This window comes from Pan paniscus, chromosome 1 (assembly GCF_029289425.2).
Source record: "Pan paniscus chromosome 1, NHGRI_mPanPan1-v2.0_pri, whole genome shotgun sequence".
Classification (NCBI taxonomy): domain Eukaryota; kingdom Metazoa; phylum Chordata; class Mammalia; order Primates; family Hominidae; genus Pan; species Pan paniscus.
Window position 1 is genome coordinate 138,071,904 of NC_073249.2, and position 288,358 is coordinate 138,360,261.

Here is a 288,358-nt window from a genome sequence, read left to right on the forward strand (position 1 = left end):
CCATCCTTAATATTCTGTTCCTCTAGAACCATTCCTGGTACTAAAATCTGTATTAGTCAGAGTTCCCTAGAGGGACAGAACTAACTATATATACGTATATATACATATATATACACACACACACATATATACGCATATATATACACATATATACGCATATATATACACATATATACACACACATATATATATACACACACACTAACTATATGTGTATATATAGGATTTTATTAAGTATTAACTTAGACGATCAGAAGGTCCCACAATAGGCTGACTGCAAGCTTGAGGAGCAAGGAGAGCCAATCCAAAGCTCAAAACTGAAGAACTTGGAGTCTGATGTTTGACAGCAGGAAGCACCCAGCACAGGAGAAAGATGGAGGCTGGGAGCCTAGGCCAGTCTCACCTTTTCAGGATTTTCTGCCTGCTTTATAGCAGCTGGCAGCTGACTAGATTGTGACCACCAGGTTAAGGGTGGGTCTGTCTTCCCCAGCCCCCTGACTTAAATGTTAATCTCCTTTGGTGACACTCTCACAGACACACCCAGGATCAATAGTTTGGCATGCTTCAATCCAATCAAGTTGACACTTAGTATTAACCACCAAACCAGAGTTTCAAATAAATCTGTAAAGAAACAAATACAACAGTTAAATTCAGGATCACGCATGCAAGTACATTTAGCAATGGGATATGAGCCAAGCACATTTCAGTTTAGGGAGCACATGATCCGACAAACACAAGTGTCCTTGTGCAGACAACTGCCTAGAATATTTTGGATCACAGCTGCCCCATAAAATCAAGTCCACATGATTGCTGCAGTTACACTTCTTGTGGAATCTATTTCTTGATCTTAAAATCTGTGTATCTATATTTCTGCACATTGTATTGCTATTAGGAGATATACTACGTGGATTCTGGTGCCAATTTGTCAGGGCTGCAATCCCAGCTCTGCCATTTACTAGCTATGTAATTCAGGCTAGTTCCTTAACCATTCTGTACCTCACTTTCTCCATCTGTGAAGTGGGGACAATAATGGTACTCAACTTATAAAGTTGTTGGAAAGACTGAATGAGTTAATATATGCAAAGCCTTAAAATAGTACCTGGCACATAAATAAATACAATATGAATGATTGCTACTATTCTTAATATCACGATTATTAATTTTGATTACTACTTCTACCTAAATTTAAATACAATTTTATAGCCCTTATTTAAAAATCAAAGAGATGGTAAATACTTCTACAAATATAATCTGTATTTTCCACAGCACAGTAATTTGGGCCTTAAAATATAGTCTTGCAATCACAGTTATATGGTATGCATGCATAGAAGCAGGAAAATTTTATTTTATTTTATTTTATTTATTTTGAGACAGAGTCTTGCTCTGTCACCCAGGCTGGAGTGCAGTGGTGCGATCTCAGCTCACTGCAATCTCTGCCTCCTGAGTTCAAGTGATTCTCCTCCCTTAGCCTTCCTAGTAGCTGGGACTACAAGTGCCCACCACCACAACCGGCTAATGTTTGTACTTTTTGTAGAGATGAGGTTTCACCATATTAGCCAGGCTGGTCTCAAACTCCTGACCTTGTGATCCACCCACCTTGGCCTCCCAAAGTGCTGGGATTACAGGCGTGAGCCACTGTGCCCGGCCTATTTTATTTTATTTTATTTAGACAGAGTTTCACTTTGTGCCCAGGCTGGAGTGCAGTGGCATGATCTCAGCTCACTGCAGCCTCAACTTCCTTGAACTCAGGTGATCCTCCCACCTCAGCCTCCCAAGTAGCTAGGACTACAGGGACGTGCCACCACACCGGGCTAATTTTTATATTTTTTGTAGAGATGGGGTTTCTTTATGTTAGCCAGGCTGGTCTTAAACTCCTGGGCTGAAATGATCCTCCCTCCTTGGCCTCCCAAAGTGCTGGGACTACAGGAGTGAGCCACCATGGGCAGCCATAAGCAGGAAAACTTTAGAATCAGTCGTTTCTGGCTGTGAATTCAACCTACATCACTAACTTATTGTGTGACCCTGGGAAATTTACCTACTTGACCTCTCTAAGCCTTTAGAAGCGAAATAATAATAATACTTGCCTGACAAGATAACTAAGAAGTAGATAAGATAAAATGTGAAGTGCCTGGCAGAGGCCTGATGCATAAAGACCTGGATGGAGCCTACTTCAAAGAACTCAACTATTTCTTGTAGCTTCTCCAGGGACCCTCTTTTTTTCACTCTCTGGCTCCCTCCCACCAAGCTTCTACTACACAGCATTAGGTGTGTGAGGAATGTATTATTCTTAAAAATAGAAAAGTGTAGCTGTCCTATTTTTAAGAATACAACCTTGGACACCTGTACTGCAAAACCTGCATGTTAGAGATCTATTCCACTCAGAAAAAAAAGAAAAAGAAAAACTTAGATGCAGACATAATAAAGCCAACTTCCAAATGATAAGCAATCTACATTGCTCTCCAATTTCTATGATGCTCCACCAGCCTCCCAGTCCCTTCGCCTCTATGCACTGCAATGCAGGTACCCTCATAATACTGTGGAGGGGCAAGTAGGGGTGAGGGATATTTCTCATATTGGAAGGGTGAAATTTGGCTTCCAGACCCCATTGCACTGCCTCGGCTTCAGCAGGGCCTTACTCTTTTGCTTGGTGAAACCAAACCAAGAAGCAGGCCCAGGACCAGCTCCAGCTGAAAATTTGGTGTGTTAAGATATCACTGGTGACTTGGTAAGTATTATATTGCTATGTAAAAAAGGTTTAAAAGTCCGTATTTCTAAGAGATGTACATAAATGTATATATGGGTTCAGGTAATAGATAAACTTTGTTTTAAAATAATTCAGCAAACGGAGAAGTAAAGAGAAGGATACATGAAACAAATGTGTCAACATCTTGATAACTGTTTAATCAGGATGATGGGTATGATTGGGATTTATAATATTATTCCCATTATTCTGTCCCATTTTTGTGTTTGAACATTCTCAAACATAATTTTAAAATCTGAAAAATTTAAAAAACCTTCACATTTTTAGGAACAATACATATGGTCTTATAGCCACCAGGCACATGAGGCTTGTCTAATATCCTAGGCATCTTTTTCCATCTCCAAAAGAGTCTAGCAGGATCTGGTCTGTTCATACATTCCATCAAATCCTCTGTTCTTCCTAGTCCAACAGAATATGTCTTTTAATTTCCAAACAAATATTTCTGAAGCCTTGCTTAAGTTGGGGAATTGCCATCTTCTCCAACATCACCATGCAGACACTTAAAAATGTTTTCAAAAGTGAAACCATGAGGTAAATCTAATGAACCTCTAAAACATTATGACAGGTAAAATAATCCAGACACAAAAGACGACGTATCATATGATTCCATTTATATGAAAAGCCCAAGAAAGGCAAATCCATAGAGACAGAGAGATTAGCGGGTCATGGGGCTGGAAATGGGATAGGCATATAATGTAAATGGGCATAAAAGATCGTATTGGGATGATGGAAATGTGCTAAAACAGGATTGCGGGGATGGTTGTACAACTCAGTTGCCAAAAATCATTAAATTTTAAACAGGTGAATTTTACTACATGTAATTATATCTCAATAAAGTTGATTTTTAAAAAAGAAATCTAGCTAGGTCACAAGCATTTTTTTTTTTTTTAGATGTTGTCTCGCTCTGACACCCAGGCTGGAGTGCAGTGGTGCAATCTTGGTTCACTGCAACCTCCACCTCCTGGGTTCAAGCGATTCTCCTGCCTCAGCCTCCCAAGTAGCTGGGACTACAGGTGTGTGCCAACACACCTGGCTAATTTCTGTATTTTTGGGAGAGACAGGGTTTCACCATGTTGGCCAGGCTGGTCTTGAACTCCTGACCTCAGGTGATCCACCTGCCTCGGCCTCCCAACGTGCTGGGATTACAGGCGTGATTCACGATGCCAGGTGGGTCACAAGCATTTTTGAATCATTTATTAGTCATGTAAAACATTTTATACTTAAAATGAACTATAGCACATCAACTTGAGATTTCACAGTAGTGATATAAACTTTTCGAATAACTTTCTAAGTAAAAAGATGAATTAATTTAAACCATTGCTTTAAATCATTTTAATTTACATAATTAATTTAAGTAACAATTATTATACAAACCAGAAGTTTTGGTGAATGCTAGTTAGGTTATTGGTTCCCAAGTGATAAAACCCCAGCTCTGTGTGTGTGTGTGTGTGTGTGTGTATTTTAACCTCAAGATCAATAATAAATATTAAATGGGATTATGTTGATTAAAATGCTTTGTAAATTGCCAGTGCTGTACTAACAAAAGAAAACGAATGGCTTACCTAAGGTGCCTTCTATTTTAATACAAAAGAAATTCTTACAAGTTTATGACAGACAAGAGACTCTCCAGGTGGGGCAGGAGTTAATTTAACCAGTAGTGCTGCCTCCCTTTTCTAGGGTTTCAATTTCTTCCTTCAACAAACATTATTGAATGCCTACCATGAATCCACTAGGTGCAGGTCCATGTTCTGGATCCTTAAGAGATGCACAGTTGTCTTATTCCTCCTCTTTCTCCAAGTTAAGATGCTTTACCATGAAACCTCTACTGGACTGAGGTGCAGCACCCCCAAGTCCTTTCCTGGTTGCACTTGACAAAAATATTGAGGGAGGAAAAAACCCCCACAAGAGTACAGTCAAGTTTTTAAAATTACAGAATTACAAAATAGAAGATTGGGATTGGGAAAGAAAAAAGAAATCATGCTCCCCGGTTCCCACCTAGATTTGAGTTCCTAAAATCCTGCCTCTCGCACCCCTTTTTCTTTCTAAGGAAGCTAGTATCTCCCACCTTCTCAAGAAAACAATGAGTGCTCCATTACATTTAAATCCCATCCCCAAATGAAGGAAGCAGTCATTATCTTCTAAGTTCTCAGCCCCATGAAAACCACCATGAAAATACCAATCCCCGTATTTTCAAGAATAGTTGTCAGCAAAGTGCTGCCGCAGGAGAATACTGTCTGAAGGCAGGGAACCTAAGGCAGATTCACACTGATTTCCTAGAACTAAATCAAATGGAAAACCCCGGCCGGGCGCGGTGGCTCACGCCTGTAATCCCAGCACTTTGGGAGGCCAAGGCGGGCGGATGACGAGGTCAGGAGATCAAGACCATCCTGGCTAACAGGGTGAAACCCCGTCTCTACTAAAAATACAAAAACAAAATTAGCCGGGCGTGGTGGCAGGCTCCTGTAGTCCCAGCTACTCGGGAGGCTGAGGCAGGAGAATGGCGTGAACCTGGCAGGCGGAGCTTGCAGTGAGCCCAGATCGCGCCACTGCACTCCAGCCTGGGCGACAGAGCAAGACTCCGTCTCAAAAAAAAAAAAAAAAAAAAAAAAAAAGGAAAACCCCAACTTTCCACACCTAAGTAACAAAAGAACCAGACGTTACTCCCTTTGCAACCCCCTCCCCACTACACAACCACACACACACACACACACACTTTAGCCGTGTGGCAGATGTGAAATTGAAAGTATCTCTAATTCGTTGCTTTCTGCAACCAATCAGACGTTTGCATAGGAGTGTAACTTTGTAACTTCACTTTAGCCTCTGATTGGTTGCTTTCCACAACCAATCAGACTGATTGTGGAGCCACTACTTCATTTACATAGGGTGTACACCATGTAACCAATGGGAAACCTCTAGAGGGTATTTAAACCCCCGAAAATTCTGCAAAAGGACTCTTGAGCTGGTATTACCTTTTCGTTTTCAATAAATCTCTGCCTTTATTCCTTCATTCTTTCCTTAGTTTGTGCGTTGTGTCCAGTTCTTTGTTCAAAACGCCAAGAACGTGAATACTCTCCACCAGTAACTGTTATTGTTGTTAGTAATAGTGGTATTACAATTTTGACGTTAGTTTGGCTAATTAATAAATCTAGGGATATTTTGCAATATCTAGATGTTCTCGCAAGTTTTCTATATGTAGCTATCAGCCAACGTTACAAAGGCCATGAAAAAAAAAATGATCAGAGCATGGCCCATATCGTCGTGCCTCTTGTGTACACATTGGTTTCACGTAGTTTTGTTTCATCTTCTGCCAATTCTAAAAGGGTATGCAAGGCAAGATACCATAACCTATATAAACTTACATGACCTGTATAAAGGACGTGCCTAAGAAGACAACATGCTAGCTGATGACAGATCCTGAACAGACACCTGTTCTGGATGACCTAAGTGAGTTTCTCCTTTTATTTCAAATTTCTTAGAAAGAATCACCCTTGGGGCACCTAAGAACTGGCTCAAATGGGAGTGCCTGACGCGGGGTGGGGGGCTGGGGGCGGGGTAGGTGGTGGCCGTGAGAAGGTAGCCGTGAGAAGGTGGGAGAGGAAGGGGTGGTTAGTCTATTAGGGATGCAGGCTTTGGCACCACTACGAAGCCAGGGTTTTCTTTGTGTTTTAACTGTCAGATTGAGAGTAGCTCTGTTGTAGCCCCTTTGCAGGGTTCCCATGAGACTTTTCCTAGGTAGTTACGTTGACTCGCTTAGCAACATAGCAAATTACAGAAACGGAGTAAGAACGTAATAAATCGCAAAGCACGTGACGTATGGGCTCTCACTGTTCTTGGCCCTTCTCCCGACCCGTAGCCCTGCTCTGCTACGACTGCGTGGGTGAGTCGTCTATAAAAACTCATCTCTGCGCGTCTCTTCGCCACATTCGCTTCCTGCTTTCGGTGTGTCTGTTGTGTCTTGTTGTGGGCACCGCAGTCGCCGTGAAGATGGCGTCTACCAGCCGGTTAGTATGTCCCGCCGAGCCCGGCGAGCTGAGGGGCGGGCGCGAGCGCCGCCGGCTTTTAGGCGGCCTCCGGGCAGCCTCGTAGGGCTGAGCGCCTAGGGGTATGGGAGAGAAGCGGCGGGACTGGCCGACGGGCCGGGACAAAGGCACTTCCAGACGGCAGGACTGTCAGGGTGTCGCAGGGGTTACCGAGCTGTTGACGTTATTGCCCTGGAGTCTTATGTAGACATCACCCTATGTGGGTCCTGGTGGGCTTCTGTGTCCCCAGTCCTTGCCCTATCTTTTCCCAATATTTCAATCTCCCTTTATTTTCTCTTCCTCCCACCCTCCCTTCTCTCCTCCCCCGCGGCCCCCCCCCCCCCGGCGCTTGTTTTTTTCATCTACGGCCCAAACAACCCGAGGGTCCGTAATTTCTCGTTTTCAAAGGAACGGGAAACAGTTAGTTTCAGGTTCCTATCGATCTGACAGCTAGGAAGTTGGGAACGTCAGCATTGGTAAGCCAGATGGAACCTGGTTGGTTACCATCACAGCGGGCCTCGGAAGTGGAAACTAGAGCCATCGGAAGAGTTGATTAGTTCCCTGCTAAAGGATTTGTTTACAAATATCGTTGCCTGTGTACTTCTGAAGAAAATCTTGCCAAAGAAAATTAGTTATATGTGCTGGGAGGTCGCTTTTTAGTATATATTTAAGAATGCATTGTACTCATATCTACAGGAAATGCATGCAGTACCCTCAGAAACAGCCTTTAATCTTGTGACCTGAAAAATGCTTGCAGACCCTAATTATGTCTCTCATTACCACTGTGAGGTAGATATTAGTATTTTTGCATAAGTGTAAACTAAGTCATGCCAATGTTGACTTTTCCAAGAGTAGTGTTAGAGTGTAGAGTCTAAGACAACCTGTTTCCTGTTATCCACACCTGGCCTTTGGTTAACTAATCCTGTGTTGAAAGTATCAGATTAATTCTACAGCTTCTGGAACTCTGGCACTATTTTTCTGACCCTGCTATAATCTGTGGAATTGGTTAATTTCACAGTGAAAGCCATTTTTACAAAATAGCCTTTTCTAGTAACTGCCAAGACTTACATTTTATGATTAGAAAAAAAGAATTTGGGGTGGGAGGCAGCTTTAGCTAATATACTGTTTGAACAGAACTCATAAAGCCAGTGACACTCTTGTTTACTGATTCTGATTCTTGGATTGGATGCTCAGTCATTCTATCTGGGTGTTGTTCTGTCGGGTAAGGCCTCCTTGTAGGTAAATGGAAAACTTGGGCTCCCCAGATCACTCAAATACGACTTAAAATTCTACCGTGGCTTTTTTTTTTTTTTTTTAATTCTATCATGGCTTTTTAAGTCTGCAATTTTTTTCTAGATATGTGCAATTTATGTATCATAGCAGTTATTGCTCAAGTTTTTCTATCAGTGACAACAAAGAAAGTTAAATGCAGTATTTTTTATTTTATGGAACAGGCCTGGGCTGAAGTGCAGGTGGCACGATCATGGCTCACTGCAGCCATGACCTCCCCAGTTCAAGTGATCCTCCCACCTCAGCCTTCTGAGTAGCTGGGACCATAGGTGCACACCACCGTGCCTGGCTAGTTTTTTTATTTTTAAATTTTATTAATTTTTATTTTTGTGGAGACAAGGCCTAGTTACATTGCCCAGGCTGGTCCCGAACTCCTGGGCCCAAGCAGTCCTCCGGCTTTGGCCTACCAAAGTGCTGCGGTAACAGGCATGAGCCACTGCGCCCAGCCTAAATATAATATTTCTACCTTTTGCATGTTTTTCCCTCAGGAAGGTGTATTGTCACTAGGCCATGAAACTGGCTGGTGTCCTCACAGAGGAGTACAAATGTTCTGAGTTCAAATGTAAGCTCCGCCACTTATTAGTTCCATGACTTCAGGCAAATCATTCTCTGAGCATAATCTTTTAAATGTGAAATAGTGCCTTTCTTGCAGGATTGTTGTGGAGATTGACAATAATAAATGTGTAACACAAGTAATACAGTCCATGCCCAATAAATGACAGCCAAAAAATGGGGTTTGGGATTATCTGGTACTTTAGTAGTCTCGAATCGTTTTAATGTCAGTGGTGGTTGTTTCTCTATTCCTCCCTATTGTTTCTCTCTGTTACCACCTTCACCACCCCATTTGTATGGTTCCTCTTTTGATTGTGGGTAATTTGATTAAGTTTACTAATTTGGCATACTTTTATTTTGATAGGTAACACATACAAATGGTCCAAAAGCAAAATTGCAATAGACTAAAACCATGAAAAGTAGTCTTCCTCCTTTCCTAGCTCCCAGCCATCTAAGTCTCCCTGGATCAGCCATAATTACTAGTCTCTTGGTGTTTTCCTAGTGTTTATGCTTTAACAAATGTATAGGAATAGTTCTAACCTCTCTTCCCCCACGAAAGTGACCTAATTTAAACTCCATTCACTACCTTGCTTTTACCTTTTTTTAATGAAGTTAGCACATTTTAAAAGTGGGCAGCTCAGTTACAAAGTGAGCACATACATATAGCTACTACCCAGGTAAGGAAATCAGATACCACTAGCACTAGCTAAGACACTAGCAAAGTCTCTGTCCTCAGTCATTCCCCCTCCTTTGAGAAAACCACATCCTGATTTCTAACTCCATCAATTCATTTGGCCTGCTTTAAAGTTGTCATAAATGGCATATGTATTCTGCTGTCTAGATTCTGTTAGTATTTTGAGGTTCATCCATGTTATGGTGTATGGTTAGTTCATACTTTTCAGCTTTGTATAGGTTTTCTACCTTATTCTTCACTCTTCGTATCTTTGAGATGTTTCTGTATCATTACACAAACTATAGTTTTCTATCTACTTTTTAATACTGCAGAGATATTAGTTCTTAGCACATGTTGCACATGGCCTCCTCTTTTACTAATTTGTAATTACTGTTACTCTGCTAACATTTTCCTTTATTTCAACATGGTTTTTCATAATTTATATCAACTGTTTAATTTTATTTGTCATAATTTATTAAAATACTTTCCTTAGAGGAATTTATGGAATAAACACAAATATGAAGTAATACTCATCCCCCCGTGTTCCCAATGAGAAGATTCAAGACATATTCTAGTTAAGCTGACTAGATAAGTTTAGGGGGAAATATGGATTATTTTATCAGTTTTCCCGTAGATACCACCTTCTGAGTTGAGAGTTAACATTCTGAATTGTATTTGCTAGCATGAGAAACTTTACCCCAAACCACAAATACTATTTACATACTATAAGAACAGTTGATTTTGTCTTTTACGTGTATCTGATGTCCATAACCTAACCGTTTATTGTATTTCAAATGGTTTTTAAAAGGGCCTTATTTGCAGTGATACCAAGAATTTATGATTGTGCGGTCATACCCCCTGAAATAATGATCAAATCTTTGTTGCTTTTACAGCTGATTCTGTCAGATCATTTAAGATTAATGTGTCAAAAAAAGATGAATGTGTCTTCTGCAAACTGCTTTGTTGTTCAAAATAAATTGAGCTAATTATTAATATCAAAGATAACAAGTAGCTTTTGAAACAATTTCTTGAATGATAAATTCAATAACTCAATTCTGGACTAAAGGAAATCATCAAGTCTTAAGTTCAGCAGAGCAACTTCTACCATCCCTCATTTCTATACTTACTGGGTTCAGTGTACTATTTAAATCTTTTACTAAAGTAGTTAATAAGTAGAAAAATACAGAGAGAAATTGTTCTCTGACTAGAGAAATAAGTGGCAAAGAGCACAAACTGAATGGTAATGTAAATGCTGCAGGTTATTATGGTAACTAGTCATTACTATGCTAATCAACATTTTTAAAAGTCTTACTGGCGTACATATTAAGAGAAGAAACAATTATTTTCTATTTATGTTTTGAAAGCCTTCCACAATAAAATAAGAATTCCAGTGGAAACTACTTGCCAGTTACTAGCTGGAATTTAAAATAACCTAACTGGGATGTTTACTTTGAAAATCTAGCTTATATGTGTTACAGTCGTATGTATGAAAAAACGTTCACAATCTTTGTCTTCCCCATCCCCCATCCCAGAAGATTAATTTGATACATGTTGGTTGGGAAGATGTAAAAATACAACTTTTTTCTTTTAGTTTGGATGCTCTTCCAAGAGTCACATGTCCAAACCATCCAGATGCGATTTTAGTGGAGGACTACAGAGCTGGTGATATGATCTGTCCTGAATGTGGCTTGGTTGTAGGTGAGTTGTTATTATGGTTTTAATTTAAATTACTGTTCAGGAGGCCAAGCATGGCGGCTCACGCCTGTAATTCCAGCACTTTGGGAGGCCAAGGTGGGAGGATCACCTGAGATCAGGAGTTCGAGACCAGCCTGACCAACATGAAGAAACCCCATCTCTACTGAAAATACAAAAACTAGCCAGGCGTAGTGGTGGGCACCTGTAATCCCAACTGCTCAGGAGGTAATCCCAACTGCTGAGGTAGGAGAATGGCTTGAACCCAGGAGGCGGAGGTTGCAGTGAGCCAAGATCGTGCCATTGCACTCTAGCCCGGGCAACAGAGCAAGACTCTGTCTCAAAAAAATAAAAATAAAAAATAATGTTTAGGGTCCTTCACTTTTGCATAGTTTCCAAACTATCATTTAATGAACACATTTTTGACTTTCTTCCCCAACAAATAATTTATTGCAAAAAAAAAAATTAAGAAACAGAAACGAGTAAACTTATTCAGAGATATATTTTATTGTATATCCAAATGTATATTTTTATAATGTGGGGTGGGAGCTAATCCAGAAGAAACGAAAAGGCCCCAGTAATTTCGTAAGTCCTTAGTCTGAAATATTTGGTAGAGGACTGGAGAGATGGGCTGACACTCATGCATATTAAATAATGAATAAATGTAATCAAACTTTTATGGCCTTTTTATACATTGGGAAGTAGATAAACATGATTTTTGAGTCCCACCTAAAGCCTTTTAGTCAAAAAGAAGATTTGTTATAACTTTTATACAGAATCATCTATTGATGAATATCTAGTATAAAATTATTGCCAAAAATAACACTTAAAGTTTCACCTTTTTCCTACTTGCACATTAATCTAGATATGCAGCAGAACTTTAGACTACAGATAGTCTGTTCAAAAATTATTCTTGTGGTGGAGTTGCAGCATCTGAGAATAGGGGTAATATTTAGCAGTTTGAATTACTTAAGAATGAAAATTCTAGAAGGATTGTGGGCAGTATAACAGAAGCATTAGTAGTGGCATACTGTGGACTTGTCTTACTTGGTCCAAGAAGGCTGCTTGCCTCAGACCTACAATGGGAGTTTTAAAGTATAGAGTTGCTAATAGGAATTGAGAATCATTTGCAACTGTATTCTGCTGAGTAAGGAATATTAATAGCTAATACGTTTACTATATACTAGGCACTATTCTAAATGATTTACATATTCACTCAGTTTATCCTCACAACAAACCTGTGAGGTGAGTACTACCATTATCTTCATTTTACAGATAAAGAAACTGACGTTTAGGTAGTCTAGAAGACTGGCTAATAATAAAATTTTAATCTGGGGTCGTCAAAGTACAACCTATATATGGCCTATTTGTTAATTCTGGCTTTTACATTTTTAAATGGTTAAAAAAAAATCAAAAATAATATTTTAGGACATGTGAAAATACAAATTTCAGTATCTATAAGGTTTTTCTTCGTTTGTTTTTTGAGATGGAGTTTTGCTCTTGTTGCCCAGGCTGGAGTGCAATGGTGTGATCTCGGTTCACCACAACCTCCGCCTCCCGGGTTCAAGTGATTCTCCTGCCTCAGCCTCCCAGGTAGCTGGGATTACAGGCATGTGCCACCATGCCCGGCTAATTTTGTATTTTTTTTAGTAGAGACGGTGTTTCTCCACATTGGTCAGGCTAGTCTCGAACTCCTGACCTCAGGTGATACGATCGCCTTGGCCTCCCAAAGTGCTGGGATTACAGGCGTGAGCCACTGCGCCTGGCCAAAGTTTTTTTTTTTGATACGGAGTTTCGCTCTTGTTGCCCTTTTGTTGCCCAGGCTGGAGTGCCGTGGTGTGATCCCAGCTCACTGCAACCTCTGCCTTCCAGTTTCAAGTGATTCTCCTGCCTCAGCCTCCCGAATAGCTGGGATTACAGGGACCCACTACTACACCCGGCTAACTTTTTGTATTTTTAGTAGAGACAGGGTTTCAGCATGTTGGCCAGGCTGGTCTTGAACTCCTGATCTCAGGTGATCCACCAGCCTCGGCCTCCCAAAGTGCTGGGATTACAGGTGTAAGCCACCATGCCTGGCCTGGTATCTATAAAGTTTTATTGGAATATAGCAACACTCACTTGTTTACATAGTGTATATAACTCTTTTCACATTACAACAGCAGAGCTTAGTAGCTTCGACAGAAACCACACGTGCAGCTCTCATCACTTTTTTTCTGCTGCTCAGCATACTAATTGCAGTGATGCAGTTATAACTCAGCAACATGTTGATTGCCACATATGTTGCCATACTGCACTATTTTATTTATTTATTTTTATTACCATTACATATCCATCACACCAAAACAAGAAAAGTTAACTTTGAATGTCATGCTTTTAAGGCATGGTGGAGTATGGATTATTTTGTCACTGAATTAGATGGCAAAACATTGTGTTTATTACACAATGATACTATAGCTGTGTTAAAAGAATACAGTAAGCGTGGACATTACCATACTGAGCACTCATCAGAGTATTTCTAACTCAGGAAAACAATGGTCAGAAAATAATGTAAAATAGAATATCTTAACACAACAGAATTTTTTCACAAAAATAAAAGAATGAAACTGAGGCTGCAACTGAAGTTTCTAAGTGGCTTATTTCTTGGCCAAGCAAGGAAAGCCATTTACCAATGATAAGTTAATTCATATTTGATTGCAACAGCTGAAGAAATGTATGCAGAGAAAATAAATTTAAGACTGTTAGCATCTCACCAAGAACAGTTGCTTGAAGAGTTGAGGACAGTGGAGCAAACATCAGTAGTCAATTAAAAGTCAAGGCAAATTAGCTCAGGTATTTTTCCTTGGCTCTTGATGACTAGATCAATGTTATTGCTGCTTTGCAGTTGTTTATTCAAGAAGTCAGTGTTGGGCGAGGCGCAGTGGCTTACGCCTGTAATCCCAGCACTTTCGGAGGCTGAGGCGGATGGATCATGAGTTCAGGAGTTCAAAACCAGCCTGGCCAAGATGGTGAAACTCCATCTCTACTAAAAATACAAAAATTAGGTAGGCGTGGTGGTGGGCATCTGTAATCCCAGCTACTCGGGAGGCTGAGGTAGAGAATTGTTTGAACCTGGGAGGCGGAGTTTGCAGTGAGCCGAGATTGCACCACTGCACTCCAGCCTAAGTGACAGAGTGAGACTCTGTCTCAAAAAAAAAAAAAAAAAGTCAGTGCTGAGCTTGACAGAAGAACTAGCTCCAGTGAGTAGTCTGCATGGAACAGCTATAGGAGAAAATAGCTTCAAAGCAGTTGCAAAAGTGTTAATTCAGTATAACCTGAAGTGGAATCTGCTAAGATTTATTATAACTGATAAGGGTAAAAATATGTGGAGCAGAAGACTTAGTGGGACAGATTTGCCAAGATTGAAAACGTAAGGTGTTTAAAAAGCCTATTTATTACATTATTCATCAGCAGTACTTTGTTAGAGAAGACTTTAATCTACCTTGTGTTATTTAACCAGTAATTGTGAACAATGAACTTCATTCACTCTTGTGCACATAACTATCAATATCAGTTCTGTGACTTTTTTTTTGAGACAGTCTCACTCTGTTTCTCAGGCTGGAGTGCAGTGGTGCGATCATGACTCACTTCAGCCTCAACTCCTGGGCTCAAGCAGGACCCTGGCTATTTTTTTTTTTTTTTTTTTTTTTTTTTTGGTACAGATAGGGCCTCACAGTGTTGCCCAGGCTAGTCTTGAACCCTGGCCTCAAGTGATCTTTTTGCCTTGACCTCCCAAAGTGCTGGGATTATAGGTGTGAGCTATCATGCTCAGCCAGTTTTGTGACATTTTTGTTAGAAATAGAAGCTGAATATTTCTAACAAAATACTGTTAGGGTGACTTGTCTTAATGACACACTAATCTGGTGACTTAGCAGTAGCAAAGTTTTGTGATTTTTCTGAACTCAGGGGCCAAGAGTAAGATTTTTCTGAATCAGTACTGCCTTCGGCTACTACTGTTGAACACTGGATGGTTTTGAAAATTAGCTTTTGCTGCAAACTTGCTAATATGTCTTAATGAATTCATCATAGAGTTACAAGGCAAAATACTGCTTTTCTGTGAAACATAAAGTGCAGTAAAGTCAATTTCACAAGTTAACATTTGAATCATAAGTAATGTCAAATTACTTTTATATACTTTATATACTTCCAGTGGTGTCAGAAGTTAAAATAGGATATTCATTACCACATAGATTTGCAGCAGATATATTTTCCAGGCTCAAGCTGTATTTTCAGCAGTGTTTTTCAGACTTGAATGCAAATGCAAAGGAAATTTTCATATTTCAAAATTTGTTTTCACTGTACAGTTAAGGGGGTTCCATCTAACCTTCAGTTGGTAGTGACTAATCTGCAGTGTAACAGTATGTTAAAAGGCCGTTATCAGGAGAAGAATGTAATACAATTCTATGAATGCCTTCCAAGCAATAAATATGCTCAATTAAAATCATACACTTGTGGATTAATATCGGTATTTGGCATTACTTGTCTATGTGAAAAGAAAGTGAAATACATAAAATCTTCTTAACACAACATCACTGACACATGAACATTTGTCATTGATTTTGATAGAGAACATTAACTTTGAACTCCAATTAAGTGAAATGTGATCCCCAAAAGAGAATTTTATTTTCCTCATTAGTAGACATGTAAGTACCTACTTAATATCCTGAATTTTGCCTCTTGACCCACAAAACCTAAAATACTTACTATGTCACCCTTTACAGAAAATGTTTGCTTAACCCTTCAGTTAGAGAGCCTTCCATTTCTTCCACAGTGTTAAGATCAAACTGATAATGTGTACGAGTGAGACAGACATGCATGAGATTGAAGATAATTTCAGCTTCTTAGCTCTCCTAACCTCTGTAGCGTTTTTTTTTCTTTTTTTTTTTTTTTTGGAGTGAGAGTCTCCCTCTGTCCCCCAGGCTGGAGTGCAGTGGCACGATCTCCGCTCACTGCAGCCTCTGCCTCCGGGGTTCAAGCGATTCTTGTGCTTCAGCCTACTGAGTACCTGGGATTACAGGCATGCACCACCACACCCACCTAATTTTTGTATTTTTAGTAGAGACAGGGTTTCACCACGTTGTCCAGGCTAGTTTTAAACTCCTGGCCTCAAGTGTTCCACCTGCCTCGACCTCCCAGCGTTCTGAGTTTACAGGTGTGAGCTATGGCACCTGGCCCATTTTTAAATAATGTAAAAGTATCCCATTATATTTTCAGCCTTCCCACCAGCCTCACTTCCACTTTAACCAGCAAGACAGTTGAGATTAATCAACTGAAAAAGGAAGATACAATTCACAAGACTTGTATGCTCTCTTGTGCTTGGAATTCCTAATTTTTGCTTGTACTTTTCTGCTATATCAAACCAAAGGAAGTTAATTTTGTTTTTGCTTTTATTGACTTACTAGTATCAAACACCATGTTAAATCTTGAGATCTGAAAAAATATCCAATAAAACTTACTTTCTATAATATATGACAGTATTTCTTTTTGATACTGATTCTTCTGACATAAAATATAACCAACACTTATTTTAAAATATACGGTAGGCTCATTCATAGATATTTGTGGTTAAATGTGTAATATATCTTATAAGCGAAGAATCCATTCCATTACCAAACAAGGGCAGGTGTAGAAGAGTCTAGGAGCAAAGTTCTGTTTTGCTGAGACTATCATCAAGCAAATTAAGTTGGAAATACCTAAATTGAACATGACACTGCATGAGTATAAATCAATATATGACATAAACACCTGTATATATTAATGTCATATATCAATAGTACATTTAGATTGCATTAAAATCATATGTCACTTGATGAGGGTATGTTCTGAGAAATGCATCGTTAGGTGATTTCATCATATGAACATCATAGATGGTACTTAATAAAACCTAGATGGTATAGTCTACAACACACCTAGGCTACATAGTATAGCCTATTGCCTCTGGGCTACAAACCTGTACAGTGTTATTGTACTGAGTACTGTAGGCAGTTTTAACTCAGAGGTAAGTATGTATCTTTTTTTTTTTTTTTTAAATACATACCTAGCATGTATTTATTCTGGCTTTTGGAGCTTCTGGCCAAACTCATATTCTAGTATGTGGTTTTTTTTTTGTTTTGTTTTTTGTTGTTGTTGTTGTTGTTGTTGTTTTTTGAGACGGAGTCTCGCTCTGTGGCCCAGGCGGGAGTGCAGTGGCGCAATCTCGGCTCACTGCAAGCTCCGCCTCCCGGGTTCACGCCATTCTCCTGCCTCAGCCTCCCGAGTAGCTGGACTACAGGCGCCCACCATCACGCCCGGCTAATTTTTTTTTGTATTTTTAGTAGAGACGGGGTTTCACCGTGTTAGCCAGGATGGTCTCGATCTCCTGACCTCGTGATCCGCCCGCCTCGGCCTCCCAAAGTGCTGGGATTACAAGCGTGAGCCACCGCGCCCGGCCGTATGTGGTGTTTTTAACATCCTGTTCAGTGTAGGCTTTGTGGGGCATGTCTGACCAATTGTACCTTCACTTACTAGTTTTTTTTTTTTTTTTTTTTTGAGACAGCGTCTCGCTCTGTCACCCAGGCCGGAGTGCAGTGGCATGATCTCGGCTTACTGTAACCTCCACCTCCCAGGTTCAAGTGATTCTCATGCCTCAGCCACTCGAGTAGCTGGGGTTAAAAGTGTGCACCACCACTCCCAGCTAATTTTTGTTATTTTAGTAAAGACGGGGTTTCCCCATGTTGGCCGGGCTGGTCTCAAACTCCTAGCTTCAAAGAGATACCCCCACCTTCGGCCTCCCAAAGTACTGGGATTGCAGGTGTGAGCCACTGCGCCAGGCCCCACTTACTACATTTTTGTAGGTACTCAGGTACATTAACTTATCCAGTTTACCTATGAAAAGTGGGAGAAAGTATCCTTTCATCCCGTTGTTCTGTGAGTTGTCAGGGTGCATACAGACCCTGCCATATATGTGAATGTGTTCAGCTCTCTGGAGGCAGTGCCTCCAGTATTTATATATCGAAACATAGAAAAGGTACAATGAAAAGACAGTATTATAATCTTAAGGGACCACCATTGTGTATATAGTCCATTCTAAGCCAAAATGTTATGCAACATGTGACTGTATATGTAATTGAATTTGCATCAGCTCGCTGGTTTAAAGGCATCTGCTCTTTATTGCCAGCTCAGTTCAGCCTTTACCTCTTACACTAAGAAAATGGGGAAGAAATCAAGGTGGGCAAATATTCTACAACCCACGAAGAGACAACATTTGTGACTTTTTTTCTTATTTAAATTACTGTTTTTCATGGGAATTTGAATCCAGACATCAAGTGTTTCCTAATAAATTATCTTGGTATACATGATTGATTATGCTTGCCATAAAATTTTTTACATTGTCTGAAACTTTTTAGATTAAACCATATTAATTCAGTAAACATTTTCAGAATTGTTTTTGGACAGTCCCATTTTTCTTTTCTTTTTCTTTTTCTTTTTTATTTTTTTGAGATGGAGGAGTCTTGCTCTGTCGCCCAGGCTGGAGTGCAGTGGCACAATCTCTGCTCACTACAACCTCCACCTCCCGGGTTCAGGCAATTCTCCTGCTTCAGCCTCCGGAGTAGCAGGGATTTACAGGCACATGCCACCACGCCCGGCTAATTTTATTGTATTTTTAGTAGAGACGGGGTTTCACCATGTTGCCCAGGCTGGTCTCAAACTCCTGACCTCAGGTGATCCACCCGCCTTGACCTCCCAAAGTGCTGGGATTACAGGTGTGAGGCACTGCGCCCAGCTGGACAGTCTTAGATTTAATTAATGTTTAATTTGTGCTTGAAAATTAGGACAACCCATTGTCACTAATTCCTCTTAATAGCAAACTTAAGCATAGATACGGCCCAACTTGCATAATCAGAGCCATATGTCACCCTTTCATCTGAGTTAGCAACTAAGAGAGCCCATTACTATTACTTTTTTTTTTTTTTTTTAAGATGGAATCTCACTCTGTCGCCCAGTCTGGAGTGCAGTGGCGCTATCTCGGCTCACTGCAACCTCCACCTCCCAGGTACAAGCGATTCTCGTGCCTCAGCCTCCTGCCTGAGTAGCTGGGACTACAGGCACCCACCACCACACCTGGCTAATTTTTTGTATTTTTAGTAGAGACGGGGTTTCACCATGTCGGCTGGGCTGGTATCGAACTCCTAACCTCAGGTGATCCGCCCACCTCGGCCTCCCAAAGTGCTGGGATTACAGGCATGAGCCACCATACCTGGCCACTATCACCTTTTTTAATGAAATAATTCATAATACCAAAAGTATATTTATCTTACAAGCTTATATCTTATACTTTATACCTTTTTTCCTGCCTCTAATAACATTTATCTCATTGTCTGTCAAACCGTCACCTCCTTCTTCTTGAGGCCCACCCACCACCAATCTGAAAACAAGAGGCAAGTGTTTTTTATTTTTCTTAAAGCAACATAATACTTCAGGAACCAATTTTTGTTTCATTTACAGTTACATTACAAACTACCTCAAAACTTAGTGGCTTACAACAACCATTTTATTTTGCTCATGCTTTTATGAGTCAGTAATTTGGGAAGCATTTATCTGGACAGTTGGCACCTGCTGGCCCTGTAAGATCTGCTTCTATGATAACTTCTTCACTTGCATTTCTGGTTCCTCCGTGCTCCTTGACCTCCGCACATGGATCTGTCATCCTCCAGGGCTTCTCCATAGTTGTCTTACAGTAGTCATATTTTATACTACGTGGTAGTTGGCTTCTAAGAGAAATACCTCAAGAACAAGTGTTCTGAGAAAGTGGAAGCTAGACATGTGTAGGTAAGGGTTATGCCTAGAACTGGCACAGGATCACTTCAGTATTCTATTCGTCAGAGCCATGATAGGACCCACCTGAGTTGAAGGGAATGGAGAAATAGGCTGTACCTAAACTTGATACTGACAAGGTCACATTGCAGAAGAACATGTGGATAGGAGATATTGTTGCCATCTTTGGAAAATACAAATTGTCACACATTTACTGTCTTTTGATAATGCTTTTCCCCAGTATTTAAATAGCTATGTATTATTTAGTGTCTCTTAAAACTTGTTTCCAATTTTTGTAGCTATAGTTAATGCTATTCAACATGTGATAGTTGTTTAATTGGTTCTCTTTTATTTGAATTACAAGATTTTTATTTGAAACATATGAAGTGTTATGATTTGGTATTAGCTGCCCATTTCATCAGTGATCCTTGAGATACTGGTAGTGACTCTAAAACGACCAATTTTTTATTTTTTTATTTTTGAGACAGGGTCTCACCCTGTTCCCCAGGCTGGAGTGCACTGAAATCATCTCGACTCACTGCAACTTCCACCTCCCTGGTTCGTTCAAGCGATCCTCTCACCTTAGCCTCCTGAGTAGCTGGGACTACAGGCACACAGCACCACACCTGGCTAATTTTTGTGTTTTTTTGTAGAGACGAGGTTTAGCCGTGTTGCCCATGCTGGTCTTGAACGTCTGGCCTTAAGCAGTCTACCCGCCTTGGCCTCCCAAAATGTCCACGCCCAACCTGGGCCAATTCTTAAAGCAGTTTTGTTGTTCCTGCTGTGAAACTGTTAGTTGTCTTTGCTTGTTTGTTTGTTTTGTTTTTGAGACCGAGTCTCGCTCTGTCGCCCAGGCAGGAGTGCAGTGGCTTTATCTTGGCTCACTGCAACCTCTGCCTCCCGGGTTCCAGTGATTCTTCTTCCTTAGCCTTCTGAGTAGTCGGATTACAGGTGACCACCACCATGCCCAACTAATTTTTGTATTTTTAGTAGAGATGGGGTTTTGCCATATAGGCCAGGCTGTTCTCAAACTCCTTACCTCAAGTGATACACCTGCCTCGGCTTCCCAGAATGCTGGGATTACAGGCATGAGCCACTGTGTCCGGCCAAAACTGTTTGTTCTCTTTTTTTTTTTTTTTTCTTTTTCTTTTTTTTCTTTTTTTTTTTTTTTATTGTTCTAACAGCACTCTTTTGTGGGGGTTTTTTCCCAAATTCCAATTGTATGATTATGTCGTTTTAAAAGTTGAACACTAGGTGGCAGTATTATTATATTTAGATAATCAGTTTGTTCATGAATTTGACCTTGTACATTGCCCATAAATTGATTTTTATAATCAGTAAAGTATTAGCTTAGTAACCTGCCATAATTGCTATTAAAACATAAAATTGGTCTATCACGACTTTATAAATTATTTCACAATGAGGAGTTGTTTGAAACTAGTAGTAGTATTTCTAGTTAAAGCCACTTTTTTGTGTACCATTTAAATCTAAATTATTTGATTGTATGTAAAAGCAACGTAAGGAAAATACTGGAAAATAGCTTAGGTATATTTGAAAGAGAGAAATGAGTCCATTTGACCTCTCCCTTCTACTAAACTCATTCTGCATATTGTTTATACCAGCGAATCTGAAATATGAATATATAAATGGGCATTAAGAGTCAGCTGGGGAATGTGCTTAAAAAGATTCTAGGCTCCATTCCCAGAAATTCTAATGTAGGTCATACATTGGTAACATATTGAGGAACACAAATCTGTACTATTTACTTTATAATTTACCACATTCTTTTGGATTTTCTGTACGTTTAGATTTTTTATCTTCATATTTTCCATGTCTTCACACCTACACTGCAAACTCCTTTGGGGCATATATTTTATAATTGTGTGTCTCCATTGCTCCTAGTATAGCTAGAAGTCAGTGTCTCTAGAATTGAGGGTTGGCTTTACTAATTAGTAAGCTGTGTAACTATAGTTACATAATTTGTTCAAGCTTAATTTGTTTCATCTGTAAAATAAATCTTTTTTCCTCACCCATGAAAGACAGATACCATACATCTCAGAATTGCTGAGTCAAATGAAATAATGTATAAAATATATAGTGTAATTTTAGTATAAGATTTCACTGATACATATTGTGGAGATACAAGTGCTTTTTTTTGAGACAGGGTGTCGCTCTGTTGCCCAGGCTAGTGGCATGATTATGGCTCACCGCAACCTTGACCTCTCAGGCTCAGGTAGCCTCCTGCCTCAGTTTCCCAAGTAGCTGTCGCCACGGGCTCATACCACCACCCTCAGCTAATTTTTAAAAAAATTATTAATATTTGTAGAGACAGCATCTCCCTGTGTTGCCCAGGCTGATCTCGAACTCCTGGGCTCAAGCAATCCTCCTGCTCCAGACTCCACAGTGCTAGTACAGGCATGAGCACTGTGTTCGGCTTCCCCCTTGTTTTTTTTTAACCTTGTAGAAAAAGAGTGTGATTCTAAGTCTGAGATGCCACATTTCATAGCATGTCAGTTGCAACATATGTTTGAGTGATTGCTGTGGGTCTGGTATATTTAATGCTCCAATTATAGTATGTTAAAGATTATTGGGTTACCATCTTTCAATTAGCATTAACAGTGTTTCCTAAAGGAAAAAATCAGGTTTCATTTAATATGGCCAAGTTAAGTTTTTAAAACAAACGTATTTGTATTCACTTACAAGTTATTTCTTTGGCATCCCTTGTAAGCCGTTAGACACAGCCTTCTTGCCTAATTTACAGCTTTTAATTTGGGTGCAATTTTTCTCTTAAACATCAAAAAATTACTCATTAACTGCTTGAGTAGCAGACTGCCCTTTGAGCTGATTTGTTTCCATTTTACAGAAGGGGAAACTGAGACTCAGAGTGCTTAGGTAACTAGCTCAAGATTCCCATCTTATGAGTGACAGAGCCACATAAATCCAGGTCTATGGGACTTAAAAACCTTTTTTTACCATATGTCTCAGTTAAGCACTGTGCTGGTTGGTTACTGAGAGTGATAGAAAGATGAGAATGCTGTAAGCAAACCCTGGAGCAACTCTTTGGATAGTGTATGAAAGAGAGTAGGGTAACTTAATACGGCATCCGCGGTAAAAGCTACATTACAGATCTTCCGAGTATGGTGACATCCTGAAGATAGTACTGTTGAATTTCGAGTGAAGCATAGTTTTTAAGAATGAGTAAGAATTTATGGAGAGAAAATGATTCTAAGTAAAGAGAAAAAGAAACCTATGCCATAGGATAGAAGCCTAAACAGTAGTAGTGAGTGAGTGGCCAAATTTATTGTGGCCAAATTTAGGATACACCTTCAACCAGTGCATCAGCTCCTCATCTTAGATGCTGCTGCTCCTATCGACCTACTTGTATTTGAGGAAAATTGAAATGTAATAAGATATCCAGGGATGGAGCTTACAATGTATTTTCCTCACTATTTTCCACTATCACCTTGAACAGTTTTCTTTACGGTCTAAACATCAGGGGCAAAGTAGGCTTTTATGGGCTGGTCTGGGAAATAAACTGTGATATGCTTTGTTTCTAGGAGATAATTCATGTTGAGTTCCTACTCAATTTATGGCAACATAAACTGTGATTTAGAGACTGGTGATTTAGAGACTTGCTGTATTATTAATAGTATTTCTTTATAAAGTATCTCTTGGTCAGCATTCTCTTCAAAATTGTCTAATGCAAGATTTCAATAAGAATGTATAGTGACCCTAGACTAAAAATTAGGATTATTTGACATGTCATGAGAAGGAATGGTAGAAAGGATTACATGACCACAGAAAGTGTGGAAGCTAATGATACATTTCATCATCAACATTAGACTGTTTACAGCATGTTGACTTAAAATAGTTTTCCAAAGTACCTTGGATTTTTTTTTTTTTTTTACTTTAAATGTAAAAATATTTGATGTTTAGAGTTTGTCCACGTTGAATAATAATACGTTCAGATTCTTGAACTTTTAGACTTACCAGCACATTTAACAACATATGTAGTTTGTAAACTAAATGAGCCTGTGAAGACAAGTAATTTGGGTTTATTCTGAGACTTCTACTTCTGAATTCTCTACTACAGGTTGTATGCCACAGTGATTAAGATTAGTTTCCAGGAAGACAGCAGAAAGAATTGAAATTCTGGGAAATTCCTCTTCATGTTCCTCTTTTTAAAAATTCCTTTCTGAGGAGCCAGGGGCTTGTGCCGTAATCCTGATAACTCAGGAGGCTGAGGTGGGAGGATCACTTGGGGCCAGGAGTTCAAGACCAGCCTAGGCAATGTAGTGAGATGGTGTCTGTAAAAAAAAAAAAAAAAAAAATTTTAATTAGCTGTGTGTGGTGGCGCAAGCCTATAGTCCTAGCTACTTGGGGGAATTAGTTCCCCCAAGTAGCTAGGGAGAATCGCTTGAGCCCAGGAATTTGAGGCTGCAGTGATATGATTGTGTCACTGCACTCTAGCCTGGGTGACAGATCAAGACCCCACCTCCAAAAAATAAAACAAACTTTTAAATTCCTTTATTAAATTGCAATAAGAAATAAGAAGCAAAAACACTCTAAGAGTCTAGGTCAGGCTAGAAAATCAGACCCTCCTCAGTATTTACTTCCTGGCTGCTTTTGGTGTGTTGCAATTTCCCCTGCACGATAAGCCCTTCTGGTTTTCACATTGTGCTATGAAATACCTTTGGTTGGATTTCCAATTGCTTGCACAGTAAAGAGGATAAATGTCTGTTTAATTTGTCTTTGTTTGCAATTCCTTTCAGAATATGAGGCAGAGTACCCTGATTTTTCTGGACATTCTTTCTCACTTCTCCTCTCCCCCATCCTATTATTTCTTATAGCTGAGACTGCTGGTTATTTGCCAACATCCATTTCCCCATTCTTTCATTAGTAAGAGTCCCTGAGTTTTACATGGGCATGTATGTGGCTGCTCACCTAGACCCTATTTCCCAGTTTCCCTTGTAGCTAGGTACGCCATGTGGTTAAGTTCTGACCAGTGGGTTTGTAAGTATTAGAAGAGATGTGTACAGCTCTAGTTTCTGTCATAAGAAAACATGTATCCTTACTTTTTTTCCTTCCCAATGGCTAGAATGCAGACATGATAAAGGAAATTACCAACAGCTGTCCTGTGCTACAAAATGCAAGCCATAGTAAGGATAACTTATCAAAAAGATAGGAGCTTGGGTCATACTAGCCTAGGACTGTTAAGTGTGGACTGTTAACATGAGAAACTTCTATCTTGTTTAAGTCACTACTATTTTTTATTTAATTATAGCAACCCTACCTGTATGTCCTTCCTTAAAAACTTCTGGAATCCTGGCCAGGCGTGGTGGCTCACACCCATAATCCCAGCAATTTGGGAGGCCGAGGCAGGCGGATCACGAGGTCAGGAGTTTGAGACCAGCCTGACCAACATGTTGAAACCTCGTCTCTACTAAAAATACAAAAATTAGCCGGGCATTAGCCTGGCATGGTGGTGCGCGCCTGTTATCCCAGCTACTTAGAAGGCTGAGAAAGGAGAATCGCTTGAACTCGGGAGGTGGAGGTTGCAGTGAGTCGAGATAGTGCCACTGCCCTCCAGCCTGGGCGACCCAGCGAGACTCTGTCTCAAAAAAAAAAAAAAAAAAAAAAAAAAAAACTTAATGGAATCCTGTGAGAAGTTTCTCTTGTTTGGGTCATCTATTAGTCTGCTAGGGACTGTGCTAATGCCCATAAAGACTGAGAGTACTGGTGTTAGTGATGTTGGAAGATTATCTGGATTGGATTGACAATTCTTTATTATAGGATGAATAGACTTAAAAATCAATATGAGGCTTATGAATATAAAACTATAATAAAGAGAAACAGGGATCCTATGGACTTAGCAGAAAACTGTGCCCCTAACATAGTTTAATTACTCAGAGAAAGTTACAGAAACCAATGTGATCAGTGAGCTAAAGGGTCTATTATTGAAATATTATGGAAGATTTCTATTAAATGTCAGAAAAAAGTAACACAGCACAAGGAGACAAACACGATAAAACTGGTTTTTAGGTGGTAATTAGCAGACTTAACACTCTAAAAAACTAAATCAGTAAAGCAGAGAACAAACCTGAGACACACCCACAGTGTGCAAGAAGACAAGATATCTGTTAAGTTAGTAAGACAAGGTACCCATTGTGGTACTACTTGAAGATCCAGGTGAATAAGGTAAAGTATTGAAGATAAAAGAGAATAAAACTTTACATTCCTAGCAGAAGAGCTCAGGGCTACAAATCAAGAATTGTGCATAGCACTGGGGATTGCATCCTTTTAATATTTAAAAAATTATATTAATAGAGACTTGCAACCAACCAGTAAAAAGGTTACTTTCTTTCTTTTTTTTTTTTTTTAATTGAGATGGAGTTTCACTCTTGTTGCCCAGGCTGGAGTACAATGGCATGATCTCGGCTCACTGCAGTCTGCACCTCCCAGGTTCAAGCAGTTCTCCTCCTCAGCCTCCCAAGTACCTGGGGTTGCAGGCATGCAGCACCACGCCCATCTAATTTTGTATTTTTAGTAGAGACCAGGTTTCACTATGTTGGTCAGGCTTGTCTCAAAATCTTGACCTCAGGTGATCCGCCCACCTTGGCCTCCCAAAGTGCTAGGATTACAGGCGTGAGCCACCGCACCCGGCCTAAAAAGGTTACTTTCAAAGGACCTAAAATCATATTGACAGATTACTTCTCTGTGACAATTGCTGAAATACAATGAAATTATCCCTAATTCTTCAGTTTGTCATTTGGTACAAAAAGGAAGCCATAGAACCATCTTCTGGGCTGGACGCAATTGCTCATGCCTGTATTCCCAGCACTTTGGGAGGCTGAGGTGGGTGGATTACCTGAGGTCAGGAGTTCGAGACCAGCCTGGCCAACGTGGTGAAACCCTGTCTCTACTAAAAATACAAAAAATTAGCTGGGCGTGGTGGTGGCTGCCTGTAATCCCAGCTACTCGGGAGGCTGAATTAAGAGAATTGCTTGAACCTGTAAGGCGGAGGTTGCCGTGAGCTGAGATTACCCCATTGCATTCCACCCTGGCCAACAAGAGTGAAACTCCATCTCAGAATAATAATAAATAAAAAGCAATCTTTTATATGACTTTATACATAAATCTCCAAAATACAGTGCCAAATTATCTTTGTTAATTTTCACTTGGAACAGCGCTAATGACTATTCACTTAACATTTTTGGTTCTCCTTTAGGGTATATGATGTAATTGTATTTCTCCCCTTTGAAGCATGACCACTTGACTGACTTTGGCCAGTGGCATGTGAGTGGAAATGTTACTGTCACTTTTGGTCAGAAGCCATTATTAAGTCTGTGTATAACTTCCCACATTCCCTTCCCCCATCCGTGGTAACTGGCAATATCTCAGGTGATAAAGATCCTGTCACCTTGAATAAGGATGGTGTAAGAAGCTTCCATAAAGTTATCTCTTTATAGACATGTAATGTGAATAAGAAATAAACCTTCATTTTAAGCCACTGAGCTTTTAAAATTGTTACTCCAGTATAACTTGATTTATCCTAACATGTAAGTATTAAAGTATAATAACTCAAACAACTGTGATTAGCTTTTTACAACATACGAAGACAATATGGGCTGGGTGCAGTGGCTCACACCTGTAATCCCAGCACTCTGGGAGGGCAAGGTGGGCGGATAACATGAGGCCAGGAGTTCGAGAGCAGCCTGGGCAACATAGTGAAACCCCGTCTCTACTAAAAATACAAAAATTAGCCAGGTGTGGTGGCACACGCCTGTAGTCCCAGCTACTCAGGAGGCCAAGGCAGGAGAATCACTCGAACCTAGGAGGCAGAGGTTGCAGTGAGCCAAGATTGCACCATTGCGCTCCAGCCTGGGTGACTGAGCGAGACTCCATCTCAAAAAAAAAAAAAAAAAAAGACTGTGTAAGAAACACAGTGGTCTGGTAGGAAGACAGACATTTAATAAACTCAACACTTACTCCTATTTAAGATACTTAGAGTAGAATAATGCTTTAATAGACTGTTTCAATTGTATGCATAATGTTGAAATGTTTCAGTTTAAAATCAAGAGCACTGTTTTGAAAGTTTTGACTAGTGCTTTAGATATAAAATATAAATGAAAGTTAAGCATTGGGAATGGAATATGTTTTTTGCCACTGATGGGGTTCTCTAGAATAGTCAAATTTAAAAAATTAATAGTCTATTAAAAGTGACTGAATTTAAGCATATAAAATATAGCAATTAGTAGTTAGAAAATGAGATTTTTAACATAAAAAAATCTAGGTCTAGTCTTAAGCGTGGCATACATCATACTTTGAAATCTGAAAGAAGACCTTGAGGAAAGAGTATTCCCTTGTTGAAGAAGATAAGAATTGTCCTGTGATTCCCAAAATAATATATAGGTTTGGTGTCATTTAATTCAAAATCAGTAGTATATTAGTGGGAATGAGTTTTTAATTTTTAATTTATTGAGCTGTAATTGCTTACAATAAAACATAGTTTGAATTTTGACAGTGCACTTACTGGTGTAACCTACACCTTAATCAAGATACAAAGACCGTTTCTCTCACCTTAGAAGTCATTTTGGCAACCTGGCGCGGTGGCTCACGCCTGTAATCCCAGCACTTTGGGAGGCCGAGGCGGGCGGATCACAAGGTCAGGAGATCGAGACCATCCTGGTTAACACAGTGAAACCCTGTCTCTACTGAAAATACAAAAACTAGCCAGCCGTGGTGGTGGGCGCCTGTAGTCCCAGCTACTCGGGAGGCTGAGGCAGGAGAAGGGCGTGAACCAGGGAGGTGGAGCTTGCAGTGAGCCGAGATTGCACCACTGCACTCCAGCCTGGGTGACAGGGCGAAACTCCATCTCAAGAAAAAAAAAAAAAAAAGTCATTTTGGCTGGGCACAGTGGCTCGTGCCTGTAATCCCAGCACTTTGGGAGGCCGAGGCAGACGGATCACAAGGTCGGGATATTCGACACCAGCCTGGCAAACCTGGTGAAACCCCGTCTACTAAAAATACAAAAATTAGTCAGACGTGGTGGCAGGCGCCTGTAATCCCAGCTACTTGGAAGCTGAGGCAGGAGAATTACTTGAACCTCAGAGGCAGAGGTTGCAGTGAGTTGAAATCGTGCCACTGCACACCAGCCTGGGCGAAAGAGTGAGACTCCGTCTCGGGGGAAAAAAAAAAGAAGTCATTTTATGCCACTTGCCAATCACTCCCACCCAGCAATAGCCACTGAACTGATTTCTGTTCTCATAGATTATTTTCCCGTTTTTTTCAACTTCATGTGAATGAAATCATATAGTATGAACTTTTTTGTGACTGACATTTTTGGCTTGAAATAATTTCAAAAAAATTTCAAAAAGTTTTGAGATATATTTGTTATTGCATATTTCAGTAGTTTATTTACTGAAGAATATTCCATTGTACACATTTTTCTGTTGATGGGTTGTTTCTAATGGGTAAATACACTCACTCCATCCCTCAGTATCTGTGGGGGACTGGTTCCAGGACCTCCCTTGCATACCAAAATTTGCAGATGCTCTAGTCTCTGATACAATATAACGTAGTATTTGCCCATGCACATCCTCCCATATACTTTAAATCATCTTTAGATTACTTACGTAGTGTAAATGCTGTGTAAATAGTTGTTTATACTGTGCTCAGGGAATAATAGCAAGAAAAAAATGTCTGTACATGTTCAGTACAGGCGTATTTTTTCTCCAAATGTTTTCAATCTGGTTGGTTGAATCCGCGGATGCAGAATACACAGATACAGGCCGGGTGCGGTGGCTCATCCTGTAATCCCAGCACTTTGGGAGGCAGAGGTGGGCGGATCACGAGGTCAGGAGATCGAGACCATCCTGGTTAACACGCTGAAACCCTGTCTCCACTAAAAAAAGTACAAAAAAATTAGTCAGGCATTGTGGTGGGCGCCTGTAGTCCCAGCTACTCGGGAGGCTGAGGCAGGAGAATGGCGTGAACCCAGGAGGCGGAGCTTGCAGTGAGCCGAGATTGAGCCACTGCACTCTAGTCTGGGCGACAGAGCGAGACTCCGTCTCAAAAAAAAAAAAAAAAAAGAATACACAGATACAGCAGGCCAACTGTACTTAAGAGTGGAATTGCCAGATTGTAAGATAGGTGCCAAAGTGACTAAACCACTTGAAACTGGTGCAAGTGACTTTTGACAATTACTCTCGGTTTCTTCTTGAAAAATAGAGATGGAATTCGTATTCTCTTCAGAATATGGTAAGATGTTTCAGTTAATACTCTTTAGACACCACTCTAATATATGGATTGAGAGCTAATACATGTGTGAAATACATAAATACACATATTGGGTGCGTTTACTCTTTTGGATGGGGAACTTGATTAAAAGTGTTAAAGGTCACACTCTAGGTGGAGGGAGGAGTCGTGCATATATATGTATTATAGTAGTGTAAGTTTTCTTTGATACTATAAATCTTCACATAGACTACAGTGTGTGGTTAAGAAGGAAACTACTGGAAATTCATATGTGTCTCTGTTTCTAGAACACTAAAGGATATGTGAAGTTTTGTGTATTTGCTAATTGGCTGGCTTCTTCCTTTTCAAAAGTTGACTATAGATTATACCCAGGCATGGCTGCCTTGTACCACTTAGCCCTTGAAAAAGTTTTGTCTCGCAGCTTTCTTCCAGAGCAACTTTTAAAAATACTACTCCATTTAGATTTTCTTCAAATGAAAATTCTTTATGTGTTCTAATTTTTTCTGAATGGACTTGCCCTATTTCTTGTTACTCATGCACTTAATCTGCTGGACTAGTTGTAGTTGCATGGTATGCTAAATGAGTTATTTTGGAAACTTCATTCCTTGTGAATGCTCTTTTGAGTAGTTAAATATAAAAAGAGGGAATGGTTCTTAGCACAAACCACAGATTCTTGAACGAGTCATTTAGATCATTCCTACGTATGTGGAAAAATTACATCACCACCCAGTGTTGCGCTTTCTATTTATACTATACTACTATAAAATAATCCATTTAAAAAAACAAAAAATCCATCTTGTCTTTATAAAAACAGTATAAAGCAGGCAGCAAATGAATCTCATGGTAAGGTATTTCAGAAAATGCTATGAAATGAAGCATCTTAGCTAACTAATGGTTTATCTTTAGATTTCTAGAGAGACTTAAAAGATGTGGGCATACCTTCCTGCCTTTTCATTTATGCCATTCTCTTGATACATTCATCTATGTTAATAAAAATATTGCAAGTTATTGATGACATTTGATTTTTTTTTAGCTTAAAATTTAGTAACTCTGGGTTTGAAGGCCATGGTTATTTTTGTTCTATGCATGTTTGTGTTTTTATTTTGCCAAATAGGAAAGTTAGATTGTCCTTTCTCTCTTTGAAAACATAAGTGCATGGGAACACCATGGTATCACTTTAATTGGTGGATGCTAGTAAAGGGACTAAATTCTGTCTAAAAATACCATGCTGGTGTTTATGATAAATTTAATGAAAAGAGCTTGTCATGAAACAGGCACAGTATCTAAATTTTAGGAAAACATAGGTGCATACATATGAACGAAAAACACAGAGCATATATGAAAATATAGTCATTGGGTATTGGGAATGCAGGTAACTTTTTTCTAACATATCTTTTAGTGAGCAAATATTTTGTAAAAAGGAAGAAAAATTGATCTCTTTAGTGTGATCTCTTTGAGACATGGGCTTGTTGGTGAATAGTACTCACTGCACAGTGGTTTGGTAAGGTTTCAGTGCACAATGACGATTTATGATACTTTTAAGTATCTTTTTAAAATCTGCATAATTCAAACTGCTTCCTAAGTTTAGTGATGTTTATTATGAGGAAGAGGAAACAGATAAATCCTTGTAATGCCATCCATCTAACGCTTTTCTCCTTGTTTCAGGCCACCTGCTCAATGTGTGATGTATTAAAATTGCCTTCTAACTTACTGTCCTGCTTCTGCCTTCCTTGCGTGTTCTCCTTGCATACAGGGATGGCACATGGGAACTCTGCCTCTAATCTCAATCCCTTTGTAATGTGGACACATGGTAGTCCAACTGATAATCCGCTTTTACCTTGGTGATTCAGTTGTTTAAAGAAAAGTTTTTCTGTTGCGCATGGTGGCCCACCCCTGTAATCCCAGCACTTGGGGAGGCCGAGGTGAGTGGATCACTTGAGCCTAGGGGTTCACGACTAGCCTGGGCAACATGGCAAAACCCCATCTCTACAAGAAATACAAAAATTAGCCAGGCAGGCAGTGGTGGTGCGTATCTGTAGCTGCTCAGGAGGCTAAGGTGGAAGTATTGCTTGAGCCCCAGAGGCAAAAGCTGCAGTGAGCCGAAATTGCACCAGTGTACTCAAACCTGGGCAACAGAGTGAGACCCTGTCTGAAAAAAAGGAAAAGAAAAAAGAAAAATTTTGTCAGAGGCTTCAGAAATGAATCACTCTCTTGAGCATTTGCTTGCTTTAGACAGGGTCTCCCTCACCTAGGCTGGAGTGCAGTGGTGTAATCATGGCTCCCTGCAGCCTCAACCTCCTGGGCTCAGGTGATCCTCCCACCTCAGCCTCTCTACAGGCACATGCCACCACGCCCAGCTAATTTGTTTTTGTATTTTTTTGTAGAGACAGGGTTTCACCATGTTGCCCAGGCTGGTCTTGAACTCCTGGGCTCATGTGATTTTCCTGCTTAAGCCTCCCAAAGTGCTAAGATTACAGGTGTGAACCACCATGCCCAGCCTTTTTTTAAATATATCACTAAGATTATATGATCACTATACTCTGGTTGTTTATGAGCATTTAAATTAATTTTTATATAAAAAATTAAAAAGTTAGCATAGTCTAGGTGGAATTCCTTCCGTTTTCTCTGTTCTTTGCTGTCCTCCTGATCAAATACTTAGCAGAGCACTTGGAAGCTTTTAAAGTCTTCTATGGAGATTAATGTTTTTTGTTTGTTTGTTTGTTTTGTTTTTTTTTTTTTGAGATGGAGTTTCACTCTTGTTACCCTCTTGTTGCGATCTCGGTTCACCACAGCCTCCACCTCCCGGGTTCAAGCAGTTCTCCTGCCTTAGCCTCCTGAGTAGCTGGGATTACAGGCATGTGCCACCACGCCCAGCTATTTTGTATTTTTAGTAGAGACAGGGTTTCTCCATGTTGGTCAGGCTGATCTCAAATTCCCAACCAGGTGACAGCCCGCCTGGACCTCGCAAAGTGCTGGGATTACAGGCATGTGCCACCATGACCAACTAATTTTGTATTTTTAGTAGAGACAGGGTTTCTCCATCTTGGTCAGGCTGGTCTCAAACTCCTGACCTCAGGTGATCCGCCTGCCTCGGCCTCCCAAAGTGCTGGGATTACAGGCCTGAGCCACCACACCCGGCTGGAGATTAATGTTTTAAACTGATGCGTCTCCCTTATCATCCCCACAAAAAAGGAGAAACTCAGAATATTTGCTATCTTTCTAATTTTCATAGCAGTAAATAGTGAATATTGAGCACTTAGTACTACTTTTTAAGCACTTTACATGCACTATACATGGGTATTATAATAGCTTAGTCTTTATAATCTTTAAAATATGAGGTTAAAGAGAATTTTAGAGCTGAGGTAATAAAGACATAGAAATGAAGTAATATTCCAAGGCTAAGCAGCAAAGGGCAGAGTTCACACCCCTGACTATTATATTAATTGACTGCTAATACCGTAACTTCTAATTGCTCCAGTAACTGGTTTCTGCCGTTTGTTTCTTTCTGTTTGCTGTGTATACACAAAGATGAAATGGTCTGGTTCCTTCCTACTTTCAGCTTCATCACACTTCACTGAAAAAGGTCATGTTTTACAATTGGAGTGTAGAACAAACTCTGATGTGCGTTTCAGTTCTAGCTATGTGATCTTAGGCTAGTTAATCTTATTTGTAAAGTGGCAATAAAATTGGTACCTACCTTTATAAGGCTGTGAAGATTAAGTGAGAACATTTACAAAAGGGCACAGTGAGTAGTATGTGTTAAGTATTCAGTGTTAACTTTTGTCTACTCTGAAGGTATTGCCAGACATTGAGCTTTCTCACCAAAACAGTAATAATAAGGTTTACTTGTGTCTGCTTTTATTGGACATGATATATTTAGATGCTGCCTCTTTGCTTAAAGAGAAAAGTTTGCCTACCAGGCTTTCTTCTCACGGATTCTAGGCTTGAAGTTTATTCTGTATAAATTATTTGGCCAGGTATGTTTTTCATCAGATTGTTACTTTGAAACAGAAGCTTAGGCTTATTTTCTGCGAAGCATTTCCCACGCAAACTTAGTGACATTTTAATATGAAATTATTTGCATTAATACCATTCTAAAAAATGTTTTCTGTTTTTTTCCCATGCCTATTGCAAATTTTGTGCAAAATCTGGTTCTTAATCATTATTACATTGGTTTACCTTTGCATCACATATGAATAGTTGTACTTTGCTACTTTTGACTAATACTTTTTCTTCCAAGAGTTAGAATATCATAGCATAATGTTTCAAGAGGATTATTGTTAGATTGGCACAATAGTTAAAGGAATGCTTTAGGACAAATGTCTGAAATGTGATATTTAAGCTTGGTCCTAGATGTCCATGTTGAGATTTCCTGGGAATAAAATGGCTTAGTTGGGCATTGGACAGTGTAGTTAAGTAAACCCTATCTTGACAAAATGATTCAGATATGTGCTTATATTCTTAGGTGACCGGGTTATTGATGTGGGATCTGAATGGCGAACTTTCAGCAATGACAAAGCAACAAAAGATCCATCTCGAGTTGGAGATTCTCAGAATCCTCTTCTGAGTGATGGAGATTTGTCTACCATGATTGGCAAGGTAATAAGTCCATTTGGCAGGAAATACCAATTGCAGAGTGACCATAGACCTGAGAGTTTGGGAACTTTGCAAAAGTATCAGTCACTGCACCAATGGGGAATCTTGACCTGTCTAATAAGATTTGCCAGTAATATCATTGTGAATGATGGCTAACTTGTGTGTGTATTCCATCTTAAAGTGGGGAAGACCATTAAATCAAAATTATAAAGCCTTTATATCAGGCCTTTTTTCATAAATGACATTTTCTCTACACACAAAAAATGAGTGTAGTGTGGCCTTCATGAGTTAATATTGATATATTCTTTGAATATCAAGAATGTCTTCTCAGCTGGGCATCATGGCTCACACCTGTGATTCCAGCACTTTGGGAGGCCAAGGCAGGCGGATCACAAGGTCAGGAGTTCGAGACCAGCCTGGCAAATATGGTGAAACCCCATCTCTACTACAAAAAAAAAGGAAAATAGAAAAATTAGCCAGGCTTGGTGGCGGGCACCTGTAGTCCCAGCTTACTCGCGAGGCTGAGGCAGAAGAATTGCTTGAACCCAGGAGGCGGAGGTTGCAGTGAGCCAAGATCGCGCCACTGAACTCCAGCCTGGGCAACAGAGTGAGACTCTGTCTCAAAAAAAAAAAAAAGAATGTCTTCTCTTTTCTCTCTATACCACTTAAGATAAATGGGAGGTTAGTGTAACCTCTTTTCTGATATTAGTGAATTTATGACTTACCTAACTTTACATTCCTTATCTGTAAAATGAGAATAAGAGTACTTATAGAGTTTTTGAGGGTTTCATGAGAATGTATGTAAAGTATTTATATAACATGTATTGTATACTGTGTGCTCAGTCAGTGGTAGCTGCTATCATTATGTAAGGCAATAGTATAGTTTTCTTGGCAGCCTGATTCTCACTCTGTTATCTGAGTTGGAAGTAATAGTGACGGTATTACTGAGGGCTAATCAAGGAAGTATATACCATTTTATAACTTCATGTATACTATTGCATAGTCTCTTTTTTTTTTTTTTTTTTCCAAAAAAGTCTTGTTTAAAATTTGGCTGGCTGGGCACAGTGGCTCATGCCTGTAATCCCAGCACTTTGGGAGGCCGAGGTGGGTGGAGATCAGGAGTTCAAGACCAGCCTGGCCAAGATGGCGAAACCCCATCTCTACTAAAAATACAAAAAGTAGCCGGGCATGATATGATGGTGGGCACCTGTAATCCCAGCTACTCAGGAGCCTGAGGCAAATAATTGCTTGAACCCGGGAGGCGGAGGTTGCAGTGAGCTGAGATTGCGCCACTGCACTCCAGCCTGGGCAACAGAGTGACACTCTTGTCCAGGCAGGTCTTGAACTCCTGGTCTTCAGCAGTCCTCTCGCCTCAGGCACCCAAAGTGCTGGGATTACAGGCATGAGTTTACCATGCCAAACCCTGTATAGTCTGTTTTGTTTTTGAGACGTTCTAGCACTGTCGCTAAAGTGGGAGTGCAGCAGTAGCGTGATCTCGTCTCACTGCAACCTCCACCTCCCAGGCTGAAGCGATCCTTCCACTTCAGCCTCCCAAGTAACTGGGACCACAGGTATGGGCCACGACACATGGCTAATTTTTGTATTTTTTGTAGAGACAAAGTTTCGCCATGTTGCCCAGGCTTGTCCCAATTCTTGGGCTCAAGTGATCCACCCACCTCGGCCTCCCAAGGTGCTGGAATTACAGGTGTGATCCACCATCCCTGGGCAAGATAGAAATATTTTTAAGCTGCTAGATTTATCACATAATAAATTTCTATGTGTACTTGGGCATATTTCTCAACTTTCTATCTTTTCCTGTCCTGGTCCAGTTAGTCAAATGCCATACAACACTGTTTTAGTATTTAGTAGCACTAGTTTTCCCTCATTGCTCTTTTTCAGCATTTTCTTCACTAGTCTTTTCCATTTAAAGGTTAAGTTTGTTTCATTTTTTAAAAAAATTTAGGTTTGTTCACTTGCATTTTTTGTACCTTTGGAGTTGATTAAATGATTTTCCTCTTCAGCTCTATTAATATGATGTTTTATGTTATTAGATTCTTTAATATATTTGTGGAACAGTCTCCACTTGGTTGATATTACTGCCTTTTAATACCCTGTTGGATTCTGTTTCCTGTGGGGTTTTTTGGTTTTCTTCTTTTGAGACAGGGTCTCTTTCTGTCACCCAGTCTAGAGTGAAGTGATGTAATCATAGCTAACTGCAGCCTCAAACTCCCAGGCTTAGGTGACCCTCCTGCCTCAGCCTCCTGAGTAGCTGAGACCACAGGCGTGTGCCATCACACTCGGCCTGTTTTGTTTTGTTTTGTTTTTTGTTTGAGACAGAGTTTCGCGCTTGTCGCCCAGGCTGGAGTGCAATGGCACGATCTCTGCTCACTGCAACCTCCGCCTCCTAGGTTCAAGCGATTCTCCTGCCTCAGCCTCCCAAGCAGCTGGGATTGCAGGCATGTGCCACCACGCCTGGCTAATTTTGTACTTTTAGTAGAGGTAGGGTTTCTCCGTGATCATCAGGCTGGTCTCACACTCCCGACCTCAGGTGATCTGCCTGCCTCAGCCTCCTAAAGTGCCAGGATTACAGGCATGAGCCACTGCGCCTGGCCTGTTTTTTAATATTTAATATTCTCACTGGGGTTTTGGTCAGATTCATTTGCAAATTGACACAGGGAAAATTGGCTTCTTCATAATAAATCTTGTATTCAAAAATTCATAATGCCTTTCCATTTCCTTAGGTATCTTACATGTCCTTCAGGAGATGTTTGAAAGTTTTCTTCATGAACGTCTCACATGTTTCTCAAGTTTATTTCAATATTTTTGTTGTTGTTTTAATTGAAAAATTTGCTTTCCTTGTCTTTTAAGTTGGTTGATTGTACTTATGAAGAGTATTGATTTCTATTTATCTTGACCTTGCTGCTTTAATGAATTATTTATAGCAGCTGTTTTTTAGTGATTTTCTTGCATATTCCAGGTGTATAAAGGTACTATCTGCAAATAGTTTATCACATCCTTTCCAATTTTGTACTTCCGGTTTTTCTCTTGCTTAATAATATTGGCTAGTTTTTCCAATCAGTGTTACAAAATGGTAGCAGTAGGAGGTACCTTTGTCTTGTGATTTTGGTGATAATGCTGGTAATGTTTCTCCGTTAATCATAGTACTTTCTTTGGGCAGAGGAGAGTGGTTTTCTAATGTAAAGAAGTACTCATTTGTAGCGTCCTATGAGTTTTTATCAAAGACGAATTTTGATTTTGTTCATTTGCCTTTTTAGCATCTTTGGAGATGATCATGATTTTTCTTCTTACATCTATTAATATAATGTTTTACATTATTTGATTCTCTAATAATATCTTGTGGAACAATCTCTAGTTGGTCATGATATACTACCTTTTAATATGCTGTTGGATTCTGTTTTCTAGTATTTAATATTTTTTATCATATTTCTAAGTGAAATTAGACTGTTTCTTTTTCCATTGTTTTGTCAGGTGTTTGTATCATATTTCTGTTTATACACTTTAAGCTTCCTATTTTCTATGTTCTTGAACAGTTGTTAGAATTACATGTTCATTTAGTATAGATGAGCAGGATGCACAATTCAGATTTCTGGTCTATGTAGAATCAGATCTTGTAAGCTATATTTTCATAGAAATTGTCCATTTTTCATGCTTTCCAAAAAATTTTTTCATAGTTATAAAACTGTTTTATAGGGCACAGGAGCTGCAAGTTTTGACGAATTTGGCAATTCTAAGTACCAGAATCGGAGAACAATGAGCAGTTCTGATCGGGCAATGATGAATGCATTCAAAGAAATCACTACCATGGCAGACAGAATCAATCTACCTCGAAATATAGTTGTAAGTTCTTGTCTACCTCCTTTAAGCCATTCTGGCATTGACTTTGCATAATTTAATGAACACATGAAATTTTGATATTGCAGCTAATTAAATGACGTAGAGTTAAACTTAGTTTCTCTGCTTTGAAGGATCGAACGAATAATTTATTCAAGCAAGTATATGAACAGAAGAGCCTGAAGGGAAGAGCTAATGATGCTATAGCTTCTGCTTGTCTCTATATTGCCTGTAGACAAGAAGGGGTTCCTAGGACATTTAAAGGTAAGTTTTTAGCTTTGTTTTTTTGTGTTTGTTTGTTTGTTTGTTTGTTTGAGATAGGGTCTCACTTTGTCGCCCAGGCCAGAGTGCAGTGGCGCAATCTTGGCTCACTGCAACCTCTGCCTCCCAGGTTCAAGCTATACTCCTGCCTCAGCCTCCTGAGTAGCTGGGATTACAGGCATGTGCCACCACACCTTGTTTTACTTTTGTATTTTTAGTAGAGACAGGGTTTCGCCATGTTGGCCAGGCTGGTCTCGAACTTCTGACTTCAGGTGATCTGCCCACTTTGGCCTCCCAAAGTGCTGGAATTAATAGGCGTGAGGCACTGTGCCCATCCTAAAATAACATTTTCTACATCATATTAAAGAAACAGACCAATGTCAGGCAGCTTTGACACTTAGAAGCTAAGTCATCTTTATTGTGACTACAGTAATCCACTTGAGCATCATTTGCCAGTGCCTACTTATTTTATTCCTTGACAGCAAATTCATAGCATGTTCTTTTAGGCTGTTTTCCCATGTAGACTCATTTTAGTCCATGTAAGCCCACTATGTTCTTTTCTAGTGAGATCTTTTGATGGACTGTTGCTTTGTGAGCTTTTAGAAGGCCTATAATCGTAAACCAAAGTAGGCCATTTATACATTTGGTTTACATGAAAACAGTTTCCATTTCTAGCACTGGTCTCTGTAGATGAGGGAGTCAAGCTTTAGAAAGTATCAGTGAAGGCCAGGTATGGTGACTTACACCTGTAATCCCAGAACTTTGGGAGGCCGAGGTGGTTGGGTCACGAGGCCAGGAGTTCAAGACCAGCCTGGCCAATATGGTGAAACCCCGTCTCTACTAAAAATACAAAAATTAGCCAGGCGTGGTGGTGCGCGCCTGTAGTCCCAGCTACTCAGGAGGCTGAGGCAGAAGAATCGCTTGAAACCGGGAGGCAGAGGTTGCAGTGAGCCGAGATCACGCCACTACACTCCAGCCTGGGCGACAGAGTGAGACTTCATCTCAAAAAAAAAAAAAAAAAGTTATCAGTTAAGTTTTTTCTCTTGAGGTGTATTGTTTGCACTTTTACACTTCAGTTAAGAACTGGTATTTTTCATTTAGTTTGCAGTTACATGTGAATATGTGATAATTTGTTCAGTGTTGCTCACTGACTTCCACTACCAAAGCTCAGTTTAGCTGAAGACTATACTTAACCCTTTATTCATCCAGTGAGTATTTATTTTTTATGTTTTCTTACGTAAAAGTGAAGAGATGATGGCCTTTATCATCATCTTTTTTGTTGTTTTTATAACTAAAACAACTTTTGTTAAATTTCTTCTGAAAGTGTATGGTGGTTGCATCTGGGAATAGCAGGGTCAGATATTTTATCTCATTGAGCTACAGCCCATAATCGCAGGGATTTCATGTACCCATGACATTGTGTTGCCTAAGAGGCATCCTTTAGCTTGAGTATTTTCTTTCAATTCCTTGGTAACACTGCTTACAACAGATTAATACATAAACATCAAAGAATTTTTCATTTAAAGAAATTTAGTTGCATGAATTAATCCTTAGAGCAGTTAATATTTTGAAAGATTAAGACCTAAATTTAGCCAGGCACGATGGCTCACGCCGGTAATCTCAGCACTTTGTGAGGCCGAGGCAGTTAGATCACGAGGTCAGGAGTTCAAGACCAGCCTGGCCAAGATGGTGAAACCCCATCTCTACTAAAAATACAAAAAATTAGCCGGGTGTGGTGGCAGGCGCCTGTAATCCCAACTACTCGGGAGGCAGGAGAATCGCTTGAACCCAGGGGGCAGAGGTTGCAGTGAGCCAAGATGGTGTCACTGCACTCCAGTCTGGACGACAGAGTGAAATTTCATCTCAAAAAACAAAAAAACCCTAAATTGAAAGAGTGAAGAACATTAGGCCAGGTGCAGTGGCTCCTGCCTGTAATCTCAGCACTTCGGGAGGCCAAGGTAGGAGGATCACCTGAGGTCAGGAGTTCTAGACAAGCCTGGCCAACATGGTGAAACCCTGTTTCTACTAAAAATACAAAAGTTAGCCAGGTGTGGTGGTGCACGCCTGTAGTCCCAGCTACTCAGGAGGCTGAGGCAGGAGAATCACTTGAGCCTAGGAGGTGGAGGTTGCAGTGAGCTGAGATCATGCCACTACCCTTAGTCTGGGCGACAGAGTGAGACTTCATCTCAAAAAAAAAATAGGTGTGATGAACATTAAAGTTAACTGAGAAATTTGCAGTTACCTCTGTGGGAAGTATCACTGAGATGATTAGGGTTTCATCTTTAAGGTATGATTGAATGTTTTACAATTAGAATGTATATTATGTTTATAATTAGAAATCGTAGATTTTAAGATGAACTATATGGCTTAAGTGAATTGATTTATTTAATTTTTTTTCTTTTAGAAATATGTGCCGTATCACGAATTTCTAAGAAAGAAATTGGTCGGTGTTTTAAACTTATTTTGAAAGCGCTAGAAACCAGTGTGGATTTGATTACAACTGGGGACTTCATGTCCAGGTTCTGTTCCAACCTTTGTCTTCCTAAACAAGTGCAGATGGCAGCTACACATATAGCCCGTAAAGCTGTGGAATTGGACTTGGTTCCCGGGAGGAGCCCCATCTCTGTGGCAGCGGCAGCTATTTACATGGCCTCACAGGCATCAGCTGAAAAGAGGACCCAAAAAGGTAGGGTTCGTCATCAGGAAGTGTGGCAGTAAACTGAAATTTGCAGCATGTGATTGTTTTTCCATTTTAAGTCTGAACCAGGTAAATAGCAAGAAACCCACATTTGACCAGGCGCGGGGGCTCACGCCTATAATCTCAGCACTTTGGAAGGCCGAGGCGGGAGGATCACCTAAGGTCAGGAGTTTGAGACCAGCCTGATCAACATGATGAAACCCCATCTCTACTAAAAATACAAAAATTAGCTGGGTGTGGTGGTGGGGCTTGTAATCCCAGCTATTCAGGAGGCTGAGGCAGGAGAATTGCTTGAACCTGGGAGGTGGAGGTTACAGCGAGCTGAGATTGTGCCATTGCACTCCAGCCTGGGCAACAGAGCAAGACTCCATCTCAAAAAAAAAAAAACCCACGTTTAAGACATCATTCCTCAACGTCAAAATGTTAAGAAAATATGTTTTGCTTTTAAGCAGCTCATAAAAAAAATGTTCAGAGACATAACCCTGTGAACAAACCTAATTTTTTTCCCATTTGAATTATTTTAGTTTGTACATCTTTTATTCTTACAAGTTCTTTTTTCTCCCTGAATATACTCCTCCTGATCATTTTGAATACTCTTTTCCTTTCCAAACTTACCTTTTTAAATCTTAGGGGTCAGGGAGGCCATGCTTTGTTTCTCACTGCTTGGCATGGGATTCTACAGATAGACACACTGTAAAATATGTGTTGGCCATCAGCCTTTAACATTCTGTGAAGGTTGGTTTTTTCCCATTTTGCACAGTATTTTAGTTTCTTAATACAAATTCTGAAATAAGTAGATGTAAGTAATTCAGCCTTCTAAAGCTATATTTAAATTTAGTGTTGTAGGAAAACTTTCACCAGAAGTATTAAGTGAATTTCTTTTCCTTTTTTTTTTTTTTGAAACAGTCTCCCTCTGTTGCGCAGGCTGGAGGTGCAGTGGCACAATCTCAGCTCACTGCAACCTCCACCTCCCGGACAAGCTATTCTCATGCCTCAGCTTCCTGAGTAACTGGGACTACAGCCACGTGCCACCACGCCCAGCTAATATTTGTATTTTTAGTAGAGATGGGGTTTCACCATGTTGGGCAGGCTTGTCTCGAACTCCTGGCCTCATGTGATTCGCCTGCCTCCACCTCCCAGTGTGCTGGGATTATAGGCACAAGCCACCACGCATGGCCCACTAACTCCCTTTTAAAGTTAGAAGTGACTACTCCTTTCTAAGTCTTTGAGGATTACAGAAGTTATTCATGAACAAATGCATGTAAAGAAATTCATAAACTAGGGGCGGTGACCAGCCTCCTGGCCAACATGGCAAAACCCTGTCTCTACTAAAAATACAAAAAAATTAGTCGGGTGTGGTGGCACATATCTGAATCCCATTTAGTAGGGAGGCTGAAGCAGGAGAATCACTTGAACCTAGGAGGCAGAGGTTGTAGTGAGCTGAGATCATGCCACTGCCCTCCAGCCTGGGTTGATGGAGTGCGGCTCTTTTTCAAAAAAAAGAAAAGTTGGTGGCAGGGCGCGGTGGCTCACCCGTGTAATCCCAGCACTTTGGGAGGCCAAGGTGAGTGGATTGCTTGAGGCCAGCAGTTCAAGACCAGCCTGGCCAACATGGCAAAACCCCATCTCTACTAAAAATACAAAAATCAGCCCAGCATGGTGGTGCACACCTGTAGTCCCAGCTACTCGGGAGGCTAAGAGACAAGAATCTCTTGAACGTGGGAGGCAGAGGTTGCGGTGAGCCTAGATTGCACCACTGTACTCCAGTCTGGGAGACAGGACTGTCTCAAAAAAAAAAAACAAAAACAGAAAGTGAATTAGTGAATTACTGGCCTCAATAACTTTGTAATACTTTATTCACAACAGCCTTCAGCTTAGGCTATATGTTGAAAAAAGTAATAAATGATAGGAATAATTAGAGAAAGAAAGCCAATCATTAGTTATTTGAAGGAGCCATTATCCATTCCCTTTGGCCTTCACTCACGTTTTAAGGAAATTTTGAGTCTTTTAGTAAAATTGAGAAGTTGCAGCTAGGCAGTTTGTCCTTGAGGTACATTCCTAGTTGTAAAGTTTATTCTAATGAACAACATGAAAACATTAATCTTGTTGCTTTCTGCTTTTTGGCTTTATATGTAAAGTCTTCTTCAAATGTAAGGTCTTTCTCTTCCCTGCACAGCAGGCAGTTGACATTCAAATAGTTGGCATTTATTGGTATTTAGATGTAGAATAATGTAATGCAGTGTGAGATACGGAAATTTAAAATTAGCTAATTGTACAATGATGGCAGGCATTCACAGTGAAAATCACTAAAACCTCACTGATTTGAATCAACTGAAAAGGTAGTAAAATGAATTTGTATTAAAAGGTGTTTAGGCCAGGCATGGTGGCTCATGACTGTAATCCCAGCATTTTGGGAGGCTGAGGCAGGTGGATCACCTTAGGTGAGGAGTTTGAGACCAGCCTGGGCAGCATGGTGAAACCCTGCCTCTACTAAAAATACAAAAATTAGCTGGGCATGGTGGCAGGTGCCTCAGCTACTCAGGAGGCTGAGACAGGAGAATTGCTTGAACCGGGGAGGCAAAGGTTGTATTGAGCCGAGATCTTGCCATTGCACTCCAGCCTGGGTGACAGAGAAAGATTCCATCTCTAAATAAATAAGTAAATGATGTTTAAAAATCCATTTTAATAAAGCATTCATAATACTTAACCAAACATTGTAGTGGCAGTCCTTTAGTATTTCTTTTAATGACTTTGAAAGGAAAAAAGGGACAGCGACTTTAAAGGGTAAAAGTGGATCTGTTAGGATTCTGTACAATGTTCGTTTGAGCTCAAAATATTTAAGTATGTGCTTGTATCAGTGAAAAACATCTCCGTATGCTATAATAAGTAGCTGTTTGATCTCTGATGTATTAAGTAGAAAAAAAGATTGTAGAACAATATTTATAGTATCACATTTTGTTTTTAATAAGGACCCCTTAACAGAAGTTAGCTAGGGGAGATTTTGCATGGGAGCTTTCAAACACAGAAATATAAAGTGAATTTCTTTACAAGAACGTATTTGTGGAGTACTTTTGTGATCCTCAGAAAGATTTATAAAGAAAAAGGAGGAGTCAGTTGTAAATACAATACCCAGTATAAGATGATAACACTCCTAATACTAAGACCTGAACACTATTCATATATTTTATGTTAGTTAAACCCTTTAAAACATTGACAACCCTGTAAGGTAGTAACTACTAGTAATCATTTTTATTGTTGCTTGTTACTGACTTTAGCTCCCACTTTTTTTTTTGAGACAGTATTTGGTTAAGTATTATGAATGCTTTATTAAAATGGATTTTTAAACATCATTTATTAATTTATTTAGAGATGGAATCTTGCTCTCTCGCCAGGCTGGAGTGCAGTGGCGCGATCTCGGCTCACTGCAACCTCCTCCTCCTGGGTTCAAGCGATTCTCCTGCCTCAGCCTCCTGAGTAGCTGGGACTACAGGCGCCCGCCACCACGCCTGGCTAATTTTTTGTATTTTTAGTAGAGATGGGGTTTCACCATGTTGGCCAGGATGGTCTCGATCTCCTGACCTGGTGATCCACCTGCCTCGGCCTCCCAAAGTGCTGGGATTACAGGCATGAGCCACTGCTCCCGGCCTAGCTCCCGCTTTCTACCTTTTAGTATGTATTTCTATTATCAGTTTTTAGAAATCACTTCTGGTTTTTTTAAGTTTGGCACTTTATACTATCATATCTCACAAATTACAATGCAGGTAGTAGAAAGGAGGTAGGATGGAAATGATGGTTAATGTTTCGATTTTTGTCTTTTAGAAATTGGAGATATTGCTGGTGTTGCTGATGTTACAATCAGACAGTCCTATAGACTGATCTATCCTCGAGCCCCAGATCTGTTTCCTACAGACTTCAAATTTGACACCCCAGTGGACAAACTACCACAGCTATAAATTGAGGCAGCTAACGTCAAATTCTTGAATACAAAACTTTGCCTGTTGTACATAGCCTATACAAAATGCTGGGTTGAGCCTTTCATGAGGAAAAACAAAAGACATGGTACGCATTCCAGGGCTGAATACTATTGCTTGGCATTCTGTATGTATATACTAGTGAAACATATTTAATGATTTAAATTTCTTATCAAATTTCTTTTGTAGCAATCTAGGAAACTGTATTTTGGAAGATATTTGAAATTATGTAATTCTTGAATAAAACATTTTTCAAAACTAAAGTTTTTGTTATATGTTACATGTAACTTATGATACATAATTACAAATAATGCAAATCATTGCAGCTAATAAAGCTGATAGACGTTCTTTATTTCCATTACTTATATATACATAGTTTTTTATTTTAATAAATTTATGGAAAGAGCAAAAGCTTTTGAGAACCATTGTTAACATCAACATCATAGTTTCCAGTTTGAAAGGATGTGTATGTGAGATTTATTAATATGTATATTATTAAACAAGAAGTGATGAGCTTGGGCCTTGAAAGGCACCAGCTTGAGAGACATTAAAATGTTCTAAGTATGTGATTTTCTTAGTGAGCTTATTGAGCAGAGAATATGATGCTGATAAAAGCAGCAGTAGATCAACAGATTTTAATTTTTGGGTGTTAAAATCTTATGTTATAGAATCTGCATATCCCTGGTTCTTTTTTCTTCTTTGTTAGGCTTACTGGTGTACTCATAGACTAAAGAGCATTTCATTTATTTATTATCTATTTACTTATTTTTTGACACAGAGTCTTGCTCTGTTGCCTAGGCTGGAGTCCAGTGGTACAATCTCAGCTCACTGCAACCTCTGCCCCACCTCCAGGGTTCAAGCGATTCTCCTGCCTCAGCCTCCCGAGTAGCTGGGATTACAGGTGCCCACTACTACTCCCAGCTAATTTTTTTTGTATTTTTAGTAGAGACAGGGTTTCGCCATGTTGGCCAGGCTGGTTTAGAACTCCTGACCTCAAGTGATCCACCTGCCTTGGCCTCCCACAGTGCTGGGATTAGAGGCGTGAGCCCCCATCTGGCCTAAAGAGCAGTTTAAATGAAGATTACTGGGCCTGGGATTGTCCAGTAGTTGTTTTTAACTAGCATCCTTTACGTGATTGTGATGTGTTAGATGTTTTGCCTATGACTCTTTAAGGAACAATGATTTAGGGTCATTTGACTTCTACTCACTATAAGAGAAGACCAGCAACATTTTGCTCTTTGATCAGGTAGTTTTTACAGGGGACTTGAATTCATACTAGACATCACCACTGTTCACTGCTCTGGAAACAGGTGTCACAGTTCTGAAACATCTGAAAAGAGGTTAGCACTAGACTAGAAAGACAATCTCCTGTTGTGGCCTGGTGGGCAGGGTCAGACTGGTTCATGGAGGGACTTTCCCAAGAGCAGACCTCCACTGCCATTCTGCTGACCATGGAGCGGGGATAAGTATTGGCACCATGAAGACAAGTGGTATTTTTCCCTTGAACAAAACATAGGACACTCACTCAGTATTGCTCAGAGCTGGGGGAGAACACCGGAAAAATAATCCAGTCAGGGAGAACCCGTCCCACCCAGCGTGAGACCTAGGAAGAAGGAAGCTTCAGTCTATCTCCCTTCTGAACGGCATCTTTGATCTCTAGCATCACACATCTCCACATACGGACTAAGGAGCAGGGGTGCTTTCTAGTGTTCCCCAGGTTCTAGTGACTAGCCACAAAGTTCCCCATTCAGTGACCACTGCAGTTATCAAAGGTTATTTTTGCACTTAGTAAAGGTCAGTACCTACAGATTACAGAAAATTAGGAAAATACATAAGTCACCCGGAAATAACCAGTATTTTGGTGGCTTTTTTTTTCTTTTCTTTTTTCTTTTTTTTTTTTTTGAGACGGGGTTTCACTCTGTAGCCCAGGCAGGAGTGCAGTGACAGGATCTTAGCTCACTGCAACCTCTGCCTCTCGGGTTCAAGTGATTCTCCTGCCTCAGCCTCCCAGTACTTTTTTTTTTTTTTCATTTCAGCTTCTTGCTGTGCTTATTTTAAGAGAAAGGTTCTCACTTTGTCAGCCAAGCTGGAGTGCAGTGGCATGATCATACCTCACTGTAACCTCAAACTCGGGGTTAACTGATCCTCCTCAGCTTCCCAAGTAGCTAAAACTACAGGTTCAGGACACCATACCCAGCTAATTTTTTCTTTTTTTGTAGAGACATGTCTCAGTATGTTGCTCAGGCTGGTCTGAAACTCCTGGCCTCAAGTAATCCTCCCACTTAAGCCTCCCCAAACACTGGAATTACAGGCATGAGCTACCGTGCCTGGCCCACATTTTTTTCAGCATAACTGATTAAGATTTAATATGACTTGTTTAGTCTGTTCGATTTTCTGGTTAAAAAGATGCATTTATTAGGTAGCTAGAGAAATTCAGATAAAGGGAAAAGAAAAATCTAGCCCTTACTACTCGTGTCAACAACATGGTCTTTTTTGTTTTGTTTTGTTTTGTTTTGTTTTGTTTTTTTGCTGTCTACACATTTGTAAAGTTTGGATCAGGAGAGTTGATTTTGAAGATTAATCTGGAGTCAGAGGGTATGTTTGGATTTTTTTTTGTTTGTTTTGAGAATGAGGCTTGCATTGTAGGCATTTCTTGAAACTAAAGGAATTAAAATGCTAGTTATAAATCCTCCGTAAGCCACCCATATGGTTAAATCAGCTTAATTCCAGATACTGAAATAAAGAAAAATGTCTATTCGAAGGGTAACTAGTAGCACTGTGACCTGTTTTTTCCTTCCATCCCTGGCTTCACATGCTTGAGTGTTCTCAAAACGGGTAGAAGTGGTTGGAATTGGATCCATTGTTAATAACCCTTTTGGGAAGTCATTAAATCTGACTACTGGAACATTTTCACTTTCAGCAAAGAAGCGCAGGGCTCCGCAGCAATTCTGTCTGGGGCTCAGGCCCCTCAAGCGTTCTTCACCTGAGCAGGCCCTAGTCCTTATTTGTCTATTTCTTTGAAGACTGTTCCATCTTAAATATGGAGGTTTTAGTTGGATGATTTTCTACTAAAATTCACTGAAGATGTGGAGTGTTCATTCACAACTAAATCTTATTGATTGTGGCAAAATTACTAATACGTAGACATTTTGAAAATTATGGCCAGGCCCTACTTAGAGTGAAAAGAATTTGACATACTTTGAAAACAATACATTGTAAATTAGTGATTCAACGTGACTGATCTCTTGAGTTGCAAAAAATCCTATATAGAAGTGGACACCCACCTTATTGAGAGATGAGCATACTTAGATCTTGAAGCCAGCTTCTTCTGGGGCCTACATTTTACAAGTAAGTAATATTACTGAGCTATGCAACATAGTTTCTATGAAGATAACGTGGATCCACTTTGTGCATGTTAGCATTTTTTTTTTTTTTGAGACGGAGTCTCTTGTCAGCCAGGCTGGAGGCAGTAGCACGATCTCGGCTTACTGCAACCTCCGCCTCCCAGGTTCAAGCCATTCTCCTGCCTCAGCCTCCTGAGTAGCTGGGATTACAGGTGCATGCCACCACACCCAGCTAATTTTTGTATTTTTGGTAGAGACGGGGGTTTCACCATGTTGGTCAGGCTGGTCTCGAACTCCTGACCTCAGGTGATGCGCCCGCCTTGGCCTCCCAAAGTGCTGGGATTACAGACTTGAGCCACCTTGCTCATGTTAGCCACATGTTAGCATTTTTAAACAGTTGAAGTATTCATGAATTTGGTTCCTTCCATTTGGGTATTTGAAACATTCACTGGAAGCCACTTTCATTGATAACCTCTGCTATTACTCTGAGAGTTCAAGGATTTGATTATACATTTCATGAAATCTTAGCTTCAGTGCTGTGGTCCAATCTCCCCATTTGGTATATCAGAGCAGTGTAGAGAAGTGAGAAGATCTGCGCAAGTTCTCTTAGTAGCAGCAGAGATGAGACGGACTGAGGTTTCAGTCACTCAATCTGGTGTTCTTTCCACTGAACCATACCATTGAAGCTCACTTCACAGGAGGTTGCCTGAGGACCAACTTTAGTTGTACCCTTCAAATAGAATTCCATTCAGTTACTAAAGAGAATACTTAAAGGCAAAACTTCTATCTGGCTTATTGAGACCTTTTGAGAGTTTTTGAATTACCTTTAAATCAGCCCAGGTGACAAAGAGTTAATAGCCAGAAATTGTTTAGCCTTTCCTCCAAACTTAAATGCTGCTTAAACTAGATGCCTCTTGATAGTAAGTATTTGTGTTCAAAGCAACAAATGTACTTTACCAATGGTTGTGTTTGGTTTCTGAGCTAATTTTGTTTCACAGGTGCAAGATTTACTTTAATTATCAAGATGAACAGCTGAGGGGGTCAGCCTATTACCCATATGGTCCTAATCCAGCCAAGAGGCCTCTGTGCCTCATGCCAATATTTCCAATTGTCAGTGGCCCTGACTTTTCCTGTTGCTGGAGTTTTAATCTCATCTGCCACTCGTGGAGCTATTGAAAGATCTTCTGATCCCCTGAACACCTCTTCATTCTTCCCTTCCCAGATACACACACACACACACACACACACACACACACACACACACACCCTTCATCAGAATCTCAAGATTGTAAGGCATCACTGCAAGAGCCCCATTCAGCTGATCTCTAGGCCACAGAGGCCCCAGCATCTTTCATAAGCATAAACTTCTATTCGTAATCCTCACTGGCATTTCTGGGGCAATATTTAAACTGGCATTTCAGGAGGCTCAAGCTTGCACTTGGTCAAAGAGGAGGAACTCTGAGAGGAAAAAACCTCTTTTTCCCTCTACCCACACACCACTAAACAACTTTTCTGACGCTAATGTGGGGGTATTTCCCCACACAAACTTAGCGATTCTCCCGGAGACACCAGCTTCGTGTCCTATAATTCAATTCTGCCACTGTTTACCTGGAGATACATGCATCAGATCCCACAGGTTAGGGGTTCATTCCCACAAGAACTGCCCCCCAACTTCAGACACCAATTGCAAGTAGTAGGTTGTCACCTATATCTTTGGCAAAAAGTTGGGGCTCTCACCAGCCCCTCTTTGGGTTCCATTATTGAGCTAGGGCAGCTCATGTGACTCAGAAACACATTTAACAGCTTATTATAAAGGATATTACAAAAGATACAGTTGAACAGACACATAAAGAGATGCATAGATCAAATATGTGGGAAGGGCACTGATGGCCTCTCCAGGCACACCTCCCTCCTGGAATCTCCACATGCTCAGCTGCCTGCAAGCTCTCTGAAGCCTCTCCTTTTGGGATTTTATGGAGGCTTCATTATGGAGGCAAGATGGATTACATCACTGGCCGTTGGTATCAACTTTCAGCACCTCTGGACGTTAGTGGGGAGGTGGGACTAACCCCTCAAATCACATGGTTGGTTCCCTAGGCAGCCTGCCCTCATCTGAGGCTATTCAGCAGCCTGCCAAGAATCATCTTATTAGGACAAAAGATGCTCCCATCACCCAGAAAATTCCAAGGGATTTAGGAGCTTTCAGACTCCATGCTCATTCAGGAAATTACAAAGGTTCTATTCAAGTGCCAGTCCTCCAAGAAGTCTTCACTGAATTCACAAAACTCCAGGTTTGCTTGGAACTGTATAAAGTGCACCTGGAACATCTTGTAGTTTAAGAAAGCAAGGCGGTACTCAAAGACCAATGGGGTCAAAGTTTGGGATCATCTAAGCATCCAAGAAAAAAGTATAATACATTTAAAAATCCATGCATTCACAGTAATACACAAAAATACCAACCACAAAAGCAAAGAAAAACTGAGGGGAGAAAAGGCAAAAGCTTAAGAGAGAACAAGCTAAGAATGGCTGCTAATCAATACAGAAGGAATACTAGAGTTAGAAAATTATTTTGCAACTCCCAATGTAATGATTTATTCAGATGTAGATAATTGGAAGGATAAAACCACTGAAAGGAAGGTTTTTGGGAAATAGAATAAATAATCTCAAGTATTATCTCAAATTGCTTACTAGTTACAAAGGAAAAATATATCTTTACAAAGAGAGTTCTGGTGATCCACCTTAACCACGTGATTGAACTTAAATAATAGACATTTGACATTACATATCTACTTATGTGATGCAATAAGAAGTATGCCATACCACCGATGTAGTATTCCTGAAAAAAAGTTGTAATTTTTATCTATTTTCATCTGATGTTTTTGGAAGTTGACTGGTCTAATTTAAAGTCAATTTTTAAAAAGGTTTGCAGTGTAGCAGAAAGAGCACCAGGCAAGAGATTGGTCTTGGCTCTGCCATTTAGCAGCCATGTGAGCCAGGACAACTGCACTCTACTCATTTCACAGGAGTACTCTTGAGGATTAAATGAGATGATATACATGAGACTACTTAATTATAAGATATTAGTATTTAATTGCCTTTTTTTTTTTTTTTTTTTTTTTTTGAGACACGGTCTCCCTCTGTTGCCCAGGCTGGAGCGCAGTGGTGAAAACTTGCTTACTGCAGCCTTGACCTCCTGGGCTCAAGTGATCTTCCCATCTCAGCCTCTGAGTAGCTGGGCCTGCAAGTGCACACCACCATGCCCAGCTAATTTTTTTTTTTTTTTTTTTTTTGAGACAGAGGAGTCTCGCTCTGTTGCCCAGGCTGGAGTGCAGTGGCACAATCTTGGTTCACTGCAACCTCCGCCTCCCAGGTTCAAGCAATTCTCTGCCTCAGCCTCCCGAGTAGCTGGGATTACAGGCACATGCCTCCAAGCCCAGCTAATTTTTGTATTTTTAGTAGAGACAGGGTTTCATTATGTTGGCCAGGCTGGTCTTGAACTCCTGACCTCTCAGGTGAGCCACCCACCTCAGCCTCCCAAAGTGCTGGGATTATAGGTGTGAGCCACCACACCCAGCATTTCTTATTTTTTAATAGAGTCGAGGTCTTGCTATGTTGTCCAGGCTGGTCTCAAACTCCTGAGCTCAAGCAATCCTCCTGCCTCGGCCTGCCAAAGTGCTGGGATTACAGGCCTGCACCACTGCGTCTGGCCACTATTTATATTTACTTCTAAAGGGTGAAAAATTCATTAATACTACAAGCAGGCAGTGACTTCAGTTCAGTGACCTGATTAATATGGGATGAGAAGCAATGAGTAAAGTAGATATTAGTAGAAAGGCAAAAATAGGCAAAGTCTAAAAAGTCAGCAAGAGTAGGAACACTTGAAGTGCATTAGGAGGCCGGGCACAGAGGCTCATGTCTGTAATCCCAGCACTTTGGGAGGCCAAGGTGGGTGGATCACTTGAGGTAAGGAGTTTGAGACCAGCCTGGCCAACATGGTGAAACCCCCGTCTCTACTAAAAATACAAAAATTAGCTGGGTGTGGTTGTGGGCGCTTGTAATCACAGCTACTCGGGAGGCTGAGGCAGGAGAATCACTTGAGCCTGGGAGGCGGAGGTTGCAGTGAGCTGAGATCACGCCACTGCACTCTAGCCTGGGTGACAGAGTAAGACTCCATCTCAAAACAAAAAAAAAAAAAAGAAAGAAAAAAGTGCATTAGGAAAGCCTGGTGCCAAGGTGATCTCGATATCCTGGTTTTCTGGCTCTCTGGTTACATATGTTCCCACCTGGGAGAGACACAGTGCTGATTACTTAAAGGGAGGAGGGGTGTTTTGCAGATTACTCCAAAAAATTACATAATCTTGACAATACCAAGCAGATATTTAATTTACACAAACGCAACTACAACTACTTGTCATGCGTATGCACACGAGAGAAAGAAAAATAATTTAAATGGTACAACCAGTCTAGCCTCTTACGTACTAAACATCTCTTAACAAATCTTACCTTTCAGAATGAGCGTGACAAGGGAGCTGAGTTTACTGTCCCTCAGCTGCTCTCAATTTTTTCATGTCTTTTGTAGTGTGTACATTCACTGTGCTAAATGATTCTACCACTTAAAGTTACAAAAAATATATTGAATTTATGGTTGGAAGACATAATGGCAAATGCATGCCTATTGTTGGTAACACATTGTGAGAGTGAGTTTTTAAATTTCAAACTTTTTACTAAGAAGTCAAAGTAGACTGCATTTTATGGGTAAGTTAAAGAATTTCAAGAACTACAATTATATGAATTTTTTGCTTTACTTAATTTCTAAATGAGTTTTATTGCATAAGACTAAAACTTTAGTTATATGCAAATTCACACAAGGTGAACTACTCCAAATGATGTTGAATTAAGGAAGCGTTACTGTATATTTTTTGTGTGATCTCTTTTGGTATTGACTGCATCACAAGGTGTTATTTTAGAGCTGATTACTATATTTATTTGTTTATTTATTTATTTGACCGAGTCTCATTCTGTCACCCAGGCTGGAGTGCAGTGGCACGATTTCGGCTCACTTCAACCTCCGCCTCCCGGGTTCAAGCCATTCTCCTGCCTCAGCCTCTTGAGTAGCTGGGATAACAGGTGCGCACCACCATGCCCGGCTAATTTTTGTATTTTTAAAAATAAGGGGGTTTTGCCATGTTGGCCAGCCTGGTCTCCAACTCCTGACCTCAAATGATCTGCCCGCCTCGGCCTCCCAAAGTGCTGGGATTGCAGGCATGAGCCACCACATCTGGCCTGATTACTACTTCTATAATTTTAACTGTCTTGCTGATTTGAGCAAGCATAAGATGTGACTATATTTATAAAGCAGATTATATATATGTATAGGTAATAAGAAAAAGCTTATGTATTTCCTGGAAATGGACTTTTCCTTAATATACAGTATTAAGGAAAATATACGGTATTTCCTTAATATACAGTATTAAGGAAAATATACGGTATTTCCTTAATATACAGAATATATGGAATAGCCTTGCTTCCTTATGACTTTTAATAATCAATATGCTGAAATCCACATTCTTGCCATTTTTATTAATTTAGCAACAAAGGCAGGTACTATAAGTATACAGTTTCCACATGAACATATGAAATGGTTTGAATTTTAGATATCAATATCAAAATGATTTTAAAAAACACTTTAGGGGCCAGGCACGTGGCTCATGCCTGTAATCCCAACACTTTGGGAGGCCGAGGTGGGCGGATCACCTGAGGTCGGGAGTGTGAGACCAGCCTGGCAAATATGGTGAAACCCAATCTCTAATAAAAATACAAAAATTAGCCGGTTGTGGTGGCGTGCGCCTGTAGCCCCAGCTACTCAGGAGGCTGAGACAGAAGAATCGCTTGAACCTGGGAGGCGGAGTTTGCAGTGAGCCGAGATTGCGCCACTGCACTCCAGCCTGGGCAACAGAGTGAGACTCCGTCTCAAAAAACAAACAAACAACAACAATAACAAAAACTTTAGTCCTTTTAATTTATGGAGACTTGTTTTACGACTAACCAGAGGCATCAGCATCTCCTGGAAATGTACCAGAAATGTAAATTCTTAGGCCCCATCTACCAAATCAGAAATTAGGGGTGAGGCTCATGTGTTTTAACAAGTCCTCTGAGTGATTCTAATACGCGCTGAAGTTTGAGAGCAACTACACAGGGAAGTTTAGTAAATACTTAGTTCAAAATAGTGAGAAGAGTTAGCATGGTTGTTTGGATGCAAAGATGGATTTAAAAGAGGTTGGGCTGGGCACAGTGGCTCAAGCCTGTAATCCCAGCTCTTTGGGAGGCTGAGGTGGGCACATCACCTGAGGTCAGGAGTTCAAGACCAGGCTGGTCAACATGGTGAAACCCCATCTCTAATAAAAATACAAAAATTGGCTAGGCATAGTGGCAGGCGCCTGTAATCCCAGTTACTTGGGAGGCTGAGGCAGGAGAATCACTTGAACCCGGGAGGCGGAGGTTGCAGTGAGCCAAGATCACCCCACTGCGCTCGAACCTAGGCGACAAAAGCGAGACTCCATCTCAATAAATAAAAAAAAGAGGTTGGGCTTGAGGTTTCAACAGAGTTGTACAAAGAAATAAGAGTGGAGCAGGGAGCTGAGATATATGGAAGAGAGTGATTACAAGGACGAGTTTGGGAATGAAAGCTGAAAAAGGGAAGACCAATGAAATCACCAAACTTGAGGCTTCACCTACTACCAATAACTTTAATCCAACAATGCACTTCGCCGGATCTCATTCTTCTGCCTTCCCATCAAATAACCACTGTCTTTTGTTTAACATTCCCTTACTTAACAAAGTTTTATTATATTTGTTTGGTAATAGACTTTGAAAAAGAATATCATGTTGTATGTAGTTTTCTGTGATTAGCTTTTTTCACATATTTTGTTCTTTTCTATTGTTCCCTATAGCTGCAGCTAATTTTCATTGATCTATATTTCATGGTGTAAATATGTCATATTTTATTAAGCCATTATCTCCCACTGATGGGAATTTAGGTTGTTCCCAGTTTTTGCTACTACAAACAGTGCTATGAACATTCTTGTTCATGACACTTGGTGAACATGTATAACAGTTTCTCTTTAATACAAGTCAAATGCTGGGTACCAAAGTATGCATATGTTCAAACTTTATAGTACCAAATTGTTTTTCCAAAGTAGTTACTTCTTTACACTCTCCACAGCAATTTCAAGGGAACTCATTGTTGGACTCCATCACTTGATACCGAAATTTTAAATTTTGCCAATTTGAATGGGTGCGAAATTGTATCTCAGTGTGGTCTTGATTTGTAGTTCTCTGATTACTGTTGTGGTTGGGCATTTTTTTTTTTTTTAAGTCCTGGGGTTCATGTGCAGGATGTGCAGGTTTGTTAAATAGGTAAACTTGTGCCATGGTGGTTTGCCACACCTATCAACCCATTACCTAAGTATTAAGCCCAGCATGTATTAGCTATTTTTTTCTGATCCTCTCCCTCCTCCAGCACCTCCACCTCCTACTGACAGGCCCCAGTGTGTTCCCCTACCTGTGTCCATGTGTTCTCACTGTTCAGCATTCACTTATGAGTGAAAACGTGGTGTTTGGTTTGCTGAGGATGATGGCTTTCAGCTCCACCCATGTCCCTGCAAAAGGCATGATCTCATTCCTTTTTATGGCTACACAAAATTTCATGTATATGTGTACATTTTCTTTGTCCAGTCTATCATTGATGGGCATTTGGGTTGATTCCATGTCTGTGCTATTTTGAATAGTGCTGCAATGAACATACATGTTCATGTATTTTTATAACAGAATTATTTATATCCCTTTGGATATATACCCAGTAATGGTATTGCTGGGTCAAATGGTATTTCTGGTTCTAGGTGTTTTTTTTTTTTTTTTTGAGATGAGTCTTGCTCTGTTGCCCAGTCTGGAGTGCAGTGGCATGATCTTGGCTCACTGCAACCTCCGCCTCCCAGGTTCAAGCAATTCTCTGCCTCAGCCTCCCAAGTAGCTGAGATTACAGGCGTGTGCCACCATGCCCAGCTAATTTTTCTATTTTCAGTAGAGACAGGGTTTCACCATCTTGGCCAGGCTGGTCTTGAACACCTGACCTCGTGATCCACCCGCCTCAGCCTCCCAAAGTGCTGGGATTACAGGCGTGAACCACCGTGTCCAGCCCAGTTTGTGCCTTATCTTTTAACTTTATGATGTCTTTTGATAAACAGAAGTTCCTAATTTTATTATAGTTGGATATACCAATCTTTCTTGCATTTTAGTGCTTTCTTGTAACATATCCTCAATGATTTTGACACTTCCTGTTTAATCTGTTTGAGATGTTTATGTATGGTGTGACACGGGAATTCAATTTCTTTTTACATTTCCACATGAATAATTTTCCTAACTCTATTTATATAACACTTACTTCTTCCTCCACTGATTATGTCTCTTCTACATGTTAAAATTCCAGATTCATGTGGGCCTGCTCCTTGACTGTTTTGTCCTATTTCTAATATGCACCAATACTACACCTTTTAAGTCTTATATGTTGATATTTATAGCTACATAATTTTATCTAATTAATAGTTACATAATAGAATTACTACAATAATTGCCATATCTTTTTAAGTCTTGGTATCTAGTAGGGCAAATTCTCCTTTCTTCTTTAGGAATTTCCTATTCTTAATCCTTTGCTCTTCTAAGTGAACTTTAAAGTGAGCTTGTAAAGTTCCCCAAAAAGTATTGGGATTCTGATTGGGGTTACATAGAATCTACAGACCAATTTGAGGAAAACTGACATCACATCATAAAATGGATATGTCTATGTTTACTTAGGTCTTCTTTAATGTCTCCCAGTAAGGTTTTTCTTACAGGTCCTGTATGTCTTTTGTTGTATTTATTTTTAGGTAACTCAGTGTGTTACCATTGTAAAAGTTGTTTTTTGAATATTATGCCCTCTAATTGTTTGACAGTGTTATCAACATACCATCAACTTTTTTGTCTTCACCTTAAATCCAGTATCTTGGTTAAACCATTATTGCTAGCAGAATGCAGTCTTTTGAGTTTTCTAGGTAGGCAATCATATCATCTGCAAATAGTAGCCAGTTTATTCCCCCCTTTGAATCCTTATGCCACGTAGAGTAGCAAAGTACAATATTGAAAAGTAGTAATGACAGGTATCCTAGTCCTATTCCCAATTTTAAAGGGGATGCTTCCAATGTTTCCTCATATGAAATGTCATTGGTTTTAGTTTTTTGGTTTTAAAAAATATAAAAAAAATTTATCAGGCTAAAGAAATTCAACCCCCCCCACCCTTTTTTTTTTAAAATCAAATATGAGATTAGCTTTTCCTTACTTTTTCTCCTTCAATCTGTTAGTATGGCAAGTACAGACTTTATCATTTTAAGCCATCCTTGCATTCCTGGGATAAACCCAATTTGATGTCTTTTTCAAACATCACTGAACCTGATTTGATAATACTTTATTATTTTGCATCAATACAAATTAAATTTGATAGTAATGTACTTTTCTTATCTATTTTATCTAGATACTGATTTCATAAAATGAATTGGGAAATAAAATGTTTATAAAATCAAAGAGAGACTTCTAAGACAACCATTGTTATGAGACAAATGCCACTAGAAAAACCATTTGAAGCCATCCAGCAGACTGTCTCCTCATCCCTAGAGAACTCACTTCCTGCTTCCTGGCCTCTCAACTGCTTTCGATGTTTCTTTTCAACTGAAAAACAAAACAAAACAAAACAAAACAAAAACAATGTACAGTAACCTTTTTTTGAGATGAAGTCTCACTTTGTCACCCAGACTAGAGTGCAGTGGTATGATCTCAGCTCTTTACAACCTCTGCCTCCCAGGTTCAAGTGATTCTCCTGCCTCAGCCTCCCCAGTAGCTGGGATTACAGGCATACACCACCGTGCCCAGCTAATTTTTTATTTTTAGTAGAAACGAGGTTTTGCCATGTTGGTCAGGCTAGTCTTGAACTCCTGACCTCAAGCCATCCACCCGCCTTGGCCTCCCAAAGTGTTGGGATTACAGGCATGAGCGCCTGGCCACACTAACCTTTTTTTTTGCAGGTGGAGTTTTGCTCTTGTTGCCCAGGCTGGAGTGCCAACAGCATAATCTCGGCTCACTGCAACCTCTGCCTCCCAAGTTCAAGTGATTCTCCTGCTTCAGTCTCCTGAGTAGCTAGGATTAAAGGCATGCACCACCATGCCTGGCCAATTTTTTATTTTTAGTAGAGACAGGGTTTCTCCATATTGATCAGGCTGGTCTCGAACTCCTGACCTCAGGTGATCTGCCCACCTCAGCCTCCCAAAGTGCTGGGATTACAGGTTTGAGCCACTGTGCCCTGCCTGCCGTAACCTTTTAATGAATACACAGGGCTGGGCACAGTGGCTCACACCTGCAATCTCAGCACTTTGGGAGGTTAAGGTGGGAGGATCACTTGAGCCCAGGAGTTCAAGACCAGTTGTGGCACGTCTGTAGTCGCAGCTACTCAGGAGGCTGAGGTGGAAGGATCACTTGAGCCTGGCAAGTCAAGGCTGCAGTGAGCTCTAATTGCACCATTGCACTCCAGCCTGGGTGACCCTGTCTCAAGAAAAAAAAGCCAGCATCGAAAATGGAGACTGAAAGCCTGCCATTGTTTGTTGTTGCTGTTAACAGATGATCCAGGTATTCTGGTGATGCTACTTGTGCCGCTTGGTTATCCTGAACACGTTTTTTCACTGTATTGATGGTATGTTGAATTTTTTACTGTTAAGTATTTATGTGTAAATGAACATAAAACAATGATTGCTTATTGACAGCGCATAAATTCAAAGTCAGGAATGACAATGATGTTAAACAACCACAGACTGTCTACAAGAGTGGCTGTGACAATGACACCTTTGCCTTCTGAAGGTTCAATGTACACAAAGTTTGTTTCATATAGAAAATTATTTAAAATATTTTATAAAGTTACCTTCAGGCTATGTGTACAGGTGGATATGAAACAGAAACTCTCTCCTCTTGTTGACATTTAGGTTTTCATGGTGTGTCTAAAATCTACTTTGATATTAGGTGAAGCTACCATAGCTTTAGCTTGAGTGGATTTTGCATCACATATTTTTCCTCATATTTTTACTTTCAGCTTCTCCATATACTTCTATTTCAGATGTATCTTTTTGCAAACATCATACCACCAGATTTCTCTTTTTAAAATCTAATCTTATAAATCCTGCTTTTAGCTAGTGAGTTTGCTCCATTTACATTAATTGTGCTTTGGATTAATTTCTACCATCTTGTCTTTTGGTTTAGAATTTATAGTCACTATAGTGAATAGCCTTGGCATTTGACAGTGAACCTAAAATCTAAAGTTAATCGATACCTTAACATTCCAACAATAAAAAGACTACACAATACTGTAGCTCTGGTGTTCACTATCCTGACTTTCCTGCTACTGCTATCTAGAATTTGTGCTTAGAAAAAACAAAAAAATTCAAAATCCAGTAATTCCTTCTTTTATCTCTTTGGTTTATTTAGATTTACCTAGGTGTTTGCCATTTTACTTATCACAAACCTTTTTTTATCTTGTGTTACCCTTCTGGGATCATTTTTTTACTTCAAGCACATTATTCAGAACGTCCATTAGAGCAGCAAGCATTCCCCTTTTAAAACGTATTATATGCCCTAATTCTTATGAAAATTATTTTATTTTTATGTAATTCTAGGTTAACCTTTTTTTCCCCAACACTCTGAAGGTAATATTCCACTACTTGCATTGTTGCAATTGAGAGGTGAGCTGGTGAGTCTTTCCTTTATAGACATTTAGTCCCTTTTCTCTGGATAGTTTCAAAATGCTGTCTTTGGTGATTTGCCATTTCACAATGGTTCTACGCATACATTTATAGTTATCCTGTTTGGGAAATATTGTACTGCTTGGATATTTTTCATCTCCGAGAAACTTGCAGCCATTATGTCTTTAAATATTGCCTCTCATTCTTTCCTCGAGTCTCCATTCCATCTTCCGCATCTCTTAATCTCCCTTTTGTATTTCCCATCTTCATTTGGGATTGACTTTTCAGTTTCCAATCTTCAGTTTTCTTCAACTGTCTAATCTGCTGTTTAATCTTTCCACTGAATTTCATATTAGAACAATTACATTTTTCATTTTTGGATTTTAAAAATGTTTGTTAAAATGTTCATTTTACATGTTTATACTGATAGCTTTAGGTATATATATGTATATATACTTTATATATAGCTATTCTATAACTTGTATCTGGTAATTCTTTTTTTTTAAGTTGGGGACTTGCTCTGTCGCCCAGGCTAAATACAATGCAGTGGCATAGCAGCTCACTGTAGCCTTGACCTCCTGGGCTCAAGCAATCCTCTGACTTCAGCCTCCAAAGTAGCTGGGACTACAGGTGCACACCACCATACCTGACTAATTTTTAAGTTTTTTTTTTTTTTGTAGAGAGGCAGTCCCGCTGTGTTACCCAGGCTAGTCTCAAACTCCTAACCTCAAGCAATCCTCCTGCCTTGGCCTCCCAAAGTGTTGGAATTACAGGCATGAGTCATTGTGCCTGGCTGATAATTCTAATGTACGAAATCTCTGACAGGGATATTTAAATTTAATATTTCTGTTGGTTCTTATTCAAGGTAACTTGCTATCTCTCGCATGTGGTTAGGGATTTCTGACAGTGAATTACTTGATCTTAATCTGTGGAATCTGATGGTCCCAACCTGGAGAAGCTTCCATCCAGAGAATATTTCCTTCCACTGTCAGGGAAAGAGTGACATGCAAACTAAAATATGAACTCGTCTACAGGATTTAAGCACAGAAGATAAGTCCTGATGCTATTGCAAGGTTTGCTATCCTCAAAATTGTGTTGCTAGAGAAATCTATCCTTGGTAACCCCACTTCTCTTGGGTGCCTGCATTTTCAAAACCTGCTCCTTGCCATTGTGACTCCTATCTTTTCCAACTTCCTGCTACTCTGCCATACTCTGTAGACTCAGCTTCCAGTTCTCTCAATATTCCTACTTTTGTGCTTGAGCACTCCCACTCTAACTCTTAGGTGCTGAAGCCTTAACTTGTCCAGACTCTGCTCAAGTTTGTTTGCTTGTTTTGGGGTGAAGGGTTGCCAGAGACCACTCTTACCTTTATTGAGATCATCAATACCTCAAATTACATATCTTATTGATGGTCTTCCACTAATTTTATATGCATATGTATACATATTATTTTTAATAACTTTAAAGCCTCTACCCATCATATTAATGTATAAAGCCAGTATCTCAGAAAAACCCTAGACCTCAAAAGATGGCTGGAAGGTAAATAAGAATTCTAAATTTAAATTAAGGTTATGATCTGTGGATTAGTATTTGCTTCTTTGGATTTTTCATACTTACTCCTTCAGTGGCTTTGGGAATACTGGCAGTACTTGCAAAAATCTTGTTAGACTTGAATCTGTACAGCAGATTTACCAAGTCAATATATGATTGCAATTTCCATTATGTCCTCAATTTGTGTTACAGGGAGAGCATGGATCATTTTATATTTCTAAAATATTCCATTTGTAATTTTTAAGTAAGATTACTATAAAATACTAGTATTCTGTTTTATTCATTTGCCTTTTTGAGAAGCCAGGTCCTAAATTAAAATAAGCTAACCTCAAACAAGAGAAAAGTACATACAATACTGGTGCTTGCATCTTAATATTAAAACAGGCTGTTCTTCATTCATCAACATTTTGTTGCTTTAAAAAAAAAACTTCCTATTCTCAGTATCTATACACAGTAAGCAGTCCATAAATATGCTTCAAATAAAAGATGCTACTGACCTTACAGGAGCATAATACAAACTTTTCCCATTATTCCCAATGAAGTGGACAGTTTGCTCTGAATGTTCATGGTTTTAAGCCTTCACTAGGACAAAAAGTACTTGCAAGAATGTTTATTAAAGTTAATTAGTCTTTGAGATTTTGAACACAGAAAAGTTAAAGTATATTTTAATCATTAGGAAGTTTCTAAAAGGAAAGAATACTTAAAACCAAAGTTACAAATTTCAATCTATATAGACTTTAATTTGTGCATTTGTGATAATTTATGACTGCAAAAAACACTTGTTTTCTTAGAATGACATAGTGAAAGGCACATTTCATTTGAATGCATAGTGTACCATTCTAAAATATCCTAATTTCTTTACAAAGTGCTTGAGCAGTCACATACACATACAGTAATAGCAAAATATATTTACACTCTATAAAGCTTAAAATTTTAAATCTGACTAAAATATATATATATTTTAAACTACAAAAAATTAGTGCTTTCTTCAGCTTAATTGTGTAAATAGACCCTGCCTTCTAATTTTTTTAGTGATTGACTTCAATTAAAAAAATTCTGTACACTGTGTAGTTACAAAATGCTGTCAGTTTTTAATGCTAAGAGCCTATTTTAGACATTACTTTCTTTGCTATTTGAGAACCAAAAAAGTGAGCAGACTGTACCTCAAAAGTATTTAGTGTTTTATTTTAATGTTGTATTAACACGGTTTAAATTAAAGCCAGACAATTAAGCTAAGTTCCTCTATTGTCCTTTGCCGAGGAAATTAACTGGCATTTTAAAATAACTTTAAACCACATATTGTTCCCCCATTCTATAAGATTTTCTCCCAAAGGATCTTGGGTAATAAACAATTTGGAAGGTAATATAAATGATCTCTGGACAATTTTAATTGTTCTCAGAGTACAATGAAAAGATGCTAAAACATCCCAGCAAGTATTTATAAATGTTTTTAGCTCAACTCTCCATAAATCAGTGTGCTTTTTCATGTTTCTCATAAGATTTACACCTGAACAATTTTTAAGAGATGAGCTCACTGTAATTAAATAGTTAATTCAGTATGGTTACTTAACAGCTTGCTATTCCTGAGGTATAATGACCCTAACATGCTAAGCACAGGATCAAAGATGCTATTACTAAACTAAGAAAAAACAATAAAGTCATAGATTAGGAGAAAAAAATATAAAATCAAACCAAACCAAAACAAACAAAAAACTACAGGCAAGTGGAAAGTCATGGTTTGTAAAAAGACAACCCTAAAAGAGTATAAAAAGCCACAGACGGATCCTTTGAAGAGTTGTATAAAATATTTCATCAAATTATTTTTGAGACTTTTGAGGTACAGCTTTAGTGTTATAATTCATTTTTTAATAAAATATAGACTGTTTTATCAAAAATATTTATACATTCTGTTACAATATATTGCTTTTGCCCTCAATAACTGCCAATATAAAATCTGGATCCAGTGGCCTAAAATGTACAAATGCACTTAATGTAAATGCTGGAGTTTGAGGTGTCTGCTTGGCCACTGTACAAAAGTGATGAAGTGGTAAAATTAAATAATAAGCCTACAACATAGAATACATTAAAACTTGCACATATACATGTTCACAGCATGTATACAATGATAATCCCTACGGTTTAACCAAGTTATGGTTCCCTTCTACAGCAGACACAAAACCAAGGTGAACTAGGTTGGCAGATGTAGAGTGAATACCAAAAAAAGGGTAATCGGTTCACTGATTCTGGAAGATATGACTGAACATACTGAGCATCTAGACTTTGGGAATGCATACAGGTAACAATATCTTGGTTCGGCTGATTAAAAGTCCTCATTCTTAACATCTTAAGTAAATGCTGATCCTGTTTGTTTCAGCACTGTTTAATAAACAAAAAAAATTGTTTGGCAAGCAGCTCTGTTGGAAAGCTATAAGCCTGTTACATGATTGATAAAAAAGGCAATATAAAGTTTTCTCCTAATAAATATAGAACATTTATAAAATAAGACATCAATTCATTCTGTTTTTTTTTTAAAAAATCAAGCCCCAAGTTGTATACAAACTGCCACGGTTTTTGATATTACAGTAATGTCTTTTTTTTTTTTTTAAAAAAGGAGCATTTGCCTTATTCAAACAGAATCATACTTTGTGTGAACAGTAATAGCATTCCAAGCCCTTTTTTTCTTTTTATAAAACATAGTTAAGTGATTAACTTTCCTTCCACTTAAGGCGGGCATATGGCAAAGCTAGGGACTATAAAAAAGTGGTTTTTTTCTTTCTTTTTTAAAATAGACTATTGATCCAAAAGTATTCGTGATGGATTTTCATGGCCGATGTTCACTCAACTTAAACTCCATGAAACTGTTTCCAGTGCTCATATTTACGCTGAAGTACAATGAGAAGCCACTTTTGAAGAAGTATTAGAATGGTACTTTTAAACAAATCTTCACGTGTTTCAATAAAAACAACAACAACAAAAAACTCAGAAGCTATTGGTGGCACAGAGAGCAAATGAAGGGTTGCTATTTTTAAGAGGTCTTCTTGTGAGTCAGCTTGGTTTCGCAGTGTCTAGCAACTTAACACCAATCAGCAATGTAGTCAAAATCTCTGAACATTTCCTGCTCCTCTTCCGAAAGTATCCTTGGTTCTCGAGGTGGAGTCAGAATAGGTGCTTCTGAGGTAAATTCATCATCAAAATTACTAACATCTTCTCGTCCTCTTATGGTAGGTATAAATGGTGGCTTTACTTTTTTGTCCATCAGAGCGCTCCAATCAATTAGCTGGATCATAAAATAAAAAATGACTAGTTTAGTTTGTTACATCTAATCGCTCTAGTTTCATAAAAAATTTTAAATAGTCACACTTACCCGGAAAAATGGGTGCTTTTTTACATCCTCTGCATCTTTCTCGCTAGCCCCAAGGCGCCGTTCAGGATTTCTTCTTAACAGCTAGCATAATGTAAAATAAAAAAGTTAAAATAAAACCAATAGAATAAAATTCACTGATAAGGATTATTACTTTAAAAAACTTAGATATATTTTGTCTTTTTTTGTCTAAGCCATGCAACATTTATGAACTGAAAAACAGCTTTTAAAGTTCTACTGGGAAATTTTCTTTAGTATAAAAAATTAAAGTAGTCTTTAAAAAATTCTTATCCTTATTTTAATTCTTACCCTTCTCATTATAGAAATGGCTTCTGTAGATAAGAACCTTGGATACCTTACTTCATCATTTACAATACTGTCAAAAACTTCCTCTTCATCATCACCAGGAAAGGGAGACTAGAAGAAATACCTTTGAGTAAGTTAAAGCAAGTTTTAAGGCAGTAAAATCTTATCACCCATTCAAAGTACAACCCAGATCCAGGCAGTGAAAAAGAAAAAACAGACAAAACAACAACAACAACAACAACAACAAACCCATGCCTACCAAAACAACAACAAAAGAACTACAAGAAGTGACAACAGATATGTATCTATTACAGAGGGAATACACCATATACTCTTTCTGAAATCTTTAAATTTTATAGACCCTTATAAAAAACTTGTCTATCTCATATATGATATGACTTTTCATTTAATTTCATTCCATTCCATTCCATTTTATTTCATTCACTCAATCACCTATTTGGCCAGACAATTTTTAGTGTCTAACAGACAGTAGGGAATATTTAGATAATAGATAAATCCTGAAGAACCTCAATCTTGTGGAAAGACAGAAGAAAATGGATAAGGTTAATATGGTAATAAATGTTATAATAAAGGAAGGCAATCTGCGGAAATACATCAGATATAAATGTGCTTTGGATTTTAAAGTCAACAGTAAATTAATGGTGGTAAAACACAATTATGGATTGGCAAGCATAATGACTGTATTAAGAAGCAGCTGCCAACAAAATTAGACTGAAAGGAACCCAAAAAGCACACATTGCCAGGCATTTTTAATGTTCTAAACACAAAAAGTTTTAGGGCATTTCCATAAGCTCAGTATTAAAATCATTTTTTATAATGACCCTGAGACATAAAAAAGTAGTTACATTATATTCAGTATGACAATTTGATTCACAAACAGATAAACTTTCAACTATGCTAAAAACATGTCTATCAAATGTGACTGCCTGCCTCAGAATTTCAGATGGCTTAAAAATCACTCAGTCATTTTTAAAATCAGGAAACAAATGTCTAAATATCATTTAATTCCTTAAAATCACTGAAATGAATTAGTATCTTGAACCTTATTTTCTCACTGGCTATTGAAGAAATATAGGCTTACTTAGCCTCGTTAGATTTGATTTGGCTGCTTGCTTCCAATTAAGTTTTAAAGAATAATAAGCAGAAAGCAATATCCAGGGAAAGTGAGCAATCTTTAAGAATCTGTGAAAATAAATTCAGAATCCAACTTCTTAAGGCTGAGCTTCTAATCTTGCTCACAGCTAAGAAAATTTCAAAGCTTACAGTTACCAAAACCTTAGTTTGTTCATTCACTCACTCAAAATACATAAATAAAATATACTACGTGGGACAATGTAGTACACTCAAAATACATAAATCAAATGTACTACATGGACAATCTAATTTCTTCTGGGGACTGAAACAGTAAGTCAGGAGAAAATTTTATTTTACTAGGATTCTCAATGGGAATTTCAATGGATAATACAAAGACAGCACTTTGGTCTTCTGCTTGAACAATTTTTACTTGAAAACTCATTCTACAAGTCTGAACAGCAAAGAAATATCTATACATTTGTTAAAATATGTAGTATCTTTTTTCTGCAAATAGACTGTAAGCAAACAGGGCTAACAACTGAAAGCTAACAAATGTGTTTTAAGCACATTTAAAGGAAACCAATAGTCTGTTCAGATGTCAACACTGACAGTATCTAAAACCATGTCCAGCATTCTGTTCAATCTCTCTGGTATCTTCACTCCCATCTGAGACAGGAAAAAGGGGACTTGTGATGTTTGTTTATTCCTGGAGTCTTTCCAGTAATCAAAACTAGTAGAAGTATACAAATCTGAACATGTATAATATATCCGGCGAGTTTACAATTATTTGTAATAATAGAGAAATCTGACATAAACTTTAGCCACACCTTACTTTCATCATAGTTAAAAAGGAGTTATCACTAGCGTTTCACTAATGCTATAAAATTATGAAGTAGACTGATGAGTTTTAAGTTTAGTTCTTTTCCCAGCTACCCTCTTGTGGAGATACTAAAAAGAAATTGCAAGAAACAACTGTGAAGAAATAGCCAGATCCACTGTCTTTTATCTTCTAGGTAATTAAGAGCTCAATCAATTAGCTCTTTTAAAAAATATGAAACAAGAGCTTCCTTGTTTTCTGCCAAACCCTCCAGTGGCTTTATAATAGGAGGGAGTAGATTCAACTGGATTAATTCTACAGTATTTTGTAATAAACTCATATTTTGCACGTCATCTCTAATATGGAGAGTAAATTTTAAGCAAGCACATAATTGAATCTCATAAATCTCATACTTACTTGACTATTACATGAAACAAAACCAAAAAAACCCTCCAAAATGTTACTGTTAAAATAAAGGAAGGGGGTGGGGAGGAGTTCAAGTATGCCAGAGCTTACAGCAGATTAACTATTTTATGAGAACTTCTGGCACTCTCAGAAAGTAAAAGCCACTGTGGACTGGAGCTAAAATAAATCTTTCCAACCTAAACACTGCACAACAGCTTTTCTAAATAGAGGTGAAAAATTCAGATCTGGACCACTAGTCTTAAAAGAACAGAAACAAGGCTAGATGAATTGAAGATCCTGTCCTGGAGCAGCAAAGCATAATGCTTTAGATATGTTCTGGAGCCAGAGTGACAAGGTTAAAATTCCAGCTCCACCATATGAGAGCTGTGTGACTTTAAGCAAGTCATTAATCTCTTTGTGTCTCTATTTACACCTCCGAAAATGGGCATAAGATCAGTACTGAGCTTATTAAAGGCTGTTGCAAAATTAAATGAACTAATATTTAAGGCATACAGTACAGTGCTTAGCACATGATAAATTTTAATTAGTCATACTTCTCCTCCTTTTCCAAGGAATCCACTTCAAATTGACATACCAAAAGGGGCTATCCATCCGGCGAAACTAAAACCATTTGTTTGGGGTAAATGCCAATAAATGACAAGCATAGAACAAAACTTTAGAAATTTCTGATATTCAATTTGATAATTTGTTCATTCAGCACTAACTTCTTCAAACTTACAAGTGTACAAGGGAGGTTGCTGGCATGGGGAAACTGCAGAATAATGAACCAATCCCTTAAAATAATTTTTCTTGCATCTCCAGTTCAAGTCCCTTCAAGTAATCTTCAATTACTTATTAAAAGATTTACTCTTTCCCAATTTCACCCCAATTCAACATTTCTAACAATTTATAACATAATAAATTATTAGTCTCCTATTATTGCCTTAACATAACTCACTGTTTCCTAATAGTAATAATTTCTATGTACAACTCAATTATCCTCAGAAATTTAAGTTAATCTACAGAAAACAGTAGGAAAAAATGCGAATTTTTTCAACTCTACCATTTTTTAAGGTAACACTTCTTTCATTTTTTTAAAATTATATTTTATTTAACAATCTAGGAAGTTCACAGCCATCAGCAGTTCTATAGCAACTTCAGGTGCAACTGGGAATTCAGGAATCTCGGTGGAGCTGTTAGTGTAGCAAATACTTTTGATAGCACATGTGAAGGTATCTCTCTCAAATTGACCTCATTGGTTTCATTCTCAGCAAATTGACCTGGGCCACTCAACATGGCTTTTATTGTGCTGATGTTAATGTACGTTCTGTTTTTACAGTAAATTCATGGCCATCGGATGATATCAATTTGACATACATGGCATCAGGGCCTTCACAGCTACCATAGGTTTTCTCCTCTCTCCATCCATTTTGTTCTTACGAAATTCTACTTTGCTTCCCCAGGAACTTCAGTAGTTTCCTGGTGAAGCAAGGATGCAGAGTGTGTTGCTCAGACGGAAGTCTGGAGGAAGTCAAAGGTAACATTTATTTCTGACCAATCTATAGTGGGCTTTTCTTTACAGGTACAGAGTACATTCTTTTTATTAGTCTTTCTGTTATTCCATTCCCTATAAAATGACTATGTCTTAAAATCAGAAAACATAATAAAAGTACAATACTGAAATACAAGGAACTATTTTCAAAGCACTGATAGTGCATTCCACAAACCACATAAAAATCTTTATTGAAGGTATTATAGAAAGATAGCTGACTACTAGTATACTATAAATATTTATAAAACTTAAATTCCACTCATACTGAAGACAGTATTAGGTGGTTTTATAAATGACATGCTTTATTATTTCAATCATCCTTCCTCTGTTCTCTTACCTATTTCACACTGCTTACCTCACCAACAAGCATTTCATATATAAGCACGCCAAGGCCCCACCAATCTACAGCCCTTGTATAAGAAGTTTCTGTTAATACTTCTGGGGCAAGAAATTCAGGAGTGCCACAAAATGTGCTTGTTCTATCTCCATATCCCATTCCTGGAAAAGATAAAATGTAAACATTTGTTAGCAAAGAAAACAAATCTAGCATAAAAAAAAAAATCAAAGCTATCTTTGGGAGGCAAAATTAAAGTTGCACATTTGTGCATGGTGAACAAATTCAGACATATCTAAGACATTTCAAGAAAACAGTAAGGACTGGTATAGCAAAAACTGCAATAGCAACTATACTGTCTAATTAATGGGTAAATAGAAATAAGATATCCATGTTTCCTTTCAGTTACTTTTTCTTCTTGTCATTACAAGGGAGCTAAGAAATTATAACAAAATGAACTGATTGTGAAGTTCCATTATCTTTCCAATTCAATCTTAAATAAGTTTATTTACTTCATTATAAAATCAACATTCTAAAAAAAATGTTTCAAAAATACCAAAAAGCAAACCCTTGGATAATCAGAAGCTGACCAAATGTGTCATATAATACAGAGAGATAGGGCCGTGTGCAGTGGCTCATGCTTGTAATCACGGCACTTTGGGAGGCCGAGGCGGGTGGATCACCTGAGGTCAGGAGTTCAAGACCAGCCTGGCCAACATGATGAAACCCGTCTCTACAAAAAAAACAAAAACAAAAATTAGCCGGGCATGGTGGCTCCCGCCTGTAATCTCAGCTACTCGGGAGGTTGAGGCAGGAGAACTGCTTGAACCTGGGAGACGGAGGCTGCAGTGAGCTGAGATTGTGCCATTGCACTCCAGCCTGGGTGACAAGAGCAAAACTCTGTCTCAAAAAACAAACAAACAAAAAACATATATATATCTCAATATATATTACATATATAGAGAGAGAGGAGGGGACGGGAGGGGACGGGAGGGGAGGGGAGGGGAGGGGAGGGAAGGGAAGGGAAGGGGAGGGAAGGGAAGGGGAGGGAAGGGAGAGTACAGGTTGAACATCCCTAATCCAAAAATCCAAAATCTAAAATGCTTCAAAATCTGAAACTTTTTGGGCACCAACATGATGCCATAGAGAATTCCACAAGTACTTAACACAAGATTAGTTTCATGCACAAAATTATTAAAAATATTATATAAATTTACCTTCAGGCTATGTATAAGGTATATATGAAACATATATAAATTTTGTGTTTAGACTTGGGTCTTGGCCTCAAGATATGTCATTATTTATATATGCAAATATTCCAAAATCCAAATAAATCTGAAATTCAAAACATTTCTCATTCTAAGCATTTTGGATAAGAGATACTCAGCCTGTATTAACATTTTGGCTAACTAGTTTTTAAATATATGTTCCTCATAATTTATTAATATGTTAATCAAATATATAGTCTACATATTGAAGATATTATCTCTATGTATTCCAAAGTGTTAAAAACTTGTCATAAGTGTCATCTTTTTAAGAATTTTAAAGAAAAGCTCTCAATCCTAAATTAAGAATAATTAGGTATGCATATATAGTGACTATAAAATAGAAATGAATGTGTGTCTATGAACCAAGACCTGAAGGGCACAATTAGATACATCAGCACACTGGAGTGGAGAAATTTTTTTTTGGCAAAATTTCTTTAACACTATCATAATGATTTTTATTTTCTTCAATAAAATATTATTTAAAAAAACAGTGATATAGTATTAATATCTATATAAGTTCTGCACCAGCCTTTTAGTAACTTGGAGAAAACTAGGAAAAAGTTAATTAACGAAGAAATATAACTTATGTTTCTTGTAGACTGGTAAAACTCCATGGAAGTGGTTAATATCAGGCTCTAGATTAATAAATACCTGGTTTAAGTTCCAGTTCTGTCATTTGTTAACTGTGGGAGGTTGGGAAAGTTGTCTAACATCAAATTCTAGGTTTCTTCATCTGTATATGAGAGTTAATAATACCATCTACCAGTGTGGAATGATAAGACAAGGAAGACTCAGAAGGGTGAGGAGGTGGAAGGGGGGTGGATAATGAGAAATTACTTAATAGGTACAATGTAGGTTATTTGGGTGACGAATATCCTAAAAGCCTTGATTTCACCACTATGCAATTTATGCATGTAACAAAATTGCACTTCTACCCTATAAATTTATATAAATAAAAATAAAATAAAAAATAAAACATTTCCTCCAAAAAAACTATCTACCTTCATACGATTGTTATAAATTACAGGAGATATGCATATGAAGCATTTGGCAAAATTCTTGGCACACGGTAAGCACTCAAAAGTTGTTAGCTATATAATCTACTAAACATGTTTTTATGATAATGCATTAATAAGTCTGGTTATTCAACACACATATTTTCCGCACCTTTTATGTTCTAGGCACCTGTGTCAAGTAGCGGGAACATAAAAACGAGAGTAAGACACAGTCTTTAAGGGGCTTACAGGAGACTGGAGGAAAATGGATATTTATTGATAATTTTATAACAACAAGGGAAGAGCAAGATAATGTAGAATAGTGAAGAAGGGCTCCTAAAGCAGACTTGGGAGTTGGGGTAGTAAAAGGGAATCTCTGGTAACTTGCCTGTAGAGGTTACACTTGAGTTGAATGACAAGGATGAGCAGATGTTAGTCAGCAAATAGAGTTGGGATGGGTGACAGTGCTAGAGGGACATAGACTATAAGCAGTTCATTGTTGCTGCAGCAAAAAGTACTAAACAGAGAGCAGCAAGAGATGTGGCCGGAGAGGAAGGCAGGCAGATCAGTAACGGCACTGTATGTCACCTTATCCTAGCCACTGAAGAGTTTTCAGCAGGTGTGTGCCATGGTCCGATGTGTATTTATATGGACTCCTTAAGCAATTCAGCAATTACATGGCAGGTTGATTTGGGATAGAAAAAGACGAGAAATAGGAACAATTAGGAGATTATTATACCTGTCTTGTCAAAACAAGATAATGGGTGGCAGGAGCTGACTGGAAATGATAGATTTCAGAAATATTCAGGAGGTTAAGTGGCAGTAGAATTTTGTGAATAACTACATACGGAAAGTAGAGAACAGGATAGAATGCAAGATAATTCCTTACTTTCAGATTGAAGGCTGAGGGGATTGTGATATCAACACCCAGACTATCTGCGGAAAATAAATGATTTTTGTTTGGGTAGTGTTTGAGGTGTCTCTTCACTATTCAGGCAGAGCTGTCTAGTAGACAGTTGAATATATATCTTTGGAATCCATAGGAAAGGAAATAATAGATTTGGGAGTCATTAGGATATAGCTGCTAGTCAAAAAATTGCAGTGAAGAGCAGCCGGCTAAGGAGAGATGCTGAGAAACAAAAGCATTTAGAGCAACAGTGTCCAATAAAAAGAAGCCCAGTCAAGAAAAAACTTACTTGATTCAGCAATTAGGTCAGTGGGTATGTGATGGGCATATATCTACAGAGTTCATTCATTTATTCATCCAACTACTTATTAATCAAACACTTACTGAATACTTAAGACGTACCATGCACTGTGTTATGCACTATGGAAACAAAGCTAAATAGCAAACAGAAGCCACCAGTGCAGAGGGAGATAGACAATGTTAGTACTAGTAAACAGAAAGAACTATGTCCATTTTTTTATAATTGGGGAAATAAGACTCAAAGAGGTTAAAACTAAGTTTTCCAAAGACAAACAGCAAATAGTGGCAAAGCCACGATTCAAACCTAGAACTGTTTGGTGCCTACGCCCATGATCTTTATCCTTTCTTATGTTACCTCTGATTCAAATTTCCCCAATTTACTTATTTACTTTTGAATATACAAAAAACATACATGAGATACCTATCTCTACTTATTTTCTATTTTTAAATGTTTCAACTTTAAGCAGCTGGAAGGAAATTATCAGGCCTATGAAATTCACTGTGTACAGTCTCACCAGAATAAACGATTTTGGTGCTTAATCAATACTTCCTTAAAGTAGTGACAAAATTATTAATCACACAGAGAAGCTTACTATGATTTCTATACATCTAACCTTATTTGTATTCAGAGAACAAATTCTTAATGTGATAATTAGGTTATATAAGCAATGTTTTCATTATATCTACAATGTCTTAATGAAGAATAAAGTTAAAAGTACAGTTTGTTTTCCATAGACAAACTTGAAAACTACTGATGCACAAAGAAACAGTAATTTTGAATCAGAAAAGAAACTTAAAAACATTCAATTACCTTCTTTGCAAAGACCAAAATCAGCAATTTTCACAAAGCCCTCTGTATCTAGCAATAAGTTATCCAATTTCAAATCTCTGTTCAGGATAAAAAGATACAGCATAAAAAAAAATCAAAGAAATCAGTAGGTTATACAGTTAAAAAAATAATTGCAATTGGAACTGTGTTTTCTCTTTATTAAAAATGGGATTTCCAAGTTATGATTTGAGATTTAAATACTATAACACAAACATTCAGTTTTCTTCCTTTTGGTAAGTTTATTGCTCTATATAAGGTAGCTCATGAGAAATTCTTCTCCTGTTACATAAAAAAGGAAAAATGTATTTAATTTGTTATTTGTGATAATCTAATTTAATTCTTTTTTTTTTTTTTTTTTGAGACAGAGTCTCACTTTGTCACCCAGGCTGGAGTGCAATGGCGTGGTCTCAGCTCACTGCAACCTCCGCCTCCCGGGTACAAGCGATTCTCCTGCCTCAGCCTCCCGAGTAGCTGGGACTACAGTCGCGTGCCACTACACCCGGCTAACTTTTGTATTTTTATTAGAGAGGCAGTTTCACTATTTTGGCCAGGCTGGTCTTGAACTTCTGACCTCGTGATCCGCTGGCCTCAGCCTTCCAAAGTGCTGGAATTACAGGCATAGGCCACCACACCCAGCATTTTTTTTTTTTTTTTTTTTAAGACAGAGTCTCACTCTGTCACCCAGGCTGGAGAGCACTGGTGTGATCTTGGCTCACTGCAACATCCACTTTCCAGGTTCAAGCAATTCTCGTGCCTCAGCCTCCCAAGTAGCTGGGACTATAGGTGCCCACCACCAAGCCTGGCTAATTTTCTTTTATTTACAGTAGAGATGGGTTTTCACCATGTTGGCCAGGCTGGTCTTGAACTCCTGACCTCAGGTGATCCACCTGCCTCGGCCTCCAAAAGTGCTGGGATTACAGGTGTGAGCCACTGCACCTGGCCAACTTAATCCAGTTTTAAAGTTTGCTTATATACCATCCATAAGAAAGAATTGTAAAGTTAACAGTATTAATAAGGCATCAGAGGGCAGGTTTCATCTTCTGAAAGAATAAGAGAAAGCTATCCATCCATACTAATTGTTTACAAATTAGGCAAACTGACAATATTTTATCCATTTTTTTCAATTTATTTTTTATTTTTGTGAGACAAGGTACTCACTCTGTTGTCTAAGTGGAGTGCAGTGGCATAATCACAGCTCACTGCAGCCTTGACCTCCCAGGCTCAAGGAATTCCCCCACCTCAGCCTCCTTAGTAGCTGGGACACAGGCAGATGTCATCACTCCTGGCTGATTTTTGTTATTTTTTTGTAGAGACAGAATATCACTATGTTGCCCAGGTGGTCTCAAACTCCTAGACTGAAGCAATCCTCCCACCTTGGCCTCCCCAAATGCTGGAGTTACAGGCATGAGCCACTGTGCCCAGGAAACATTTTATCCGTTAGGTAAAACAACCTTATCATGAAAACATCATTAGAACCTTACCGGCTGGGCATGGTGGCTCACAACTGTAATCCCAGCACTTTGGGAGGCCGAGGCGGGTAGTCACCTGAGGTCAGGAGTTTTAAGACCAGCCTGGCCAACATGGTGAAACTCCATCTATACTAAAAATACAAAAATTAGCTGGGCATGGTGGCGGGCACCTGTAATTCCATGTACTCAGGAGGCTGAGGCAGGAGAATCGCTTGAACCCAGGAGGCAGAGGTTGCCATGAGCCGAGATTGTGCATTGCACTCCAGCTTGGGTGACAAGAGCAAAACTCCGTCTCAAAAAAAAAAAAAAAGCTTAAATAATCCAATGTTTATAGTCTTCTAATTCTGACTAGCCTTCTCATAATCTGCTTGGTCCTGGGCAGTGAGTGTTAGTCAAAGTGTGGTTCACAAACTAGCTGCTGGGCCACGAATTACAGAGATCAGCTACATCACCAATACACTATTTAGTTCAGTTGACAATAAGGCTTCTTAATGAGGGAAGCAGTGTGATGTTTTACACTCTAACACAAGCTACTTGTCTCATCATGGACACGTTTTTAGTAGTATTGGTCTATAGAGGTTTTCTGCAATGAGTCGTTTGAATGCAAAATATTCACTAGGATGAATATTGTTGAGAAATGCACTATCATAGACCAACTCATAATTTGACTATTTTAATTAGAAAATGTGCTATGGACTAGGAAACAAAAAGTTCATCATATAATCATAGTGCTAACCACATGTCTTTCAAAATTGGGGTTTGACTTACAGGTGAAGGAGAAAACTAAGAAACTGGTTAAACATAAAATGTTTAAGAAAAACAAAATACTATCTTTAATTCTAAATCAAACCAAAGCAAGCCATTAGAAAAAATTAAAAATTAACTTACCTATAAACAATTTTGTGTTCATGTAAATACTGCAACCCAAGAACTACACAAGCAGCATAAAATCTGTTTGAAGAATTAAATCAACAGGAGTTTAATAAATTTTATTGCTCTTGAATCCCAGCTTATATGTTTATACTTCAAAGCAGACCTATCATTAATTTATTTCACAAATATTTATTTAGTCCCTACTATGTATCACATTGTGCTAGATATTAGGGGTAAAATTTAAAAATGAGAAAAGTACAGTCTTGACAATGGAAGCCATTAACTTTGCCTAGTGGAGTCACTGAGAACCTCAGAGGGGACATTTGATCTGGTTCTGCAGGAGGAATTACAATATAACATAAGGACAAAGGACAGTGTGACAGGCAGAAGTTTTGTAGGGGAATAATAAAGTACTTACCTGAGAGAAAAAAGAAATAGAGGTGCAAAAGGCGTAACATGTTTGATAACAAGTAAGTTTGGTGTGGCTGAAGTAAAGGATGGGTGTATCTGGGGACGAAGTAGGAGATTAGGCTGAAAAGATATCCTGGGCGAAGGACCTTGAATGTCATATTATGGATACTGAAATTTTTTCTCTTAGTGACAGAGAATCAAACCATTTTAATCAGAGGAGAATGATGGCATTTATGTTAAAAGTTTTCTGGTAGCAATGCGAAGGATGGAGAAGTAGGTAGAGATCCAGAGGAAAAAAGAACAGATAAGGCTTTTATCATAGTATAGATGAAAAGATCATGAGAACATCCACTGTAGTGGCAACAGAGAGACAGATTCACAAAAACTTAAAAATTAGCATGACAGAAGGTGGTATCCCATTACAGGATAAGGAAGTGGGAAGAACTAAAGGTAACTTTCAAGGTTTCCATCTTAGAATGAACAGATAAAGAAACATAGAGGTAGCCAAGGTTGTGTGACAAAACTAAGTTTGGCATTTGACAGGTTGACTTTGTCTGTGGGGCAGGTGATGATATGTAAAAGCTGGGTATGCAGGTTTGGATCTCAAAAAACCTGGGTCGAGAGAGAATAATTCTTGAGGCGCAGGACCATGTTTGACTTTTTCAATTTTTATCCTAAATGCATTAGCATAATGCCTAATATACATGATAGGCTTATTGAACAAGGAGGAAATAAATAGATTTAAAAATGCAAATGTCTTCAGTGTAGAATAGCCTATGAACAGACCCTTAGGATAATTAGTTTTTAATTATAAAAGTAATAACATGAATATTTTCTCTATAAAACGTAATATGCTTCTCCAAAGTACACTATTTAATCCATCTATCTCCATCTCACCTCATTCCACTGCCGTTCATACAGATAACAATTCTTGTCACTTTAACGTTATTCCAAACTTTCAGAATATATTTACATTCACATGTAGATAATATAGCTATGTTTTATATTTACCTATTTTTATTAAAAATGGGTCAATAATTTTTACTTATTTATTTTATTTATTTTTTTTGAGATGGAGTTTTGCTCTTGTTGCCCAAGCTGGAGTGCAATTGCGCAATCTCAGCTCACCACAACCCCCACCTCCCGAGTTCAAGTGATTTTCTTGCCTCAGCCTCCTGAGTAGCTGGGATTATAGGCATGCGCCACCACGCCTGGCTAATTTTGTATTTTTAGTGGAGACGGGGTTTCTCCATGTGGTCAGGCTGGTCTCGAACTTCCGACCTCAGGTGATCTGCCCGCCTCGGCCTCCCAAAGTGCTGGGATTACAGGCGTGAGCCATGGTGCCTGGCATTTTTATTTTTTTCTATTTATTTATATATATATATATTTTGGTTTCTGAAAAGATTTATTTTGTTTGATTTATTTACTTTTAAATTATACTTTTAAGTTCTGGGATACATGTGCAGAATGTGCAGGTTTGTTACATAGGTATTCACGTGCCATGGTGATTTGCTGCACCCATCAACCCGTCATCTACATTAGGTATTTCTCCTAATGCTATCCCTCCCCTAGCCCCCGACCCCCGGTGTGTGATGTTCCCCTCCCTGTGTCCAGGTGTTCTCATTGTTCAACTCCCACTTATGAGTGAGAACATTCAGTGTTTGGTTTTCTGTTTCTGTGTTTGTTTGCTAAGAATGATGGTTTCCAGCTTCAACCATGTCCTGCAAAGGACATGAACTCATCATTTTTTATGGCTGCATAGTATTTCATGGTGTATATGTGCCACATTTTCTTTATGCAGTCTATCATTGATGGGCCTTTGGGTTGGTTCCAAGTCTTTGCTATTGTGAACAGTGCTCCAATAAACATACATGTGCATGTGTCTTTACAGAATTTATAATCCTTTGGGTATATACCCAGTAATGGGATGGCTGGGTCAAATAATATTTCTAGTTCTAGATCCTTGAGGAATCACCGCACTGTCTTCCACAATGGCTGAACTAATTTACACTCCGACCAACAGTGTAAAAACATTCCTATTTCTCCACATCCTCTCCAGCATCTGTTGTTTCCTGACTTTTTAATGATCGCCATTCTAACTGGCATGAGATGGTATCTCATTGTAGTTTTGATTTGCATTTCTCTAATGACCAGTGATGATGAGCTTTTTTTCATATGTTTTTTGGATAAATGTCTTGAGAAGTGTCTGTTCATATCCTTCACCTACTTTTTGATGGGGCTGTTTTTTTTCTTATAAATTTGTTTAAGTTCCTTGTAGATTCTGGATATTAGCCCTTTGTCAGATGGACAGATTGCAAAAATCTTCTCCCATTCTGTAGGTTGCCTGTTCACTCTGACGACAGTTTCTTTTGCTGTGCAGAAGCTCTTTAATCAGATCCCATTTGTTAATTTTGGCTTTGGTTGCCACTGCTTTTGGTGTTTTAGTCATGAAGTCTTTGCCCATGCCTATGTCCTGAATGGTACTGCCTAGGTTTTCTTCTAGGGTTTTTATGGTTTTGAGTCTTATGTTCAAGTCTTTAATCCATCTTGAGTTAACTTTTATATAAGGTGTAAGGAAGTGGTTCAGTTTCAGTTCCCCGCATATGGCTAGCCAGTTTTCCCAACACCATTTATTAAATAGGGAATCCTTTCCCCATTACTTGTTTTTGTCAGGTTTCCCAAAAGATGAGATGGTTGTAGATGTGTGGCATTATTTCTGAGGCCTCTGTTCTGTTCCATTGGTCTATATACATGTTTTGGTACCAGTACCATGGTGTTTTGGTTGCTGCAGTCTTGTAGTATAGTTTGAAATCAGGTAGCGTGATGCCTCCAAATTTGCTCTTTTTGCTTAGCATTGTCTTGGCTATACGGGCTCTTTTGGTTCCATGTGAAATTTAAAGTAGTTTCTTCTTTTTCTTTTTTTTTTTTTGAGACGGAGTCTCACTCTGTTGCCCAGGCTGGAGTGCAGTGGCACAATCTTTGCTTAGTGCAACCTCCACCTCCCAGGTTCAAGCAATTCTCCTGACTCAGTCTCCCGAGCAGCTGGGATTACAGGCGTGTACCACCATGCCTATCTAATTTTTGTATTTTTAGTAGAGACGGGGTTTCACCATGTTGGCCAGGCTAGTCTCAAACTCCTGACCTCAAATGATCCACCCGCCTCAACCTCCCAAAGTGCTGGGATTACAGGCATGAGCCACCACACCCAGCCTAAAGCAGTTTTTTCTAATTCTGTGAAGAAAGTCAATGGTAGCTTAATGGGGATAGCATTGAATCTATAAATTACTTTGGACAGTATGGCCATTTTCACGATATTGATTCTTCCTATCCATGAGCATGGAATGTTTTTCCATTTGTTTGTGTCCTCTCTTATTTCCTTGGGCAGTGATTTGCAGTTCTCCTTGAAGAGGTCCTTCACATCCCTTGTAAGCTGTATTCCTAGGTATTTTATTCTCTTTGTAGCAACTGTGAATGGGAGTTAATTCATGATTCAGTTCTCTATTATCAGTGTATTATGCTTGTGATTTTTGCACATTGATTTGTATCCTGAGACTTTGCTGAAGTTGCTTATCAGCTTAAGGAGATTTTGCGCTGAGATGATGGGGTTTTCTAAATATATAATCATGTCATCTCCAAACAGAGACAACTTGACTTCCTTTCTTCCTATTTTAATAAACTTTCTTTCTTTCTCTTGCCTGATTGCCCTGGCCAGAACTTCCAATACTATGTTGAATATTGGCTGTGGGTTTGTCATAAATAGCTCTTATTATTTTGAGATACGTCCCATCAACACCTAGTTTATTGAGTTTTTAGCATGAAGCGGTGTTGAATTTTATTGAAGGCCTTTTCTTTTTTTTTTTTGAGACGGAGTCTCGCTTTGTCGCCCAGACTGGAGTGCTGTGGCGTGATCTCGGCTTACTGCAACCTCTGCCTCCAGGGTTCAAGCGATTCTCCTGCCTCCTGCCTCCTGAGCAGCCGAGACTACAGGCCTGCACCGCCACACCCAGCTAATTTTTTTGTGTTTTTAGTAGAGATGGGGTTTCACCATGTTGGCCAGGCTGGTCTCGATATCCTGACCTGGTGCTCCAACCACCTCGGCCTCCTAAAGTGCTGGGATTACAGGCATGAGCCACCTCACCTGGCCTTTTTTTTTTTTTTTTTTGAGACAGAGTCTTGCTCTGTCGCCAGGCTGGAGTGCAGTGGCGTGATCTCCGCTCACTGCCACCTCTGCCTGTCGAAGGCCTTTTTTGCATCTATTGAGATAATCATGTAGTTTTTGTCATTGGTTCTGTTTATGTGATGGATTACGTTTATTGATTTGTGTGTGTTGAACCAGCCTTGCATCCCAGGGATGAAGCCGACTTGATCGTGGTGGATAAGCTTTTTGATGTGCTGCTGGATTTGGTTTGCCAGTGTTTTACTGAAGATTTTTGCATCGATGTTCATCAGGGATATTGGCCTGAAATTTTCTTTTTTTGTTGTGTCTTTGCCAGGTTTTGGTATCAGGATGATGCTGGCCTCATAAAGTGAGTTAGAGAGGAGCCCCTCTTTTTCTATTGTTTGGAATAGTTTCAGAAGGAATGGTACCAGCTCCTCTTTGTACCTGTGGTAGAATTTGGCTGTGAATCCATCTGGTCCTGGGCTTTTTTTGGTTGGTAGGCTATTAATTACTGCCTCAATTTCAGAAAAATATGGAATGCTTCACGAATTTGTGTGTCATCCTCGCACAGGGGCCATGCTAATCTTCTCTATAAGGTTCCAATTTTAGTGTATGTGCTGCTGAAGTGAGCACGGGTCTATAATTTTTAAACGCGGGGCTTGTGCTGCAGGGGTGGTGGTCAGGGTCCACCAGGCAGTTTCATCAGGGCTTAGACTTCTCAACACAGAAATAAAAAACAAAAATAAAATGCAACTACTTAGAAATACTTACTTAATTATACATTAAAAATTAAACAACTTACCAGAAGTTTTAAGGATCTACTGAAGTTTATTAAAATAAACGTGAGCTTAAAATTGCTTAAGATGGCCAGGCGTGGTGGCTCATGCCTGTAATCCCAGCACTCTGGGAAGCTGAGGCAGGCAGATCACCTGAGGTCAGGAGTTTGAGACCAGCCTGGCCAATATAGTGAAACCCCGTCTCTACTAAAAATACAAAAATTAGCCAGGCATGGTGGCACGCGCCTGTAGTCCCAGCTATTTGGGAGGCTGAGGCAGGATAATCTCTTGAACCTGTGTGGCAGAGGTTGTAGTGAGCCAAGATGGTGCCACTGCACTCCAGCCTGGGAGACGGAGCAAGACTCTGTCTCAAAACAAACAAACAAACAAAATTGCTTAAGATAGTTAAACATAATTTTCTTAGCAAACTTATTTTTGTGGCAAAACAATACTGTAATAATTATAAAAATACCTTGATTTCTCTCTTTTTTTTTAATTTGGGGGGGTCTCACTCTGTCGCCCAGGGTGGAGTGCAGTGACGTGATCTTGGCTCACTGCAACCTCTGCCTCTGGGGTTCAAGTGGTTCTCCTGCCTCAGCTTCCCAAATAGCTAGGATTACAGGCGCCTGCCACCATGCCCAGCTAATTTTAGTATTTTTAGTATAGACAGGGTTTCACCATGTTGGCCAGGCTGGTCTAGAACTCCTGAGCCTAAGTGATCTGCCTGCCTCTGCCTCCCAAAGTGCTGGGATTATAGGCATGGAGCCACCGCTCCCTGCTGATTTCTTTCTTTGTAAACAGACTGCCTTGATTAATTGCGTATACCATCTAAAATACATATTTTATTGAATGCTCCTGTTTGTCCGGTATTGTGTCAGTTATTTTCATTTATTAGCTTATTTAATCTTCAATCAAGCCTTAAGGTATTTTACAGAGCAGATAATGAAGCTCAGAAAACATAATTTGTCTAAAGTTAGACTATGAAACAACAAAGCTAGAAATCAAGCTATTTTGATTCTATGGTTTCAATCAATAAAAATTCACTGATTGCCTAATATGTTCCAGGTATTCTTTTAGGTGTTTCACTAATAAACAGGACAGATATGGTTCTTGCTCCTCTCTTTTAAGTGAAATAAGATAGACAATAAAAATTTTAAAAATAAATCAGATGATTTCATGTAGAAATAAAATGATATGAAAAAGATAATACAGAAAATAGAGTGAACTGAATTGGTTAGTGATGTGATATTTTAGCTAGGGAACTCAGAAAATTACCTTTAAAGAAATGACCTTTGATCTGAGAACTGAATGATAAAGGGAGGTACTTTCAGATTTGGAGTTCTGTAATGCAGCATTGTATTCTTGTATTTTCACTGGACTTTATGGTTTTATTCGTATATAATTTATATTCTCAGCAAAAATAACAGTTTCTTAAGGCAAACTACATTTATGTATTATTTTAAAAACAAAAACAAGCATAAAAGATAAAACCAAACAAATTCCCATGGCAGCATAAGGTTAGGCATAATTGTAATGCTCTGCCTTAAATATTGAGGGAATGAATTATTCGTAGCCTTCTACTACTTTCTGGATTTTCCCTCCTTTTAAAATGCTTCAGTACCCATTAGAATTAACCCCTATTTCCCTCATCTGAAACTTGAAGGTTATGACAGTATTACAACTCTCTGCTCTAAATACCTCTAATGGTTATGACAAGAATCAAATGGAGGAATCAAAGAGAAAGTACAACACAAATGTCAGTTGCTATTTCATCAGATTATAGATGTGGAATGAAAACTAAAGAGTAAATACAATAGAGATTTACTACTGGGTTTATGCTTCCTATGATTTGGGATATATTCTACAGGTGGAGTTGACTGGACTTGCTAATAGTTTGAGTGTTGAAGTTAAAGGAAAAAGAGCATCAAGAATGACTTTTTGTGTTCTGGCTTGAACCTGGTATTGCTGTTTAATAAAATAGGGAAGACTAAGAGTAGCAGGCCTGGGGAGTAGTAGATGAGGTAGGTAGAAAAATGGAAAAAATCAGTTCAGTTTAAGTTGTTAAATAAGATATTTAGCCACACAAATGGAAAACTAGCTGACCACTGAATATTATTAGAGTTGGAAGTTTAGGTAAGAGGACGGGGCTGGAAACACAAATTTGGTAAACACCAGCATGCAGGGTGTAGGTATTAATATCACTTTCCTAGGTTCAAATCCTAGCTCCACCATTTAACAGCTATAAAATTAAGATACTAACAGGGAAAATATACACACATGCATATATAATTTCAAGTGTTTACTATTATTCTTATTTATTTGAATAAGCCAAACCTTGAATTCAAAAACTACAAAAAGAGTTTACAATGAAAAGTCTGCTTTTTATCTCTTTGTCTGGAGGCAACACACATACCAGTTTCTTTTACATTTGTTCAGAGATATTTTACGCACAAGGACGCAAATAGTTGATATTCTTTTAAATTATGCTTTAGAAAGGCAAATACAAATATTTTATATAAATATATGATACAGACTCTTCTGTACTTTCTTTTCAAAAACTTAACAGTGCATTTTGAGTATAATCTGTCTTTAAAGCTGTAATTCTGGATGGCATTCTCTAGTGAGAAAATCTAATAGCAAAAAAAGAAATTTTACTAAAATGAATCTAAATTGCTTATCTAAAGTATCAATTGTGGTTTTGGGTAATCCATGACATTTTCAACACAGACAACAGAATACATACAAAAAGTATATGGCAAAAAAGTAAGTAAGGAGTTCTAGTATTTCTTGCAGAGATCTATTTTCTGTTAGGGAAAAAAATCTAAAATTCAAAGAATCTCTTTTCCTTCCCAGAATGAAATCAGTCATGGAAAAACTCAGACAAATGTCTAAAGCATACTCACACAGCTCTTGGTTCAGAAAAGACATCAGTATGAATGTGCATCATTAGGTCCCCACCGGCAGCATATTCCATTACAAAGCAAACATGCTCTTTGGTTTGGAAACATGCAAAAAGGTTCACCAAAAAGGGATGCCTTACACTATTCACAGTTTCAAAAATTCTTTTTTCACACATCAGGCTGTAAAAGAAAATATTTAAAAATAAGCAGATTAAAAATAATTCTAGTTGGAAATAACATTCTTTATAAATTACTAAACTTAAAAATAAGCAAAATTTTAACTGTAACTTAAAAATCCTAACATGTGTCTTAGTTTTGCTATATGTGCTATGTAAACTGACCTACCTAAAATAAATAACTTCAGTTGAAATATATTAATAGAAACTTTAAAAGATTATAGCATTCACATTGATAGTCTATAGCACATACATGGTTAGTGGTTACAGTTAATTTTTTAAAAGGCTTAATTAAGGGTGAAATATGAAAATTCTTCAGGAATTGGTCAGAGAATTTAGCAATTTAAAGCGTACTCTGAAAAATTTAAAAGTTTGTGGTGAAGGTAATTTCAAGGACAGTATCTATAATTCACAAGCTATAGTATTCAATTTTTTATCATATAAAATTGATATGAAGTTGAACAGTACAGATATGCTGCATAAAATTTTAATTTAAAAGACTAGAAAATAAAGAGGATACCTGACAAACTTTCTAAATGTTACTACAGATTAAGGCACTATTATAAATAAACTCATAGAAGATTAAAAAGTTAATAGTTTTTATTTTTGTCGTCATTTAAATTTACTAGAAAATAATGTACTAAAAATTGCTTTAGACAAGATCGGTAAGATGTATTCTAAAACATCTGCTTTATTAAGCCAATCTGAATTTTGGCTAAATGTAGATAAAATAATCAGATGAAATAAGACAAAACAAAGATGTTTTGGGCTTAAGTAGATGACAAATATGTTCTCTTCATTGTCTATAGTTGTGTGTTTTTTTGAGACAGGATCTTGCTCTGTCTTTCAGGAGCTGGAGTGCAGTGATATGATCATGGCTCCCTGTAACCTTGAACTCCTAGGCTCAAGTGAACCTCCTGCCTCAGCTTCCTGAGTAGCTGGTACTACAGGAACATACTACCATGCCTGGCTTTTATTTTTTTGATAGGAACAGGGTCTCACTATGTTGCCCAGGCTTGTCTTGAACTTCTGGTCTCAAGCAATCCTCCTGCCTTGGCCTCCCAAAGTACTGAGATTACAGGTATGAACCACCATACCAGCCCCTGTCCATAGTTTTTATTTATGGGTGACTCACTAATTCATTATGCGTGAATTTATGAATGAAACAACTGTTCTCAACTGAACAGGTGTTAGGTTAGAACTGGGTGGAACATATAAGTGGTATAAAACATTTGAGACCCACTGACTGGACTACCCCTTGAAATGATTTCAATGCCATTCACAGGAATTATCTGAATTACAATAATGATGAGGTATCTGCACAGATGTCTTAGGACAGCGAGATAAAGAAGCAAGGCCCTTTTATAGATCCAAATTGTCAAAATAATTTTAATTTTATGCATTTTATAGCACACAAAAAAGCTATTACATACGAATCTTCAACTTGTCCCACATTATCTAAACTGTGTATTGTCCCTAAAAGTCCATGCAACAATCCAACTTTATTTAAAACTTTAAGCCTTATTCATCCTGTCCAGAACATTTCCCTCTAAATTGTCATCACTCTTCTCTCCTTATTCCCAAATAACTTCTGTCTACCAAAACCCAGCAAAAATCCAACCTCTTTTATAAGACTCTACCTAAATCTTGCTCTAAATACTTCTGATGATGACGACAGGAATCAAATAAAGGGGTCAAAGTGAAAGTGCAACACAAATGTCAGTTGATATTTCATCAGATTATAGATGTGGAATGAAAATTTAAGAGTAAATACAATAGAGATCTACTATTGGTTTTATGCTTTGTATGATTTGGGATATATTCTAGAGGTGAAGTTGACCAGACTTGCTAATAGTTTGAGTGTTGTAGGTAAGGGGAAAAGAGCACCAAGAATGACTGTGTTCTGGCTTGAACAACTGGTATTGCTGTTTCATAAAATAGGGAAGACTAGAAGAGTTGCACACCTGGGGAGTAGTACACTATATGTACTATGGTGTAGTAGTACACCAGTACACTGATTTCCTCCTAAGAACTGCTATTGTTTGTATTGCTTATTTTAACCTCAACTCTATCTAGCCACCTTTATTACATAATGTATTAATGTCTTGTTTCTCTAAGTTACTAGTTCTATCCTAACATGTTTCGTGTACTTCCTTCAAAGTTCATTACATTTTTAGATAAGTTAGAAACCTGAAAACTTATATAAATACTTATTTTAGTCAGGGGAAAACATCATTAATAAAACCAAGGTCTTAGAATTGAATCCTACATAGCTGGTTAGCTGTGCTTTCTTCTACAAACACAAAAATATACTTCCAACCCTATTCTGTTGTGTTGAAATATAAATTGGTAAGAAAAGGAAGCTGAGTGAGGAGGCATTGCAGTAACATAAACATAATATCCTTACTCAGCAATTGAAGGGCAGATGGGACTTAGAGTGTTTTACTAATGGTAGGTACACAGAATATGATCTTTGTTCATAAATTATCTAACACTTTATTTTAGAATCCATAATTTGTGTTCACTTAAAAAGAGGTTGATTTGAAATTTTCTATGATTTATTAAAAAAGGTAATTTCAAAGTAAAATAATATAATACAGACTATAGAAAGAAAATTTAGACTATGAGAACTGTCATTAAGAATCATAAAGTAGGCCAGGCACAGTGGCTCATGCCTGTAATCCCAGCACTTTGGGAGGCTGAGGCGGGTGGATCACCTGAGGTCAGGAGTTTGAGACCAGCCTGGTCAACATGGTGAAACCCTGTCTGTACTAAAAATACAAAAATGAACTGGGCATGGTGGTGCACACCTGTAATCCTGGCTACTTGGGAGGCTGAGGAAGGAGAATCGCTTGAACCCGGGAGGCGGAGGTTGTAGTGAGCCGAGATCACTCCACTGCACTCCAGCCTGGACAATAGAGTGAGACTCTGTCTCAAAAAATATATAGATAAAGTATACTAGGAACAGCTATTAAAAAATAAACAATAACACCAAATTCTATGGCTTAAAAAGATGAGCTAGGAAGTGGAAAGTAAATATTTAAAATTCTGCTCAGTTATAATAAGTTTAGCTTGAGTTATTTACTATTTATACTTGCAAGTAATGAAATACATTACTTTTTAAAATATGCTAGTCTTGGCCGGGTGTGGTGGCTCACGCCTGTAACCCCAGCACCTTGGGAGGCTGAGGCAGGCAGATCACCTGAGCTCAGGAGTTTGAGACCAGCCTGGCTAACATGGTGAAACCCCATTTCTACTAAAAATACAAAAAATTAGCAGGGCATGGTGGTGCAAGCCTGTAATCCCAGCTACTCGGGAGGCTGAGGCAAAAGAATCGCTTGAACCTGAAAGGCAGAGGTTGCAGTGAGCCAAATTCGTGCCATTGCACTCCAGTTTGGTCAACAAGAGCAAAACTCCGTCTCAAAAAAAAAAAGCTAGTCTTAAAAAAAAACTTATAAATTTTTTTCTTGCCTTCTTTCAGGTATGCTAGAAATTTAAAAGTACTCCTTTTTCTTACCTTCATTCCTCAAATTTCTCTAAAAGTGTGTTTTATTTCTCACTCTTGGATTTTTCTTTTCTCTCTTTTTATACCAGTTCTACTTGAGATTTTTAAATTTTCATGTTACTGAAAAGTAGAGATTTAAGTTAAGACTGGGTGTGGTGGCTTACACCTATAATCACAACACTTCGGGAGGCCAAGGAGGATCGCTTGAAGCCAGGAGTTTGAGACCAGCCTGGACAACATACCAAGACCCTGACACTATGGGGGAAAGAAATGTAGATGGATCAGTTGTATGCACCTGTGGTCCCAATGGGAAGCTGAGGCAGGAGGATGGCTTGAGCCCAGGAATTCAAGGCTGCAGTGAACTAGGATCATGCCACTGCACTCCAGTGTGGGTGACACAGTGAGACCCTGTCTCTACACAAGACTGGATTAATTTTCAGTAGAGGTAATGGCCTAGATTCTGGCTACAGCATCATCCTGTGATCCAAACTTTCTATAGATTTCATTAGAAAGCATTTTCCTACAAAGATTCAGCACAAAGACGTAACAAGGTAGCAGAAGCCCACGTAAATCAAGATTAATAGAAGTAGTAAACAGTTTCCTATTATTTTAGAAAATAAATGAATTTACCATTTAAGAATCTGGAGAAAAGCAAATATTCCTTCAGGAAAGGAAAACATTTGACCCTTCTATTATTCCAATTATAAACAGACTTAGAATCAAAGACTTGCTTTGGTGGGATCAAAGACTTGCTTTAATTATCTGCTTGTATAACATAAAAATAATTCTAAACATGTAATATGGTACTCAGAATATTTTATAAATATCCAGCAAGCTCTTTAGTATTAGATATCAAGAAAGCATTTATTTTGATGTGATTGAGGTGTATGAGAAACAGTGAAAAAGAAACAGAGGTGAAAAATAAATAGGAAAATCCAAAAGGAAAAGTTTATATAACATAAAAAAATAAATCTCAACCTTTTGAGGCCTGTCCTTATTCTAGGAACTACCCATATGGTGGAAAAAAACATTAAAAGTTGCAATTTGGCATATCTACATAGCAAGACAACTCATTAAGGCAAGTATTACCAAAACAAATATATTTTTAAATATATGAGTTAACTGGGGCTTAAAGATGTTCAGTGAAATGCCCTAGGGTCAATCCTTACTAAGGAAGAGCAATGAGGACGAGAAAAGTCAGCCTTCTCAGTCATAGTCCAGGGCTCTCTTCATTGTACAGAGCTGTCTACCATTAATATTAACATATGCCTCCTACAGTGGTGTAAGAAAAATGTCCATTGAAAGCCTCTTTCTGTGATAAATATGCCATTTTTATACAATAATGTCCATATTTAATTATTCTGTATTAAGACAGTCATTTCTTAAAGTATATTCTCTAAGTGAATTACAATCTTAACCCCCACCAAATCCTTGCATTTTAATAATTGTGGGGCCGGGCACGGTGGCTCACACCTGTAATCCCAGTGCTTTGGGAGGCGGAGGCTGGCGGATCACGAGGTCAGGAGATCGAGACCATCCTGGCTAACATGGTGAAACCCCATTTCTACTAAAAATACAAAAAAAAGCTGGACGTGGTGGCATGCGTCTGTAGTCCCAGCTACTCGGGAGACTGAGGCAGGAGAATTGCTTGAACCCAGGAGGTGGAGGTTGCAGTGAGCCGAGATGGCACCACTGCACTCCAGCCTGGAAGACAGTGAGACTCTGTCTCAAAAAATAAATAAATAAGTAAATAAACAAAAAATAAAAAAACAATTGTATAAGATACCACAACTTACTTTATTAGACCCAGACGTTAGGGTCAAAAAACATGTTTTTAAAAAAAATAAAGGGAAAAAAATAAGATAACATATTCTGCTTTGTAAAATACTTTAAACCATTCCATTAACTGTAGATTATTTGTAAATGACTTTGTCATTTCCATTAAGACAGAATGAAATATAGCCCCACAAAACCACAGATGAATAACAGTTTCTATTCCATATAAACACTTTAATATTTCCATATATAAAAAACTTAACAAAATTAGTTCACACATTTCACTATCTTTTTCTGGTATCCATTAACCAGTTAATTGTCACAAGAAGGGTAAAAAGGGGCAAAAAAGAAACACTAATGTCTACCTTATGTCAAATATAGATACATTATATTTAATTTCTTCACATATTACTGTAAAATCATAAAGTTTTGCTGTTGTAATACATATATCATTTCTCTTAACTTACAAATTCAGAAAAATAAACAATTTCATTTTTAAAAACTAACCTGTCTACTTCATCTCGAGCCACAATATCTCCTTTCTTTAAGGCTTTTATAGCAAACATCTCATTTGTGTGTTTATATTCAGCTAAAAGCACCTGAAATAAAATTAAAATAATTATTTTCCACTTGAGTTATTAATGTTGTAGATATTCCAAAAAATTCCAAAAAGATTACCTTTCCAAAATGTCCTCTTCCCAAGACAGCACAACACCTGAAATCTTGTAGATTAAACTGAAACCTTTGCTGAGATCTGAAAAGAGAAATTTCAATTAATAATAAGACAATAAAGTATGGTACCAAACATGTAGTAGCAAAATTTGGTATATATTCTTTACCTTCTGTCCTCAAGTTCTTGAATACCACTATATTCTAGGCCTGACTGAGGAGTATCAGGCTTGTATTCAGATTGAGATTTTGGAAGTATACTATTTCTGTCATTCTCAATATCAAAAACAGTCTCTGAATCCTGTAAAATATTAAATACACGTGAATCCATAGAAATACCCAGAAAACAACTTATTTGATAATGATAAAATTAAGGAAAAACATTTCAAAAGTCAATATAAATGTTGGAGTGAAAAGTAAAATTCAGATACTCATTCTTTAAAAAATTTTTTTTTTCTTTTTTTAGAGGCGGGTCTCACTATGTTGCCTAGAGAGGTCTTGAATTCCTGGCCTCAAGCAATCCTCCTACCTCAGCCTCCCGAGTAGCTGGAGCCATCGCTTTTATATTAAACTTATCTAAAAAATATGAAAAACTGGGCTGAGCACGGTGGCTCATGCCTGTAATCCCAGCACTTTGGGAGGCTGAGGCGGGCGGCTCACCTGAGGTCAGGAGTTCGAGAGCAGCCTGACCAACATGGAGAAACCCTATCTCTACTAAAAATATAAAACTAGTGGGCGTGGTGGTGCATGCCTGTAATCCCAGCTACTAGGGAGGCTGAGGCAGTGGAATCACTTGAACCCAGGAGGCGGAGGTTGCAGTGAGCCAAGATCATGCCATTGCACTCCAGCCTGGGCAACAAGAGCAAAACTCCATCTCAAAACAAAACAAAACCAAAACAATGAAAAACTAACACATTATTATGTATGTTAATCAAGTTAGAAGAAGAATAGTATTTCGGGCAGTACGTCATGTAGTATCAACCACACTCCTATGTTACCTCTAGTTTAAGCAGCCTATTCTATCTCTTCTGGACCATGAGCATCCAGAGGCTAATGACAATTTCATGCCAACATTAAGAAGTTGGTTATCTCCTACCAACTCAGTCTAATTTAGCTGAGACTAGACCATAAGAAACATAAATTCGGCTGGGTGCAGTGGCTCATGCCTGTAATCCCAGCACTTTGGAAGGCCGAGGCGGGCTGATCACCCGAGGTCAGGAGTTTAAGACCAGCCTGACCAATATAATCAAATCCCATCTCTACTGAAAATACAAAAATTAGCCAGGAATGGTGGCATGTGCCTGTAACCCCAGTTATTCGGGAGGCTGAGATAGGAGAATGGCTTGCAGGAGAATCGCTTGAATCTGGGAGGCGGAGGTTGCAGTGAGCCGAGATCATGCCATTGCACTCCAGCCTGGGCAACAAGAGTGAAACTCTGTCTCAAAAAACAAAAACAAAAACAAAAAACAAACATAAAACCATAAATTCACAGTTCAGTGGCAATTTTAAATGGAAGGACACGCCTTATTCACTATGATGCTTTTATTGCTAATTCATTCGGTGAAGAGGAATTATGCAAGGTTTAAAATGGCTTGCCTGTCCTGGTGTATCCAAAACTCTTAATTCAGAAGATTCATCTATTTCTCCAAGGGAAGAAGCTCGTGGTGGGGCTGGAGGAGGTTCAGGCTCAAGATCAAAGTCCAATTTGGTTACTGTAGAATCACTTATAGAAGATAAAGTAACTCACCAAAACAGTAATAGAAAGTCTGTATTTTAAACAGCTTTAAAATTAAAGCAAACAATTTACTTTTTAAGTAAACAGAACACTACTTTCAAAATACTACTTGGGAAAAAAGCAAGACTCAGTACACCTGCTATAATCAGTACGTAAGAATGTCCCAATAACTTTGTATAAGAGATGCTTAAAATCTCAGACACATACCTAGCTGGAGGTGCTAGCTGAGGGATGCGTACATCAACCACTGGCACTGTAGTAGGCACAGGAGCTTGAGGGCTGAAGGTGCCAGAATGATTTACTGTAGGAATAGCTCTTCTTACTAGCCTTCCCCAAGTGGCAATATTAATATTCATTTGAGGAGCTCTGAGAAATGTTTTGCCTGTAGATATTGAAAAAAACAAAAACAGAGCAAGTAATTTCTTTATGTATAACCAAAAGTCATAATTTAACAATTCTTATCCATTAGTTTATAATCTACGAAGAACAAACAAAATTTGTCACTTAAAAAAACTAGTTTTTTACTATTTGCTAGTGAAGGCTAATGCAAAATAGCATACGTAGTTTTAAAAATAAATAGGTAAGAAATTGTTTTTTTTCTCTTTAAGTCTAGTAGTAATATGTGGTTAAGGTTTTAAAAAGAAATCTTATCTTTTAGATATAAATTATAATAATTATGAATACATCAATATGATGTCTGGGTTTGCTTCAAATTTGAGAAAGTAGTGAGAAGATGGCATATGGATAAAATAAAATTGGCCATGAGTTGATTATTGTTGAAGCTGGGTGACTGTACATTTCACTAGTCTCTCCACTTATGGATACATTTAAAATATTCCTTAATAAGAAGTTAGAAATAAACGAATAAACAACAACAAAAAAACCCACACAGATGGCTATGACTTTTTAAATGGTAATTAGATTGTTTAAGAAAATATCAAAATGCTATGCATTTGATTGTTAGTAATTACCTTGTTGCTTTGAAAAAATTTTCTTTTGTCTTTGAAGTTTTGGTCTTCTTTCAATAACTGGATTAAAAAAGGTAACCTGCAGTGAAGAAAATTCAAGTTGACATGAAAATAGCATGGTTCATGAAATCTACTAAATTTATAAAATTTTAAAGCTTAAGAGAATCTTAGTTACAGTTTAGTCCAGCCCCTCATTTTCTAGATGAGAAAACAGACATAGGAAGAATAATTGATTTGTCTCAAAGTCACATACCTATTCAGTGGCATAGCTCAGCCAAGAACTCAAGTCATCTGTCTTTCAGCCTAACACTCTTTCTACTTCTATATTATGCTGCCTACATACGTAATTTCAATTGTAGTTATGCACATTTAATAAAATACATTTATTACCTCTGCAAATAAAGTACCCTGTGGTTCCAAATAGAGACACATGCCATGCCGTTGGTTGTCTAAAAAATCTTCTAACCTCAGAAATTTTACAGCACACAGAGACCGCCAATCACGCCAATAAACTGAAATTTCCAGTTCACGTGACTAGGATAATTAAAAAAAATAATAAAGAAAACAGAAAAGACATCATTGGACACACACTTGAATAAAATATCACAAAAAATATGAAATACAAATACAATAAACAAAAATTACACACACAAAGGTCACACTGTTTTAAAGAGGTTTGTAATGTTTCTCAACTGTATAGTACTTTATCAAACTTACACATTTTAATTCAAAGAAACAAAACTTACATTGTGACATTTTCCAGCTAAGGTATTCCTAAAGTATACTTAAAGAATACACAACTGGGAACAACCAATACAGATGAATAACCACCAAAACTCCTTCTCTTAGAGCTTCAATCTTTCGGATTTCCCTCCTCTATTTGCCATCATGTGCTATGTTACTACCCCAATGCTTGCTTCAAATAACTCATTTGAAACCTTTGTATTTATCTGTCTCATTGCTAAGCCAGAAAAAGTTCTGCAAATAGCATTTATTCTGTACTCACAATGTGCCACATATTGTGCTAATAAGCACTTTAAGAATATTAGGTCATTTAATTTTCAAAAGAATACCACTGGGTAGCAAGACCCATTCTGTGTACGAAAGGCAGAAAGGGGAAATTCAGACCAAGCTTTATACAGAAAGATATTCATTTATTATAACAATAAAACATAATTTAAAAAGCAAATTAGCAAGAATTTGAATGTTCAAAAACCAGGGACAAGTTAATTATACCAAAGCCGTATGAGAGAATACACAGTAGACACTGAAAATAATGCTTATGTGGTGAAATATATTTAAGGTTTTAATAACCAGTGTTTAAATGCACCTGTAGAACATAGTTCCTAAGCTGTGGCCAATCCATATACTGACCTCTACCTATATGTTTTAACGTATATACATTTTAATCATAAAGTACTGGACTTTTCTATTATTTTGTTTTTCAGGCTTCTGTACACCATCCACAAAAAGAGATAAATGTTTCTCCTTTTAAGGCTCTACAAAGCAATAAATTACTTATTTTATATAACAAATTTCAATTTATAAACTTATGCATTTCATTATGTAACGTCTTGGTATAAACAGTAAAAAAAAATCTATTGACCTTAAATTATATATCTAGTTGATGCTAATGAACACGAAAAACACTTACAAAAAATGCAACATGAAAAGAATCAAAATACAATGTGCCAGAGGGTTTCATAGTCAAACAGGAAAAGAATTAGAAAAATACGTCTATGGCAGTGAGAATGTGATCTCAGGGCCTTCCACCTCATTTCTTCTCTCTGACTCATAATTAATATGGGAGAGAACTGTCATGAAAGAAGTATGAGGAAAATATAATTAAGACTAGCAAATGGCATATAGAAGGGATGGGGTACTAAGGCTATAATATTCTATTGAAGTTAAAAGTGTTAAGTATTTTGGAAGCAGTTATTTTGTGAAATAAACTGGAGGAAGAATCATGTCAGGATTGGTAATTTAGACTCCATTTTTTTAGATTGGAGGAAGAGAGGTCTACTTTCTCCTGCTTTCTTCCACTGTTACAAGGAAGACTTGTTATGCATCAGGAAGATGCAAGATGCACATACGCTAGAGACAGAATTAGTACTTGTTAAAAGTTCTTATTACACTTTTACACTGGCTAAAATGGTAAGATTTTGTCTTATTGTGAATAAGAGAAGGTCCAATCACCTCATTTGCTATTTATTCCAGCCACTCTGGTAAAACTAACATATTGACTAATTTCTCTTTCCTCTGTCTCTTCATTCCATGCTTCAAACTAAAGTACATTATAGGCTGGGCAAGGTGGCTCATGCCTGTAATCCCAGCACTTTGGGACGCTGACGTGGGTGAATCACTTGAGGTCAGGAGTTCGAGACTAGCAACGGCCAACATGGTGAAACCCCATTTCTACTAAAAATACAAAAGTTAGCCGGGTGTGGTGCATGCACCTGTGGTCCCAGCTACTTGGGAGGCTAAGGCCTGAGAATCACTTAAACCCAGGAGGTGGAGGTTGCAGTGAGCCAAGATCATGCCACTACACTCCAGCCTGGGCAACAGAGTGAGACCTTGTCTCAAAAAAAAATAAAAATTAAAATTTATAAAGTATGTTACAGATCTGAGATTTGGGATAAGTCACCTCACAGACCTTAAGCTAGCTTTCCTAGAATTCTATACTCTACATTAAAGTTCTATGTAGAAAGTAGAAAAGTTCCTCTTCAAAGCTCATCTTGATTTAAAAATAAAATAAAAGACACTAGGAATAATAGCTCCTTACTCTAAAGCCTCCTATCAACTATTAGTTCTTACGCTTTAGCCCAGTTAGTTGCTTTGGCTTACTCAAGCATGTCTGGACAGGCCCAGGCAAGTCTTAGCTCACAGCTTATGCCCCTTCCTTATTTGGAAATGTTGTTGCTGCCTTAAACCTTTCATAAGCAACTTCCTCTTCCTCTTTGTTCTCCTTTGCATTTACCTATTTAGGAAAGTTTTAGGTTATTAGCAAATCAGTAATCAGTTTAAGACTGTGAGGTCCAGCTCCAGCCAATGGATGCAGGACACAGCAGTAAGGACAACCCAAATGCATAAGGGATATATATGTCTGCTTTTCCTTTGTTCAGATGTGCTCTTGCGATTGTTCCATTTGCGAGGGGCACCCTTTCTGCAGAAAGTAAAGATTGCCTTGCTGAGAGATCCTTTGTCTCCGTGCTGACTTTTCTTCACAGCACCGATTATCTGTTTCTAACATTTTACATATGAAGCTCTTCATTTTTTGTTACTTTGCACTGTTCCCAGTGAGCGTTACTTTCTTCACAACATAAGTGGGAGGGTGGCTGTGATCTAGAGATATTTTATGTTAGTACTCCACCACTTGTGTTCAATCCCACTTTAAATCCTAACATCCAGCATGGTTTGAATAAGTAAAACAGTCACATGGTATCTGAAAAACAAGGTACCATACAGATAGACTGAAGCTTCTGCATAAGAAGATGTCACTAATGTTTACCATTTATTTTTTATTATTTTTTGTTTTTTGAGATGGGGTTTCACTCTTATTGCCCAGGCTGGAGTGCAATGGTGCAATCTCAGCTCACTGCAACCTCTGCCTCCCAGGTTCAAGTGATTCTCCTGCCTCAGCCTCCCGAGTAGCTGAGATTACAGGCACCCACCACCACACATGGCTAATTTTTGTATTTTTAATAGAGATGGGGTTTTGCCATGTTGGCTAGGCTGGTCTCGAACTCCTGACCTCAGGTGATCCACCCGTCTTGGCTCTCCCAAAGTGCTGAGATTACAGTCGTGAGCCACCGTGCCTGGCCCAATGTTTAGAATTTAAAATGCAAGTGTGATTGCTGGTACGCCGGCAATTTTCTAGATGAAGCAGGTCAGTCACACAAGGCAAGGGCATGCTGTTAGATAATTTCAAACTCTAGGAGCAACGATATTCTAGACGGAGTAAAACTACCACCAAAAAAAGCTGAGCAGTACAAGTTGAGATAGGTACTGTCCCAACTTGTGTTTCAGTTTGTCTTATTATGAATTGAATCTAGAATCAAAGAGAAAACTGCTTGGTAGACTTAAAGAATCTGCATGTCTTATCTGAAGTCTAAGATCTGAAAGTAAACAAAAAAGGTAAGAGACACTGCATCAGCCTTATGTGTGGTAGAAAGCAACAAATTAAAACATGTATTGCAATTGAAAAAAGAACAGTACACATCTATCGTAAAAGAATTAGCACAAAGAATGCTGAGGTTCTCAAAGTGTTCACTGAGGAGCCCTGGGGTGCCAGAGAGTATTTTCACTTTTCATAGGGAACACAGCGACATCTATGGGACACTGTGAGAACTACTAGCGAAAGGTAGTTCATAGTTTCAACATTAGAATATTCCATATTCCTTCTAGTGATGTCATAAACCCATCTTTGCTAAGGTGGGTTTTCAACAATAATAAAAAGCAACTTCCTATGAAGAATCACTGTGGAAGAAGACATGAGAGTGCAGTTATCCTTATGATCCCAAGATGTGGGAAGTTATATAGTGTACAACAGGCAGACATGTCCCATTAGTTAATTGTAATTATGTACTAATGGAATAAAAATATTACGTTTTCTCTCAGTATTTGTATTTTTCAAAAACTCCTGTTTTAAGACTTAAAATACTAACTAGTAAGCACTTCTTAATAAATGGAACTGTTGGGTATTTCTTTAGGTCTAGGGACACACTGCAGAAACATTACAAGGACACTGAGGACACTGAATTGAGAAAGTCTGGAAACTTTGATAGAAGTAATGGAGAGCTGGGCTCCACTGCTGAAATGAAAAGGGCAAAAGAAGAAAATGAGAACCAGGCTCCACTGCCAAAAAGAAAAGAAAGGTCAAAAAAGCTTTCTGTTGCCACTAAAAAACAGAATAAACTCAATACCTGGAAAATTCAAGAGCTGAGGAAAGATGAGATTTCTGCAAACGTGTACACGAGTGATGATATTGGTCTTCAATGTGCCTCTGAGGACAACATAGGCTTTGGAAATTTATCAGTGAGGGTCCTAGCAGCATGCAGATAGTACACTGAAAGAGTTTAACTAAAGAGAGTTTTTTAAATTGGCTACTTATGGAGATGTGATTAAAGTTAAACCAACAAGGAATGAAAAGAATCTGAGGACAAGCAACAGTAGAAATCCATTATCACTCTTAGCCTGAAGGGGCAAGAGGAACTTAAATCATTGCCAGAATCTGATTTAGACTAAATCTTAAAAAGGAACTACCCGACAGGAGTTGGTGGCCATAGATGAATGCTGTTGTGAAAAGCAAGGCAAGGCAAGGAAGGAGAAAGGGAAATACACACTGCGACTTTCCTTTCCTCCTGGCTCTTGGATCTCTTAACAGTGTCTCTCATTGTAAGTCAGAGCCAAGTAATTCAAGTAAACTTTGTAGTCATCAGCCCAAAAACAGGGTAGGACAGGGAAGGAAGGACAACGGAATCCACTGGGGAAAAACAGAAAACCACCACCTCAAGAAACAATAATATATGTTTTCAGTTCAGCAGTCCAATGAGAGTGATTCTCCAGCTGGAACAAATGTGACAAAAAGAGGGAAACTTTGGGATCATATGGGAGGATGAGAAATACAGAGAGAACAGTAGGAGACAGAGATAATGGAGAATATTAAGGCCATGATCTTGGCAGGAAAAGTCGGCCTGCTATAGATGTGGGTTACTGCCTCTGCTCCCTTTATAGGAAAGACAAAAACAACTATGATAGAAACTGCTATGCTCTATCAACTATGCACAACTGCTTCCTATGTCAATCCACATCATATAAAAAGTTCCAAAGACTCCTAATTATTCCAAACCTATTGTATACTTTTCTGCCTCCATGTCTTTACATATATAGCTTCTATTTCTAATCTTATATCTTATTCTCCAACTCAAACCTATATTGTTACATAAGATTTTCCTACTATTCTTTCCCCCATACCAGTCCAAATTCTCCTCATCAAGGGCAAGTTAAACATCCATCTCTTCTACAAAGGCATCCTTTAAATCCAGCCCACATTTTTTCCCCAAGGTTTTTTGAACGCAGCTATCTTTTTATGTATCCTTGTAGGAACTTATGTTCTCAAATCTGAGGACTCATGGTTGTCATCATTCTGGAAGTTACTGGCTATTATTCCTTCAGACGTGGCCTCTGCCCCATTCCTTCTAATCCTTCCTTCTGGAACTCCACTCCGTGTGTTAGTCATTCTTAGTTTATCCTTCATGTCTCTTAATCTTTCTTTCATATTTTTCATCTCTTAATCTTTTTGTGTTGTATTCTGGGCAACTTCTTTAGCACTTTCAGGCCACTAACTCTCTCTTCTTTTCTTTAACATATCCTCTTAGTTTTCCATTTCAGAAGTTATATTTCCTATTTTTTAGTTCTACTTGGTTCTCTTTGTCATCAGCACCAACAATTTATCAATAATGGTCAATAATGTTTCATCTCCACGTTGCCCCCATAATTATTTGAAGCAAATTTCAGACACCTATAATTTCATTTTATTTATTTATTTTAAAACTCTGCTTAGTCTTTTTGGCTCATCACCTATCCTTTGCTCATGTTTTCAAACTCTTCTATTCTTTAAATACTATAATCATTTAAATATTTAAACACAAACTTTAAAATATTTTATATTATATATTTAATAATCCCATTATCTGCTTCTGCTTGGTCATGGTGGCTATATCCTCATGTATTTTAAAATTTTGTATGCAAGCTCATGTTGGTAGAATTATTATTCCCCTAAGCTTCTGAAATAGAATTTAGTAGTTTTTTATTTTGTCTCAAACAATTTATTTTTAACCTACCAGGCCTTAGGGTCCTTTATGGAAGGAATACCTCTGGTGCTTTTGCATTCTTTGGCATTTCTTTTTAAAAATTCTTCTTAAAATTTCACTAATTTTAAAAATTGTTTTCTTTTTTGTGTGCATTTATTTATAGAATAGAGATGAAGTCTTGCTGTGTTGCCCAGGCTAGTCTCAAACCATTCTCCCATGTCAGCCTCCCAAAGTGCTGGGATTACAGGCATGAACCACTGTGCCTGGTCTCTATTACATTTCTCACAGTGCTAAATGGAGGCCTTGAGTATTAATTTACAGATGAGAGAGGTAAGAAAAAGCTAAAATGCCTATACTATGTTGTAGAGCAGTGATTTCCTAATAACAAGTGAGGCACAGAGAATTAAATCAGATTCAGTTGTGTGGAGCGAGATGAGAGTAGGTAAGGAAGACATTCTCTCTCTTTTTTTTTTTTTTGAGATGGAGTCTCTGTCGCCAGGCTGGAGCGCAGTGGTGCAATCTCCGCTCACTGCAACTTCTGCCTCCCAGATTCAAGAGATTCTCCTGCCTCAGCCTCCTGAGTAGCTGGGACTACAGGTGCGCACCACCACATCCAGCTAATTTTTGTATATTTAGTAGAGCCAGGGTTTCACCATGTTGGCAAGGATGGTCTTGATCTCTTGACCTCGTGATCCGCCCGCCTGAGCCTCCCAAAGTGCTGGGATTATAGGCATGAGCCACCGCGCCTGGCAGACATTTTCTTTCCTTCTTTTTTTTTTTAAGATAGAGTTTTGCTCTTGTTGCCCAGGCTGGAGTGCAATGGTGCAATCTCAGCTCACTGCAACCTCCGCCTCCCAGGTTCAAGTGATTCTCCTGCCTCAGCCTCCTGAGTAGCTGGGATTACAGGCGCTCGCCACCACACATGGCCGATTTTTGGATTTTTAGTAGAGATGGGGTTTCGCCATGTTGGCCAGGCTGGTCTTGAACTCCTGACCTCAGGTGATCTGCCCGCCTCAGCCTCTCAAGGTGCTGGGATTACAGGCGTGAGCCACTGTGCCTGGCCCTGACATTTTCAAATTTATACCTGCCCTCCCTTCTCAGATTCTGACCTGTGTCTATTTGGGAATCACTGTATTGACTAGAGTGTGTTGTATTCTTTGGGTATACTGCAGCAAAAAAAAAAAAAAAAAAAAAAAAAAAAAGGTTGAGCAAACCTCCTTTTCAGTTTTAATTATTTTCATTCATCCCATTAATACTTAGTGAATATGTATACTAAGTGTCTTCTGTGATAGAGATACAAAGATAAGTAACATATGGTCCTGCTCTCAAATAGTTCACAGTTTTGCTTTGGAAGACGGAAATTCTGGGAGACAGAAATGTAAATCAATACTGGCAATACAGTGGCATATACAATATGCACAATGACACAAAACAGAGAGCTGACCAATTTTTTTGTAAGGGAAAGGTAGTAGGAAGATCAAAAAATATCATAATTGCTCAAATTGGGTTTTGAGAGCTATATCTAAAGATTAAAGGAGAGGACAAAGTCATCAGAGGGGAAAAAACATACAAAGGTAAGGAAGTAGTACATCATAGGGATAGGAAACAGTTTCATATAGTTAAAGCCTAGAATATAAGTAGAAATGCTGTGAGAAATAAGAATGAAAACACGGACAGAGTTAAGTCATGAGGAGCTTAGCATGACTTGGAGTAGAATTTGGTCTTTAACTTGTAAGTTACAGGTTGGTACTAAAGGGTTTCGGTGTAAGGAGGGGTAGGGATTGGATCACATCAGGCAGTACAGGCTGAGTATCCCTAACCTGAAAAGCTACAAAATCTGAAACTTTCTGAGCACAAATATGACAATGAAAGGCAATGCTCATTGGAGGATTTGGGATTTCAAATTTTTCAGATGCTCAATCAGCTTGCATTTTTAAATGCAAAGATTCTAAGATCTGAAAAAAAATTTGGAATCTAAAATACTTCTGGTCCCAAGTATTTCAGATAAAGGATATTCAACCTGTATAGTTGCTAAAAAGAAAAGCACTGGGATCAAACTGCCTTGCGTATGCATGCACACTCAATAAATGTTTGTAGAACAAATAGGTTAAATCTTAATCCCACACCACTTAGTAGTTCTGTGACCGTGAGCAAGTTATTTAACTTCGCTGGGTCTCAGATTGCTCACCTGTAAAATATGTGTTAATGGTATCAACCTTGCAGCGCTGTGTGAGAATTAAAGGAGTTAATACAACTCCAGTACATAAGTCAATCTCAATATGTTGCCTTTTATTATTATTGTGATATGCAATGAAGAAAATCTACACTGCCAAAAGGATAGACTAGAAATAGAGACAAGTTTGCTAACTCTAATGAAGAACAAAAGCCGTGGCTTCAGACAGACTTGACTTTGGTGAGAGATGCTTGTGTTGATTACTGGCTCCACCGCTTTCTAGCTGTGTGGCCTGAGAAAACTAACTGAAACTCCTGGAACCTCAGTACTCTCTAAAATAGAAATAATTGTATGTATACCATAAGATTATTGTGAGGATTAAATTAGACACTATACATAAGGTTTTTTGTTCAGAACCTATAATGGCAGTAGAAACTTCAGTTTAACATATGGGAGGGTGAGGAAGAACAGATTCTGAACACAACTTATTTTTCAAGAATCTTGTCTGTGAAAGAAAGACCTATCAATAGTGCTAGGACGAAGCAAAATAAAAATTTTTAATGGAAGGAATGTGAGTATATCCAACAAGAATAAGATATCAGAAGAAAGAAGTGGTTAAAAATATAGGTGCTAATAGGGCTAACTTATGAAACAAGGCTATAGGAGACTAGAAAGAATGGAAACTAGAGGGCAACTTGAATGATCATAGACTCTAAACAGGAAAGAGAGAGACTTCGTTCTCTGAAACCAAGGAGGAAGACACAAAAAAATTAGGTGATAGGAGAAAGCTGAGGTCTGATGGTCTTAAATCTAATCTATAAAACAAAAGCAAAGGAGTCTGACGTGGGGTAGAAGACTTGAAGAGACAGGCAAAAGAAAAGTTGCTGGTAATGAAATAAAAATGTAAAATGTGGGATAACTTTTACAAGCCTAGCTAAGATTGAAAACTAAAATTTGCAGTAGTAAATGTGATCATTCAGGATATAGAGCAGAGAAGCAACATTCAGGATATAGAGTAGAGAAGCAGAATAGAAATTATTTGCTATTGGGAGTTTCCACAGCAGGTAGGTATAAAGATAAGGTCAAAGGATGCTGTGGCAGTATCAGTAAAGAAATGCTTCAGAGTAACATTGGTTTTAGGGTAAATAGAGAAGAAAATTAAGTTTGGAAGGGGCTGATAGCATGAAAATATCCTGAAGAATCAAGGAAATGGAAATATTTGATCAAATATCTAGCTTTGTGATAATTAAAAAAACAGCTAGAAGAAAAACAATAACAAGAGCTATCGTTTACTGAATACCATTATGTACAAGGTATTATCCTAGGTGCATTAATTAATTAGCTAATTAATGAAAGGGTTTCACTCTGTTGCCCAGCCTGGAATGCAGTGGCATGGTCTCAGCTCACTGCTGTATTCAACTCCTGGGCTCAAGTAATCTTGCCTCAGTCTCCCCAGTAGCTAGGACTACAGGCTTGTGCCCCAAACTTGGCTAATTATTCTAGGTGCTTTCTGTAGTTTATCATTCAGGACAACAAGGGAATTGGTGAAAGGCTGGCATATTGATTTTTTTTTTTTGAGACAGAATTTCGCTCTTGTTGCCCAGGCTGGAGTGCAATGGCATGATCTCGGCTCACCGCAACCTCCGCCTCTCGGGTTCAAGTGATTCTCCTGCCTCAGCCTCCCAAGTAGCTGGGACTACTTGTGCCACCACGCCTGGCTAATTCTGTATTTTTAGTAGACATGGGGTTTCTCCATGTTCGTCAGGCTGGTCTTGAACTCCCAACCTCAGGTGATCTGCCTGCCTCAGCCTCCCAAAGTGCTGGGATTACAGGCGTGAGCCACCGTGCCCAACAGGTATATCGAATTTAAGATTTCAATTTGTGTAGCACAGTTCATTTAAAATGACAAAGGAGTAAAGGTATACCAGAGTTCAGGAGTTCAAAGAAGTTTAAATAGTGGTATATTATATGGGTTGTTTACATATACAGTCCACCCTCTGTATCTGTGGGTTCCTTATCTGTGGATTAAACCAACCACGACTGAAAATATTTGCGGAATAAAAGGATAGTTGTATTTGTACTGAATATGTAGACTTTTTTTTCTTGTCAATATTCCCTAAACAATACAGTATAATAATTTATATAGCATTTACATTGCACTGGGTATTATAATTACTCTAGAGATGATTTAAAGTATACAGGAGCATGTGTGTGGGTTATATGCAAATACACCATTTTATATAAAGGACTTGAGCATCCATGGATTTTGGTACGGGGAGAGGGAGTCCTGAAATCGTTCCCCATGGATACCAAGGGACAACTGTATGCAGATATTTTAAATCCCTCATAATGATGGCAAATGTTGGAAGGAAGAATAAAAGTCATCCTTAATGAATATCAGAGAGTACCTGATGTTCAAGAAATAACAGAAACAAAAAAGAAAAAAAGGTAGGCAATTCTATACTGCTGACCTATGAACAATACAAGTTTGAAATGTACAGGTCGACTTATACGTGGATTTTTTTTCAATAAATATACTGGAACCTTTTTTGGAAATGTGCAACAGTTTGAAAAATCTGCAGATGAATCACATAGCATAGAAATATCAAAAACATTACAACAAAGATATGTCATGAATGCATATATGTAGATACTAGTCTATTTTATCATTCACTACCATAAAATACACAAACCTATTACAAAAAGTTAGAATTTATCAAACTTACACACAAACACTTACAGACCATACATGGCACCATTTATAGTCAAGAGAAATATAAACAAACATCAAGATGCAATATTAAATCATAACTGCATAAAATTAACTGTAGTACTGTACTACTATAATAATTTTGTAGCCACCTCCTAATGCTCTTATGGTGAGCTCAAGTGTCAACAGTATCCATTTAAAACACTATGTAAATCTAATTATTTCTGCCTGAGCAGTTCATCTCTCTAGTAAATTGCATATGGCAGTAAAAGTGATCTGCCTCAGTTCTTGCATATTTTTCATGGTATTTAATGCAATACCATAAACCCTGAATAATACTATGGAACTCTTACAAAGTACCACTAGTGATGCTGGAAGTGCTCCCAAGAAGGGGAGAAAAATCATGACATTACAAGAAGAAGTTGAACTGCTTGATATGTATCCTATATATTGAGGTTTGCAGTTGTAGCTTCTGCCATTTCAATATAAATGAATCCAGAATAAGAACCACTGTAAAAGAAGAAAAGGAAATTTCTGAAGCTGCTGCTGCGGCTAAGACGGCAGGCACAAAAACCTTGTATTTTTTGCAAAATAGACTGTCTATGTTATCAATAAGGCTTCTGGTCCACAGTAGACTATTAGTATTTAAGTTCTGGGGGAGTCAAAAGTGTTATGTGGATTTTCGAGTACACGGGTTGGAAATGTAGGCTTGTGCTCCCTAGCCCCTGCGTTGCTCAAGGGTCAACTATACAGCTCATAGTCTCAAAGAAGTCATATAGTCCCAGAGGAATATATGACATGTTATTTATTTATTTATTTATTTATTTATTTATTTATTTATTTATTTATTTTTTGAGAGGGAGTCTCACTCTGTTGCCTAGGCTGGAGTCCAGTGGCACGATCTTGGCTCACTGCAACCTCTGCCTCCCAGGTTCAAGAGATTCTATTGCCTCAGCCTCCCGAGTAGCTGGGTTACAGGCATGCGCCACTATGTCCAGCTAATTTTGTATTTTTAGTAGAGACAGGGTTTCTCCATATTGGTCAGGCTGGTCTTGAACTCCCGACCTCAGGTGATCCGCCCGCCTCGGCCTCCCAAAGTGCTGGGATTACAGGCGTGAGCCAACGCACCCGGCCGACATGTTATTTTTAACAGCGGTGGAATCTGGAAGCAGCAAAGGAGGGGTAAAAAAGGTAAGTGTTACAGCTTTGTTACAAGTTAAAAAACAGTATCTCAGATGAAACAATATTCCCAGTGTCAGACAGTTTATAACATGTAAAAAATTAAAAGTATCTTTGTATTCCTACTCTTGTTCTGCTATATTATAGTGCTTTACTCCCCATTAAAAAATCTGTGACCAGGTATGGTGGCTGCATGCATTTTTATCCTTTTCTAGGGAGAAAGCATCTTTCTCACTGCCATGGTTGCTATGAGAAATAATTTCCCCATTTTCCCTAAATATCTGGATAGGTCTTTACCTCAATACTCTTATTCAAACCTCAGAATCTGTTATCTGATAGGAGACTCTGGAAGACAAATTGGACATGAGCAACATAGCCCATTCCTTCTTTTCTGTTGAAAGCCAGGCTGTTCAATGGAAGTAGTTTGCTCTTTTCCTCCCTGCTTTAAATTTTACACAGATCGGGGCCTACAGTGATCCAAGAGACTGGACATAACCCCACTCTTGCTGCATACCCAGCCGTACTCTCAAAAAACAGCTTATTTTTTCAGTAATATGGATGATATTTTATTTTCCATTAGTCATTTCTTTGTTTCTCTCAACTAGTTCAAAACCTGGGCAACTCCACACACACAGCTTTTTTTTTTTTTTGAGACAGAGTTTCACTCTGTTGCTCAGTGCAGTGGTGCAATCTCAGCTCACTGCAACCTCTGCCTTCTGGGTTTAAGCAATTCGCATGCCTCAGCCTCCTGGGTTAGCTGGGATTACAAGTACCCACCACCATGCCCGGCTAACTTTTGGATTTTCAGTAGAGACAGGGTTTCATCATGTTGGTCAGGCTGGTCTCAAACACCTGACCAAGTGATCTGCCCACTTCGGCCTGCCGAAGTGCTGGGTTTACAGGCGTGAGCCACCACACCTGGCCCACACACAGCTTTAAATTGGTTACTTTAGTGTCTCATTCTTAAGAAAGCCATGGATGGCCACACATTTGCCCAAATATACAATATGATAAGCAGACATCTTAAAAGAGACCTCAGAAGTAGTAGAGACAATTCAAGAAGAAAATTTAAAACTGATATTCTCAGTTTTAAGAGATGGTATTATCTCCATGAGAGAAAAACAGGGTGTTGTTTTTCAAAAACTAAACAACAAAAATGAACTTCTAAAAATTAAAAATATGACATCAAATGTAAATTTTTCAGTTGTAAAAATTTCCTAGAAAGTGGAACAAAAAGACAGAGAAACCATAGACAAAAGAAAATCACAGGATCAATCTAAGAGGTTTAACTACCAAGAGAAAACACTAAAAATGGACATGAGAAAATTATCAAATAAGTCAAGGAAATTTATTGGATCTGAAACAAATAAAGCTTTCAAACTGAAAGTGCCACACAATATCCACCAAAAAGAATGAAAGATACCCAAGTAAGATACACTACTGTGAAATTTCAGAATCCCGGGGAAAAAAAGATAAAATCTTAAAAGTTTTTAGAGATCTAGCAGATCTAACAGATCATGATTAAATATTAAAAATCAAGGGAGACACAGAATTCTCGACTGTAATACTGAGGCTAAATAATAATTACACAACTCAAAATTAATGAAAGTAATTTCCAACCTATTAGGTTGGTGCAAAAGTTACCACAGTTTTTGCAATCAAAAGTAATGGCAAAACCGCTATTACTTTTGCACCAACCTAAAAGAATTCTATACTCCAAGTATGATAGTAGAATATACATATTTTCAGACATATATCATCTCTAAAACTTTATTTCATTCACCCTTTTCTCAGCATGAAAATGAAGGATATGATTCACCAGCATGAGAAGGTAAAGCAAGAAGATGGAGTGATCCAAGACTCAAGTGATCCAATGTAGAAGAGAGTTCTCAAGATGATAGTAAAACAAAGTCTCAAGATGAAAGCTGTGTAGCAGCTATATAAATTGGAGCAGAAAGATGTAAGGCCCCAGAAAGGATGCTTCTAATGGGGAAGAAATGCGGACTAATACATAACCAAGCATACCTGCTTACATACAGTTGTTTTAGAGTCCTTCTGGAGCTTTTGGGGATAAATAATAGGTACGCAGAAAACTAAGCAAAACAAAACGAAGAGGTATTTAGTGGCCCTAAAGGGAGGAAAAGGTATTAAAAAGGAAATATAATCACCATACAGAACTTGGTTCATCTATGGACAATCTTTATAGTTATAATAAACACTAGATTACTGATTTAACATAATTATTTGGGAGAATGAGAATAGGAGTGCGGTGGTTTAAAAGTTAAATTCCAATCTTCTTTCATGTAGTGTGAGTCAAAAATTTCTGAAAATTAGAAACCAATAAATGAAAAGTCCCTTGGGTTCTTACAATCTTATTTTGTTATTATTATTATTATTATTATTATTATTATTATGAGATAGAGTCTTGCTCTGTCGCCCAGGCTGGAGTGCAGTGGCGTGATCTCAGCTCACTGCAACCTCTGCCTCCGGGGTTTAAGCAGAGTCTCAGCCTCAGCCGCCCAAGTAGCTGGGATTACAGGCGTCTGCCACTGCACCCAGCTAATTTTTGTATTTTTAATAGAGATAGGGTTTCACTATGTTGGTCAGGATGGTCTTCAACTCCTGAACTCAGGAGATCCGCCCGCCTCGGCCTCCCCAAAGTGCTGGGATTACAAGCATGAGCTACTGCACACGGCTAACTTCTTATAATCTTGTGATTTACCTTACCTTGCCGTTTCACTCCTGTCATCATACTGTCATACCAGTAACTATAATCCTTCCACAATCTCAACTGTCTGCATCTTTCTCTCTGAACATTATCTCCTAATATTCTAGTTCGCTCTAATACTTCAGCATCCACTGATATGACAATCCCACTGTTAGTCCCAATCCATGAATCCTACCACCTTTTTACTTGTCCTAACTGCTTCTATACTCTCTTTCCCTCCTTTCCCAGTGATCCGTCGACATTTTCTATAGTTCTGCTCTTAACAACACTGAAATCTGCTAAAATTGTTCTAAGCTTTGGTTCTAAGGACAGGGCTCTTCTCTGTTTCTAATATTGATAAAGAACTTCTACTACTATGTTAGTAACGTTATTCTAAAGGAAAGGTGCAAGGGAAAGAGTTAACAGGTCTTAGTGTAACATTTTGTCATTTATTTCAATCTCTCATGGGAGCTTGATTAAGCTTTTTATAACAGGAAGGCTGAGGGAATTCAGGAAAAATGAAAAATTGCATAGCTACAAGAAAATATAAAAGAGTAACCCGACAGAATAGAAAGAACACAGAGCTGGTAGTAAGTAGACTTAAGAATCCTGGATTAGGCCAGGCACAGTGGTTCATGAGTGTAACCTAGCACTTTGGGAGGCCAAGGTGGGTGGATTACCTGAGGTTGGGAGTTCAAGACCAGCCTGACCAACATGGAGAACCCCCATCTCTACTAAAAATACAAAATTAGACAGGCGTGGTGGTACACGCCTGTAATCCCAGCTACTCAGGAGGCTAAGGCAGGAGAATCACTTGAACCTGGGAGGCAGAGGTTGCGATGAGCCGAGGTTGTGCCATTGCACTCCAGCCTGGGCAACAAGAGCGAAACTCCATCTCAAGAAAGAAAAAAAAAAAAAAAAAATCCTGGATTATACCCTACGCTAGTTACTTAGCCTGAGGGCCATAATTTCCTTAGTTTGTAAAATGTAGCTAAATTATACCAACAATTTAAAAACGTTTTTTCTAATAGCAAAATCCAAATGATATTTTACATAAAACCCCAAAACAACAACACAAAAGACTGTGTTGCGTCCTGAGACAATTCTGCAGAACACTGAAGCTCCACAGAACATAATTTGAATTTTTCTAGATCATTCTAGATCTAGATCATTTCTAGAATTATCCTACAACTCTAAAAAGAACCATGAATTTTTTATCTTGAAATGAAACAGTACAGACAACTTAGTTCCCGAACGCCATAGAAGACAAAGTTGATATATGAAGCAAAATGCTGGAAACAAACATGTCAGTTTAAAGCAACATTTTCTATAAATTTTTTCTTCTCTTTTTTACTAAGGCCGCTTGAAATGTTTCCATCTATGTTTTTATAAACATTTTTTATAGTCTATAAATACAAGGGATAAAAGAATAGAAAGCACATGAAAATCTAAAATATACTATGTAAACAGAAGGACCTATTTTAATAGGGAATGTGGTCTCTGCCAAGGAAAAGTTTATAATCAAATTAGGGATAAGAAACATGCCTCTCAAGAACCTAGAGGATCTGCTTAACATGCACAGTGTCTTCCAAATTTTAAAAGGAGCATTATTCCAAAGTGGGAAAAATGCCTGATGCCATTGAGGCGAAAAACATTTTCAGGTGAAGATTACAATGGCAGGGAAAGAACAAACAACAGTTATCACAGTCTTTTATTGTTCTAAGCTTGTAGTTTAGGTAATTTAAAACCATATTATCTCTTCCAGGCACTCTTCATCTTCTGCTGTTTCCTCCTCTGTGCTACTGTTATCTTTCTATCTCATTCAAATCACCAGAGAGAAAAAGAGCATCCATTTAAAAGTTAAGACACTGAAGGTCTAGTACCAGTCCTGAAATTTACTGGTATGTAACTAACCTGGATCTTGGTTTCCTCAACTACAAAATAATGGCAAGATTCTAAATTACTTGTAATTTCTCTTTTCAATATAAAACTTTATTAACAATAACCTTGTTATAAGAAAAATCTCCTAGCTAGTCATTTTCCCTCTAATAACAATTCTTTAAGTTTCATTTTGATATTACTCAGTAATTACCTTAAATAGGCTCGAAATGAAAGGAAATGACATTCAACCAGGTAGTTCTCCATTCTCAAATCCCCTTTCATTATATTCAAATTCATAGCCATACTTCAAACCCCAGGTTAAAAGAAAGAATATCCCTGAATGGCTTAAATGTACCGGCAATGCAAGGTATTTTACATATACTACTCTTGGTTTTTCATCCTAACAGTTCTGTGAGTATTACATTCCTACCTCCACTTTAGAGACTGCAAAACATTGAATGCTTTAAAAATGTTTTGGTGATTACTGTTCTATCTTCTACTTTTAAAATTGGGAAAGAATTAAAATTGAATGCTTTCCCAGTTTTAAAAGTAGAGGCTTAGAACAGTAATCGCCAAAACATTTTGAGAACACACATAGTTAAGCATTGTAAATCTGCTTTAACATAATTAATTTTTAGAATAACATATATACCATCAACCTAAATACCAAATAATAAAAAAGTTTAGTATCTTTCTTAGTTTTTAGATAAAATTACGATTACGTTTTAATATTTTCCTCTCACAACCCAATGAATGGATTTGAATCTAAAAGTTACCACTATGGATTTAAATCTACTGTGGACCAAGTTAACTTCTGATGGGTTCTATGGCCACAGACTGAATTCTAGCTATTCAAATTATTCTTGAAAGACACAAACACACAGAAGGCTGGGTGACCAAGCCTAATAGCTCATTTCAAATATAGCTCGAGTAAGATAACCTACACATGGTGAGCCAGAAGAATCGCCTTAGCTGTTAGCGCATTAAGATCACCAATATGCTTCAATATTACACCTTACTGATCTTTAAGTTTGCTATGAATGAAACATTTTCAAATTACTACACAAATGAAAGATCCTACAGCAATCTGATATTCATCTCTATATTAAGGTAGATTTATGCATAACTCATTGAATAAGAAATGTAAAAAAAAATCTAAGTTCTATTTTTATTCTTGTTAAGAATACAACTTGTTGAAGCCTTCTAAAAAATATAACTCACATTTAAAATGAATTATAATTAAAATTCAAGTAAAATGTTAGTCCTCTTACCCTGTCCAGTTCCAGTGTAAACTTCTGGTCCCATGACTGATTGGAAATGGGTTTCCAGCTAGTTTGGCCAACCACAGTATTATCGAGCTTCAAAACAGCACAGACATCATCTGTAATTAAAATGTACAAACTTGCTTAAAAACTTTAAACCTTTATAAAAAACAGAAGTACTGCTGTTTGATTAGCAATAAAAGTCTTAAGACCCTTTGAAAATAAAGTTTTTCATAATCAATATTAAAACTTTTGAATCTTAAATGGCTAGTTTTACATATACATACACTCCTACTAGACACTCCCAAATTGTTTGACAAAAACACAAATAGTGACTGCTATCTCTTTTGTTTACATTGGCATGTGACTGAAAGAACAGATAAATAGTAGTTGTTTGCCACACTGTTTGTGTGAATATCAATCAGTTTTTCTTTCTATATCTGATATTTATAGAGCTTGTTTCCTTAAACAATTCTTTATTTTCTTATTTTTCTTAAAGCCTCTCTCTATACACAGGAAAGCACAGGCAAATTCACTTTTGTATTCTACGGTAGGCTGAACTGTCACATGCTTTTCCCCCCAGTTATACATCTACATATAGTTTATGCTTATACTTCAGAATTTCTCCCCAGTGCTTTCCAAACCTCTTGCATTTTACTCTCCTCAAACCAACCCCTACCATCCCCCATCTCAGTGGACTACCAGGCTACTATCTCAGTAAACACATCTGGATCAGCAGTTAGATTACCAAAATTTCAATGTTACTATTAAAGTGTCACTAAACCATTAAAAGAATCAAGGCTGGAGATGGTGGCTCACACCTATAATCCCAGCACTTTGGGAGGCTGAGGTGGAAGGACAGCTAGAGCCCCTGAGTTCGAGACCAGCCTGGGCAACATAGTGAGACCCTGCCTCTAGAAAAAAAAATTAGCCAGGCATGGTGGCATATGCCTATAGTCCCAGCTACTTAGGATGCTGAGGTAGGAAGATCACTTAAACCCAGCAGGTTGAGACCTGATTGCACCACTGCACCCAGCCTGGGCAACAGAGCAAAACGCTGTCTCAAAAAATAAAGAAAAATAAAAGAATCAAGATATGATTCTACAAGAAGGACCAGTCTCATAGCTTCTGTATACCTTTAGTTTGGCATAAGAGTGATGCTCAATATTTCATTCTTCCAAAAGAACTAATGTTATTTGTCATTCAGTTTTCTAATGTATCTTCAACAAAACAGAATTTGTTGCCTTTCTGTTTCCTGACATCACAGGTTTTAATATTTTTTAATTAAATTATAAAAACCATAATTTTAAAGTGTTTTGTCCAACTTGAACACTTCATAAATCCCTTGTATAAGCACTTTAGTTTGTTACATGATTTTTAAAAATCTGGTTACTGAACTGGACAAGTCATCGGTTTTTAGAAGATTTCGACTACTTCCGCTTTTACTTTTACTCGTTCTGCTCATGAAAGATGATCTGGTTTCACTTGGACTCCAACCAGGCAGTGCAACTGATGTTGCTTTTGACCGTCCAGGGACATTCTCTAGGATATCTTGGCAGCCCATAAGACGAACTTCCAAAGTACCTGTTGGCAAACATAAATATCAGATAAGAACATCAATCCTTAATCTATGGAATCCTTAATCTAAATCTCTTACCTATTCAAAAAAAGAAAAAAAAAATCTGGTAACAAAAACTCTTCTCCCAGAGGATCTGTGAGGTAGCTATCATCTTTCCTATTTTAATTAGAGAAACCATTACAAATTCTTTAGACAACTATAAGAAATTTTATAGAAAAGAACAGCACCTCCTGGCTGGGCACAGTAGCTCTCTCGCCTGTAATCCTAGCACTTTGGGTGGATTGCCTGAATTTAGGAGTTTGAGACCAGCCTGGGCAACATGGCAAGACCCTGTATCTACTAAAAATACAAAAAATTAGCTGGGCGAGGCGGTGTGCGCCTGTAGTCCCAGCTATCCGGGAGGCTGGGGCACAAGAATTGCTTGAACCCAAGAGGCAGAGGTTGCAGTGAGCCAAGATTGCACCACTGCATTCCACCAAGACTCTCTCTCCAAAAAAAAAAAGGAACAGCATCTCCCAAAAGTTGTCTGTATAGAGGGCATAAAAGAAAACAGGTTACATAAACTATGTTGGTAGAGGTATGGGAGGAGAAACATAAAGCTAAATAATATGCCACTAAAATGGCACATAAAAATTGGAAATAAGGAAGTCTCACTATGTGAATAGCAACTATGTTTAATAGTTACGTAGTTAACACAGAAAAGAACTTTACAGGGTTTTTGTATAACTAAATAAATGTGTTCTATTTGATGTAAAATGACATTATCTTTCCATTCTGTTAGTTTAATTAGCCAAAAAATTATGGGTTGTAATTAAACATAAAATAACTTCAATTTATTTAGGCAAATAAATACTAAAGGTGTTCAAAATGAAAATAAAGAACTATGAGTTAGGTCCTCTGGATATATGGCTTTGTCATTATTTGGGCTAGACATAGTATACTAGAATTTAAATAATGCTTCCGTATTAACATTTTAGATACTGTACAATGAATAACATTTTAGGAGGAATATTTCTGGTAAAAGTTGTCCCATTAATTTAAATAACTACTTAATTTTACTTAAAGTTTTAAATTGTTTTTAATAACACTGAAGTACTTATATATTTCTATCCAAGTAGTAACAAACAAAGCTTCCCAATTCAAACTACCAAAAAAAGAAAATCAGACAAAATATATGAAAAAAAGGTTAAAGACGAATAGTGATCCCTGAGAGATGGGAAACAAATGAGATAAGCCCTAAGATTGCTCCAGCTTACTGTCTTAAGGGTTTCTAGGACACAGTGCAGGGAGGGGGAAACTCAGGCGGAGCCAAGTTGAAGAGACAGAAATGAGAGTACAAGGAAACCAAAGCAGCTAGAGTTCACAAGGCAGTTAAAGCTGTTCATAGAAAGAACTCCTGAGATGGTCAGAGGGTTTTCAAGTATTCATCAAAGTACTAATCAGCACCTGCCTATGAAGAAAATATCTGAGGCAGGGGAAAGAACCCACTGAAAAAGTTAGAAAGAACAATACTCAGTGCATATAGGTAGGAATAGTGTTTGTTACCACCAGCCAGGCTTGAAAATCTCAATTCATGAGGCACTGAAGAAAATATCCAGAAGAGTCTTGCCCCAGCAGTAGAGAATAATTACCCCTAAACTAAATGATGCTTGTTTCACATAACAAATCTTAAAAGCAGTACCCAAAAGGGTCATATTGTTTCCAAGTAACTGTGTCCTAGAACAAAGCTCAAGAACATTTATAGAAATACAAAAATATTCAGCATCCAGCAAGGTAAAATTCACAAAGTCTGCCATCTACTCAAAGATTACCAGGTGTATTTGCTTTCTATGGTTGCGTTACAAATTATTACAAGCTTAGTGGCTTAACTGACATAAATGTTAGAGTTAGAAGGCAAGGACATCAAAACAGTCAATCTACTGAAAATGTGGCACAGACACATGGAAGAAATGAAAAAGACTTAAACCAAATTTCTAGTGATTAAAAAATGGCAATATCTGAGATTAAAAAAAAATACACTGGATGGGACTGCAGGCAGATTAAACATTGCAAAAGAAAAGATTAGTGTCCTTGAAGACACAGCAAAGAAATGATCAAAAATAGAAGACACTAAAGAAAGACTTGAGAATAAACAAAGAACAGTGCATATATTAACTGTGAGTTTAACTTCAAGTGGCCATATATGTGTAACTGAAATTCCTCATTAAGAGAGAGCAGAAAGAATCGGAGACACAAAATGTATTAGGAAAAAAAAAGGCCATGAATTCTCCACATTTGATGAAAAGTATAAACTCAAGAAGTATCCAAGAAGTTCAAAGAACACTAAACAAAGAAACAGAAGCAAGCCATACTAAAGCACACCATAATCCAATTTCTCAAAACAAGTCGTGAACAAGAAACACTAAAAGTAGCCAGAAAAAAACATGTTACGTAGAGAGGAACAAAGATTAAGATGGCAGGAGATCTCTCATGCAAAACAATGAAAGCAAGACCATATACTTAACATATGTATAGTTTTTGTATGTCAATTATTCCTCCAATAAAACTGCCCTAAAAACTGGATTACTGATGATGGTGAAATAGGCATATACATTTACTAAAAAAATCATACTGTGTATGTTTAAAATGAGTGAATTCTATGGTATGTAAACTATACCTCAATAAGGCTATTAACGTTGGGAAGTGGAGTGTCAATAATGTTTTGCTAGACTGTGGAAATCTTATCTTACTGTACAGTGATAACACATTAAGTATATCATTTTGAGTTAAAAAAATCTGTTGTGTTTCTTATTTGTTTTGTTGTTGTTAAACTGGCAAATTTAGCTAACTTCCACTGTAAATGCTCAGCTGTAAAATGCATCCTGGGGAAACTGAAAACATCTGGCTACTACTTCAAACTATGGTAGCTTATTAAATATTTTAGCAATTTCAATACATCAGAATATGACAATGCTCAACACCTGCTTTCATTTAGGAAAAAAATCTAGAGGGAGTTCTTTATTAAACATCTAGAAGTTTCTTTATGAGGTGACACAATTGCATATAAACACATTAGAAATAGCTTAAAACTACATTCATAAAGCACAATATGAAATTTTTAAAACAAGCAAATCCAAGAAGTAAATGTTGGTATTCAGAAGTAATAACTACGAATTGCATTAGAACAAGTAAATGCTTTAAAAATTTTCTTTCAACTGTCTGGAAAACTATTTTATACCTATTTCACTAATTCAGTATTTCATCATGGTATGATTAGGCAACTTTTTTTAATTCTGCAGAAATATCCTCTTATAAAAAACTAGTAAATTTCTCAAAACATGGAGAAAAAACAACAAAAAAACAATTATACCTTATTCAAAGTAGCAACAAACTGGCAAATTTCAGTAGTATAATCATACAACCACAAAAGAAACTGGAGTATGAGACGAACCACAAATAATAGCATGCAGTGAAAAATTCAGAACAGCAAATGCTCTTACTATTCATCCATGTTCATCTTTTCGTCATGTGTAGTCTTCTATTAATGTCAGTACTATTTCTCTCCCTACTTACTTAAAATTTAGTTTATGGTCCAGTAGGAGCTTAAATAATTTTTTAAAAATGTCTTAAGAATTGTAAGATACTTCTTTTTAGGTTGGTGACTTATATAACTTTGAGTAAAGTTCAGTAATGGAATGAGGAACAGGGGAAGAAGGAACTGAAAAGAGGGAACAGGAGACTAGAATAGAAAAGGAAAAAAATTTCCAGTCATTATCAGCTGAGTTTCTAAAATGTGATTTTATTACTTTTCTAGAAATATTGTTATTCAAAATATTTGACAACCTTATTTTAATCAATGGATCATTCAGAAATGCTTGAGTATCAACAATGTGTTCAGCATTGAGCCAAAAGGTGGTGAAACTTAGCAGACAATAAGTACAGTCCTTGCCTGCAGTACAGTCCCTGCCTAATTGTCAGATACTATTTACCAAGTACTTGTTGAATGTATCAAATATCCTGTGCTGGAGGCTAGGATTGTATGTAGGTAGATGACAAGGTCTTTGCTCTTTACAGGTCTATATTCCAGTTTTGATTTAAAAATACATATAAGATGAATACTGGTATTTTTTTGGTGGAGACGGGGTTTCGATGTGTCGGCTGGGCTGGTCTCCAGCTCCTAACCGCGAGTGATCCGCCAGCCTCGGCCTCCCGAGGTGCCGGGATTGCAGACGGAGTCTCCTTAACTCAGTGCTCAATGGCGCCCAGGCTGGAGTGCAGTGGCGTGATCTCGGCTCGCTACAACCACCTCCCAGCCGCCTGCCTTGGCCTCCCTAAGTGCCGAGATTGCAGCCTCTGCCTGGCAGCCACCCCGTCTGGGAAGTGAGGAGCGTCTCCGCCTGACTGTCCATCGTCTGGGATGTGAGGAGCCCCTCTGCCTGGCTGCCCAGTGTGGAAAGTGACGAGCGTCTCTGCCCGGCCGCCATCCCATCTAGGAAGTGAGGAGCGCCTCTTCCCGGCCGCCATCACATCTGGGAAGTGAGGAGCGTCTCTGCCCGGCCGCCCATCGTCTGAGATGTGGGGAGCACCTCTGCCCTGCCGCCCCGTCCGGGATGTGAGGAGTGTCTCTGCCCGGCCGCCCTGTCTGAGAAGTGAGGAGACCCTCTGCCTGGCAACCGCCCCGTCTGAGAAGTGAGGAGCCCCTCCGCCCGGCAGCCACCCCGTCTGAGAAGTGAGGAGCGTCCTCCCTCCTCGTCTGGGATGGAGGTGGGGGGGTCAGCCCCCCGCCCGGCCAGCCGCCCCGTCCGGGAGGTGAGGGGCACCTCTGCCCGGCCGCCCCTACCAGGAAGTGAGGAGCCCCTCTGCCCGGCCAGCCGCCTCGTCCAGGAGGGAGGTGGGGGGGTCAGCCCCCCGCCTGGCCAGCCGCCCCGTCCGGGAGGCGAGGGGTGCCTCTGCCCGGCCGCCCCTACTGGGAAGTGAGGAGCCCCTCTGCCCAGCCAGCCGCCCCGTCCGGGAGGGAGGTGGGGGGGTCAGCCCCCCTCCCGGCCAGCCGCCCCATCCGGGAGGGAGGTGGGGGGGTCAGCCCCCCACCCGGCCAGCCGCCCTGTCCGGGAGGGAGGTGGGGGGATCAGCCCCCCGCCTGGCCAGCCGCCCCGTCCGGGAGGGAGGTGGGGGGATCAGCCCCCCGCCCGGCCAGCCGCCCTGTCCAGGAGGTGGGGGGGACGCCTCTGCCCGGCCGCCCCTACTGGGAAGTGAGGAGCCCCTCTGCCCGGCCAGCCGCTCTGTCTGGGAGGGAGGTGGGGGGGTCAGCCCCCGGCCCGGCCAGCCGCCCCGTCCGGGAGGGAGGTGGGGGGGTTAGCCCCCCGCCTGGCCAGCCGCCCCATCCGGGAGGTGAGGGGCGCCTCTGCCCGGCCGCCCCTTCTGGGAAGTGAGGAGCCCCTCTGCCCGGCCAGCCGCTCTGTCTGGGAGGGAGGTGGGGGGGTCAGCCCCCGGCCCGGCCAGCCGCCCCGTCCGGGAGGGAGGTGGGGGGGTTAGCCCCCCCCCGGCCAGCCGCCCCATCCGGGAGGTGAGGGGCGCCTCTGCCCGGCCGCCCCTTCTGGGAAGTGAGGAGCCCCTCTGCCCGGCCAGCCGCCCCGTCCGGGAGGGAGGTGGGGGGGTCAGCCCCCCGCCCGGCCAGCCGCCCCGTCCGGGAGGGAGGTGGGGGGGTCAGCCCCCCGCCCGGCCAGCCGCCCCGTCCGGGAGGGAGGTGGGGGGGTCAGCCCCCCGCCCGGCCAGCCGCCCCGTCCGGGAGGGAGGTGGGGGGGTCAGCCCCCCGCCCGGCCAGCCGCCCCGTCCGGGAGGGAGGTGGGGGGGTCAGCCCCCCGCCCGGCCAGCCGCCCCGTCCGGGAGGGAGGTGGGGGGGTCAGCCCCCCGCCCGGCCAGCCGCCCCGTCCGGGAGGGAGGTGGGGGGTCAGCCCCCCGCCCGGCCAGCCGCCCCGTCCGGGAGGGAGGTGGGGGGGTCAGCCCCCCGCCCGGCCAGCCGCCCCGTCCGGGAGGGAGGTGGGGGGATCAGCCCCCCGCCCGGCCAGCCGCCCTGTCCGGGAGGTGAGGGGCGCCTCTGCCCGGCCGCCCCTACCAGGAAGTGAGGAGCCCCTCTGCCCGGCCAGCCACCCCCTCCGGGAGGGAGGGAGGTGGGGGGGTCAGCCCCCCGCCGGGCCAGCCGCCCCGTCGGGGAAGTGAGGGGCGCCTCTGCCCGGCCGCCCCTACTGGGAAGTGGGGAGCCCCTCTGCCCGGCCAGCCGCCCTGTCCGGGAGGGAGGTGGGGGGTCAGCCCCCCGCCCGGCCAGCCGCCCCATCCGGGAGGGAGGTGGGGGGGGTCAGCCCCCCGCCCGGCCAGCCGCCCCGTCCGAGAGGTGAGGGGCGCTTCTGCCCGGCCGCCCCTACTGGGAAGCGAGGAGCTCCTCTGCCCGGCCACCACCCCATCTGGGAGGTGTGCTCAGCAGCTCATTGGGAGCGGGCCATGAAGACAATGGCGGTTTTGTGGAGTAGAAAGGGGGGAAAGGTGGGGAGGGGATTGAGAGATCGGATGGTTGCTGTGTCTGTGTGGAGGGAGGTAGACATGGGAGACTTTTCATTTTGTTCTGTACTAGGAAAAATTCTTCTGCCTTGGGATCCTGTTGATCTGTGACCTTACCCCCAACCCCGTGCTCTCTGAAACATGTGCTGTATCCACTCAGGGTTGAATGGATTAAGGGCGGTGCAAGATGTGCTTTGTTAAACAGATGCTTGAAGGCAGCATGTTCGTTAAGAGTCATCACCACTCCTTAATCTCAAGTACCCAGGGACACAAACACTGCGGAAGGCCGCAGGGTCCTCTGCCTAGGAAAACCAGAGAACTTTGTTCACTTGTTTATCTGCTGACCTTCCCTCCACTATTGTCCTGTGACCCTGCCAAATCCCCCTCTGCGAGAAACACCCAAGAATGATCAATAAAAAAGAAAGAAAAAAAAAAAAGACTACTTTAAAAAAAAAAAAAAATACTAAAAGTAAAAAAAAAAAAAAAAAAAAAAAAAAAAAAAGAAGATGAATACTAAGGCAAAGACATTTAAGCAAGGTAGGGGAGGCACTGGGCACAAACCAGTTTATGACAGAATATTCATGATAGGAGTTACACAGATATGACTGGAAAGATAAATAGTTATCAACATGAAAGAATTAGATCAGAGGTTCCCAAGCTTTCTCAGTTCATGGTGCCCTAATGTTTTATTAAACTATTTTTTAACTGTGTCCCTAGGCCAAAAGATATACCTTATAGTTTTGTTGATTAAACGGTTAGGTCCAAACATAGGATATGATTGCTTTCCTAACAAATTAATAGCTATTTGAAAAAAATACATATAACTAAAAGAAAAAGTATTTTCATTTCATTCTTAAACAAGCAAGATTACTTCCTTTTGGGCACTGTATAACTCTAAAGCTTTGGAATCAGTTTGGAAACTACCACACTGATTTCCTATTCCACACTGATTTCACACAGCACTTTAAAAAAACCAAAATCACAGCAATTGAGGAAAACCCAGCTTCATAAATACACAACATCACTGAAAGGAATGTAGCTCCATCTAACCCTGAAACTGTAACTACCTTGAGCTAGTAGTCTGAATGGTGACTACATGAAATGCAGATAATGCTGTGCATCCCTCAAAAACAAAATATCCTGATGTGGCCCTGTGAATTCACTTTGGTATCCCAGGTTGCCTCAGATTTAAGCACTCAATTTGTGAACCGCACATTTAGACTGATCCTAATTAGTGGCAACAGCGAAGTTTAACTGTAAATTTGTCCTTCATGTTTTGATGTATAAGTTTAACACAGAATAAAACTGATTAATGATACTCTTTAACAACCGGAATGTGATAGTATGCTATGCAATATTGAAGAACACTTTCATAACCTCAAAAATTTTAAGGTTTGTTGGCATTAATATTTATAAGAAAATTAAAGGATTCTGGAAAGTCTGTGTAACAAAAATATGTCATATTCACATGGTCCATAAAAAAGAAGCCTTTGTAGGTGATGCCAGAGAAAATGATGGAGTAAGAAGGTCCTCATGTGGTACAGATCAGATCACATAGTATCTATTATCTAGGATGGACATAATTGCAGAATAAAGTATATTCCTTTAATAAATCTGGCCTTGTGAAATTGTTTTTTAAAAAGATATACGTAATGAATCCTAAAAAAAAAAAGTACAAAGACAGTCTCTTCACAGAAACAGAAAAAGAAACTGACAGAAACTTTCAGAACTGAGTTTATCAGAACTCTGGAAAACATTCAAAGGTTTACTACAAATAAGCAAATGTTTAATCAAAATCCAAAAAGCAAGGGACACTCCGGAGAGCTCTGTGGAGTTTTCACTTACCTTTGCCTCATCCCTCCCTTAACTCCCAATACCTTGGGGACAGTATTGAAGATGGCAGCCTGCTGTAAGGAGGGAGCAGAGAAGATCTTTTTCTCAAATAATTGTGGTCACCTGCTTTGACCTGTCTGAGGGCTCCCTAAAATACTAACACCAACAGCTTGCCATTATTTCACGTAACTAGAAAATCTTTGGCTGGGCGCGGTGGCTCACGCCTGTAATTCCAGCATTCTGGGAGACCAAGGCGGGCGGATCACAAGGTCAGGAGATCGAGACCATCCTGGCTAACATGGTGAAACCGCCCCCACCCCCGTCTCTACTAAAAATACAAAAAATTAGCTAGGCGTGGTGGTGGGCGCCTGTAGTCCCAGCTACTCTGGAGGCTGAGGCAGGAGAATGGTGTGAATCCAGGAGGCGGAGCTTGCAGTGAGCGGAGATCACGCCACTGCACTCCAGCCCGGGTAACAGAGCGAGACTCTGTCTCGAAAAAAAAAAAGAAAATCTTTGAAGGCAGAGAAACAGCTAAGTGGAGGGCATCTGTCAAAAACAATGGAAGGCAAATGAACCAGTCTCTGCAAACTAAGGAAAAAGAGGATCAGTTGGGGTAAACAATAGAAAAGCCAAAGAAACTGGGAGGAAAAGCTAGCAGAGGAAATGCTTTGGAGAATAAAAGACTTTGCAATGCTTCTACATATTATTGGGAAACTAGAAGGCTAGGTGCAAGCAAGAGGCATCCTCGGAAGAGATCTGAGAACACCCTAAGCTCTAACCTATGGTTGACTCTCAAGCTCTGCACAAAGCAAATGCAGAGTTGTAAAGTGTCTGGGTGAGTGCTCAAGCACAGGGCCCAGCTGCAAAGACTAGGCAATCTTTTCTTCTTCAGGAATTAAAGGAAATGTCTGTTGAAACACCAGATGACTATATAGTAAACCAAAAAGTATCTGAGACAGGTCTCAATTTAGAAGTTTATTTTGCCAAGATTAAGGATATACGTGACACAGCCTCAGGAGGTCCTGACAACACGTGCCCAAGGTGGTTGGGTTACAGCTTGGTTTTGTACATTTTAGGGAGACATAAGCCATCTATCAATACATGTAAAATGTACATTAGTTGGGTCCAGAAAAGATGGACAACTCGAAGTAGGGATTTTCAGGTCACAGGTGGATTCAAAGATCTTCTGATTGGCAATTGGTAGAAAGAGTTTATCTAAAGACCTGGAATCAATACAAGGGAGTATTGTAAGAGTGCTGTTAAGATAAGGGGTTGTGGAGACCCAGGTTCTCATTTTGTAGATGAAACCTCCAGGTAGCATGCTTCAGAAAGAAGAGACTGTAAATGTTTCTTATCTACTGAAAGAGTCTGTTCAGTCAGTCTTAAGGTCTCTGTTTTGATGTTAATGCTGGTCTGCAGTACCTGAATTCCAAAGGGAGGAAGGCATAATGAGGCATGTCCAAACCACCCATTCCCAGCACGACCTGAACTAGTGTTTCAGGTTTACTTTAGAATGCCATTGGCTGAGAGGAGGGGTCCATTCATTTAGTTGGGTGGCTTAGAATTTTATTTTGGTTTACAATATATTAATGAAATAGACACCTCAGGGGTAATACATGAGAAAGAATAGTCTCTACAAAATAGATTATAAAAGTTACTAGGCAAACAACTACATTCAACATATAGCAGAAAAACGAAATCTTTGGAAAGAGTAAAATCTGATTTGTGAGTAAGTATACTAAGGAAATGAAGTACTTGAATTATGAAGCAAGCACAGTAACAGAATACGGTCAGTTCACAGAAAAAAGAAATTAACAGAAACTGACCCTGGGGAAGTCAAGACATGTTGGACTTACTAAATTAAGATGCTCAAAAATCTAAACGAAACCATGGACAAATATCTAGGGGAAACAAGAAAAGTGATGTGTCAACAAATAGAGAACATCAATATAGATTTAAAAATTATAAAAAAGAACCAAACAGAAATTCTGGAATTGAAAAGTATAACAAAAATGAAAAAATTTGCTAGAGAGGTTCAATACAAGATTTGAGCAGGCAGAAGAAAAAGTGAGCCAATTTGAAGGTAGATCAATTGCACTTGTCTAGTCTTAAGAGCAGAAAGAAAAAATAATGAAGAAAATCAAAGTCAAAGAGAAATACCATAAAGCACACCAATGTAGGCAAAAATCAAAGTCTCAGAAGGAGAAGAAAGAACATTTGAAGAAATGATTGGAAACTTCCCAAATCTGATGAAAGACAAGAACCTACACATCAAGCTGAAAGAATCTAAGTAGAATAAATTCAAAAAGATCCACTCTAAGACACATTATAATTAAACTGTGAAAAAACAAAGAAAAGCTTGAAAGCAACAAGACAAAAATAATTCATCACTTACAAGGGATCCTCAGTAACATTAACAGTGGATTTCTCATCACAAAACATAAAGGCCTGGAGGAAGCAGGAGGACTTTTTTTTTTTTCTTAAGACGGAGTCTTACTCTGTCACCCAGGCTGGAGTGCAGTGGCATGATCTTGGCTCACTGCAACCTCCGCCTCCCGCGTTCAAACGATTCTCCTGCCCCAGCCTCCTGAGTTACTGGGATTACAGGCATGCGCCATCATGCCTGGCTAATTTTTGTATTCTTAGTATAGATGGGGTTTCACCATGCTGGCCAGGCTGGTCTCAAATTCCTGACCTCAAGTGATCCACCCGTCTCGGCCTCCTGAAGTGCTGGGATTATAGGTGTGAGCCACTGTGCCTAGTTGGACATTTTTTTAAGTGCTGGAAAAAAACAAAATTGCCAGCCAAGAATTCTATATATATAGCAAACTATCATTCAAAAAAAGAAAATAAAGAGATTCCTAGATAACAAAAGCTAAGGGAGGTAGACACTAGGAGACCTGCCCATAAGAAATGCTAAAGAAGCCTTTTAGATTGAAATGAAGGATGGGGGAAGTGATGGGCGGGGCGGGGTGGGGGCGGTGTCAGGGAGGGCAAGGGGGAGGGGGGAGGGGGGAGGGGGACGGAGGGAGAGAGAAAGGAAAAAAGGAAGACAAATGCAGGTAAAATTAACTACATAAGTAAATATAGAAGCCAGTATTTTTTTTTTTTTTTTTTGAGACGGAGTCTCGCTCTGTTGCCCAGGCTGGAGTGCAGTGGCACGATCTCGGCTCACTGCCAGCTCCGCCTCCCAGGTTCACGCCATTCTCCTGCCTCAGCCTCCTGAGTAGCTGGGACTACAGGGGCCTGCCACCACGCCCGGCTAATTTTTTTTTGTATTTTTAGTAGAGATGAGGTTTCACCATGTTAGCCAGGATGGTCTCGATCTTCTGACCTCGTGATCCACCCTCCTCGGCCTCCCAAAGTGCTGAGATTACAGGCGTGAGCCACTGCGCCTGGCCAGAAGCCAATATTTCTGTATTTTAAGTAACTCTTCTTTTTGTTTCCTTTATGATTTAAAAGACTAATGCATAAAACAATATTTATAGCCTATGTTAATGGGTATATGGTGCATAAAGAGAGTTTGTGACAATATAACAAGGGCACAGTCAAAGAGTTTTGTAGGCTACTAAAGATAAGATTATAATAAATTTAGGACATTAGTTATAATCATTGGGGTAATCACTAAGAAAATAATAAACCTGCACATGGATGTTTATAACAGCTTGATACATAACTGCCAAAACCTGGAAGCAACCAAGAAGTCCTTCGGTAAATGAATGAATAAATAAATTATGGTACATCCACACAATAGAGTATTATTCAGCACAAAACCAAAAATGAGCTATCAAAGCATGGAAAGACATAGAGGAAACTTAAATGCATATTACTAAGTGAAAGAAACCAATGTGAAAAGGCTACATACTGTTAAGATTCCAACTGTATGACCATTCTGGAAAAGGCAAAACTACGGAGGAAGTGAGGTGAGTGGTTGCGAGGAGTTCAAGATTTAGTGAAAGACCAGGCATAAGTAGCTCATGCCTGTAATCCTAGCACTTTGGGAGGCCAAGGTGGACAGATCGCTCGAGCCCAGGAGCTGAAGACCAGCCTGGGCAACACAGAGAAACCCCATCTCTACAAAAAAAATAAAATAAGCTGAGCGTGGTGGTGTGCACCTGTACTCGCAGCTACTAGGGAGGCTGAGGTGGGAGAATATATATATCTATCTATCTCATAAAAGGGAGCAAGAAGGGAATAAGAAAAGTAAGAATAGAGGCTGGGCATAGTGGCTCACGCCTATAATCCCAACACTTTGGAAGTCTGAGGTGGGAAGATGACTTGAGGCCGGGAGTTTGAGACGAGCCTGAGCAACACAGTGAGACGCCATTGCTAGCAAAAAACTAAAAATTAGCTAGGTGTAGTGGCACGTTCCTGTACTCCTAGCTACTCAGGAGGTTGAGGCAGGAGGATTGCTTGAGCCCAGATGTTTGAGGTTACAGTGAGCTATGATCATACCACTGTACTCCAGCATGGGCAACAGAGAGAGATTCTGTCTCAAAAATAAGTAAATAAAAACAGAGTAGAAAAATTCAATCAAAACCAAAAGAAGGTAGTATTAGAACTCAGAGAAAAAAAGATAAACACTTGCATAAAAAGAAAAACCCCGCAAAATGACAGAAATAAGCCCTTTTGTTGTATATAATTTGGCTGGTTTTTGTCCCTGGTTTCTGGAAGACAGCCTCTAAGTCTAAACCTTTGGAATTTCCCCCAGTGATAGGCGTGCCTTTGTTATTCATAGTGGATACCTTAGACCACACCTGGTAAGGTGACTCATGGTGGGCCTCTAGACAGTTTCAGGATGGGGGCTGGCCATGCCAGAAAGAATGATCATATCTTCAGGAGGTTGAGGCTTTGAGCCACATTATCAGTCTGACCTCCTGACCCAGGGAGGGGCACAAGGCTGGAGATTGAATTCAATCATGTGGCCAATGATTCACTCAATCACACCTATGTTAACAAAGCCCCAATGAAAATTCTGCACACCCAATGCTCAAGTGAACTTCCTGGTTGGTGACAGACATTGATGTGTTAGGAGGGTGATATATCCTAAGGACACATAAGGTTTGTGTTTGAGATCCTCTCAGATCTCCCCCTTTATGTTTATTTTCTTTTCGCTGCAGTGAGCCATGAAGGTCCTAATTTGTATCCTTTATAATAAAAACGTAATCCTAAGTATAGTGCTTCCCTGAGTTCTATGATTTGTTCCTGCAAATTACTGAGCTGAGATGCTAGTAGAAATCCTGGAATCTGTAGACAGTTGGTCAGGAGTGCATGTAGCCTTGGAAACTCTAAATTTGCTGCTTGCTTATGAAGTGATGGCAGTTTTGTGGGGGGACTGTGCTATAAACCTATTAAATTTAACCTACCTCTCAGTAGTTACCACCAGGATTATTACATCCTGTCGGTAATTACTTTAAATGTTTCTCTCTCTTTCTTTCTTTCTTAGAGGCGGAGTCTTGCTGTGTCACCCAAGCTGGAGTGCAGTGGTGGAATCACGACTCACTGTAGCCTCAAACTCCTGGGCTCATGCAATTCTCCTGCCTCTGCCTCCCAAGTCGCTGGGACTACAGGTGCATGCAACCTCACCTGGATAACTGTCTTAAACTATTAAATAAACAGCAAACACTGGTCAGATGTGGAGGCACACACCAGTAATCACAGCACTCTGGGAGCCCAAGGCAGGCAGATCACTTGAGGCCAGGAGTTTGAAACCAGTGTGGCCATCATGGTAAAACCCCGTCTCTACTAAAAATACAGAAATTAGCCAGGTGCAGTGGCACATGCAGATCACTTGAGGCCAGGAGTTTGACACCAGTATGGCCATCATGGTGAAACCCTGTCTCTACTAAAGATACAAAAACTAGCCAGGTGCAGTAGCACATGCCTGTAATCCCAGCTACTCGGGAGGCTGAGGCACAAGAATTGCTTGAACCTGGGAGTGGGAGGCTGCAATGAGAGTGAGACTCTGTCTCAATAAAAATGAATTAAAAAAAAAAAAAGACTGACAGAATGGATCTTATAAAACAGAATACAATAATATATAATCTAAAAGAGACTCATTTGAACCCAAAGACAAAACCAAAACAAAGTAGGGGTAGCTGTTATAAAATCAGACAAAACAGATTTTAAATTAAATATTGTTACAGGAGACAAAGAAGGACATTATAAAGGAGTTAAGGTAAAGGTAAAGGAGTCAATCCATCTAGAAGATATAAAAATTGTAAACATACATGAACCTAGCAAAACAGCCCACAATATAGGAAACAAAAATTTACATAACTGAAGGGAGAAATACAGACAGTTCTACAGACATAGTTAGATATATTACCATACTTCCAATAGTGGACCTATTAGAACACGATCAAAGAAGAATGAAAAAAATAATAACTGTTGGTGAGGATCTGGAGATACTGAAACCCACTTTATACATTACTGTTAGAAGTATAAAATAATGTAAATGCTGAGAAGAACAGTTTGACAGTTCCTCAAAATCTTAGATATAGCTACCATATGACCTAGCAATTATATTCCTAGGAATATACCCTCAAATTGAAAACAGATGTTCAAGCAAAAACCTACACGTAAATGTTGATAGCAGTCTACTCACAACAGTCAAAAGGTAAAAAGAACTCATATGCTCTGACAAATAGGTCAATCAAATATAGTATAGGTTGAGTATTCCTTATCTGAAATCCTTGGGACCAGAAGTATCTCAGATTTTGGAATGTTTATATTATATTATACTTACTGGTTAAGCATCCCTAATCTGGAAATCTGAAATCCCAAATCCAAAATGCTCCAATGAGAATTTCCTTTGAGCATCATGTTGGGTGCACAAAAAGTTTTGAATTTTAGAATATTCCCACAAGTGGAATACTATTCAGACATTAAAAGTGAGTGAAGTACTCATACATACTACAACATGAATGAACCTTGACAACAATATGCTAAGTAAAAGAAGCCAGGCAAAAAAGGTCACAAATTATATAATTTCTATCATATGACAAATCTAGAATAGACAAATCTGTAGAGACAGACAATTAGTAGTTGCTAGCAGCTGGGAGGAAGGGGGAATGGGGAGTGACTGCTTAACAGGTATGCGTTTCCTTTTGGGGTGATGAAAATGCTTTGAAACTAGGTAGCGGTGATGGTCACACAATATTGTGAATATAGCAAATGCTTCCAAACTGAATAAAATTAAAATGGTTAATACAACAAATTTTATTCTATGTGTATTTTATCATAATTTTAAAAATCTATGCACAGGTTTTTCTTTCAATTATTAAATCAGAACCAGTTATAGACAAAAATACACACAAAAAACAATGGCTATACACTACATACCTGTTAATGCTGCTGGTTTGGATAGTGTACTATATTGATTTTGCGTAGATATCATACTTTGACGTGGACTTAGTGTTGGTGATGCAGCAACAAGTGAAAGTTCTTCAATAATAATCCTGCTTTTGGGATGATTCTTGGGGACTTCGTTTAATCTTTGCTCTAATGAATACTTTAAAAGGTCCAACTTCTGACTTGATTCATTAAATCTTGCTTGAGCCTTGCACAGGGAAAAGACAATTGTTGTCATTTAAATAATCACATACTTTGAATAATGTATTTATTAAACCAAATAAAAATTTTTATTTAAAATTACTTCTGAAAGTGCTTTTCTGTCTGTTACTTTTCCTGAGCCAAGTAATTTCATTACATTCTTTGCACCTTCTGCTACTGCAAACTCTATCCTAAAATGATGCCTTAATTCTTCCATCCGAAGTTCAAGAGGACTTATCACAGGTTTTGCTAGAAGGGAAAAAAAAAATTTTAATTGCACCATTTATCTGACTTTCCAATTTGCAGTGATTAAAATCATGAAAAGAAATGAATTCCTATAACATTACAATAACTTAGTCCTTACATCAATAAACACTGAAATAAAAATATTTGATATGATATTGAAATTCAGAGCCTTTCATTTTTGTCATTACACATCTAAATTACAAATCTGAAAAAAAGATTTTAGAGCTGAAAGATATCCAAATATTGTAACATGGGGAGACCGAAAGTTTCTACTCCTACTCTTAGCAACTAGCTGTAAAGATTTCTTCTGGAATTAAAAAATAAATAAAACAAAACAAAAAAACAAAAGAAAACAAAGCCATACTCTTAAACAGGTAACAGATTTTTTTTTTAAATGAAGACTGATTGTAAGTATTTGATAATCTATTTAAATGAAGAGATACATTCTAGATTAATATCTTCTTGAAACATAAGGGCCAAATATCTAAAAGCATCTATCCAAGTGAAGAGTCTAAAACTCAAGATTAAAAAAAAAAAAAAGTAATAGTAATGCTTCCTCCCTCTTAACTTTGAACCACTGCCCTGTTTCTGCATAAGATTATTTAGCACCATTATGCTCATAAGAAGGAGGACAATTTATTCCATCACCATTATCAAAAGCCAATTCATTAGTCTGGACTGCCTGAAGAATCTGCATTCGTATGACTTCTATTTTTGTCTTGCTGTCCTGGAGCAGTTGCTGAGCTGTACCATGGAGTTTCCGATCCTATTAAAAAAAATAAGTTTGAAAAATTAAGCAAATAAAGGGAAAAATGAAACATTTTCCTATCTTCTAAACAGATCAAGTGATATATCAGCAAGTGAAAAACAGAGTTAAAAGAATGCTGTTGGCGCTATAGTATATCTTATGGATACATTTACTAAAAAAGAGCCATCAAACTTGCAGGGTGATAATTGTGAAAAACAACTCCATTAGTTAAGACAATTTGAGAGAAAAGGAAATCTTATTATGGCTGTGTATTTTTAAAATTTATTTTTTATTGTATATACTTGCAGTGTACATGATGTTTTGGTATGCATACATATAGTGAAATGATTATTACAGGCAAACAAATTTACTGACCCATCACCTTCTACAGTTACCCCTTTTCATGTGTATGTTTATGTGTACCTAAAATTTACTCTCTTAGCATATTTTCAGTATATAATATTAACTATAGTTCACGCTATGTATTAGACCTCTGGACTTATTCATCCTTCCTAACTCTAAGTATGTACCTTTTGACCAACTTCTCCCCATTTCTTCTTCCTCCCTATTGCTGGTAACTGTATTCTACTCTCTGTTTCTACTCTCTGTTTCTATTTATTCAGCTTTTTTTGGATTCCACAGGTAAGTGAGATCATACAGTATTTTTCTTCCTGTGTCTGGCTTATTTCACTTTGCATAATGTCCTCTGTGCTCACCCATGTTGTCATATATGGCAGTATTCCCTTTTTTAAGGCTGAACAATATTTCATTGTGTATATACATATATATACACACACCACACAATCCATTTATCTGCTAACAGATACTGTAGGTTTGAATCTTATTACTATCTTTTAGAAAATCAAAATCCAAATTCACATTTGTAATTTTCTTATTTTTGCTTTACACAAAACATAAAGAATTTTCCTTTACTATGATCAATAACTCTAAGACTCAGAAACATAGTATGAAATAAATGCCTCCATGATTAAACCTAAAATAAAAACCTAATCACAGATAGCAATTGTGTTCCAATTAATTATGCTAAGAAAGGTAGAAAACAGCATTTGTCAACCCTGGTGACAATGAGAAAGGTCCCTAGAAACACTTTAATGTCAAAAAATGAGACCTTCTTAATAAAGCTGGAGAACACTTCTGTCATATCTTAAGATTTCAAAAAAAAAGCTCTGAATTAAGTGAAATAATGTTAATGCCTGATATGGTTTGGATGTTTGTCCCTCTAAATCTCATTTTGAAATGTAGTTCCTCAGTGTCTGAAGCGAGGCCTACTGGAAGGTATTTAGGTCACGGGGACAGATCCCTCATGAATTGTTTGCTGCCACCCTCACAGTATGAGTAAGTTCTCATTCTATGAGTTCACGCTGGTTGTTGAGCTGTTTGTTCAAAAGAGCCTGGCACTTCCTCCTCGCTCTCTTGCTCCCTCTCACCAGATGACAAGCTGGCTGCCGTTCATCTTCCATCATGACTGTAAGCTTCCTGAGGCCCTCAACAGAAGCACATGCCAGCACCATCCTTCTTGTACAGTCTGCAGTACTGTGAGCCAAAAATAAACCTTTTTCTTTATAAATTACTCAGCCTCAGATATTCCTTTACAGCAACACAAATGAATCAATGCAAGAGCATACCTCTGCTTAGTTCCAGTAACACTGAATGTGAGTGACAGAAGGAATTATATGCCAAATAATGACCTACTCGAAGATGTCAATGTCTTAAGCCTCAGAATCTTGTTGTTAAGTTACGTTACATGGCAAAGGAGATTTAAGGTAGCAAATGGAATTAAGGTTGTTAATCATTCGACCTTAAAATACAGAGATTGTCCTTGATTTCCAGATAGGCCCAATGTAATCACGAGGGTCCTTAAGTGTAGAAAAGGGAGGAAGAAGAGGTCAGAGTGATGGGATGTGAGAAAAACTGGACCTGCTATTGCTAGCTTAGAAGACAAAGGAAGAGAGTCAGGAGCCAAGAAGTGTGAGTAGCCTCCAGCAGCTGGAAAAAACAGGGAAACATTCTGCCCTACATCCTCCAGAAGGGAATGCAGTCCTGCCAACACCTTGATTTAAGCTAAGATTCACTTCAGACAAAATAACTACAACATTATAACATAATAAATTTCTGTTGTTTTATGCCACTAAATTTGTGATAATTTGTTACAGCAACTGTAGAAAACTAAGAAAATTTAAAAAGAAATATCAGAAGTTAATGCCACTTCCTGTTTTTAGAGTTGCATTAGTTGTTAAAGACTGGTATCCGTCCATACATACACACACAAATTGATTAAGCATCAAGTTAGAAAGCACTTATTCATAAGAAAGGAGAAGCTTTGCATATTATTTAAGCATCTCTATTTTTAATCACTAAGGCAATCAGTACTAATTTGGATAAAATAGCACACAATCAACCTGTATTCTCCTGGAGATTCATGTCTCTTAGAACCCAAGAGACACGCTTGATGACGGCAGTATTATTTCAATAAATCAAACACACACTATATGACACTGAATAAAGAAGAAAGAGATTGAAGATAAGGGGAATAAAAGTGAGCTGAAATATACCCTGCTGAATACCAAACTCAGGTTAATATACCATGGAGGAAAAAATAATTGCATATTTATGACATTTATAAATTTTTCTTTTATTTCTTTTCTATTCCCAAAGTCAGTCATTTAGCAAATAGCTTCTGGCCAGACTGCTGCATAATGACATTTAGGTCAACAACGGACTACATATACCTATGTTTAGATATATTTAGATATGCAAGTACTTACCATTGTGTTACAATTGCCTACAGTATTCAGTATAGTTACATGCTGTTACTACAGCCTAGGTGCAATAGGCTATACCATGTAGCCTAGTACCATCTAGGTTTGTGTAAGTACACTCTATGATACCCGCACAATGATGAAATCACCCACTGATGATTTTTTCAGAATGTATCCCTGTTGTAATGCAATGCATGAATGAATTTCTTTGAGATCAGACTACAGTAAAAGTATTCCAAAGCTCATAATTTAATGGGACAAATGTATTTTGCAGTCAGACTTGAGCCCAAATCTTATTATATATAAACTTGGACAATTTACCTATTTTCTGAAAACCTTAGGTTTCTTGCATAAACTATGTAAATTGTGATACCATTCTCTTAAATATAAAACTTTTGTAAGCATTAAACTAAAATTATCTTGCCTAGCACATAATTAGCATTAAAATGTTCTCTTTTAGGACAATAAAAATAATGATTAAGTGTCTTATTCCAATGAAGTTCTAATGTAAATGTATAAATATTAAGTAAACCATATAATATTACTCTCTTCAATTAAGCTACTTCTTTTATTATTTTATTGTCATGCAAAATGAAGTAGTTCCATCATTTTACTTCTTTGGAAATACTCCTTTCTTCACTATTTCAATTCAACATGCAAGAAACAGCACTTGTATTTTATTTTAAAAATAGGTGAATTTTCCCACAGAAATTTCTGGAGGATCTGCAGGATGTCAAAGTATGATGAAACTTTTAAAATGGATTTTGGATATTATCTATCACAGGCAATATACAGTTATTACATATCAGTTTTATGTTTTCAGGCATTCAATGGAATTTTTATTAAGCACATAATATGTACAAGGGAAGAGATAAGGCTGGAGTACATGGACTGGTTTACATATTGGAGAAATCTGACTTTTATGTTGATACAAATTTTGGGAAAGTTTTTACATATATTAGGTTGAACTACATGAAAATGCCAGTGTCTGATTTTGAACTAAAAAAACAGCAATTTTATATGGCTCAACCTAACACACTAAAGTAATGAACTATTAGTAATTGGCACTCTATAATGCTGGTAATTGTATTTGGAATAAATATTTTACAATTATAAGAATAACTAAAAAATTATACTACTTTCAAATTATGTTTTTTATTTTACAAAAAAATAACACTTTGTTTTGCAAGCTATAGTGGGACATTACAACACATTACATCACACAGAAAACTTTCAAATAAGCCAATCATTGTTCTTATTAGTACCATCTAGGTAATAAATAGGCCAATCATTCTTATTTTTTTCATTATGTATTTATGTTAAAGTAACATATAGGAAGTAAGCCATAAATTACATGCCAGACCCAGTGAAAACACAAATATTAATCAATCAGAATGTTATCCTATGAAGCTTATAATTTGCTAGAAGACATATAAATGATTATTATATGCACTAGGAAGTTAAAAGTAGCTGAAGAAAATTCCAAAGAAATGTGGAATCAGGCCAGGGATGGTGGCTCATGCCTGTAATCCCAGCACTTTGGGAGGCCAAGGCTGGGGGATCATCTAAGGTCAGGAGTTCGAGACCAGCCCAGCCAACATGGTGAAACCCTGCCTCTACCAAAAATACAAAAAATTACCCAGGCATGGTGGTGCCCACTTGTAATCCCAGCTACTCAGGAGGCTGAGGCACGAGAATCACTTGAACCTGGGAGGTGGAGGCTGCAGTGAGCCAAGATTACACCACTGCACTCCAGCCTGGGTGACAACCTGGGCGACAGAGTGAGACCCTGTCTCCAAAAACAAACAAAAAAGTGGAATCAATATTAGTTAAGGGAATCCAGAAAGGTTTCCCGAGTCATTATAATAAATAAGTCTGGAATATGTCAAGACTGGAGAATTTCTCATGTTAAGTGCTTTTACAACGACGACGACGACAACAACAACAACAACAACAACAACACTTCCACTACAACAACAACTTAACCACTTCCACTAAAGAACTCAAGGGTACTTTTGGAAGTAACTTGATTGTCGTGGTGGTATCACACATGCATACATATGTATAGAAACATCCAAATTAATTGAAATGTATAACTAAATATGTGCAACTTTTTTCTATATCAATTAGATCTCAAAGCTTAAACAGGCAATACTGGAGGATTGGCGGTTGGAGGGACCTGGATGGACAGTCTGGTATATCCATATGTGGAGGCTTGGGGAACACTTAAAACCGACGCAAGATGCTAGTAAGAACCCCAAATTTTAATTAATACCTTGGTTTACTGCCTGAATATATAAACAGGAGACATGTCTTTTTTTTTTTTGAGATGAAGTCTCAAAAACTCCTGGGTTCAAGTGATTCTATAAACAGGAGACAAGGCTGGGCACGGTAGCTCATGCCTGTAATCCTAGCACTTTGGGAGGGCCAGGCGGGCGGATCACTTGAGGTCAGGAGCTCAAGACCAGCCTGGCCAACATGGCGAAACCCCATCTCTACTAGCAATACAAAAAAGTAGCCAGGCATAGTGGTGTGCGTCTTTAATTCCAGCTACACAGGAGGCAGGCTGAGGCAGAAGAATCACTTGAATTTGGGAGGCGGAGGTTGCAGTGAGCCAATTGCGCCACTGCACTTGAGCCTAGGCGACAGAGCGAGACTCTGTCTCAAAAACAAAACAAAACAAAACAACAATAACAACAAAAAACAGGAGGCATGTCTTTAACATGTCTTATCAAGCCCCCAGAGATCATTCCAAAGGACAAAACAAAAACAAACACAACCAATGATGCTGCTTAAAGCCACACTACCAAATAAAGAAATGGCAAGCTATACTACTTATGTAACAGGGTAAAATAACTGCATCCCATTCCTCAGATCCTTGTGCTGACAATAAAAATAGTTAGTCATAAAAGGGATAATATGAAAATAATTATAGTACACACAGGTATGAAATAAGAAAAAGAACAATGTGTAAATTATGGGCCAGAGGAAGATAAATGGCCACAAATGGGCAGCGAAGCGATATCCATTGTTTTAACAGATACTTATTGAGTATTTGTAGCAAACTATTTCAATGTAGTATTGTTTCAGGTATTGAAGATAGGGTGATAACCAAGATAATGTCTCTGCCTGCATGAAATTTATATTCTAATGCTGAAAACTGATGATAAATTGATCACATAAATTGTAATTTAAGGTGGTGGTAATGCAATGAAGAGTTAAGAAGAGACAGAGGTTGCTATTTATCTTAGGATAGTAGTGAAGAGCTTGCTGAGGTGGTAGCATCCAAGTAGATGACTTAATGAATGAGAAAGCCACAAAAGTACTTGGGAGAATAGATACCTAGGCAAAGATATAGCAAGTGCAAAAGCCCTGAGGTAAGAGTGTGCTTGCTATGTTTAAGGGATAGAAAAGAAGCTAGAGTAGCTAGAGTGTAATGAGAGAGGAAGGTGTTTTAGAAGATGAGGTCAGAAGCTATAGATTTCCAGAGTCAGAATAAGAATTTTGGATTTTGTCCTAAGTATGAGGGAAAACCATTGGAGGGTTTTGAAGCAGGAGGGTGAAAATATCTGACAAATTTAAAAAGGACAGCTCTGATTATAACATGCACAAGGGTAATAATTTAATCATGTAGAATCCAATAACCAGAGTTCTGTTGACAATTTTTACTGCCAAACTGAATTAATCATCCCTGTCCCTAAATTTGCTCCCCCTCATGAATTCTCTATCATTATAAAGGGCACCATAATTCATCAGTCTATCCACATAACCGATCTAAGAATAATCTTTAACTCTGCCTCCTTCCTCATATCCAAGATACCAAAAGTATGACTCTTATCTTCACTGTTTTCACTGCTGTTACAAGAGAAAGGAAGCTATTTAACCTGGACTACTGCAAAAAAACTACTTAAACTTACTGCTTGCATAAATGACCTTCTTTAATTCTTTAAGTCTGAGGAGGATGGATGTGAACTTTCTTTTTTTTTTTTGAGATGGAGTTTTGCTTTTGTTGCCCAGGCTGGAGTGCAATGGCACGATCTTGGCTCACCACAACCTCTGCCTCCCAGGTTCAAGTGATTCTCTTGCCTCAGTCTCCCAAGTAGCTGGGATTACAGGCATGCACTACCATGCCCAGCTAATTTTGTATTTTTAGTAGAGACAGGATTTCTCCATGTTGGTCAGGTTGGTCTCTAACTCCCGACCTCAGCTGATCCACCTGCCTCGGCCTTCCAAAGTGCTGGGATTACAGACGTGAGTCACCACACGTGGCCGGATGGATGTGAACTTTCTAAACTTGAAATCTGATTGTGTCTTTTCCCTGCTAAAAGGAGCTCCCTGCTTTCAGCAGCTCCATCTATCTTTTAAGGTAATCACAACTGCTTAATTCTGTGCAAATACCATATAACCTGGCTTGTCTTTCAGTTATGTTATACCTCTCACTATGCCTCACCCACTTAAAACTCCACTGGTGGGGAAGGGAAAGAAGCCCTACTGGAGTCACCTGGAGAACTTTTCCCAAACAAAATGAATGTCTTTCTGGAGATTCAGATTTGTTTCCCTATGGCTTTTAATTGAAAATGACTACTAGAGTTGACAACTCTTACTATCAGAAGTACATTCTACCTACCCTCAGATATGTCAGGTAAGAAATACACCAAGAACTTGTACTATAGCCACACCAAATCACTTTCATTCCTCAGAACAAGCCAGGCTATTCCACAGTTCCTTACTGTGTATATACTGCATTCACCCACAACACCATCCCTAAAAAGTAATTTTTTATTAAATGCCAAATCATTTTTCAAATATCGTACTAAAACTTAAAAGATTTTATTGGCAGTTAAATGATTATTCTCCATTGTGCTTCCAAAGTCAGTCAAACAAATCACTATTACACACTTTAACTATTTACATGTGATATATCTCCTTTTAAGATAGTGGGTCTCTTAAAAGCAGGATATTATATATTGAGTACCTGCTATGTAATAAGGTACCATCTTTATTACACTTATACCCCAGAGCCGAGCATAATGGCTATCAAACTTTTAACAAAATCCTTAATGAATAAATTAATATTCCACATAATTTCAATTTATAATTTTCCCTAATCTAAAACGATGTACTCTGACCCTCTGAGAAGTTTAAAGATGAAAAATAAAAACAGTTAAGGTGGAATCTAGACAAAAATAACTGGCAGGCCTATCTCAGAGGCAATAGTAGTTGCAAATAGGCTTTCGGCCTCCATATGAGTCTTCCTCAAATTAATAAATCTAATTAAAAATAAAAAGCTATGCAAAATTGACATATTTGTTTTAACAGGATGCTCACAGCCTTGTTCACTTTGGATCTGTGGTTGTTTTAGGTTATCTATTTGTTTTACTTTTAATATGTCCATAACTCTGTTCAACTTAGAGCAGTGGTTCGTAATCTTTTGTGGATTAAAGACTACTTTGAGAATAAGGTGTAACCTACAGCCCTTTCATCCATACAACTATCAACATACACACTTGCTTTTCCTATAACTTCAAAGGGTTCATAAACCCCTCAAACTAATCCATCCACCCCAGATTTAAAAACTTTACTCTACAGGGCAGTAGCTGGGTTAATTTAATTTAAAAATGCTCAGTATAATGTGCTAAAATCGCAGTTCCAGGAACAAAGTATTTACTTAAAAAAAAGGTCAAAATAACATTTTATAAAAACATAAAATCCCCAAAACTAAATGTCAGTGCTAAAAATAACAGCACAAAAAATAACTCTATCATCCGATAACAAATGTTCAAAGTTAGTGAAATAATATCCTATCAAATATCACATCATAAGTAAATAGGAACAAATACATTTCTCTAAAAGTAACAAAAAATTCTTTTTAAATATAACATAAAATCTAATGTTCATAATTAACCTTAAAACATTTATAGAAAGTACACATTTCTCTCTTTTTGGTAACTTCCCTAATGTCTTTTTTTTTTTTTTTTTAAAGAGACAGGGTCTCGCTATATTGACCAGGCTGATTTCGAACTCCTGGCCTCAAGGAATCCTCCTGCCTCAGCCTCCCAGAGTTCTAGGTATACAGGTGTGAGCCACCAGGCCTAGTCTCAAATTTCATTTGGGGTGAGTAGCTAGGATGCATGATTAAGAAAAAAAATATTTCCCTCTGATTTCAAATTCTTTCTAAACTGAAACCAAAAAAGAAATATGTAAGAACTTTTATTAAGAAATTATTTAAAAAATATCTACTAAAATAATTGATTTCCAGAGATAAAAATATTTAAAATACATGAGTTGAAAGTAAAAAGGTACATTTTATATCTTTCTCAGAATTTCTGGAAATTATTAAAACTATAGAACCTTAGGCTGAAGAGAACCTTGAGGATAATCTGGTTCAGTGGCTCACAACATTTTTTTTGCTGCATTATACCTAACAACAAGGACATGTTCTTATTACTAAGAATTGCTCCCCATAACACTGATTTTCAGTTAGGAGTTATATGCCCATACCAGATCTCCAAGAATGCACAGGTCTAGGCCAAGCAATTATTGATGACGCCAAAATGTCCCATCTTTTCATTGGCCCTCTCCCAAACACTTGGGAGAGTGGTCTATAATGTGGAAAACTCATTACAGACTAAATTCTTTTAGATAATTTCTTTTTAAATAATTTTAGATTTACGGAAAAGTTGCAGATATGGAAAGCTCCTGTGTATCCTTTACCCATAAGGTAAAATTTTTGATTAACTGGGTCTTGGTAGGAATAAACAATTTTTAAAATGTTACCTAAAAAAACAAAAAAAACAACAACAAAGAAAAACATGTTCCCAAATTCTTTTATCCATTCTTTCAAATTCTGAGGTCAAAATGATTTCAGATGTCATAATATAGTGTTTAAACAGTGAAATTACCAATTAAAAGCACAAAAATGTGAAAAAAACAGCACTAAACATATCTTAAAAAGGATACTTTTTAGTGTACCATAGCTTAAGAAGGCAAAATCACCTTGTTCGACCTCAGCTGGAAACAAGCATGTCATATAATTCAAATTTCCCCTGCTCCATGCATGTACACAAATGACTGCCAAAGTACCATGCCACCAGTACTGATGTTGGAGTTACTAATAAATTTTATTGAATAGGTAAATTTATAACTATGGAATCTGCAAATAATGACTGACTATATAGTTACATTTATTAACTACACTTACCTTTGAAGATCCATTTGAATACATCTGTATCATATTCTCTGCACCTTGTTTTACTTTAAGTTCTATATCCAATTGTTTTTGTAGGGCCTTCAATCTATTGTTGCTAGTAGAACAACGAGGGTCATTATTTGGAGTATCTGGAGTCCTTGGGCAATCTGTAAATAAAATATTGTTAAAATTACTTATTAGAATGAATTGCTGCTTAAAATTGGAAGTTAATATTTTTCAAATAAACAGCATTTTTCAAACTTTGAGATGAGCCTAAATGAAATCTCCTTATACTTATAGATAATCCATGAATTCAACCAATTCATGCAAAAAAAAAAAAAAAAAAAAAAAACGTATCTGAGTTGCAAGACTACTTCCCAGGGTAGATTCCACTTAAAATATAAAAGTGATTATATTAAGTCTGAAACTCAATTAGATGATTGTCCGTGGTTTCTCCAACACTATTATTTTTAAGTCAACTTGACTAGTCTATCCAATAATTAAACTAAATTTCCTACTATAACCTCATTAGCTGGAGAATAAAGCATATTCAAACATGATAACAAATTCAATTAAGGTAATTCTTTTTAAAGAGAACTAAGGGTATCTGAAATACAGTGCTAGCAATGCTTCAAAAATATTGATCCACTGATATCAAATTGATGCAGGGCAGAAGGCGGTTACAGAGGGATGAAAAATTCAAGTCCATAGCCTCTCATAAAGGATACTGTGTTGCTTCTATTTAAAAAACAAAAATAAAACTTTACAGAATAACTTAGGGAGGAGTCCCTTCTCAATTTTCTCGGATAGTTTCCATAGAAATGGTACCAGCTCTTCTTTGCACATCTGGTAGAATTTGGCTATGAAACCCTCTGGTTCTGGGCTTTTTTGGTTGGTAGGCTATTCAATTTTGGAGCTTGTTTTTGGTCAGTTCAGGGGTTCTATTTCTTCCTGGCTCAGTCTTGGGAGGTTGTATGTGTCCAGGAATTCATCCATTTCTTCTAGATTTTCTAGTTTATATGCACAGAGGTGTTCCTAATATTCTCTGAAGCAATTGCAACAAAAGTAAAAATTGACAAATGGGATCTAATTAAATTAAAGAGGTTCTACACAGCAAAAGAAACTATCAACAGAGTAAACAGACAACCTACAGAATGGGAGTAAAATATGTGCACAAACTACACATCTGACAAAGGTCTAATATCAGCATCCATGATGAACTTAACAAGGAAAAAATAACCCCTCTGAAAAGTGGGCAAAGGACATGAACAGATACTTTTGAAAAGACATACATGTGGCCAACATGCACATTAAAAAAAGCTCAACATCACTGGTCATTAGAGAAATGCAAATCAAAATCACAATGAGATACTATCTGACATCAGTCAGAATGGTTTTTCTTTTTGAGACAGAGTCTTGCTCTGTCACCCAGCCTGGAGTGCAGTGGCACCATCTTGGCTCACTGCAACCTCTGCCTCCCAGGTTCAAGCGATTCTCCTGCCTCAGCCTCCTGAATAGCTGGGATTACAGGCATACGCCACCATGCCTGGCTAATTTTTGTATTTTTAGTACAGGCGGAGTTTCACCATGTTGGTCAGGCTGCTCTCAAACTCCTGACCTCGTGATCTGCCCGCCTTGGCCTCCCAAAGTGCTGGGATTACAGGCGTAAGCCACTGCACCTGGCTCAGAATGGCTATTATTAAAAAGTCAAAAAATAACAGAGGCTAGCGAGAATGCAGGGAAAAAGCAATGCTTATACACTGTTGGTGGGAGTGTAAATTAGTTCAACCATTTTGGAAGACAGTGTGGAGATTCCGCAAAGACCAAAAGACAGAAATACCGTTCGACCCAGCAATCCCATTACTGGGTATATACCCAAAGCAATATAAATCGTTCTATCATAAAGACACATACATGTGTATATTCATTGTAGTACTATTCACAATAGCAAAGACATGGAATCAACCTAAATGCCCAGCAATGACAGACTGAATAAAGAAAATGTGATACACACACACACACACACACCATGGAATATTATGCAGCCATTAAAAAAAGAGAGATCATGTCCTGTGCAGGAACATGGATGGAGCTGGAGGCTATTATCCTTAGCAAACTAATGCAGGAACACAAAACCAAATACCACATGTTCTTTCTTATAAGTGGGAGCTAAATGATGGGAACACATGGACACATAGAGGAGAACAACAGTCACTGGGGGCCTATTGGAGTGTGGATTGTGGGAGGAGGGAGAGGAACATGAAAAACAACTATTGAGTACTAGGTTTAATACCTGGGTGACAAAATAATCTGTATAATAAAACCCCAAGACACAAGTTTACTTATATAACAAATCTTCACGGGTACCCTTACACTTAAAATAAAAGTTAAAAAAAAAGCATAATATGTTGTTTTATAGGTTTCTATGATTTTAGGAATGGGAATATTTTCAAAATCTGTGTTAGTAAAGTCCCTAAAAACTCAAAACATGTGCCATTTAAAGATGAATTTCATGGAAATAAATTTGTCCTAGAGTAAAATAAAAATGGGAACTATTAATACATAAATCATTTATAAATCAATGCCTGCAGATTTTGAAAATTATCATTTTCCAAGTAAATAATTTTCATTTTGCAGAAATAAATAAATAAAACTTCAGAAAGAACCATCTAGTTATTCCGGATAATCCATTATTATTGAAACACTTCTTTCTTTCTTTCTTTTTTTTTTTTTTTTTTGAGATAGTCTCACTCTGTCGCCCAGGTTGTAGTGCAGTGGTGCGATTTCGGCTCACTGCAACCTCCGCCTCCTGGGTTCAAGCAATTCTCTGCCTCAGCCTCCCGAGTAGCTAGTGTTACAGGCGCCTGCCACCACGCCCGGCTAATTTTTTGTATTTTTAGTAGAGACGGGGTTTCACCATCTTGGCCAGGCTAGTCTTGAACTCCTGACCTCATGATCCACCTACCTCAGCCTCCCAAAGTGCTGGGATTACAGGTGTGAGCCACCACGCCCAGCCTGTTGGAACACTTACCTTGAATCTAAAATTCTTCATATTTTAAGTTTAGTGTTTTGTATTTTTATCCACACCAGGTCCCTTTACTTCTATAAAAGCTAGAAGACTAGGGTACTACCCTGGTTCAGGTGATAAGTAACTTGGTCATGACTGGAAAACTGCCTAAACTGCAAGTTACTTTACCTTTGTGCTTCAATGTTCCCTTCACTCCTCTACAATATAAGATGGTGTGACTAACCATTTTAATGAATGTATTTCATATTGTTTTATATTCCCTTTAAAAAATTCACTAATTCAACACATGCAGTTATAATTTGTTAATTAATCTAAAAATATAGATATTAAGGCTGAGGCAGCAGAATCACTTAAGGCCAGGAGTTTGAGACCAGCCTGGGCAACCAAGTCAGACACTGTTTCTAAAATAAATAGATAAATAAATAAATAATAGAGATACTAGGCTAGGATGTAAAATAATAGTGCTTTAGTTAATGATATCTGTGCAAACACATGTATGTGTGCATATAAATCCTTAAAATAACCTTTTGAGACAGATATTATCCATACTTTACATATCAGGAAACAGGCAAAGCCACACAATTAACTGAGTTCAATTCAGGAAAGGTTTCTATTCTAACTGAATTCCCCAAATTACAAATGGGCTGCTCCAAAAAACTGATATAAAATGTAGGTAAGTTTTCAAATCAAATCACAAAAGAGCAACTTAGTATATATCTAGTATAGTGGTTGAGGCTGCCCAGGTTTGAGTCTCAGTTTTGGTACTGAGATTCAGTACAAACCATGTAATACAGGGTAAGGTACTTCACAGCTCTGTGCCTTATTTTCTTCATGTGTTAAATAGTGAAAACATCATGTACCTCACAGGATTATAGTGAAGATTAAATAAATTATGTGTACAGAGCTTAGAAACAGGTGTGGTACATAGTAAATATGCAATAAATATTAACCAGCAGTACCCACTGTAGAAAGTGTATCTCTGTTAAGTCCATAATTGAACTACACATTATAACAATGACTGAACAGTTCAGATCTGGGAACATTTTAATTTTCTTTCTCTTTTTGGATAAATGATATCAGAATCTTGTAAGAAGTGTAAATTACACAGAATTTGGTATATAAAGATAGCTTATAGTAGGCACATTTTTTACAGAACTGGAATGCATTCAGAATAGAAGGCCCTTAGTTGAGAAGAGTATGAAAATGTGTTGTCTGTAAAACAGTTGATGGTGTATTTAGCCTAGGATGAGAAGGATAAATGATTCCTGTCTAAACATTTAAATATTTGTCTATGAAAGCTGTCCACTTACTATTCCCCCACAAGACAGAGAATTAGAACCAATGAGTAAAAAGGTAGGAAGGGCAAAAATTTTGTCGCAACATAAATTCCTTATGTTTTGGGTTATCTAACAATAAAATGGCTTGTCTTAAAATGCAATAAAGTCTCATCTCTGGAAACACTTATACAAAAGGATTACAATTTGTTAGAGATACTATATAATAGATTCTTAAACATTACAGCAGGTTGTACTAAGATATTGAAATATCCGGCCGGGCATGGTGGCTTACACCTGTAATCTCAGCACTTTGGGAGGCCGAGGCAGGTGGAGATCAAGACCATCCTGGCCAACATGGTGAAACCCCGTCTCTACTAAAAACACAAAAATTAGCTGGGTGTGGTGGCACACGTCTGTAGTCCCAGATACTCGGGAGGCTGAGCAGGAGAACTGCTTGAACCCAGGAGGTGGAGGTTGCTGTGAGCGGAGATTGCGCCACTGCACTCCAGCCTGGTGACAGAGTGAGACTCCATCTCAAAAAAAAAAAAAAGATATACCAATTGATCTGATAGTTTGTGAATTTGTAAAAATACTACATAACACTGTTCTTAAGGAAAAGTATGTCCTCAGTTTTAATAACAATTACAGGAATATAAGAAATAAGAAAATGGTTAAGAACCAGGGCTCTGAGGTCAGAATGCCTGGGTTAAAATCCTGTGGTTACTACTCATTGGTATGGTCTTGATTATATACTTACTTAACATCTCTGTGCTACGGTTTCCTTAGCCACAAATTGACGGTTACTGTAAAAATAAAGCCTATATAGTGCTCAGGTCGATGCTTAAAATGTAATAAGGGCTCAATAATATTACAAGTCAGGGCTCAGCTAAGTAGCCAGTATTTCTGCTCATTTAATCTTCACAAGAAGTCATAAAGGTTTGCAATGTAACTTCATTTTACAAATAAAAAAATCTGAAACTTAGAGAATTTATTGCAAAGGTCACAAAAGTGTACACCTATGCAGAAATTTAACCTTAAATGTCTTATATAAAGTAAACTTTATAAAGTTCACTTTTTTCCCCAATTAGAAATCAGAGAAACACTGCTGTCATCCTTGCATTTCATCTATTTTCCCCTTTAACCTGCTTTCCTACACACTGCTCTTCTTCTCTCCAATTTTCTTCCTTGTACGTTAAATTTGAGCATTATAAAACATACAGTTGCCAGTATATTTCTTAAACTCTTTCTCATAGTGAAACATATTTCAAAACAAGGAAAACTAGAACTCCCTACTCCCCATTAATACTCTTCACCATTCAAAAAATTTTTTAAAAACTCTATAAAATGGTAATTATTTTTCTACTCTAACAACTGCCTTTACATTACAAGAAGAGGTGAATCTACTCTTAAATACATACTTTGCTGGCTAAAGAAACTAAACCCCATGATTACAACAAAAAACAAATTTCCATTTGCTGCATATATTGCTAATATTACTGAAAAAGTATTTTCGGGGGTATTATAAGAAATTATGCTTGCTTCTAACCTTCTAAACATTATAATACAATTCAAAATGTATGTTATACAAATTCAATAAACTTGCTTTAATGTTTACATTTTAGATCAAAGAGATTTTAGGCATGTCTGGGTTACAGTAGACAATGCACTAGAGTTAAGCCCATAAAGTTGCATCTTTACATACATTTAGCCAATATAAATTGTTGTGCTTTAAGATGGAACGCAGACAAGACTAATTCCTCCACCAAAATATTTTTAATAGCCACATCTACCAAATACAGTCCCAACTTCACGGTTAGGCATTAAAGGTCTTGTGCTATCTAGCTCCAAGCTAATTCTCCACTACTATTTTTCCTTGTCAAATTCTGTGTTCAAAACCTTTCTAATAAAATGCGATTGTTTTCTTCAATACTATTGTTAGTTTAGGCATTACTTTCTCCAGAAAACCTTCCCTAACCATTCTCTAGTCTAACATGTCTTCAAACTATACTTTCGTCCCTCCACTGAAATGTGTACTACACTGTATTATAATGATCTGTTTTCACATCTGTTTTTCCTCTGCGACTATAAGCATCTTGAGGGCTAAGATTTGTTCTTAGACTGAGTTTAGTAGCAGACCAGACACAGAAAAATAGCAGATTAATACTGAAAAATAGCTAAGTTTTTTAAAAAGAGAAAGAGAGGAAAAATGAGACATAAAGAGACACAGAAAAAAAAAAAAAAGCTCCAATATATCTTACGGTGTTTCGGAAGAAAATAGTGATTTGAAGACAATACATAAAGAGATAATGACTATCATCTTTTAAGAACTAATAAAAATGCCAATCCATAGATTCAAGATACCCAATCAACCCCAAGCATAAACATATAGGGGAAAAAAGTCCACACTTGGACACATCATGGTAAAACTTCAGAACATCAAAGACAAAGTCTTCACAGCAGTCAGAGAAGGGTACCTTCAAAGGAATTACAGTTAAATTTATGGCAGTTTTCAGCAACAACACTGAAAGCTGGAAGAAGGTGAAATGACAGCTACTTTATGTTAAAAGACACAACTGCCTCCTTAAATTGCGATATGGTTTGGATCTGTGTCCCTGCCCCAATCTCATGTCAAACTAGGTTCCCCAGTGTTGAACATGAGGCCTGGCGGGAGGTGACCGGATCATGGGTGTGGGTCTTTAATGAGCGGTTTAGCACCATCCCCTTGGTGCTGTTCTCACAATAGTGAGATCTGGTTGTTTAAAAGTGTGTAGCCCCTCCCACTCTCTCTCTCGCTCCTGCTCCAACCATGTAAGATGGGTTTGCTTCTCTTTCGCCTTCCACCATGACTGAAAGTTTTCTGAGGCCTCCCCAGAAGCCAAGCAGATGCCAGCATCATGTTTCCTGTACAGCCTGTGGAACCATAAGCCAATTAAAGCTCTTTTCTTTATAAATTACCCAGTCTCGGGTATTTCTTTACAGCAGTGCGAGAATAGACTAATAAAGATTGTATATATCCAATGAAAATATCTTTCAACAATGAAGACAAAATAAAAACATTATCAGACAAAGATGAAAGTGTTTTTCACAGACTTATTAAAAATTTTAAAATGCGAAAGGATGTACTCTGGGAAGAAGAAAAGTGATTCTAATTGGTAGGTCAAAAAAGAAATAACGAAGAACAGATAAAGTGGCTTAGAGTTGAGTGATTTTAAAGGACCACTATATAAACAAATAAAAAAGTCATGAAGGGCTTTTTAAAAAATATAATTACAATGGCAAAAACTGCAATTACTTTTGCATCAACCTAGTAAGACAGTAAAATATAAGCTAGGGTGTAGGCAAATAAAAGCATTCTAAGGAGTTCGAATTGTCTGAGAGATAAAAATAGCAATTAGACTACTGCCTTTGATAAGTATGCATGATGTACTATCTAAATGAATCAATTTCCAAAACAATCGAACTTTTAATAATTGATTCTTAAAAAATAGTCTAAAAATGACAAGAAAGAAAAAGAAACATTAAAGGCACAAAATAAGATACTAAATATAAACCCAAATGTAATAGTAATCATTTAAATAGGCTAAATGATCCAGGTAAAAGAGATTATTAGACAAGGTAAAAACAAATGAATAAAATAAATCCAACTATATGCTATTTTAAGAAACATATTTAAAACATGATACAGAAAAGCTGAAAGTAAGGAAATGGAAGAAAGGTATTCCACACAATCACTAACCTCAACCCACAACCTATATTAATAACAGACAAAAGATACTTTAAGGCAAAAAATACTTCAAGACAGAAAGATTACAGGTAAGTCATTTCATTTTAATAGAAGGTTCAATTCACCAGAAATATGCATCAATTCTAAATGTGTAGGTGTTCAATTAACGTGGAACAAAATAAAGAAAAAACTGGCAAATTTTTAAAAAATATAGCAAATCTGCATTCCACGAAATTTTAATACTGACAGTTCCAGCACAATTACAAATCACAAAGCTCAATCAGAAAAAAATTCACCACGAATGAGAAAAAAATTAGAGGACTAGCCTTGTAAAGATTTTACTTACTGTATTTATCCTATACAGATTGTGAAATAAGTATGTTAAATATGTAAAGCTAAATGCAAGGGGTATCAACTGGGACAAGAGACTATCCAAAATTACCAAGATTAACAAAATAGAAGCTCTAGCATTTAAAAAATGTAATAACAAAATTAGAAACACAATATTTGATAAAGAGTAAGTTTGATACAGGTGAAGAAACTATTCAAGAAATGGAGATAGATTTGAAGAAATTAATATGCATCTAAAGTTCCCAAAAAACTACGTAGAAGGAAAACAGGAGGTACAACATTCAAAGGGACAGAGGCTAACAATTTCCCATAATTGATGAAATACATACATTTCAGATTTAAGAAACCCAACAAATCCCAAGCAAATCAAATGAAATGAAATCTACGCCATTATACTCCAAGTCCAGAACACTGAAGACAAAGGATATCTTAAAAGAAACTAGATGATCTACATGGCTTCAACCATGAGACTGGCAGCTGTTTCCTCAACAAGAGTAGAATCCAGACAACCACGAAATAACAGTTTCTAAGTGCTGAAAGAAAATAGATGTCAACTTAGAATTGTATATAAAGGGGAAATCGTCTTTCTAAAGTATCTACTGTACTTTAGGAAGTACAAGAAAAAATCATTCTAGAAGGTAGGTCTGAGAAGCATGAAGAAATAGTGAACAAAGAAAATGATCAGCATGTGGGTAATTATAAACCAACAATGACTGTATAGAATGTTTAGATCTAATTTGTGGAATTGAAGCTAAAATGATATAAATAGAACATGACCAACAATAGCATGTAAGTATTCTAAGTTTATTACATAATATAGAAAGGTGATTTGCCATTCAATAATCTAGTTGACAAACAAACTATACAAGTTATTTTGGACAGAGGGAACTTAATACAGGGAACTAGTTATATCATATACAGCCAAGCATTATGCAAAGGACAACCCTGTGTACAAGTGGCAGAATTCCTCTTCTCAAAGAGGTTAGAGTCAGGTGTGTGTGTGTGTGTGTGTGTATGTGTAAATATATAATGTATGTATATATAAAAGGGACACCTTGTATGTACCTGTATGTATGTGTGTCTACACATACCAGAGTGTATGTGTGTATATATGAACATTTTCAAACATACTGCAAAGTTGAATTTTACACTGAGCACCTATATACCCATCACCTAGATTCTGCTAATCTACACACACACACGTGCCTAAGTATAGAGAGGTAAAAAGAGAGGTAAAAAAAGAAAACATAGGGATAGGGGAAAAAAATTAGAGCTGGGATTAGTAGCAGAAAAAGTTGAAATAATAGAGGCAGATGCCAGACCATTTGAAAGGCATCTCTACCATGCTACAAATTTGTACTGTATTCTGTAGCAAATGAAGATCCATTGGAAAGTTTAAATCAAGAAACTAACAGCACTGAATCCGAATTCTAGATTTAAAAAAATGCTGGCAGCAGTGTTTATGTTGAATTAAAGAAATACTGAACTTGTATGCTGTGGCAATAAAGATGAAGAAGAGATACAGATTTGAGACCTATTATCAGAGGTAGAATCTATAAGGCTTGGCGACTTACAAACTTACAATGAAGGTTGAAGGTGGGGAAAAAAGGTTTTAAAAAGTCAGGATTTACTTATAGATTACTGGGGTCATGCACTAACGGGGCAGAAAACACAGAGAAAAATTTAGAGATAGCTGTCCAAGAAAAGAAGAGTTCAATTTTAGACATGATAAGAGGCAAAGCCAACAGGACATCCAGGTAATATCCAAAAGGGTGGCTATAAACTATCAGATGAAGCCCAGAAAACACAGCCTAGCTGGAGATACAACTTTGGAAGTCACCAGAAAATAGGATATGATTAAAATTTCCTTAGGGATAAGATTTCCCAAGGCCAGAATAAGGAGTAAATACTGAATTTGTTAGCTTCCCCCAAAACGTGTAGAGCAATAAATAGATTGCTGTTTCTGGTGCTTTTAGTATTTTCTCTAAAACCACAACTCAGCAGTTGGCTTACAAGATGAAACAGAGTTCTAGAACACAGGAGCAATCCCGATCCTTCTTAGAGGACTTCTGACTACTTAAGGTCTAGCCTTACCCTGATTCCTTGATTGTGTTGGAGATTAGGAATATGGTTTAATTCTTGAGTCTTTACTTCTCAGACCCAGGAAAGCCTCCTCAGACTTTATTTTACATCCAAATGGGGTTTCATGTTCAAACTTAGATGGCCTTGGATACCTCATGCTTTTTCTCAAGCTATCAAAATGCCGTGTTCACAAAACACCCTAGATAGGGTACATATTGTCTGTCCCTCTCATTCTACAAATGAGAAAACCAAGGTCTCGACAGGTTCCAGGTGGTATACACCACACAACCATTTAATAGTGCAGCTGAATGACATCTCAGATGATATAACCTTTGGTCTTTATTTTATAGCAAGCTGGCTCTCTGTGTCCAAAATTCATAAAGTGGTGCTTGTATAGCCAGGATATCTGCTTACGAAACACTGTTTACTGCATTAAACAATTAAAGAGGAACTATACTAATAGCTGAAATAAACTTAGCCAAATCTAAATTAATAAGGTTAATATACAAAATCACTAGCTTACTATTTATCTATATTCTTAACATACTTCTTCCTATAAGTCTCTAAGTTACTATTTTAAAAATAAACTGCTCCAGAATCTTGCCATGTGTTACCATTATGTTAACTTTATACTTCTCCTAAAGTCCAACTTTCTTAAAGAAAGATACTTTACCTTTTACAGCCCTCTGGAACCTACTCAGGTTGTAACGAATGCTGAATAATTAAAGGAGGCTTAATTGGTTATTTTATATACTTGCGACAGCCCTTGTCATATATCACCAACTGAACTAATTTTGGTAAATATTTTATAACTAATACCACCTCTGGTTTAAGCTTTCTTAATATGTTACAGAAATAGGCAGGGGTAACACTGTGAGTTAGAATAATTTTTTTTTTTTTTTTTTTGAGACGGAGTCTCGCACTGTCGCCGGGCTGGAGTGCAATGGCTCGATCTCGGCTCACTGCAACTTCCACCTCCTGGGTTCACGTGATTGAGTTAGAATAATTTTTAAGGTAAAACAAGCAACCTAGGTATAAAAATTGCAGAACTGCCTCTATCTGAAATATCTTAATGTTTCAAAACTGCACCTATCATCTCCTAGTAGAGAAGACTTCTTCATTCTGTACATAACTCTGTACCTAGGGCATGCACTGTTCTTTTGTAAATTCTCCTTAAGATGGTGCTGCTCTATTTTTATTTCCTCTATGACAATAATGTATATTAACTACTACATACTTGTTAGACTGGTTAATAAAATATATTAACAATACCAAGTGCTGGAGAGAATGTGGAACAACTATAATTCTCATTCACTGATAGTGGGAATGAAAAATATCACTACTCTAGAATATATTTGGCAGTTTATTTCCTTCTTTTTAAAGACCAGGTCTTGCTCTGTTGCCCAGGCTGGAGTGGCATGATCATGGCTCAATGTAGCCTCAAACTCTCAGGCTCAAGTAATACTCCCACCTCAGCCTCCCAAGTAGCTGGGATTACAGGTGCACACCACCATACTTGGCTAATTTTTAAATTTTTTGTGGAGATGAAGTTTCACTATGTTGCTCAGGCTGGTCTCAAACTCCTGAGCTCAAACGATCCCCCCACCTCCACCTCCCAAAGTGCTGAGATTTTAGACATGAGCCACTGTGCCCAGCCATCTTCTTATAATGTTAAACATATGTTACCACATGACTCAGCAACCCTACTCTTCAGTATTTACCAAAGTGAACTGAAAACTTTATTCACACAAAAATCTGTACATGAATATTTATAGGAGCTTTACTGATAATTGCCAAAAATTGGAAAACCACCCTAACGTTCTTTGTGAATGGATAAATTATAGTACATTTATACAATCAACTATTACTCAGGAATAAAAAAATGAACTACTGATACACACAACAACTTGAAGGAATCTCAAAGGCAATATGCGGAGGGAAAAAATTCTCAAAAACTTATATACTTTATAATTCTATGTACATGGCATTCTTCAAAAGAGAACTATAGTGACAGAACAGGTCAGTGGTTGTCAGGGAATATAGAGGTGAAGAAGGGTGTGACTACGAAGAAAGAACATGAGGGAGATTTATAGGGCATTGGAACTATTCCTTTTTCTGAATGTGGTGGCAGTTAGATGAATTCATCTTAAAATTCATGGAAAGGTATACTAAAAATATATATACAATTTTACTACACGTTAACTTTTTTGGAAAATATATCATAAAAAGAATTCAAGTATTAGGGAATCTATACATTTAATCTCATGATTTTAAAGACGAGGAAACAAATCCAGGAGTGCAAAAGAGCAACTTACTAATGATCACACTATTTAAGTGGGCAGGGCAACAGTAAAAAAGAAAATTAAATCTTCATTTCTATTCATCCAAGACCACAAACTGTTCTTTAGTCATGAACAAAGTTCCCTCAATACAGATATATTTTAGGAATTTAGAAGAATTTGCTAAGATTAACCCCACAAAATCCCAATATTATTAGGTATATTATATTACTAAATTAGTAATTCCCTTCTGAATATTTCAAATATTAAAGAAAATATTCACCAAATTAATAAGTAAAAACCAATCTAAGTTTGGTGGGGTTTGAAAATATAAGAATGGTACAAGAAAAGGAAATAAGATGAAAACAGAGACTATACACTACCCAAATTATTATCTATACTTAATAAAATATTAAAAAATGTTCTTATAGTCTTCTTCAGTGATGACATACTTAAAGAAACCAAGATTCAGGAAACTGGATCTTTCTCAAACGAGTGTCAGGTTCCAACTAAGGCTTAGATTACTACTCCATTTTAGAGATCAGTAATCTTTTTTCATAAGGTACATTTAGCCTCAGCTAACCATCACTGTAATTTCCACATAGAATGACAACAATACCCCATTAAACTATTTTTATTTCTAATCAAACAAATTATATATTTATGGGGTATAATGTGATGTTTCATTACATTTATACATTGTAGAATGATCAAATTAGGCTAAGGTATCTATCACCTCAAATATTTATTTCTTCGCAGTGGGATTTAACAACCTTTCTTTTAGCTATTTTGAAATATACAATACATTGCTATTAACTATAGTCACCATGCTGTGTAATAGATCAACAGAACTTATTCCTCCTGTCTAACTAAAACTTTTTAACCTGTGACCAACAACTTCCTCTTTCCCATTTACCCATCCTCCCCCTCCCCAGTTCAAGCCTCTGGTAATCAGCATTCTCTTCTACGTCAATGAATTTGTCTTTTTAAGATTCCACACATAAGTGAGATCATTAGCTATTTGTCTTTCTGTGTCTGGTTTATTTCATTTAGCATAAGGTCCTCTAGGTTCATCCATGTTGTAAATGGCAGAATTTCCTACATCTTTAAGGCTGAATAGTATTGCACTGTGTTTATATACCATGTTTTAAAAATCCATTTGTCTGCTGATGGGCACTTCAGTTGTTTGGATATCTTGGCTATATAATGCTGGAATGAACATAGGAGTGCAGACATCTCTTCAACATGCTGATTTAAATTTCTTTGAATATATACCCAGAAGAGGAATTGCTGGATTGTAAAATAATCCTATTTTTAGTTTTCTCAGGAACCTCCACACTGTCTTCCAAAGTGGCCATACTAATGTTACAATACCACCAACAATGCACAAGGCTTCCCTTTTCTCCATATCCTTGCCATCACTTACCTTCCATTTTTTTGATAATAGCCAATCTAATACGCATGAGGTGGTATCTCATCGTGGTTTTAATTTGCATTTCTCTGATGGCTAGAGATACTGATCATTTTTTTCATATTATCTGTTGGCCATTTGTATGCCTTCTTTTGATAAATGTCTACTCAGGTCCTTTGCCCATTTTTTAAATAAGATTATTTCTTTTCCTTGAATTCAGTAGTTTGAGTTCCTTACTGACCCCTTATCCAATATATAATTTATAAATATTTTCTCCCATTCTTTGGGTTGTCTCTTCACTCTGCTAATTGTTTCCTCTGCTGTGCAGAAGTTTCCAATTTGATGCAAACCCATCTATCTATTTTTGCTTTTGCCTCTGCTTTTATCCAAGAAATCACTGCCTAGACCAATGTCATAGAGCTTTCCCTCTATATTTTCTTCTAGCAGTTTTATAGTTTCAGGACTGACATTTAAGTCTTATAAATGTATAAGGTAAGATAAAGGTATAAGGTATAAAGGTATAAGGTTTAAAGGTATAAGGTATAAAGGTATTACGTATAAGGGTAAGATAAAGGTTCATCTTCCTTCTTCTGCATGTCGATATCCAGTTTTCCCAACACCATTTATTGAAGACTGTCCAGTCCCCACCGTGTGTTCTTGGCAGCTTTGTCAAAAATCAATTGATTTGAATTGCGTGGGTTTATTTCTGGGCTCTCTTTTCTATTCCATTGGTTAATGAGTCTATTTTTATGTCATTATGATGCTGTTTAGATTACTATAGCTTTGTAATATTTTGGAATTTGGTAGTGTGATGCTTCTAGTTTTGTTCTTTTTGCTCAAGATGGTGTAGGGTCTTTTCTGATTCCATATAAATTTTAGGATTTCTTTTTCTATTTCTGTGAAGAACGATGTTGGGATTTTGATACGAATTACCTTGAATCTGTAGATCACATTGGGTAGTATGGACATTTTAACAATATTAAGTCTTCCAATTCATGAACACAGGAGATTTTTCCATTTATTTGTACCATCTTCAATTTCTTTCATCAATGTTTTATAGTTTTCTATATAGAGCTCTTTCAATTCTTGGTTAAATTTACTATGTATGTTTTATGCTATTAATGAGATTGTTTTCTTAATTTTATTCAGATATTATATAGTTAGTATATAGAAATGATACTGACTTTTGTATGCTGATTTTGTATCTTGCAACTTGACTGAATTCCTTTATTAGTCCTAACAGCTTTATGGTGGAGTCTTTAGAATTTTATACATATATGTAAGATTGTGTTGTTCACAAACAGACAATTTCACTTCTTCCTTTCCTATCTGTATATCTTTTATTTCTTTTTCTTGCCTAAGTGCTCTAGCTAGGGCTTAACAGTACTATGCTGAAAAGAAGTGTTGAGAGTGAGCATCCTGATCTTGTTCCTGATCTTAAAAGAAAAGCTTTCAGCTTTTCACCATTAAGTACAATGTTAGTTGTGGGCTTGTCATATATAGACCTTCTTGTGTTGAGAAACATTTCTTCTATACCTAATTTGTTCATAGAATTTTTATCACGAAAAAATGTTGAATTTTCTTAAATGCTTTTTCTGCTCCTATGGGGATACTCTTATGGGCAAAAATCATATGATCATCTTTAAAGTATTTAGAAGATGAACAAGAAGCTCAGAGTATCATGGGCATGATGAGAAAATAAAAAATTCATTTCCTACTACTCTTAAGAATAAATGAATACATTTATTTTATAAATAACTTTCTCAAACAATCAGACCTTGACATTACAATAAGGAATATTTCAGAGTTTTATAGTTTAAAAGTTCATCTGATAAAAATCCTTATTTTACAAACAAGAAACTGAAGATTCAGAGATTATTATTACAGAGGTGAATTAAGAACAAGTCCCTAGCCGGGCAGGATGGCTCATGCCTGTAATCCCAGCACTTTGGGAAGCCGAGGTGGGCGGATCAACAAAGTAAAGAGATCAAGACCATCCTGGCCAACGTGATGAAACCCTGCCTCTACTAAAAATACAAAAATTAGCTGGCTGTGGTGGCATGGAGCCTGTAGTGCCAGCTACTTGGGAGGCTGAGGCAGGAGAATCACTTGAACCCGGCAGGCGGAGGTTGCAGTGAGCTGAGATGGCACCACTGCACTCCAGCCTGGTGACAGAGGGAGACGCCGTCTCAAAAACAAACAAAAAAACAGAAGTCCCCTAACCACTTAGACAGTAATGATTTACACAATGCAGACTTAAATTTTGTCCCTCTTTCCTTCAGTCATTTGTTCTGCTTACTAAGCTTATGTACCCACAAGACAACAGGAATTAGTCAAACACTTCTGTTATAAATCCACTCATACCTTTCAGAACTGAAAGCAAAGCACAATGTCCTTGAAATCTTCTCGCCAGATCTAATCTAAAATAAATTCATGGGATTACCTTAGTGTGCAAGGTAAAACATCTAAAATTTTATGGCAAACTGACCTAAAATTAATGACATTAATTTTAATCCTCTATGTTGTGGTTGTTGCTTTTTACATTGTTAAGTTAGTAAAATGGAAAAAAGAGAAAATGACTTATTACCAAGTTGTGTAAATATGCCATTTGCAAACAGAATTTTTTAAATAAAATAAAAATTTGACGAACTTATCAAGTTTATTCTAAACAAACTGAAGTATTAAGAAGTCACAGTATAAAGTTATATTTCATATATCATCTGCCCTCCAATTATCTGAAATGTCAGTATTAAAAATGGTCAGTATAAAAAGTTTCTGGCTTTATCATAAAACTTTTAAGTCTTTGTTTTCTAAGTTATTTAATGTTTCAAGTGTCATAATAATTAGGCTTTGATACTAATTCTAAAGACTAATATAAGATGCGATTTGCTGGGTGTTTTTCTATTTTGAGATATAATATTCCCAAGTAAGCATCTACTATGTTTCAGTTTCTGTAATAAGCCTTGAAAATAGATGAGTGAACACATGTCCCTCCCTTCAAGGAGGAGACAGTTTAGTGATATAACATGTACAGAAATACATTACAATGCAACAATGAATGGACAAAGTAGCACAGAGAAGATAAAGCAGAGAATGTCATGGAAGGTTTTATGGTAATACCTAAAAATTGTTTTTTAAGGGTGAACAGGAATTTGATAGGACTTAAAGGAGGTAATTTCTTTATATAAAACAGTAGGAAAGACAAATTCAATCTAAAGTGATAGAAGATGGATCAGCGGGTTCCTATGGCCAGGGTTGGGGATCATGGGTTAGCTGGGAAGGAATATACGAGAACCACTGAAGTGATGAAAATGTTCTAGATCGATTGTAGAGATGGTTAGCTGGGTGCACACACACAATTGTTAAAAATCATTAAATCATGTACTTAAAATACGTGCATTTTGTCATATGTAATTTATACTTCAATAAACCTTTTATTTTTGAGACAGAATCACTCTCTGTTGCCCAGGCTGGAGGGCAGTGGCACGATCTTGGCTCAACACAACCTCTGCTTCCTGGGTTTAAGCAATTTTCATGCCTCAGCCTTCCGAGTAGCTGGAACTACAGGCACACGCCACCACGTCGACTAATTTTCGTATTTTTAGTAGAGACAGGGTTTCACCATGTTGGCCAGGTTAGTCTTGAACTCCTGGCCTCAAGTGATCCGACTGCCTCGGCCTCCCAAAGTGCTAGGATTATAGGCACGAGCCACTGCACCCAGCCACAATAAAGTTAACTTTTATAAAACGAATGGGGAAACCAAATGGGCTCCTCGTGATGATAAAACTCTTCTATATCCCAGCAAATCACAAGGTAGTTATCAGTATTCTGTGAGGAGGAAAATTTCTCTAAATAAACAGCTCCAGTGCTGTTTCTTATTTTAGACCGCTCCTAAAGATGTAACAGGCAAAAAAAAATGAAGAGTTTGGCAGAGTTCCATGGAACAGGCTATTTCTAAGTTTATATAATATTACCAAAAACAGCATTTTCATAATACATTATTTCCATTTATAACATAATTATCGAGTGTGTAAGAATACTAGATGAAGAGCTGAAGCGTTCTTTTTAACTAGATTGGTGATTCTGAAAAAACTAATTTGCATCTTTGGGATTATTTCAATCTAAAATTAGAAGATGGATTTCCTATTATTTCTTTCATTTTAAAGTTTCGATTATTCTTACAAGGTTGAAATCTCTACACAGAGAGCCTCCTAATAAAAGCCCTAAATCCCAGATGTTGAAAGTGATGTCGAAAAACAAGTTTTAAAAAGAACACTAAATATCAGTAGTGTTTTCTGCAACTTTTGAGAGGGTAAAAATTTAAGGTTCTTAGCCAAATTTATGTATTTTCTTAATCAAAATTAAAATTACTTACATCTATTATTTATTAGCTAATCACACACGTTCTTCTAAATTTTCTACCATGCTATAGGTGTATTACTCTATACACTCTCACACTCTTTCTTTGCAAATAAAAAAATTGACAGTTATAGAGATTGATAATGTCTTGAGGCCTTGGCTTAAACTTAAACATAAGTTTTTGTATGAAAAGTTATAGAAAGACTATACATACTGATGGGTGAATATTGGCACAAATATAGAATTTTTTATCTGGAAGGATATACAACAAAAAGTAATGTTACCTTTAAGGAGACGGTCTAAGAAAGAAAGAGGTGGGTTTTCAATCTTTATTTTCTGTACCATTAAAAAAATTCCAACATAAATATTTATTAATTCTATTGTTTAAAAATTATGTTTTTATATTGAAATCATAGGTTATATTTTCCTCTTATTTTCTATACTTAAAGAAAATAAAAGTAATGTGTAACAGTTTTTTCTATTATGTTTTTCTTTTTTGAACACTATGCCTAGTAGTTTACTTGTTAATTCAGTTGCTTAGAGCACAAAGAATGAAGGCCATAGGTTTGACTAATTACATTTGCAAATAATAAAACTATCTCTTGTTCAAAGAACACAGTTTTAACTTTAAGTCAGCTGGCAAACTTGTGCTGTTGATTACAGGATGAATCACGTAAAAGCATGTGATTGACTCAATACAAAACATTAATACTGGAGACTCACTCTAAGTAACGTCCTACTGACAGAGAGTAAGAGAGAATACATTAGGGTTATTAAATTCTAAGTAAACATTTCAATTTCCATACCTATCAACTCCTGCCCTTCTAAACAGAATATAAATAAGACCTTAACCAAAAGAGAAAAAGTCTTTCTACTTTCAGAAAAGCTAAAAACTATTCATGTCCCAAAACTTACTATTTTCTAAAAGGATACATTTTTTTATTAATATACCATATAAACATCAAATAAAGCACTACTATACCTGTAATATCTTCTGGATCTGATACAACAATATGTGCATTTAATTCCTGCAGCTTGTGATGTAGTTCTTCTAATTTTTTATTTGATTTTTTCAAAATGTTGTCTACATAAGCCAAACTTTTTTTATCTGTTGTGACTTTCCTCAGATTTTCAGCTCCTTCTTTGATTTTCAGTTCTTTCCTTATTTCTCTCTTAATTCGATCCTTGATATCATCCAATTTCTGCTGCACCATTGTATCTGAAAAGTCTAATTTTTGAACAGCACTCACATTCTCAGAAAACGGAAGACTTCGGGAATCCCCCTACAGAAAAAATAAACATACAAATGTGGGAGTTTAGGAGAGTTGGCTGCTCAGTAAATATGCAGTGTTTTCAGCCTAAGAGAGTCTTTCTTGATTACATTACATTTAACTATATTTAATTATCTCCTTAATAAGCAATAGACCAACTACTTACTTTTATTATAACCATACAAAATCATAAATTCAAGAACTCACTGGCCACTCACTAAGTAGCATTACTTGACAAATACATTTATATTAAAATAAAGTGAACACATCTACACACAAAGGCTGTGTAAAGATAGCAGATTTTGGTATCTTAGGAACCCAGGTTAGATCCCAACCCCTACACTGTGAACCTTGAGCAAGTTACTTAACTTTTCAAATACTCAGTTTTAATAGTCTACAAAATCTAAATAATAATAGTAGCCACCTTTTAGAGATACTGTGATAATTCATAAATATTGTAAATGAAGTTCTAAATACAAGTACTGGGTCACTGCAGTCATTTAATAAATAAAAAGTATTATTAAATTCTATAGGTAAACACTAAAAGCCCAGACTTCATCACTACATAATATATTTATGTAACAAAACTGCACTTGTATCCCTTAAATTTATACAAATAAAAAAATTCAATAGGTGAATAATTTTATCTTCTGTAAGAAACTTCTTAAAAATAAATGAACATTGGCAAAATAGATACCTTTATGACCACTTTTTAGTTAATGAATTAAATGTACTAGGGCTTGGGAAAACTATATTCAGATTTCCATTTATACAGTTGTTCTTTGGTATGTGTGGGAGGTTGGTTCCAGGATCCCACATATACCACAATCTAAAGATGACCAAGTCACTTATATAAAACGGTGTGGTATTTGCATATAATCTAAATACACACCCCATACTTTAATCTCTAGTTATTTATAATACACAATACAAGTGGTATGTAAATAGTTGCTATGCTGTATTATTTGTATTATTTTTTATTTGTTTTTTTCCCTAATACTTTCAATCTGCAATTGGTTGAATCTGCAGATGTTGAATCCACAGATATGAATGGCCAACTGTATACTTCAAGGCTAAGTACTCCAATTGGTAATTTGGTTGACTCAGTACAAAAGCATCATTACTTGAGAACACCTCTAAATTGTGTTCTATTGATGGAAGCTAAGACAATACACAGTACAGTCACCTTAAAATGAAAATCCAATCAGTTAAGCACAGCTACTCTATATTTACAACAACTAAAGTTATGCTCTAGCTATTTCTATATCATTTACTGTTTCAAAGTCCATTACTATAATACCATTGGATTTAAAATGTTTAAATTCTGAAACACAAGAAACCAAAGATAATGGTCACCTCTGGGGAGGAGATTTGAGTTTATGAAGGACATGGAAAAGAAAAAGACACACTGTGCAGCCTTTTTGTACCTTTGAATCACAGACCTAATTAATGCAAAGATTTTAATTTTTTGAGAATTCCTCACACCCATATAAATAAGTTGATGCAAGTACTTTCTACATTCATTCTTAATTTCTAAAAATTATGTATCATGCAAAATAGTGAAAAGGGTGAGCTTATGGGTGATATGGGATCTCGTCTTGGTTTTCATATCAATTTACCTTGTGCCTGCAGGTATATTATGCAAAATATGAAGTAGTTCATTTCTATAAATCTCTTTTTTTTTTTTTCTGGTAGAGATGGGATTTTGCCATGTTGTCCAGGCTGATCTCAAACTCTTGGCCTAAGTGATCCTCCCACCTTGACGTCCCAAAGTGCTGGGTTTACACAGGCATGAAACACGTGCCCAGCCTGTTTCTAGCTAAGAATTCCTTTGAAACGCCAACAAAAAATAGTACAAAGAAAATTTCATGTTGTTATGTATACTTACCAGGTTCCACGGATCGTAGGTTAAGAATTCCTAAAATAGGTAATCTACACCTGTTAGAAGTTGTATTTCTGATCTGTCACTATACAGATAAACAATGATCTTCTGCCTGAGCCAAAATACTGTCTTGATTTTTCAGTATTTATAATGGAATATAAGTCCTACAATCCATTTGGTTTCCAAAGTTTAAGTGTCTATCCTTGGCAAGTTGTCAACAACACTAGCACATGTCTATTGTCAAAGAATAAAATCCCAAATTCATATTGTCTAGTTTCAGGTAAAGTGGACTGAGGCAAAAAATGCTTAGATAAAAAATAGTTTAAGCTAGTTCCATTCCTCCAAATATTTTTGTTTCAATCCTTACACATTTATCAGAAAACACTTTATGAACTGCTTTCGCAGATTTGTTCTTTAATATTATGTCCAAAGCCAGAGGTCTGCAAAATTTCCTTGTTCATGGTACTCTTAGTATCTCAGGAAATTATTCCTTATTTCTCATAGGCCAGAAGAAATACCTAACACTTTCGTTTACTGCCTACTTCAACTCCCATTTCTTTCCACTTTGTTCCTTAAACTCCAATCATATCAAATTATAAAACTTTACTTCAAGAAATCATCTCTCTTGGCTCAGCCACTAAGCATGCTTCACCTTTGGTAAGCACCATCTCTCCTTTGTCCTGCAGTTATCTCTTTCAAGTATCTTCTTGGCCCTGTTAACTTTTACTTTGTTTCAAAGATCAAGAACAACTCTTGCTGGGAAATAATTTCCTGTCCAAAGCCTTTCTTTAGAATTTAGTTGAATGCCTCTCCTGTGTGCTCTGATATTGTGTACCTTATTGAAACAATTACCCCTTTTTTTTATCTGACCACTCTTCAAAGACTATGAGCAATTTGAGGGCAGGGCTTATGCTTGGCAGATTAGTTTGGTTTTTTTTGTTTGTTTGTTTTTTAATGACTTGTCCATTATGTTATTTAATATTCTTCCTTTACAATTAAGGAAAACCTGCCACTGCTGAGGAACTCATGCTTCCCTCTATCTGATAAAGAGAATTTGGAGAAGAGGCAGAGTCAAGATGGCTGAATAAGACTCTCCAGCGATTGACTCCCCACAGAAACATAAATTTGAACATGATCTATGCATGAAAGTAACTTCGCAAGAGCCAAGGAACCAGATCAGAGATGACCATATCTGGTTTTAGCATTACTAAGAAAAGATCAACTGAAGAGGGTAGGAAAGACAGAGGTGCAATGCCTGAATCACCTCTCCCCCAACTATAAGCACAGCACAGAGAGAGACACAGCCCACTTGGGGTAAGGAGAGAGAAGTGAGTGCAGGACTTTTGACTTGTAGCTCAGCACTGGGCCTGCCGTGGTGAAACCCAACACCAGGCAGAACCCCATGCCCCTTAACCCCAGACCAAGCTAGGCAGACAAGGACCCATCCTGATACTATGTGGAAACCTGTGGCCTTAGTATGACAGACTTGTGTTCTGGCATCTACAGTAGCCTCAAGCCATGAGTGAACTTCAGCAGCAGGAAGGCTACAGTGGTATGGGCCTGGTTGGTGCCCTGGGGATGTAGTAGTCCTGGTGGCAGGACTGGGACCCCATTATCCTTCTTCCAACCCTAGGCAGCACAGCTTGGAGAGTGCCTCCATCTACTGGGGGAAAAAGAGGGATACAAAAGCAGTACTTTGATCTTGACTCAGTGACAAGTCTGCCATGGTAAAACTCCACACTGGGCAAAATCTGATGGCCCACTGATCCCAGGCTGGCACCCAAAGACCGTGCCTCTGAACTCACTTCAGTGTCAGGCAGAGAGACATGGCCTCGGTGGAATAGACTCAGGGGTACATCACTACTGTCTGTCTGCAGTGGACTTGAGCCACAAATAAACCTCAGCAGCAGGCAGGCTATAGTTCCATGGGTCTTGGGCATATCCCTGTGCTGTGCTTGTCTTGGCAGCTATGGTTTTCAGGTGTGAGCTAGCATTACGGTGGCCGTCCTGGCCACAATACTGCCTGCTCCACCCCTTCCCTCAACCCCAGGCAGCACAGTGTGGAGACACTGATGCTTGAAAGAATGAGAGGGGAACAGGTACACAATGTTGCTTTGGAGCATGCCATGGTGAGGCCCAAGCACTGAGCAGAGTGACACAGTGCCTAACGTGTCCTGGCCCCAGTGGAAACTCACACACCCAGCGAGACAAACTACCCTCCAGTCTCTCCCCTAGTCAATCTGGGCCAGAACACAAACCAACTGTGAATTCACTGCAAACCTGGGCTTACAGTGCCATCTAGTGCTGAAACAGTGATAGTGGCCAAGGGCTCAAAGAACACAATAATCGCCCTGCTTAGAATTTCTGGAAGAACAGGAACAAACCACCACCAGGCTTTGAATGGGGAATAAACAGCTAATCCCTCAATGTTCAGATGTCAGGGCAGGCCAAAGGCATGAAGAATATTCAGGGGTCGGGCACAGTGGCTCACGCCAACAACTGGGAGGCTAAGGTGGGTGGATTACCTAAGGTCAGGAGTTTGAGACCAGTCTGTCCAACATGGTAAAACCCTGTCTCTACTAAAAATATAAAAATTAGCCAGGAGTGGAAGTACATGCCTGTAATCTCAGCTACTCAGGAGGCTACGGTTGGAGAACCGCTTGAACCTGAGAGGCAGAGGCTGCAGAGAGCCGAGATCATTCCACTGCACTCCAGCCTGGGCAACAGAGTGAGTGAGACTCTGTCTCAAAAAAAAAAAAATTTTAAGAAAGCATTCAGGAACCACAATTTCATGAAACAAACAAAATAAGGCACCAGGAAACAACCCTAAAGTGATGGAGATGTGTGATGTCTCAGAGAATTCAAAAGAGCTGTTTTAAGGAAACTCAATGAACTTCAATAAAACACAGGGGAAGAATCCAGGAACTTATCAGAGAAACATGAGAGATTAAACAAACTGAAATCCTGGAGCTGAAAAATACGATGAACAAAATGAATGCAGTAGAGAATATCAACAGCAGAATCTATCAGATACAAAAATCTGAGCTTGAAGACAAGCTATTTGAAAACACATAGCTGGAGGAGAAACAATTAAAAAAAGGGTAAAAGGGAATGAAGAAGTTTACAGAACAATGCAACAGTATCAAAAGAGCAAATATTTGGGTTACTGGGCTTCAAGAGGGAATTGAGAATGACAAATGGGAAGAAAGCTTATTCAAAGAGATAATAACACAAAACTTCCCAAAACTAGAGAAAGATACAAATTATCCAGGTACAGAAAGGTCAAAGGTTACCAATCAGATACAGCCCAAATAAGTGTACCCCAAGAAATACCATAATCAAATTCTCAAAGATCAAAGACAAAAAGATTTTGAAAGCAACAAAAGAAGCAAATAACATATAAGGAAGTCCCAATCTGTCTAGCAATAGACTTCTCAGCAGAAACCTTATAAGTCAGGATGAGTGAGATGATATATTCAAATTGCTAAAGAAAAAAAAAGATTGGGGGGGGGGGGTGGGCTGTCAACCAAGAATACTGTACCCAGCACAGCTATCCTTTAGAAATAAAGCAGAGATAAAGACTTTGCCAGACAAATGAAAGCTAAGAGAATTTATTATCATCAGATATGTCTTACAAGAAATGTTAAAAAAAAATAGGCCAGGAACAATGGTTCACATCTGTAATCTCAGCCCTTTGGGTGGCCACGGTGGAAGGACTGCTTGAGCTCAGGAGCTCAAGGCCTTGGGTGGCATACCAAGACTTTGACTCTACTAAAAATGAAAATTAAAAAATCAGCTGGGTGTGGTGGCGTGTGGCTGTAGTCCCAGATACTTGGGAGGCTGGGGTGGGAGGATCATTCAAGTCCATGAGATCAAGACTGCAGTGAGCCATGATCGCACCACCGCCCTCTAGCCTGAAGGACAGAGTGAGACCCTGTCTCGAACATACAAGCAAACAAAAAATGCTAAAAACAGTTCTTTAAATGCAGAAAGAGACTCTAATGTGTAACAAGAAAACATCTTAAAGGTATAAAACTCACTAGTAAGTATACTGGAAGACGGAATACTATAATACTATAAATGTGATACATAAAGCACTTGTATCTTTAATATGAAGGCTAAAAGACAAAACTATTAAATAATAACTATTTTAATTTGCCAAGAGATGGGTAATATAAGATGTAAAATGGGACATCAAAAATTACAAATGTGGGAGAAAATGGAGTTAAAAGTAGAGTTTGCTTTTTCTTTCTTTTCCTATCTTTACAATCAAAGTTGGGTTGCTATCAGTTTCAAATATCTCATTTTAAGATTTTTTTCATAAGCTTCATGGTAACTGCAAAGCAAAAACCTATAAGAAATACACCAAAAATAAAAGGGAAACCATCAAAACACATTACTAGAGAAAATCACCTAACCATAAAGAAAGACAACAAGAGAACATAAATAGCCAAAGTAATCTAAAGCAAAAAGAACAAAGCTGGAGGCATCATACTACTTGACTTCAAAACACATTACATAGCTATAGTAATCAAAATAGCATGCTACTGGTATAAAAAAGACACACAAATCAATGGAACAGAAGACAGTCCAGAAATAAATCATCTATCTACAGTTTATTAATTCTTGACAAAGGGGCCAAGTACACTCAATGGGAAAAGGGCAACAAGTGGTGTTGGGAAAACTGGATATCCACATGAGAGAATGAAATTAGATTCTTATCTCTCACCACAGACAAAACTCAACTCAAAATGGATTAAAGACTTAAATGTAAGACCCCAAACTACAAAATCACAAGAAGAAAATATGGAGGAAATATAGGGGAAAGCTCCATGTCACTGGTCTAGGCAAGAATATTTTGGACAAAACCTGAAAAGCATGGGCAACAAAAGCAAAAACAGTTTGAGCATTCTAAATCCAAAACTCTAAAACGCTCCAAATTTTTATTTATTTATTTTTTTTAAAGATAGGGTCTCACTCTGTTACCCAGGCTGGAGTGCAGTGGTACAATCATTGCTCATTAGCAACCTTGAAACATTGAGCTCAAGTGATCCTCCCACCTTAGCCTCCCAAGTAGCTAAGACTACAGGTGGGCTCCACTATGCCTAGCTAATTTTTATCTTTTGTAAAGACAGGGTCTTGCTACATTGCCCAGGCTGGTCTTGAACTGATAGCATCAAGTGATCCTCCTGCCTTGACCCCCCCAAATTGTTGGGATTATAGGCGTGAGCCACTATGAAACCTTTTGATTGCCAACATGATACTCGAACTAAATGCTTATTGGAACGTTTTGAATTTTCAAAATTTGATTTGGAATGCTCAACCACTAAGTATAATGCAAACATTCCAGAACCTGAAAAAATCCCAAATCCAAAACACTCTGGTTGTAAGCATTTCAGATACAGGATATTTAACCTGTATAGACAAATGGAATTTTATCAAACTAAAAATCTTCTGCATAGTAAAGGTAACAATCAACAGAGCAAGGATGCCAGTCATAGACTGGGAGAACACATTTACAAACTACACAACTGATAAAGGGTTAATACCCAAATATAAAGAACTCAAACACTCAATAACAAACAAATAACCTGATCAAAAAATGGGCAAAAGGCCTACATAGACATTTCTCCAAAAAAAGAACATACAAACAACCCACAGGTGTATGAAAAAATGTTCAACATCACTAATCATCAAAAAATGCAAGTCAAAACTATAATGAGATATCACATCACTCTAGTTAGAATAGGTACTCTCAAAAAATCAAAAGATAGCAGGTGTTGATGAGGGTATGGATAAAAGGGAACCCTTATACACTGCTGGTGGGAATGTATAGCCATTATGGAAAACAGCATGAAGGCTACTCAAAAAATTTTAAACAGAACTACCACATGATCCGATAAATCCCACTACTGGGTATATATATCCAAAGAAAATGAAATCAGTATGTTTTACAGATATCTGCACTCCTATGTTTATTACAGCATTATTCACAATAGCCAAGATATGGAATCAACCTAAATGTCTATCAAAGAGAATAACTATTTTTATGTTTCTTGTTACATATTCCCAACTTTTTTGTACCCATTAACCTATCTTTCCCTACCCCTTTTTCCCCGCTCCCCTCTCGTCCTCTCATAACTACCATTCTACTCTCTACCTCTATGAGAACAACCTTTTAGATTCCACCTATGAATGAGATCATGTGGTATTTGTCTTTCTGTGCCTGGCTTAGTGTCCTCTAGGTACATTCACGTTGTCTGAAATTACAAGATTTCATTATTTATGACTGAATAATATTCCATTGTGTATATATACTATATTTTATTTATCCACTTACAAGACTTCATTTAAAAAGTTGGGAATATAAAACAAGAAATTTAAAAATAGTGTTTCTCTTTGACATAGAATTATAAAACTCAAGAAATCTAACCTAAGATGATAATTAGAAATTTTTGTTATATAGAATGGTCAGTTCAATAATTTTAAAATTAATAATATGTTCAATGCACTGTATTGGGCACAGACAGACTCCCTTATAAAGCTTACAAATATCAGGGCTTTAAACCAACTTTAGAAAAGAGAAAGTTCAGGATGCTACCTAAGTGTCATAACAAAAGAATTTCAAGTCAGCTAGCGAATAAAGAAAGGTTTCCCTTATTTGTGCCCTTGATTAGTTAACAGCAGTATATGCAGCTGATATACTGCTGTGTAAACACACTTTTATTTCAAGTTATGTTAAAAATAAGAACTTTAAAAATAGAGGGAAAGATAAATTAAGAGGGATTTCCATTTTATTTTTCAAAGTTTTCTATGTTTTCTCTATTTTTTGGACAATAAAATTTTCTCTTCTTTTTTTAACCTTGTCTAATAAGGAAAAGACATTATTTAAAAGAAACCAAAAGAACCAAAAGTAATATTAACTTTATTTCAGTTGTGGAAAATGTAAAAGCTTATAATCATATCTTATACTACATTATATCTGCTACTTAACCTTGCCACTTTCATTCAACACAATTCTACTACAAGGGACCAAACTACAGACTACACAGTACATTGTAATTAAATTACCTCATGTGCCAGTCAAGTATTTCAAATACACAAATGTGATAATATGTATTCGGTAAATACAATGACTTTTACTTTGTACAATAATGAAATTCTTATTTTTAGACTCAAACATAAACTGACATTTTCAATTTAATATACTTCAACAAACTCACAGTAAAGTTAAGAAAAACACTGAAATAAGAACAAGACCAGATTCAAAGAACAAAATGAAAATGGACTGTCACTCGTGACCAAGTACTTCATTTAGGGAGAGACAGGAGAGGATGTTTACTCCTCATTGGCCCAGTTCCCAGAGTAGTGAAAAAGCTGTTACTCTCTCTACATTTCAGAAATATAAAACAGTCTGACCTGATAGATGCCAAGAAATGTTAGAGTACCCATAAAAACTCACTGGATACAATGATTCATATACTATGTTAGCTAGAAGGAATTTCAAAAACCATTTAGTCTAACTTTCTTGATTTTAGTCTTGGGGAAAGCATGCTTAAAGCAGCTAAGCAACTAGCTGTCAGAGACCTGGCTGTGTTCAGCTTACTAGTCTTCTGACTCCTGGTAAATTGCGTTTTTATTTACTCCATACCATCTTCTTCGAGGGGCCCTCTGAAATACCCATTTATCTATATTTGAACTACATCTTGACCAGATTGATTTGCATTAATAGATATTACCTGCCTTAAGCCAGGGATATTGGCAGAACACATTTCTTCTTCTCTAATTTCATCCTAATCCAACATTCTGTGCCTCAAAAGGAAAGTGCTCTCAACTAGAAAGCAAGAAACCAGTTCAAACACAAGCCCAGTGCACTGGCTATCCAATTCAAGCGTATTATCCTACTTATCTGTACCTGTTTGCTTATCTATCTTTCGGTTTCCCTATCACACAAGGTTTAAAAAAAAACTTTATTCAAAACATGCATTGAGTTCTAGGTAATGAAATATAAAGATAAAAATGACCTGATCCTTCTTTCTTTCTGGTATTCAATTTATTAAAGAAGACAGACATGAAAACCAAATATAATTTGAAAGAGCAGCAAAGGCTTCACACAAATGTAGGCCATATTGTGTTTTTTGTTTGTTTGTTTTGAACAGAAGGCTCAGTTAGAATGTTGTGTTATGGAAATAATGAAGCATTTGGCATCAGAATGACCATGTATAAATTCTGATACTGCAATCATGCTAAAGCTTCGATTTCCTCATCTGTGAAATGGAATTATTATAACTGCCTGACCATATTATTTTTAAGTCTCATAACGGCCATGCCCACTGAAAAAATATGCTTTCATAGCAACAGTACAGTTTCTGGCACATAGTTGGTACTGAAGCAGATAGTGCGGGGTGCCTACATAATAGCATCCTCCTATTATCCTCACTTAAAAAACAATAATAAAAAAGAAAACCTCCCATTGTTAGATGAAACAATGTCTACAGCTAAAATTCTCATTTCACCAGGCTCTCCTGCAGCCAGAAGTAACCACATTACCAAGTTTCATCAAAGAGAACTAAATCCAGGATTTTGATGAAAGCTTTTACTTCTCCTTTTCTATTTGCCAAGAATGCAGACCCAAGGCTTGAAAGTACAGCAGTCATCTTGTAACGAGGAACAAACAGGACAAAACCCAATACACTAAGGATGGCAGAGCAGAAAGAGAGAGAGCCTGGGTCCCTGATAGCCTTACTGGGCACTGCTATACAAGCCCTAGACTGGCTACCTTTCTACTTCTTGTTTCAGATGGAAAATAAATCCCTATTTGGTTAAGTCAAGATCATATAGGGCCCTGTAGGCCATATAAAGACTGGTGTTTTTTTTTTTTTTTAAGACGGAGTCTTGTTCTGTCGCCCAGGCTGGAGTGCAGTGGCACAATCTCCGCTCACTGCAAGCTCCGCCTCCCGGGTTTACGTCATTCTCCTGCCTCAGCCTCCGGAGTAGCTGGGACTACAGGTACCCACCACCACGCCCGGCTAATTTTTTTGTATTTTTAGTAGAGACGGGGTTTCACTGTGTAAACTGGATGGTCTCGCTCTCCTGATCTCGTGATCCACCCGCCTTGGCCTCCCAAAGAAGACTTTGGTTTTTACTTTGAATGAAATGGAAACTCAGGGCAGGGTTTCAGCAAAGAAATGATATAGTCTGACCTGTGTTAAGAAATAATAGATTTCAAGGGAGGCAGGGAAACATGTTGCGAAGCTATGGTGCATTGTTACAAAATGGCCTCAAGTGAATCCTGCCTCTTTGCATTCACATCCTTCCACATGGACTCTGAGGGTAGTCTTCTGAGGGACTCTGACTAAAGTGACATTCTACTGATGTGCAGGAGTTCCAAGTACAGGCTTCAAGAGAGCTCATAGCTTGTTTTTGCTCTTAGAAACCAACTGCTATATAAAGAAGTCCAAACTATCCTGCTTGAAAGAGAGACAACATGGAAGACGAGAGAAACCATGTGGAAAGAGGCCATGTGTATGAGAACAAAAGCTTTCCAGCTGAGGCACCAGACATGTGAGTGAAGCCACAGTAGGCATTCCAGTCCAGCTTAGCCACCAGCTGAATACAGCTGCATAAGTGAGCCCAGTTGAGACCAGGAAAAGAAACACCTAGTATACCCGAAGAATCTTGAGATGAGCTTGCTATGCTGCAATAGACACATAATAAAGAGACTATAATGATGATAGCTCTAAGCAGTCTTTTCAAATACAATTATTATCGATTACTTTCTGTGGACTCCTACTGGATAACAACTGTAACAATTTAATTTAAAAGACGGAAATGTTGGCTGGGCGCAGTGGCTCATGCCTGTAATCCCAACACTTTGGGAGGACGAGGCGGGCAGATCACCTGAGGTCAGGAGTTCAAGACCAGCCTGGCCAACATGGAGAAACCCCAACTCTACTAAAAATACAAAATTAGCCGGGCATGGTGGCACATGCCTGTAATCCCAGCTACTCAGGAGGCTGACGCAGGAGAATCGCTTGAACCCAGGAGGCAGAGATTGTGGTGAGCCGAGATCGTGTCATTGCACTCCAACCTGGGCACAAGAGCGAAACTCCATCTAAAAAAAAAAAAAAAAAGATGGGGATGTTAATAACATCACTGGACATTGGCTATAGACTTGTGGGGGGAAAAAAAGACATGATCTATATTAAGCTAAATATGAGTTCATAATGATGTCTCCAACTTGAATCTATCAAAACACAGATCATTCTAGCCTCCTCCCTTTGATTATCTGTAAATCCCAACTCCAACAGTGAGAAACCTGGCTCCTACCATCTACCATCCATTTACTAAATCATTCAATTCCAGTAAAACGTATAGCAGGATCAGAACTGTTAACCCATGCCCCCATGGGAAACAACTTTATCAACGAAAGTACAGTAGTTATATGGTTATCTATTTTTCTGTAAATCTAAACCTGTTCAAGAATAAAGTCCATTAAAAAAGCAAAAACAAAATGACCCTTACACTCAGGAGTGTATGTCTAGTGAGAAGAAAGACATTAGATAAGCAAACCACAATTAAAAATTTTGATAACAGCAAAGAATGAAAAGCCTGCTTGTAATTTAGGTTAAAATATCAAGAAAAGTAGTATTTATTTTCCTTCTCCAGGAAAGTAGTATTTATTGAGACCTGAGAGATGACTGAGTTATCCAAAAGGAGAAAAAGAAACATGTGCCTGCTTGAAGAACCAAAACAAAAATTAACTGTCAAATTTCTGGTTCTCAGCAAGAGTGAATAGGCTTATATCTCTTCACTCCAGCCCACATAAATTCAACTAAACACCCTGGACTTAATACAGCAGAGAAGGTAGAAGGAAAAAAACAGACCAGTTAGGAACTTCAGGTCTTGAGGAAGACAAGATATGAATTCTCTGGGTTTTCCTTTAATAGACTTCTCCAGATTGTGCCAGAAGTCTGTAACCCAAAACCAAAGAATGAAAAAAAAAAAAAAAAAAAAGCCCCAAGAAAAACCTGCTCTCTTTAGCCAAATAACTGCAAAACAGGGCAGCCCAGTAAGACAGAAATCTTTTTGAAATACCAACCCTACCGCAGCCAGGCATCTCAGATGCTTCCTACCTTGCTGTTAGAGGGTGCTGAGTGGGGATCTGGACTTCCCATCTGGCAACAGTAGGTGGTCCGGTTAGTATTATCAAATTGGAAGAAAAAAGTGTAGATTAAAATGGAAGATTTGTACACTTCACACCTATGTGGAGAATGTCAATACTAATAATCTGATAAATTACACATGCATATTATAATAACCAAAGGAACTACAAAACAAATAAAAAAAGAGTGATATACGGAGAAATACTGTAAGAAATCAAAATGGAATTCTAAAAAAATACACATGTAGCCCACAGGTCAAGAAAAGGGAAATGGGAATGAACAGAAAACAATAAAATAGCAAACTTAAGCCCTCACATACCAATAATCACTTTAAATACAAATGGTCTACACACAAAAATTTAAAACACAGGTTGGTACAGTGGATTAAAAAAATATGGCCTTGGGCTGGGTGCAGTGGCTCCTGCCTGTAATCCCAGCATTTTGGGAGGCCAAGGTGGAAGGACTGCTTGAGCTCAGGAGTTTAAGACCAGACTGGGCAATACAGTGAGACCCCATCTCTTAAAAAACAAAAACAAAAACCCATATGTTACCTAAAGGAATGTTGTTTCAATGTATCATGACACAGGTAGGCTAAAAAGGATAGGAAAGAATATACCATATAAACATTAATAAAAAAAGTAACCATATTAATACCAGGAAAAAGCAGACTTCAAAGAAAAGAAAATGAAAAAAAAAGCGTCATTAAAAATGATAAAAAAGTCTATCCACCAAGATGACATTAACAATACAATTCTGGAAACAACACAGCTTCAAAACACAGGAAGCAAAAACTGATAAGGAGAAATTGAAAAATAGACAATTATAGTTGGGGACTTCAACATCCCTTTCTCAGACAGATAGAAGTAGTAATAGAAAACCAGGAAGAATAGAAAGAACACTACCATCAAAAAGGGAATTTAAGTAACATTTATAGAAATGTTCCACCTAACAAGAACAGAATACATATTCTTTGCAAGCACCCACAAAATGCTCACCATGATAGACCACAGCCTGCATCATAAAACCTAAAGAAATGTGAAGAAACATAAGCATACAGAGTATGAATCAATAACTTAGATGAAATGAACCAATTCTTCAAAAAAAAAAACCACCAAAACTCACCCAATATGAAATACATAATCTGCACAGTCCTATATTATACAATATTCTCCAGAAAATCAGAGGAAATACTTCCCAATTGCTCTTATGAGGTTGGTGTTACCCTGACAGAAGAAATACACACAAAAACTAATTTCTCTCATGAATTTAGATGTAATAATCCTCAACAAAATATACTCAAATTGAATATAGTACCGAAGAAAAAGAATTATACAATACAACACAGTAGGGTTTACTCCAAGTATATAGGACTGGTTCAATATGCAAAAATCCATCAATATAATCCACCATATATCGAGAATAAAGATTTTAAAAATCACATGATCACACCAACTTATGCAGAAAAATTATGTGACAAAATTCAAGAGCTATACATGGCAAAAACTCCAAGCAAACTAGAAAAGAACTTCAACTTGACAAAGAGTATCTACAAAAAAATTTACAGCTAACATCATATGTAACGGTGAAAAACTAAATGCTTTTCCCCAAGATCAGCATTAGGACAAGGATGTCTGCTCTCAGCACTCTTATTCAATGCAATATCAGACATTCTATCCACTACAGTAAGTTAATAAAAAGCATATAAACTGGGAAATAAAACTCCCCCTATTAGCAGATAACAGGGTCATGTATATAGAAAATCCCAAGGAATGTACTAGAAAACATCTACAATAAGTGAGTTCGCAAAATCACAGAATACAAGAGCCACATACAAAAATAATCATTCTTCTATATACTAACAATGACTGTGTAGACAACAAAGTTAAAAACACAATACCAGTTACAATCTGTCTAAAAAATTAAAACACAGATAAAAACCTAACAAAATATGTATAGAATTGGTATGCTCAAATGAGTCATAGATCTAAGTGTAAAAACCATGAGAAAATCTGTGTTTTCCCCTTTATCTTTTAGAAAAAAATGTAGAAGAAAATCTTCATAACCTGGGGTTAAGTGAAGAGTTCTTAGGACACCAATAGCATGATCCATAAAATAAGCAAACAAACAAAAAAGATCAATTGGACTTATCAAAATGTAAAACTTTTGCTCTTCAAAAGGTGCTAAGTGCATACCATAATAGAAGAAAATATTTGCAAATCACATATGTAACAGGAGATTCATATGTGGAATATATAAATAACTATACTCAACAGTAATGAAACAACCAATTTAGAAAATAGGCTTGAACAGATACTTCACCAAAGAGGATATATAACGGCAAACAAGCACATAAAAAGATTGCCAACATCAATTAGCTATTAGGGAACTGCAGGTTAAAACCACAATAATAGATGTCTAATAAACACCTATTTAAATGGCTAAAGAAATACTGATAATACAAAAATTCTTGTGAAAATACAGCACCAACTGGATCTCTCATACATTGCTGTATGGAATGTAAGATGGTATAGCCACTCTGAAAAACAGTTTGGCATTGTCTTATAAATTTAAACATATATATTTAAATACTGTATATATCTAAACAGTAACACTTAACATGACCTAGCAATTACACTCTTGGATATTTACCCTAAAGAAAGGAAAACAAAACTATATAAAAATGCCCAGAGTAACTTCACTTGTATTAACCCAAAAGCTGGAAATAACCCAATGTTCTTCAACGGGTACATAGGGAAAAGGATAAACATATTGTGGCATATTCACAAAACAGCATGCTACTAAGCAATAAAAAGTAACTACTTACAGGCACATGCCTGTAATCCCAGCTACTTGGGAGGCTGAAGCACAAGAATTGCTTGAACCTGGGATGGGGAGGCTGCAGTGAGCCGAGATTGTGCCACTGTACTCCAGCCTGGGTGACAGAGCAAGACTGTCTCAAAGAAAAAGAAGGAAAAAACAAAAAACAAAACAAAACAAAACAAACAAACAAAAAAAAACAAGAGGTGGGGGCGGGCACAGTGGCTCACACCTGTAATCCCAACACTTTGGGAGGCCAAGGCAGGCAGATCACAAGGTCAGGAGTTCAAGACCCACCTGGCCAACATGGTGAAACCCTGTCTCTACTTAAAAAATACAAAAATTAGCCGGGCATGGTGGCATGCACCTGTAATCCCAGCTACTTAGGAGGCTGGGGCAGGAGAATTGCTTGAACCTGGGAGGCAGAGGTTGCAGGGAGCAGAGATCATGCCACTGCACTTCAGCCTGGGTGACAGAGCAAGACTCTGTCTCAAAAAAAAAAAAAAAAAAAAGAGTAATCCCTTGGAACACTGGAACACTGTTTAATGCCACTTTCTTCAATGTTATACATAAATTTAATGAGATCCATTATTAGTTTTACCAGGAAAAAGTAAATCAGAAGTAATGAATCAAAAAAATAGGTAGCATAACAAGATGATACTTGAAAACAAGCAGTATGTAACAGGAGACATTTGCACCAAGAATTCAAAATACAGAAACACCTGCAACTATTTAATATAAGGATAATTAACCTGATACACAAGATTCAAGGCCTAGGAGACAAATCATACTGTGGAACTAATGAATATAAACTATCAAGAAACTATTTAATTATAAGAAACAATGTGTAATACATTAGACTAGGAATCAAAACACCTGGGTTCTGGCCTTGTCCTAACACTTAATAGTTATTTAACTTAAAGCAAGTGAGTTGAGCTTTCCTTAAGTAAATAGTTATCTAACTTAAAGCAAGTGATTTGAGCTTTCCTTAACTAAATAGTTATCTAACTTAACTAAATAGTTACCTAACTTAAAGCAAGTGACTTGAGTATCTCCTTATCTCTAAAATCTCTAAATCTCTATCTCCTTATCTCTAAAATCTCATTTCTAACTTAAAGTGACTTGAGTATCTTCTTATCTCTAAAATTGAAAAAATGCCTACGTCTCAATCCAAAAGAGAAAAAATAGATGAGAAGGCAAAATATTATATAAGAAGGGGGTGTATATGCTCAGTATCCTGTGTTTTAAAATGAATGGACAAATACATGCCTTTTAGATTTTAAAACTCCACCAATACTGCTTAAAATAGAATTTTGATAACTAAAAATATTATGCCACCTGAAATGAGGCAAAAGTACATTGAAATGAAAACATAAAAAGGATACCTGGATTTACACTTTGGGAGGCCAAGGCAGGTGGATTACTTGAGACCAGGAGTTCAAGACCAGTCTGGCCAACATAGTGAAACCTCACCTCTACTAAAAAATACAAGAATTAGCTGGGTGTGGTGGCACATGCCTGTAATCCCAGCTACTTGGGAGGCTGAAGCACAAGAATTGCTTGAACCTGGGATGGTGAGGTTGCAGTGAGCCGAGACCGCGCCACTGTACTCCAGCCTGGGTGACAGAGCAAGACTGTCTCAAAATAAACAAATAAATAAAAGGGGGGGGGGGGGCGGGGCACGGTGGCTTACACGTGTAATCCCAGCACTTTAGGAGGCCGAGGTGGGTGGATCACCTGAGGTCAGGAGTTTGAGACCGGCCTGACCAAGGTGGTGAAACCCCGTCTCTACTGAAAATATAAAATTAGCTGGGCATGGTGACAGGCACTTGTTATCCCAGCTACTCATGAGGCTGAGGCAGGAGAATCGCTTGAACCCGGGAGGTGGAGGCTGCAGTGAGCCGAGGTTGAGCCACTGCACTCCAGCCTGGGCGACAGAGCCAGACTCTGTCTCAAAAGAAAAAAAAAAAGATACCTGGCTTCAAATATTCAAAGAACCATGTTTGAATGAACAGTCTGAACAGTTTTCCTCTGGCTAACTCCTTATCCTTCAGGTCGAGGTGGAAAGCGATCCTTGATCTCACCTATATCGGTTAGATGCTCCTGCCAGGTGACCCACAGTACATTCCACTTACATTTCCTATCATATCCCTCATCACACCTTTATTTATTTGTCTTCCCTGACTGATGATAAGACAGGCTTTCTAAGTGCAGAGGCAGAATCTTTCTTGCTCACTACTATGTCCCCAGCACATCATAGTCAATCAATAATTTTTTTCGTTTCTTTTTTTTTTTTTATTTTGAGACAGGGTCTTGCACTGTCACCCAAGCTAGAGCGCAGTGGCACAATCATGTCTCACTGCAGTCTCAACCCCTCAAGATTAAGTGATCCTCCCACCTCAGCTTCCTGAGTAACTGGAACTATATAGGCACGTGCCACTGTGGTTGGCTATTTCTTTAAATTTTTTTGTAGAGATGGGGTCTCACTGTGCTACGTTGCCCAGGCTGGTCTTGAACTCCTGGCTCAAGCGATTCTCCTGCCTTAGCCTCTCAAAGTGATATTTTTAAGGCAATTTTTTACATTTTATGGAAGAAATAGCAATCCCTCATATCCAAATCCAATCTCCACCCCTCCCTGCCTCCAAAGGTCTAGTTATAGAAAACGTTTTAGGCAAAAAGAAAACATATGTATTGGGAAACATAAACAGGTAGAATCAGAAATAAAGACAGTTCTCATGTTTATAATATGGAAAGGGCTTTCAGTCACAAGTCATTGTTCCTTTCCATTAGGTCGCATACATATTCAAGCATAAAAGAATATTATACAGTGAGTAAAATCTGAACTTTATTAATAATTGTCCTCTTAATGATTACTTAACAGACTAATTTCCCTTTCTTATCTGCACATTCCACATTCTTATAATCTTATGTGCTTGAAACAGAAATTTTACTTTATGAGTACTTTAAACAAGAGGGCTCATTATCAAGAGACAAGTACTAGAGCCTACCAATGATTCTAGAGCATCTGATCACCATGCCACTGATCAATTCTATCAACTTTCGTCTAGTACTGTTCCTTAAACTGTTGCATGTATATGGAGTTGGGATGAGGAATAGGGATGCAGATTACAAATCTACTATGGGATCCTGATGAAAGCAACTGACCTCAGAAAATTCCATGTGTGCAACACACACACACACACTCGCACAGAGTGGTAGGAGGTTTCATGAGGTTCACAGATTCCTGAGGTTTATCCAAGCACCCTAAATTCAAAGCCTATGTAGATGCACCCTCTTGTCAACCAGTTACCTTCTAGCTATCAGCTATTTCTTGTGAGCCTACTATGCAAAAAAGACTTTTTAGAAAAATACACTATATTCACAAAAGGGCATCCAATAAGACCTTAATTAATTAACTTACCATAATACCTCCTTTATACAAAAACAACCATGTTAAAAATTTAAGTAACTTCAAAAATCATATTAAGCAGACTCCCAATGATCAGAAAAACCTTTCTTAAGGTCTAGATTCTATTTGTACTCACACTTTTTTCATTCTGAACCTTCTCCCACCCCTGGAATTCCCAGTAGATTAAATAGGCAAGCCCCCCACTGTGTCCACAGTTCTAACAATATAAGAAATAATGATAATTAGTTCCGTATACCTATTACTAACCAATATAATTTAACTGAGACCCTTAAGAACAAAGGGTCAAAAACACAATGCGATACCACCTTACACAAGGCCATTCCTTCAAGAATGGCCATAATTTTAAAAATAAAAAAAAATAGATGTTGGTATGGATATGGTGAAAAGGGAACACTTCTACACTGCTGGTGGGAATGTAAACTAGTACAACCACTACGGAAAACAGTGTGGAGATTCCTTAAAGAACTAAAAGTAGGTCTACCATTTGATCCAGCAATCCCACTACTGGGTATCTATCTACCCAGACGAAAAAAAGTCATTATATGAAAAAGACACTTGCACACATGTCTATAGCAGCACAATTTGCAATTACAAAAATACAGAACCAGCCCAAATGCCCATCAATTAACAAGTGGACAAAGAAAATATGGTGTGTGTGTGTATATGATACTAAGCCATAAAAAGGAACAAAATAATGGCATTTGCAAGCAGCCTGGATAGAATCGGAGACAACTATTCTAAGTGAAGTAACTCAGGAGTGGAAAACCAAACATCATATGTTCTCACTCATAAGTGGGAGCTAAGCTATGAGATGCAAAGGCGTAAGAATGATACAATGGGCTTTGGGAACACCAGAGGGAAAGGTGGGAGTGGGGTGAGGGACAGAAGACATACACTGGGTACAGTGTACACTGCTCTGGTGATGGGTGCACCAAAATCTCAGAAATCACCACTAAATAACTTATCCATGTAACCAAACACCACCTGTTCCCCCCAAAATCTGTTGAAATAATAAAAAAAAGGATCACGAAACATTTTTTGAAAAGGGCTACTTATACATTATATTTTTCTTCCATCTCTAAATGTGAGTTAAAAGTCCTTATCCCTAGCCAGAACTTCTCAATGGGGCTGTATTACCTCCTAGGAGCATTTTGGAAATATGTAGAAATTCTGGTTCTGAAGACAACAATAGAGACAAACAGACATGGAGACGGACAGGTTGGGAAGTGACTCCAATAGAGGCAGAGACTCAGTGCAACAGAAATCTAAACAACTCTTAAGAAATCACGAAGCCTACGAGTATATCAGAACAATTAAGAACAAGTTTTGGTCAGGCGCGGTGGCTCACACCTGTAATCCTAAGGCTTTGGGAGGCAAGGCAGGAGGATTGCTTGAGCCCAGGAGTTCAAGACCAGCCTGGGCAACATGGTGAAACCTTGTCTCTACAAAAATTGCAAAAATTAGCATGCACCTATAGTCCCAGCTACTCGGGAGGCTGAGGTGAGAGGATCACCTGAACCCCAGAGGTTGAGGCTCCAGTAAGCCGTGATTGGTGCCACTGCACTCCACCCTGAGCAACAGGGTGAGACCTTGTCTTAAAAACAACAACAACAACAACAACAACAAACATTTTGACTCCTAGTTCAAAATCCCAGCTCTATCACTTACTACTTGTGTGAATTTTGGCACACTACACGCTCAATAATCTCAGATTTTTCTTACCTCAAAGAATTATTAAAATGATTAAATTTATATATATCTTAGTCACAGTATCTGTTACTTATCACTTATGCAATTATCAAGAGAGATAACATTATCATCATTATTACTAAATATAGCCAAAAAGTGGCCAATGGACAGTAAGAATAAGAATGTTGAAAAGATGAAACATAAGAATGTTGAAAAGATGAAACTAAATTAATTGTTTTATGTATATGATTAATTTAGAATAGATCTATCACAAAAACTCCCAGTGTGCTAGAGTGTTATTTTTTAAATAAGCACAGACACAATAGAAAACACAGTAGCATATCTATTTCAAGCATAATGATATGAAGTATTTGGCTTAAATAAAGAAATATATAGTAAGAAGAAAAACTTACAAAATAAAAGCCCAGAGATGTCTTTGTTGTTTTTAAGTATACAACAAAACAACAACAAAACTAATATAAATAGATGGATGAATGGATGGACAGATAGGAAGAGACAGAAGGAGGGAGGGAATCAGATTTGGGCTTCTCATTAAATGTTTTATTTTACTCATTAGACTGAAGAAATAAAAGCAAGTTGTTAGTTACTCCAAGCTGGAAGGTAGAGAAAGGAAAAATGAAACTATATGGACAATATAAAACCACATCCCTGAGGAAATAAAACTAGTTAAGTAGAAGATAAATAAAAGATATTTGCAAATAGAAACAATAAAAGATCCAAATGACTGTGTTGAAACAAGTTAAAAATTAGTGAGCAATAAAATATTCTACTGGCAATTTGACACAAATGTGATTTAGGAAAACAAGTGCAACCTTTCCATTGTCCTCATACTGGTCTTCGTATATGCTAACGACACAAGAAAAAATATTCTTAAATTACCATGAGGGTTTGTAAGAAATAATTTCTGATGTGGAAATGATAAATATCACATTTAGCATAGTAGGTGGGGGTTTAGGAATGGGGAGGGTAAGAAAGAGAGAGGTATCCAGAAGGTTTCATTCAACAAAACTGGTAATGTTTATTTATTTGATGGCTGGTCAAAACAACAGTGTTTTTATTACTCTCTGTGTACCTTCAGTAGGTCTATAATATTTTATAATAAACAGGGAAGAAATGATACAAAAACTAAAGGGGGAAAGCTATCCAAAAGTAAATACTGGATTTCATTACTGGGGAAGTAGTTGTGAAAGGCTGCAGAATTCCCTGAAGGTTATTAAATATAGGACAGTCCTCTGTCAGGTAAAGGCAAAGACCTCTCAATCTTTTAAAATTGTTTTATTCTGAGAGCACATTTCCATGAAAACATGTTAAGAAATTTTCAGTTCAAATGCCATGTTACTTGGTATATTTCAATATATGAGAAATATTAGGATATATTTAAATTTATACTCAACCTAATACATAAGCTTCTTTTATCTCATTCATTTTTCTCATTGTAAAGTTGGTCTCCACTAATCTTAATACATCAAAACAAAACTACTGAACGAGGCCTGCCTGCCTCTGTAGACCCCACCTCTGGGGGCAGGGAATAGCTGAACAAAGGCAGCAGAAACTTCTGCAGACTTAAATGTCCCTGTCTGAAAGCTTTGAAGAGAGCAGTGGTTCTCCCAGGACAGAGTTTGAGATCTGAGAACGGACAGACTGCCTCCTCAAGTGGGTGCCTGACCCCCGAGTAGCCTAACTGGGAGACACCTCCTAGTAGGGCCCAACGGACACCTCATAGAGGTGGGTGCCCCTCTGAGACAAAGCTTCCAGAGGAAGGATCAGGCAGCAACATTTGCTGTTCTGCAATATTTGCTGTTCTGCAGCCTCCGATGGTGATACCCAGGCAAACAGGATCTGGAGTGGACCTCCAGCAAACTCCAACAGACCTGCAGCTGAGGCTCCTGACTGTTAGAAGGAAAACTAACAAACAGAAAGGAACAGCATCAACATCAACAAAAAGGACATCCATACCAAAACCTCATCTGTAGGTCACCATCATCAAAGACCAAAGGTAGATAAAACCACAAAGATGGGGAGAAACCAGAGCAGAAAAGCTGAAAATTCTAAAAACCAGAGTGCCTCTTCTCCTCTAAAGGATCGCAGCTCCTCGCCAACAAGAGAACAAAGATGGATGGAGAATGACTTTGACGAGTTGACAGAAGTAGGCTTCGGAAGATCGGTAATAACAAACTTCTCCAAGCTAAAGGAGGATGTTCGAACCCATTGCAAGGAAGCTAAAAACCTTGAAAACAGATTAGAAGAATGGCTGACTAGAATAAATAGCATGGAGAAGACCTTAAATGACCTGATGGAGCTGTAAACCATGGCATGAGAACTACGTGACGCATGCACAAGCTTCAGTAGCCGATTCGATCAAGCAGAAGAAAGGATATCAGTGATTGAAGATCAAATGAATGAAATGAAACAAGAAGAGAAGTTTAGAGAAAAAAGAATAAAAAGAAACGAACAAAGCCTCCAAGAAATATGAGACTATGTGAAAAGACCAAATCTACGTCTGATTGGTGTACCTGAAAGTGATGGGGAGAATGGAACCAAGTTGGAAAACACTCTGCAGGATATTACCCAGGAGAACTTCCCCAACCTAGCAAGGCAGGCCAACACTCAAATTCAGGAAATACAGAGAATGCCACAAAGATACTCCTCGAGAAGAGCAACTCCAAGATACATAATTGTCAGATTCACCAAGGTTGAAATGAAGGAAAAAATGTTAAGGGCAGCCAGAGAGAAAGGTCAGGTTACCCACAAAGGGAAGCCCATCAGACTAACAGCTGATCTCTTGGCAGAAACTCTACAAGCCAGAAGAGAGTGGGGGCCAATATTCAACATTCTTAAAGAAAAGAATTTTCAACCCAGAATTTCATATCCAGCCAAACTAAGCTTCATAAGTGAAGGAGAAATAAAATCCTTTACAGACAAGCAAATGCTGAGAGATTCTGTCACCACCAGGCCTGCCTAACAAGAGCTCCTGAAGGAAGCACTAAACATGGAAAGGAACAACTGGTACCAGCCACTGCAAAAACATGCCAAATTGTAAAGACCATCAATGATAGGAAGAAACTGCATCAACTAATGAGCAAAATGACCAGCTAACACCATAATGACAGGATCAAATTCACACATAACAATATTAACCTTAAATGTAAATGGGCTAAATGCCCCAATTAAAAGACACAGACTGGCAAACTGGATAAACAGTCAAGACCCATCAGTGTGCTGTATTCAGGAGACCCATCTCATGTACAGAGACACACATAGGCTCAAAATAAAGGGATGGAGGAAGATCTACCAAGCAAATGGAAAACAACAAAAAAGCAGTGGTTGCAGTCCTCGTCTCTGATAAAACAGACTTTAAACCAACAAAGATCAAAAGAGACAAAGAAGGCCATTACATAACAGTAAAGGGATCAATTCAACAAAAAGAGCTAACTATCTTAAATATATATGCACCCAATACAGGAGCACCCAGATTCATAAAGCAAGTCCTTAGAGACCTACAAAGAGACTTAGACTCCCACACAATAATAATGGGAGACTTTAACACCCCAGTGTCAACATTAGACAGATCAACGAGACAGAAAGTTAACAAGGATATCCAGGACTTGAACTCAGCTCTGCACCAAGCAGACCTAATAGACATCTACAAAACTCTCCACCCCAAATCAACAGAATATACATTCTTCTCAGCACCACATCGCACTTATTCCAAAATTGACCACATAGTTGGAAGTAAAGCACTCCTCAGCAAATGTAAAAGAAAAGAAATCATAACAAACTGTCTTTCAGACCACAGTGCAATCAGATTAGAACTCAGGATTAAGAAACTCACTCAAAACCACACAACTACATGGAAAGTGAACAACCTGCTCCTGAATGACTACTGGGTAAATAACAAAAATTAAGGTAGAAATAAACAAGTTATTTGAAACCAATGAGAACAAAGACAGTGGACCAGAATCTCTGGGACACATTTAAAGCAGTGTGTAAAGAGAAATTTATAGCACTAAATGCCCATAAGAGAAAGTGGGAAAGATCTAAAATCAACACCCTAACATCACAATTAAAAGAACTAGAGAAGCAAGAGCAAACGCATTCAAAAGCTAGCAGAAAGCAAGAAATAACTAAGATCAGAGCAGAACTGAAAGAGACAGAGACAAAAAGAACCCTTCAAAAAATCAATGAATCCAGGAGCTGGTTTTTGGAAAAGATCAACAAAATTGATGGACCGCTAGCAAGACTAATAAAGAAAAGAGAGAAGAATCAAACAGACACAATAAAAAATGATAAAGGGGATATCACCACCAATTCCACAGAAATACAGGTATCACCACCGATCTCACAGAAATACAAACTACCATCAGAGAATACTATAAACACCTCTAGGCAAATGAACTAGAAATTCTAGAAGAAACGGATAAATTCCTGGACACATACACCCTCCCAAGACTAAACCAGGAAGAAGTTGAATCCCTGAATAGACCAATAACAGGCTCTGAAATTGAGGAAATAATTAATAGTCTACCAACCAAAAAAAGTCCAGGACCAGATGGATTCACAGCCAAATTTTACCACAGGTACAAAGAAGAGCTGGTACCATTCCTTCTGAAACTATTCCAATCAATAGAAAAAGAGGGAACCCTCCCTAACTCATTTTATGAGGCCAGCATCATAGCAAAGCCTGGTAGAGACACAACAAAAAAAGAGAATTTTAAACCAATATCCCTGATGAACATCAATGCAAAAATCCTCAACAAAATACTGGCAAACCGAACTCAGCAGCACATCAAAAAGCTTATCCACCAAGATCAACTTGGCTTCATCCCTGGGATGCAAGGCTTGTTCAACATACGCAAATCAATAAGTGTAATCCAGCATATCAACAGAACCAAAGACAAAAGCCACATGATTATCTCAATAGATGCAGAAAAGGCCTTTGACAAAATTCAACAGCGCTTCATACTAAAAACAGTCAATAAACTAGGTATTGATGGGACGTATCTCAAAATAATAAGAGCTATTTATGACAAACCCACAGCCAATATCACACTGAATGGGCAAAAACTGAAAGCATTCCCTTTGAAAACTGGCACAAGACAGGGATGCCCTCTCTCACCACTCCTGTTCAACACAGCATTGGAAGTTCTGGCCAGGGCAATCAGGCAGGAGAAAGAAAGAAAGGGTATTCAATTAGGAAAAGAGGAAGTCAAATTGTCCCTGTTTGCAGATGACAAGATTGTATATTTAGAAAACCCCATTGTCTCAGCCCAAAATCTCCTTAACCTGATAAGTAACTTTAGCAGTCTCAGGATACAAAATCAATGTGCAAAAATCACAAGCATTCCTATACACCAAGAACAGACAAATACAGAACCAAATCATTCCCATTCACAATTGCTTCAAAGAGAATAAAATACCTAGGAATCCAACTTACAAGGGATGTGAAGGACCTCTTCAAGGAGAACTACAAACCACTGCTCAACAAAATAAAAGAGGACACAAACAAATGGAAGAATGTTCCATGCTCATGGATAGGAAGAATCAATATCGTGAAAATGGCCATACTGCCCATGGTAATTTATACATTCAATGCCATCCACATCAAACTACCAATGCCTTTCTTCACAGAATTGGAAAAAACTACTTTAAAGTTCATATGGAACCAAAAAAGAGCCCGCATTGCCAAGACAATCCTAAGCAAAAAAGAACAAAGCTGGAGGCATCATGCTACCTGAATTTAAACTATACTACAAGGCTACAGTAACCAAAACAGCACGGTACTGGTACCAAAACAGAGATATAGACAAATGGAACAGAACAGAGGCCTCAGAAATAATACCACCCATCTACAACCATCTGATCTTCGACAAACCAGACAGAAACAAGAAATGGAGAAAGGATTCCCTATTTAATAAGTGGTGCTGGGAAAACTGGCTAGCCATATGTAGAAAGCTGAAACTGGATCCCTTCCTTACACCTTGTACAAATATTAATTCAAGATGGATTAAAGACTTAAATGTTAGACGACCTACAACCATAAAAACCCTAAAAGAAAACCTAGGCAATACCATTCAGGACATAGGCATGGGCAAGGACTTCATGACTAAAACACCAAAAGCAATGGCAACAAAAGCCAAAATAGACAAATGGGATCTAATTAAACTGAAGAGCTTCTGCACAGCAAAAGAAACTACCATCAGAGTGAACAGGCAACCTACAGAATGGGAGAAAATTTTTGCAATCTATTCATCTGACAAAGGGCTAATATCCAGAATCTACAAAGAACTTAAATTTACAAGAAAAAAATCAAACAACCCCATCAAAAAGTGGGCAAAGGATATGAACGGACACTTCTCCAAAGAAGACATTTATGCAGGCAACGGACACATGAAAAAAAGCTCATCATCACTGGCCATCAGAGAAATGCAAATCAAAACCACAATAAGATACCATCTCACACCAGTTAGACTGGTGATCATTAAAAAGTAGGGAAACAACAGATGCTGGAGAGGATGTGGAGAAATAGGAACACTTTTACACTGTTGGTGGGAGTGTAAACTAGTTCAACCATTGTGGAAGAGAAGAGTGGCAATTCCTCAAGGATCTAGAACTAGAAATACCATTTGACCCAGCAATCCCATTAACTGGGTATATACCCAAAGGATTATAAATCATGCTACTATAAAGACATATGCACATGTATGTTTATTGCAGCACTATTCACAATAGCAAAGACTTGGAACTAACCCAAATGTCCATCAACGATAGACTGGATTAAGAAAGTGGCACATATACACCATGGAATACTATACAGCCATAAAAAAGGATGAGTTCACTTCCTTTGTAGGGACATGGATGAAGCTGGAAACCATCATTCTGAGCAAACTATCACAAGGACAGAAAACCAAACATTGCATGTTCTCACTCATAGGTGGGAACTGAACAATGAGAACACTTGGACACAGGGTGGGGAACATCACACACTGGGCCTGTTGTGGGGTGGGGGTAGGTGGGAGGGATAGTATTAGGAGAAATACCTAATGTAAATGACGAGTTAATGGGTGCAGCACACCAACATGGCACATGTATACATATGTAACAAACCTGCACGTTGTGCACAGGTACCCTAGAACTTAAAGTATAATAAAAACATAAAATAAAATAAACGAAACTACTAAAATGGCACAAATGTATCATTTAAGTAATAGTCAACTGGAATCTTCACAAGTTAGTGTCTTAAATGGATTCTCACTTACAACCTTAATTTAAAATACTTTACATTTTATGGTATATTGTTAATGTTTTTAATAATTTATAACACACCCTGAGTATTTTCTGTCTGAAAGAATCACATACATCATTACATTCTTAATAATTCAGAATACAGTATGCTTCACTGTCTTGAAGAAATTTTAGTAGTATGCAAAATAATAATTGAAAGTACACTCCTCCTACAGAAGTCATATTCCACCATAGGTAGTATAAAAGCAAACCTGGGAAGGGGTACCAGTGGCCTAAAACAGTCTGATCAGATATAAATTATAATTCAGTTTTTGGCATATAGGTATTTTGATACATCATCTATCCTATACTTAGAATACAGGTTTTTTTTCCAAAAAATTATCTCATTTAGCAAAAATTAATTAAATACCTATTATATGCGCCATCCTATTCTAGTCAGTGGTGATATAAAGAGCAAGCTACTCTTTCCATAAGTTGGTGGCTTAGCTCTCAGTTTACAGAAACATATTTAATATAACTTGCTTTAAAAATGTATTCAGATCATATTGGAAAACAGTTGTGACTTTTAAGCCCATAATATATTCCTAAAATATCATATGTAAAACAAAAATAATTTTTTAAACCAATAATGTATCACTAAAGTTTATTCACCTTAGCACTAGATTATGAAGGCTTAGAGGGAAAAAAGTAAGTTAAAAATAATTTTCCCACGTTAAAAATAATGTTTCTATTTCTCTTGCCAGTTCAATATATATACATGTATACATACACTCACATACACATACTAAGTATAATTTATGATCCAATCATATATGTTTATATTAGAACTGTAGAGGACAATATAAGAAAATTACATAAAATACAGTTCCTTCCTCCTGAAATTTTGACTGCCATTCCCCAAGCATCATTTTATCCCTCCAGCTTTGAAACTTCCAGAGATTTCACCTCTCTACTTATTGAACAATATAAATGATCACATTTCTACCTACAATTGTAAACTTTCTTTATAAGCATTCTACAAACATTCCAAATACATATACATTTTATTAAAATGCATTATATATCCAAATTGAGAACTTAAATAACTATGATTTAATGGCTACAATTCAAACACCTCATTAATATGAAGTCAATTTTTTCATCCCAATCTTATTTCACATTTAATCAATACTACCAGGATTACTATTGGTAGAAATGACATCTCAATAAAAAATAATTAAACATCATATCTACTCCAATTGACAGCATGTACCAAATCTGAGGTTCTTACACTTCCAACATAGAAACATGTTTCAAAACCAACACTGTCCAGACTGATTACGCAAAGGTGGTATATTAATGGCGGGAAGTGGAATAAGAAAATCTTAAGTTCTTTTTTTTTTTCCATTTCTCTCTTTTAATTTTAAATTCAAGGGTACAAGTGCAGGTTTGTTACATAGGTAAACATGTCATGGCGGTTTATTGTACAGATTATTTCATCACCCAGGTAATTAAGCCTAGTACTCATTAGTTATTTTTCCTAATCCTCTCCCTCCTGTCACTCCCCACCCTCCAAAAGGCTCCAGTGTCTGTTGTTCCCCTCTATGTGCCCACGTGTTCTCATCATTTAGCTCCCACTTAGAGAACATGTAGTATTTCGTTTTCTGTTCCTGTGTTAGTTTGCTAAGGGCTTCAGTTCCATCCATGTCCCCACAGAAGACATAATCTCATTCTTTCTTATGGCTGCATAGCATTCCATGATGTGTATGTACCACCTTTCCTGTATCCAGTCTATTATTGATGGGCATTTAGGTTGATTTCATGTCTTTGCTATTGTGAACAGTGCTGCAATGAACATATGCGTGAATGTGTCTTTATAATAGAATGATTTATATTCCTTCGGGTATATACAAAATAATGAAATTGCTAGTTGAATGGTATTTCTGTCTTTAGGTCTTTGAAGAATTGCCACACCGTCTTCCACAATGGTTGAACTAATTTACATTTCCACCAACAGTGTATAAGCATTCCTTTTTCTCCACCTCGACAGCATCTGTGACTTTTTGACTTTTTAGTAATAGCCATTCTGGCTAGTCTTAGATGGTATCTCACTGTGGTTTTGATTTGCATTTCTGTAATGATCAGTGATGCTGAGCTTTAGAAAACTGGTTTGTGACAAGATTCATGGCAAATCCTTAAATTGTGTGTTTCAATTGTGTCTTTTCTAAAATAGTGGTTAAGTTCAGCTACACTAATTTCAAATAATTATTATGATAGCTTTTACATGTAAAAATACCATAGAATGTAAAGAAATAATAAAAGTAGTTCTTATGCAAAATTTCTCCTCAATATATTAAGTATAAAATAGGAGAAAAAATAGGCCTGGAAAATTTTTCTCTTTTCTAACAGATCTTAATCATAACTCACTTCCAGGAAGATTCCTTCAATTAATCTCTTCTTTAAACTTATCATTCCTATGTTCTATACTAATATGGCACTTAATATATTCTAATTTATATAATATCATGATTCAAATATTATCCGATGACTTCCCAAAGTGCATCTCTACCTTGAATCCCAGAACTGGTTTTACATTTCTAACTGTCTGTTTACACATCACCACTTGAGGTAGTCTATTGATTTCAAATTCAGCATGACTCAAAACAAATGTTTCATCTGTATTCCTAGTCTCCCTATTTCTTTTGATGATGCCAAAATCCACAATCACCCACCTCCAATCCTAAGGATCATTTTTTTACCTGTCCCTTCTCTTGCCCTCCACATCCAATCAGATGCCAAACACCACATACCCACTTTCCATTCCCTTTGCAAGGTCTCTGATACATTCTCAAAGTCAAGGCTATGTGTATGGAGAAAGAGAATGTGTAATTGAGAAGTGGCACTGCTCAACTGGAGACCCAGCATAATTTTTTTTAAGGTTCTTGTAAAAAGAGGGAGTAATACGCAATTTGAATAAATAATAACGTGTATGCTGTTCTTTTGTTCAAGTGATACGTTTACATCTAGCCAAGTACAACTAATTTTCTTAACCTGTATATTTTTACTCAGTGACATTTTTAGAATGACCTATATGTTCCTAATATGGTTCTAATTTTAACCCTAAGTTTCTATTATGTCCATTTTGAATCCTGTAAACAACTTTTGGTTTAATGGTGATTTGGGATTGTATGCTTCCTTCCCTTCATTATCCCAATTCAGCAGTTCTCAACGTGTGATCCTCTCGCCCCAGAGAGTCTCAGTATCTTTGCTTCATCACTTAATGTCTATCTTCCCCTGCCATATTTTAAGGTTCATGAGAGAAGAAAGTGTATTTGATTACTCTTAAATATTTTGATGGGCCGGGTGCAGTGGCTCACTGTAATCCCAGCAGTTTGGGAGGCTAAGGCAGGTGGATTACTAGAGGTCAGGAATTTGAAACCAGCCTGGCCAACATGGTGAAACCCCATCTCTACTAAAAAAATAAAAATTAGCGGTGTATGATGGTGTGCACCTGTAATCCCAGCTACTCGGGAGGCAGAGGCAGGAGAATCACTTGTACCCGGGAAGCGGAGGTTGCAGTGAGCCAAGATCACGCCACTGTACTCCATCCTGGGTGGCAGAACAAAACTCCGTCTCAAAAAAAAAAAAATTGATTATTATTATATAAACAGGCCCCAGAATAATGCTTTGAATATAGCAGGAGCTCAGTGAATATTTGCTGAATGAATGGAAAGACAGCTGCTCAATGTCAAAATACAACTGGGAGAAAAGAAAAAAAAAAGAATCATACTAACCACAAAGGCCATTAGATACAGAAATAAAGAGTGCTACTTGCCTAAAGAACAAGTAAAATTATCTACCTATATTCTGTAAATCAGGCAGCAAAATGTGACATATATTACATAAATGTAATCTCCAAAAACAATGTTAAAAATCAGTGTTTTAGGGGCCGGGCATGGTGGCTCATGCCTGCAATGCCAGCACTGTGGGAGGCCGAGACAGGTAGATTACCTGAGATCAGGAGTTCAAGATCAGCCTGGCCAATATGGTGAAACCCCATCTCTACTTAAAAAAAAAAAAACAAAAAAAAACAACAACAATGTTTTATGTGTTTGAAGGCCTAAGATTAATTTATTTGCGAAATACACTTCATTTCTCATCAATGAGGCACTACATTATGTTGAATATAATAAAACTAAACTACATTTTAATCACAATTTAGGATTAGTAATGTTGAAGTATAACTTATTGTATCATCAAGTCATATATTCCAAAACAAAGAAACATTTTTTTTCCATGGATATAAGCAGTACCCCGAAGAAACACAAATAGTCACAAGACTTTGAAATATCTTATACTTTACTACTAAATGGAATAAAGTTTATAAAATGACTTATTTCATTATGAGCAAGGGTTAGACAACAAAAACCTATAGAGGACCAGTTAATACCCATAACTAGTTTCCTTATTTCTGTTCACATAATACAAGATCTACAGGTTTAACAGGTTCAACCGCAAAACCATATTCGAGTTTAACAGGTAGGCCACCACTGCAGATCTACACAATATCACCAGGTATTTATGTATTAAGGAAAGCCTTAATAATGAATAATTTCAACATTTTTTCTCTAGGTTAACAATCTGCATTAGTGTTAGTGATGCTACTGAATAAAACCAAACAGCAGTCTTGTTCCCATATACTACTAATACTGTCCAATAGGCTGGGTTTCCTTCAAATACACAAAACAAATAAAAATGCATGGAAAGAAAAATACTAGAACAACTATAGACCCAAGAACCATATTAATTTGAATATAAGTTACATATGGATTACTTTCACCATTATCTACGAGTGCTCTGAGATAAAGAAATGTAAAATGTCATTTGAGTTGCTTTCTCTCAATATTCTGGTTAGAAAAATATGACCAGGTAATTCATAGAAAATGGATCCAGAATGGAAAATAAGCAAATGAAAATATGCCAATCCTGTTACAATCAGGAAGATACAATTAAGATAATGAGGTATCTTTTCTTACCAAAATGACTGGAAAAAGATTAAAATATAATCTGTAAGGAAAAGGAACTATAATATGGAAAACAACTTGGCAATCAACATATGGCTAACTTGAAGATATTCGTTTGCTCAGAACCAGCAATTCCATTTCTAGATGCATATAAGCTATAATCATGTATATAAAATGCAAAAGGTTTGTCATGCCATTGTTTGTGATGAGAAAAATCACAAGCAATTCATATAATCATCTATACAAAAAAACAGATTTATAATATATGCAATGCAATGAGACACTACACTGTCGCTAAAACCAATCTATTAACGTGTATCTCCTTGAATAAATATGGAAAAGAATTAAATTTAAAAAAACTTGTAAAAGAATATAATGAATGTAAGACTTCATCTGCCACATTTTCCTCTGTACAGCAAGGAAAGGTAGTAGGCAGTAAGATGAAGAATGTCAAAAAAAGTAGGGCTTACATCTATAAAACGTTTATTTTTAAAAAAATACAATGTAAATTTTGCAGAACATTTACTCAAGGAAAAGAGATATAAGTTATTCTCAGCCTTTTGGTACATGTTTGAAATACTTCCTAATTAAAAAAAAAAGTGTATGAGAGGAGACTGCTACTTCTGACCAACGTTAAGTAGCCACGGGCAGATTTACCCTCCCAGCTGAAACAAAACAAAACCAAAAACAGACAAGATATATAAAACAATGGTTCCCAAAACATCTGACAAAACATAAAGACAATGAGACTGGAGATGAGAAAAAAATGAGGTGTTCTTTGACCAAAATGGAATGAATTAGAAAGGAATAAAAGGAAGATATCTGGACAAATGTCCACAAATTGGAAACTGAAGTACTGCTCATTAACCTATGGGTCAAAAAGAAATCAGCTATTCTGAACTGAATGAAAATAAAAACATATCAAAAACTGTGCAATGATGCTAAAAAAAGAAGGAAAACCATTATTGTCTCAATAGAAACAAAAAATAATTAGATAAAAATCCAACATTCTTTCCTCATAAAAACATTAAGCAGGAAAAGCAGCAAACATCCCCAATGTAATTAAAGGGTAAATACAAAACTCATACAACTAATCTTACATGAATTATGTAAGGCTGCATGCTTTCTCCCTAATATCAGGAACAAAATAAGGATGGCTACTCTTACCACTTCTATTCTACATTGTACTGGAGGTCATAGCCAGTGCAACCAAGCAAGAAAAAGAAATAAAAGGCACTCCAGATTACAAAGAAGTAAAACTTTTTATGCAAAGACAGCATTATCATTAAATAAAAACACTATAGAAACTACAAAAAAGCTACCAGAATTAATAAATGAATTCAGCAAAGTTGCAGGACACAAGATCCATATGGAAAAATCAATTGTACTTCTATATACTAGGAATGATCAGAAAAAGAAATTTTTAAAATACCATTTAAAACGGCATAAAAACATGCAGTGCTTACAGACATATCTAACAAAAGATGTAAAAGACCCATACACTGAATACTACAAAAAACTGCTGAAAGAAATTAGAGGAAATCTAAAGAAATGGAAAGACATACTTTGTTTATCATAGAACAGACAACTTAATATTGTTCGGAAGTCAGTTCTCCTCTTAATCTAAGATTCAGTGCAACCCCATTCAAAAATCCGTATAGACTTTTTCTAGAAATTGGCAAGCCGGTTTTAAAAATTATATGGAAATATAAAGTACCTAGATAGTCAAAACAAATTTGAAAAAGGAGAGTAAATTTGGAAGACTAATACTCCCAGATTCCGAGACTTATAAAAAAGCACCAATAATCAAAACAGCATGGGACTGGCAAAAAATTAATAAATATAGCATGGGACTGGCAAAAAAATAATAATAATAAATATAGCAATGGATCAGGAGAGAGCAGAAATTGTCGCACACATATACGAACTGATTTTCTGACAAAGATATAAAGGCAATTCAGTGGAGAAAGAATATATATATATATATGTTTTTGCAGACCGAGTCTCACTCTGTCACCCAGGCTGGAGTGCAGGGGCGCAATCTCGGCTCACTGCAAGCTCTGCCTCCCAGGTTCACGCCATTCTCCTGCCTCAGCCTCTCAAGTAGCTGGGACTACAGTGCCTGCCACCACAACCGGCTAATTTTTTTTTTTTTTTTGTATTTTTAGTAGAGACGGGGTTTCACTGTGTTAGCAGGATGGTCTTGATCTCCTGACCTCGTGATCTGCCTGCCTCGGCCTCCCAAAGTGCTGGGATTACAGGTGTGCACCACCGTGCCCAGCCAAGAATATATTTTTTAAATAAATGTTGCTGAAACAAATATGTCCATATGAAAAATATGAACTTTGATCAACACCTGGCACCATAAACAAAAATTACCTCACAATGGATCATAAAACTAAATGTAAAACCTAAAACTAAAATTCTAGAACAGGAGAATAGCTTTATCTTGGATACCAAACCAAAAACACAGTGTGCAAAAGAAAAATGTTGATAAACTGGATCCATCAGAATTAAGAACTTCTGCTCCTGGAAAGATACTGTTAAAAAAAAAAAAGAAAAGAAAAGAAAAGAAAAGAAAAGCTACAGAATTGAAAATATTTGCAACTCACACATCTGATAAAGGTATTAAATTCAGAATATATAAAGACTCTCAACATTCAATAAGAAAATAACTCAATTTTTAAAAATAGACAAAAGATTTGAATAGATACTTCACCAAAGAGGATATACAGATAGCAGATAAGATCATGAAAAGATGGTTCAACATCATTCAATAAATGCAAATATGCAAATTAAAACCAGTATGATGTCGCTATAAATCTACTAGAATAGCTAAAATTAAAACTATTAACTGTACCAAGTATTGGTAAGAATGTAGAGCAACTGGAACTCTTTTTTCTTTTCTTTTCTTTTTTTTTTTGAGACAGGGTCTTGCTGTTGCCTGGGCTGGAGTGTGCAGGCGCAATCACCTCTCACTGCAACCTTGACCTCCCAGGCTCAATTCATCATCCTGCCTCAGCTTCCCAAGTGGCTGGAACCACATGTGCAAAACACTGCATCTGGTTAACAACCAGAACTCTTAAACACTACTAGTGGAAAAGTAAAATGATACAACTACTTTGGAAAATCATTTGGTAGCTTTTTAAAAACTTAAAACATGCACCTGCTATATGTTTTAGCCATTTTTCTCTTAGGCAATTTACACAAGAATAATGAAAGCGTAAGTCCACTAAAACTTCTACACAAATGTTCAAAACATCTTTATTTGTAATATCTCAAACCTGGTGATAACCCAAATATCCATCAACAGGTAAAGATAAATTATGGTATTATATATCCATATAATGAAATACTACTCAACAACAAAAATGATTGAACTACCGATACATACTGCAGCATGGTGAAATATCAAAATCACGATTTGAGTGAAAGATGCCATGCCCCCCACCTCCAAAGTACACACTGTATAATTCTTTTTGTATAAAAACTCCACAAAAGGCAAATTCATCTACAGTGACAGAAAGTAGGGACTGGGAGAAAGGGAATAATGACAGGAGGAGATTAGAAAGAGACACAAAGAAACTTTTGGAGTGGTAAATATGTTCATTATATTGTTTGCACTGACAGTTTCACAGTTGTTATCAGCATGTCAAGCTTATCAAATTGCATATTTTAAATGTGTGAAATTTACTGTATGTCAATTATATCTCTTTAAATAAGGATGCTGAAAAAAAAAGCCTTTTTAAGTCTCTTATTCTTTTTCTATATACAGGATTAGCCTCCCTTTACTAATATCAAGGATATTCATCAAAAATTATCTTCTACTAGAGTTAGGATATCTTGGTTCTAGAATCAATTCCTCTACCTAATGATAGTAAATCACTTAAACCTCTCTGGGTCTCATTTTTCTAACCTGTAAAATGAGATTAAGCTAAACTGATATATTCCCATCTCAATACTTCATGGAACTATAGACTAAGTAGCCTTTGCTTTTTACCACATTATGTTGTTCCTAGAACTCTATAGTAAAATGCCATTCTATAAACCAAGTCATATTCTGTCATGAGAGGAAAATGCTTATTACAAAATATATCAATAAACCCCTATAATTATTTGAAATATTAAAATACAAAATACTCACAGAAAAGATCATTAGCCTGGATTTAGACAGACCTAGTTTCAAATGCCAGTTGGGCTAACTTGCTATGTAACATAGGCAAGTAACTTTACCTCTCTAAGTCTCACTTTAAAAATATATAAATAACAAAAATAAGCCAATATCTCTTAAGATTATAAAATAAAACCAGCACATGTCTGATATACAGAAGTTGTTTAATAGTAATTAAAATCTATTAATAAGATCGTGCTTTACATCATGAAACTATCTGCACGTTTTAGACTTTATTGTAACACATGAAAATTTACCAGAGAATTAACATAAAACAAAACCATCACCACCAGTTTAAAAGGATCTCTCACTATACATTAAAAAAAAACTTTGGTTGCTCAGCATGAATGAAGGTTAGGCAAGGATATTTATTTAGCGCACATTAAGTATCATTTACATAAATAACTACTGCATTTTATTGAACCTACAGAATAAACCAAGGAAGGAGAAAAGGGACAAGGAGTGCGGGAAGGTAGGATCACAAGTACTGCTACTTTTATATAATAAGATCATCAGGGAAATGCTCTCTCATAAGCAGACACTTTAACAGGGACTTTAGTATATTTTAATTCATTAAAAGTTTACACAAAATATCACTGCATCATTAGCTAAAGACTTCCCTGACCACAACAATAAAGAAATTTACCTCTTTAAGCAAGGAACAGAATATGAAATACTTCAAACACAATGTTGCAAATTAAATCTAATTCTCCCAAAGGTGAAACTATCACACAGAAAAATAGTTTTCAACTGAAACTAGAATATCTCATGAAACCTGTGCAGTTGAAAGTTTTCATTTACTTTTCTCTATAGCTCCTTGACTTAAATTATCTTTCATCATACTAGAAAGAAAACACATAATTGACTAAAAAACTTTTTCAAGTAGTGAAATCTGCATTATTCCAAGTAAAAAAGAATATGGGATAAAATAAAACAATTCTTTGTTTACATTCTTTACATCTTTTTTTACTGTTGATCTCAAAGAATAAAAATAACACAATGCCTTCCTTCTCAAGCTGCTGACCAAAGTTTAGAACCAGCAAATATATCAAGGCCAACTTTAGTTATTAAATAATTTGCCTGTCAAAGTATGAAAAAATAAAAAGGACATAATTTGGAGCAGTCTTCTGAATGAAAAATAGAAATTTTTCTTTAATTTTTCTGTTTGCATGCATTTGGTTCCTATTATCCTACCCTCCTTGAACATCTTTTCGTCTTAGAAAATTCCAACTATCCCATTTTAAGCTTATCTTAAAATAAAAACTGTGCCCAACCTGGGCACGGTTGCTCATGCCTGTAATCCCAGCACTTTGGGAGGCCAAGGGCAGCAGATCACCTGGGCTCAAGAGTTCGAGACCACCTTGGACAACATGGTGAAACCCTATCTCTACTAAAATACAAAAAATTAGCTGGGCGTGGTGGCACACGCCTGTATTCCCAGCTACTCGGGAGGCTGAGGCAGGAGAATCACTTGAGCCCAGGAGGCGGAGGTTGCAGTGAGCCCGGATCGCGCCACTGCATTCCAGCTTGGGCTACAGAGTGAGACTCTGTCTCAAAAAAACAAAACAAAACAAATGACCACTCCCTCCTCTAAAGTCCTACAATGACTGTTGCACAATTCACTTAGAAATTAATTGTGTGTGACTTTGAGCCATCTCTTCTATTGCTATCTTAATGTAATTTAAACTTTGACTTTTCATAATTCAGTCAAATAAGTACTTCTGATATAGTAGCTAACTAGAAATCTAAAGTCATCAATAAATGAAATAGATGCTTCTCAAAGATGGAAACTCGGATTTATTGAAAACAATAAAACAAAAACCAGTTACAGTAATCCCAAAATAAATCAAATTATATTATTATACATTACCACACCATACCCAATAGCTGGGCATTTTACTTTATGGGATTTAACTGTGAAGAGAAAACTGGAGCTCTTTTAAGAAGTCACAAGGCTAGACAAAATAAAGTCAGAATACTCAATGCTTTGCTGTTTTTTGTTTTGTTTCGTTTTATAGGCACTGACAATAGAGCTGGCCTTGAGCAAGTCTCATATTGAGCAACCAGAAAAACAAAACTCAAAAAAAGGAACTGTATACAATTATTTTAACTTCCTTAAAAGATAAGGCTAACTCTAGTAGAAGGGCTTAATAAAAGTATAGCTCTCAAGCTGTAAAGAAAATACAATCCCGAGTAGCTGGGATTATAGGCACCTGCCTCCATGCCAGGCTAATTTTTGTATTTTTAGTAGAGACAGGGTTTCACCATGTTGGGCAGGCTGGTCTCAAACTCCTGACCTCAGGTGATCCACCCGCCTCAGCCTCCCAAAGTACTGGGATTACAGGCATGAGCCACTGCACCCGGCCTCAACTGAGTTGTTTTAACGATTAAGTAACATCAATATGTATTCATTATCATTTGTTTTTAATAATAAACATTACTATTATTATCTACTTCTGTTGTGTCTGGTGACAGCTCCTTCTGCCGGTAAAAAAAATCTCAGTCTGAGATGTGGGAATTCAATTATTATATGACTTAAGGTGATAAAATTATGTACCTACCAAGGGAAAAATGATATACTGCAGTTCTGCTCCCTCATAAATACCAAAATAAAAGCAGAAAAAATTTAAGTAACAAATTAAAATTGGAAGATTTTCAGACATTAGACTGTTATTTACTCAACAAACATTAATCAGCAGCCACTGTCAGACAGAAGTGAATACTTCCTTTGCCCTCTGAAGGTTTGTTGAGAACTACTGAAAAGAGGCAGATAAATAGAAGAAAAGGCATGCAAATTTATTTGATCATAGTTTTACATGACATGAAAGCCTTCAGAATGAAGAACCAAAAATACAGGGGAAACTGTCCTTTTTTACGCTTAGGTTCAACAAAGTATGGACAGCCGTAACGTGATTGGACAAAAAGGGAATGATCTAATGTTAATAGACTGAGTGGGGAAACCATGCAAGACCTGTCTCATTCTTCTGTGTTTGTGTGCCTCTCTGAGTATGTACTCCTTACTTTTGGGTATGGAGAAGGATTCTAAAATAGGGATCTTATGAACTATGGTCAAACAAAGTAGGTCAGGTAATTTTTTTATGACTGGTGTTACACAAAAAAAAGGAAGAAGGAAAAGTTAGAATAATATTCTTAGGCTTTATGACTGACTTTTTAAAACGGGTTCTGCATTGTGGAAGACAGTGTGGCGATTCCTCAAAGACCTAGAGGCAGAAATATCATTCAACCAGAAATCCCATTACTGGGTATATACCCTAAGGAATATAAATGGTTCTATTACAAAGATACATGTATGTGTATGTTCACTGCAGCACTATTCACAATAGCAAAGACATGGAATCCACCTAAATGCCCATCAATGGCAGACTAGATAATGTAGTACGTATACACTATGGAATACTATGCAGCCATGAAAAGGAATGAGATTAGCCAGGCACGGTGGCTCATGCCTGTAATTCCAGCACTTTGGAAGGCCAAGGTGGGCGGATCACCTGAGGTTGGGAGTTCAAGACCAGCCTGGCCAAAACAGTGAAACCCTGTCTCTACTAAAAATACAAAAATTAGCTGGGTGTGGTGGCGCATACCTGTAATCCTAGCTACTCGGGAAGCTGAGGCAGGAGAATCACTTGAACCCAGGAGGCAGAGGTTGCAGTGAGCAAAGATTGCGCCACTGCATTCTAGCCTGGACTACAGAGCAAGACTCCATCTCAAAAATAAAAAATAAAAAAATTAAAAAAAAATAAAAGGAACAATATCATGTCCTTTGCAGGGACATGGATGGAGCTGTAAGCCATTATTCTCAGCAAACTAAAGCAAGAACAAAAAACCAAACACCATTGTGTTCTCACTTCTAAGTGGGAGCTGAATGATAAGAACACATGGACTCATCGAGGGAAACACCACACACTGGGGCCTAGTGGAGGGTGGGGGATGACAGCAGGGAGAGCATCAGGAAGAATAGCTAATGGATGCTGGGCTTAATACCCAGGTGATGGGATGATCTGCGCAGCAAACCACCATGGCACATGTTTACCTATGTAACAAACCTGCACATCTTGCACACGCACCCCAGAACTTGAAAGTTGGAAATTTTTAAAAAAGGGGAAAAAATTAAAATTACATTAAGTAATTCTAGCCTATACACAAAAAAAAAGATACTTATGTAATTAAAAATACATTTGCAAAAAGGCAGTGAATGGGCTGCACAATGAAATATATACATCTGAAGTTAGTGAGCCGAAAGAAAAATAAAGGCAATCTCCCAAAACAGAGAAAATTTAAAGAAATAGGAAATACGAAGGTAAGTTTAAAGGCATAGAAAATAGTCCAGGTGATCCAACCTATGTTCGTAAAGCGTTTAAGAAAGATGTTGTAGGAACTATGCAGAAGAGGGGTCAGGGAGAAAAAGAAAGAGAGAAACAGGAAAGAAGGAAGGAAGGAAAGAATATAATAGAAATATAAACCTTGTCAATGTAAAAACAATACAATGCAATAAATAAAGTCAGTGCAAGGGAAGTGAGAAGTGGAAGTGTACTGAAACTCTCATTTTTGTGCAGAGTTAATAGATGCTATGGCTCTACAAATCAAAACATAGTCGTAAAGGAAACTACCAGAAAAAAACTAAAAATAATAATGTAACTAACACATTTAGGAAATGAAGAAGGAAAAATAGAAGTTGGTTAAATGTCTTTTGTAAGTCACCTATAAATCACTAGGTTAATGCATATGGTCTAAAGTTGATAAATCAAAAATTTTAAATTATAATGTCAATTCCAGAAATAATAAAGGGCAATGTGACTACTTCTGGGGAGTAGGACTAATTGAAGAGAAAGTACTAAGGAAGTGGTCTTTACTTCTAATTTTATACATTTCAGTATCTTTTGATTTATCCGTGCATATGTACACATGGATTATTTTCAAAAATTTTTTAAAAGTTAAGCAATGTAAGCGTCTATTAATACTGTCTTTGATGCCTCTAAAAGATTATATAACGAAGCACTTGGTGAAGTCTAAGTCCTTCCAGAATTGACTTCACCAAGTGCTAACATTAATGTGCTAGCTTTTATCAAAGATTGCTTTGAAAAACAACCATAAAGAATATTTTCTTGTTTACTGTAAAACTTGTTGAGGACATTGTTTATGCATGAGTCATCGTTCATTGTACAGGGGGGGTCCTTGAGTGAATCTCTGTCAAGGTCAGTGCTAAATAAAGCTTGCTTCTGCTGGGGAAGAAAGAAAAGGGGGGTGGTGGTTCTGGTTCCTATGACCCACTTTTTAAAAGATGGATTCTAGTTTATATGGCTAGCCTTGGAGGAAAAATAAAACTGAGAGACGAGGACAAAAAAAGGTTAAAAAATAAAACAGTCCTTTTGTTTCTGAGACTACTTCTAAGACCTTCATTGTAGAGTATTGTTTTCTGAGTCTCAACACTGCTATGTGCAAGTTACTTTCTTCAGGACTAAAGGGCTAAAGGGGTAAATAATGAAGATTAAAAATATAGTCCTTTCCTTCAAAGATTTTAAGCATTAAGCCTAGAAGAGAAAATGAAGTAGGATACAAACAACTACAGTACAATGCAATATATAATAAATGTCATGAGATAGAAAATATTCTTAAGTTTTGAGGAGAGACTGAACATGAGTAGGGGAAAATAAGGAAAAAAATAAATACGCAAAATTTGAATTTGGCCTTGAAGTATTCCAGTTGATAGAATGTAGTAAAAATACAGGTGAGGAAAAATCACTAATCATAGTATGCCTGAAAAAATAAGCTGCTTACATGAGTAAGACTTAAGAATGAAAAGCATTTTGGGGCTACAACAATGACAGCTTGGATTGCCTAGCTAAGGAATTAGGACTATATCCCACAGGCATTAAGGAGTCATTGAATGCTAAGGACAAATTCTGAATCTAGCAATTGTACATAGTTTAAATAACAGCAGAACAGGGCAAAAGAGGTAGAGGTAAAATATCAAGATATTATAATCATCCAAATGATAATGAAGGCCCACACTTAAACAATGGCAAAGTAATGAATGAACTCAAGATACAGAAGTAGAAGAAACAACTGAAGAGACTGAAGCAACAGTCAAATAAAAGTAACTAGCAGATTTCTAGCAGCCAGGGGAAGAATAGCTTTTGGAAATTTAGAGAAGTCAGGTCTGGCAGATTGGTCATATAATGTTTTTAAAAATCTGTTCATTTATTTATTCAAGCATTTATTAAGCATAACCTATATGTCAGTTGCTAGTGACATAAAGAGGAGTAAGACCTAGTTCCTGTCTTGAAAGTAGTAGAGACATGTAACAATTACCATATTAAGTGATATATTATTCAATAACAGGAGCTGTAAAATCGGAGACTAATTTGCAAATGTATCAAAATGCTTCATGACCAATTCCCTAAATTTATTAATCAAAAATATATCTTAAGTAAAACTTTTATTAGATATAAATATATTCATATATTCAATGAATATGATTTTCTTATCAGAATTTTAAGGATTGTCCAATTTGTCAAATGCTGTTCAGACAGACAAGCAATATTAGTATTCTTAAAACCAGAATCAGCATATGCAAAGATAGGGAGTGTGGTTCAAAGAAATGTAAATAGTTTTAATATTCCAGAGTGTAAGATAAATAGGGAGAAAAATCAGAAAAAATGGGGGTCAGATGATGAAAAGTATAAATATATTTTATTTTATAATCGATGGAAAGTAACTGAAACATTTAAGCAGGAGAATCCCTAGAATTCTCAACCTAGAATCCCTTTTCAGAAAACAGTCTGTCCCAACCTCACAAGAGGTTTCTTGAAGCCATATTGATACTAGAGAATCTCATCCCTCCATTGCCATAGTTAGCTGGATCAGGGACACATGTTCCACTGACTAAGGCCACTCAGATTTTCTCATCTAAGAATTTAGAATTGTGACATATAGCAACTCAGTCAGTCAGCTGTGGTCTATGTGCAATGAACTTGTAGTTAATGTAAATTTAGAAGTTAGGAGTGCAACTTGGAGACCACAGGCAAGGGGAGCAAAGAGAACCAGTATACAGAGATATAAAGCAGTACACATACTTAAAGAAAAGAGAACATGTAGCCCTAGAAAGAAAACATCCAGTTTCCTGTTTAGTACTCATGGGATCTGGCCTTACCCTTAAGTGATACAACCCCATAGCTTTTCAAAAAATCCAATTTCTGCTTAAGCTAATTTAAGTGGGTTTCTATTTTCTGCAACTGTTACTAAACAAGGTTTTGGCGGTTAATCAGATTCCGGTGGTTAATCTGAAGGATAAATTAATGGGAAAATAGGCTAGAAATAGGTGGAACATTTAAGGTAGAAAAGGAGTTACCAAACAAAAGCAGTAGTAACAAACAGAGGCAGGTATGATGAAAGAAAAGTAACCAATATAGTGCAGGGTCCTCAAAGCTTAATTAACAATAGTTTCAGGAAGCTGGAGCAGTATCAATTGCGTCTAAAGACTAGAAGCAACAGAATGTCATGATACCTTTAAGAAAACCACTTCAACAGAATAACTGAGACAGAAGTCATATATGAGTAAGCTAAATAAACGGTAGACAAGGCATCTAAGAAATTTCTTATAAAAAGAAAGAAATTTGAGGGTACAACAGTATTAAAGAGTATAATAAAAACATGAGAGACGTTAACTTATTTTTAAGCCAAGAGCCAGTGGATAATGCAAAGCCCCACCCTGCAAAAGAATAAAACATGATATTCCAGAGGAAGCAAAAGCCCAGGAAAGTATAACCTTACCAAGAAGAAGCAATTTTTCCTTAAAATTCAGTAGAAATAAAAAGGATGGCTAACATTCCAAGAAATCTGAAAGTAAAGACAAGAAAACTTGAGGAAACTCACGTGGTTGAACAGCACGTATCACTACATAGAGATGAGTGATATGCTGAGAACAAAAGAGCAGGAGTAGGTTGGATGACAGAAAACAACATAAAAAGTTTGAGCCACAACTGGGGAATGGGATGGGTGTCAATAAGAGTTAAGACAAGGATGACCTTTACTAACCCAAAGCTTCAGGAGATAAAAAAACAAAAGAACCACAAATTGATATAATAAGGAAAAAGTGAGGTATTACTGAGCTAGGTAAGGATAAGTTCAGGTATAGTTCAATACATAACCTAGCATGATGTAACTCTAACTGGCAAGAATTTATCAAATTTGATTAATCAAATGATTAATTTTAATTTTAATTAATTTTAATTAATCGTATTTGATTAATTTTTGCAAGTTAGAGTTAGGCTAATAAAGCTATGTATAGATGTTTCTATCCTAAAAGCTGAAAAGTGCTCTATTTTAAATTTGCATTATAAAGACGTCTGACAGACATTTCAAAATTTTTTTTTTTTTGAGATGGAGTCTCGCTCTGTCGCCCAGGCTGGAGTGCAGCGGCGCGATCTCGGCTCACTGCAAGCTCTGCCTCCCGGGTTCACGCCATTCTCCTGCCTCAGCCTCCAGAATAGCTGGGACTACAGGCGCCCGCCACCACGCCCGGCTAATTTTTTGTATTTTTAGTACAGACGGGGTTTCACTGTGATCTCTTGATCTCCTGACCTCATGATCCGCCCGCCTCGGCCTTCAAAATGTTTTTAAACATTAAAATAACTGAGACCTATCTCCATATTCAAAAATCAATGCTATTAAATAAACAGAAATGAGATACCATGATACACTTATTAGAATGACCAAAATCCAGAACACTGACAACACCAAATACTGGAGATGGTGTGGAACAACAAAAACTCTTATTGTTAGTAGGAATACAAAATAGTTCAGGCACTCTGGAGGGCAGTTTGGGAGTTTCTTACAAATCTAAATATATTCTTACCATACAATTGGACACCCTGGTATTTAACCGAAGGAGTTGAAAAGTTGCATCCACACAAAAACTTGCATAGGATGTCTATAGCATTTTATTCATAACTGCCCAAACAGAAGCAACCAAGATGTCCTTCAGTAGGTGAATGAATAAACTGAGGTACATACAGACAATGGGATATTATTCAGTACTAAAAAGAAATAAGCTATCAAGCTATGAAAAGACATGGAGGAAAATTAAATGCTTATTTCTAAGTGAAAGAAACCCATGTAAAATGGCTACACACTGTATGATTCCAACCGCATGAGATTTTCCCAAACGCACAACTATGGAAACTGTAAAAAGATCAGTGGTTGCCAGGGGATGGAGGAGAGGGAAGGATGAATAGGTAGAACACAGAGAATAAGCTTAGTGCAGGGACACTATTCTGTATACTATAATGCTGGATACATGTCATTATACATTTGTACAAACCCATAGAATGCACAACACCAAGATGTGTGCACTCTGGGCTCTGGATGATGATGATGTGTCAATATAGGTTCATCAACTGCAACAAATGTACTCTTGTGGAGGATGTCGATAATGCGTATGTACATATGCAGGGACGCAGGTATTTGAGAAATCTTTAGACCTTCCTCTCGATTTTGCTGTGGACCTAAAACTGCTTTAAAATATGAAGTCTATTAAAAAACAACAAATCCAGATAAACTGACTTAAATCTAAAAAATAAAACTGCAAGATTCTTAGGAGCAAACTTGGGTAGCTGTCTTTTAAACCCAGGATAGGGAATAATTTATTTAAAAGGGCATGAAAAGCAATTACAGTAAGTCCTCACTTAACACTGCTGATAGGTTCTTGGAACTGAGACTTTAAGAGAAACAATGTGCTGCAGGTCCTTTAATGATGCTGTTTCGCTCAATATCATTTCTTTTCTTTTCTTTTTTTGAGACAGGGTCTCACTATGCTGCCCAGGTTAGAGTGCAATGACACGATTCCAGCTCACTGCAGCCTTAACTCTTGGGCTCAAGTCATTCTCTCACCTCCACCTCCAAAGTAGCTGGGACTACAGGTGTGCATCACCACTTCTGGCTAATGTTTCATTGTTTATAATATCATTTCCTTAGAACACTGATGAGAAAAAAGAAACTGGTTTCATTATAAGTTATTTTGCTTAAAGTCAGTTTCCAAGAACCCGTCAATGACATTAAGTGAGGACTTACTGTATGATAAACAATGGACAAATTTGACTTAAGAATTTTTTTTATCAAAAGATGCACAGCAATGACAAAAACTGTATTTAGGATTCCGAGTTTGTAAATACTAGTAAACTGTTCAGAAGATTAATATTTTGCTTTATATCCAGTATTAAATCTGATCAACTCCAGCATTTTAATGGCAAGCTATGAAAATACCTAAATAACTGACTCACATAATCTTACGGAATATACTGCCCTTTAAACAAAAGAATAAAATATTATTAATGACTAATAATAAGTAGTTTGCAACAGAGAGGTATGGAATTGGAAAATAAGCAACTGATGAAGTGTATGTATAATTTTTGCTATTTCTTTGCTTCTGAATTTACTCATTAACTAAATCAACCTAGCATTTGGGTGCCTAGCATGTGTGAAGCAATACAATATTTTATACAACTTCCTATGGCTGTTCATTTGGATAGTTTACAAATCCCCAGGCCATAAACTATTAATATAACTTTACCCTTTCTATACCAAATGTACAATAGATATTAAATACAAGCCTGTTGATGATAACGATGTAAATTATTCCAAATATTTGCCAAAGAAGGTAGAGGCATTTAAAACTGTCCCTCCCACACAACTCCATAAAAGAAAGCGAAAAAGTTAGGAACTGAAAGAAGACATTCACAATGTACACAGAGGATTAACATAAGCAATATAAAGAACTCTTATAAACTAGTAAGAAAAACAAAAATAGGCAAGAGACATAAATAGGAATTTCACTGAAGAAGCCACGTAAAAAGGCCGACAAACATAAAAAGAAGTGTTCTACATCAGTGATAACCAGGCAAATGCGCATCAAGACCACAATAAGGCAACATTTTACACCCTTATGATTTGTAAAACTTAAAAAGAGAATATCAAGTGTTGGAGAGGATGGATAACCAAAGGATCTTTTATTTCATATATTGCTAATATGAATATAAATTGGTGCAACCATATTGAAAGTTCTGCATCATCTCTTAAGTTGAACATTCACCTACCCTGTGAGGCAGCAATGCTACCTCTAGGTATATAATAGGAACTGTGGCACATGCACAGTAGGAAACATGCAGACTGTCCATAGGATCTTTGCTTATAATTACAAACAAAACAAAACAAAAAACGGAAAATAACTGCCCAACAAGGGAGAGTGGATAAATATCCAAATATACACCAAAGGAGAGTTAATGAATATTTTACTCAATGAAATATTATATAGCAATTTAAATAATGACTATAGCAACATGCAAAAATGTGGATAAATCTTATTTATAACAGGTGAAAAATCAAGTTCAAAAAGATTATATTCACCACAATTCTATACAAACAACTAAAAGATGTTTAGATTTATATGTCCAACTAAACTATACACAGTAGTCTCCTTTTATCCACCGAGAGACCTTCAGTAAATGCCTAAAACCACGAACAGTACTAAACTCTATTTACACTTTTCCTTTAACATACATACTTATGCTAAAGTTTAATTTATAAATTAGGCACAGTAAGCAATTAACAATAACTAATAATAAAATAGAACAATTATAACTATACTGTAATTACAGTTATGAGTGTGGTTTCTCTCAAAGTATCTCAGTACTTATAAATATCTTATAGTACTATACTGTACTCACCTATTCTTGGACCACAGTTGACCATGGGTAACTGAAACCGTGGATAAGGAGGGACTACTATATAAGGAAGAGAATGAACACAGGACTCAAAAATGATGACCTAGATGACAAGAAGGTGGAAATAGAGGGATAGAATAGAGGAAAGCTATATGTAGGTTAAAGTTCCTAGCTTGTTTTGAGAGAGGGGGAGTGGTGGTTCATGAGTACTTATTAAAATGATTGACAGACAGGTGATTAATCCAATGCAGTGTGCCTGATGTTTAACAAATTTTTTAAAAATCCAAAAGTTGCATAAAATTTGTTCAATGAAAATTCTGAAACAGGGAGAACAAACACCTCCTTAAAGAATCCCTAAGGTAGCAACTACAGGGAAGGGAAAACAGTATGATTAATGTGTAAAATATATGATACTCAGGCCAGGCACAGACGCTCACATCTGTAATCCTAGCACTTTGGGAGGCCAAGGCAGGTGGACTGCTTGAGTCCAGCAGTTCAAAACCAACCTGGGCAACATGGCAAAACCCCGTCTCTCCAAAAAAATATAAAAATCAACCATGCATGATGGCTCACACCTGTAGTACCAGCTACTTGGGAGGCTGAGATGGGCGAATCACTTGAGCCCAGGAGGCAGAGGCTGCAGTGAGCCCAGATCACGTCACTGCACTTCAAGCTGGGTGACAGAACGAGATCCTGTCTCAAAAATAAAAATAAAAATAAAATATATAAAAAACTCTCAGCACATGTATTGTGTGGTATGTCTTCTATAATCAAAAATAAATTCCAAATTTTGTCATAACTACATTCCATTAAATTAAGGTACTTATGAGCCAGGGCAGTAAAACTTTCACCAATTTGATAAGTCACTGACAAATTTCTAAAAGAGATAAATCCTAACAATATTATATAAGTCTTGTATATCCACTCATCTTTATGAGGCACTTCAACACTACCTTCACATTTAAGGTGTTTACTGTCATCAAGTACACTGTCCCATGCTTTCTTGATCTTCATTTTTTACAGGCAATATTTATGTATATAATGTTACCCAAATTTCATTTTTGTGATTGCAAAAAAAAACCAAGTATGATAATAGAGCTAGTTTCAAACAAGATTTCATCAGATAAAATTAAGACAAGCTAGACATGCATCAAGATAAAGATTCTCTATTTCTGTTTCATTAAGGAATTACTTTTTCATTAGTATATTTTTCCCACTCTAAATTTTAAATCTTTTTAAAGCTTTTAACTAGTTTTCAACTTTGCTGTCAAGTTTGAACTCTGCTGTATATCAGAAGTTGATCATATTAAATGTCATACACGGTAGAGTAAAATTGGCTTTTGAAATAATATAGACATTTGACAATTATCAGCACAGTATATTTTATAAGGGAATAATGTAGAATTAACTGTTTTATTCAAATACCATTTATGGTATGAAAGTAACATTATTTTAGGTGATGTTTACAAACTACTACTTTATTTGTTTAAAAGTAAACATGCTTCTGATGAATGGCATGAAAATTTACCATTGCCAAATTCAAAAAGCAGAAATAAGAGAGCCCAAGGAATCAGATGCTAAGCTCTGGGATAAAGAGATGATGTCTAGAAGGTGCCCCTGCTTCTCCCTATTTCAACACTATGTGAATGGTAGGAATTGCATGATACTAGACCTAATCTCTATTACACTAATGAGAGATGACAAAAAAATCCATTTTAGAGCCATCATTTAGTAACACTAGTTTTAACACAGACTTTTATCTTGGTAGTCAAGAAATATTTGGAAAGTTATTTAGTATGTTTAATTCAGCAAAGTATGCGCTGCAAATTACAAACATTGTGGTAGTCTATAAGAGCAGCAACAATCAAACCTAAGCCGGAAAAACACACTGTATTGCTATATTATTCAAAGAAATTGTTGCTATACTTCATTACTGTCTATTACTAAATCCATACTACTGCACTTTTCTTTGAGACAGGTTCTCACTCTGTCACCAAGGCTGGAGTGCAGTTGCGTGATCTCAGCTCACTGCAACCTCCGCCTCCTGAGTTCAAGCAATTCTTGTGCCTCAGCCTCCCAAGTAGTTGGGATTACAGGCACACATCACCACACCTGGCTAATTTTTGTATTTTTAGTAGAGACAGGGTTTCACCAAGTTGGCCAGGCTAGTCTCGAACTCCTGACCTCAGGTGATCCGCCTGTCTCAGCCTCCCAAAGCACTGGAATTACAGGTGTGAGCCACTATGCCCAGCCTGCACTTTTCTTCTTAATAAAGCAGTGACTCATAATTGAAATATTTTGAGATTTAAAAAGGCAATAAAAGCTAATTAGATCCACTCATCTAGAACCAGTGGCAAGAAAAAATGTTTTAACCTACTGTGATTTCTATCTTAAAATTCTCTGAACTTCATTTTTCTTCAAAATTCTAGTAAGTAAAATGAGATAAAGAAAAAAAAGAAAAAATGGGCTCTACAGCCATGGGACTTTTAGGTGGAAAAAGTCTGTCAGTCTCTAAGTGACAGAACTATGAGCAACTTTTTCTTTTGTGCTTTTCCACATTTTCTGGATTTTCTGTAATACATGTGCATTACATTTCTAATTTGAAAACAATGTAAAGTCTGTCTTAACTACCCTGTTTACCTTCTCATACTACCAACCCCCAAACCACCCTAAAATTTTAATCCTCCCAACTCAGACCTTCCACTTTCCAGTGTCACTGCAAAATTAGATGCCGTCTTCTAATTTTCCATTAAATGAGTAAACTACCAGTGTGCTATATGGAAGAATGATGTAACTACTATAGAAATCCCTTTTGTACTTTTAAAGAGAATATTTTTGGGAGAAGGGATTAGAAATGTAAATTAAAGAAAACTACGTAATTTCATATGTCAAAGATTATAATGAACTTCTCTTAAAATAACCTAGACATCCCTCCTCCTACGTGACAAATGGAGCATTCTCATCAATGTATTGCGCACCTACTAAGTGTCAAACACAGAGCTAGGTTACATGTGAGTATAAAATTTTAAAGCAAAGCACAGACAGTCTACAGAGTAATGTTAAATCTTTTGGGAAGTTTTGGGCAAGCATGTGACACCTTTCATTAGAAACAGTAATTCTTAATGAAGAAACCCTGTAAAAAGATTATTTGTACTATTATTCTTTGTGAAATATTAGACTGTATCTACAATAATAAAACACTGCTAAATTATAGACTACCAAGTGGAATGTAGAAATCATTTTTCCTTGTTACAGACGGAGCTAACAAGTAGTGTAAAGTTAATGTTGGTTAATTACGTTTTTGGCCAATTTGTAGAAAGTTCATACAACTATAACATCAGATGCAAAACATTTATAGTTCCCCAGAACTGTGGCAATTTAAATAATGGTGTAGTGGCGCCGGGCATGGTGGCTCACACCTGTAATCCCAGCACTTTGGGAGGCCGAGGCAAGCGAATCACGAGGTCAGGAGTTCAAGACCAGCCTGGCCAACATAATGAAACCCCGTCTCTACTAAAAATACAAAAAATTAGCCGGGTATGGTGGCAGGTGCCTGTAATCCCAGCTACTCGGGAGGCTGAGGCAGGAGAATCACTTGAACCTGGGAGGCGGAGATTGCAGTGAGCAGAGATCGCACCACTGCACTCTAGCCTGGGTGACAGTGCGAGACTCCGTCTCCAGAAAAAAAAAAAAGAATAGTGTAGTGGGAAACATACAGACCTGGGTTCAAACTCAGACACACAATGTAACCATGAGCAATTTACTTAACATTCTTGAACTTGTTTCCTGATCCACAACATGGAAATAACACCTACCTTATTGGATTGTTGTGAAGATCAAATAAGGTGTATAGGATACTAAGTACAATGTCTGATATACAGCAAATAATTTTTAAAATGTTATTTGTATTCTCTTATAATTATCTTCTAGTATAATTATCTATACTCTCTTCTGGAAAGCAAAAACCTATCTTGTCATCTTTATATCCTCCAATATAGCTTTGGTAGATACTACATAACTGTTTGGTGAAATTAACCCCTGTAATTTAAGGGTAACTATCTCAACTTTCCACTTGAGCAAGTTACCTCTATCTAAATAAAATCTGCTGAGAATGGAATTTAAGATTCCCAGGCCAACACTTTATTGGGCATTTTGATGAAGAAAATGAATCTCCAATAATCAACAAGGTAGCTTTGTTAGTACACTGCTCAATATTTGGTCTGCATTCTACAAAATTACCATTGTAGCCAACACTTTCATTTTGAGATTCTTTACAGTTTTCATTAATCCAGGTTTCTTGCAAATAGACTTTAGTTTCTTTGGCATTGCAAAAATGTCTGTTTTCTGCTATACTTCAAATAAAAAAATAAAGAGAATACAACACAACAAATTAGTTATGAGACAAAAATTAGAAATTGGCCATTTTAAACAGCCGATTTTTATTTTTACTACAGTAAATATTCTTCCTTATACCTTGAAACCTCTAGCCACCAAAGTTTACATAGTTTATTAATGCTTCCTTGTTGAATAAGCCTCCTGAATTACTAACAATACTTAAAAACATTACTCCATGCTATTACAGTAATTAACAAGACAGAATACTGTAGTTTCAGATTTTCTTACTTTGCCTTTCCATGACCAAAAGCCAATTCCAGCTCAAGCAGTGGAGTATTTCAAATTCTACAATTTGAAAAAATAATGAAAAGCTGGATATATTTCTAAATAAATATCAATTTCATTAAAGCCAGGTTGTAATATGTAACTTTCAGAGTAAACAAGTATTCCTGAGACAGGATACATAGCAAAGTAACAGTTTTAACCATTAAATACATCTTAAAACTGGCTACAAAACTTCTTAAATACTTAAAATCTGTATGGCAGAGAAGAATTAAGAACTTCATATTAAACAGTATTTCAGTCTAAATTCAAACAATTTAGAAGCTTTTTAAAAAACTGAATCTTGAAACAAAAGTTTAATAAATACTTGGTTACTGTACACTAAGTTTCAGGACCCAATGAAATAAAAAGTTTGAATAGATGGAAATATTTGGAGAAGCAAACTTTATGACTATTTATCTTTAAGTGTTGATATAAGTAATAGTCTCAAACATTTTAATAAACACGATAAAGTTTAAATGCAATAACTTTTATCAAAACTGGGAGTCAAATAAACCAAGAAAATGACTTGGATATATGACAACCTATAAGGTAACACTTAATAAAAACTATTCTTTTTCTGGAAGGGGTTATATTTCAGTTTATCTAGAAGCTTAACTTTAGGTATTCCTCTATTTTGGTCGTATTTCTAGGTCATCATATTTAAAATTTCTTCCTTCTTTGCTTGCTTCCTTGTTATTATCAAAATTGATCTTATTAATTAAAAGATCCTAAATGTTATTAATACACATGAAAATATATTTTCAGTTCCAGTGCCAAAGTAGGTGTCTTTTATGCCAACTTTCTATAACATACAAGTACCAATGCCAAATATATTATAACTCTAACACTGCTCAATTCAAAAGAAAAATGACCCTATCATCTTTCTCAATCAAAACCAAAGTATGTTTTTCATGGTTCAAGACCAGGCAATGTAAAGTATTTCTGACTTGCCTCACATCATCTTCATTTTTAAAAGCTCATGTAAATTATTTACTATTAATAAAATAGTAAATTCCATTCATTTAGCAAATGTGGTATGCTGTAAGATCTGCTTATAAAAGGCTAACTGTAATTAAAATATTACATAGCAACATTTTCAATTATATGAAATTCAGCTTTGCATTACCAAAGGATTCTAAATGTGCAACACTGCATTGATATACATTGTTAAAGTCTCTATTTTTGTGGAGGAAATATCAACTATTATACCAACGTTTTCAAGCTTACGTCTGACTGCACAAGAAACCAAACTTATAAAGAGATTTCTTAAAAAGTATATTTAAACAAGAAATTTAGATGCAGTTGCAATACTTAATTTTGACATCAACTCTTCAGAATTTCTTGATTTAGTCTTTTTTTAAAAAAAAATTAACTGTCCAACTCACAAAAAGAAATGCAGGCATGCTATTTTTTTCTCCTAATTCCTATCTACAATCTTTTGAGTAGCTAAAAGATAACTATATTAAAATAAAGCAAAATAACTTTTAAGTCAAAAAACAAACATCTCTGGAACACTCCCAAGTAATGAAAAACCCGACAGGGTAGCTTAAGTCCCCATGTACACCATAGAGATCTAAAGAAAATCGTGCCTACATCATCAAATATTTATCTGGAAATGGGAAATAATATTGCTACTCGACATGGACTTAACTAAGCGATCTACTTTGCTCTCATCTTTTGCAGACATGTGGTGCCCAATGTTTTCCCTTAGTCGACTGCTTTCTCATTAGTAAACAACTTATTAGCTCTTTCTCTGGTGCTCAAATGAGAGGGAAAATGAAAGTCTGAAAAGCATCAGCATCTGAGCTCCCGGATCTGGGCAGGGGTAGCGGAGAAAGGCACCCTGTATTTATCACTCGGTTAAAAAAAAAAAAAAGAAAGGAAAAGAAAAGAAAAAGATAACCCTCAAAATAGAGGAAAGAAACTCTGTCACCTGAAGAGGGCTGGTGAAGTGAAGCAAACATTTGGTGAGACTCGTTTTTTAAAAAAACTTGTCTAGGGGCTGGAAGCTATGGGGGCGCTCTTTGTGCGGAGTCTGAGGGGAGGAGGAGGGACAAGAAAACAGCTTGGGAGTCATTCAAAGGAGTTTAAGGAGCGGTGTACGGAGGAAAGGCGGGGCGGGGCCCGGCCGCGCGAAGGGAGGGGGCAACAGGGGCGTTCGCGGGTAGCTCTGACACCGAGGGAGGGGGCGACGGGCCGGCCTCTCCGGGGACCGGGCGAGAGCAGGCTCCCGCTGCAGCAGGGCTGCAGAGATGGGGTCCCCTCTGGTAGGCAGAATCAAACCAAAGCGGTGGCAGGCCAGGGCTTTGGCGGGGGAGAGGGTCCGGCTCCCAAGGGAAGCGGTTCCCCGAGGGAAGCATTTCCCGAGTGACATCCCGGAGTTTCCGCACTTAGCGGGCTAGGGGCGCGGCGGCCGCAGGGCTTTCCTCGGTCCCCGACGCCGCGCGGGGCTCTCTCCCTGTCTCCTCCGCCAGCGCCTCTCACCAGGGCCGCGGCCCTTACCTGCAGTTCCGTGAGCAGAATCTCCCCCCGTTCGGGGTTGGACGCCATTGCGCTCCGGTATGGACTCCGCACCTGGACGCGGCCGCCTCTGGCGAAGGGAGAAGGCGGGACGGGGCTCGGGGTGGGGGTGAGGAGAGGGGAGAGAAAGAAAAAAAAAATACAACTAGGGATTCATGGAGGCGCAGCCCCTGCTGGAGGCGCGGCTTATTCCGTCCGGTTCATCGAGAGCGGCGGGGAGCTAGGGCACTCGTAGCGGGCTTCCTCTCGCCGCCCTCACCGGACTGTTCGTCTAGTCGCTCCCTCTGGGCGACGCCAGGAGCCGCCTCAAGCCTCTCCGTGCGGGCGCTGCGGCCGCGGCTGCAGCTCCTCCTGTCGCACCATTTGGCTGTCACCGCGTCGCAAAAGCGGCCTCACTTGGCGGCTGCCAGCACACGTGACGGCGGCAGCCACTGCCCCTCATCGGGCAGGGAAGGTGGGGCGGAGGGGTTCCCTAGGGCGAATGCGGCGAGGGGGCGGGGCGTCTTCCGACCCGACTCCGCGGCGAGGGCAGCCATTGGACTCGGCTGGGGTGAAAATGAGGGGAAAGGACTGGGCTCGAGTCTCTGGGGAGGCGGGAAGAGGAAGAAAACACACGCCTACTTTCCTGCTGCGTTTAACGGCTTCACTGTGAACGCTAGAACTCGGGAGCCTGCTCGCTGTTGTTTTTTCGGGTTTCGTTTTTTTTTTTTTCTTTTTTTTTTTCCCAGTTCCACCTTGCCGAAACTTGGGCCTAACTTTAACAGGCCCTTTTCTAACCTCCATAACCCAAAGAGCTTCGGGACTCAGATCTTACAGAGTATTCCTCTGCTCTCCCCTTGACCCCCACGTCAACCCAAACTAATAATCTTGCCTTTTGCTCACCCTCAAACCCAGCCCCCAGCGCGCCTTCTCGACCAGTTAAGGTGCACAGCTGGCTAAACGGGTATGGTCTGTACTTTTCATGAAATGTAAGCGGCTGGATCCCTGGCAATTTTTAATGTACGGCCTTTAAGATGTCTTTTTCTTGAGGTTGAACTACTGTTGCTTGTACTGGAGAACTGTACAGAGCTGAGAATTAGCTGGGTTTTTTTGGGTTGTTTTAACTTTATTTAAGGGAGGGGGAGGTGGGACGGGATTACCCTCGGGAAAGGAAAAAAGCCAACTTTCCTTGGCGTGGTAAGCATTAAAGCTAACCTGACTACTTAGTAAAATATAGCTAAGTAAAGTAAATCTAGGTGTTTGTTTTTAATGACACTATGGTATTAAGGAATTTCGAAGTCTCCTACAGGTAGCTTTTGTTTTTGTTTTGTCTGAGCAGTGAATGGATAGGTAAACGCGTAACTTTTGATTTTTTGAAGCTGCGGTACAATACCTTTGTTAAAAACTACCTGGAGAGAGTGGTAAGGGTTATTTAGGTACGTTGCTACTTAGAAAGGGCATTCGTTGACATATTTCTTAGGAAGTGTAACATTATGTACTTCTCACACGCTCCATGTAAATCTGTTGGCCTGATGCCAGGACTTAACGTCTATCCTTTTGCCTTCTCAAGTCTCATACATCAATTCAGCAAACATGTATTGAAGATCTGGAGTTCTGTGGCCACAGTTTCTGAACTCTAACTTATCATATGTGTGATAAAGAATTTTTCTGGTGTGTACTTCACAAGTCTTACAACTATTTATGTGTCTAGTATATTGCCTTGGTTGAAAATGATAATTAAATACATGAAAGAACACTTGGAAAGGCCGGGATATGATTACCTTTACTGGTAACTAAAAGCCAGATGGTGTCCTAGGCTTTGGAGTTACAGAAAGGATTAGGAGTGCTTATCCGGCCAGGCGCAGTGGTTCACGCCTTTAATCCCAGCACTTTGGAAGGCCAAGGCTGGCCGATCATCTGAGGTCGGGAGTTCGAGACCAGCCTGGCCAACTTGGTGAAACTGTCTCTACTAAGAATACAAAAACTAGCTGGGCGTGGTGGTGTGCGCCTGTAATCCCAGCTACTCGGGAGGCTGAGGCAGGGGAATTGCTTGAACCCCGGAGGTAGAGGTTGCAGTAAGAGTGAGACACTGCCTCAAAAAAAAAAAAAAAAAAAAGATACTTATCCTTGGGGTGACTGGAGAATTCTTTGGGGAAGCCAACTTATGTCCGAACAACAATAATGCCATTTTAAGTAATAGATACAGTGTTAGGGGAGCACTGCGTGCATTTGTGTGTGTGTGTGTGTGTGTGTATAATGTTTTATTATGGTAAAATGCATAATCAAATGTATTATAACCATAAGTGTACAATTCAGGGGCATTGAATGCACACAAATTTATTTATTTATTTATTTTTGAGACAGAGTCTCGCTGTGTCACCAGGCTGGAGTGCAGTGGTGCCATCTCAGCTCACTGCAACCTCCGCCACCCAGGTTCAAGTGATTCTCCTGCCCCAGCCTCCTGAGTAGCTGGGACTACAGGCGCATGCCAACACTCCTGGCTAACTTTTGTATTTTTAGTAGAGACGGGTTTCACCATGTTGGCCAGGTTGGTATCGATCTTTTGACCTCGTGACCCTCCTGCCTCGGCCTCCCAGAGTGCTGGGATTACAGGTGTGAGCCACCGTGCCCGGCGTACAAATTTATTTTTGTCAAGGCTTACTGCAGAATGAATTTGAGATGGCTGACATGCACATAGAAGGTGATTAATAATGGTGGAACTAAGAGTTAACTGTGCAAGGGCTTAGAAATACAGTCAATGAGCAGTCTTTGTAAAAATTAATTTAGATATAAATGTTCACATTTCAGCATCATGTAATTTTAGAACTAGAAGTGACTTGAAATATCTAGCTTAACTCCTATTGTAGGTAGGAAAAAAAAAATGAATAGTTTCCTTAGCTAATTAGGAGCAAGACAGCAGTATTACTTAGTGGCAGAGATGGGGACTATTACCTAAGTCTCCTAATTGCCATCCATGCTTGTTTTAACCTTCACCATGCCACTATAATAACTTTAAATTGATATTAAACTGAAAGCATTAAATTTTTACCGTAGAAAAAGACTTTAAATGTTACACACTTCTAATGTTAAAACAATGTTAATAATTAAAAAAATTTTTTTTGAGACAGTCTCACTCTTTTGCCCAGGCTTGACTGCAGTGGCATGATCATAGCTCACTGCAACCTCAAATTCCTGGGCACAAGGTATCCTCCTGACTCATCCTCCAAAACAGCTGGGACTATAGGTGCACACCACTGTTGATAAGGAACATTAATTTTACATTTCACATGTAAATTTAAGCAACAAATATACAAAGTTTTTAAAGTTAAGGAATTATTTCTGAGATTAGCTGTGCTAGGGAAAGTAGTACAAAAGGGAGGCCAACAATATTAAAACTACTTGATAATCTAAAATATGTGATGATTTAAACAGCAAATTAGTTTCATTTAAGCTAAAATTTACTACCCAGGTCACATTCTCTGTTCAGGGGGAAAAAAACGTAATAGGACGTGGATCATACTTATCAGACTGAAGCACACTTGAAAAAGTTTTAATGGAAACATATCAGGTTGATTCAGATGGGTTGTATTGGGCCCCTATTTACAAATGTGTTTAGAGAATCTTAAATATAGTTCAGAAGTAATTTACATTAACAATAAAAAAAAAGAAGAGTTTTTTTAGTGTCCATTTAAGAGGGCAAAGTCCTTAAAAATATCTGGATTGTATCACTAGTTATGCTGGTACCTTTTTAAATTTTTCATAAATATTTTAAAGGTCTTTAAGAAGTAGAAATGACCAAAAATCTAGAAATAAATAGAAAGTGTTATCTTTTTTCTTAAAGATGGGATGTTACAGGAAAAATTCTAGAAAAGCTAACAACTTTTTTTTTTTTTTCATTTTCTGTGCTTTTGAAACGGATATTCAGATAATATGGGCCCTCTTTTTCCTTAAATTTCAAGTGAAATGAGACAGGAACCATATGTCCAGGGAAAGGGCCAGAAATCTTTATTTTGTGAGTCACATTTTTATTGCCTTCCGTTGTTTATTTCCCTTTTGCTTGTCCTTAATATTTGTAAACTGTTCAATTCAAACTTGTCCCTACAGTATGATGGAGAATCAATACAAGAGTTTTGTTTTGTTTTGTTTTCCTTTCGTTGTTGTTGTTTTCCATGTTAGAAGAAAAAGCCCACCCCTACTTCCAAAAGATTAGAATGAAGTAGCAGTGGTAATCAAAGTAAGAGTGCCTAAGGAAAGGCAAAACTCCAGAGGTCAGAGTAAGAATTACTTGGTCACCACCCTCTTCTTCCTTAAGAAACCCCCTTGTAGAAATCATTCTCTTGTATGCGCTCTGAAGATAATTTTGAGCACAGGGTTCTTGATTAAGAACACAGAAGAGTAGTCAACTATAATGACTACAGTAGCTGCTTTTTAGAATGTCAGCTCAGTCCACATCCACTTGACTGAAAATTCCTCCTATACACAGAGATATCTCTGAAGCCATGTTGACTCTGCTTAACATAGCTCTTCCAGTAAACTATGATTAGATCACTGATAGACCATATCCAGGTTTAGCCAATCAGATTTTCCCTCTAAGACTTTGGAAACAGATCATTGGAATGCTGATCAATTGGCAGTCTAGAGTGGCAAGGTGTTGTTCTATGGATTGGATAGCCATTTTCTGCCATGTGCACAACAATGCAGAAAAACTTCTCTTTGGAACGAGAAAAGAATTTAATTCTTCCTGTCACTGGGAATATAATGGTTACCAAAGCATACCTGGTCGCTTTTGTCATGGAACTTGTAGTTTGGTAAAACAGGTATAATGATAAGGTAAATTCATAGTACTTTAAACATAGGGCAGACAATCTTCTCCTAAGTACTTCACACTTAAGCTGAGTTCTCATAAGTGTGTAAATGTTAACTGAGGGGGAAAAAGGTGTAAAGAGCCTTCCAGGGAGAGAGAATAACATAGATAAATAGTTATAATGTGGGAGGGGGAAACTTTATTGTAATTACTGTAAGGCTAAGTAGGCTATAGCAAAGAGATGGAATAAGTAAGAGTGTGTAGACCGTATGTATCAGGATAGGCTAGGTTATGCTGAGTAACAAAATACTCCAAAAGCTTGCCAGTGGTCTACAGGAAGGTTTATTTACCTCCCATCCTACATGCTTAACATGGCTCTGCTCCATGACATCTTCACTCTGGACTGAGGCTGACTGAGCAATCTAACATTGTCATTGTCATGGCGGAAGGAAAAGTGGTAAAGCATGGTTCTTAAAGTGTAGGCTCACATTTTTTTCTCTTTTCATCAGCCAAACATTTGCCATGCCTGAGAACAACAAGGGGGCACAGACAGCGGTACCACAATGAAGGGTACTGAATGTGGGTGAATAGTAATCCAGTTCCATGTTTAAGATTTTGAAAGCCAGGCAGGGTGGCTTGTTCCTGTAATCCCAGCAACTCAGGAGGCTAAGGGAGGAGGATCGTTTGAGGCTTGGAGTTAGAGACCTGTCTTGTCAATACAGCAAGACCCTCTCTCAAAAAATAAAATTTAAAAAAGATTTTGATGTTTATCATAGCAGTAATGGAAATACCACTGAATAAATTTTTCACTTTAAACAAGTTACTCTGGCTGTAATGAGGAAAACAGTTTTGAAATGGCCAAGAGTCGATTTGGGGAGAAAAATTAGGGGACCATTTTAGTTTTCCAGGCAAAAAAAGGGTGGGTAGTACTTTAAAGTCGGGTCATGGCAGTAGAAATGGAGAGAAGCCAATAGATTTAATAGATAGGAGAATCTAGTCATGTTCAAAAAGAAGCAGAGGTGAGAGAATATGTGGTCCCAGGATGACAGAGGAAATATAGCAGGTTTGGTTCTCAATGTCTTAGTACTAGCTGACTCCAGTCTTCCAGGAAGTCCAGCTACTCTATTCTTTGTTCTTGGGTTCCTTGTATTCTCCTCATAAATTTCCCTTCCTGCTTAAGCTTGTGTGTGCGTGTGCGTATGTGTGTTTAAGCAAACAGCCATAACTAGGCTATTAAGCCAAGGAGATAACCATCAGAGAAAGCATGACACCACAGTTCTGCCTACAGGACACAAGTAACTAGGACCAGCAACACAGTGTAACTGGTGTTATCTCTTCTTCCAATGACTCCATCTCTACCCGTTCTGCTTATTGTTCCCAAAGGATCCTGACACCAGCAAATGTACAAATTATAAACAATGAGTACATATTAGATCTCATATGAACCTTCCCGTAGTACTTTGTTCATACATCTGTTTGGGCAATTTTTTGTATCATTGGATACAGTCTTGCTCTCACACTAAACTTTAAGTCGCTAGAAAAGGCCCATGTGTCTTAGATAGCCTAGTATAGTATCTCTTACGTAGCAGATATTTGTGTGTGTATATGTATGTGCAATTCTGTATGTATTACAGAAATTTAGGTTGTTAGCTAGGGACTCCATGGCCCTCAGAAAATTAGGTAAGCTTGCCTTGAAGGCCCAGTTTCCTAGCCTCTAAAGTCAAGAGCCTCTTTTCACCTAGTCCAATTTTTGGACCCTGAAAGGTTATTCACAAGTATTTTCCTGCTTCTCTCTTCCTCCACATGTATTCCCACAACACTCCTCTATCACCTTTGTTCTTTGACTATGCCTATATTGGTAGGGATCAGAAGCCCAGCCTGTAACTTTTAACTACCAAAACCCTCTGTCTTCAAGCATTTCATGAATTCATTAACTTTGTACCAAACATTTAAGAGAGATCACACGACAGGATCTGATGCCTTTCACCCCAATGTTGGGTCTTTTGCTCTTTTTCCACCCTCAATACATTAACAACCAAATCCTGCTCCTTTCCCTGCTACAGTTTGATCATACTCAGGTTTTTCTGATTCTCAGCTGTTATCCCAAATAAGATTATTTGGACATTTCTTCAAAATATAAACTGTTCTTTTGAAAGGGGTACCAAAAAATACCATTTTTTCTAACTTGGTACATAATCAACTGAATGAATGCTAACTGCTTGAGTTGTATGTATTTGAAGTAATGAAAAGAAAGTGTGCTTTAATCACTATTGAGAAGTTGAACTTTTTATTCTTACCCTCAGTGTTATATATTGAATATTGTCCTCTACAAATTCATATATTGAAATCCTAACCTCCAGTGTGATAATATTAGGAGGTGGGGGCCTTTGGGAAGTAATTAGGTCATGAGGGTGAAGACCCCATGGATGAGATTAGTGCCCTTATAAAAGACTCTCCAGAGAGCTCTCTTGCTCTCTTTCTGCCATGTGCAGATGCAATGAGAAGTCAGCAGTCTACAACCTGGAAGAGGGCCCTCACCAGAACCTGACCATGCTGCACCCTGATCTCAGACTTCTAGATCCGGAACTGTCTGAAATAAATTTGTTTTACTCGTAAGCCATTCTGTATGGTTTGTTACAGTAGCCCAAACAAAGACACTAAGGATCTCTTTATACTCTTTGAAAATTACTGAAGACCCTAAAGAGTTTTTATGTGGGCTATATATTGTGATGTTCACTGTATTTGAAGTTAAAACTGAAGAATTTAAAAAACCAGAATATACCAGCTCACATTTCATTAGCCATCAGAGTGATGGCCTCATTCTATGTCACACAACCTCTGAAAAAGTCCACCCTACCCCTATGGGAGAATACAAGTGAAAAAGGCAAGTGATATCTTAATTTTTATTTATGTTTTTTGAGACAGAGTCTCGCTCTGTCGCCCGGGCTGGAGTGCAGTGGTGCAGTCTCGGCTCACTGCAACCTCCACCTCCCGGGTTCAAGTGATTCTCCTGCTTCAGCCTCCCGAGTAGCTTGCTGTGTGGCAACACAGCAAGACCCTCTCTCAAAAAATAAAATTTAAAAAAGATTTTGATGTTTATTATAGCAGTAATGGAAATAAATTTTTCATTTTAAACAAGTCACTCTGGCTGTAATGAGGAAAACAGTTTTCCTTGGATGCGTGTGCCACCGCGTCCAGCTAGTTTTTGTATTTTTAGTAGAGACGGGGTTTCACCATGTTGGCCAGGCTGGTCTTGAACTGACCTCAGGTGATCTGCCTACCTCAGGTGATATGCCTGCCTCAGCCTTCCAAAGTGCTGGGATTACAGGTGTGAGCCTCCGCCCCCGACTGTCAACATCTAAATATTATTATGAAAATAGGTTTAGCCTTAGAGACCTTCTGAAAAGGTTTCTTAGGGGTCCTCAGACCACACCTTGAGAGCTGCTGCTCTAATCTATAAGGCTGCCTCTGATGATTCTGGAATAGTAATATTTTTCTACTTGTAAATATGGGAACGTGTTCTCTGTGCTTCCAGAGTTTAAGATCTGTGGTGCCAAAATACAAGCTTCTGAAGATCTGTGGGCTGAAATACAAGCTTCTTGGCCTTTCAAGTGAAATGTTGGTGCTATGTGTGGGAAAATTTGGCTGGCCATGTCAAAATGGAAAAGGTATATAAGTATGAAAAAATTTACATAATAAACATGACCATTTTACTACTAGTGCTTCCTTCATCAGAAACATCTTCTGCAACTTAAAATAGCAATAAAAGTCAATAGATTCAAAAATATTGACCATACCAAACATTTTAAAGGGTTTGGTTGGGGGAGATGGACAACAGGGAGCTTGCTTTCCCTACCATCATTTCTTCAGCATCCAGCTATCATTCAATCATGTGTATGTACTATCTGAATTAGAGTAAAGCTAAACTTTTCTATCAAAGAGGACCCAAAACACTATGGCTTAAAGAACACGGAAATTTGCTTATTTCTCACACACAAAGACGGTACCAGGAACCCAGGTTTTTTCTATCTTGTTGCTGTGCACTTTCTAACTTATCATTCACCATGGCATTATTCTCAGCTGCACGGTTGAAGCTGGGTCAAGGAACTCCATGATCTACCTCATGCGAAAGAAAAAGGAGCATGGAGGATCATATATCCAATGTCTTGAGACCCAGGCTCAAAATTACACATTTCTGTTCATATTCCATTCTGGGAATGTAGTCACATGGCCACACCTAGCTTCAAATGAGGCTGAGAAATGTCATCTCTAACTGTGTAGTTATGGACCTTGCTACAACTCTTCCTAAAGAACAGGGACAGGGTGGATTTTGATGGACAATTCACAATATCCACTTCATAGGTATTTTAGTCAGTGATTTTTGCCATTGGTAAAGCATTCTACTTCTCAGGCTTTAAAATGTGAGCTTCAGAGCAAATGTATTATATATATCAGTTATATAAAAAAAAAAAGACCATAAATTCTTAGAAAACTCCCTCCTAGCTTGAACCTTCTCAGAACCCAGCCACTGTTCTGTAAGAAGTCAAAGCTTCATGGAGAAGCCATATATATAGGTGTTGTGGTTGATAGTCCTAGCTGAACCTAGCCTTTAAATCATCCCAGCCCAGTCACCAGACAGGAGGGTAAAGACCTATTTCCCTCTTGGTAAGAGATCTTCCATTCTCAGCCCTTCCAGTCCCCATCAGTTCAAGTTGCTTCCAGCTGTTGGAAGCATCCTATTTGAGGCCCTAGACATCATGGAAAGAGACAATCCCCACTATGTCCTGTACAAACTCCCAAACCATAGAATTTGTGAGCATAATGAAATGGTTGGTTGGTTGGTTTGGTTGGGGGAAGAGGGGACAGAATAATAGATATACATGGCAATATTTAACTAGAATATACATTCCAAGTCAGATATTTAAATAGGCCCTCTTCTCAAACTTTCCATTGATAGAATTTTTTGAAATATTTAAACTATCTAAAGTGAGTGATTAAAAACATTTTAGCTTGGCCGGGAGGGGTGACTCACACCTGTAATACCAGCACTTTAGGATGGCGAAGCAGGAAGATCACCTGAAGTCAGGAGTCTGAGACCAGCCTGGCCAACATGGTGAAACCCTGTCTCTACTAAAAATACAAAAAAAAAAAAAAAAAATTAGCCGGCATGGTGGCACGCACCTGTAGTCCCAGCTACTCAGGCGGCTGAGCCAGGAGAATCACTTGAACCTGGGAGGCAGAGGTTGCAGGGAGCCGAGATCACACCACTGCACTCCAGCCTGGAAGACAGACTGAGAATCATCTAAAAAACAAAAACAAAAACTCAGTTTAGCTTTTACAATTCATTCACTCATTTGACAAAATCTATGGAGTATCTAAAATTTACTGGGGTTATATCTGCATACACACATTAGGACCCAATTATATTCACTCCTGTGTTTCCCATGTAGATTTTGAGCTTCTTGAGTGAAAACAATATATATTACTTCTGTAATCTCCACAGCATCCAGTAATATATAAAGTTTAATATGAGTAGAAAGTGCTTGATAAGAACTTGTTTGATGATTTTTAAAATGTATAATAGAAGTGTATATATGTAACCATTCTTTATGTGCATACATACCACTTATTCAAGTGTGGCTGAAAATATGTGTATTTTCTAATTAAAAATAAGAACTGCTAGTTATAGGTACTTATAAAATATAAAAGCGATTTTAAAATATGTCACTTTATAATGATTCTTATGAAGGGTTTCCTATTAAAGATGCTATTTTGGAAGAGTATTACAGTCATTTGCATATTTATTTTTGTATGCTGGTAATTCACATGATCTGTGTATTGCTTTTACAGTTTAACTGTAAGCCTCTTGCCAAATGAAATTTTATTTTTAAAGTACCTTATCACCACACACACATATGCAAGCAGTCTGAATTGTATAAAATATAAGATCCACATTTCAATTGCTTTACTTTGTTGCCTATCACAACTAGAGCATCCTAAAATTCTCCTTTATTAGAGCAAAATGTGGCTGATTCAAATATCATACTTCAGCTGCCTTCACCATTTGAATGAAATAAGCTCCCAGCAAGATGTATTCAAGAAACTATGGTTCAAACTGTGTTATTCTGCTATAAAGCAATCTGCTAAACATTTCTGAAGCAATTTAGCTGTGACTTAGTTGCAAACAATGTGGACACTTAATCTGTGACTTGAAATTGGGGCTACAGAGAAGTATTCAAGACTTTTCTCATGAGTTCACTTGCTTCAGAGAAAGATATTTCCTATTTTCTTATGAGCTAAGAATGGAAAGCTAAGAACTATCAACTATATTAAAACAATGAAAATGATCAACCTTATAAGTTGAGTTTGTATTAAATCTGAAGTATTGTAGATATAATGATACTATATCACCTATTGTAGGTATAAATATATTATAAGGGCTTTTACCCAAAAGAATAGGACTTGCTTTTAGATTTATTCTGGGTTATATTTGTCTTACCATAAATTCTTCATAAATATATCTTACCTATATTATTAACATCATTTTTTCACTGTTTTCTCAGCTGATAGACTCTGTATTTGGAGTAATTATTTGCCTAAAAAATGCATGCCATCTTGATGAGGTCAACATTCCAAAAATATTTTTTGTACTGAGTTAATAAAATATGTTACATTAATCAACTGTACTATAATCTTTGATACTGATCAAACCATGTTTAAATTTGAAATTCACTATTTATAATGTATATATCAATATAGGAATAAAGATAAAGGAAAATGGACACAGAGGTTTATCAAAATAAGGGAAAGTAAATCCTTATTCTTATTTCAAGTCAGTTATTTTTAAAGATATTATTTAGGCTATGACTAATATGTCAAAACTCACCATGTAGAAATCATGTGGGTATAACTGCAGAATGTTAAAATTCACTTATGTTTGTTTAAAATAACTGTTGATTAGCCAGATTTTCTTATATTTCAACCTCTTGGTTTGGCATTATGTGAGTAGTATAGTAATAGAATAATAATAAAGCAAATAATTTTTTGTAGCCTGTTATTTAAGACATTTTACATTAACTCAGTTTTTTCACTTTTGAACTATCTTTCTAAAACCATTAACCTTCAAATGCATTTTTATCTTCGAACTGATTCATGATGTAGACTAACATTTTAGTTGTGGCAGCTCTGAATTAATCACTTCATTAGTACCTGTTTTACTTACCGTAGGTACCATGCTAAAAGTTGCTCTCAATTTGGGCCTTCTCCTATTACTTAAATGCTGAAAGAATTTAAATTTCTTAGTTATAATGATAAACTCAACTCATTTGTTTTTATTTGAAAGGTAAATGAGGCCAGAAGCTATAAAGGCTTTTATGAAAATAAAAAGCTTACTCAAAGTGTTAGATTTGATTTGTTCGGTATGCAGTGTTGATGGGGCATCCTTTGCCTAAGGCAGTATTAATGGATGAAAGTCAGGACATTCCTGGCAGAGATTTGAGGTGTAATGGTGAAGATTTTCTGTATATTCATTCCCTCTACACTTGGTGTGATACTGACCTGGTCTTTTGGAGAGATATAACTTGTAAACAAATCATAGTTACATCTACAATTGGCAAACTATGTTTTTCAGCATACCATCATTTTTTTCTCCTGCTCTCCTCTACTTACCTCCTTCTCTATCCCATGGGGTTAGAAATTACTTTGAACAGATTGGTGAATAAGGGTAATATTCCACAAGCTACAGCATCCACTCTTTTTATGGTTTGGATTTTTTTTCTCTATCTCTGTATCTCTATATACTTCTGAAATCTGTAATTCTTGTGTGTTTTGAACCTAACTCATCCCCCCAAAACAATTCTAACTTTAATATCCTCCCTCAATAATCCATATCTTCCTTATCAGTTACAGTCTTAAAATTCTCCCTTTTGTCAAATCTATATACAGTTGTCCATGAGTGATTGTTTTCAGGACCACCCCCTCGTATCCAAATCCACAGATGCTCAAATCCCTTGTGTAAAATGGCATAGTATTTGCATATACCCTACCCTGTATATTTTAAATTATCTCTAGATTACTTAGAATACCTAATAAAATGTAAATGCTGTGTAAATAATTGTTATACTATAATGTTTAGGGAATAATGACAAGTAAAAATGTCTGTACTTGTTCAGTACATATGCAACCATCCATTTTTTAAATGTTTTCAATCTGATGTTGGTTGAATTCAAAGATAGGAAATTCATGGATACAGAGAGCTCTCCACTATCAACTTTGAAAATAGAATAGCTGAGTTTTACATTTAGCAATTGAAAATAAGAGAAGTAATTTGCAGATATAAGTATGTATTAGATTAATTGGATGACTTCAAATCTCTGTCCAGCAATTGTCAATTTGTTTACATGTAATCCAAATGCAATTTTCTTAAATATCAAGGGAGTGAGTTAGAGTCCTATTTGTTTCTTAATTTGAATTGTCTTGTGAATCAGCCAAGGTACAGAAAATAAAACATGATAAGCCAAAGTACAGAAAAGTTTTTATTTTCATTTCAGGCAGGCAGTCAAGGGTATTAAGATTTGAGCTCTAGCTTTAGGTCAAATTGCCCCTACAATTCTACTGTTTTATTTTTACCTATTACATTACTTTGTATATTTCTGTTTCCCTGTATTGGTATCTGTTTAATGAGACCACAAACAGTAAAACAGTAAAGAACAAAGAGATAAGGAGAATGAAACAACAGTAGAATTTAGAAGTTAAATAAAACACATTCAATTTTACCTCTTTCCAGAGGAGCCTATACCAGCTTTAAGTTCAACTGCCTGAGACCAAAGTAATGATTCTGTCAACCTATTTGCCTTGATCAGTATACTTATTTGGCCTAACCATTACATATGACAAAAGATAACTTGTATATGTTGCATGTGTGTGTGTGTTTACATGGGTCAAATACATTTCTTATGTCAATAATAATATAGTAAACATTTATGCCAAATACTGTTCTAAATGCTTTATAGTTTATCCTCCCAACGACCCTATGAAGTAAGTACTATTAGTACTTATCTTTTATAGGTGAGGAAACCGAGACTTAGCAGGGTTAAGTGAACTGCCCATGGCTTCACAGATGCAGGAGGCAGAACCAGAACTCAAAATTGCCTGGCTCTAGAGTCTATGTTCTCTCAATGCCAACACTCACTTATGCAACTATGAACTCTGAAATCCATTGATTAATAGGTTGAGGCAGAACAAAATTAACAAAATAGGATTATATTTTGCTTGATCCCCAGTCTATTCAAATCTGTGTAATAGATAGAATGTATCTTATATATAAAAATCGTTATATCAAACTTTTTTTCTAAAAACTTTTCCAAAGTGAATTTAGTATTTTATGTTAAAACTACTCAAAGGAGTTAGGAGATCATTATGACCCTTTTATCCCTACCTTTTCACTTCAAATCATGTGTTTAGGTAGGAACATCACATGTATGTTCTACTGGCATGTAAAGGACATATAAAAGGCATATTTTTATATCTCCAGTGCACTACTTTTGAAATACACCCTTTATTACTGTGGTGTTTTCCTAATTACTCATTTCTAATTACATTCACAAGTCATTATTAATAATGACATCTTATTCCTTATTCAGTTAAACATTTGCATAATGTTCTTTATACAATTAAGCATTTGCATAGATATTTTGCATTACACAATGTACCTAGATCATTTAACACTATATGTGAAAAGACATAACTCATTTGTCTAACTTAAAACTAAAAACCAGAAAATTCAGAAATGATCTTGAAATTCTTCTTTAAAAAACATACTGTGAGTAGATTTAAGGAAAAAAAATGTCATGTGAAGACTGCATATTCTTTCAGTATTGGCTGGCACTCTTAAAATTTAATGTACCTCACAATAGATTTAGTTTATAACACTATGACAAAGTTAGGAGCAGCTTTCTGTTATTCAAATATTCTCACTCTGTATATTTAAATTTCTTGATTGAACTAATCTAATTCTGAAATACAAATTCTAACCAAGTATCCCTGGGTGCATTGTGTCTCAATTGTAGGCAATAAATGATCACCAGTTCAAGGCAATAATTGTATATCTTCCATCTACATATTTAAGATTAATAAGTAAAAACAAAGGAAAAGACAGCCTCACACATCTTTGAATTTCAGCACCTCCCTCAGTGATCTCATTTACTCTTCCAGCTTCCACTAACTCCCAAATTTAGAATTATATCCTAGACCTCTCCTGTTATCTTCAACCTCACATTGAATAGTCTGAATATTTCCACTTACACATTTCACTTTCACCTCAAACTCAAATTATTTAGAGCCGAACACATCACCTTTAAACAAGTCTTCCCTTTCAAGTTTCCTTATTTCTGTGAAAAGTATCTTCATTCTTCTAGTTATCCAGACCCAAAATAATTAAGTGATTTTTGACTCCTATCTCTCTACTCTTTTTTTACCTCACCCATTGTCGATTGCAAGTCTTATCTGTTTATTACTTTATTAATGTTTCTTACATCCATCCCTTATTTTTTCTACTGCCACAATATATTTCATAGGCTCATAACGAACTAAATATTCTCCCAAATCACTTAGGATGTTTGAATGAGCTATTCCTACAAAATCAATTGCACTATTTTCTGCTGCTGGTACCTGCTTACTGTTGACAACATCAAATTCTTCAGTAAGTTCTCTACAGCATTTTTTTTTTCATGGCTGGTTTTCTTGTTTTCCAGTCATTTGGAGCTAGCAGCTACACTAGTCTAGATTCCTTCTGTTTTTCTATTCACTACAAATCTCATAGCAGAGACTACCTCTCTGGCAATACAACTGATTTGTAATTCACTGTTAGCCTTAGATTGCCTTTGTTTGAAGCTCACTCCTGAATTACCAGAGGAGTGAGCCATGATCTCAGAGACAGATCATTCTCTCTTCCCACCCACAATTCCTAATCCCCTAAACCTAACCTCAGTCTTCTCTTTCTAATCATAAGGTGGAACATCCTTTCCCAAGAGACTACTGATACATACTAAGTTCATACAGGGCCCCAGTTGACCAACAAATTAATCTCATTTAGCACTTCACATGAATGGTGAAATCATTTGCATGTTTAGTGATGACAATAAGTCTCTACTCCCTATCCCATTCAAAGCTTTACCATAATGTCTATCTGCGTTGGGGTTATACTTTCAACATCTGCTGTTGCTACACATAAAAGATGAAATTCAAATGTGTGACACATTCATGAGTATACTTAAAGAGGCTTCACATTATGTGAATGAATCTGTAGTTGTGAGCCTTTTTTCTCCCATTCTATAAAGCATTCACGAATGTGTGTGTGAGAGAGAGAGAATGATCTCATCATTCGGATGACCTTAAATCTTCTCTTAAAAAGAAGAGCACTGTTAGAAAACATTAGAAGCACATCTATTTCTAGGAAGAAGTTACTTAGGATATACCTCATATTCTTCACAACAGGTAAATATACTATTTTCCTATGACCATGGAGTTGAGAACATTGCCAAAAAAAGTGAGTTTACTTTTATTTTTTTCAAAAGCTTTACAAGAAAGGAGAGGTTAGACTTCTTACTTGACCTCACAAAGGTACATTTAAATAGAGGTCCCCCTTCTTTTCATCAGAGACCATACTTGGAAAGTCTCTATAAGGTAAGTGGTTTATGTATATGAGTGAAGTGCAGGATATAAGAAAAACAACATTGTAAGCTTGAGGATAAATGACAACTGACACTGAACTCTGTCTGGGAGATATTAAGGGATGATAGGGACTCCAGAACATGGTCCAGCCCTGCTATGGCCTGAATTTTGTTCCCCTCCCTGACAAATTCCAATGTTGAAATTCTACCCCTCAAGGTGACGGCAGTAGAAGGTGGGGCCTTTGGGAGGTGATTAGGTCATGAGAATAGTCCCCTCATGAATAAGATTAGTGCCCTTATAAGAAGCCCAAGAGAGAACCATCATATCATCTACCATGTGAGAACATAGTGAGAGGGGGCCATTTATGAACCAGAAAATTGGCCTTCACCAGACACTGAACCTACTGGCACCCTGATCTTGAACTTCCCAGCATCCAGAACTATGAGAAATTAATTATTTTTTTGGGGAGCACCCAGTTTATGATATTTTCTTATAGCAACCTGAGTAGACTGAGACAAGCTTTATCTCAGAAATGAAGTTGCTACATGGGATGGAATTCAGTGCTAAGGATGGCAGAGTGGAAAGACAGAAAGAACCTGGATCCCTGATGATTGTGGACCATACCACCCCAGGACTACCTACCTCCACACAAAATTGATAAGTCCAGGGAAGTGGTAGCTTCAGCATACCAGACCCAAGGATCAGTAAGGCTCTTTCTGTCTTTCAAGTCTTACTTGCCTCTGCTTCTCCTAGCATGCTAGCTTCTGTCTCTTCTGAATAGAATCTCTCCACGTGGTGGGAAAAGTGCCACCAGCAACTTCTCATTTGGCACTTCACATGAATAGTGACAACATCTTCATGCTTCAGGCTCCGTACTTGGAGCTTGTGATCCTAAAGCAATAACAGGATACTCCTCCCTTATACCTTTAGCTGAAAAGTTCTGGGTCCTTGGATTGGCCTGGGACAGGTGCATGCCCATCCCTGAACTAGTATGATTGGCCTTTCAGACCAGTTGAGTAGGGGAATTATTTCCTGAAGGAACTAGAAGGCAGACAAAAACTATACTTTCCATAATCTATTGCATCTCCTGTATTGCAATTATCTTTTTAGTTCTCCATCTCCTCTACTGCTTTGTAGGGCCTTGAGGGCAAAGACTGTGCCTTATTAATTTTGTACTCACCCAGCCAAGACTAGGACCTGGCTTATAGTAGACCTTCAGCAAATAGTTGCTGAAGAAAAAAATGAACAAACAAATCCAGGCAAAGAATTTGAATAGGAGTGGGTTAGGAACCCATGACAAAACTGTAAGCAATAGGTAAAAATACCAGCAATAAGTGACGGCATTACAACCACTAAGCTAGCCTCAGGTCTGGGAATTTTTTTTTTTAAATTAATTTTTTTCTTTTTTTCTTGAGACGGAGTCTGGCTCTGTCGCCCAGGTCGGAGTGCAGTGGCGCGATCTCGGCTCACTGCGAGCTCCGCCTCCCTGGTTCACGCCGTTCTCCTGCCTCAGCCTCTCCGTATAGCTGGGACCACAGGCGCCCGCCACCACGCCCGGCTAATTTTTTGTACTTTTAGTACAGACGGGGTTTCACCCTCGTGATCCGCCCGCCTCGGCCTCCCAAAGTGCTGGGATTACAAGCGTGAGCCACCGCGCCCGGTCAGGTCTGGGAATTTTATACAGTTCTGGCAGAGACAGGAACTTACTATAATGTAACGAGTTTAGACGGAATAAATGTGTAATTGGCATGTAAACTAGTATGCCTAGGCAAGCAAGTATTTTTTTTTTGCAACAAGTTCCTGAAAGTCTCTTATAATTTGTTGTTTAATCTTGTTAAAAATTTTAAAATGTCATATTTGCAAATGTGGGTCAGGATGACAGAAATGTAAACCACTATCAGAGAAATCAGTTTGACTGACACAAATGATAAGGGATAATTTTAGACTCAGAATGGCTGGGGAACTACAAGATCATTTCATAGTAGGCAAGTCTCAGTTTTATTAACGCCTTCCCAAAGCATTAGCTCAGGTAGGACCACGTAATTTAATAAGGGAATTGTGCAAAGATGAGAAAAGATATAATAATAAAAACGAACATGAATGAGGTTCAAAATTGGCTTGTTTGGGAAATTAAGATGAGATAGCATGGGAGGGAGACTTGTGGTAAGAATTGCTGTATTCAGGGTTACGTGTGTATAGAAGGATGAGAAACATTCCGTAGAGAATTAGCCACAGGATCACTTTTGAGGAAAGAAGCCTGACAGGGGCCATCAGTGTTAATCTTAGGAAGAAATAATTTGTTGAGGAGGTGACCAGAATAAAATATAGTCTTGTGAAAAGGATAGAGGTAAAATGAGTGAAAGATTTGCTTTAGAGATTCGACTTTATGCTCAGATTTTGAGAAATGTCTCTATTCTATTATATATAGACTATCCTGGCATTTGTTAAACAAGTATACCTTCTTAATCAATTCTTAAGTATTTGGTTTATTTTAAGGATTAAAAAAATTCAGATGCACTGAGCTTATTTTTACGCTAGATGTTATCCAGATCCTATATGATGTTACAGAGGGCAAAAATATCATATTGTATTCATCATTGTATATTATCTCTGTATTTCCAAATCCTAATAAAGTCTACAGCCCCACAGTAGGCACTCAATAGATGCTTACTGAGTGAAAGATTCCTTAACTTCTGTAGTACTTTACAAATTCCAAAGTAGTTTCATACACATGATTTTATATAATACTGTAATAGCCTTTTGAGGTATTTATAATACATTTTTCAGATAAGAAAATAGATTTAAAAGAGGAAAATGACTTTCCAAGTCACAAAGATTTTGAATCCAAATCTTCTTCCTTCTGGTTTAGTTTAGTCTAGTCACAATGCTTCCTTTCTATGAGTAAAGTATATTTTAAATTACTACCACCCAGAGACATACAGAGATGTAGAGGCTATCTGTAGGTTTGTCTGGTCAGCACCATACCTTCTTTAGGGGACCAAATGCTGCCATTCATACTATTCTACCCTTCTGGTCACTGGAGTATGAAAATGATCCATTTCAAGCCCATAATACTACTCCAAGCTATTTCAATTTTAGTCCTTCTGGAGGATTTTTCAATTTAGAGGTAAAGAGGGTTATTGTCCTTTCAAGTTTCGGAGCCAGAAGGATGGAAAGTGAGTGTGGTCTGTTTATGGCCATGGAGGAAGACTATCGTAGTTGGAGAAAAATGAGACAAGCCAATTGTGAGGTAGAAAGATATAGAGCCCCAGGCTGATCACGCCGAATAGGTCAGCTCCATCCTAGATATGTTGAACCATATGAAATTACCATTTTCTTGTAGGTCAAAAATGGCTAAATATCATTTTCATTTGGCTCAATCTAACATGCAATATTATCCAGAATCTTAAGAAAAATTTCCAGCTCAAGACTCTCTTGAGATAAATGGGAAAATGAGGGCCTAGAAATGTCAGAAGACTAGCTCAAAGTTAGTACTAATGCAGGTTTTCTGAATTTCAGTCTAGAACCCTGTCCATTAAGCATAATGACTCTAAAATTTTAAATTAGTCACTTTCGGCTGGGCGCGTTGGCTCACGCCTGTAATCCCAGCACTTTGGGAGGCCGAGGCGGGTGGGTCAGGAGGTCAGGAGATAGAGACCACGGTGAAATCCCGTCTCTACTAAAAATACAAAAAAAATTAGCCGGGCGCGGTGGCGGGCGCCTGTAGTCCCAGCTACTCAGGAGGCTGAGGCAGGAGAATGGCGTGAACCCGGGAGGCGGAGCTTCCAGTGAGCCGAGATCGCGCCACTGCACTCCAGCCTGGGCGACAGAGCAAGACTCAGTCTCAAAAAAAAAAAAAAAAAAAAAATTAAATTAGTCACTTTCAAATTTCATAAACCAGTTGCTCTTCACCACTTGTTTTATTTTAACTTTAGATTATTTTCTTCTTTGTTAAGTCTAGGGAAAGGGAAATATGCTGTATGACTCAAGGCAGACAGGTTTACTTGTTATAAACTTTTCCAGGAAAAATAAATGATAGATTTTGACTAATATCATGAACTTTAAAACCAAAAGAAATAACCTGACACAAGTTAAACACATGGTCATTTTAAAGGCAAAATTCACATATGCAAAATTCTGACCACTGTATTTTTTCTTTTTAATTAGATCTTCCAAGGAACTTCACAAACTTCTGTGTTTATAAGAAATAACTGGAGTTACTTTTTCAACATGCAAGTTCCTGAGCCCCACTCAGACCACTGAATTAGTGTTTGGGGATGGGCATAAGCATTTTCTTTTTTTAATCCCTTGTAGAGATGGAGATCTCACTATACTGCCCAGGCTGGTCTTGAACTTCTGACCTCAAGAGATCCTCATGCCTTAGCCTCCTGAAGTGCTGGGATTACAGGCATGAGCCACCTCGTCCTGCCCTTTAACAAGTTCACTAGGGGTTCTTATACACTCAAGTTTACACAGTAGTGTCTTAAGTATTGCCATTCTCAGGGATTCTGTCACTTAATATGTTTCTTTACACTGGAAGGTGAGAATGTTGAGGACACATCCCTTTAAAATGACTATATTGCCACACTTATCAATAGACTATGATGTAGGACTCAGGTGTATTGAGTTGGGAAGTGATTAGCAATGGGTATTCCACACATGGGGCAACTCATCAACTCCTATTAATTAGGTTATCACCTACACATGTATGTCTATATTGCTCAACTCTTTGTCCTAACAACATAATGTTTCTAAAGAACCATTGAGTATTTCTGGCTCAGACCCTATGCATATATCTTCAACTAAACTCATTATTATTGTTTTCCCGAAATCTGCTTTTACTTCTACATTATCTACTTAAGTTAATGGTACTATGAATCACCTGTCTAATCAAGCCAGAAAACTCAGAATGGTTCTCATGTCTATGTTTCTCATCTAATTAGACACGTAGTCATGTTGTTGAACCTACTTTTCAAACATCTCTTGCTCAGATTAGTTTTTTTCTCATAAGCCTTATTGCCATTGCCATAAGGCCTTCCCTTAGAGGTTTATCATCTCTTCTGGGCTTTTAAAATGCCTCCTAAAAGGCTTCCCTGTCTCTAGTCTCAAGCCTTCTGTAGACCATCTTTCACGTTACCATTGAAAATAAATTCAAAATGCAAATCAGATTTTGCCACTTCTAAGATAGTTCCTTATTACCTGCCAGATAAAGTCCAATTCATTTGCATGGCACACAAGGCCATTTGTGATCTGGTTTCACTTTTCAGTACTGACCCCAGGCAGTTCAAGGGGCAACATCTCAATGCTGAATATACCATTAAAAAAAAAGATCTACTCTTTTTTTTTAATGGAGCAAAGAATAATTCTTTAGGCTCTGTTATAGTCCTTGGCACTGCTGTTGTCTTTCCTAACCCATTGTTAATATTTTCTTTAAGAGATTACACTAATCTTAATGCAAGTCCTTTGATCCAAAAATCTCTTTAAGTTAACTTATCCCTCCATACCAGCATCCATTTGAAAATCCTAAAGGTTTATTTCTCAGCTGCTGAAAGTCTCTTCCTTGCTTATTCTTTGGGCTAGTTAAGAGATACATTTGTATTTGATCCTACAAGATCCTACCTTATTTCCAAGTTGCTTCTTATCTATCCTTTATGAAGCACAGCAGGCACCAGAGACTAGGCCTGGAAGGTTGCTGGGTGTAAACATCCTGTGTCCCTCTTCCACTAAGCACTGTAAAAAAAGGTTCTGATTTTTCCCAGTCACTATAAAGTCCTTTTGTTTGCATTCAGGACTAAGGGGACTGATTTACTTTCTTAGCTGTGAATAGCTTAGCCACTAGGATCTTTAAAAACAGCCTGAGATCACTTAAGTTGTGCGTATTCTTAGAATCCAGTAGCACATTAAAAAATTAATAACACTTCCAGAACAGAAAATTTGACAACCTCATGTGTCAGTTTGTTTTAATGATTAATAAGCCTGCTGTCTGAAAACACTGACCTTGACGGCATGACTTCATGTTGTGGGTTAAAGCTGTTTCATCTTGTTTTTCTGTCAGTGTATATGGACAATGTTGGGCACTAAAGGACATTTCCTTTATCCTTTGTGTAAGTCCATCTTCTAATCTTTTTTTTAAATAAAAAAAACCCCTTATACTCATTTTCTACAGTGTTCATATCACTTAGGTTCTAAGATCTCTATATTTCTCTTCAAGCAGTGGTTGTCAGAGTTAGAGGGTGTCATGTTAGAGGTTTCACTGGCACTGAAAACACAAGGAAGTTTGTTTGATTATCCTTATACACCAGATTTCAATTTTATCGGTCAGAAAAAAGGGCAGTGCCTCATACTCACTCATGGTCGGCTAATTATTCTTTTCTTTTTGATAATTTGTGTTGTTGTTGTTTTCTGTCATACCTGCCACCACTCAATACTATATCCTTTGTTTTGAACATTTCTCTAATTGTCTAAAGTCATTTTGAATCCCAGCCATTCCGGTTAATTGTTACCCGTGACCAGAGATGTTTGGGGGCATCACTTCTATCTTCTCATACAGGTCTCACAGGGAACATTAAACCCTAGGCTCATGAAAATTTACTTATATATCAACAAATACAAGGAAGAGAATTTCACCCACGTAGCAACAAACCACATAAAATACCTAGAAACAGTCTTAAGAGGAAATGTGAGATTCATACAAAGGAAAAAAAATACAAAACCATTGAGATAAAAAAAGTTTTAAAAATAGATTTTGTAGCTGAGAAAGACCTAGCATTCACCCAGAAGGCCTTAAAGTGAGTGAGTTAAGGAAATGAATGCCAGAGTCTGAAGAGCGTGTGCTCCTACTGGAGAACCTGCTGCTGGGAAGCCACAGCCACTTCGTGACTTTGGTTTTCTGAATACACCAAATCAAGAAAGCTTGGAGAGTATCACACCACCTGCAACCCAAGTTACAATAGGAACACCGATTGCAGTTAGCATTTGGCCAAGCTACAGTGCTAGGTAATATTTTCTAATTTCATTTTATGAGAAATATGGCCCTTTTTGTTTAGTATTTAAAAATTATTGCAAACTCTCATGGACAGATTTTAAATGTGATTATTTATTGAAGGTCAATAAACACTTGGCTTTAAAAGGTTAAACTTTACATAAAAAATTGGACATTTTAGCTTCAATATGGTTAATTTTAAAAAAACCTTTACATGGCTTTTTTGGGGAGAGAAAGTAAAACTGCAACTTCTGGCATACTGAACACCCAAGAAATAATTCTTAAGGTAGTTTCACTTTCTCCAAGTTTCAAAAAAATTTTAAAGATAACCTAAATGAATTTTTTTCTTAAGATGATTATATATCTCCCTGTCTCTGAACAGAATATTCTAAGCACACATTAAATTTCTTTGGATATCGCAGGTTCAGAAGAACAGGGGGAGTAAGGAGCTTTCTATGCAAATTCCGTTCAGCCATTCAACAGCTGTGCACTTTGGGCAAGTCAATAAATCTCTCTGATCCTTGGATTACACACAAACTGAGCTGTTTACTTTGCCAGGTTCTCATAAATATATGAGGGAGAAAATCAGAGCATGGATTATATGCAACTACATGTAGCGGTATTGGTTCAAGTTAAGTTTGGGATTCAAAAGAAAAGATAACTAATTTTTTTTTGAGTGCTACTTTTATGCCAGGCACTTCACATGTTTTATCTTCTTTAATATTCATAGCAACTTTATAAGGTAGTTATTATTCTCATTTTATATTGAGATATGAAGGCTTAGAAAAGTTAAGTAACCTGCTATTTGCAAACAATTATGAGAGAATTAGAACTACGTGGGTCAGGCATTTTATTAATTTTTGAGGGGTAAATCAAGGTCCAGAAGGATTATTTGAATTTGCCATGGTCACATACTCATCAAAACTAAGATTTAAACATAATATTTTTCACTTGTCAGTTTATTGGAGGATTTTTGTGTTTTTTTTTCAGTTTTTGCATCACTAGAAGAAAGCACGTAATTGCACATTTCTTGATATTATAGAATTAGTATTAATTTCAAAAGTGTGATAGTGATATTATGGTTAATATTTTCTAGAGTCCTTTCTTTTGGAGATACAGTCTAGAATACTTATGATTGAGCAGTAAATGATGTCTAGAGTTTGTTTTAAAATTGCCTGGAGGTGAAGGGGATTGTGTGTGGTTTGAGGGTACAGATGAAACAAGACTAGCATGAGTTAATAAATTTTGAAACTGGGTGATGAAATCTAAGTCTACTTGATTTCAAAGCCTAAACATTGTTGTCAGGTGGAGAGCCCCTAAATACCATCAATTACAACACTATATTTCTAGGTCTTTTCTAAATGAAGTAAAGTAGTGATTTTTGAAAACCACCAATGATGATACACTCTTCCCATCTTCTGCATTTGAGTGTATGCTTTCCCTTTGGGTAGTACTCTGTAGCATCTCAGGTCACTCTCACTACTGACTGACATTGTCCAAATTCATGCAATTCCGCTTTTACTTTGCAGATGCAGAGATTTATACACCCAGCTAAAGCCTCTGAGTTGCTGCTGATGCTGTGTGGCTTACTTTGTTGAAACATGAAGTGATTCCCAAAGTCTCCAAGTGGCTACCTGTGGAAGTCTTCCAGTAGACAGCTAGCTTCTATTGCCCACACAGAAATATTCACTACTGAGCTTTCTACTGGTTCTCAAATCTGCATTGGAAATTGTCTGCTCATAGAGAAGTGGGTTTATCTTGAAGTTATTGAAGCTTAAGTTTTTAGGCTCACCACCTGTCTGGGCTGCTTCTAAGACCCCAGCAATACGATTAGAGTGTTGTGAATTCAAAGAATTCTTTACTTTAGTCCTTGCCAAGAAAACTTGAATTTTCCTGAAATCTTACAGCTGATTTATGATAAAAGCTCAATATTTTCCAAATTTGATAACGGTCCTAAAATGTGGAAAAAGCATTACAGATTATGTTTTAAAATTAATTAGTAAAATATTATGTTATTTTTCTGGATGTTTGTGGTATCTGTCAGTTTTTCAAGACTTGTAATTTGTTGTGATTTCTCCTTGTCTATGAGTTTTCATTTTTGAACCTAATTTTTTGTATTCATCATTTTGTGTTTTCTTAAAAAATGTATTCCTAAATTACATTAGCTTTAGGGATCATAAAACCTGGACCCATGCATGTACCCAACACATTCTCTTGGCATCATTTGTATATTGAAATATTTGTCTTTCTCTAGAGAGTTTATAGAGCTCCCCAAAGGCTCTCTAGTTCTTTTTCTGTTTTAGGAGAAAGGGGGACTCACCCTGAAAAGTTGGCTCAGGATGTCGATCCCAGTGGATCCAGATAGTAGCATACCAATGTTCTCTTGCTTCTGCTTGTCTCATAGGAGTAGGGCTGTGTTTTCACAGCTTTTACCTTTCCTCATCTGAGACATATGATCGGGTCTAAGCCACATTACTGTCTGTAAGGACTGACTCCTTAGTATGCTATGCATACCCACAAATCCAGTAACTCTAGTTCTCCTGGTCGGGTGGGGCACATGCCCTGCCATCTTAACAAGATTTATGGTATCTTCTCTGTAAGCCTTCCCCTTTGTGGAGGCTATCTATCTGCATGTACTCTTTAGACTCCAGCCTCTCATTAGGAGAAAGCGGGGCTATTATCTCAGGGTCCCTAGTTTGGGGAGGAGGGGGCACACAAATGACTCTCAGAGAACTTAGGAGTCCATGATATTTCCAACCAGGATACAGTTGGATTCACACATAGACTCTCATAGTATCTGAGCTGCATTGTAATCATTGCTAGACTGTCCTACATGCCAAGTAAGCTTTGAGTAGTAACTATATTTTCCGAGTTGAAAACAGAAAAACAGTGGGAAATTTTTGAGTGTCCTTGTAGGGGTTATAGAAATATGTAAAATCTGAATTGTCCTGGAAAATCTGGAAAAACATGTATTTAAAGAGCAGTTTACTGGTGTTTAAAATGACCCTAGGTTGCTGTGCACTTTCAATTCCTTTAGCTGTTCTTCATGTTTCATCTCTTCCTTGCTGTCAGGTTAGTAATGGTCATTTCTTGCTGCTGTCTATGAGTCTGCCAGTTAACAGTCTTTCTTCATAGTATAGGTAGTGGTTTTCATAGTGAGTCTGGAGCCAGGCTGTTTGGGTGGAAATCTCAGATCTGCCATATAAAAGCCACGTAACTGTGGGCAAGTTACTTAACCTTTCTGCTCTTCAGTTTTCTCATGTATGAAGTGGCAGATAATAATAGTACCTACGTCATAAGGTTGCCAGGAAGATTAAGTGAAATAAAATGCTTAAAGCAATGCCCTGAAAATAATAGGTGCTCAATAAATGTCTGTTATTGTCATCCTCTTTCTCATTTGCTATTTCAAATCTCCTAAGGACTTGGAAAACAGACAATCAACTCCTTCGAACTCTAAATAAGATAAAAATTCAGCCGAGTGTGGTGGCATGCACCTGTAGTTACAGCTACTCAGGAGACTGAGGTAGAAGGATCACTTGAGGCCAGGAGTTGGAGTCTGCAGTGAGCTAAGATTGTGCCCCTGCACTCCTGACTGGGTGACAGACAGACCCTCTCTCTTGAAAGAAAAAAATAATAATTAATTTTTAAAAATAAATAAGATAAAATTGCATAGTCTGTGAGTGCATAACCAAAAAGCCTAATTAGTAAAGTTTTTGAGCATTAATGTGGCTGTCCTATTCAGGCAGGAAAAAGCTTTAATGAGGAATCATTTTTTTTTTTTAAAGTGCTGCTTATCTGACCCGGTCCTTATGATTAACAAAATCTTGACCCCAATTATCAGTCTAGACAAATAATTTTTTTTTTTTTTTTTTTTGAGAGGGAATCTCACTCTGTCGCCCAGGCTGGAGTGCAGTGGCGCGATCTCTGCTCACTGCAAGCTCGGCCTTCCGGGTTCACGCCATTCTCCTGCCTCAACCTCCCGAGTAGCTGGGACTACAGGCGCGCCCGCCACCACGCCCGGCTAATTTTGTTTTTGTATTTTTAGTAGAGACGGAGTTTCACCGTGTTAGCCAGGATGGTCTCGATCTCCTGACCTCGTGATCCACCCGCCTTGGCCTCCCAAAGTACTGGGATTACAGGCGTGAGCTACTGCACCCGGCCTAGACAAATAATTTTAATGTTATATAAAGTCGTATTTAATTTAAGTCTTTATAATAGTGACAAAAACATGAAAATGGCTTGGCCTGAAATACGAGTATATAACTTGCAAGTAGCAAGTGATGCCCAGAATAAATTTTAAATAATATTCTGCGTAGTTCTCATGTTGATTTCTAATGTTCTAAGTACAGCAACTGGTGCCAACTTTAGTCAATAGAGGATAAAGGAAACATCTCTGTCCTTGTTCAGTTTAGATTCTTTTCTTTCGTCATCCTGATTTTCACAAGCTTCAGCAGTTATTAATTCTAGCTATCCTTCCTCCTTGTTGGTCCACAGCAGACCTATGCAAGGCTGCAAATTTCAGGGCATGATCAGCCTTGAACTAATTCTGAGACAATATCTTTTCTCTCTGTGATGAAAGTGACTGGAGATTATGAGGCTCAGCACATAGAAGTCTCTCAATAAATACTTATTAAATGAATGAATGATTGCTTTGGTTTTAGTGGAAAGAGAATAATACACGTGGTCTATAAAAACTCTCTGAATTGCACAGGAATCACTAAGCCTAAACTGTTGTGTTTCTTGTGTCACACTATTAAACATCATCTTGAGTCTTTCAGCCAGGACTTGTATTGTTTGGTGCATGCACGGAATCATATATGCACGAGGCTATATATTCACAAATTGTGTAATACTTGTTTTGGTAGGTAAGAGGTCTTTTTGCTTGGTTTACCTGGATGGGTAACATTGTGGGATAGTGGATTGCAGATAGGAAAACAGTGAATATCATTGTTAAACATGTTAAAATTCATTTAAGTTAAAATTTTTTATTTTGCTTTAATTCCATTGCCTATGGTCAATCTTTTTTAGGTTCCTTTTGTCTCAGAAAACTTTGTTTACAAGCATTCAATGCACTAATAGTAGCATTGTTTTTATTACATTTTCTGTATTAGAGATTATAATATGCTTCTAAACACCTGATAAAGAATAAGAAAAGGGAGCAGTTAAATAAGTGACCTAAAATCAGGACTAAATTCAAAACAAGCTTAAAGGTTTGCTGCGAATAAAAAAAATTTTAAATTTAGTTGCTCCACCTAGTGGTGAACCGTTATACGACTTTAGTGAAGAGATTTTAGTTTTTCACGTTGAAGATTCTATTCAAATTTTGTTCTGGTAGGTAGAAAAAAGTATTTAATGGACTTACTATCTTATTGTGCCATTTAAAATAACAAAATTTACACAACATGAAAAGAAAACCACTACTTAATGAATCTAAATAAACGTGAAGACACATCTGTAACCAACTCAAATTTCAGATTATTTCTTTCTCAATCAGCCTAGGAATTAGCATCAACATTTATACCTGTATCTATACCCAACCTAAAATTATATATCACCCTGAAATTTAGGCCTGGCCCGAGTTAATAGGAGATAAATGTTAATAGGGAGATCAACCCCTCTGCAGTTAAGATCATGGATTTTTTGATTCAGGCCTTAATAAGGCCTGAGAAATGTTCTAAGTTGTATAAAAATATCAACCTAGCCAAAAGATATTTAGAAATCAAGATTACATGTTTACCTGAATGTAATACATTGCCGTGGTTAACAATGGGCTCTAAGCCAGGCTACTTGAGTTCAAATTCTGCAAAGTGTTTATTAGCTGTATGACCTTTGTGCCTTGGTTTCTTCATTTATGAAATGAAAATACTATCTCTCTCACAGAGTTATAAAGTTAAATGAGGTACTGCCTGGAAAGCACTTGGAATTGCACCTGACACAGAATAAGTACTCCCATAAAAATTTTTTTAGTATCATTATTGACTTCATTTTCTGTATTTGTGATTTTTTTTTTTTTTTTTGGTGTTTAATTGAACTCTGCCAAGTACTCAGATAGTTTGGCAAGACATTGGGAATCTCCTGCTTCTCTGACTCAGTGAAGTGTTCCCACCCTGGGAGGGACAGCAATCCAAATCCCATCCTACCACATTTTTTTTTTACGTATTATTATAACTATTTTATTATTTTAGAGACGGAGACTCCCTGTGTTGCCCAGGCTGGACTCAATCAAACTTCTGGGCTCACACAATCTTCCCATCTCAGCCTCCCGAGTAGCTGGGACTACAGGCACCTGCCACCATGCCCGACTTAAACATTATTGATATGGTCAGTCATTCACTTTCCAAATTCAGCTCTCTTTCTCAGAATTTCAGCACTCACTGGAAAGGAGAAATAGTGTGCTTGCTCCTGGGCATGCCCCAATGTCTGTTTATTTCCTCCTCAGCACTTCAAAACCATGATTTGATTTTAGTCTTTTCTGACAGCAAAGCAAAAGTTCGATCAGAAAACGTGGAAGGACAGATTCCATTAGTCTACTTGTATACATATTCTAGGAAAATAGCATGCTGGGTTGAGCACTTTAGACTACATTTTTTGGAAGGGTGTCAGCCATGAAAATACCTTTTTTTCCAGGATCTAATTGCAGATTACCTTAAACATATCAGAAAGTGCTTAAAAACATTGACCGTGGAGCCAGAATTCCCAGTTTTAAAGCTTATCTCTACCAATTTGTTAGTTGAATAACTTTGGGCAAATTATTGACTTCCGTGAGCCAGTTTTTATACATTTGTAAAAGCGAAATAAAAGAAGCTATCTTAAAAGTTGTTCTGCAAAGTATATGAACTAATATGTATAAAGTATTAATAGCTGGAATACTGCTTGGTGTGTAGTAAGTACTGTGTAAGGGTTACTTGTTACGGAGTCATTATCTGTGGATGCTCATTATTCTGTGGAGGATGAAATATTGTATCCAAATTCAACATAGGAAGAGACTTATTCTTTGCCTTTCATCCTTTTGTGGTATCTTTATATACACTTTTTTCTTTCTTTTTCTTTTTTTTTTTTTCCAAGACGGAGTCTTGCTCTGTCACCCAGGCTGGAGTGCAATGGTGTGATCTCGGCTCACTACAAGCTCCGCCTCCCGGGTTCAAGTGATTCTCTTGCCTCAGTCTCCTGAGTATCTGGGATTACAGGCACCCACCATCATGCGTGGCTAATTTTTGTGTTTTTGTAGAGATGGAGTTTCACCATGTTGGCCAGGCTGGTTCTTGAACGCCTGACCTCAGGTGATCCACCCATCTCTGCCTCTCAAAGTGTTGAGATTACAGGCATGAGCCAGTGTGCCCGGCCTATACTCTTTTCTTGACTCTGGTCTTGAATTTTCTTTGCCTCTTCCCAGCCTTTTACTTCCAATTTTTCTTCTTAGATGGTACTGTCCACTTCAGAAACTCTTTTCTCCTATTCATACACTTTTCTCTAACCTTTTCAATTCTTCATGTCAAGGACACGAAGTACGTCTGTTCTATACGTTTTTCCAATGCCTTGCATGGAGCTACAGTAGGTGTTCAATAGACACGCATGAGTGAAGTACACAGAAAAACCAGCTTGCAGCCAGTGGCTCACGCCTGTAATCCCAGCACTTTGAGAGGTCAAGGTGGGCAGATCATGAGGTCAGGAGTTCAAGACCAGCCTGGACAAGATGGTGAAACCCCGTCTCTACTAAAAATACAAAAATTAGCCGGGTATGGTGGTGGGCACCTGTAATCCTAGCTACTCAGGAGGCTGAGGCAGAGAATTGCTTGAGCCTGGGAAGCAGAGGTTGCAGTGAGCCGAGATTGCGCCACTGCACGCCAGCCTGGGAGACAGAGTGAGACTTAGTCTCAAAAACAAACAAACAAACAAAAACAAACAAACAACAAAAAATTAAAACCAGCTTGCATTTGCACCTGAAGTTTGTGATTGTCTCTGAAAAGAATGCCTACAATTATAACAATTATTTTTATTTACTTAGCAATCATAAATGCCAGGCACTGTACTACAGATTTCATGTAGCATGATCTCATTTAATGGCATCAGCAATTTTTGGGGGCGGGGGTGGAATCCTGTTAGTTTCTTTTAAAAACGTTTTAACTGACAAATAAAAACGATGTATTTATTATGTACAACATCATTTTGAAATATGTATATTTTGTGAAATGACTAAATCAAGCTAATTAACATATGCATTACATCACACATTTTTTGTGCGTGTGTGGTAGGAACACTTAAAAGCTACCCTCTAAGCAATTTTCAAGAATACAATACCTTGTTATTAACTATAGTCATCATATTGTACAATAGATCTTTTGAACTTATTCCTGCTGTCTAACTGAAATTTTATATCCTTTGACCAACATCTTCCCCCCTACTCCCCACCCCCAGCCTTTGGTAACCACCATTATACTGTCTACTTCTATGAGTTCAACTTTTTTACATTCTACATATGAGATCTTATGCTATTTGTCTCTGATTGCCTGGCTTATTTCACTTAATGTCCTCCAGGTTTATTTATCCATGTTGTGGCAAATGACAGGATTTCCTTCTTTTAAAAGGGTGAATAGGATTACATTGTGTATATGTACCACAGTTTTTTGGTATATTCATCTGTTGATGGACACTTAGACTGATTCTCTTAGTTATTATAAATAATGCTTCAGTGAACATGGGAATACAGATGTTTCTTAGGCTTATTCCCTATCTTAACTATTATAAATAATACTGCAATGAACATGGAAGTGCAGCTATCCCTTCAATATACTGATTTCCTTTCCTTTGGGTACATAACCAGTAGCGGGATTGCTAGATCCCTATTAGTTTCAATTTACAAATCAGGCAGTTGAGTTTCAGAAAATATAAATTACATGCCCAAAGTGTCATTTGCTAATGACCAAAGCATCTTTCTTCTGAAAGAGCCCCCTATTTGTTATTGGAGAGTGCCTTCATTTTTTTATTCCTCTTAATATGTTGGATGCAGCTATAGTTTTTTGGTCTACTATCTCTTGCCAGGCAAGCACGTTTGCTGAACTTCCCTAGAGAACTACACATTTGAGAGGTTACGAGTTCAAATACTATGGGAGCCATACAGAGAACATAAGGAGTGAGGTATACCAAGTATTTTTTGTATGAGGGGTACGGACTGTGTCTACATGGGAGCAGTTCTAACTTAACTCCAGCCGAATATAGTCAGCAGAAAAACAGACCAAATGTTGACATACATTCTGATTTTTCAAGAGCAGCCGGATATCTTGAGTTTTAGGGGTAACCTCTGAATTCCAAACCTGAAATTTAAGTATTGTCTCAAAGTAAGAATCTTATATAGGCCACATAGAATAGGCCCATAGGCCATATCTAGCCCTTGGGCACCTATACACTAAAAACAGTGGAGGCCCTGGTTCCTCTAACTCTGAAACTAAGCTCCAGGCCCAATGACAGGGACAAGCATAAGCTGCAAATAGTTGTCATCAGCCTAGGGGATGCATGTGCATATGAGGAGCAGAGGTTTCTCCATCAGCAAATAAGTTGTTGTGCAGTTTTTTTTTTCTTCTTTTTGATGCTGTCTCTTGACTGGGAGCTTGATAATTCCTATTGTTAGCAAACTCAAGCAAGCGCTTGACTTGGAATACCTCCCTGTCTCTTTAGGTTTCCTAAATAAGCACTTTTTATTTTAATTCTCTGTGAAGAAAAACAACTGTGCATAGTAATTCATTCAATGGGGTGAGAGATTGAATATAAATAATTGAATCTCTTAGAAGGTTAAATTTAAAAAGAACCCCACTGAAACAGAGAGAGAGAGAGAGACAGAATATACACCACCATTCTGGTTCTAGCCACCAAGTCTAGCAGATTGGCTTTCTTCTAATCTACATAATCCTCTAGTTGCCTGACTCCAAGCTTCATGAGGGGAGGGGACTTGTCTTGTCACAGCAGTATCCCCAGGCTCTAGTACGTTGTCTTAACACAATGTAGGGGTTCAATAAATATTTGTTAACTCTCAGCCTTTCAACTTAGATGATATCTTGTCACCCTAAATTTAGTATGTTCAAATCTGAATGTCTCCATATCAGCTCCCTTCCAGACCTCCTGGTTTCTATAAATGGCATTGTTAGTTTCTTATTCATGAAAGCTTGGAAGCTTCGAGTCACCTTGGAAATCCCTTGTTTTCCTCATCCTGTCAGTCGCCAGGTCCTGTTAATCTTCAGTGAGTAATGTCGGTTATATCCTCGCTATCCTTCCCTTCCCTGTCCACGTCACTCTAGCCTAAGCCCCCTGTGACCTCATGCCACAGGGACCAGTGCAATCATTGCTTAACTGCTCTCCTCAGTTTTATGTCTTCCTCTCCCTAATATGTTTATCACAGGAAAACAAATTTTTGAGGACTTGAGGCTTTGGGGTTTCCCATTATTTATTACTGAGTCTAGACTTAGCTTTTCATTGCAGACAAGTCACAATTCATTCACACTTAACACACCAGTCTTAATATCCATTATGCCACCACACAAATCCTCTCTTTTAGTCACACTGGTTCCATGAGTAGTTCCTGAAAACACTGAGCAGAGATTTTCTTTTTCTTTTCTACATTTCATATTTCCTTAGCTTCTTCTGGTTAAATGAATCTTTCCCCAAATTTCTGTTCTATACTAGTTTTTTGGTGAGACAAATGCTTGTCTTTTTTTTTCCCAATATAAATCTCCCTGACATTCGAACACACTAATTAGATCATGAATATAGAATGTTTTCCATATACTGTTTTATAGAAAGGCAGTAGAGTATAGTAGTCAAACATAGCCCCTGGAGCCAGGCAGCTGACTTCAAATGATTTCAATCCTACCACACACTATCCCGGTAACTTCAGGCAAGTAACTAAATCTCTCTGTGCCTTAATTATCTCATGATGCCTATTTTGAAAGATTGCTAAGAGATTTAAATGGGTCACTTCATGTATAACAATGCCTAGCACAGGGTAAGTACCATAAAAGTGTCAACTATCATCACCATCTTCACTATTATCATCATGTTATTCTTTTATGTGTATGTCATTTGTCCATAACTGATTTGTAAACCCTTTCAAATCAGAGGTTTCAAAATATCCCTCTGCTTTGCACAGAGGAGACTCACAGGAAAGCAGTGTGATGCAAAGCTTTATGGTAGTCAGGACACCTGGCCTGTCAGATTAGGCAGGTCTCTCCACTTCTTTGAGACCCCATTTGCTTATGTGTAAAATAGAAATTTTTTTCTTAATGTTTATATTGTATATTCAGTTAAAGTGTTTCATAGACAATAACTCATTGATTATCTGCCTACTTAGCTCACATATGAGGTAATTTATGTAAGCATGCTAGAAATTGAGGCATGCAGATATAACCTGTATTACCAAGGTGCTCAGTAGGTGCTTTTTGATGCATGGGATCAAATGCTCCACTGTCTTTATTTTTTTCCAATGTAAACTCCATTTAAAGTGAATTAGAAGAATTTCTTTTTGATGTTTTTCATCAATAGTGTCCCAATTTTCTCATGAAGCCCCTCCCTCCTTTCATTCCAGGGCATCATTGTTTCTTTTAGAGTGGCAGGTAGTGAATGTGAATAGAGGCAGCTGGTTCTATGGTGTGCTGGTGCCTGGAGAAATTGTACAGACTGAAGTCATCTCTGAAAATAATATGTTTTAACTCTTATTCCAAAGGGTTTAGGATTTTTTGCCTACTGTTTATCAGAATGATCACAATCCTTTTTCAGAGTAAAAAGAGATGCTAGATTTAGGGAAAGGGGAATAGAATAATGAGGTATAGAAAACCAAATAATTATCATGGGAGAAAAGAAAATCAGAACTGGAAACTGACATAAGAACAATAACAGTATTAGATTAAAAGTAAATTAAAAGGGGGAGTCATATAAGATGAATATGATTTCCTTTAGTCAAGAAACTGTGGCTTGTTTAGTTTTTGTGAAGCGTAATATTACCAAAACCATAGTAAAAATAATGAGTACAGAGGGGTGCATGATGCAGCCAGTTGTGGGAATTTCTAGGCTGGCTTCTGTGCTAATTATTAAGTATCTCAGCTCTCATCCTAAATTCAAACCAAGCATTTGAATTTAGACATAGGAAGATATTCAAATACCAAAGTAACTATGGAAATGGGAGGAACAAAGAAGAATTCTTGAAAGTCTCTGGGTAAAGATAAAAGGAAAACAGAATAAAGAAGATCTCACAGCAGGGGCCTGTGACAGATCTTCAAATCAGGAAGTCAGAGAAGATGAAGTGAAGCAGAGCCAAATCTCCACATCCACGGAGATGGCCCATAGATTACAAGTACCCTGTTAACTTTCAGGTAACTCACACAGGAGAACAGAAGTGGAAACACATAAAACATAAGTTTAATTCTCTCAGTAAATGATGCAAAAAAAATAGCAAGAACTTTGAAAATCATCTTACATTTAGGAAGATTTTATAGACTGCCTGAATGTCTTAACCTGGAGAATAGCATTTCTGGATTAGCCAAATTCTAAGTGTAAATTTTTTTCCAAAATGTTAGGAAACCAAGCTTGCTTTGCCTATAAACTTGGGGGATTCACAGACAGATAGATGAATAGAAAGAGATATATAGAGATGCCAAACAAAAGTTTTTCGAAAGACGATTATAGATTTGTGCCAAACTAAATAAAAGGCAATGGGCCGTTGCGTTTGGGTGATGTATAGGTTATCTACTTCAATGCAACAAACGCCTTCAAATGTAAGTGTCTCCACATGGTTTCTTTTTTTTTATTTTTTATTTGCTTGTTCGGAGGTCTCTCAAGGCCTAGGCTTGGAATTCACACAAATTCATTTTCTTTCATTCAGTCAAACCAAGTCTCTATCAGCTCAGATTCAAGGGGTGGGGAAATTGACTCCTCCTCTTCATGGAAAGAGCTGCAAAGAATTTCTTTTGTGGCTGTTTTAATCTATCGTAGGTGTTTAACTCAATTACAAAATCCGACAAGAGATATGAAATAATTTGACTTAGAATATAGAAATAATTTGACTTAAACTGAAAACTTCTAAATCATTGCAAAGTATTATTATTACATAGCTGACCAATTGTTCCTCCTCTCTTTTTACAGTGGCTTCTTGGCATGTGTACTCATGAGGAACTTAAGGACAGGATGCCGCAGGCATGCTGAGCCAACTGGCAGAGTATTAGGCTATGCAACACCTCTACCTTTTTGCTCTTTGCGATTCAGTAGCTCAGGCGTGTGTCTGCTACTAATTCAATGACATATAAAATGTACTGAATTTCTGAAAGATTTTTCTGTGTGCTGTAAATCTTGTGATAGTATTTATCACTAGCTCAAGTACTGATCTCTAGTTCCAAGGAAATTTACATTTCAACTAAGTAAGATAGGTTTTTATCTTCTTAAATTTTGGTACCAGAGGGCCTGAAGAGAAATAACCAAACCAAAAAAAGAAAAAAAAAAAAAAGGGAAAAAAGTTTAATTATCTTGTTTATTTAGCTCTGTGACATCCTCTCAAAACTCAGCAATGACAATGGGCTCAAGGGCTCAGTGATTGTTTGCAGTAGTCATCTCTCGAGGTGGCTCTACAGTGCAGGGTTCCCCTTTTCTGAGGAGCTGCCATCATGCACAGACATGTCCTCTGCTGACCTTTGCCCTGATAGCTGTGTCTACATTAGCGATCTTTATTCCCTGAACCATGACTAATTGATTCAGGTCTGTCACCTGACCTAAGCTGGGCCAATCAGTTTATCTCTTATGTGTACTGGAAGTGTTGCAAGAAGAGAAGGAGTATAATTTGAAAGTTGTTGGTAGCTGAGACACATTGTAATACGCTGGAAAGAAGCCCCACAACCTCCTGCAGAGGAAACACCCTAGTTCCTACCCTTTCTGATCCAAGTTTTCCTTTGATCCTGTAAGCTATTCTAGTATTCTTCCAGTACATTCTCTGTTTTTTTCAAAACTAGTAGAGTTGGTTGTTGTTACTTGTTATCAAGAGAAACTTACCTGACAGAGGATACCCACATCCATAGCTGAATAGTTAGAAGAAAATGGTTTATCTGGGAGCAATTTCATTCATTCATTCATTCATTTGACAGTCATTTATTGAGAGCCTATTACATATCAGTTACAGAGATAGGCACACGAATAAGATAGAAGGAGGTGTGGGGAGATAGTCACACCTACCTACAATTCCACTAAATTGTGATAAAGTAGAGATACTTGCAAAGTGATGTGGGAGTACAGATAAGGGTACAAATGAACTCTTTGTGTAGGTTGGGGAGCTGGAGTTAATCAGCTTGGACAAAGATGTAAGCTAAGAACTAAAAGCTACACAGAAAATATATATATTCTATATATATTATATTACAGTGGTAGCAAATGAAGAATTTCTACATAGATACTGAAGACCAGCTGTTCTCAATATCAACTCAGCTCTGCAGAGTGAAAACTGATTTGAACAGCAGCATGAAAGATTTAGATTATAGATGGAAGAATTTCCTGACAGTGAGAGTTGTTAATGTTGGGAGGTTGTAGAATCTTCTCTTCTGGAGGTTTTAAAAATAATAGCTCTTCATCTGCCTAGGATGATGTTATTGTGATGCTGTCTAAAATAGAGAGATGGAAGATAATCACTCAAGGTCTTTTCTAGCTTAGAAATTTTTATAACACTGTCATTTAAAAAAAAGACTTTTAAAAAAAGCAGTTTTAGGTTCAAGCAAAACTGAGAGTAAGATATGGAAATTTCCCATGTACCCTCTGCTCCCTCATGCACAGCCTCACCCGTTATCCATATCTCCCACAGCATGGTACATTTCTTACAACTGACAGACCTGCCTTGACATGTCATTATCACCCCAAGTTCATAGTTTACATTGGGGTTCACTCTTGGTGTTGTACATTCTGTAAGTTTGAACAAATGTGTAATGACATGTATCCACTATTATAGTATCATATAGAGTATTTCACTGTCTTAAAAATCCTGTGTTTTGCTTATTCCTCTTTCCCTCCCCCCAACCCTTGGCAACTACTGATATTTTTACTGTCTCCATAGTTTTGCCCTTTCCAGAATGTCACATAGTTGTAATCAAACAGCATATAACTTTTCAGATTTGTTTCTTTCACTTAGTAAGATGCATTTAAATTTCCTCCATGTCTTTTCATGACTTAATGTCTCATTTCTTTTTAGCACTGAATATTATTTCATTGTCTGGAGGTACCACAGTTCATTTATCCATTCACCGATTGGAGAACTTCTTGGTTGCTTCCAAGTGTGGGCAATTATGAATAAAGCTGCTATAAATGTCCCTGTGCAGTTTTATTGCATGGACATAAGCTTACAACTCCTTTGGGACACTGTCGATTTTTAGGAAAACAGTATAAAATTGATAAAAAAATAAAATTAGGGGCAGAAAAGTAATGCCAAAAGTGGAAAAATAATCAAATTAATTATTCCCTCTTAAATCAGGAATGTGAGAAGTGAAGAGATTCAAGTCTTCAAGATTTATTATTTTGGAAATTGTTTTGAAATCACATAGTCCATTGGTTGTTCTAGAACCTCTTGGTTGGGACTCAACTGATGGTCAACTAATAGAGGGTCCTGTCTTTTCCTTCCCACCCCAGAGTCCTTTAGTTTCTCCTAATTCACTTTACAACTATCCCACCCATGATGGGATGACATTGCTACTGCCTCAACCTGTAACTGGAGCCTCCTCATCCTATTCTCCAAAGGTGCACCCTGGTCCGTCCCTTCCTTCCTTCCTTCCTTCCTTCCTTCCTTCCTTCCTTCCCTCCTTCCTTCTTTCCTTTCCTAAATAGTATAACATGAGCTTAAAACTAAAGCATGTGCTCAGAGAATAATAAGTCTAATTGGACTAAAGATAAGGTATATGAATAAAAAATAAAAATAGAACATGGAGTTAGGTAAAAATGTGTAGATTTGCTAGACCACAAAGTTTAGAGTTCATTGAATAGGCATCGAGAAATTAATGAACATAACATTTGGAAGGTGAGCATGTAAATGGTGTGTAGTAAAAGGCTCTTGAGAATTGTTATCAGACGGTTTAAAAAGTCAAAGTGAGGAATCATTCCAAATGTTACATTAACATTTTATTTTAGATTAACACCTGAAAGTGTACATGCATACGGCACTATTTTGAAGTTGGGTTAAGGCCTTGTTTAATTTTTTTAATGTAGATACAGTTATTGATGTTCTAAGTTGTCTTTTTTGGTTCAACCATAACCATAATGCATTGCCTACAATTTTAGTTTTGGTCTCTTGAAAGCTGAACAAAACTTTAAAGATATTTGTAAAGCAGGCCAGGCGCAGTGGCTCACGCCTGTAATTCCAGGACTTTGGGAGGCTGAGGAAGGTGGATCACTTGAGGCCAGGAGTTCGAGACCAGCCTGGCCAACATAGTGAAACCCCTGTCTCTATTAAAAACACAAAAAATTAGCTGGGCGTAGTGGTGCACACTTGTTATCCTAGCTACTCAGGAGGCTGAGGCATGAGAAAAACTTGAACCAGTGAGGCGGAGGTTGCAGTAAGCCGAGATTGGGCCACTGCATTCCAGCCTGTGCAGCAGTGAGACTCTGTCTTGCCATCTTAATATAATATCTACTGAGATTTTTAATGCTTTTTCCCATTCTTTTATGCTTGTCTCACCTACACTTACTTTGACAGCAATTTTTAAGCCACTGCTTTTATCTAGACTTTACCAAAGCATTTAGCTTAAATTTTATAAACACAACTTTCTTTTCTCACACATACTTCATCAGTTTACAAAATTTTTAACTCAAAAAAGCAATTAGAATAGTGAAAATGTACCTAAAAGTAGTTATTGATAAGCATACAACCTAGCCAATGGAAAGAGAAGTATGGGGATGTAGTGGAATATAGCCTACTAACCAGGATCAATATGATATAAACTATTCAGTGTACTTGGACTTAAGTCTTATATTTTAGAGAGGAAATGGAGAACACTGGTTAATTTGGCAAGCCAATTAGAAGAGTTTAGAGAAAGGGAAAAAAAGACTGGAATCTAGTTTTGAGAGTTTTTCATCAAAAAATAAAAGTTCATTTTTTGGTGCCTCTATGTGAGTCTAACATACTACCTTTATTATATTACACTTCCACCCTTCTTTTTGCATTCCATACACATTCAATTTGTAATCTTTTTTTTTCTTAAGATTCTGGAGCATAAAGGGGAGAAGAGGATGACAATATTTCAGTGCCCTAGGTAGTGCTTTCCTCTGGGATGAAAACATTGTTGACAAAGGGAGAAGGTTTTATTATACAGATTGCAGAGGATTAAAAGAGAGATTTTTGTGTCTTGGATTGGAATCTCCTCAAGAGATTTTATCTTGTAATCCTTTTTTATTTTTTTCTAGATCACACTTGCTAGTGGGAATATGAGGGCTAGAAAGCAATTCAGAGTTTTGTTTGTTTTTTTGTTTTTTTGCAATTCAGAGTTTTTGACTTTTCTTACAGAGCTCCTGGGACAACTAGGTCATCAACATCTCCATCAGGTGGATTTTTTTTTCTTTCTTTTTTCTGAGACAGAGTCTTAATCTGTTGTCCAGGCTAGAGCAAAGTGGTATGATCAAGGCTCACTGCAACCTCTGCCTCCTGGGCTCAGGTGATCTTCACACCTCAGCCTCTTGTGTAGCTGGGACTACAGGCACTACACCTGGCTAATTAGCCACTATACCTGGCTAATTTTTTTTGTAGAGAAGGGGTTTTGTCATGTTGTCTGGGCTGGTCTAGAACCCCTCAACTCAAGCAATCCGCCTACCTTGGCTTCCCAAAGTGTTGGGATTACAGGTGTAAGCCACCGCCCTCGGCCAATCCAGTGGAATTTGAAAGGAAAAAAAAATTGGCTGGGTGTGGTGGCTCATGCCTGTAATCCCAGCACTTTGGGAGGCCGAGGCAGGCGGATTACCTGAGGTCAGGAGTTCAAGACCAGCCTGGCCAACATGGTGAAAACCCATCTCTACTGAAAATACAAAAATTAGCTTGGCGTGATGGTGCATGTCTGTAATCCCAGCTACTGGGGAGGCTGAGGCAGGAGAATCACTTGAGCCTGGGAGGTGGAGGCTGTAGCGAGCCGAGATTGTGCCACTATACTCCAGCCTGGGTAACAGAGCGAGACTCTGTCTCAAAAAAACCAAACCAAACCAAAACAAACACACAAACAACAACAACAACAAAAAAAAAAAAAAAAAAAACAAGGGAAACAAATCTCTCTCTAGTCCTCCTGTAGGTACATAAATAAAAAAACATATCCCTTTCCCAACTTTCTGCATGAGTTTAGTTAGGACCCTTGGAAACCCTCAGAAAGTAAGACTTTCCTAGTTCAATGCTGTACTTGGTACTGATTCATATAGGACTTTGCATCTTGGGAACCAAAACTTCAAGTACTCTGGTAACTGATCCTGTGGAAATAGTATAAGCTTGTTTTTTGAAAAAGAAAGATATAAAATAATGAATTATTTTGCTTTAAGAATAAAATCAGGCTTAACTAAACAGTTGAAAGGACTGGAATGTACCTCATAGTGCAGCAGAAAATTATTCAACCATTTACAATCTCGAGGGACAATGAAGGTATCTTTTGTTGTTATTTTTTTCTGATAAAGATAAGTAATATAGTATTGTCCAAAACCTCAAGAGGTGCTATTTATTTCAAGTGGAATGGAGGGAATTGCTTTGATGGATTATACAAAATGAAGAACAGTTGAAATAGTCAAATATCCATTCCCATGATCCACATGGGTATGGCAGTCCTAGGCTCTGTGGCCAGAGTAATGATTCCTGGGATGAACTATCACAAGAATTGGGAATATTGGACAAAACCACTTTACATGAAAAAGTGCTGTCTGGTGGTGTTGGTGGTGCTTTCTTTTGACAGTGTGTATTGGGGATATGCGTTTATATAAGTTCACTATCTAGGTCACTTACCAGTGCTTTGAAACTGATGAATAAACTGGGCTTCTCACTTGTATGGGCCTTTTAGTATGCTCATATGGTCATATTGTATAAATGATATTTGAAAAAGTAAGATAACTGCAATTGTTAAGATCACTAGGTCATTCTGGTTTGACTTCCATTGATGATTAATTTTATGTGTCAATTTGACTGGGCCATGGGATGCCCAGATATTTTGTCAAACATTATTCTAGATATGTCTATGAGGATGTTTTTGACATTTTTAATTTTTAATTTTAATTTTTTTTTTAGTGATGGGGGTCTCACTATGTTTCCCAGATTGGTATCAAACTCCTGGCCTCAAGCAATCCTCCTGCCTTGGCCTCCCAAAGTATTAGTATTGTGATTACAGGTGTGAGCCGCTGTGACTGGCCTGGTTTGTGGATGATATTAACGTTTGACTTAGTAGCCTGAGTAAAGCAGATTGCTTTTCCTAATGTGAGTGGTCCTCATTTAATCAGTTGAAGTCCTGAGTAGAACAAAAAAGTCTGACCTTCCCTCAAGTGCAAGGAAACTTCGGTATATGACTTCTTGGACTGGAACATCTGTCTTTTCCTGCCTTCAGAACCAAACTAAAGAACTGGCTCTTCATGGATCTCAAGCCTACTGGGTTTTGGACTGGAACTACATAGTCAATTTTCCTGGGTCTCCATCTTGTCAACTGCAGATCTTGAGACTTCTCAGGCTCCATAATTGTGTGAACCAAACCAACTCTTCATAACTCCTTTCCAACTTTATTTTTCTTCTTTCTTTCTTTCTTTCTTTCTTTCTTTCTTTCTTTCTTTCTTTCTTTCTTTCTTTCTTTCTCCTTCTCTCTCTCTCTCTGTATATATACATACACATATATGAATTTTTGGGGTACTTGTCTCTATGTATTCCTATATATATGTCTGTGTATGTCCTGTTGGTTCTGCTCCTTTTGAGATCCCTAACTAATACAGATTTTGGTATTGAGAGTGTTTTTAGAGAAACAGAATTTTAAAAATGGATTTTGTAAATTAGTTTGACGGTTTCTGGAATTGGCTGTCTAATCTGATTAGATTTAAAGGTGCTAATAACTTTATTTCCAGAAGTAAAGAGAGAACTGATAGTTCATAACAAGGTCTAGCAATAAAGATACATAAAATATTACTATTGGATACTCCTAATCAACTACTTATAAAATGCAAGAGTTTGGGTGACTGTGCATGTGCTACTTTTGAATATTTTTGGCAAACTAATGAGTATAATGAGATTGGCTGATTGCTTCTAATGTTACTAGACAAATTGGGTAAAGAAAAGGATGAGGTCAGACATTTGAATTACCAGCTCAAGTACTGCATAAATGACCTGAAAACTTCCATGTGTGCCCCAAAGGAGAGCCTTATCTCCTGTATTGGCAGGGCTGAGATTATTGAAAATCAAACCCAGAACCTCATCCTGTGACTGGCTGAATTACAAGACAATTTGAACTCCCAGCCTTGTAGAGTGTCTGTTGTTAAAGTCAGAGCATTGATTGGAAAGGGAGAGTGATATGATATGGATCTGTTTCACCATCCTAATTTCAGGTAGAATTATAATCTTCAATGCTGGAGGTGGCGCCTGGTAGGAGGTGATTGGATCATGGGGGCGGTTTCTCATGGTTTAACACCATCTCTGTCTTGGTTCTGTCATCACAATAGTGAGTTCTTGTGCAATCTGATTGTTTAAAAGTATGTGGCATCTCCCCCTCTAGTGGGACTCTTTGTATTTTGGAGGCAACATATTTCTCATTCAGGTGTTATTCCAGCCCATTTACTGGGTGAGCTGGAAAGCCGCAAGTTTTGAGTGGGGCCCAGAACGAGACGAGATTCTGCAATAGGTCCAGGGTATTTTGCAAGTTTCTCTGGCACTTGTGCCATATGATCCAGCAGATCCAATGTGTTTGAAGTGTTGGTGGAAGATAGGGATGTTGTTTGAAGTCTTTGGCAGACCATTATAGATAAATTGCAGCTCAGTACTTTAGGATTTTGGAACAAGGCCCTGCCATCATTCTCAGATAACTACTTTTCTTTTGAGAAATCACTTTTGATCTGCTATCTGGCCTTAGTAGAGATTAAATGCTTAACTACAGGCCAAGTTATCGAACTACCATGTGATCTGAGCTGTCCATCAAAAACTGGTTGTTATCTCACCCACCAAGCCATAAAGTAAGGCACACACAGCAACATTTCATTATTAAATGGAACTGGTATATATTGATTGGGCCTGAGCAGGCCCTAAAGGCACAAGTAAGTTACCTGACAGTGGCCTAAATGCCCATGGTTCCTACTCCTGTCACACTCCTTTCTCTCTTTCAGCCTGCACCTATGACCTTGCAGGGAGTAGTACCCTATTATTAACTGACAGAAGAAGAAAATAATTAGGCCTTGTTTATATATGGTTCTGCATAATATGCAGGCACTACCTGGAAGTGGACAGCTGCAGCACTACAACCCTTCCCTGAGATATCCGTGATGGATAGTGAAGGGAAATCCTCCCTCTGGGAAGAACATCAAGCAGTGCACCAAATGAACTTCCAAATTCACTTAGAAGAAGTGGCCCGATGTGTGATTATATGCTGATTTATAGGCTGTGGTCAATGGTTTGGCTGGATGATCAGGGAGCTGTGAGGAACATGATTGGAAAATTGGTGGCAAGAAAATTTTAGGGAAGAGTTTGTAGATAGTCATCTCAACATTGTGCAAACAACATGAAGATATTTGTGTCTTATGTGAATGCTCACCAAAGGGTGACTTAGGCAAAAGAGGATTTTAATAACCAAATGGACACAATGACCCATTTTGTGGATACCAGTAAGTCTTTTTCCCTAGCCACCCCTGCCGTTGTCCAATGGACTCATGGATAAATTGACTATGGTGGCAAGGATGGAGGGTATGCATGGGCTCAGCAACATGAATTTCAGCTCACCAAGGGTGACCTGGTTGTGGCCACTGCTGAATGTCCAATCTGCTAGCAGCATACATGAACACTGAATACTTGATATGGCAACAATTCCTGGAGTGATCAGTTAGCTACCTGGTGTCAGGTTAATGACATTGGACCACTTCCAGCATAAAAGAGCAGCATTTTGTTCTTATTGGAATAGACTCTGACTGGATACAGATTTGCCTTCTCTGCATGCAATGCTTCTGTCAAATTACTATCTGTGGATTCACAAAATGCCTTATCTGTTGTCATGGTATTTCATACTGCATTGTTTTTAATCAAGGAATTCACTTCACAACAAATGAAGTATTGCAATGGTCCTATGCTCATGCAGTTCACTGATCTTACCATGTTTTCCACCATCCTAAAGCATTTAGCTTGACAGAACAATGGAATGGTCTTTTGGACACTCAGAGAACCAGCTAATGGCAGTACCTTGCAGAACTGAGACAAGTTTCTTTACAAGGCTGTATAGGAGGATGTATATTCTCTGAATCAATACCCAATATATAGTGCTCTTTTTCCCTTAGCCAAGATTTGTGGGTCCCAGAAGCAAAGGGTGGAAATGGGAATAAGATCACATACTATTATCCCTAATGACACACTAGCAACATTTTGCCTCCTGTTTCTATGACCTTAGGCTCTGTTGGCCTAGGGGTTCTAGTTCCAAAGAGAGGCATGCTCCCAGAAGAGGCACAACAATGATCCAATTGACCTGGAAGTTAAGAATGTCACCTGGCCACATTGGCACTTCTCATGCCTCTGAATCAACAGGCAAACAAGGCAGTTACTGTGCTGGCCAGGGTGATTGATCCTAACTAACCAAGGGAGAACTTTGACTACTACTCCCCAAAAGAGGTAAGGAAGACTATGTGTGGAACACAGGAGATCCCTTAGGGAATATTGTAGTATTACCATGCCCTATGATTAAGGTCAATGAAAAACTATAACAACCTAATTTAACTTAACTACTAATGGCCCAGACCCTTCAGGAATGAAAGTTTGGGTTCTTTAACACTAGCAAAAGAGGATTCTGATAATCAAATGGATAGAATGACCCATTCTGTGGATACTAGTCAGTCTCTTTCCCCAGATAACCCTGCCATTGTCCAGTGGATTCATGGATAAATTCACCATGGTGGCAGGGATGGAGCGTATGCATGGGCCCAGCAACATGCACTTCAACTCACCAAGGCTGACCTGGTTATGGCAACTGCTGAATGTCCAATCTGCTAGCAGTGTAACTCTGAGTTCCTTACCACCAGGTAAACAACCATGACCAGCGAAGATTTTTTCTAAAGGCAGACAGTAGCAGAAAAAGGTAGTTAAAAATACCTATGACTAGCCAGGTGCGGTGGCTCACGCCTGTAATCCCAGCACTTTGGGAGGCCAAGGTGGGTGGATCACGAGGTCAGGAGATCGAGACCATCCTGGCTAACACGGTGAAACCCCATCTCTACTGAAAATACAAAAAATTAGCCGGGCGTGGCGGCGTGCTCCTGTAGTCCCAGCTACTGGGGAGGCTGAGACAGGAGAATGGCATGGACCCGGGAGGCAGAGCTTGCAGTGAGCCGAGACGCATCACTGCACTCCAGCCTGGGCGACAGAGTGAGACTCCGTCTCAAAAAAAAAAAAAAGAACAAAAAACCTATGACCATGTAATTAGTTACAGAAAGGAAGACTGTAATTGTCATAAGCATTTCCTGCTTATTTTGTTATATGACAAGGTATTAAGAGAAAAAGAAAAAGTATATGTTTAATACATATTTATACATACACACATATTTATAACTAGGATGTATTGGCTTTATTTAATAGTACCTAAATATTGATAATATTTCATCACAGTATTTAAGTTATGAGATGTCAAAGAGAAGAATAAACATTACTCAAATTATTCAAGGGCTTTAACTCCACTCCTGGGGAAGGGTCAGTGAGGTTTTAGTTATATATAGGATAGTTTTATCATGTTAGGTGGAGTTATGCCTTTTAAATTATCTTTATTTGGCAATTAAGTATGGTTTAAGGAAATGTGCATGGATGTCAAGTTGACAAGAAAGTGGACTTGTGAGGGTTAATTTTATGTGTCAACTTCACTGGGCCATGGGATGGCCAGATATCTGGTGTATTAGTCCATTTTCACACTGCTGATAAAGACTACCTGAGACTGGGCAATTTACAAAAGAAAGAGGAGGTTTATAGGACTTACAGTTCTAGATATCTGGGGAGGCCTCACAATCATGGTGGAAGGTGAAAGGCACATCTCACATGGTGGCAGACAAGAGAAGAGAACTTGTGCAGGAAAACTCCAATTTTAAAAACCATCAGATCTCATGAGACCCATGCACTATCATAAGAACAGCACGGAAAGACCTGCCCCCATGATTCAACCATCTCCCACCAGGTCCCTCCCACAACACGTGGGAATTATGAGAGCCACAAGATGAGATTTGGGTGGGGACACAGAGCCAAACCACATCATCTGGTTAAGTATTATTCCTAGGCGTGCCTGTGCATGTGTTTCCAGAATATTTAGCATTTAAACTGGTGGACTGAGTAAAGCAGCTGGCCCTCCCCAATAGAAGTGGGCATCATCCCATCCATTGAGGGCTTATAAAAGGTAGAGCAAGGGAGAATTCTCTCTCTCTGACTGCGTGAGCTGGGACATCAGTGTTCCCCTGCCCTCAAAGTGGAACTTACCCTATAAGTGCTTATGGTTCTCTGGCTTCAGACTTGAATTGGAACTACATTGTTGTCTTTTTTGAAACACCAGCTTGCAGAAAGCAGACGTTGGGACTTTATAGCCTCCATAATCACATGACACATAATCACATGACCTCCATCATTATATAAATACTTAAAATCTCTCACGCTCTTTTTCTACACACACACACACACACACACACACACACACACACACACACACACGGGCTTCTTTGGAGAACCCTGACTAACATACTTCTCTTCCTTTATATTTACCCTTGAGTTTGGTGACATTGGGGGTGTTTTGGGGATCTGGCTAAGAGGAAGTTGAACTGGCAAATAATTTAGTTGGATATATTTATGTAGTTTGTGGTCATTACAGTGTATAGCAAACTATCTCAGTCGGGGAGTGGCTTCCAGCATTATTAATGTGCCTACTTTAACAGTCTACCTGGCAATGTAACAGAAGATGCAGGGGTAGAGGTGTGTAACTATGAAAATGTCCTTTGGTACCTAGCACTGAAAGTATGGAGTTGGTGGATGGAAAACAATGTCAAAGATTCACCCCATGTGGTAACCCCTGTCACTTATAGGGAATGCACATATAAGTGGCAAGTAGGGTACTGTAGCATTTGTTCCTTGAAATCAATACAGAAATGCTAGGGTAACAAGTGAGAAGTGTGTAGCATGGCATAAAGGAAGATAGAATAAGATTGTGTCTGCACTAAGTCAATTGTTGCAGCAGTACCCCAAACAATAGACAGGCATGGCATAGATAGGTAAAACTGAGATACATGCTGAAGTGGTATATAAGTGGTTCCTCCAAGGACATAGGACCAGCCCACCTGGTGCCGATTGCCACTAGTGACCTTGCCTTCCCAGTCGTGGAGCCACCATGCACCATACATGCTCCCCTATGACTGAGGACCAGCTGGCACAGCACCTGCTGCCACTGGTGACCCTGCCCCCACAAGTGCCCAAGCCATCATGTACATGTGTACTCGCTGGTGACTAGGGATTGACACACCTTAGTCACTGCTGCCACTGCCATCATTGCCCCTGCAACTGGCAGAGCCACTGTATCCAGCATGTGCCACCCTAGGGCCTGATAACTGGCCCTCTCAGCAGCCCTGCCCCAAGCAAAGCCACACCACTACCTCCACAAACACCCAGAATCTAGGCCACTAAAGCACTTGTAGGCATTCCTGCTGTTGATTACAGCTGAAGCAATCACATGGAGACTATACTACCACAACCATCCAGAACCAAAGCCAAAACACCTGAGTCTATACAACCGACATTATTGGACACATCTACAGGAAAAAATCTTTTCCTATGAAAGCTGCTCCATAAAATTGGAAGAGGTGACTGTTCCTCCAGATGTACATATTAACATTGGGACATATAATATATGAAAACATAAGACAACATGACACCTCCAAAGGAACACACTAATTCTCTAGTAATTTCATAGATTTCAAGAAAATGAAAACTATGAAATGCCTGCAAAATAATTTAAAATAATGATCCTAAGGAAACTGAAAGAGAATACAGATAGACAATCCAACAAAATCAGGAAGATAATTCATGATCAGAATGAGAAGTCCAACAAAGAAGTAGAGATCATAAAAAAGAATCAAACAAATCATGGAGCTAAAGAATTCAATGAATGAAATAATAAATACAACCACGAGCTTCATCATAGACTAGATCAAACAGAAGAAAAATTCTCTGAATTTGAGGAAAGCTCTTTTGAAATAAACCAGTCAGACAAAAAGAAAAAAAAAGAAGTAAAAACAATGAAGAAGAAAGCCTTGGTACTTACTGGATACCAATAAGCAAACAGATGTTCACATCATGGCAGTTCCAGAAGGGGGGAAATGGTAAGAAGCATAGAAAAACATATTTAATGAAATAATAGCTAAAAACTTCCCAAGTATTGTCAGATATATAGACATCCAGATCTGCAAAGCTCAAAATGTACCAAATAGATTCAACCCCATAAAGGTCCTTGCCAAGGCACAGAATACTCAAACTGTCAAAAGTCAAACACAAAGTGAAGACAAAAGTGTCAAGTCACATATAAGGAAATTTCCGTTAGACTAACAGCAGTTTTCTTAGAATAAAACTAATAGGCTACGTGCGAATGGGATAACATATTCAAAGTGCTGAAAGAAAAAAAAATGCCAGCAAAGCTATTCTTCAAAAATGAAGGAGAAATAATGTTCTTAGACAAGCAAAAACTGAAGAAGTTTATTACCACTACAACAGCCTTACAATAAATACTTAAGGGAGTCCTACATTTAGAAGCAAAAGGATAATAACTACCATCATTAAAATACACAAAAATGTAAACTCACTAGTAGAGCAGGTACACAAATGAGAAAAAGAAAGGTATCAAACCTTATCACTATAGAAAACCACCAAGCCACAAAGATAAACAATAAGAGAGGAAGAAAGGAATGAAAGATCTACAAAACAACCCCCAAATAACCAAATGACAGGAGTAAGTCCTTACTTATCAATAATAACCTTGAGTGAAAATAGATTAAATCCCCCAATTAAAAGATATAGCATGGCTGGACAGATTTAAAAAATGACTTAACTATTTACTGCCTACAAGAAATTCACTTCACCTGTAAAGACACACATATAAAGCAAAGGGATGAGGTGGGCAAATTGTTTGGGCCCAGGAGTTTGAGACCAGCCTGGGCAACATTACAAAACCCTATCTCTACAAAAAAATTAAAAAATTAGCTGGGTGTGGTGGTGCACACCTGTAGTCCCAGCTGCTTGGGAGGCTGAGGTGAAAGGATTGCCTGAGCTTGGGGAGGTAGAGGCTGCAGTGAGCTGTGATTGCACCACTGCCCTCCAGCCTGGGCCACAGAGCAAGACCCTATCTCAAAAAAGAAAGAAAGAAAAAATAATAAAAGAAAGAAAGGAAGAAAGAAGGGAAAGAAAGAAAAGAAGAAAGGGAAAGAAAGAAAAAGAAAAAGGAAGGAAGGAACAAAGAGAGAAAGAAAAAGAAAGAAAGAAAGAAAAGAAAAAGACTGAAGGGATGGCAAAAGATATTTTACACAAATGGAAACCAAACTAAGCAGGAGCAGCTGTACTTAGATAAGATAGACTTTAAGTTGAAACTGTAAAAAGAGATGAAGATCATTAAATAATGATAAAAAGATCAATTTTGCAAGAGGACATAACAATTGTAAATATACATGCACTCAACACAAGAGGACCCAGACTATAAACCAAATATTATTTTAGTTAAAGGAGGAGATAGACTGTAGTACAGTAATAGTTGGAAACTTCAACACCCCGTTCTCAGTGTTGGGTAGATCATCTAGACAGAAAATCAATGGAGAAATATTGGATTTAAACTGTACTGTAAATCAAATGGACCTAACAAGCAGTTACAGAACAACATTTTATCCAACAGCTGCACATTCTTTTTTTTTTTTTAGACAGGATCTCACTCTGTCACTCACCCAGGCTGGAGTGTAGTGATGCAATAACAGCTCACTGCAACCTTGACCTCCTGGGCTCAAGCTATCCTCCTGCCTCAGCCTCCTGAGTAGGTAGGGTTACAGGTGTAGACCACCATGCCTAGCTGATTAAAAAATTTTGTAGAGATTAGAGTTGGGGTCTCCTCATGTTACCCAGGCTGGTCTCAAACTCCTGGGCACAAGCAAGCCTCTCATTTCAGCTTCCCAAAGTGTTGGGATCACAGACACGAGCCACTGCAGCTGACAAGAATACACATTCTTCACAACAGCACATGCAATATTCTTCAACATAGATCATATGGTAGGCCATGAAACAAGTCTCAACAAATTTTTAAAAATTGAGGTCATATCAAGTATATTTTCTGAGCATAACACAATAAAACTAGAAATCAACAAGAACATAGGAAACTATAAATACATGGAAATTAAACAACATGCTCCTGAACAACCAATGGGCAAATGAAAAAATTAAGATGGAAGTGAAAACATTTTTGGAAACAAATGAAAACAGAAACACAGCATACCAAATCTATGGACATATGGAAAGCAGTACTAAGAGGAAAAATTAAAACATGGTTACATTAAAACAGAATGATTTCACATAAACCACCTAATGATTCACCTCAAGGAATTAGAAAAGCAAAACAAACTATGAGATGAGCCTTGACCAGTGAGATTCCAGAGTAGGAAAGCATAAGGTAAACTCTCAATTCATCTCCTCTCCACACACTACTCTGAGGTGAAATTTCTTCTCACAGTCCCTCAAAAAGGCCTGCAAATACACGTGATGAGCAACCTGTTCTGTTTCTTCATGGCTCATTGTGAAGTGGCAATCAGTGCTTCAACACAGCTTTGCATCTCATCTTGTCCAATTTTCCCCTTTTCCTCACCCTCACTTCCCTGGGCTTGAATCTCACAGAAAAAGAACAGTGTTTAGTCCTACTTCAGGCTCCTAGAGATCCTGTGCTAAGATAATTATTATAAAAAACTTTCCCTCAATGCTACATCTCTCCTACTCTCCTTATATCTCACCTCCTTTGAAACTTTCAAAAAGAGGTATCTTTATCCTTATCTCCCTATCTTTGTTTTCTTATCTGCCATTCATTCCTCAGTCTTGCTTCTCCTACTATGTCTCTGAAACTGCTTTCACTAAGATCAATAATGATTTTCTTGCTCTTAAATCCAAAGGATAATTTTCAGCCTCTATCTTACCTAGTTTGTCTGTAGCACTTGACATTGACCTCGCCTCCTTCTTCAAATATTGTCTTGCCCTGACTTCCAGACAATGTACTCTTGGTTTTTATCTTGCCATTTTAGCTGCTCCATTTCAGTCACCTTTACATATCTTGTAAATATTGATATTTACCAGAATTCTGTTCTCAGTCCCCTTCTCTCCCCTCCCCTCCCCTCCCCTCCCCTCCCCTCCCCTCCCCTTTCCTTGCTGTCCCTCTCTTTCCCTCCCTAATATCTGTATAAATTATCCCTGGACAATCTTGTTCATTCGCATACATAGCCTCAAGTGCTGATAACTTTCAAAACTATATTTTAGATCTAACTTTCCCTCTTGATTATCAAATTCTGAAAAGAATTTGATAATTCTTTTGGATATTTATTCTTGGAGTCCTATTGGCTCCTGAAACTGAACACGTTCAACAACGAAACTCAGCATCCTCTTCCCACCTGAATCTGTTCCTGTTGCTGCCTTCCCTGTCTCATAGACTGATGACTTCATTCCTAAGCCAGAAACTGGGTCCCAGTTTTCTCAGGACTTTTCTGGTTTTAGCATGTGGAACCGCTCCGTTCCATGCAAACTGTAATGGTTTGTTCAGAGCTGTCTCCACTTTTAAACTGGAACTGCCACATTGTAGAATCCCCTCAGTTCTGAAAATAAGAGGAAGATTGGTCAGTCTGTTTTCCACATCCAATCAATTACTAAGGCTCATTTGTTATAACTTTTAAATATGTCTAGTTTGTCTATTTCTCTCCATCTCTATTGCTGTTGTACCAGTTCCGGCTATTAACATTTCCTACCTGGATTGCTGCAAACTTTCCTTCTGCCTCTAACATTGCTTCCTCCAACCCATTCTCTGGATTGCTGCCAGAAGATTCTTTTTTTTTTTAATTTTTATTTTATTTATTTGTTTTTGAGATGGAGTTTTGCTCTTGTCACCCAGGCTGGAGTGCAATGGCTGCAATCTTGGCTCACTGCAACTTCTGCCTCCCAGGTTCAATAGATTCTCCTGCCTCAGCCTCCCGAGTGACTGGGATTGTAGGCGTGCACCACCAAGCCCAGATAATCTTTTTATTATTAGTAGAGAAAGGGTTTCACCATGTTGGCCAGGCTGGTCTTAAACTCCTGACCTCAGATGATCCACCCGCCTTGGCTCCCCAAAGGCGTGAGCCACTGCACCTGGCCAGAATATTATTTTAAAATTATAAACCTGATGATGTTTTTCCCCTCCTTAAATCTTTTTAACTGTTTCCTATTTGCTGTAGGATAAGGTGCGCAATTTTTAAGATTGCTCTCATAGCCCCTCATAAAATTGTCCTGCTCATTCCTCCAGACTCATCCCTTCTCACTTTCCTCATACACTGTATGTAAGCTCAGATGCCAGCTGTTCCCTATCCATTATTTTTAAAAATATTACACCCTCGTAGACATAGAACTCTTGCATATCATCATATTATCTTTCCCAAACCCACGTTTATAAAAGTCTTAGTGAGAAACAAGGAATTTATGGGGAGATGAGGGAGATATTTTATTATACTTGGTATAGTAATAACCATTTGAGATTTTTTTCCCCAAAATTTTTTCTTAGCTGTGGCACTCCAAGGACTGTTTTTGTCTTTATCTTCCTCCCAAGGCATATAGCCTTTTTGGATCCAGCCCGTACTCTCACTCCAAGTTCTTTACATTCATTTCTTTATTGTACTGAGCAATTTGGCTTTATCCAACTCCATCAAAGGGCTCACCAAAACAAAGTGTTCTTCTATTTGCATATTCCATTCTTGTTTAGTTACCATCATTTTTAGCTTGACTATGTCCCTTAAGATCTTGTCTCTCATCCCATGTAGCTTATTAAAATATTTCCTTAAAATATGGTGTTATATTCTTAGAGGAATTCTTGTACTAGTTGCCAAAAGAGTAAAAGTTTCTTCATTTTGTTACATGTGTTTTAGCCATATTGGTTTTCCTGCAGGTCTCATAGTATTCCTTGTTCTCTCCTACTATGTCTTTGTATAAGCCGCTAAATTTGTTTGGGATACTTTAAAGTGAACCAGTTTTAGATGTAGTTCATAGGCTTGACTTGGATTAAAAAAATCTCTAATTATATCATGAGTCATTTCAGCATTTTTAATCATCATGGCATGATAAATTTCACTGCATCGATCTCTAGGGGATTAGGACAAAAACTAATTTCAGTTTTTAAAAATGATTTTCAAGACCTCCAATAAAGTGTGTAAAGGACATTAAACGGGCCTAAGAAATTATACAGCTTTCAGTTTGATCCTAAATTCAAGAACTAGTCCAATTAATCAAAATTGCAATCATAGTTCCCTTGAAAACAACAATATGCAAAACACATGGCCATTGTGCACAGTACATACAATCATATTAGTTTGCAGGTGGGTCATATTCAATTAACTTTTTTTTATAACATAGTTGAGTGTATCTTTATTCTTACTAATGCAAACGTTTGAAGATTTTAAGCTGGCAGTAGATTAATTTCTTGTTTTGTATTAAGAGTCACACTGCTTGGGTTTCTTGGTGGCCTTTCTCAGTACTTGAGCCCTTGATTTTCAACCACAGAGGTGGAGTAGTACCTATAAAATACAGGACAACAAGGCAGCTAAAACGTTTATAATTGAGATGAACATATTCATCATCTGATTTGAGTGATTAAGAAGACTTTGCCTGAAAACATTGCCAATATCAGCTTGAGAGTAGTGTAGATGAACAGAAAGAGTACAGAGTTAGTTTTCAGTAACAGATTTCCCCTCCAGTTAGGTTTTCTTATGTCACTTTAAACTCTCTGCATTTTCTAATCTTTTAACAGTCTTTATACTCATATTTTAAAAGTGAGATCTTCTCTTGTTTCTTTATTTACTCAGAAAGGTATTATAAAATAATGGATGTGAAATACTTTGAAAAACTAAAAATGCCTTGCAATCATGGGTGGGTCTGTCAGCTTTCAGATTTGTAAAGGACAACCATGAAGAGACTAACCGTACCTGTCTATTAATCCTTCCTACTATCCAAATATCCATCTATGTTTCTCTCCCTCCCTTCTTTCAACAAGTGTTTATTGAGCACTTCATATCTGCACACAGCAGATATGTCCTTACGGAACTTATACTCTTGTGTAAGTAAATAGTAAATAGAAAATTTAAATCCAGATTGGTAATGGCTGTAACTGGGAAGAATAGGGAACTGTGGAATGGTTGGACTGGGTGGGGTGGCGGTTAGAGAAGACTTTCCACAAAAAGTGGTATCTAGACTGACAGCTGATCCTTTCATTGCCATGGGAAATTGTAGGAAATATTTCAGGTCTTATGGGATATATGGGTAATAGGAAGGCAACAAGAGGTGCTAGAATATTCAAAGTAAATGGAACATTGCGTCCAAAGGCCCTGAGGCAAGAGTTAGTGTAGTTCAACAAATATCTCAAGGTAGATGCTCTGCTAGGTCAGAAATCTTCACTCAAATTGCTTATGGACAATGTAGTAGCTAGTTTCATAGAATATCTGATGTGTGAAATGTGTAAGGTTTATCCATTTGCAGCTCTGGCCTCAAGTCTTAGCATTGAATAGCATTGAATCAATCCTTCCTTCCTTCCTTCTTTCCTTCCTTCCTTCCTTCCTTTTTCTTCTTCTTCTTCTTGTTTTTTTTGCAAGCAATCATTTGTGTAGTGGATTGCTAATACTTCAGAGTTGTTGATGTTTAAGGCATTACACTTTGAACTGAAATATGGCAATTATCAGAATATGCAATACCATAATTTGCATTTCTTTTCATTTTAAAGAGGAGGAAATCAGGGCACAGAGAGGTTAGATATCTTTCCCTAGGTTACACAGCTATGAAACTGCATGTAGGTTAGATCTGGGGTAACATGGTCTTCACACATTAAAATCTGGAGTATCGGCCAGGCATGGTGGCTCACAGCTGTAATCCTAGCACTTTGGGAGGCTGAGGTGGGCAGATCACAAGCTCAGGAGTTCGAGACCAGCCTGGCCAATATGGTGAAACCCCGTCTGTACTAAAAATACAAAAATTAGCTGGGCGTGATGGTGGGCACCTGTAGTCCCAGCTCCTCAGGAGGCTGAGGCAGGAGAATTGCTTGAACCCGAGAGGCAGAGGTTGCAGTGAGCTGAGATTGCACCACTGCACTCCAGCCTGGGCGACAGAGCGAGACTCTGTCTCAAAAAAAATATAACACAAGATCAATAAAATATAAGATCAAGAACAACCACAGAGGCTGAATATTACTTATAAAATACAGGACAAAAATAGCAAAAACTCATAATTATCATTGAGACAAATGTATTTGGCATCTGATTTGAATGATAAAGAAGACCTCTAGCCTGAAAACATTGCCAACATCATCTGCCATAGCTCCTTTCTGACATTCTATCAGAGTAATATTGCTTTGAGTCTTGAAAGCATGTGTTGTCTCTGAGAATTCCTTTGAAGCTGATATCTAGTTCAGCACAAACTAGAGTCTGGGGCAATGCTTAGGAAAGATAGGAACATGAAACCCAGGAATAAGAAACAGGCAAGTGAAGTGGAAGTTTAAGAAACATTAATACAAATTTCTGTGTATCTAGAACTGATAGTTTATGATGGATTCCTAAGGAAACTGAGCAATTGAATATAATCATAATAATTGCTAGACATCTCTGGCCTTCACTAAACTAATTGCTGAGAAAAACAACATGAAGGAAAAGTAGAATCCCCCTCCAGCTTGATTATTTGAATATCGGATAAGTTAGGTATGGTGATGAGAAGCTGGAATATCGTGTGAGAGCAGTAATGCTACTTCTAAAGTCTAAGGGATATATATTATACTAAGAAATATGAACGATTCAAATCTCTTCACATCCACTTCCCCTAGCACATGTATATCAGACAATGGCAGAACTTCTGTTCTCATTGTTTTCTTGCCACAGGAACCTTGCAGATGATGTCCCAATCCTTGAGAGAAATAAAAAGATCCTAAAAGTGAAAATTCTCCTGTCAGATCCTTCTCCTGTCAGATTTTTTTTTTTCAAACTGTAAAACTCTCTGTACCTGTTAGGATTCTTTCAGTTGCAAGTGACAGAATACCTAACAAAAATTTGTGTAACTACGAGGTCAGGAGATTGCGACCAGCCTGGCCAACATGGTGAAACCCCGTTTCTACTAAAAATACAAAAATTAGCCAGGTGTGGTGGTGCGCACCTGTAATCCCAGCTTCTCGGGATACTGAGGTGGGAGAATCGCTTGAACCCGGGAGGCAGAGGTTGCAGTGAGACAAGATCGCGCCACTGCACTCCAGCCTGGGAGACAGAAGGAGACTTCATCTCAAAAAAAAAAAAAAATTTTGTGTAAGTAAAACATTTATTGGCTCATGTATTTGAAAGAGCCAGAGGTAGGGCTTATCATAGATGCAGTTTGATCTGGGGGATCAAATGATGGGTTTCTCATCATCTTTCAACTCTTTCTTCCTTTGTGATGCCAACTTTATCACTGGGCTGCTTCCCTAATGAGACAAGATGGCTGCAGCGTTTCCAAGTCCCACATCTTCATCTGAAAGATCCAGTGGAACAGTGAAAGTCTTTCTCAGACTCAATTACCATGGCCAAGGAGTTGAGGTTTTGCTTAAGTCAATCACGGTCCACTGTGGGGGTGGGTATCGGAGTCATTCCCAACCAAACAACATGGCAGGGAAGAAGGCTGGGAGGATTTCCGTAAAGGAAGTTCTGCTACTAGATACATGGGGAAATGGAGGCTAAATAGTAAAGAAGGGATTTCTGTCCCCCGTGATTTTCAAATCTGTTCTTTTTTGGCAGTCCACCTGAAAGGACTCTCAGTCAAGTTTAGCTTCTCTGTTGGTTAGGATATAGCTTCAGGTGCATAAAACAGAGACTCAAAATACGAGTAGATTAGATAAGATAGAAGTTTATTTCACTCTCATTTAAAGCCTGAGATGATAGGGTGACTCTGCACTGTGAAGTTATGAGGCACCAGCCTGCTGTTTTGCTCTGTCATCTCCAGGATGTTGCTTCTCTCTCTGTGGCCCAATATGGATCACTCCTATGTCCCAATTCCAACCTGACAGAAGAGAAAAAGAAGGGGATGGATGTGTCTTTCCCTTTTAAGTCAGGATTTCTGACCATCAGACTATTGTTATTTTGGACCAGACAATTCTTTGTTGTGGGGAGATGTCCTGTGCATTATAGGATGTTTAGAAGCATCCCTGGCCTCTACTCGATAGGTGCCAGGAATGTCACCTCCCTGTCCCCAGTTGTGACAATGAAAAATGACTCCAGACATTGGCTAGTGTCCCCTGGCAGGCATATTTTACTTCTGCTTGTATTCTTTAGCTAGATCTGAGTCACATGGTCATACACAGCTGCAAAAGAGACTGGGAAATGCAGTCCTTTTATTTTTATTTTTAAATGTTTAAATTTTTATTTTAGGTTTGGGGTACATGTGTAGGTTTGTTATATAGGCAAACTCATGTCACTGGAGTTTGTTTTACAAATTATTTCATTATTGAGGTACTAAGCCTGGTACTCAATAGGTATTTTTTTCTGACCCTCTCCCTCCTCCCACGCTTGAGCCTCAAGTAGGCCCTAGTGTCTGTTGTTATCCTCTTTGTGTTCATGAGTTCTTATCATTTAGCTTCCACTTATAAGTGAGAACATGTGTTATTTGGTTTTCTGTTCCTGTGTGAGTTTGCTAAGGATAATGACCTCTGGCTCCAACTATATCCCCACAAAAGACATAATCTCATTCTTTCTTATGGCTGCATAGTATTCCATGGTATGTATGTACCACATATTCTTTTTTCAATCTGTCATTGATGGGCATTTAGGTTGATTTCTATGTCTTTGCTATTGTGAAGTTGCAATGAACATATGCATACATGTGTGTTTATGGTAGAATGATTTGTATTCTTTGGGTATATACCCAATAGTGGGATTGCTGGGTCTCAGGGTAGTTCTGTTTTTAGCTCTTTGAGGAATTCCCACACTGCTTTCCACAATGGTAGAACTAATTTACACTCCCACCAACAGTGTGTAAGTGTTCCCTTTTCTCTGCAACCTCCCTAGCATCTGTTATTTTTTACTTTTTAATAGCCATTCTGACTGGTATGAGATGGTATCTCACCACTCAAAACTGGTGGTTTTGATTTACATTTCTCTAATGATCAGTGATATTGAGCTTCTTTTCATGTTTCTTGGCCACATATATGTCTTTTTTCATTTTTTAAGATAGAGTTTTACTCTGTCACTTAGGCTGCAGTGCAGTGGCATGACCTCGGCTCACTGCAATCTCCACCTCCCAGACTTAGGTGATTCTCCTGCCTTCGCCTCCCAAGTAGCTGGGACTACAGGCATGTGCCACCACGCCCGGCTAATTTTTGTATTTTTAGTAGAGATGTGGTTTCACCATGTTGGCCAGGCTGGTCTGGAACTCCTGACCTCAAATTATCCACCCGCCTGGGCCTCCCAAATTGCTGGGATTACAGGCGTGAGTCACTGTGCCCTGCCTATGTCTTCTTTTGGAAAGTGTTCACACCCTTTGCCCACTTTTTAATGGAATTTTTTTTTCTTGTAATTTGTTTAAGTTCCTTACAGATGCTCGATATTAGGCTTTTGCAAATATTTTCTCTCATTCTGTAAGATGTCTATGTACTCTGTTGATAGTTCATTTGCTGCACAGAAGCTCTTAAGTTTAGTTAGATCCCATTTGTCAATTTTTGCTTTTGTTGTGATTAACTTTGGTGTCTTCACCATGAAATCTTGCCATTCCTATGTCCAGAATGGTATTGCCTAGGTTGTCTTCCATGGTTTTTACAGTTTTGGGTTTTATATTTAAGTCTTTAATCCATCTTGAGTTGATTTTTGTATATGGTGCAAGGAATCCAGTTTCAATCTTCCAAATATGGGTAGCCAGTTATCCCAACACCATTTATTGAATAGGGAGCACTTTTCCCATTGCTTGTTTTAGTCAACTTTGAAGAAGATCAGATGGTTGTAGGTTTGCAGCATTATTTCTGAGCTCTCTATTCTGTTCCATTGGTCTATGTGCCTGTTTTTGTACCGGAACCATGCTGTTTTTGTTACCGTAGCCCTGTAGTATAGTTTGAGATTGGGTAATGTGATGTCTTCACTTTTATTCTTTTTGCTTAGGATTGCCTTGGCTATTTGTGCTCTTTTGTTATTCCATGTAAATTTTAAAATAGTTTTTTTTTTTTTTTTTTAGTTCTGTGAAAAATGTCATTGGTAGTTTGATAGGAATAGCACTGAATCTGTAAATTGCTTTGGGTAGTATGGCCATTTTAATGATATCAATTCTTTCTATTCATGAACATGGAATGTTTTTCCATTTGTTTGTGTCATCTCTGACTTCTTTGAGCAGTGTTTTGTAATTCTCATTGTAGAAATTTTTCAACTTCCTGGTTCCTGGTTAGCTGTATTCATAGGTATTTTATTCTCTTGTGGCAATTGTGAATGGGATTGTTTTCCTGATTTGGCTCTCAGCTTGGCTGTTCTTGGTGTATAGGAATGCTAGTGATTTTTATATGTGGATTTTGTATCCTGAAACTTTGCTGGAGTTTATCAGCTGAAGGAGCTTTTGGGCTGAGACTATGGAGTTTTCTAGATATAGAATCATGTCATCTGTAAACAGGGATAATTTGACTTCCTCTCTTCCTATATGGATTCCTTTTATTTCTTTCTGGTTCCTGATCACTGTGGCCAGGACTTCCAATGCTATGTTGAATAGGAGTGGTGAGAGAGGGCATCCTTGTCTTGTGCCAGTTTTTAAGGGGAATGCTTCCAGCATTTCCCCATTTAGTATGATGTTGGCTGTGGGTATGCTATATATGGCTTTTACTCTTTTGAGGTATGTTCCTTCAGTACCTTTTCAAATTATTTATTGAGGTGGGTTTTTTTTTCTCACTCTGTCATCCTGGCTGGAGTGCAGTGGTGTGATCTTGGCTCACTGCAACATCTGCCTCCCAGGTTCAAGTGATTCTTGTGCCTCAGCCTCCCGAGTAGCTGGGATTACGAGCGTGTGCCACCATGCCCAGCTAACTTTTGTATTCTAGTAGAGATGGGGGTTCACCCTGTTGGCCAGGCTGGTCTTAAACTCCTGACCTCAAGTGATCACCCCTCTTTGGCCTCCCAAAATGCTGGGATCACAGGCGTGAGCCTCTCTGCCTGGCCTATTGAGAGTTTTTAACAAGAAGGAATGCTGAATTTTATTGAAAGCCTTTTCTGCCTTTATTGAGATAATCATGTGGTTTTTGTCTTTAGTTCTATTTATGTGATGTGTTACATTTACTGATTTGACTATGTTGAACCAAACTTGCATATTAGGGATGAAGCCTACTTGATCATGGTAGATTAGCTTTTTGATGTGCTGCTGAATTCAGTTTGCAAGTATTTTGTTGAAAATTTTTGTGTCAATATTCATCAAGGATATTGGCTTGAAGTTTTCTTTTTTCGTTTTGTCTATGCCAGGTTCTGGTATCAGAATGATGCTGGTGTCATAGAATGAGTTGGCGAGGGCCCCCTCCTCCTCAGTTTTTTGGAATAATTTCAGTAGAAATGGTACCAGCTTTTCTTTTACATCTGTTAGAATTTGGCTGTGAATCCATCTGGTCCTCGACTTTCTTAGGTTGGTAGGCTATTTATTACTGATTCAATTTTGGAGCTCATTACTGGTCTGTTCAGGGGATCAATATCTTCCTGGTTCAGTCTTGAGAGGGGTGTGTGTCCAGGAGTTTATCTATGTCTTCTAGATTTTCTAGTTTGTGTGCATAGAGGTGTTCATAGTAGTTTCTGATGGTTATTTTTATTTCTGTGGGGTCAGTGGTAACATCTCCTTTGTTGTTTCTAGTTGTGTTTATTTGTATCTTCTCTCTTTTGTTCTTTATTAGTCTACCTAGCAGACTATGTATTTTATTTGTTTTAAAAAAACCAACTCCTGGATTTATTAATATTTGAATGGTTTTTCATGTCTCAATTTCCTTCAGGTCAGCCTGATTTTGGTTATTTCTTGTCTTTGGCTAGCATTGGGGTTGGTTTGCTCTTGCTCCTCTAGTTCTTTCAGTTGTGATATTAGGTTGTTAATTTGAGATCTTTATAACTTTTTGATGTGGGCGTTTGGTGCTATAAATTTCCCTCTTAACACTAACTGCCTTAGCTGTGTCCCAGAGATTCTGGTATGTTGTATCTTTGTTCTCATTATTTTCAAAGATCTTCTTGATTTCTATCTTAATTTCATTATTTATGCAAAAATTATTCAGAAGCAGGTTGTTTAATTTTCCTTAATTGCATGGTTTAGAATGTTCTTTGTTAGTCTGGACTTCTATCTTTATTGTCCTGTGGTCCGAGAGTGTGTTTGGTATGGTTTCAGGTCTTTTGTGTTACCTGATGATTGTTTTATGTTTTATTGTGTGGTCAGTTTTAGAGTAAGTGCTATGTGGCAATGATAAAAATGTATACTCTGTTGTTTTGGGGTGGAGAGTTCTGTAGATGTCTATCAGATCCATTTGGCCCAGTGCTGAGTTCAGGTTGTGAATATGGATGCTTCCGTGTTGGGTGCATATATATTTAGGATAGGTAGGTCTTCTTGTTGAATTGAACCCTTTACCATTATGTAATACCCTTCTTTGTCTTTTTTGATCTATGCTGGTTTTTGTCTGAGATTAGGAATGCAATTCCTGCTTTTTTCTGATTTCCATTTGCTTAGTAGATTTTCCTCTATCCCTTTATTTCCAGTGTCATTGCATGTGAGGTAAGTCTCTTGAAAACAGCCTACCATTGGGTCTTGCTTTTTTTTTTTTTTTTTTTTTAAATGCAGCTTTCCACTCTGCCTTTTAAATGGCAGTACTTGGCCCATTTACATTCAAGGTTAGTATTGATATGTATGACTTTGGTCCTGTCATTGTGTTGTTAGTTGGTTATTATGCTGACTTGTTTGTGTGGTTGCTTTACAGTACTGGTCCATTTACTTAATTGTGTTTTTGTATTGGCTGGTAATGGTCTTTCCTTTCCATATTTAGTGCTCCTTTCAAGATTTCTGGTAAGGAGGGTCTGGTGGCAATGAATTTCATCAACATTTGGTTATCTGAAAAGGATCTCACTTCTTTGCTTAGGAAAGTTAGTTTGGCTGGATACAAAATTCTTGGTGGAAGATTTTTTTTTTCTTCAAGAATGTTGAATATAGGCCCCCAATCTCATCTGGCTTATAGAGTTTCTGCTAAAAGGGCTGCTGTTAGCCTTGTGGGGTTCCCTTTGTAGATGACTTGCCCTTTCTCTCTACCTGCCTTTAATATTCTTTCTTTCATTTTGGCCTTGGAAAATGGGATGATTACGTGTCTTGGGGATGATCTTCTTGTGTAGAATCTTGCAGGGGTTCTCTGTATTTGACCGTTGGCCTCTCTAGCAAAGTAGGGGAAGTTTTCATGAGCAATATCTTAAAATATGCTTTCCAAGTTGTTTGTTTTCTCCTCATCCCTTTCAGGGATGCCAGTAATTCATAGATTTGACCTCTTTACATAATCCTATATTTCTTGGAGGTTTTGTTCATTCCTTTTTATTATTTTTTCTTATTGTCTGACTGTCTTATTTCAGAGAGCCAGTCTTCCGGTTCTGAGATTCCTCAGCTTGGTCTATTCTGCTGATAATACTTGTGATTACATTGTGAAATTCTTGTGGTGTGTTTTTCCAGCTCTATTAGATCAGTTAGGTACTTTTGTATACTGGCTATTTAGCTCCTGTATCCTTTTATTATGATTCTTAGTTTCCTTGGATTGGGTTCTGCCATTCTCCTTAAACTCAATGATCTTTATTTCTATCCATGTTCTGAATTCTATTTCTATGATTTCAGCCAGCTTAGCCTGGTTAAGAACCTTATATGATTTGGCTCTATGTCTCCACCCAAATGTCATCTTGAAATGCAATCTCCACATGTTGTGGGGGGGGACCTGTTGGAAGTGATTGGATTATGGTGGTGGTTTCCCCCACATGCTGTTCTCATGATAGTGTGTGAGTTCTCATGAGATCTGATGTTTTAAAAGTTTTTGGCAGCCCCCCTCCCTCACTCTGTCTCTCTCTCCTGCTGCCTTGCAAGAAGGTACTTACTTCTCCTTCTGCCATGATTGTAAGTTTCCTGAGGCCTCCCAGCCATGTGGAACTTTGAGTGAGTTAAACCTCTTTTTTTTTTTTTAATAAACCACCCAGTGTTGGGTAGTTATTTATAGCAGGGTGGAAACAGGCAAATACAGAAAATTGGTACTGGGAGTAGGGCACTGCTATAAATATGGAAGCAACTTTGAACTTAGTAATGGGCAGAGGTTGGAACAGTTTGGAGGGTTCAGAAGAAGGTAGGAAGATGTGGGAAAGTTTGGAATTTCCTAGAGACTTGTTGAATGGTTTTGACCAAAATGCTCATAGTGATATTAACAATGAAGTCTAGGCTGAGGTGGTCTCAGATGGGAAAGAAGAACTTACTGGGAACTGGAGTAAAGGTCACCCTTGCTATTCCTTAGCAAAGGACTGGCAACATTTTGCTCTAGCCCTAGAGATCTGTGGAACTTTGAACTTAAGAGAGATGATTTAGGGTATCTGGCAGAATAAGTTTCTAAGCAGCAAAGCATTCAAGGTGTCATCTGGCTTTTTCTGAAAGTGTTCAGTCATATGTGTTCACAAAGAGATGGTCTGAAATTGGAACTTATGTCAAAAAGGGAAGCAGAACATAAAAGTTTGGAAAATTTTCAGCCTGACCATGTGGTAGAAAAGAAAAATCCATTTTCTGGGGAGAAATTCAAGCCAGCTGCAGAAATTTGAATAAGTAACCAGGAGCCAATGTTAATAGCCAAGACAATGGGAAAAATGTCTCCAGGGTATTTCAGAGATCTTCACAGCAGACCCTCTCATCACAGGCCTGGAGGCCTGGGAAGGAAAAATAGTTTTTTTGCACCAGGACCAAGACCCTACTGCTCTGTGCAACCTTGGGACATGGTGCCATGTGTCCCAGCAGTTCCAGCTCCAGCTGTGGATAAAAGGGCCCAAGGTACAGCTCAGGCTGTTGCTTCAGAGGGTGCAAGATCCAAGCCTTTGTGGCTTCTAGGTGGTGTTGGGCCTGTGAGTGAGCAGAAGATAAGAGTTTAGGGTTGGAAACCTCTACCTAGATTTCAGGGGATGTATGGAAGTGCCTTGATGTCCTGGCAGAAGTCTGCTGCAGGGGTGGAGCCCTCATGGAGAACATCTATTAGGGCAATGCAGAGGGAAAATGTGGGGTTGGAGTCCCCACACAGAGTCCCCACTGGGGCACTGCCTAGTGGAGCTATGAAAAGAGGGTCACTGCCCTTCAGACCCCAGAATCATAGATCAACTGACAGCTTGCACTATGAACCTGGAAAAGCTGCAGGCTTTCAATGCCAGCTTGTGAAAGCAGTTGTGGGGCTGTACACTGCAGAACCACAGGGACTGAGCTGCCTATGGCCCTGGGAGCCCACTCCTTGCATCAGTGTGCCCTGGATGTGAGACATGGAGTCAAAGGATATCATTTCAGAACTTTAATATTTAATGACTGCTCCGCTGGGTTTCAGATATGCATGGGGCCTGTGGCCCTTTTGGCCAATTTCTCTCATTTGGAATGGGAACATTGACCGAATGCCTGTATCCCCATTTTATCTTGGAAGTAACTAAGTTGTTTTTGATTTTACAAGCTCATCAGTGAAAGTGACTTGCCTTGTCTTAGATGAAACTTTGGACTTGGACTTTTGAGTTAATGCTGGAATCAGTTAAGACTTTAGGGGACTGTTGGGAAGGTATGATTGGTTTTGAAAAGTGAAAAGAACATGAGATTTGGGAGAGGGTAAGTGTGGAATAATATGGTTTGGCTCTGTGTCGCCACCCAAGTCTCATCTTGAATTGTAATCCCCACATGTTGAGGGAGGGAACTGGTGGAAGATGACTGGATCATGGGGGTGGTTTCTCCCATGTTTTTCTCATGATAGTGAGTGAATTCTCAGGAGACCTGATGCTTTAAAAGTGTTTGGCTGTTTCCCCACTTGCCCTCTCTCTCTCTCCTGCTGCCTTGTAGGAAGGTGCTTGCTTCTCCTTCTCCTTCTACCGTGATTGTAAGTTTCCTGAGGCCTCCACAGCCATGCAGAACTGTGAGTCAATTAAACCTTTTTTCTTTATAAATGACCCAGTGTTGGTAGTTATTTATAGCATTGTGAAAACAGACTAATACAGAACCCCTGTTGGAGAACTAGTGAGGTCATTGGAGGACATGAGATACTCTGGCCATTTGAGTTGCTGGAGTTCTTGCATTGGTTCTTTCTCATCTCTGCCTATGGGTGTCCCTTTAACTGCATTATAGATTTAGTACTGCCAATAGATTTCTTTTCTAGATGTTTTCCCAGGGCTGAGGCTTTGTGCAGGTTCTTTATTTGTAGCTGACTTCTTCTCTTTAGTTTCACAGGGGTGTATGTTAGCAAGGTATTTTTGGTGTTGAAGCTTTCGGGTGTGATTTAGTAGGTGGTGCTTACGGGTAGTGGTTAGTTGGTAGGTAGACTCTTGCCCAGTTGTGTAGGTCCCCTACATTTCCTCATAGTTGTAGCCATGCTCCCTGTCAATGCTCTATAAGTGTGGGCTTCTCTCCCACTTGAGTGCTGGCTGTAGATCATGGCTTGACACTCCCAACTGCTCACCTGCTCACCATATCTCTGGGGTGATCTCAGGGTTTATGTTTCCCCCCCAACTTAGAGCAGTAGTAGTTGTGGCTGAGGGCCTTTTGCTTATCTCCTGGGGGCTTCCCCCCAGAGAGATGCAGTCAGCAAGCCACTCAGTGCAATCAGCATGGGGGGGTCTGTGATGTGGGCTCAAGCCAGGGGTTCCCTGCCTGGTGATGAGCAGAGGAGGGGTGGGTGGGACCTGTGGCACATGGACTGGCCTCCTTTCCTTGCATTGATTGCAGCTTGCTGGAGGTGTGGATAATGCACTTAGAGTCTTTGCTCCTTTGTTGGTCTGAGGGTAGCAGGGGTAGTACCACTGCAGAGGCAGTGGCAGGAGGCCTTTCAATTACCTCTGGGGACTCCACCTCTGAGAAACGCAGAGCTGCTGTCAAGGGAAGGGTGTCAAAGGCTCACTGGGAGGAGAGACTGGTCTCCTCTCCACATGGTGACTGTGGTATGCTGTAATGTTGGGTGTAGTCTTCAGGCTTTTTGTTTCTCCCCCAGATCAAGAGCAGCAGGGATAGAACTGCTGCTGTGGCAGTGGTAGATGGGCTTTTGGATGCCTCTGGAAGTCTCTTCCCAGAAAAACTCTGGGCCACCACAGTGGGTATGTTCAGCTGTGGGTGGGGTGACTGTTCTGTGGTCATGAGCTGGGGAACCTGCCTGGTAAAGACTTGGAGTCAGGGGCTCCCAGGGATGAAGGGCTGGACTCCTCTGTGTATGGTGGCTATGCTGTGCTGGAGGTGCCAGCATAGTGACTAGACCCTTTGTTCTTTTCCCAGCCCGAGAGCTGTTAGGGTGATTTCCTCCTTGGCAGAATGCTGGGCTGCCTCTGATTGGGGTGATCAAGCAGGAGCAGTGTGGTTTTGCTTAAGTACCAGGTCAGGCAGTCCTGTCCAGTGAGGAGAAGTGAGGACTGGGACCTGTGTTCAGAACAGTCTGGCCACTTTTCCATGAGGTGGTTGCACTGTGCTGGGGGTCCAGACCAGCCCCTGGTCCCTGTGGACTCTCCAGAGCCTGGAGACGACAAGGGCCAAGGCTCCAAGACAGCAAAGATGGCAACCTGTCTCTCCCACTGGGAGCTCTGTCCCAGGGAGTTGCCGAGCTGCTACTGGCTCGATAGCCCTAGGAGGGGGCGGCTGGAGACTCAGTCCTGGAGGATCTACCCAGTGAGGATATATGGGATTGGGGACCCACATAATGAACAGTCTGGCCACTTTTCCATAGGGCTGCTGCAGTATGCTGGGGGTCTACTCCAGTCCCTAGTCACCTCGGATTTTCCAGTATAGCTTTGCTAGGCAGGGGAGGCTCCCCTCGCTCCACATTGCTCCCAGGTGCGCAGCCATCCTGCCTTGCTTTTCTCTGTACTCTGTGGGTCAAGCTGTGTCCTTGATGAGTCCCAACGCATGTATCTGGGTGTTTCAGTTGAAGGTGCTGTATTTACTCACCCCTTCCATTTCTCTCCATGAGAGCCGCGCACACTAGCTGCTTCTAGTTGGTCATCTTGGCCAACCTCCCTTTTATTTTTTCTTGATAACTCTGTCCTATCAAGAATGGGACCACTAACAGTCTCTGTCACAGTGTTCAAGTGGAAGTTTGTCATTTCCAGTGCCTGGGTTGATATAACCCAGGAACACAATGATGATAACAGATAATATTTTTTCAGATTTTTCCTTTATCCACCTTCAGGATTCCACAAACTTACCCCCAAATACTTCCAAAACTCTTTAGGATGCATTTCATATTTGTGAACATCCTTTTAGGTTTCAACTATGGGAACCTCAAAAACTCATGAAACTATATTTAGGTGTCTTACAAATGACACTTTCACTGGTGTCCACTTTTGATGGCAAAAGTGGGCTGTTAGGATGGTACCACTGCAAGTATAGTGGCGGAGGGGTTGCAGATTGACTATGGGATTTCTTCCTTGGAGAAATGCTTGGCTGCCTCTGACTGAGGGTATCAAGCAGGAGCAGGGTGGTTGTGCTGGAGTCCCAGGTCATGCAGCCCTGCCCAGTGAGGAGAAGTGAGGACTGGGACCTGCATGGACAAGGAGAACAGTCTGGCCACTTTTCCATGAGGTGGTTGCACTGTGCAAGTCTAGTCCAGCCTAAGAATTTCCAGAAATTGATGGCAATTTCTGTCAAGTGCAATTTCTAGTCACTCTCAAAGATTTCTTTGCAAAGCTGTGGTGTAGCCTTTTGTTTGTCATTGACACAAAAGCCATTGATAACAACTAGAGCTACCAGCCTTCCTGTTATAAGCCTCTTCCCACCCCCAATCTTTGGTCCCGATGCAGTACTGATAAGGGCTTCTGACATGTTATAGACATTTTAGTGAGTTTAGCTTTTACACATAGCTTACTTTCTCTTTAGAACTTCACAGCAAGCCCGTGGGTGTTGGGATGGAAGACAATTCTGAATAGCACAAGCCTTGTCGTACTCAAAATCATTCTTCCATTCTCTGATTACTGAGAAATTGTTATTGAATCAAGCTTATGTGCTTGATACTTCTCCTACTAGACTTGTTTTTCAGATTTCTCAGTCCCATGTGTAAATAGAATTCAGCTGCAATATCCCATAAACTTTCTTGAACAGTCCAAACATGTGGAGATCCAGTTTAGGCTCAAGCTGAATCCCTTTGCTGTTTATTTACTCACTCATTTTAGTCATTCATTATTTTCACTTATTTATTCAATCAACACTTACATTGAATATCTGCTACATAAAGGCATGTGCTGGGTCTTAAGAGTTGCAATGGTGAGTACCACTGAGAGGGTCCTTCACTTACACAGTCTAACGGGCTGCTGGGTCAACAGCTTTCTCCTTTTCTACATTATTGGTTTGCGGATTGCACATTTGTCTTTTCTTTTACTGGCAACTTTTAGGTTAGACTAGAATCTCTCTGCTACCCAGTTGCTTTTGGTGGTGTGTGCTTAGGCAATTCAATATTTGTGTAGGTGCACAGCCAACAAGCATATGAAAAAATACCCAACATCACAAATCATTAGAGAAATGCAAATCAAAACTACAATGGGATATCATCTCACGCCAATCAGAATGACTACTATCAAAAAGTAAAAAAATAACAGATACTGGTGAGACTGTAGAGAAGAGGGAACACTTAAACACTGCTGGTGGGAATGTAAATTAGTTCAGCCCCTGTGGAGATCAGTTTGGTGATTTCTCAAAGAACTCAAAGCAGAATTACCATTTGAACCAGGAATCCCACTATTGGGTATATGCCCAAAGGAAGAGAAATCATTTTACTATACAGACATGTGAACATGTATGTTCATTGCAGCACTATTCAAGGTAGCAAGACACAGAATCAATCCAAATGCCCACCAACAGTAGACTGGATAAAGAAAATGTGGTACATATACACTATGGAATTCTGGCAGCCAAAGAAAAGAATGAGATCATGCCCTTTGCAGCACCATGGTTGGAGCTGGAGGCCATTATCCTAAGTGAACTAACACAGGAACAGAAAAAAAAGCTCCATGTTCTCACCTGTAAGTGGGAGCTAAATGTTGATTAAATATGGACACCAAGAAGGTAACAACAGACACCAGGGCCTACTTGGGGGTGGAGAGTGGGTGGAGGGTGGGGATAGAAAAACTACCTATCAAGTACTATGCTCATTACCTGGGCGATGAAACAATTTGTACACCAAACCCCTGAAACACACAATGTTATATAGGTGTACAACAAATCTGCACATGTACCTCTGAATTTTAAAAATAAATAAAAATAAAG

General features: G+C 38.0%; 2 protein-coding genes, 1 non-coding gene and 1 pseudogene across 6 annotated transcripts; 1 reads left to right on the forward strand and 3 right to left on the reverse strand.

The window, feature by feature from the left end:
- The first annotated feature begins 6,374 nt into the window (after positions 1-6,374).
- Positions 6,375-45,714, forward strand: GTF2B (general transcription factor IIB). The gene is made up of 7 exons (XM_003808388.6): positions 6,375-6,762; positions 10,887-10,993; positions 34,539-34,672; positions 38,381-38,527; positions 38,656-38,785; positions 41,187-41,468; positions 45,300-45,714. The coding sequence occupies exons 1-7, from the start codon at positions 6,575-6,577 to the stop codon at positions 45,431-45,433; spliced, it is 1,122 nt and encodes a 373-aa protein (XP_003808436.2). The 5' UTR covers positions 6,375-6,574; the 3' UTR covers positions 45,434-45,714.
- A 17,089-nt stretch (positions 45,715-62,803) lies between these two features.
- Positions 62,804-220,404, reverse strand: PKN2 (protein kinase N2). Of its 4 annotated transcripts, none has more exons than XM_003808386.5 (22): positions 217,028-220,404; positions 160,420-160,720; positions 140,939-141,093; positions 130,858-130,975; positions 130,067-130,212; positions 129,754-129,970; positions 113,913-114,050; positions 112,476-112,585; positions 94,133-94,276; positions 93,746-93,821; positions 92,982-93,156; positions 92,636-92,762; positions 91,210-91,340; positions 91,049-91,124; positions 90,878-90,969; positions 84,917-85,093; positions 76,683-76,745; positions 74,308-74,384; positions 70,048-70,190; positions 65,827-65,934; positions 65,521-65,601; positions 62,804-65,433 (listed from the first exon to the last, which is right to left on the reverse strand). In XM_003808386.5, exons 1-22 carry the CDS (start codon positions 217,073-217,075, stop codon positions 65,230-65,232), a joined length of 2,907 nt encoding a protein of 968 aa, XP_003808434.3. In that variant the 5' UTR covers positions 217,076-220,404; the 3' UTR covers positions 62,804-65,229. The 4 variants fall into 4 exon arrangements, with proteins under 4 accessions (XP_003808434.3, XP_003808433.3, XP_054972432.2 ...); XM_003808385.5 differs by having other exon boundaries at positions 113,865-114,050; XM_055116457.2 differs by lacking the exon at positions 94,133-94,276.
- LOC134729611 (elongin-C-like) lies at positions 69,246-70,021 on the reverse strand (annotated as a pseudogene).
- On the reverse strand, positions 81,764-81,870 carry LOC112438274 (U6 spliceosomal RNA). Its single transcript, XR_003026729.1, has one exon. It is a non-coding gene; the product is annotated as a U6 spliceosomal RNA (small nuclear RNA).
- Positions 220,405-288,358: the final 67,954 nt, after the last annotated feature.

Bases quoted from the DNA above. Each gene is read 5' to 3' on its own strand.
- GTF2B (XM_003808388.6), top strand. From the start codon at position 6,575: ATGGGCTCTCACTGTTCTTGGCCCTTCTCCCGACCCGTAGCCCTGCTC. The intron at 6,763-10,886 runs GTTAGTATGTCC...TTTTTCTTTTAG, and splicing joins AAGATGGCGTCTACCAGCCG to TTTGGATGCTCTTCCAAGAG. The intron at 34,673-38,380 runs GTAATAAGTCCA...ACTGTTTTATAG, and splicing joins TGTCTACCATGATTGGCAAG to GGCACAGGAGCTGCAAGTTT.
- PKN2 (XM_003808385.5), bottom strand. From the start codon at position 217,075: ATGGCGTCCAACCCCGAACGGGGGGAGATTCTGCTCACGGAACTGCAG. The intron at 93,157-93,745 runs GTAATTACTAAC...CAATATCTACAG, and splicing joins AATTTTTTCAAAGCAACAAG to GCAAAACATTTCTCAGAGCT. The intron at 74,385-76,682 runs GTAAGTTAATTT...TATCCTGAACAG, and splicing joins GAACACAAAATTGTTTATAG to AGATTTGAAATTGGATAACT.